The sequence below is a fragment of the Centropristis striata genome, chromosome 2 (assembly GCF_030273125.1).
Source record: "Centropristis striata isolate RG_2023a ecotype Rhode Island chromosome 2, C.striata_1.0, whole genome shotgun sequence".
Classification (NCBI taxonomy): Eukaryota; Metazoa; Chordata; class Actinopteri; order Perciformes; family Serranidae; genus Centropristis; species Centropristis striata.
Window position 1 is genome coordinate 27,107,747 of NC_081518.1, and position 237,060 is coordinate 27,344,806.

At 37.9% G+C, this 237,060-nt stretch overlaps 5 protein-coding genes across 6 annotated transcripts in view; 1 reads left to right on the top strand and 4 right to left on the bottom strand.

Annotated features, from left to right (window-relative positions):
• The window catches only part of bbs4 (Bardet-Biedl syndrome 4), a 17,813-nt gene extending 3,548 nt beyond the window's left edge, over positions 1–14,265 (bottom strand). Inside the window, exons 1-15 of the mRNA XM_059350271.1 lie at positions 14,160–14,265; positions 11,907–11,949; positions 8,534–8,613; positions 6,460–6,523; positions 6,155–6,266; positions 5,838–5,910; positions 5,364–5,417; positions 5,149–5,276; positions 3,043–3,097; positions 2,826–2,894; positions 2,471–2,623; positions 941–1,112; positions 713–782; positions 460–604; positions 165–369 (exon numbers count right to left, since the gene is read on the bottom strand). Coding sequence (XP_059206254.1) covers positions 165–369; positions 460–604; positions 713–782; positions 941–1,112; positions 2,471–2,623; positions 2,826–2,894; positions 3,043–3,097; positions 5,149–5,276; positions 5,364–5,417; positions 5,838–5,910; positions 6,155–6,266; positions 6,460–6,523; positions 8,534–8,613; positions 11,907–11,949; positions 14,160–14,219 — 1,483 coding nt within the window. The 5' untranslated portion in view covers positions 14,220–14,265. The remainder of the gene's footprint in view (positions 1–164; positions 370–459; positions 605–712; positions 783–940; positions 1,113–2,470; positions 2,624–2,825; positions 2,895–3,042; positions 3,098–5,148; positions 5,277–5,363; positions 5,418–5,837; positions 5,911–6,154; positions 6,267–6,459; positions 6,524–8,533; positions 8,614–11,906; positions 11,950–14,159) is intronic.
• A 3,420-nt stretch (positions 14,266–17,685) lies between these two features.
• On the bottom strand, positions 17,686–27,530 carry scamp2l (secretory carrier membrane protein 2, like). The gene is made up of 9 exons (XM_059350274.1): positions 27,384–27,530; positions 25,846–25,923; positions 25,647–25,733; positions 24,714–24,843; positions 24,472–24,600; positions 22,277–22,436; positions 21,280–21,381; positions 20,669–20,786; positions 17,686–19,266 (listed from the first exon to the last, which is right to left on the bottom strand). Exons 1-9 carry the CDS (start codon positions 27,438–27,440, stop codon positions 19,120–19,122), a joined length of 1,008 nt encoding a protein of 335 aa, XP_059206257.1. The 5' UTR covers positions 27,441–27,530; the 3' UTR covers positions 17,686–19,119.
• Positions 27,531–30,390: 2,860 nt separating this feature from the next.
• Positions 30,391–182,250, bottom strand: myo9aa (myosin IXAa). The gene is made up of 46 exons (XM_059347879.1): positions 181,942–182,250; positions 143,605–144,576; positions 104,668–104,762; positions 104,509–104,571; positions 102,143–102,242; positions 99,743–99,796; positions 96,190–96,287; positions 94,613–94,739; positions 93,499–93,588; positions 89,416–89,532; positions 87,801–87,935; positions 78,983–79,104; positions 76,726–76,867; positions 75,347–75,542; positions 73,391–73,510; positions 72,588–72,635; positions 70,254–70,329; positions 63,594–63,734; positions 62,325–62,364; positions 62,109–62,231; positions 59,835–59,915; positions 59,504–59,614; positions 55,314–55,436; positions 53,106–53,255; positions 50,318–50,628; positions 48,162–49,880; positions 46,576–46,675; positions 46,120–46,335; positions 44,323–44,420; positions 43,265–43,392; positions 41,696–41,916; positions 41,262–41,378; positions 40,950–41,138; positions 39,633–39,683; positions 39,286–39,397; positions 37,626–37,687; positions 37,289–37,481; positions 36,656–36,784; positions 36,409–36,514; positions 36,176–36,307; positions 34,496–34,619; positions 34,289–34,336; positions 33,297–33,317; positions 32,876–33,084; positions 32,537–32,679; positions 30,391–32,015 (listed from the first exon to the last, which is right to left on the bottom strand). Exons 2-46 carry the CDS (start codon positions 144,487–144,489, stop codon positions 31,480–31,482), a joined length of 8,202 nt encoding a protein of 2,733 aa, XP_059203862.1. The 5' UTR covers positions 144,490–144,576; positions 181,942–182,250; the 3' UTR covers positions 30,391–31,479.
• A 1,628-nt stretch (positions 182,251–183,878) lies between these two features.
• Positions 183,879–187,568, top strand: senp8 (SUMO peptidase family member, NEDD8 specific). The gene is made up of 2 exons (XM_059352811.1): positions 183,879–184,145; positions 186,231–187,568. The coding sequence occupies exon 2, from the start codon at positions 186,250–186,252 to the stop codon at positions 186,913–186,915; it is 666 nt and encodes a 221-aa protein (XP_059208794.1). The 5' UTR covers positions 183,879–184,145; positions 186,231–186,249; the 3' UTR covers positions 186,916–187,568.
• Positions 187,569–199,083: 11,515 nt separating this feature from the next.
• Positions 199,084–234,130, bottom strand: gramd2aa (GRAM domain containing 2Aa). Of its 2 annotated transcripts, XM_059357622.1 has the most exons (12): positions 230,071–230,495; positions 224,642–224,746; positions 215,111–215,168; positions 213,309–213,381; positions 211,057–211,160; positions 210,369–210,467; positions 207,151–207,222; positions 207,000–207,056; positions 205,867–206,044; positions 203,283–203,376; positions 201,501–201,605; positions 199,084–200,164 (listed from the first exon to the last, which is right to left on the bottom strand). In XM_059357622.1, the coding sequence occupies exons 2-12, from the start codon at positions 224,734–224,736 to the stop codon at positions 200,161–200,163; spliced, it is 939 nt and encodes a 312-aa protein (XP_059213605.1). In that variant the 5' UTR covers positions 224,737–224,746; positions 230,071–230,495; the 3' UTR covers positions 199,084–200,160. The 2 variants fall into 2 exon arrangements, with proteins under 2 accessions (XP_059213605.1, XP_059213614.1); XM_059357631.1 differs by lacking the exons at positions 199,084–200,164; positions 230,071–230,495 and adding an exon at positions 233,881–234,130 and having other exon boundaries at positions 201,497–201,605.
• Positions 234,131–237,060: the final 2,930 nt, after the last annotated feature.

Below are 237,060 nucleotides of genomic sequence, written 5' to 3' on the forward strand. Positions count from 1 at the left end.
AATTTCAAAAGACATTCTGAGCAGCTTTTAAAAAGTGAGGCATAAGGGTTAAGAGAGACATGGAACTGAGCTGGATCTCATTCCAAGCTTCACCTCGACAGATACTCAACAGAGTGGCTCTGTCACATATCCAAACATCAAACCAGAAGCTACACTGCGGTTACCTGTTTGTAGCTGGAGGTTCTTGTTGTAGCTGGCTGCAGAAGACATGGCTTGGCCCAGAGCTTGGTTTGTACCAAGAGGAGCACCGGGGGTTTTGGTGGCTGCTGCAGAGTTTGGTTTAGATTTGGAGTCCTTGCCTGGTTTAGTCCACACCACACTGTCTGTCACCTGCAGGGCAGCTCCCATCTTCTGAGCCATATCCATCAGCTGTTAGTGACAAGGAGGCAAAGACTTAAAAAATAATGTAAGTAATGGCTTCAATGGCTGAATTTTAGACATTAGCACGATCTCAAGTACCTCAGGATCAAATTCAAAGTTGCTATTGCTGTCTCGTAGTAGGTTAACTTTCCTCTCCATCTCCTGATACTGATCCAGAGTTGCCTTCTTATCGCCATGATTATAGAGGAAGATGGCAAAGTTCAGGTTGACCAGAGGGTTGGAGCTGTATATAATTCATCACCAAAGAGGAAAAAAATATTAAATGATTAAACCACAGACTCAAACTCAGACACACAGTACATTTAAGGTAGAGAGTATGAGATGGACTCACTCGTCAATCGCCGCAGCTTGTTCGTACGCTCTTGTGGCATTCTCTACATCTTCCAAGTTGGTCAGAGCCACTGTAAAGAATGAGTATGAGACAGCTTTAAACTGAAATACTAGTCAAATAAAGGAGTATATAAGTGTTCAGCAAAGCACATTCAGCATCTTCAGTTTGTTTTACTCTTTAAAGACAGGATCCAATCTTGAATTATTTCTCTCCGACTCTGCACAGTACCTGCCAGCAGCATGTAGAGTTCCCCCATACGTGGGTTCAGGTTGATGGCTGCGCTGAGGAAGTGGAAGGCAGACGCATACTGCTGCATGGTCAGGTGTACCAGACCCAGGTTGTACAACACCTTCCAGTCAAAAGGAGACATGTAGTGGGCCCGCTTCAGGCAGCTTATGGCCTGTGGGACAAATGAAGTTGAGAGGAAGGAGTCAAACAGCTGACTAAATGATAAATGATCTCAAGAAGAACAAAAAGAAGAAACAGAAGTTCCAGTACAATGGTGGAATACTTCAAAAACATATGGACCAAATTAAGTAGCAATGTGTAGATTTATTAACATGATCTCATCTTTCTGGCTCTAATATTGAGTCCCTTAGTGAATGTGAGCAATCAAATTGAAGGCAAACATGGTTTCCAGCACAGCAGATATAGATTTTAGCATATTACCGTAAGTATATAAAAAAGCCTATTTACAATGATGCAGTGTAAAATGCCTCAGCTGTGTATGTTACTTTCACAAAAGGATGAATTGCCCAGTCTGCAGTGTTGTCAGATGATATAGATCAGTGAGATGTGGGTGTTTTATTTTGGCAGATTGAAGAGAGATTTTCTGTCGGTTGTCTTTGGACTTTGTGGTAGAAGAAGAACTGATTACTGGCACAGCAGTGTAAAAACACTTAATCACAAATCAAAGTTTTGCCTTCAAAATCCCACGGAAAGGTTTCCTGTGGAGTATTTGACTATTTATGATATGGAGCAATGTTTTCATGTGTGGGTTGCTGTTTTGTGTACACTCGCACAAGGATGCACATGAACGTGGGCGGTGTGATATACAGTCCAGCCAATGGTTTCCCATGTTTCCACTGATTAAAGGGTGGACGTAATGCGGTAATCCCAGGTACACACTAATGCGGCAACAAAGCCAGGGAAGAATTCAAGCTAGTAAACATGAATGCTGCTTTTTGTGGAAGGAAATGCATTCAGCATGTTTACTAGACCTCAAGGATACACAAAAATGCTTAACACTGACTGACATTATATGTAATGTCCCGTGGAGTTTGTTTACTGCAAAACTCCACCGGGCATCTTTAAGTAAAAGTACTTGTTAAAATATAGAGTTAAAATGTCCCCTGTGACTGACATTTAAGAGACGTATGCAGATTGGTGATATATGGTCAACAATGCGTTGTATTTTATGAGCTGATTATATGTTTTTAATGTAAATCATAATCTGAAAAGCTACTGCAGCTGTCAAATAAATGTTGAAAAAAAAGTACAATATTTCCCTCTGAAATGTCGTGCAATAGAAGTATAAAGTAGCTTCAACTACTCAAGTAAAGTACTTCAAAACTGTCACACTAAATGTGCTAAATTACTTCCATTACTACTGGTATTTACTTCCAAAATGTGAGATTTATGGGGAATATCCTATATACACAAAATAATAACTAATAACTGCTTCTTTTGTTTGAAGAACTACCTTCATTGAGTCCTTCACTGACAAAGACCAGTGAACCAATAACAAGTACTACTCACGGCTACATATTTCTTTTTTCCAAAGAAGCACATGCCGATGTTGTTCCAGAGAGGCGGGCTCTCAGGCACAGCACATGCTGCCACTCGGTACTTGTTCATGGCCACATCAAAGTCACCATGGGTCTGCATCATGCTGCCTGCAGCCAGGATGGCCTGGGAATAAAAACAATGATTAGAGAGATATTAGAGGAAGATGTACCCTTTGAAAGTGCACGATGAAAGACCGACTGCACCACCTGACAGGAAATGACCTTTTATTTTAACTGAACTGCTTTAGAAGAACTCTAATGCACTGTCCTCAGGTACCTTTGTAGGTTTATGCTGAGGCATAATGTGCGTTCAAATAGCCACGTACCTTATAATTGTTGGGGTCAAAAGTGAGGGCATTTCCAAGGTGCTCAAATGCTTTTTGATATTTCCCAAGCTGGAAAAAACATGAACACAGAAAATTATACATCTGCTCCCTTTTAGGTGTTGCTTACACCTACAGTAAATGTCACTCTTTTACCTTATAGTGCTCATCACTCAGTACACATAATTTCACTGAAAAGGTTATTAAGAAATCCGCATACCTGTAAATATAGCAGGCCAAGAGTGGTCAGGAGATCAGTATTCTCTGAAGAGAATCTGAGGAGGAGGAGACAAGTAAAATGAAAAATGTCACTTCATCTATGCCTGTAATTACACTTAATGCCTGCACTTATTCTTAAGCAAACATAGTTGATATTCAGGGAATCTGCTGATTCAATCAGGGTTTGATTCAGCATAATTGTGGAGTATTAATTATGACCTGTGGGGGGATGATGTCTCTCTAGAAAAATGGAAAAGAAAAGGCAGATCTGCATTAAAAGAAGATTCACAGTGGTATGTCTCATTAAAAGCAACACTATTATTGAGGCACTTGATTTATTCATTTAACCCCAACAGGAGGTAGCCATAATGAGCTCTATTATAGACACTGATGTCATTTCCTTATTTACGCCTCGGCCTGATGTTAAAATATTCAACATGTGAATAGAAGTGGAAATTAAAATAATTTATACTGAACTGAAATGTGGCAAAACTGGAGCTTTGTGTGAGATTGAAATAGGATCATTATTGCAATGAGCTCCAAAGGCAGAAAATCATCAGATAAATCAAGAGGGAACCCCTTGGAAGTAACAAACCTCATTTGAAACAGCTTGTTTTATGGCTCGTATCTCTTTTAGTGTCTTGAGACAATGTTATCATGAAGAAAGCTGTCATGCTATGGCTGTGTTTGTATTAACTGCTGTTAAGAAAACTTTCTCTTTATTTGGGTTTTGATGAAATTTTTTTACTAGGTAAACAATCCCTGAACTCGAAATGAAACACTTACAACTGGTTGGATTGTTGTATACACATGTTTGGAACATTTAAAGCTATATACACAATCATAGTGGCAGTCCCTAATATGGTATACCTAGAATTATTACTTATTTAAAATATTAATTTTGTATACAAACACAGTAAGTAATATGCCACTAGAGGTCTCTCATTCAAAACAATAACAAAAGTTAGACTTTGATGACATCACAAAGTACTGTGGGATCATGGGAGTTGTTGTCCTGATTGTAAAACAACCACCATTGCAGATGGAAAATCTATCTGACAGGACTCAGGCAGAAATTACGTTCATAAACGAGTTAATATATAAACCCAATTCCATAAAAAAGTTAGGACACTAAATTGTGAATAAAACAGAATGCATTAAATTCAAAATTCATAGTCTATATTAACTAACAAAAATTGATCAGTTTTAACATCTTCTACAATATTCAATTAAATATGTCACAAAAGAGGAGCAAATTATTGCACAGTTTTTTTAGTTACGTTTTAGACAATGTCCCAACTTTTCTCGAATCAAGGTTGTATTAAAGGTTTTTTTAAGGTATGTTTGTTTACGTTATGTTATTTAATTCTTATGAAACAACCATCAACATTATCTAGTGTAAAGTTTACTGACTAACTCAATATTGGCAGAGTGGACTACCTATAGTATACAGCTACTGTAGCTAATGATATGTGGCAAATTCAATGGTGGAATAGCCCAGCGCTGTTTACCATGGTCAAACTAATCATACCAAAAATAACTAAAAATTGTACCATACGCATAGGCTTGTTGGCTGGCATGAGCCACAGGATGATACTAAATTATCATAATATAAATCCATTTCGTCTGCTGACAAACAATTTATGCTTTGTGGCAGAAACAGAGTACTGTTACAGAGTACAGTTCTGTGAAATTCTATGATTTATAATGACTCTCTGATGTATCATCTTTTTTACTGGAATTTACAGCAACTAGAGAGATTAAAGGTTATATGATGCCATTAACAGGTAATTTACTCACTGGGAAATTTACTGGGTTTGAAAATTGTTAAAAACATTTGGGGTAAAGTAAGTAAACAACAAAATAGTTAAATTAGTTATTTTGTGGTTGAAGAATCATCTATTGAAGCAGTGATGGGTAGCATCAGCATGAAACCACTTAAATTAAACCCTCATAGAAATTTCTTTGTTACAAATGCAGAAACACAAAGGAAAGGAGTGAATCTCCCGTATCAATATCATCGACTTTGATTTGTTGACTTGGCAGCGCACCAGCTGAATGTCTTCATTTAACATTTTAACATTGTCTATATTTGAACTGTACTTACTCCACCGCTTTCTTATACACTTCGATGGCCTTGTCAGTTTCTCCAGCCAGCAAATGAACCTTCCCAAGCATCATGAATGTCTTGTCATGTTTATTTATCTGGAGAGCTATGTTTAGATGCTCTTCAGCCTGACGGAGACAGAAGATTGAAATGAGAAAATCATCTTAGAATGAATACAATTAATCCTGCTGTGTTGGTAAAATCACTATACTCACATTTTTGAAGTCTTTGATGAAGAAATAGCACAATCCCAGATTATGACTGATCTCCTGTGGTGAGAAAACGTCAAATTATACATGTGGCGTTGGCGTATGCTTAATTGAACAGGACTGGATAAAGTGCTGAGCTAAATTCAATTTCAAAGTACAAAAGTTATTTAAGAAAACAGCTCTGTGGAATACAAATTCTACTGTTTTTCTTAAAGTTGTATTAGAGGAGACAGCTTCCAGAACATACAAGTGTGAGTGATTAATGGTCCTGCCTTGCCAGTTTAATACAATTTTTATAGGCTTCATAGTAAAAGAGCCCTGGATCAGTTTGGAAGTGCACCACTTTCTTCCAGTCTACTAAATGTGAAAGAGAATTTGTTGAGACAACTTCATCCTGTGTATTGAGAGTGAAAGATGCCAGGCCCATTAAACTCACATAAACTTTAAGACAAAGCAGAAACCCAGTGTCTTTTAGTTTACCCAGTCTTTCTCGTTGAGTCTTGCAGCTTCATGATAGAATTCAATCGCTGCTTTGTGCTTTCCCAGGAGAAATCTACAAAAAGAATAAACAACAATAATCCATATGAGAAATTAATCAACCTTAATCACTGCATGCTGAATAGTTATTCCTATAACAGTGAAAAATAGTCACAAGGGGTGGATTAGCTTTTCCCTTCTGTATTGGAAGAAGTTCTAGCCCTAACTGGCTCACAGTTGTGCTGTTATCTCTCTTATGTGTCGTGTTCGTTAATGGATCAGGGTTGATGCCCCCCCATGCTCGAGGGCAGCATACTCACAGTGATCGGGCCACTTGCTTCAGATTGTCAGCGCTGCTGGGATTAAGTATGGCACAGCTCTGAAACAGCTCCAGGGACGGTTGGATCTTGCCCTCAAGACGCATGATTAGTGCTGTGGCAAGAAATTAAAACATTAAAAATCAAAGGCGCAGCATGGGGTCCAGAGACCAAATCCTTGGGAGCTAAATGATGTTTTGGGGAGTTTGACAAGCACAGAGCCTTCATTTGATGTAGCTCTTAATTAACAGCATACATACATAACACATGTGTGAGAGCGAAGAGTTACTATAAGAACTGCAGCTCACCTTGAACATATATGGCATATTCACACATTCCATTAGTCTCCTGCAGCTGTTCTTTGATGATCGCCTACATGGAGACAGAACAGAGATAATTTCTAACACCAGGGTGCAAAATTAACTTTTATGTCCACTCTCCAAAAAGCTTATGAATGTTAAAAGTCATTCAATATATTACTTTTGTATGCTTGGCTGGTGAGTGAAGCAATTCTACCAGTCGCTTGCATATTTTACAAGCATTTTGCTAGTGGTGTTAATTTTGTATCCTGTCTACAGCTGAGGTGGATGTTATTGTGTGAACAGGAGTACTGCTAACATAATGGTTGCTTTGCTTACAAAACAAACATTTCAAACTGTTTCTAATACTAATTGCAGTGTTATTCCATATATAAATTCCAGTCCTAACCAAGACTAATAATAAACAAGAGTATCATACTGTTCTTTGCATCTGAACTGTGACAGACTGAAGCCCTATTTTCACTCAGACAGTGTTTTCCTGACCTTGACACCTGCTTTCCCCAGCTGTGTGGTATTTTGGTGCCCAGCACAGAGCGCACAGTGCACAAGTGGGAAGAGAGTTGCAAACAGGTGGGAGGTTCATTTAAATGAGGCAGGGCAGAGTAAGTTGTTGGTATTTTGGTGGTAAATGACCTAGACGTCTCAGAACAACATCTGTTTCTGGTCAATCCGGCGCCAATCTGATGATTTTGTCAACAAAAGCAAACTGAAATATAAAATACTTGGAGCAAAATGCACATAAATTAATAGAACAATGTTTAACATGTACATAATATATTTAATATATTAGACATTCTCAAGCCAGTAGATGCTTTTTAATTGGCATTGATCTGGTGGGAACAGGAACACCACTAAATCAGTCTGTCTCCTGTGTGAGTGCCATTACACACGGCCTTCCACATGTGTTAACCGTCATTAAAAATATGCAAATGACACCACGCTGCTGCAAAGTAACATACACTTCCACACACATCAGTGTCAGTTCTCTTAACTTTCTTCCTATTTTCTGTTAATGCAAATATGTAAATACTAAATAAATTCACGTGTTTTGATTGTGATAGTAATATCTGAGGGGGAGGGGGGTGTTTAATAAGTTTGCACTTCTTCCCACTTCTTTTCAGACTTGTAAACTGATTTACGCAGTGTTTTATTATTTCTTTCGTAATAAGCTTTTAATTCTTTAAAGCTTTTCCTTTTCCTTTCTTTTCTTTTTTCTCTCCTTGTTTGTATGATTATATTTTGTTTTTAAATGTTCAAAATAAAATTAAAAATATCAAATAACTGAATATTCTGCCATGGGATTACAGATGATATAACAATTTCAAACTAAATACAGTTTAAACACAGTATAAATAATGTAAAATTATTGCAATCATGTAAACTGCTTCGTGTCTACATCCCACCTCCCTCAGCTGCTGCACAACAGCACAAAAACCACAATGAAATAATTTAAACACTATACTTTAGTCTATAGAAATCTTCACGGATTGACTCCCTCTTACCTACCTGACCTTTTAAATCTGTATATTTGCATGAGATGAGTCTTTTTTTTACAACTTGATCTCTGCCTGGATATACACAAGTCATCTTCTTTGTTGACCTGTTTTATGCTGCCCTTGTTTGTAAAGCACTTTGGTCAACTTGACTTGAATTGACTCAAGTAATAGCAGGGGTGCTTAGGTACGACCAAACAAGTCTGTGTTCCTAACACCTACAACTTACAGCTTATTGCTGCGCTGGGGCAATTAAAATAGCGCCCTGAGAGTGAGCCGTGTATCTGTCACTGAGAGAAAGTGAGAGAGAGGTTTCCAGTAATACATCTTACAAGTACAGGCATCTCTTTAGAGACTTTGCTAAGTACCTACCATTTTCATGAGGGAATACTCAGGTCAATTCAGTGATCAGCCCACAATAAAGTACAGTGTTAGACAGTACCCTGTATATGCCAGACATTCATTATCTTCATTATTTTTTAAAAGGTCAATCAGACCAACTCTGAGCACAGACACGGGTCAATAACAGACTAAACCGTAGGGAGAATGGAGGAATGGAAGTACTTTACCTTACAGGTATCATAGTCTTTACGGATATAGTGCTGGTGGATTAGCCAGTTTCTCCTCTCCACAATGGGAAGCTCCGGAGCTGGAAGGAAGAATACAATAATGACTATTATGTTAAAAAAAAAGCTGGGAAACTTTTAAGCTCATTACCCTTTTCTGTTAACATAACGTCTTATTTAGTTGATAGCTGAAAGATTAATCCTGAAAGCTCCCTCCTTCTGCAGTCATTAGTGAGTCTCTGATCTGACAGTTAACACAGATGTAACACTTTAACCTAAATCCACAGGCTAAATTTCAGTCAATTCACCAGGCACATTGTACATTTTTAGCTTGTTAGCACATTTTTATTCACAAACACATGGCTCAGACGATCGGGAGTTATGTCTGTTTGCACTATTTTTAATTTATACGCTCTTTTTTTAATTTGGCAGTTGAACAAATAATCAGGAAAGCAGTGTCTCTCTGCAGTGACTCTCAAGTCTTTGATCTGACAGTAACATAGATGTTAACACTTCAACCAAAAACCCCAGGCTAAACTATAATCAATTCACCAACCACGCTGTAAATGTCACCTTGTAAGCAAGTTTTTCGTTACAAACACTGCTTTTTTCTCTCTTTTAGTGTCTCGGCAGGTTGAGATATTCTCCCCGTTGCCAGGGCAACAATGTATCTTGCATGCCAGGTGCTTGTGACAGAACAGAGAGGGTATAGAGACAGACTGAAAGAGGGAGGCTGGAGGAATGAGCAGCACAATACAAAGCCAGCTTTAGAAAGGGTTAGGTAACCTCAAGAACCCGACCACAATGCTCCAAGTCTTCTTCCCAGTGGAGTACAACATTTCATTTCACAAGGAGGCAAACGTAATTCCAATTCGAGTGAGTTTGATTCTGGTAATCCTGTTATCTTACACCTACTACCTTCCTCTGAGGCTAAAAATAGGATTCAAGGCAATGTGGAATAAAGTGCTCGGGCTTTGAGTCTGCCACTGACATCGGGGGATATCATTAATGAACTGCCTGTGTGAAAATACAGTGTGAATTACACTAAAGCTCCCTTCTGTTTTTATCTGTCAGTGCTTCAAGCAGAGCTCTGTTGATTTGCCGCTAGAACTAGAGCCTCTTCCAACAACTTCAGAGAAATCCTCTCCATCGCTGAGTGTGAAACTGCATGGGTTTCACACATTTGCCCCGTCAAGATTCGGAATGGCCCTATTTGGAGCACCCTAATCCGCTTTCTTCCTGCTGAGACAGCAATAATATTCTTGTCTCTGGGTTTCAGATGGGGCCCTGTGGCGCTCCACTGTCCACATACACAAAGCATGGCGTATTTGGCGTAGGAAATATGGCATACATGTGTGACATGTATTCCTGTAACTACTGTATGAAAGAAGGGTAGAAAGGAGCTAAGAAGAAGAGCGCAGCAGGAGGTCTCCTAAATATAGTCCTGCGAAAAACTTCATCCCAAACGTGGAGGCAATTTCTCATTGTTATATTTGATCTGGCTAATGCTAAGACAGATTTGGCTTCCATGTGCTTCAACCATCTGTAAAAAGGGGATAAGAGCAGAGGAGAGGCATGCTGAGATCAAAAGACACATGGGGAGAATGTAATGAAAAATATGATGATTTTTTTGGGGGGAAGTTTCACCACAAAAACTTCAAAAAACCTCGGTCTTGTCAAGTAATTTAGTCTCATATTCATCTGCCAACACTTATTCATCTCAGGAATTTCATAGAAATCAGTATCATACCTTTGAAAAAGAACAAAATGGGACAGATTGTTGCTGATATTTTATCTTATAATCTTGAAACATGCTATACTCTAAAAAGGTGAAATGACCTAATAGCTTGAGTTTATAAGAAACTGATTTTACGTCTTTCTCGTAGGCATGCTCATATTCTTGCAACACCTTCTGGGTGTTACTCACTATGAATAAAGTAACTGCACTGCACAAAATGTAATTAAAGGGCATTACGTACCTGCTGTGCATAACATAATTTTGTGTGTGCATTATATAACCCTCATTACATTTCATGATGCAATTACAGAATGAGCATACAATCAGTAGCTTCTGGAGTCAGTTAAACTTTGGGTTTATCGCTTTTTATTTGATTGTTATCAAGTTTAGACTTTTGAGTAACAAGATGGTTCACTCTTTTCTCATATTCAGGTAACCTTGCTTTGTTATCATCCAATCATAGTTTGAATTCTAAATGCAATACAAGTGACTGTGAAACTGTGAAAACTAAATTATACCACACTTCAACGCGCTTTATACTTGTACTTGTAATATCATTAATTAGTACCGTATGTGTAAGTGACAATTCCCTGCAGGAGTTCAAAAGTTCATGCAACTGATTGTTATTCTATTTTTAACTCAGCAGGTTCTCTAAAAACGTGGCGTTAACACATGAAAAGTTATCGCATGCTCCAGTTGTCATCTTTGAAGTCTATGCCGATGTTTCAAGTCAAGTTTTACAGCTCAATGTCACAAATCAGGAATTTGCCTCTGCTTTACAATCTGTATACGCCAGCCTCTGTCCTTAACTATGTTTGTATCTGGCACATGTTTTTACAGCTATATACCTCATTTTTATACTTATAGTGAATGGTTACTTCAAATATTGTATTCCTATTGGCTGTTTTCTTTTCAAATATCTGCATATTGGACACATAACCACATTTCAAATGCTACTGTTTTTGACCTAGTTATGAAGCATGTACTTCTTCTCTCAAACAGTACTGTACACTTCCATTACATTAACTACTTAAAATCCAATCTTCTACATATTGCTTTTATGACTTCATTACTCAGTCGCCTTACATTATATCAATGTACTTATGGGTTTTCATTTGATTTGTCTCCTCAAATCATACTAAGCACATCACAGTAAGGGCTTGCAAGCCGTTTGAAAGATAACTGAATGTGAATACAGTCCCATACAATATGATACCTTAACATGTACTTAATTGCATCTCATAGGACTTGAATTCTCAGCAGTGCTGATGATAATTAGAAAACAGTGTAAAACAAAACAAAAACAAAAAAGCTTAATCATGCACAACAGCATAACTGGTTAATGGGACATTAAAATGTAATTATGATGACAAAATGCTCCGATATAATAAATGATCAACAAACATTTACCACATAGAGAAATTATTGAAATATTGCTCATCAGCATACTGTACAAACAGCTTCTTCTTTTCAGGGAGGGTAGATGGAAGGGTGAGAGTGACCTCTGCAGGACGACTACAAACTCACTCTATAAGTATCCTTTACCAGTTACAGGCTTAGTGTCAGAAATAAAAAAAATGGGTGTCATGTGAGGAATTGTGTTGCTTGAAAATCTTTTGGTAAGATGACTTGCTATACCTTTAGGTGCCCGACGTTTCTTGGCTTCAGTGGGAACTGGAAGCTGAAATACATGAAATACAATACAAACAAACAAATAAATAAATAAGTAACAGCAAAAAAAAATGTAGATAATGTAGCAAAATACACTTGACACCATCTATCAGTGTTTCCCATGATCAGTATGTAAGGTTGCATTGTTTCAGACTGAAATGTCACCCGAAAAGGTGTATTTATATACAATTACTAATTAATAAAAAAAAATTCTAATTCTAATTCTAATTAGGCGTTACAAGCCTGTTAATGTACTGTTGTTGTATGTTGTGCCGAATGTCCTGCTAGGAGCTGAATATGCTAAAAGTTTAGTGCTAACTGCGAGGCCAGTGGTGTTAATTGTGTAGGGTTGTGAACAGTTAACTAAAATGCACTGACTTACTGTACATGCTGGAGCTTCCAACAGGCACAAGATCCACTTCCAACCCACCACCATACAGCACAAATGCTGTGGGAACACTAATTTATGTATATGTTATAGTTTTAAATTTGAATAGTTCTAGCAAAATTACACTTCCCACTCTCTACAGGTGTAGGTGTGGAATTTTAATTAGAGTGGTGTACTGTACAAAATGACTTTTGCTAACTGGATAAAGGCTTTTTGGAGGTGTTGGAGCTGATCCTGAATTTATAATGAAAAGAAACCAATCCACACACTCAATATTTATTTAGTGAGGGAGGTTTTTGTTCAAGGACCAAGTATCTCTGACCAAAAGTTCTGTTTTTATTATTCATTACATGGAAGATCATTTTTATGCTGTAGTTTACCAATGTGGAGCCAGGTTAAGAAACTGAATATTATTGGGTAGATAGTATTGGTAGATATGTAGCACCGGTAGCAATGCTAAATATAGTATAAGCATATCATGTGTTTTTTATGAAAAAAAAGTGAAAAGTTACTATTAATGTAAAAAAAAAAAAAAAAGTAAAGTTAGTGGAGTAAATGGTAAAATATTCCATCTGAAGTAGAGTACAAGTATAAAGCATACAATTGGAATACTCAAGTGAAGTAGAGTACAAGCATGTCAAAAAAAAAGTACAAAAAAAAGTACTTAATTACATTTCACCACAAGTGTCTACCCATGTTGTGCATTGTATTCTACAGGAATATTGTGTGCATTTTTTAAATGTAAAATATCAAGTGTCAAATAAAATATATTAATTTATATTTCCCTATCAAACATAATACAAAATTGTATTTAAGTGCAGGACTTAAGCTTTGTATCATATCAATAATAACGCAAAAGAGCAAATTTATCCTGTAGTTTACCAATGTGAAAGCAGATTTTGATACATTTGAATACTAATGGGAAGATAGTATTGGGAGGTATGTAGTAGTATAGTAGGCTACTGAATCATATCATATAAGCGAATGATGGGTGTTCTTTGTCTAAAAAGTAACAAGTGGCTTTTATTGTCAAACAAATGTAATATTTGTTAGTTTGAAGTAAAATATTTCCCTCTGAAGTGGAGTAGAAGTATACAGCATAAAAAGGAAATACTCACACATGTAGTAAATTTACTTAGTTACATTCCAACACTGGTGACTAGCTATGTTTGTTTTGTTTTTTAAAACATTTATTAGAGAAATCTTTGACATGAGCTAATTCACAGCAGTTCAGTAAACTGTGATGCAGCTTCCTTGTGGGCAGCTGTTAGATCAGTGTTAGATGCACGCATGCTCAATCCCAATGTTTTGCTTCACACCATTTTTCCATATTTGACTCACTTGTGGATTGCCTCGTCTCTGTGTTTATCTAAATGGCACCACATCCCAAATTCAACGTTATAGTTAGCTCTAACGCAACTAGTATTTCTATTAAAACCAGCATCAGAGCCGCAGACGACAGGTAATAACGTTATCTAGCCGAACTTATAGAATAAAGCGTTGGCTAACGATGGTCAACACTGTAACATTACCTACGCATTTGTGTTGTTGTCACCATAAAGCAGCTCTAGCTGTTAGCTGTCAGGTTTTATCTGCCCCGGGATGAGAAAGATTAAACACAGGTACCATTAGCTGCACGTTAATCAACTTAGCTCCGACTTAGACTCCGTTAGCCGGGCGGCTAACATGCAAACAACCAGCGTTATTACGATGCCTTCATTAAAAAGACATAACGCTACATGTACTTAGGGAGCGTCACACTATCACCTCACCCGGCGGCATGTTTGTGTGTACTCGGGAGAAACTGAAACTAGCTTAGGTGTCGCACTCACCGCTGAGGCTTTCTCCTCGTCCGCCATCTTGGGATGATCAACAGTAGAAGCTGTTGCCATGGAGACGTCAGAGGAACGCGGTGGAGTAGCTGGTTGGATTTATGAATGTCTGAGTTTACTCTGTTAGAAATGCTAGTTCTACAACAAATATAGCATTAACACCAGTAGAATGTAACTTAGTACATTTACTCAAGCACTACTGAAATACAGTTTTGAGTTCAGTGTAATTTACTTGAGTATTTCCTTTTATGCAACTTTATACTTCTACTCCACTCCATTTCGTCACCCTGTTAAAATAATCGCCTAACTCATTTTTTCAAGTTTTGCAGGAAACATAAAAAACTTCAATAAAAGTGTAACACATGACATTTATTGACCATTTCACTCAAAAAGCATGTAACAAAGGATGGCTATTGGCATAGTAATAACACTGTGTGTAAATGATGTAACTTAAGAGAAATAAATGACTTGGGCAATTTTTTGAACATGCCTTTGTGACTTAAGCAAGATATGGTAGCACTTTATTTTGAAGGTGTCTACATAAGAGTCACACAAGCCTGTCAGAAACATGACATGACAAGTATCATGAAAATGAATGTTACTTCAAAGTGTCATTAATGTTCATGACACATCCCATGTCATGTTTGACACGCTCATGTAACTCTTACGGTGCGTTCAGACCGGACGCGTAGCGAATATTTCGCGCGACAAGATTACATACAAAGTCAATGCAAACACGCGAATAGACGCGAATTTTTGCCGGCGGCGCGAATCGCGGGTTTCGCGCGACACGAATGCCGCGATTGACGCGAATTTCGCGGCGCGAATGAAACAACGCGAATTCGCGTGAGTTCAATAAATTCAACTTTGGCGAAATATTCGCGTGACGCTGTGTCGGGACAGCCTATCAGCGTTGAGATTCTGGACGACAGTGTCCGAGATACATACATGAGAGAGAGGAGAAAAGAGGCAGGAAGGAGGAGTGGGTCGGCAGGAGGGAAAAAGGTGGAAGTACTCTGCGGTCCTCTCTCCGTGCTGAGTGCGCCTCCGGATGATGTCACTCACCCAGACACGACGGCAGAGCAGGTACAGGGACGCTATGCTTGTAATGTCAGCCATGGTTGATGACAGAATGAAATGGAGGCAATTATTTGGCGCTAAATAGTCTCTTGGGCGAAAATTCGCGTCGCGTTACTCGCGCGAGTGACGCGAATTAAATTAAATTCTCCCGCGTATCAATTCGCGCGAGTAACGCGACGCGAATATTCGCTACGCGTCCGGTCTGAACACACTGTTATGTAGACACTTTCAAAATAAAGGGGTAAAATCACATGATCTGATCAACTGAGGATGTAGGCGATTTTATCATAGGTGGCTGGCGTCATGAGGAGATGATTTAGGCAAAAAAAAAACAATTTTGACAAAAAATTACGTAGGCGATTATTTTAACAGTGTGACGAATTTGAGCTAAATATTGTACTTTTTACTCCACTACATTTAGCTGACAGCTTTAGTTACTTTTCAGGGCGAGATTTAACATAAAAAATGACAAATTTAAAGTGATTAGACTTTAAAAAAGAAAAAAAATTAAACAGCCTATTAAGTAGTTAAAATTACCCAAACCAAACGTTCTGTTTTTATTATTCATTACATGGAAGATCCTTTTTATTATGTAGTTTACCAATGTAGAGCCAGATTAAGATACTTCAAATAATATTTGGTGGATAGTATTGATATGCAAGTAGTAGAATAGTACTGCCAAATATAGTATAAGCATATCATGTGTGTTTTATGCAAACACAAGTGATTATTAATGTAACAAATGTAAACTTAGTGTAAAAATAAGATAAATAAAATATTTCCCTCTGAAGGTGAGTAATCAAGTAAAGTACACGTACCTCAAAACTGTACTTAAGGCTTGAGTACATTTACTTAGTTACATTCCACCACTGGTGTTAATGTTATAACTGTTTTGTATAACTAAAACTAAACTAAAACACCGAGAGTAAAAACAGTATATTGAGTAGTTAAAATTAGCCCTATATTTACATAAATGCATCAATAATCTAAAAATATATTTAGAATATATAAAACAATCTGAGTGGTGCCATTTTGCATAACGAGTGCTTTACTTTTGATCTTTTAAGTACATTGTGATGCTGATACTTTTACTTGAGTAAGTTTTGCATTTAAAACTTTATGCTTCCATTTTTATAACATATGGTAGATGACCAGTGTGGGGTGTTCCTTTGCATGTGATTTCATGCTGATTATGGAGTCAACTGTTTTGTATCTCTGCACAGTGAAAAGATTAGTCCTCATTAGGAGTATGACTGAGAAACTTTCCTTCTAACGGGGAGAGCAAGTGTTTAATTGACTCAAAGAGAACATGAACTTGATATCTGGCTAAACATTGACACAGGTACATCATGTACAGTATGAATACATCTTCTCTTAACAGAGTGTCTTAAACATGAGCCGGATTTTCAAAAAGAGGAAAGAAAATGACTTTATTTATATTAAAACTGAGAACCAATTCCCAGCAAACACCCCCCCCCCCCTCCACAGTAAATATATTTTAAATAAGTCACCAATATGTACAGCCCACCTTAATCTTAATACACATTCTGATCATCAAAGGGAAGATTTCTCTATTAAGACAAACAAAATCAGACAAAATACAAACGACCAACAGCCTTGTGCTTAAATCCCCACACATAAACTGGCGGGTTTCATCTGCTGAAAGGCACTGAGGTTACACCTAAACAAAGTGATTCGGTGTTGCAGTAACAGAGGATCAGAGTCAGACAGCATATGAAATGCTAATGCATAACAACAGGTAGGTAGGAAGCAGCTAGAAAATACAAACTATCTGTGACTACTCAGTAACATGTGACTTTAGTCTGCAGTATAATTACTATGGACACAAAGTTAAATAAAATAACATAATCAACAGATAAATATTGTGTTCTTTCTGCTCATTAAAACACTTCTTTTAGTAGATACATCTAAATTCTATATCAGTAGCTTTACATTAATGAACCTGCACCCAGTATTTCATTTTAATTACAACATACTAAGACAGAAAAAATAATGATATTGACAAATTCCGATTTTGATGCTTCCATGATATGTTTTCTTTAAGACTCATGGAAAAAAACATCCAAAATACACATTAAGGTGTTTATTTTTCCACTTTGTCTACAACCCCGATTCCCAAAATTGCTGTGACGCATGCAAGCCCTTACTGTGGTGTGCTTAGTATGGATGCTGTGAAAATCGTAATATAAACAGAATGCAATGATTTGCAACTTCTTTGTGACCTACATTCAATTGAATACAGTACAAACATATCTAACGTTACAAGATATCTAATCATAAAACTATGAAACGTTAGTTTGTCATAAATATATACATTTAAGATTTGATGCATTCTCGTTTTAGTTGTTTCACACAGCGTCCTTACTTTTGTGGAATCAGGGTTGCATTTGTCTCTGTAGATTTTTGCTAAATTCACCAAAAAATAGCATAAGATAATGCCTCATTTACATATTTAAACATTTAAGAAAACTTTTAATGCAAAAGAATAATCGTTAATTTAAGAAATCACCTTGGAAAGTTTCATGGTGATTTCTGATAGTTTAAAATGTTAACCTCATTGACCTGTCTTACAAAATGTATATAATTTTACAAAACATTATGCTTAAAAAGGGCTTTGTTCATGTATGATTTATAGCCTGATTTATTTGTTTTTATGCCTGTTGTATTGTAGTGATAAAAGGAAATATGTAAAATCCCTAGGTTCTGCAAACAGCACATATTTAATAAGATAATGCCTAATTTGCATCTTTAAACATACAATTTCATAAAACTTGTCATACAAAAAAAATTACTGCCTTAATGTAAGTAATAAACCAGGGAAAGTTTCATAGCGATATCTATAAGTTAAAATTCGTACCCTGTTCACCCTAAAACACGTCTTCATTTGTCCTAAGAAGAGGTTTTTGTCTCAATCTAAATCTAAATCTGTAAATTAAATAAAACAAAAAACCTTCATCCCGTCACCTTCATTAATCCTCATCCTATACAGTATTATACACATTAAAAACATAGAATTTAGAGCAAAATTCAAGCAGCAACTGTGTTCATCAGTAGTGTTAAGACAGTAACATGATGAATTTACAGCGCGTTCATTATTACAAAGTGTACTGTATGTATTTTTAATTATTTATAAGGCAGAATAGTAGACTGGTGACCTTGTAACAATCTACATGCTGCTGTTAAGACAAAAATATGTATACATACATTACGTGGATCCATCAGTCAATGATGGTGAAACATTCTCATGTCAAGTAAGCTTTTTATATAATCCAAACTTTTCGCAGTGTTTATCTTTGAGGCCCCCGTATGTTATTCCTACATGAACTGTGAGATAGAATAATCCTAATACTCTCCGCCCACGTATTTAAAACTGACAGGATTTAAATAAATGTACTTTATCACTAAACTCCAGCCCCCTTTACATTTCTTGTATTCCAGTTAGTTACACTGCGATGAGGTGTTGCCAATTCGTTTTTCATTGTCGTACCCACTCTGCCTCCTTCTTTGACTTGTTTCATTCAACTTCGGCTTTCTAATTCCTTCCTACATTTCCCAGAATAACTTTTGATTATACTTCATACTGATGAGGGTGGTACAGAGTTCAATAACAGCCGAGATATGTGCAAGTCATTACATGGTTGTATAAGAACTTCTTCAGTGTTAAAAGTGGAGAATGGAGACACTTCATGAGGCTGAGAAGACTTTCCCTCATCATAAGTTACTTGTTTTTGGCCCTTTATATTAAATAATAATAAAAAAAAAAAAACATATCGCCTAAACCCATTGAAGTATGTTGGGACATGGCTTTGTTGGTCAGAGGAGAGACTAGCCTGAGGCAGGAGGGATGTGGGGAAGCAGTCTAATTCCCCTGGTTTGAGCCAAAGACAGCAGAAGAGGCAGCGCTGGCTGCAGCAGTCTGGACCGTTCGGTTGGTCATGACTCCGGTGGAGAACTCCTGCTGGGCCTTGGTGAAGCTGGCACCTGTATTTCTGTATTTAGAGTGGACCTGAAAAAAAGGGGCACAAATTAGGGCAGGTTAGCAGGTTTATAAGGAACAAGGAGCTCATGTTTACAGTCCTGTTTGTCTGTTTGACCCCATTTGGCATTAAAATGTGGCTCATATTGAGACTGTATCTCATATGACATGATTACATTTACACCTGGTATTGATATGCATCTCCAGGGTCCACATTGAGATCAGATCATTCTTTCCAGCTCAAACAACCAAATGATGCTTTCTTTTGAACCAAGAGAAGAGACAGCCACCTGGTTGGTTGCTGCTCCTGGTGCAGCTGCACGCCAGCCACAGCGCACTGCAGGTCTGACAGATATGTTGCCAAGGTCCACTGTTTGAAATGCAGTTTCTGGACATCCTGGAGGTGCACAGCCCACCAGAACTGCCCTTCACTGTGATTGTTTTTTATTAATATTTTTAATTTCTCTAAGAGAACTTTTCTCTTGTTGCTGCATGGAGATGTTCTTCCCCACTTCCTGGCGTCCGAACCTCTAGTTGCATTCCTAGTGGTGAAACCACTAGCCCTTTTTATACTGTGTTTCTCCAAAAGTGCCGTAACAAGCAGTGCGTAATGAAGTGGGAAGAGACTGTAGTGCTGTGTAACAGAGCAGCGGCCGCAGTGGCGAAACAATAATGGCGGAATAACTGCAGGTCATTCTGTTTCTCAAAATCAAATCAAAATTACTTTATTTATCCCAGAGGGGAAATTCAGTTAGTCTGGTAGCTCTTCTGTAGATTATTGAAGAATAAGACAGCCTGATGGCTGTAGGAGCGAAGGATGTTTTGAATCTCTCCGTCCTGCAACGGAGAGAGAGGAGCCGTCCACTGCTGTCTTTTTGGTCCATAAAGGTGTTGTGTAGCGGATGATCCGGGTCTTTCAAGAAACCCCCATTAAATTCATTCAATCTAGAGATTCTATGTAGTCAAGCAAAGTTGTTCTGCTTTTTGCTGTACATACAGCATGTACTTTCCATCTTCGCAGCTCCTCCAGTTCACATTGATCCCATCTCGAACAGTCTCGCCAATTTAACGATTCTGTTACTACCTCCGAGGGCGGTACAGAGCCGGGATCACTTGACCCCCCCCCCGTCAAGAAGAAGGTGAAATGTCACAGAAGCGTAAGAGCTTGAAACAGTGGGAATCCCCATTTGTACGTACATGTGTATGCCGTACTATGTTCTTATTTTGGACAAGTCTAATTGATTATAAGGCACTGCCATGTTCAATGTTCATGTTTTACTACAAGTATACAGTATGTGTAGACTGTAATATCTGTGCAGACTGTAAATATATAAACATCTTGGTTAATATTCAAATCACATGTCAAAGTACAGACTTTAACATGGCTTAATATTCCCTTTTTCTGAAGAGAAGTTGTAATATTTGACATTACCATTTTCAGGAGGATGACGGCCAGGACAGCGTTTACAGTGAAAAATCCGGCCACCACCATCATGACCACAGCAACAGCCAAGTTTTTTCCGATCATGCTGATGGATGAGATCCATCCGCTGTTAACAACAGAGACAACAAAACATCATGTGTCACTTCACATTTTCTCTACAATGATCGTGTACAACTGCATTTTCTGGCATTAAAAAAAGTATAAAAATGACGAGAAATTAGCCAACATCCTACGGTAACCCAGTGACCGGTGTTAAAGCATGAAGTCTGAAAAAGTGAATAATGGAAAACTGAAATATATTACATGATATAGAAAAGAAACCCAAAGAGAATAGTACCACACACTTACAAAGCAGCAACCCAGACAAGTTATGGCAGCAGGAATCTGTCAAAGAGATGCAAGAGAGGAGATCCAGGGAAAGAATACACACACAAACTCAGACGTGAATGAAGAAACACATGCACATTTACTACGACTCCACCCAAAGCACACACTCGTTCTTACTCATGAAAATAGAAACCTGTTGAAACCATTAATACCACACCTCCACTTTCACCAGCATGCAGATGATTATTCAGTTAAATAACATTCCCACTGACCTGTTTCCCCACTTGGGGATCCCCACAGTCTGGATGATGTACACCGCCACTTGGAAGAAAAAGACAAAAAAGAAGAAAAAGAAGCTGAAGGAGCTGTCGGACCTAGAGAGGGAAAATACAAAAGAAAACATGTTATTAATGATATTTAGTATTTAAGAGGTTCGTTCGCTGTCACATTATTAGATGTAGATGTTACATTAAGACAAAAATTATAATCCTGATTATGTTGGCCAATATTAAGATCATGATTATTTACCACAATTACTTGTCTTTGGCTTCTTTTTTTACTTTAAAAATAAGGTATTTCTAACAGTGGTTTTCTTGAATTTTAAACAAACATCTTTTTTTTTTTTTTTTTACCTTCCTTTAAAAAAAAAATCAAAATAAATCCAAAAATCAAAATATATATTGATTTAAATAAATAATAAATAAGATAAATAAGATAAGATATGTTGTAACATTGGTATACTTCCACAACCTACTACCAACTACTAAACATGTATAAATATCTAAAAACAAATAAATATAAATTATACCAAAATAAATCTTATTTATTGTGAAATAGCCTGATACATCCTCAAATTAAAGACTCGTGTTTCAATATACAGTACATACAGTACTCTATGAAACCTTAAGATAAACTTTATCTTGCAAATATAATTATATGCTCTTCTATTTTATACTTTTATGCTTACCTCCTGCCGAAAAATATTATTAAAGCACTGAGCTGTAAGCAAGAAAAACCTGATATGAGCATTTTCTAATATTGTTAATTGTGTACAGATTGGCTCCCATATACTTCATCTAAACCCTTTGGCTGAGTTAGAGGATTAAGGTGTTCACTTAGTTTGCTAAAGTTCAGAAAAAGAAAAAAACAACAGGTTCATCTGCATGTGTCCCAATTGCTTTTGTTTGTATAACAAAACAGTTACAACCTGTAAGTCATGCACAGCAAAGAATACTTAATTGTCACCCCAGGGTGAGTGAAACAGTTTACCTGAAGGCCTTGTAGACGGGCCTGTACCAGCAGATGAACGACACAGGGGTGAAGAGGATGAACCAGAGGATGGAGAGGCCGAAGTCGACGCCGTACTGAGAGTCTGCGGTGAAGTAAGCCAGGCAGGCGAGCACGTTGAGGAAGAGAGTGGCACTGTGGACTGAGGAGACACACAGGAACCAATGAGCTGGACTGGAACCATCATCATGAGGACAAGCACTCCACTCTGCTTTTTTTTAATGTACACTCACCAGCCAATTTATTAGGTACACCTGTGTAACTGCTTCTTGACGCAAATATCTAATCAGCTGATCACATGGCAGCAACTCAATGCATTTAGTTATTGGACATGGTGAAGATGAGTTGCTGAAGTTCAAACTGAGCATCAGAATGAGGAAGAAGGGTGGTTTAAGTGGCTTTGAATGTGGCAAGGTTGTTGGTGCCAGACGGGTTGGTCTGAGTATTTCAAAAATTGCTAATCTAAGAACCATTTCTAGGGTTTAAAAACAAAGGTCAGAAAAAGAGAAAATATCCAGTGAGTGGCAGCTCTGTTGATGCCAGAGGTCAGAGGGGAATGGCTGACTGGTTCGAGGTGATAGAAAGGCAACAGTAACACAAATAACCACTCGTTACAACCAAGGTGTGCAAACGACCAGCTCTGAACGCACAACACGTCCAACCTTGAGGAAGAAGGTTGCACCAGCCACTTTATTAGGTACATCTGATAGCTAATAAAGTGGCCGGTGAGTGTATTTTTCTAGTGAACAAGCTTTGGTGTCCTTTAAATTAATTAATAGTGTGCAGACTAAATGAGCATCCATAACATTTAAGCCTTTGCAACGTGAGTACATACAATGCTAATTATCGCCAGCAGGGAAAGCTCTCTATAAATTGTAGTGAACCGGAGCTGTGACAACTTTCTCTGATGCAGCTTACTGCTTTTGGACAGTTTAGTATTTGTAGAAACAGTGAAGTGTCTGTCTAAAAGACGCTTGTGTGGGATTATTTGCATGGCAGGACTTGAAGAGATTGCTCCTTGGGGCGTGGAGACGCAGTGAGTTCCCCTGCAGGCGTATGTCATAAACACATCTGCAGTGTTTGTGTAATTATTCACTGGGGGAGACAAAAGTTCTGCACTGCAGGTTTAGTGAAGGACATGTAATGGCTGAAAGGGTTTAACACTGGCGCTGCAGTCTGACTGCGAGTGCAACTAACATGAATCAAAGAATATTCCACTGCATATTCTGAGAACCCCAATCCTAAAATCTTAAATATGTCAAGAAAAAAGTCACTTAAATAGCCATTATAATGCCCTTATAAAATAATAATACTTGCAACATAATGATAAACTTTAGCAAAATAACTTACGTATTCTGAAATAATGACTTAGCATCTCAAAATAATAAGTTCATATCTACTAAATCTCCCAATATTTTAAGAAACCAAGTCGTTATTTTAAGATACCAAGTCAATGCCAAGCCAAGAAGATTTCTCATTATTTTAGGAAACCAAATTTTGAGAAGAATTCTCATCATTTTTAAAAAAACTAATAAATTGTTTTAAGATAGAAAGTCATTGTTTTCAGAATATTTCTTATTATGTTGCAAAAGTCACTATTTTGAGGATGTTTCTCATTACAAGACATTATTTGAAGATACTAAGTCATTGTTTTGAGAATATTTCCCATTATTTTAAGAAATCAAATCATTATTCAAAGACACCAAGTCAATATTTAAAAGAAAACCAAGTCATTATTTTAAGACAGAAATTATTTTCATAAAATTTCTCATAATGATGCAATATTAAGTGATTATTTTGAGGATGTTTCTCATTATAATGATATACAGGATATTTTTTTTTCATGTTCATATGTTTTCATCATATTTTTTCTCTTACTGGCAGAAACAAGCTTCCATGGTTGTCAGATGGTCTATTAATTAATCAATACTGTATAGAAAAGCAGTAATTATATGTTGAAAATCATGACATGAAGATGCCAACATTAACCAGCCCTACACTCTACAGGTATAATGCACTGTGCTGTATATTTGGGTTACTCAGTTGAAAAAAGAAGAGAGAAATTGTTTGATATGTTAACAACAACAACAACAACAACAACACTGTTATACATCAATGACTCTTTCATATTCGAAAACAGAAGGTGTGAAACAAACACTGCATGCAGCGGTACGTACACATCCAGAGGTAGTACATCCTCTTGCAGATCCTGCGGTATTCATCAGGGATTTCCTCGTCAAAGTCCTGATAAAAGCAGGGCTTCACGGGGAAGATCTTGGGAAGAGGTGGCCAGTTGTTCTCTTTATCTGATGGACAAAAGAAAGCACAGCAGGATTAACATTCTGAGCAGTGTGTTGATTGTTATCATTCGTATGTTCAACATGAGTTTATGTGCAACTTTAACAACAAAACAACTGACTGCCAGTATTGAGCGCTCTGCCGGGGCTCCTGTTCTGCAGCTCCTTCTCCTTCCGATCCAGCTCAGCTGCCTTCTTCTCCAGCTCCTCCTGCTGTTTGATCAGGTTTGCCTGGCCAGTAGCTGCACTTGCCTGGTGGATGATGGAAGAGCTGCACTCTTAACACTGTGTGCAATATTGTCACTGCATCACTACAACTCCCTGATACATTTTTCCACCTAGCAGCTCTGTGATGCGAAATTCATGAGCTACACTGCAGGCAACAGTACACCCACTTCACATCTACTTCAGCTGTGTAAAGACACCAGCTGCTGGGACCGAAGATTTTTGGATCTTAACTACTCACTCACTAAGTCAGGTGGCAAATATGGTGGCTGATTAGTGACAAGACAGTGCAATAAAGAGCACTGGCAAGTTGTTTTAACTGTAAAATGTATAAAATGAACATACATCGGTCACTAATTTGTGTCCTAAGCAGAATTTTATGTATACAGTGGTGAAATCAAGTGGAAACCTCTTCACCTGAGCAGTAAAGTCAATGCGGAAGTGCCTCTAGTTGCTGGTTACACAATTAATTTCTTAACTAGAAAGAAATTAACTAAAAATCAGATAGAGATCTCCCTTTTTAGTTTTGTTGACCTGTCTGCACTTGTGTTTTTATTGCTGCATTTTCAAATATGTATCATGTTCCCTTTTTTAATGAAAAGTGCTCTATAAATACATTTTACTAATTTACTTAATTAACTAAAAGCATGAGTCTATTATTATTATTATGGTCCTCATCTTTTGTTTTAAAAATTCAAAGCCAACATAAACTCCTAAAGACAGATACATTCTGTTATTACATCTCAGCTGACGTATAAAATGGCTGTAAATGTGATTTCACACTAGCTTATTTAATTTTCTTTATCTGTAAAAGAGTGTGTGAGACTCACTTGTGCGCTCTGCTCCACAGAGGTCGGCAGGATGGCGGGTTGAGAGGAGGCAGCAGAGATGGGGATGGTTGTTTCAGAGTAGGTTCCCTGTGAAACGAATGAATCAATACCTTTAAAAAAACTAAATCCCCTCTGAAAGGTGGAAAAGAAATATCTATACATGACATCTTTAGTTATATGACAAAACAGAGGAACGAACCATTTCGGTTGCAGAGAACGGGTTGTAATCCTCAACGTTTTTGGAGGCTCCGCTTGTGGCCTGTGTGATCGAAGCATCCTGAAAAAAAAGGGCACAACATCATGTTATGATGCAAGGCTGGTCAACAATTTAATATGATCATTTATTGTGTTTTAATGGATTGATATCATGATTAAATAATATCGTCATACACTAGTTTGTATCTAAACTAATAATAACAAGCACACACTAACTCAAATTTCTCAGAAAATCTGATATGAAATCTTTTGAGGGAATATCAATTGAAGTGAAGTTGCAATTTATTTTTTTATATCTTTATCTTATATATTATTTTATACATTATCGCTCAGGTCAAAGTGATTAACAACTCCAACTTTAAACTCAATTACCCAGAATACGGCATACAGCTAAAGCTTCTCTCTTCATAATAATGGGGCAGTATAATGTGCAAAGGTCCACTTGGAACTAGGGGTGTAAGGATACATTGATTCTGGCTCGAATATCGATTCAATGATCAACGATGCAATATAATCGATGCGTTGAAGTGAAAATATCATTGCATATCATCATCTTTAAGAAACGCCTTTATTTTGAAATTCCCACTTTATATTCATTCTCTTTTTACTATACAGAATATATTGTTTTTCATTTAAATGCCTGGGAGAGATCAGAGATGAAATTGTCAAAACATATTTAGTTGCTTTTTTAAAAGTTGACTTACAACCCAGATTCCCAAAAAATAAAAATATAAAAAATATATGGCATTATCTAGGTTTGAAATTACCTAAAATGGGGGAGAACTTTTTAGCAATATGGCCCTGCCCTATTATGATGCATTTGAGAAGTCTTGGGTTTATATTTGTCACTGTGTGTGGACTAAGCAGTGACCCACAGAGTCACAACCAGGCCAGGAAGACACTAAACTGTCTCACACCACATTAACTATTAAAAGACTGTTGGCTCTGAACCACATTTGTCTCAGTTAAAGCACAATTTCTTGGGTTTGTTTGAACAAGCAAAAAAGGTGTGTTTTTCTCTAAAGTAAATATGCCACAAAGACATATGTTCACCTAAAAACATTATGTCTACAGCTGTAACACCTGTAAACACTGGGATTTAATAGTTATTGTAAAAACACAACAACCTATACAGATCATATAAGACTACCAAGTGCGCCATTAAATCCCACATTTTCCCTTAAGGCTCTGGTTTACAAAATCTCCCATTAATGGCGTGTTGAAGAGGAGTCACAGTTGATGTCAGCAGGCACCTGTTCGTGTGCCTGCTTACCTGCGCAGGTGAGCCCACATTCAGCGTAAATACACAGTTTTACACATACTATTCTACAAATAGACTATAAATAAACTACAACGTGTCACATTTTATCATAGTGACGATTCTTAGTCAGGAAATGCAGAGGCCAAACCCAGCAACCAACCAAACAGGTTTTTGTAGCAGCATATCTCTTTCAGTGTCCACTTTACACCAAAACTGCTTCTTTAAAACTTCGCACACAGAAAATAAAATGAAACGCTCACCTGGAAAGGATTTATGTCCACTGGGTCCACGAAGGGGTTGCTGTCCAATCCCGACATTTTAGAGAAAAGTTATATTTTGTGTGGAATAAACAACACGACAGCTCCCGTGTCTCCCGGGTGCTCCTCTGATGGTGCTGCTGTGACACTGGGCCTCTGCGCATGCGTCGGTCGATAGGTGACCCGCGTCACCAGGAGGCTGTCCCCGAGCAACTTCTGATCACCTTTATTCTTAGGAATTATCGCAATTGGTTTAAATTGTGCGGTTCTTGTGACAGTCTGACTTCATCCACTTAAATTAATCTTGTTATTAGATCAACTTTGTGATAGTAAACGTTCGAGACAATGTTTACACTTTTAAACTATTTTTTAAGGCGTTTTAGTTGCATCTAGGTGCTGTGGAACTCATGGATAAACGACTATAAAAACCTGGGTAGGAGGAAAACTGGACATTTAATATGATTGACATTGTTTTTTTATATTTAAAATTGTATTTATCTTATTGTTAATTTGTGTTATTATAATTCATTTTTTTTATTTTATCTTACTTTGTATATATATATACATTTTATTAAATATTTTTAAATTATTGTCATTATATATTTGATCCCTTTTATCAATTATATCAGTTTCTGGTTTTTCAGACTTTTTAGTTGCCTTTTAGGTGCTGTGGGAATTCTAGGTGAACGACTAAACAAACCTGGGTAAGAGAAAAAATAGAATTTTACATAATAGGCATGTCTTATCGTAGTCTTTTTTCCTTAAAATTATCTTACTTATTTTATAATATCTTATATTGTTTGCTAAGTATTATATTCCCTTATTGTACTGCATTAATGTTACATTTTATTAAATTTTTATTGTACTTTCATATTTTCCCCCCTTGATTGTATTTGTTTTATCCGTTTATTTTTTTTAAAAATCTATTCAGTTTATTTAATTTTTATAGCTTATTTATTAGCACATTTATTGTATTTTACTATCAACATTTTTGTTCTTTTTATCCAATTATTTAATTTAGGTTTTATTGGTCTCGGTTTTATGATTATTAAATATATGTTATTCAAAATATATACTTTCTCTGTCTTGTCAACCATCTGTGAAGCACTTTGAACTGCACTCACCTGTATGAAAGGTGCTCGTCTGCTCTCTTTTAGCTGCTAATAACATAAACTGAGTTTCAATAGCTGCATCTCAGGAGCACAACAGTAGGTTTATAACTGAAAAGCTAATTTCTGTTTATTCAACCCTTAAATGAATTCAGAGGACAAAAGCTGCACCTGAAAGACAAAAAAAAGGGGGAAAAAGGCCAGCAAAACAAAATAGGGCATACTGTACTGTACCTGTTCTCCCAAGAGGAAGAAGCCTGAGCTAAGGTCTATTATTTAATCTTCTTATGCAATAACTGATCCTACAGCAAAGATACGGCAGTAACAATAGCAGGAAACCCATGGTCAGCAAAGATTAAGATAAATGGTCAATGAAATGGTAATATTTGCAGCAATATAGCCAATCTGTAATCTCAGTGCAAATGTTCCTAAAAAGGAGGAGTTCTCTTTTGGTTGCACACCAAAAACAGTGCAATGAAACTAAAATACAGCAAATTATATGTATATTTGAGTTCAAATTTAATAAGACACTTTAGCCTCTTCCTCAAAGTGAGCCTATATAACTATTACTGAACAGTGGCCGATGTGGTTACAATTTCATGCTGTAGTATAGACTCGGGTCACAAATCAGCAAATTAAAGATGCACTACTGTAGACGTCTGTTCTGTGCTTCCAATAACAAAATACAGCGTCTCATACTCAGTCCTGGCTCTGCAAATGGGAAACAATGTGGCTTGGGCCGAGCCTTACATTATTCTGTTCAGTGGGGAAACACTGGTATAAAGGCAGGAGCACTGACAAAAGGTGGTGTATTTGTTTGGGTGTTGAGATCTACTATCAGCAATTGCAGAATCACAGACTCCACCTTTAAGTACACAACAATATCTAAGCCACTGGCCAGGAAAAACCACTGTGCATGATTGAGAAAAGGTGTTTTATATTCCTTTCGATGCAACCTTTCAATCTGTGAAAGAAATATGTTATTTAAAAAAAAAATCTCACTTTAATCACGTTTCACTTTGTCCTCACACCTACACCCTGTTTTGTACTGGTATGTCAAGTGTTATTTTAATATGTTATATTGGTTTTAGATTGATCATCATTAATCATTGCTGATGGATCATTGTAACTAACCAATGTAAAACATTTTTCCCTTGGATCAGATAATACTTTATTAGCTAGAGCAGACACAATTTGAAAAACTTGGCTCCTTGGATGGTCCACTTCCCACAGTTGGGAAAACATGGACACTCACAGAAGATGTGTTGTATTTTGTAGCCCAGAATGTTTAAACTACACTTTATAGATGTGTCGAGTATTTGTATGGCAACGAAGAGCAAAATAACTGGATCAGGTGGGCGGATGTGGCTCGGTTGGTAGAGCGGTCACTCACTGATTGGTAGGCCGGTGGTTCGATCCCTGACCATGGCAGCCTACACGTTGAAGTATCTTTGGGCAAGATACTGAACCCCAAATAGCTCCCGATGCTGCATTCATCAGTGTGTGAATGTCTGAATGATCAGTGGCGAATGAATTCCCAGTGGTGGCAGGTGGCATCGTATAGGGTAGCCTCTGCCACCAGTATGAATGTGTGTGTGAATGGGTGAATGAGCGCAGTCTGTAGTGCACAATCATTCTGTAGTCCTACAAGTATTCTGATACCACATGAATGCAGCACAAATGCCTCACAATGCTAACGGAAGTAGGATATCGTTCCACGTCCGCCCTGTGCCTCGGAGCCGCTCCAAAATCTAGTGAGTTCATCCTTGATCCATGCTACACCCCTCCACCAAGTTTAATGAAAATAAAGCCTGTAGTGTTTCCATCATCCTGCTGACAAACATACAAACAGAAGCAAAAACCTCCTTGGCGAGGGCAATAATAAAAGACAAAAGACAAACTGTTTTTATGTTCTTTCTTGGTTGCTATTGAGCAAACACTTTAGAGACAGGAGGTGGGGATGGGAGTGGGAGTGGGGATGAGGGTAACAATAGGTTTCAAGAATAGAATGGCATTTGTCCACTATACTGTACATATGAACTGTACTGTACATTACAATTGTTGTATGGCTGTTAAGCAGTGAATGCAGGGATTTTATACATGTCCGACATTCTTTACAGAGCTGGGATCCCCTTTGGCTGGAATACACACCAGCTGACTTGGTCCCTTTGATGGCGGTATTTCCCTTGTGAGGGGGAAAAAAAGCAGCACAAACTTAAAACACATGAAGTGGTTTGTCTCTTTCTCACACACACATACAGTCACGCATGAGCGCCGGGCACACATACACATAAATCATCCACTGCCCAAATCCGTACATCTCTGTCCAAAGATACTCAAAAAAAAAAAGATAAATATTTGACTTCAACTACCCAGCAGAGGCTGGTGTTCCGGCTTTGTACAGTATTTATACCTGTATATTATACGCTATAAAGAATTTCTGTGACATTAAAATTTATTAAATAAGGGAAAAATAAATTTGTAGTAACAGAGCAACCACTGCTTACACTGATTGTTATGATCTGTAAACTCATAAAGCAGCTAATAATTGTGAGCTTTAAGTTCACTGTAACATCGGTGGCGCCTGATGTTGCCTCATTTACTGTAGTACACTGCTTCAGCTTTCCAGCTCCGTAACATTCCCTGATGCTGAGTGGTCTTCCGAATATTCCAACATTCCCTTTTCCCCGTTCTCCTGCTCAGTGCGTCTCCTCTTGGCGCAGAGTAAAGAGCTGCCGAGGCACTGTGAGAGCATGGGTGGCAGTTTAGTCCACAGAAGAAGAGCCTTTCCACTGATACTTGTCCTGCTGCCAAACATTTCCTCCCGTCGGGAGCTGAAAACACTGTACACGGCACTTGGGGACACTTCTTTGCGGACTTCAACAAAGAAAGGCGAAGCAAGAGTGCTTTGAGGAGTGGAGTTCTCTCATTGAGAAAGTACACGCTTGCCAGGGAGTTTAATAGGGAGTGCTTTGGTGTCCCAGTGTCCTTCATACCATGAATTCATTACTGCCGTACAATACCAGCTGCTGCGGTATGTCTGGAGGGTCCCTGCCGTGGCCACTGCCATCTCTGGAGTGCCTCAGGGTTGATCGCTTGGCCCCTTTGAGTTTCTGTTTGCCCTTCTCTGCATTGAAGGTACCTCGGCTGGTAAACTGAGGCCTTTCATCATATGCACCTTCCTGATCTCCTGTAGGGCTACCGTCTATGCTGTCATAGCGGGAGGTTTGTGACGCATTCAGAGCCTGTGTCGTGGCCGGGCCAGGGGCCTGGGCCTGAGCCTGAGCCTGAGCTTGAGCCTGACCTGAGGCCGCGGTGGGAGACTTGGAGTGGAAACGAAAGCGACGGGTGGTGGTAGAGGAGGAAGCTGATAATGGGTGGAAGTGTGATGAGGAGGAGTAGGAGGAAATGCTGGAGCTGGAGTCCACAGAGTCCAGGGAGTCAGGCTGGCGGCGGAGAGCGCGGCGTCTGGGGCTCGTCATGTCCGCTCTCCGAGGCCATGGGGAAGTCAACACAGGACCTCTCTCTGAAAGGAACAAGGACAGCTTTATTCATTTTTCTCTCTGATTATCATGACAAATTGTCACAAATTCCTAACTGGATGCAATGCGAACGATTGAATACCAAATTGTTTCAGTTTTTCCCAAATAAGATGTCCTAATCTGCTCTGTATCCAGCTGCGCCTTTGTCTACTCTCTGAAAGAAATCAGCTGATGTGTCTGTATATAGAGTTATTGAACATGTGTTTTAAATTGGTCTGACAAAGATCCATCACGGGTCGAAAGACAGCCTTATGTTTAAATAAGTGAAAAGGGTGAAAAAAAAAAAACACTGCCCCTGCAAAAAAAGAAGTGAGCCAAGTTTCAGAGGAATGTGAAAGGCAATGTTAACAGGTTTTCTCATTGTAGTTGCCTGAAAAAGGGCAGTGGTCACTAATATATCATAACAATAAAAAAAAATGCTATTCCACTGCCAAAGCTCATTCGCTTGCTGTTTTTTAGGTAGAGGTGTGAAAGATGGGTTTTTATTTCCTGCATGGTGGCATACCAGAGAAGTCAGAAATGGTTCCCTCGGAATCCACGTTGAGGTTTTCAGAGCTGTCAGCTGTACCGATAGAAGCCTCCGACTCCAAGGTCTCATCATCTGATGCTCGGGGCTCAAGAGTCAGCATCTCGAAAGTCAGCTCCTCTCTGCAGAGGTAAACATTATCCTGATTAACAAATGACCTGAGCACACATGATGGAACACAGCTAATACTGTAGTTACGTATATTGGAAACGTTATTTTTGTAAATTCAGTTCAAGTAAATGCTTCCTAAGGACAGCCACCCCCCTGAAGTTTCTTCCATTTTTTCCCCCGTTAAAGGTTCACTTTGACAGTGCTTACTTCTCTTTCTGCAGGCTTTCAATTTGCTCTGTCAGCACTCTCTCCTCCTGCTGCATGGCTGCCTGCTGATGCTCGGAGATTTCGGAAAACGATTCCTCTCCCTCTTCGCCGTCACTCTCTTCTATCACAGGGTCAGCGACAGAGGGCAGCCGCGGACTGACTGGCGGCGAGGGCGTGTGGTAGCTTAGTCGCTGCACATGGCCTTTTCCCTGAGAAACAAATCAGGGGCAGATGTTGTCTTCTTCGCACTAATGTGAATATTACATTTGTGTTACAAAAAAAGCACCTGACTGATCAGCACTAAATCAAAAGGTTATGCTTTCACATACACTACAGTTCACTGACCAGTCACGTTTAAAAACAGCACAGCAGAATGAACAAACAGAAAGGTAGAAAAAGCACAAAGATACACAATCTTTACCTTTTTAGCTGCATTTGTCTGCTTAGAGCAAAATTGAGAAGCAAAAGGAGGAGGAGTTAGTAATGCCAGGGTTATTAAGGTCAGTTTTAATGTCCATTATCAAAGTCTGTCAATAGGCAGATCCAGTAAAGCTAATAGCAAAAATATCACAATGTGATATTGATATGAAATTAGTTTGGGAAATTAGATTTGTCCAGTGTTTAAAGGGATAATTCAGATTTGTTTAACTGGGGTTTTATGCAGTTCTTTTCATTAGTCAGTGTATTACAGTAGATGATGGTCAGTACATCCTCAATTTGCAGGAGTAGGCAAGAGTACCCGCACGAAAACTAAGCAATGTTATGGTTAGTGTAAACTATATTTGGAATATTTTCCCCACTTTACCTTGCTTTTAGACAGCCCTCTTCAACTTTTGCTGCTGCCCTGGTCCACAGCAGTACATTAAATAGCTTTTACGCTGTTACTCCTGCCTGCATCTCTAAAGTGGAGGCGTGCCGACCACCATCTACCGTAGTAATACAATGACTATGGATAAGTACCTCATACAACCCCACTTAACTATTACTTTAACTTAATTCTGCCCCCAATGTCTTAAGAGAGAGTAAAAACAAAAATAAAATCACACTTTCCAATTTCTTATATAATATTTTCTCATGAGTGAGACACTGATGTGCAGTCTTTCGTCAGTCTTTGCAAAAAAAAATACAATTTAAGTTGCAGAATCTGCTCTGTTCCACACTTCACATAGCATAATGTAAATATAATTAGAAGCCACTGTATGATTGCATTATCTCCTGCCTTTGATCCACAAGAGACAGTCAGAGAATACAGAAGCAGAGACACAGCGGAGGGATGAGTCATGCTTTAGGGATGAAAACAGCCGTTAATATTTGATGGGATGACACTATGTATGCAGTGATTGGTACCACAACAACATCACCACTGGATGACAATTTGGGGATGTAATCCATGGCGTGTGTGTGTATACATACCATAGTGCGCGCTATGCTCATAAATCTAACGGCTATTAGTACGGGTTTCTGGGTAAAGGAGAGGACAGGTTAGGGAAAAACAGCTTACAAAGGAGGAAATCAGGGAAAAGACAGCACTGAAGGAGTTTTTAAGATGGCTCAGTTATAAACATGTGATTTATCTGATAACAAAGAGGTTTAGTCATGTCTCGTATTATCTGATCTTACCATCGAGCGTCGAATGAGGGTCAGCCTGCACTTGGCCTTGTTCTCAGCAAACTCCAGGCTGCTGATGTCCTTTAGCCGAACTTTGTACTTATTCATCTGTTCACAAATGATAAGTTCTACACACCTGGGGAGGGAAACAAAAGCACTTCAGAAGGACAAAAGATATAAATAATGTCACAGCAAATAAATATCATTCTGCCCCCTTTTATTGACAGCTGGGGGTTGTGTGCAGTGGGTATTTAGAGGGAGATAGCAGGTCAACAATAAATGTCATATAAAAGTGGTGTAGATAATCTGAAAGCTGGAGATCTGATCAAAAATCTCTAATAAACCTATTAAGGCAATAGTTCACACATTAATGTTTGGCTTTCTGAAGCCCATTTTCAGCTCAACTGTGTCCCATAAGTTGTTGCAATTTTTGCGTTGATACAATTTGTAACACACATTTGTTGCTGAATCAGGCTATTTTTTTTATTTAAATGGATGAAAATGCCCAAAACCCCTGCAGAATAATGCACCAATACACCAAGACCTTTGGAACAACATAGAAAAATCCATGCTGTGATTTGTGGTTTTTCTGTAGCCCGCTAAAGCCTCTGAAAGAAAAACAAAGCGGCTAAAAAAATCTGATGTCCCACACGCCGTCTTATTTACACAGTAGAATATGAGCCTCATCTGTTCCCTTAGGCTGGAGGGTCTCAAGTTTTTGGAAACAGAAAGCAAATCCCATAACTTTTCTCAACCGGTATTGAGAAAATCTGCAGCAAAGCGAGCCAAATTAACCATAATTATATTAAAATCATACTGTCAAGTTATGGGCCCAATAACTGATACATTATAGTTTTGTCAGGAGTTGGTCAGCTATATATATTATGAAGAAGAAGAAATAGAAGTTGTGAAACTGGAAACACAACAAATCACCATGTACATGAGGAATTAATTGAGAGTGAGGACGATTTTCGTTAAATTAAAAGTTTTTTTCAGGATGTCAGCTAGCTTTGGTCATGTTTTATGTTGTCTAAAGACAAAGACAAATTATTATAATATCCAGTAAGATGCTGAAAACATCTTATCAGTCATGTGAGTTAAATGTTCTCCAGGTCAGGATATATTGAGCAAAGGCTTTTCCATAATCTATTTAGCGAATCAACTCTATTTTAAAACAAAAACGATGTCATTGTATCATTCTGAAAACTTTATTGTGCAATTGAGTAAGTTTGATCCAATTTTGCCATTTGCATTCAGCTTTTCTAATGTGATCCTTCAAAATATGCATGCAAATAAGTGAATGGAAACAGCAGCCATTGTTGATAACAACTGTACAGTTGTTGTGTTTTATTTGTGCTTATTATTTTATAAATATAACATTTTCTGTATTAAATGCTGTTTTTTAGACATGAACTACACAAAGCTGCTCTGCTACAAGGACAGCAAACCTGACAATAACTTCAGCTGACTTTGGTTTGCTTGTCCAGCTTCATCTTCTTTACATGTATATTTCTTCTCTGTCCTAATTTGACTGTTGCTGTCTGAACACACCTTCATAAACTGGATCTTGAAGAGTTTTATTAATTGCTTCCACATGAAAAAAATTCATTTACAATCCACTCCTGTGCCCAAAACTTTGTGAACCACTGTCTTCAACAAAGGCAGATCATTTATTAGATAGTTTATTCTTACGCTGTGGTCTTGCCGATGTCCTGGACGCTCTGCAGCGGGTCGATGGTGTCTGGACAGCGCAGGATACAGGGAGCAAAAACTATAGCTAGGGCGTTCGCTGACATACGGTTTGTTTCCTCTTGCAAGGCGATCCTGAAAAGCATGAATTCAGTATTAGGAAGTCTCTCAGGAAGCATATAAAGCAGTTTCATTTATTCACTCCACTCCAAGATGACTATAAAACATATTTTTACCTGACAAGATGAAAAATGAGGCGCTCCAGGGTGTTTAGGTGAGTTCTGCTTAGCTGGTCAATAACTGAATACACTCCTCTGATCGTTTCCTTTTTATCCTGCAAACCTGAGGAGACATTTACCACAAGACAAATCACCATTTACTCTTACAGCAAACAAATATATCTTCTGCTGTTCACAGTAATAAAGTGTTATTTTAGACAGAATCTAACACAGCGGAGTCGGATTCCTAAAGTTGATGACTTACACATGCCACGTATAAACTCCTCATACAGCTCAAATGTCATCAGAGGATTTGGCAGGTCCCTCAGCCACTGCTTGAAAACACTTGCGATAACGTGGATGTTGTAGTCGTCCAGATTCATGCTGTCAGCATCTGAGAGTGCAGACAAACCAAACCAATGTTTAGTAATCACATTTAATCCTGTCTCACCACAGACTGTATAAAAGAAGTGATTGTAGCTTCAGGGTCTGAAGCACTCAGTTGTACTCAAAACTGTACTTTTAATTTTTTTTCAGTAAGTGCATCTTGTTTTAAGCTTGTTTTTATATTATTTATATATATAACAGTGAAGAAAGAAGAACAAATGAAGAAGAGCATAATAAGTCCCCTTTAATTTAAATTACAGGTGAATTTTGCGAACTAGTCGTAGATGGTTCTTGGTTAGATCCACCCCACGCTCCTCCCCAGCTCAACCCTCTCATCCAAAAATGGTCACTTGTGGCTCCAGAAAAATCAAGATGGTGACTCTAGGGTTCAAAACGGTAGTCCAAAAACAAATGAATGACGTCACAGTGGCTGCATCCACTTCTTTTACACAGTCTCTGTATCCAACAATCTACATTTCTCAGCTTTAAAAAGCCAGCAGTCTTCACTCACCTGTGTCGAGTCCCTGCTTCAGCTCCTTAATTTTGTTGGTGGATCCAGATTTTCTGTATATTCCTTCTGTGTAGAGGCCGTGCATCTCAATGTAGTTGATCAGCTTCTCCACCACCAGGGGCACCGTCCTCTCGTCGTTAGTCAGACGAGAAACTTCCACTCCGAACTGTCTGGAGGAAAGCTCCGGATCAAACTGTTCACACACAAACACAAATTACTTGGTTTAACTGCCACTGTCGGTGTGTTAGGAGGCAGAAATAACAGCAACTACTGTACATAAAGCCACAGTGAAACAATTAGTGTCATGGGACATTGTTGGACAATATGGCCGACTCACCTTCTTGCTGCATTTGGTGGTCATCTTCTGGCAGCATTTTCTGTGGCAGGCGTACCGGCACACTGGATGAACACAACCAGAGAAATCAAACAGGTCATTTCCACCGTCCACAGAGAGACAGTGCCTCCTCATTATTCAGCAGAAGTTGTGACAAAAGGAAAAAAAAAAATTGTTTTATCGATTGAGAGACCAAAGCAGCGTTGGCTGGCGTGAGGAAAACATCCTGTGGGGAATAAAGGACAAACTGTGTGGGGAAATCTGTGGAGAGACGGAGTCGCAGACCCCATGAGTCCAGTTGAAAACAATCTGATTATGGCTGAGGAGGGAGAGAGGGTGGGGCTCAGACTGAGCACAGCTCGGCCGCAGACATGGTGTGTGTGTGTGTGTGTGTGTGTGTGTTTGGCAGGGTTCCAGCACTCACTGACATCCATTTTGAGGACATTTCAATTATTTGGACTCGCAACCAACAAGATCTTGTTTGGTGAATTACAAAGACTAAAACACTTCTCCATTCAAAGACATTTTCACTTTAGAGTTGCAGCAGTGTGCCATGGTGTAAGAATTGATGGTTATCACACCATGTTAATTAGCTTACTTACTGTAGTGAAAATAAATAGAAACCTGCATGTCCTTTACTCCTCAACTGTCTGTCAGACTTGTCAACTTGTGCCACACACACACAAACATGTGAAGTTATTTATTTATTTCAAAAGAAAGATTTAAAAAAAATAATCCTGGTCCTTTTTTGCGACTAATTTCTTTCGTACAAAGCATTTGTTCGACCAACCTCTTCTGGTTTTATTCATTTTAGGGACATTGTAACTGATTAAAAAAATAATGATAATAAATAAATAAATAAATTAATTAAGTAATAAAAAAATTAAAAATAAAATAAATAATTGTAATAATAAAAACTGTTACTTAATAAATAATGATTAATAAATATTATTATTATTATTATTATTATTATTGTGTAATACAAAACTATGATATTTTCTGTGAAAATCTCATACTGATGTATCCCTCTTTAGGAGTAAATTTGTTTTTGACTCATGTTCCGACAAGTAGGGCAATTGTTGTGTATTTAAAACTAATGTGTCAATCAAAAATATTACAGGGTTCTGCCTCCACATGTGAGATGTTGATTCACGTGCAAACACATGAAATAATATTGCAATTGCAATAAACCCAAATTTTAAGACTTCAACTTACAATTAATTATTCTGTCAATAAACTGTCTATAAAAAAGCTATTGTGAATCTCCAGAGCCCAAGGTAACATTAACAACTAACTATATCAAATTTAAATAAATTCATTAAATTCATTTTAAATTAAATGTATTATATTTATTTAAATATATTCACATTTCGGAACCAGCAAATAATGGGAACTTCTCCTTGGTAAATGACTTAAACACTTAAAAATGTAAAAATATTTAAGAATATTAAAATTGTTTATGATAAATTCAATTATTTCAGCACTGTATATCTAAATAAGAAAATACCTCTTCCAAGCATCTATGACCTTCAAAAATATTGTATTTAATAAAAAGCTTTATAACCTTTTTAAAGACACATTTTTCTCAGATCTGCTGTTTGAAATTCAGGGTTTCTCAAGGTGCCCTGAATCCCTGCTGTGACATTTTGTTATGCACACTCACATTTGCACACACAGGCGCGGTCCATCATCCAGATGAGAGAGGAACAGTATTCACAGTAGGTGGGGATGCTGTACTGGGTGGACTTGAAGATGTGTCCATTATGTTCCTCCACCTGCAGAGAGCAGCAGAGCACAGGTTCATCCCGAGTTCACCTGCATATTTCCCTTCACAGTTATAAGTGCAGTTTCATAGCATTTTCTATTCTGGTCGCTGGTGTATTTATATCTTGTTATTCCAAAGAGCAAATGGGGATACAAAGAACTGGCTGTTAGAGCAAAGTGTTCTCTTTCTATCGGTTAGGAACAGGATTATGCACTCAGTGGTGATGAGAATGATGAGGGACTTACAATGTCGGTGTCCTTTTTCCTCCGTTTTTTGCGTTCAGGTTTTGGTACCTGCTGTAGAAAAAAAGGACAAATAAAACAATAGATTTTAGTTCTGAAGCTGTACTGTATGTCACTGTATATGTAAGCATAATTAATAAAAAGATGTCTAAATTCTAGGAAACCAATAATCCAGAAGACTTTTATACACCATGGTCCATGACATTTAAAGTGACACATTATGGCTGAAAATATCAAAAGCACAAATATTTTTAAGGTCACAATTATTTACCTTGATTACTTACTGACTTCAGAAACATTATGCATTCAATAAATGTAAAAGGAATTGATTTTCTTGAACTTTAACTATAGCTGAACTAAAAATCTAACAAAATTGAGACAAATAAATACAATCAATACATAATAGATACACACATTTATATAAATTATGTAATAATAAAATATAAAAATTAAGATAAGATAAATTCTGCTGTTACTGAAAACTACTAAACATAAATATTCAATATATCATTAATAAATACAAATTCGACGAAATACACCACAACATTTTGGTTAACTACATTCCACTTATTTCAGTCAGTGACTCTAAAATAGGCAAAAGTGCACCGAAAAAGGGTTCGCTTGATTTATATCCCAAGATAAAACCCCAGCATCATTGCTTTATCTTGATTAACTTGTTTTCATAATTTTTGGAAGCCAAAATCAGAAATGAAAAATAGATTTCTTAAACATTAATTAATTAATTAAATGTTGTTACTGAAAACTACTAAACATAAATATTCAATATATCATTAATAAATATAAATTTGACCAAATACACCACAAAAAGTTAGATCAAATATGTCGTACTGCACTACTGAAACCCCCTGAAACCTTCTTAATACATACACAATATTTTAGTAAACTATAGTTAACATATTCCAGTCAGTGACTCTTATAACACAAGACAGAACCAGAGCATCATTGTTTTATCTTGATTACCTTGTTTTTATAATTATTGGAAGCCAAAATCAGAAATTAAAGTTATACTGATACGCTTTCTTAAACGTATCCCCAAAAAATAATAGCAGAAATGTATATAATATATATATAATGTGTATAGAATGTATGCATTTGTCTTATTTTTTATATTCTTATTCTGTCTTCTATATCTATGTGTCTGTATCTTGAGCTGCTGTGACAACTAAATTTCCCAACTGCGGGATAAATAAAGTCATATCTTATCTTAACAGAATACATTATAAGGAGCATAAAATGTTTTAGATATTATCCAAAATCCATCACTGTGTCTATTTTCCTGAGGCTGCTGTGTGTCTTTACCTTGCTGAGGGTGCTGTCCATGGGTTTGTACTCAGTCATGAACTCATCAAGGAAAACTTTGAAGGTGTTGACCCACACTGTGACTGGAGACTCCCTCCAGTCCCTCTGCTCCTGCCGCATCGTCTTCTCCAGGATGTGCTCAAACAGAGCGTACAGGTCTTTGTAGCGGATGCTTTTACCATCGTCCATCTGGGGAGCAAGACGACAGGAGTTCACAGAAAGACAGTGTTACAGTGGAAAAATACAGTCCTTATCTGATATCATGCAAAAAAGTACTATTTTGTCAGAATTTTACACTTGAACAACACTTACTGCAAGCGCTGTGGAGTAAGAGTTAAAGATGTTCAGACGGAATTCCTTCAAAGCCTTTTTAAAGACGACGTCCACCATGGTGTCCTTCTTACTGTCCTCTGTGTCCAAGTCGTTGATCTATAACAGGACATCGCAATCACTTTAGCATGAATATGGACTCCCTGTAGCTCTACAAAGACGAATACTTGACAATTTTACTTGATAATGATTTTGGTTATTATCCAGAAAACCATGTAAAATGGCTAGATATTAGCTCTTAAATTAAACTCTTATGATGTATCTTTGTTGTTATCATTATATTTGTACAAACAAATGTACCTTTAATTGTACTAGGCATTAAAATGAATAAGAAATTTAAGAAAACATGGGTCTAATATTTTTTTCCATGACTGTAACTAATGAAAACTGGATTCATAAGGAGAGTTTCTCTGTACCTTCTTCATGAGGAAGTCGTTCATGCTCCTGTAGTCGTTGGTGCAGGTGAGAATCTGCAGCGCGTCGTTCTGCCACTGAGCGGGCTCCAAAGCCACGCTGCTGATCTTCACGCTGCGCCGTCGCTTTACCTTAGGAGACGGCTCCTTGTTCTCCTTCAAGTCTCTGAACCCTTGGTCCAGCGTCAGGTCGGGACTGCAGGGCGGCGACATGTTCTCCTGACCTGCTGAGTGGAAGAGGATCCCAGTCAGTGACGCTTCAGCTTAAAACAAAAGATTTGTGTCATGAGTGTGGTGTATATACAGGTGCATCTCAATAAATTAGAATATGATGGAAAAGTCCATTTCCAGTAGTTCAAGTCAAACAGCCCCAACCAAGTATATCAGAGTCATATAGATGGACATACTTTTCAGAGGGCAACATTTCTATATTAAACATACTTTTTTAAATTGGTCTCTTGTAACATTAAAATGTTTAAAGGAGACGCTGAATTTAAGGTCTTCTTTAAATGTAAGCCATAATCATTATAATTAGAAGAAATTAAATAAATTAAGACATGAAATGTTTCACTCTGTGTGTAATGGATCTATATAATGTGTTATTTCCACTTTTTGAATTGAAATACTGACATTAATAAACTTTTCTATGATATTCTAATTTATTAAGATGCACCTGTATATGTGGCTGACTTTGTGTACTGTTCCTCCATGTGCTGTGACTGGCTATGTACTCTGGGTGCTTTTTCATTCTGATTAGCATGATTGTCATGTGTGTGCTTCTGTTTGTTTGTTTTCTCGTTGTTTCTTTGTTTTATTTTAATGATTGTTAGTTTGTTATTTATACAACCTAATGTGCAAATATATTGAAGTGTTTCTTTTCTTTTGCTTAGTTGTGATGAATATTTTCTTAATCCACTGCGATACTGAGGTTGTCTAGTTGTATGTTGTTGCTGTGTTCATGTTTGTGTGTGTCAAATGGTTGTTGAAAACAATTATTCATAAAAAAGAAAGGATTAATGCAATCAAGGCATTCAAAGTTAAAAAAAATACATTATTTACATTATTTTTGGTTTAAAATCCACACAGAATTAGTGACTGAATTTGGATCGACAGTTACTTTTAAGTGACCTGATCTCTTTTTTGGACTACTTCATTAAACATCCATAAATATGTGAACAAAATATCTATTTGGCATACTCAGTGTTGCTGCCAGAAAGGCCATTAAAGGAAATTACTTAAGCCAGACCTCCATCTATCGGAAAATGCTACGATATCATTTTGTTTGGGTTAGGGTTAGGGTTAGGAATCACTTTCTCCCTGAAGCTTCAATAAAATAAACTTGAGTTAATATGGCAAAAATAGAAAGTGTATATTTCCCCAAAACACCCTTCTTATGCAAGTCTACTGCCTATTATTGTTATTTTTTATAATTTTTTCTTCCTTAAAAATAAAACACCCCAGGTCCATATAATGTAAAAAGCCGTATAGAAATAAATAATTTTTAAAAAAGACAATATTTTAGCACCAAACATGAAAGAACTTGAAACATTTGTATGTTTTTGGATAACGTACCGTCTCCCAGTAGCGGCCCGGTGTCTCCATAGTCTCCATCCAGGGAATCAGACCCACAGATCAGCTTTTCTCTGGACGTCTTCTTATCTCCATACTTTGTCTTGCCCCAGAAACGCATCTTACGAACCCTGTTCAAAATGAAAACAAAATTGATAAACATTCTTTTATTACTGATGGAAAACTGAGTTCAAACTGTATAAAGATTAAGTTATAGGTGGCAAATCCATCCTCAAATGGATTGTTTTTTCATGTTAACCCTCTGAACCAGGATTAAAACATGTTTTTTTTTTAAAGACTGCCAAAAATACACAGTTTATCATGAAAAGAAACTGTGAAAACGGGGATTATTGTTGAAATTTTAACTATCCGACAGCCCTTGAACAGATTATAGTTTATGAAAGTTTCCATTAGAAAAAGTAATCAAAACAAAGCTTAAACTTGTAATATTCCTGTCAAAATAACTTAATTTTACATTCAAATCGCCAAAAATAAAGCATTAGGAATAACTAGACCCTGTTAAAAACATTAAATTCTGTCCTCAGCGACACTGTGAAGCAATGATTGATTCTGCTGAGACGAACGGTCACTTGACAAATATTCACTGAAAATCAGACAGAACTGCAGGCTGTTTACACAGAGCTGAGAGGAGAGGACAGGAGAGGTTGGCAATATGTATAGCAGGTCTTCTCATATTCAAGACACTTGATAAAGTGTTATATATATAAATTCAATTTTATTCCAATTTTAAAAAAATATTTATCAGAGAAATTCAACATGCTTTTATTTCTTTCTTTTTTTTATGATTTATGTTATATAACTGTGTTAATGTGCACAAAATCATTTTTGAGTTGCTTCCACTTCTAGCCATGACTGTGCTGATTCCATAGAGCTGCAGGACTTATATATTGCAGGGAAATACAAGACCACAATGAGGAAAAAGGACAATAGCAAGACACATCCTGAAATGGCCTGGGGTTCAGAGAGTTAAAACCAGGACATGAAGAGCAAATGTTGAGGTAAAACTCTGGATGCTGGCTATGCTAAATCGAGGAACAAACCTTCCATCTTGTGAGTTCTTGCGCATCGAGTCCACTTTGACCAAATCTCCTGAGGACATGGCTTTGTGCATCTTCTTTTGCTCTTCAGAGGCTGCAGGCTGGGACAACATCAGGTTGGATAACAAGTTAAAAGCATGCCAAAACCCAAGAAAGGTCTTTTTTATTTATTTATATGTTGCTCATAAGTATATTATGATCTGAGGACAAGTTCAAGCCAGTAGATGGCAGCATTACATCACTGGTGCAGCTTTTACCAGAGCTCTCACTTCTTCTAAATGCTGTAGACAGTAATCGTAATATAACAAAGCAATAATGCAACAAATAATACATTTGATATTTGATATATGACACAAAAAACAAATCAATTTTCCCAAGAAAGGAACCGGTTAAAAGACGGGAAAGAGGAATTTGTTAATTGATGATCAAGGATTCCCAAGGACTGACTCGTGTCCAGTGCTACGTGCTAAGAGAGGAAAAATAACCAAGTGACATGCAAACACTGTTATTAATCAGGAAGAATAAACCACAGAAAGAAGTCAGTGTTACAGCTGTGAGAGACAGAGAAGCCAAACCATGTTAGAAAAACCACTATGTTAAAGGTTTAGTGTTAAAAGGGAAAACACATTTCAAAAATTGTCATACTATCTGTCGTTATACGTTAAAGGGATAGTTCGGATTTTTCAAAACTGGGATTAAATGAGGTATTTATCCATAGTCAGTGTATAGATGGTGGTTAGTACGCCCCCAGTTTGGAGAAGCAGGAGCATTGACATGGAAGCAAAGCAGTGTACTGCTGTTAACGGGGCAGCAGCTAAATGTATTTTAGTTAACTTACAAAAAAATCAGTTTTAATGTACACTATATTTAGAATATTTTCACTACTTTACCATACCATCAGACAGCCCTGTTTAAGTTTACACAGGGTCAACTGAAACCATTATTTCATTAGCGGTGTCCTCATATCCACCTTGACAAAAACAGTAATTTTACCTCACAGAGCACTGGCGATGCTGCTTCTACACTGCTGCACTTAGTTCAGTTATTTGTATCATTGTGTGACTTTAGTGTTTTAAAAGGTCAGTTCTGATTCACCAAAATCACCAAAATGACACAGACTAATTAAATGACTGAGGCAGCAGTAGACCTGTAGACTCCTGGGTTATGTGATGTTAAATTAGTGTTTCTGTCAAAGGATTCTGGTGGCTTTGAAGAGAGCATAGTTAAAGCAGTAAAATATTCTAAATATAGCTTAAAGCTAAACCAGTATTGATTTTTTTAGGTGGCTGCAATACATTTTGCTGATGCCCCCATATTTACTGGTACATTGCTTAGCTTTATTGCTGGTACTTCTGCCTGCTTCTCCAAACGTGTGGACGCCATCTATTGTAGGTAATAAACTATGGATAACTACCTTATAAAACCTCACTTTAAAAGTTCCGACTAAATCATATTAACTTTCACCTTTGAGAATGTTTTCTAGAGGAGTTGTCAAAATAATAAAGTATTAGATTTATGGTTGTTTGACTCCATTGAATTTCTTTAAAAGTTACAAATATTTGTATTATGCATAAAACCAGAGAGTTAGTTCTTCTATTGGAAGGATGATGTTTAAACTATATTATGCAGGTACTTCATTCTGAAACAGCTGCCTTGAAATACATTTGAAATGTCTTCCACTATTGTGAAAAGTTAGTATATAGTTCTAGAAAGTTTCCTAAAGTTCAGTTTGAGGGGTTAGAAACGTCAAAGAGAAGCCACGCTGCTTTAAGAACGTGTGGCTTGGATGGCGCCTGTTACCATGTCTGAGTCACTGAAACAGGACTCTCTTAAGCCCGCCTCCGTGGAGCTCTGTTTGGCGAGGGGCAGAGTGTAACTGCGGGGGCTGACGGGGCTGTCGCCGTCGTACTCATCCTCCTCTGAATCGCCCCCAACTGAGAGGATGGGGGCGCGGGTGAGGAAGTCGGAGCGGGTCCGTGCCATTCTGGCTTTCTTTTTTTGGCCCGCTCTGCCGACCTGGAGTTTTATCAGAAGTGATAACAGCAACAGTTTAAAAGGAGCTTTTAATAACCTGCAGAAGAGCTTCAGTGCATGTTCTTCTTCATGTAGGTCAGCTGTGTCGTTTTTAGTGTCAGACTGGGAGCTGCCAAGATTCATTAATTCACTCACACAAAAACACAAAAAGACACTCCTGCAAACTGGCAAACACATGCTTTACGTCTATTTTCTAAAAATGAAAAAGGACAGGTGGCTTACATCGCGTGTTTTTGCTCCTTTAGAGGGTTTAGTGATGGGTGATGCTACATCTCTGGGAACAGCTGCAGGTGTCTCTTTAGTGATGGCATCCTTGTCAAACCTGGTGGGCAAAAAGAGGAAACTTAAATACAAAATGTTTTGAATGGAAAGAAATTAATCCAAATAAAAAGGTCCCCAAGACAGTCATAAAAATGTACTTAACCCTTCTGTTTTGTTCGTTTTTTCAGGAACAGCAATAACCTGAGGCATTTTAATTACCTAATGGTCCAGAAACTAAAAAAATCCCAATAAACATAGTTTATATTTCATTAATAACTCCATTACTAACCATTTCAATCAATATTTAGTGCAATGGTGTTCATTACCTCTCAAAGATCATGGTTCAATGAGGATAATTCTCATTTTTCATTAAAAAAAATGCATGTTAAAACTTTTTAATGTACATTGGAAGCACCTACATATAAAATACAAATGACATTGATTTTTGTATTTTTTTTTTAATTTTTAATTATTTGTTTTATTTTTAACTATTTTTTTTTAGAATTACAAACTTTGAAATGGGTCAATTTGATCCGCAACATAACAGGAGGGTTAAATAAACACTTAAATCTGCTATGTGAAGAATACTTATGTGGTTATAGCATCTATAAAACAAGTCTGATGGTATAATTTCTTTTTGTCCAAGAAAAATGAGCCGATCTCAGTGGAAATTGGTGCAGCGTCTCTACTTTTTAGAGGATAAATCATTCCAACAAAAACATCTTTCTCTGTGTATGTGTGAGAGTATGTGTGTGAGAGAGTTAGAGAGGTGATAAATAGTCTTTGTCTACCGCAGCAGAGACAATTTTTTTTAGAACAGAAATTATTTTGGCTACCCTTTGTCAACTATTGATTTGTTGTCTCATCTTAGAAAGGTGGCCTGGATAATTTATGTTACAAATATTGACTCCTAAAGTAAGGATAACTCTTGTCAAGACAACATTTCAACTTTACTGCCTCACAAGACTTTGAAAGAAGCCACTTCAATACAACATATGATGCTAAAATAATCATTTTGATATTTTTGACATTTTCATTTAGTGGAAATCTAATGTTTTTAAATGATTCTTTCCCCCCCGGTGAACCTGGTTTTCAGATTATAACATGTTATGCTGTCCAAGTCAAAAAAAGATGTATTTAACTTATTTTTTATAAGTTGTATTGTACATATTTATGTTGTTTTCTGCAGTACTTGTTATATATTTTTTTCTCTTCATTTTTATGAAGCAAAAAGCAAACTCCTAAATTGTAAATACCTCCTTATAATAAATATACCTTTGTTAGCAGTTATTATTACACTACTCAGATAGCTTTTATATAATCTTGATCTCTTTATGTTTTTCATTTTTCATTCAAACTACTACTTATTTTTCCTCTGTGATTTATATTCACACCTTTTGCTTCTGTTTTTCTGCTGTGACAAGTGAATTTTCCCGTTGTAGGATCAATAAAGTATAATCAAATCTAAACTTATGATAATAACAACAAACACCAACATTTTACATAGTGTATAGCATAAAACATGAATGTAAGACTTCAGGACTCACTTTGTAAATGTCACTTTGTCCTTTGGAGAGAAGAAGATGTTTGGTTTGTCCGTCATACTAATGGCGGTGCCTTGAGTGCTCTGTGGCTTCTTGGCGGCTGTTCTCGCTCTGATTGCTCCTCCGTCTTTAGACTCCAGAGTGAGTTTGGGTGCCCAGCCCTCAGGAGCAGGCCTGCTCTCCTTGCGTCTCTCTCTGGGAGCAGAGGCAGGTGGAGGAGGCAGCTGAGGCTGAGGGGCACCTGGATGAGAGTGCTCTGATGGGGCAGAGGACTCTGACTGTGTCCTGGCGTGAGGAACTATCCCGGCTGTCCTCTCGATCAGCAGGGAGCTGGGTCTGACTGGCTTGACGGAGGTTGCGGCTCCTCCAGCGTCCTGTCCGGCCTGTCTGCTCTGCTGTATCCGGTGCAGAGCTTCTCCTCTCTGCTTCTCAAACATGTCTCTCTCGTACTGAGCGAAGAAAAGCCGCTGCCGCTCCAGCGCTTCTTTCTGCTGTCTGATCTGCTCCATCATCTCCTTCTCGTTCTGCTGCTGCTGGTTACGCTGCCTCACCTCTTTCTCCTCGTTCAGTCGCACCAGCTTCTCTATGACGGCCTGGTCAGCCTGAGGGACAGAGGTAGAAACGGGGACGGGAGCTGGGTCTGGTTTCTCCCCCGTTTGGGCCGCAGAGTCTCGAACCTCTACAGGGGGACGGACGATATCGCTCAGCTCTTGACTTATCGGCGTTTCTTTCTGCATGCTGATGACCACCACTACTGGTCGTCGTGCTGACTCGCGTCGTTCTTTGAGAGGCTTGGTGATGGTGGTCGTGGTGGTTGTAGAGACGGATGCCTCTGTGGTTTGTTTGAGCTCTTCAGCGGGACGATGGGAGACGACTGTGCTGCCCTCAGCTGGGACGTAAAATGTAGGGAGGTAGTTCTCAATTTTGGGCGGATGTGTTGGGGCAGAGGGGGCTGCTGGATCCACTGTGATCTTATCCTGGCTGCATGGCTGGGCAGCAGCATCAGGAACGGCTGTCCAGTGTGGTTCAACTGGCATCGGGCTGGTTGACACAACCTCCACATCAGGCTCTGTATCGACTGGAGGAACAGGGGAGAGGAGGTCCTCGCTGTCCGTCACCTCCTCTGTGGCCTTGGGTGGCTCGTCGTCCATGCTGAGAAGCTCAAAGCTGCCTTTGGAGCTCTGGCTGTCGGGCGTGCCCTGGGGCGAGCGAAGAGGCGGTGTTGCAGGGGGCACCAGCTCCAAGGACCAGCGCCGCTCCTCGGTTGGCGACGAGGATCCTCCGCTGGTCGCCCGGACCTTGAGGAGCTCCAGGCTGAACTTGGCCTGCTCCAACTCTCTCATCCGCCGGCTCTCCCTCTTGGCCCGGGTGGTTTTCTGGCTGGGCTCGTCCACAGTCCTGGACCTCTCACGCACCACCACAGTGGAGGTCAAATCTGGTGCTTCAGTTTTCACTTTCGAAGGACTCTCCTTTGTTGGAGCCAGTTCTCTTCCATCTCCCTCCTCTTTCACTGCGCCCTCCTGGCTGCTGAGGCCTTGCAGGCTCCTTTCTCGCTGCTCATAGGATCGATCCTCCCACGTACTGAGGTCCAACCCCATGATCCTCTCAGGCGACTCCTCCTCTTCCTCTGGTGAGAGACTCACCTGGCCATTCTGCAGCTGAAGCAGCTTCTCCTGCTGCTCCTTCTTCTCCCTCAGTCTCTGCTCTCTTAGTTTTCTGAAGCTGTAAATCAAGATGACATGGTTACAACTTCAGCTTCTTCTTTTACCTTTTCTCAAGATACATTTTAACTGGTTATTCTGAACAAAACTGCCTTCAAGTATTCACCAAAGTTAAAAAGTCTTGCTCTTAGCAGCTCAGCTGATTGCAGAGCTGCTTTGCTTGTGTAATGGCATGCTCTTACCAAGCTGGACTATAATCACACTGAACAATGACCAAATACTGACCAGCACGAGCTGTGTGCAAAGACTAATCAGGTTTTTCAGCAGCTTGAGAAAAAAAATCAAGCAGTCATACCCTTAGAAGCTATTTTTAGAGGACTGTACCTCTCTAAAAAGACTAAAATGTTTGCTTTTGTCTCACTAAACTGGTCCACTCCCAAGTTTTCTAGCAATGGAAGAAACAACTGGTGCTCAGAAGGTGTTTTCGGAGTCCTTTACCTCTGCCTGGCGAGGAAGCCTCTGCTAACGGCCTGTAGTTGCTCCACAGTGGCATACAGATGCAAGTAGGCTTCTCTGGCTCGATGACAGCGCCAGGCCGTCTGGATAACCAGAGCTGCCGTGCAGCGCCGGTGGAGCCACAACCTCCAGGCCCTCTGCAGCACCACAGCAGCCTCCTTCCACAGCCTAAACCTGTGGCGCTCCCTGTAGCCTCGCCAGTGTGTCTGCAGACACAGAGCTGCCCCCTCCTGGACGCTGGGGTCATAATCCTCCTCTGCCTCTTCTATGGACCGGTACAAACGCCACCATTTCTGTGAAGAGATGATGATAATAATGTTTTATTTTCATGATAATATGATCTTTTCCTTTTAGTCAAAACTCATTTACCTCTTCTTCTTCCTCCACCATGGAGGCTTGTCAGAAAAACATTTTTCTTCAAGCATTTACGGCCTAATATGACTAATTAACATAACAGTGGTCATTATAAGGGTGTGGTATTCTTTTAGGATAAAATGAAACATCCTTGATATCAACCGACATCTTTCGTACATAGTTTCTTTCATTTCATTTTTCACTTCAAGCTGGCAGTGCTTCAGTTATCTTTCTAATATTATTTTGTATCACAATAAAGTGTATAACCTTTTTGCACCTTAACATACACACTGTTTTTTTCTTATGCTTATGCTGTGTGTTATATATATACACTACCGGTCAAAAGTTTTAGAACAAACCAATTTTTCCAGTTTTTTATTGAAATTCAAGCAGTTCAAGTCCAATGAACAGCTTAAAAGGGTACAAGATTTAGAGGTGAACTGCCAGAGGTAAATAAAAAAAAGTTAAGGTTAACCAAAACTGAAAAATAATGTACTTTTCAGAATTATACAAAAAGGCCCTTTTCAGGGAACAAGAAATGGGTTAACAACTTAAAGCAATTCAGCAGCAATGGAGGTTGATCAAGCCTTGAAAGTTGGTGCTACCAATTCCAACTTTTCTTGATCACTTACAACCCCCTGTGTCTGCATAAAAGTAGTGTTGGAACACACTGTGGTACCATACGGTTGTGGGCACTGTTTGAACAGTAGTGTACTACAGAAAGTAGTGTGTTACTATAAAAATGGCGAAGAAAAGGCAATTAATGATAGAAGAGAGATAGACCACCATAACACTTAAAAATGTAGGTCTTTCCTACAGAGAAATTGCCAAGAAGGTCAAGGTGTCAGTGAGTACAGTTTCCTTTACCATCAAAAGGCACGCAGACACTGACAGGCAGAGGTCTGGCAGAGCCAAAGCCATAACAGCATCAGACAAGACAAGTTTCTGAGAGTCAACAGGCAGTTTACAGGACAACAGCTTCAAGCACAGCTTAATAGTGGTCGCAGTAAGCAAGTCTCAGTTTCAACTGTGAAGAGAAGACTTCAAGTTGCAGGTTTGATGGGTCGAGTTGACGCAAGAAAGCCATTGCTGAGACTTCAGAATAAGAAAAAGAGGCTTGCCTCGGCCATGAAACGCCGCCAGTGGACTACTGAGACTGGAAGAAGGTGTTATGGACTCATGAATCAAAATTTTAAATCTTCGGTTCATCACGCGGGATTTTTGTACGCCGTCGAGTATGCGAAAGGATGCTTCCTCAGTGTGTGACGTCAACTGTCAAACATGGAGGAGGAAGTGTGATGGTCTGGGGCTGTTTTACTGGATCTAGGGTCGGTGACTTGGACAGAGTCAAAGGCACCCTGAACCAAAACGGCTACCACAGCATTCTGCAGCGCCATGCAGTACCCTCGGGGATGCGCCTAGTTGGTCAGGGGTTCATCCTACAGCAAGATAATGACCCAAAACATAAGTCCAAGCTATGCCAGAACCTTAAGAAAAAAGAACAAGATGGTAAGCTTGAAAACATGGAGTGGCCAGCACAGTCTCCAGACTTAAACCCCATGGAGCTGGTTTGGGATGAGCTGGACAAAAGAGTGAAAGCAAAGCAACATACAAGTGCTACACATATATGGGAACTTTGGGGGGAGTTGGGAAGAACTTTCTGAAGAATGTTTGATTTCCATTGTAGAAAGTAACGAGTGTGTTCAGCTGTTATATCTACCAAAGGTGGCTACTTTGATTAGTCAAAAGTTTAGAATATATTTTTGTTTCTAGATTGATTCTATGATTTCTTTTTTAACTTCAATTGTTTATTTGTTCTATGCATTAATTTCAGAGTACACTGAGACATTCAACTGCACATTATATATAGGTGCAAAAAGGTTATAGGCTATATTGTGATACAAAATAATATTAGAAAGATAACAGAAAGATACACAAAAAAAAAGTTTTGAAGCTCACAGCAGCTTTTTTCAGGCAAGAACATAGCCATTTAGACTCCTGATTTGTGATAAGTTAATATAAATAACACCTCTTTGGTAATGCACGCTGACATTTCTGGAGCAGTGAGGAGCTGCTGGCTGTGTGAGACCAGCTTTTTTACATACAAACGCACATGTTGACTGTTTTTGTAATTACTCTCAGTGCAAGAAAGAGGCTAAAAGGTCTAAACCTGAAAACAGGAAGAACCAGTGCCAATGTGTTGGAACGGGAAGAGAAGAATGTGTGAGGCATGATGTGATCATATCATTAACTCTAAAATTGATAAGCAAAAATACTGAATTAACACTCAAACAAAAAACAACTTTCATGAGTATATTTCCAAACAAAAACAATAAATAGTAATTAAAATCAAACAGAAGAAAAAGATAGAAATGAGGCTGATGGAGAGGAGAGCAGTGATAATAATGAACTATACCTGGATGCAGATCACTGCTTCTCTCATCCTGACAAACTGTTTCCTCTCCAGCCGTGCTCTGAACCTCCGCTGCAGCGTGACGATGCGTCTGAGGACTTCAGCGTGGAGTACGGCCTGCAGCCGCTGACGCTCGGCCTCGCGCAGAAACACCTGAGGGGAGGGACCATGAAGGAGTCAGCACAGGGTATAAAACACACTTAGTAAGGAGCGGGGTTGTCTGGCTGTGCATGGAGAAACACACACACTCTTTAAAAAAGCTCCACTGACACACAAACTGAGATCCCTGACTGGATTCATGGTCCCAAGAATGTCAGGTATGATCTTTAATTATATAGACAGCATCCCGAAGGCATGGACCCCTCCATCATGACTCATTCATACCAACACCAAATATGGTGTCTTTATTACTTCCTTTTTCTCCAGAGGGAGGATGCTTTCAGGTAATATGAGGTTATCCTCGCCACGACCCTTTCCCTTTATCTACGATTCTATTTATAGTTTCTGTAATTCAACAGTCTAATAAACCAAGTTTGAGTCATTTTAAAACCCCACATCACTTTGAGTGTTTTTGGTTCCTGGACTGCCAGTTTCCACATTCCTTACTGCCTCAACATGCAGCAATAGATAGTTTAACATTAAACACATAATAACAAGCAGCATGATGAGCCTAAACATTTGTGTTTCACCAATATCACCAAACAACCGATCAAGCCACTAAAACACTGTTCGCTCTACATTTTCATTTTACATCTGGATTAAACATTGTGACTTTAACTTATTGAACCCTGATATTTCTCTTTAATTGCTGTTGAATTAAAAGTAGTAAAAACCTTTTTTCCATACCATATTTGCAATAAGCTGAAACTTAGAACATGTGATACATTTAAAACCAGACACTAGTTTTTGGCTACACCGCTAAATTACATATAAACAGAAACAGTCATGGAAAAATTATTAGACCGAAATTATTAGGTAATTAGCTGATATCTAGCCATTGTCCATGGTTTTCTTGATAATAACCAAAATCATTTTCAAGAAAACCATGGAAAATGTCTAGATATCAGATCTTATATTAAACTCTTATGAGCTATTTTTGTTGTTATCATTACATTTCTCCAAAGAAATGTACCTTTAGTTGTACCAGGCATTAAAAAGAACAATAAACTGAATAAAACAAGGGTGGTGTAATAATTTTTGCCATGACTGTATTATATCAGTTTTTCAGTTTTTATATCAGCTTTTGCTGTCCTTTTACATTATTTTGGTAATGAATGAAACTTTGGGACCATCAGAAAAGGTCTGAATATAACTTATGAGAGCTGAACAAAGACTGTGTGAAAGAAGTGGACGAAGAAGCTGTATTATCACTCATAGGTCTGTTTACTACTGTGTTGAAGTCTTGAGTTTGCCATTTTGGCCATTGTCACTTTGTTTTTTCTGTTCAGAAATGACCATATTTGGACAAGAGGGTGGATCTGACTGTCTATTTTACTTTATATGGGACCACAATTTATAAAATTAACATCATGCTGTATTGAAGACTAGCAATCAAGACTAAAGCTGCAAAGATTAGTTGACTAACCAATTAGGAAAATTATCCAACAATAAACCAACTTTTTTGATAATCTATTATAGTAAATAGTATAGTAAAACATGCAAAATAGCAGAAATTGCTGTTTTGAGCCTTTCAAATAAGGAGAGTTCCTGTTTTCCTCATTTTTTTCAGGTTTTGACTGGCAAACAAGACACTTGGATTCTGAAGAAACAATTTTTTACTACTTTTGACATTATATAAACCAAACAATTAATTTAACAAACAAGTAAATGACCTGCAGATTATGCAAAAAGAATCAATAGTTGCAGCCCTCATTGAGACCATAAATTAAATATTAAATCATGTAAGACATAGGGTCAAATTGTTATTGGCCTTTAGACAGACTTCTATTTGCAGCCGGTGAATTTGCCCCCTGCTGGCCAATAGAAAGAATGCAGGTTTAAGGCATTTCTCCACGATGAAAAAAGCTCAGCTGTGTAACATTCATTTGCAATGACAAACACATTTCTCACATGTGTTTTTGGACAGTAAAGGAGAATTATTCTGACAGGTATAATGTGCAGTATCAAAAACAGATGTCACACTATGTTTTTTACTGTAATTGTTTGCCATATAATTTAAAAAATGCACAGAGGAAAGGAGAGGGTAAATACCATTGTCTTTCCCACTTGGTACCCATCTGGCTCAAGGCCTAGCTGGTCCAGACTCTGCTGGATGCTCTCCCTGGTGGCACTGGTGCCCTCCTGGAGCAGCACTGAGAAGTGATGGACAAAATCCTATAAAGAGAACAAAGAAAGGTGTTAAAGACAAATATGTGCACACGATTTCCGTCCAGTAATGCGTCTAACAGAAGGTTTAGATTCTGATATAGCCATCAGTTTCTCTGACACTGATTCCAGTAGAGGATTCATTAGTTTGGGATGTAAAACACTGAAGCCTCGACTGTGACATATAAATCTTAACCAGCAGCAGAGAGTGAAGCCTGCTGCAGCATCTCTTGAGCAGAAACAAAAGCCGCCAAGGCACATGTGGTTTCAGGTAAAAGTCCATGCTGTCCATATTTGCAGGGGTTCAAACATCATGGCATAAATATGTTCAACTCCCACTCCTCAAACTGAGGCCCATTGTCTGAATTCAATACACTCTGTGCTGCAGGGGGTGGATCGGGAAACAGATGCTGTGTTTATACAATTACAAGCATGGGGAGTGTTTCAGAGAGCCGCGGACAATGGAGAGGCTCTGTTCTGAAGGGTCTGGAAACAGCACAGTCCTCCGAAGTGATGCCATGCCCAAGATATTTCTCATTAGTGCTGACCGCAGCACTAAATATGTTTGGGGGGGAATTTTTTATGATGAACGAAGATGTCTGGTGCTAAAATCATCTGAGTGAGGTCATCAAAATAGTTACAGTTTTATGAGTTTTGCACTCAGTTGTGTAGATTTAAAGTTCAGTCCACACAAATAACTAAATACAAAGTGACAGTTTTAAATTAGTTTTCCAATATTGGTAAGGACTATTTTCCATGGTGGAAGAAATAATGATAATCCAATTTTAGGGCTGATCTCAATTGTTTTCTCTCCAGAAGTGCACATCTATCCCATGTTCTAAATATGACTCTAATGGCTTATGTACCTTCTGTTTAGAGTGCATGGAGTGATTAAATCTCACCTGGAAGAAAACACAAATGATTTAAGTGGTATTTAGAACATGAGGTAGTGGTGCACTTCAGTCTCTTGTGGCCAAAATGAGCATTACAACAATAAAGGAAAAAATGGGGAAAAAAATCACCTGGAACTTTTATTCCACCGGTTTCACATATGAAAAAAAGGAAAAATGATACGGGCAAAGCCATTTTTCATAGACATGTCTAAAATATGGGAAAAAAGTAATCTAAATCATCAAACCAAAATCTCTTTTTTTCTCACTTTACTATAACTACCAACACAACACTGTAAAAATCCTACATTCAAAATCCTGCTTAGTATTATAAAGTAAAAATACCTCTGATTTATGATATATTACGTATGTTATATTATATTGTTAATGCTGCTAATAATGCCACTTTTTTCTTAACCACTAGCTACCATGCGCACATGCAACAAACAAACATTCACGCTTATCAATACACTGACGGTGCAGCATCGGGAGCAGTTTGGGGTGCGTTTGTCAAAGTCATGTAGACTGGATCAAAGGAACGACATTTTAATCAGTGGACGCTTTAATCTTAAAAGTTACAAGTGATTAAAGCTGATATTATGAATGTAGTGGAGACAAAAGTTCAGTGTTTTGAAGCATAAATTCAGAATTGAAGCATAAAAAAAGGCATAAATGCAATAAATATCTGAAAACTGGACATACACGCAAGACTTTAGTAAGTGTACTTAGTTATTTTCCACCACTATAAGTACGTAACTGGTGAAGTTTCTGGAGAGAGTCAACCCTGTTAAAATGACTCACGTTCAATGATTCGAGTGCCATAAATGGAACTCCATGACCTGTGATTGTATCTGAGAAGCAGCAGAAGTTTTAGCAGCAAAGCTCTCAGAGTCACAGCAAATAAAACCTGCTACAGAAGATACCACTGTGGTTTCATGGGAAAATAATCTGTGATTAAATCTTTGCCTGAAACCTCGACGTGACAAGACTGGCACAGATGAACACTGGAGACCACAAAATGGAAAATAACGCAAGAGGAACGCTGGAGTGGGAGTGAGCCACTCCCAAACATTTTCTGTCCAGAGACTCACTTCCAATCAGCATTAAAACATGATCCGTTTATTAGTCACTCAGATTTTCTCACATCGCTGACATCATTCTCACGAGAGCCAGTGTGATTGAGATGGCTGCCACCTCACGTCCCCCATAATTCCCTCTTGACACAATGTATCGTGGCTCAAACAGCATCAGCGACCTGCAGATGAATTCATCGCTGGCACAGGAACTCGTGGAAACCTGAGTGTCGTTCTAAGTTCTGGGACAGTGACACTGATAGTGCATCAGTGTTCTGGCCTGCACACAGGAACATGTTAATGCAATCTGCCGATGAACTCTTTTGACCATTTCCACTGTTTGCTTCATGATGAACATGATACTTGGAGTTTCTAGACAAAGAATAGAGGACGAAGTGGGTCTGTTATAGCTCTCAGCATACTAACATCATTTAAAGGGGAACTACATCAATTCTACACATAAAGGTCACTTCACTAATCATATTTAGTGCTCAGACTGTAAAAACTATTGTATGATGTCGTCTGTGGCTCTGGAGGAGCTCTGTCATGCCTGATAAAATCATTCCCCAGGCTGGGCTCGGAGACAGAAATCTGGGTTGAAAAACTGGAGCTGTGGAGTGTAAAATCTGGGCATTTACAGTGCAGGGCGTGGAGGGCGTAATGAGAAAATGTTATTAGTTTTATTACAGGAGAATCAAGTATTTTTGGAGCATGACCCAGATTAAAGACAGGAAGCAAAGATATCTTTGCATCTACTGCTGTGAGTTTGCACCATTCTTTTCATTATTTTACACAATTCACTCATTGTCACTCATGTCATACATATCTTAAAATTATGTACCAATAAAACAAGTACTCAAATAAATAATTTAAGGTATGCTATGCAGGATTTTCATGAAAGAATATGTATGAACCCACACAGAAACAGTGGTGGAAGAAGTATTCAGATCTCTTATTCACAAGTAAAAGTACTGCATTCAAAACTTACTGAAGTAAAAGTACAAAAGTATCAGCATCAAAATGTACTTAAAAGTAAAAGTGCTCGTTTTGCAGAATGGACCGACTCAGATTGTTTTGAATATTCTAAAAATGTTATTGGATTATTATTATTGATGCATTTATGTAAGCAGCATTTACATTTTCTCAAGGAAGGGCTAATTTAAATTACTTAATATACTGTTGTAAGAAAAAAAAAAGTTTTCATGTTAAATCTCGACCTGAAAAGTAATTAAAGCTGTCAGCTAAATGTAGTGGAGTAAAAAGTACAATATTTGCCCTTAAAATGTAGTGGAGTAGAAGTATAAAGTTACATAAAGTGAAAATACTCAAGTAAAGTACAAGTACCTTAAAATTGTACTTAAGTACAGTACTTGGGTAAATGTACTTAGTTACTTTTCAGCACTGCACAGAAATCATCCCTCTCATCATCACTTCTGACCCAACTATCAGTGTGTCTGAATCTGCAGAGACTTGGGCATCGATCTTTGGACATGAAGCTCCGAAAATATATATTAAATTAATATAGCGAGGTGAAACACCAAGTGGACAAAGCTTGTTCCAAAATGAGAAAGAGTCTGGATGCTTTGGTTGAGCCGGGGCCGAGTTTTAATGTTGTGTTTACAGACAGTAATCGACAATTCCTACATAGTATGTCTTTAAGTACCAATACTGCAATTTAAAAGTACACTGCAATAATCTACTGCAATCAGAATGTTACTGAAGTAAAAAGTATGAAAGTATTATCAGTCCACAACAGACTTCTTACTTAATGGCGAGCAAAATACTGCAATATATTTATGAAATTTTTAGCCTCATTTTTCAACATGCACTTGCATTTGTCTTAGTTTCAGATTTTGCTGGTTTTCTTCTTATAGTTATTTAATGAGAATTGTACGAGGCAGAAACTGCTTCTGTAATGGTTGTGCACAAGAAAAGAATAAAGAACTTGAACACACCCGAATCCTTATGAAATAAGCTTCTCATGCACTGTTTTATTATAAGTGTTTGTTTCTTTCTCTTTAAATGACTGGAGTAAACATAACAATATGTGACAGGGCTTGAATCCATGCCAGTTTTAGTCTGATGAGTGAATGTGTGTTGTTTTTTTTTTTACCTTGAAGCTGAACTTGATGTTGTAGCCCGACTGTCGGATGCGCACAGTCTCCAGCATGCCCGTGTAACGCAGCTGCCTCAGCACAAGGTTATCGTTAAACCTTAAGGGCAGCTGAGGAAGAGAGAAAAAAAATCGAGAAGAGAGGAGAAGAGGGAAAGATGACAGAAAAGGGGAAAGCGACAGGCAGCAGAGGTTACAGAGGAGAAGAGAAGAGGGGGGGAAATGATAAACAGCTTTAGGAAAGTTCAAACTTCAAAAGGAAATGAAAAATGCTTTGAAAACTGAACCCAAACAGTGAAAGAGGCCTCAATCTGGAGTGAGCACACTGTACCTTCTCAGCATTGGAACGGATGCACTTGACAAAATAAGGCTCAGACTGACCCAGAGTCTCCATTAGCTTATTGAGGGAGGCCTGCAGAAAGAGACACAGACAGATTCAACACAAGGCACAGAATATAAAGGTGCACACAGAGCAAACGCTGCTTGTTTGACAGGCAGAAGTGAGAGTCAGGTGGCTCTATCAGCCCTGGTAAGAAAAACTCTCTGTTGCAAGATTAAAGCCGCTGCCTGGGATCATAAATACAAGCAACATGTCCACATACACATGTGGTGCTGCAGGGGGAAAAAAAGGAAACCATGTGTGTATTTCCATGTGCAGTTATTGTGTGTGTGTGTGTGTGTGTGTGTGTGTGTGTGTGTAAACAAATGCACATGTGTGTCAGCATATGTGTGTTATAATTCAGTGGCAGGGGGAATTCAGTCTCCTCCTCCTCCTCCTCCATGGGAGATTAAAGCAATCAGCGCAGCACAGGATGTGGGAAGTGAAGTCATCCACACACTGGGGCCAGGGCTGCCTGCCAGAGGGGCCTCGCCACTCATCTGTACCTCCAACAGCCAGAGCGCAGAGTTCACGTTCAAAGAAATGAAACGGGATGAAAATAAAACGCTTTTTTTAGGTTGTTGGAGGTTTTTCAGAGCTGGTTCGTGTTACCGAGAGACATTTTCTGACCTAAAGATAACCAAATTATTCTGGATGTTAATGTCAGTTGTCAGTAGTGGTGGAATAAGTATTCAGATCCTTTACATCACTTGAAGTACTAAAACTACACAGGGAAAGTAGTCCACTACAAGTAAATGTCAAGTTTGGATAGATTTTATGAGGTTTTTTTGGATAAAAATATTCCAGTTGCATTAATGTGTATATTGCATTTTAAGGTTGTGCTCATTTTAACTTTTTTTAGATGCAGCGATGTATCATATTTTATAAGATCTTCATGTTTGTAGTCCTGTGAGACTTCACTAGTTGCAAAAATAAGTGACTGTATAGAAGTCTATGAGAAAACGACCCTTTTTCTCACTTGATTTATTACCATAGTAAACATTCTCATAATGAGTTTATGGTCTCAATTCTACGTTTCAAGTCTTCTTCAACACAGCATGATGATCATTCAGTAAATTATGACCCCTCTGAGAGTAAAATAGACAGGTTATGATTTAACCACACAGATTGCACTGTGTGTTTTTGTCTTAGTTCAGTGGTGTTAAAAGAAACTCTGAGGAGTCAGCTTTTATTTTAATAATGAGTGCCCCATGCTAATCTGTCATATAGCATCCTTTTGATTCATTTTACACACACACTGGTTGCAAAAAAACAAGATAGCTACAGCCAAAATGCCAACTCAGGACGTTTTATACAGTCCGTGGTGACAATGGTGCATTTTCCAGCTGATCCCAGAAAATTTTCTTTTAAATTTTAGTTTATTTAGAAGAATTTTGTTAACACATAACAAAACGTTTTAAAAATCTGTAATAAAATGTCAGCGAGGGTCTGCTCTTGTTCTATTTTATAGTTTTATAGTTTAAAGTAGACAGTTGCACTGCACTTTAGGAGTGTCCTTTGTAAAAATGTACAATGTACTGTCGTATTGTTGTGCTGTATGTCTTCAACAAGTCTCTCCTGAGATTGAGACGCTGTTTCTCAATGAGATAACCTGTATAAATAAAGGTTAAATAAATAAAAATAAACATTAAAAATCTTAATGTTCATGAGCTCATTTATCTCACGTTTGGGGCCTTTTAAAAGAAAATAATTTGCAGTAAAATGCTAAAACAAGGAGCAAAGCTCAACTTAAACAGTTTTCCCTTTTGTTTTCAGCTGTTAAATGGCAATGAGCTTTAGTGAGGAATCTCAAAATAGTGTTTCATAAAACTTTCTTACCAAATCAAAAGTACTTTTTTTTTAATGAGACATTTATTACGCTTTTTTTTTTTCTTAGATTCCCAGACATGATGTCAGGCATTTAAGACCTTTGGGTGGGTGTGTGAACTATGTAATAGACATCACACACACATTTCTGGACAAATACAGGGATAAGACAGTGGACAGCGAAGGCCGTGGGCAGGCTGATAAATAGAGTTTTCCACCCACAGCCAGTTGGAAAAGGACACACCTTGTTTTTATCATATTCACAGCTGGAGGGAGATTCCTCGGTGCAGCTCAGGCTAATCGTGTTATTTTATGGTGAGAGCAGTGAATGGCAAATTATTGGCGCTCTGCAGTGTGCTACTGGGTGTGTGTGTGTGTGTGTGTGTGTGTGTGGCTGACCTGGAACTGTGCGCTGATACTGGGTGGTTTCTTCTTCTTGTGGAGGTGAAGCAGCGACTTGGTGATGCGGTCGTGAAGCGTCAGGTTGCTCAGGTACTTCAGGGACTTGACGTTCAGTAAATGCTGCAGATGGTCAGTTGACAGTGTTAATAATGTAACACTTTATTACAATCTTTACCTTCTATTATGATAAATTAAACATAAACTGGACTGTACCTTTGGGAGAGCTGGCTTAGATTTGTAGTTTTTGTTCCTCCTGTTTTTAATAAAACAAAAAGAGAGAAGTTAGTCAAACACAATCCCTCTTTTTGCTCTTTAACTCGACAGGTGAAAAGGGAGCTAAATGGCCACAGAGCATTGAATTAATTCCTGAAATTCTTCCCAAGAGGCTCATTTTCCTGTCAGTGAAAGCAGAACTTTATTCATCCCTGTGGGGAAATTCTCTGTTCACTTGCTCCCCTCCAGAGGGAGGTCAGAGGTCAGGGTCGGCTACAGAACAGCACCGTTGGAGCTGGTAGGAATGTAGTGATCACTGAAGGACACTTCAGCAGACAGATGTGTGCTGACACTGAGTTTGAACTTAGTTTAAAGGATGTCTCGAGGCCATGAAGGCCATGCTGCTGACCAAAATAACAACTTGCAGTGGAATTAACAGTTTTTTTTTATGTGAAATTAAGAAAGAAAGCTCAAAGAAAACCATTAATCATCTGAACACCACCATAGGTATTATTTACGTATGTTTTCAAGTTATCACCAAAAATACAGAGTTCATCGTAGAAATAAACTGGCAAAATAACAGGCATTATCGTCAAAATTTGAACTTTTCGGCAGTCCTTGAATGGGTCACAAAAGTCTCCATTAGAAAAAGTAACCAAAACAAAGCTTACAAGCATGATGTTTCGGTCAAAATCACTTTATTCTACATGCCTCATTTAAAATGCCAAAAATAAACCATTCGTATTAACTAGATTCTGTTAAAAACATTAAATGCTGAAGCCATGACTGATTCTGCTGAGACGAACGGTCACATGACAAATATTCACTGAAAATCTGTTTACACAGAGCTGAGAGGAGATGGAGAGAGATGAGAGATTGCAAAAATGTAAGTAGTTCAATATGTATAGCATGCGGGGACATATTTTTCCAAATATAACTGACATGTGAGCACTTCAAAAAGTGTTGCTTTCTTATCTAAGATTTGTCATTATAACTGTGTTTAATATACACAAAAGATATTTTTGAGTTGTTTCCACTTCTAGTCATGATTGTGCTGATTCCACAGAGCTACAGACTTATGTATTGCTGTGAAATACAAGGCCACAGTGAGAAAAATGTAAAAGAGCAAAAAACGCTCTGAAATGGCTTGTTGGGGTTCAGAGGGTTAAATAGTGTCTCATGAAGGAACACACTCCAGCTGAGGGGAGTGCAGGACTGTATGATCAGTGTTAAAGGACAAAGTTTAAAGCCTTCTGGCTTGTTACTGACATGAGGATGTCGTGGGCTCTCTCGAGGAGTTTGCTGCTGGCAGAGTTGACGAAGATGCCGTCTTCTTCTGTGGTGGAGCTGCTGGATGACAAGCGGCTCAGTCGACCCACACGCCCGTTCCAGCCGAGGCCCGGAGAACTCCTTCACACAGAACACACACACGATTAACTCATAAAAATCCAAATGATCTCCGTCAAGTGATATTAAAACTTTTGAAAAGCAAAGTGAACTTTGTATCATAAATAAAATAATAAATTTAAATATTATTAAGATATAGTCTGGCAGACATTTAGTTATGAAGAGCATTAAAAATATTTTTGAAAAGACCTTCTTCTGAATATATTAGTTAGGACAATAAGTCCTTTATTTGTAAATCCGACATAGAATATCGTGCATAATACAAGAAAGAAATGTATTAAATACAAGGAGTTTTGTATTTGTATACTCATTAACCCTGCCATCAGAGCATTGATTACAACAGAGAAAAAAGAACAAAAAACAATCAAAAAACACATACAAAAGAAAGTATGAAGCCACTTCCCCTCCAATCTCATAGAAGATACATTTACATTATAAGATGTATTAGATAACAAACATTAGCACATCTTTAACACATTTATTAGCGATTCTTTCAGCTCTCAGGGCGATCTGTAACCAGTTTTACTATTTTTTGGTCAAGCTTTGAGCTGTGATGACGGATGATGATAAATAAATACAACAAATCGAGTGAAATACAAGCTGTGGATGATGACTCAAGAATTATAACGAATCTCTAATACTGCATCTAGAGTTTAGTATTTTTTAAATAAGATCAAATTTGTCTGCCTGGTCTTTCAATTCTAAAAATGATCTGTTCAGCCAGAAATGTGAGGTATTGTTAATGTCTGAGAGCCACATCGTAATGTACAGTATCTCTTTTTAACTTAATTATTAACAGACATTTTGAAGCAGAAAAAAGGCAATAATTTAAAAAATGTTCGGGAAGTTTCTGGACTTATTCAGATAGATTAAAAATAACTGGTTTTATCCATGTGTTCCGGGTCACAATGTAACTTTAAAAAAAAACAGCACCTTGTATTTTGTATTTATAGAGGGGATATTATTTCCAGGATGAATGACCAGCAGGGGCAGTAAGTTTCCATGTTTTTCTGAAGAAAGTGGAATTCACCTCACACATGATTGGACACAGTTTACTGAAGCCTCAGAGGGTTTAAACCTCAGGCCTCAAGGTGAAACCTCACCACCTGCCCAGAAGACAAACATAAACATGAGCGGTCAGGTCACGGTTAAAACCATTAACCCATCTCGACTATTCCAGCCTCAGAGGAGAGGACGAGACTGACAGCTACTGAGGCAGAGCTGCACGATACGAGGGAAACATGCAATATGCAATAACGATGCAATAACAACTTGAAATAAATAAATATTAAAGTGTACTAAGTGCTGCAGCTTTCAGTATACTGCTAAAATACAACAAACTGCTTTTTAGTTAAAAACAAATAAAAGTAAATTATTTACAATAGCATTTAATGAAAAAACTGACAAACTGAACACAAAAGGCACCAATAAAATAAAATAAAAAATATTTACATTTTATAGAGCAGTTTTCTCCAAATAGTCTCTTCAACATTTACTCAAGTTCTATACTTAAGTACAATTTTGAGGTACTTGAGTATTTGCATTTTATTTAACTTTATACTTCTACTTCACTACATTTTAGAGGTAAAATTAACTTTTTACTCCACTACATTTAGCTGCCAGCTTTAGTTACTTTTCAAGTCGAGATTGAACATGAAAAACATGATAAATTTTAAATTATTATGCATTTTTATAAATTGTCATAACAGAATATTTAGTAGTTAAAATGAGCTCTACCTTGAGAAAATTAAAAAGCTGCTTATATAAATGCATCAATAATAATAATAATAATAATAATAATAATAATAATAATAATGTTTTGGGAATTATATAAAACAATCAAGTGGATCCACTCTGCATAACAAGTACTTTTACTTCTGATCATTTAAGTACATATTGCTGCCAATAGTCTTGAACTTTTACTTCAGTAAGTTTTGAATGCAGGATTTTTACTTAGCACAGTGTGGTTTTAGTACTTTTACTTAAGTAAGAGACCTGAATACTTCTTCTACCACTGTTAATGTGTTTAACATGTTGACATTGCAATGACAAAAAATAAAATAACATACTAAGACACTAATAAAGACCAACATTGTTGTTCAGAATCAGAGTACCGCTGTGGCAGCAGCTATCTATCATTATTTCAGCTCTTCAGATCCACTGGCGCACTTTATTTAGTTTCCAGTGTCATTATTTTTAGGTTTACAAGACTCTCTCCTGGTGAGTTACAAGCCGCTCACTGTGACACACGGACTACAGTAGCGAGACGCATTTGGTGACTCACACTGTGTTATTATCAGGGGGTTGAATCATTCCTAGAGAGAAAACAAAGGACACAAGCAAGTTTTTTTAAATGGCTAATAAAAAAAATGAAAGTCACCACAAATACAGAGCAGCGGATGAGAAGCCTGAGCAGCTGTTTGGGTTGAAAGAGATTTTCCACTGATGAAATACATAAAAAAGTAGCTTATGCCGGTTCCACTTCAGTGTTGGCATTAACATTAAACCGCAGCTCTCTCTGTGCTCCTTGTGTTCAGCTCCTTCTGTGCAGTATGAGCAACATGTTTTCCCACATTTTACACATTCAACATTCAAAGGAGTACATTTTGCTCCTGGAACTGTTGTAACTGTGTAGCTCCAAACTGGAATATCTCAACAACGACTGGGTGGATTGACAGTTAATTTTGTGCAGATATTCATGGTCCAAAGAGGATGAAATCTACTGACTTTGTTGATTCCTCTGACTTTTCATCTAGCTCAGGGGTCAGCAACCTTCACTAACAAAAGAGCCATTGTTGGCCAAAAAAAGAGAAAAAATGTCGGAATGGAGCCGCAAACCTTATTTTGAGCCTTGCAATGCAGATAAAACAACCTACTCGTCTAAATTATTCTAACAACATTACGAATAGACCAAAATGAGCATTTATAAATATGACTTTGTAAGAAATATCTCAGGAGATTTGGAATCGTAAGCTCGCCTAGCTAGAAAAACTCAAAACTAGACAAGAAGTTGACAAAATTTAGAGGTTAAGGCACCAGCCGTAGACTTTCGTAACTTTCCAAAGCTCTGATGCACATTTTAGTTGACTTTTTAATGCCATATATTAGCTGCACATTCTTACAATTGAATACAAATTCCAATGGGCTGACACCAATGATGAATAAAAATATAAAGAGAACAGTAATTAATTTCATATCATTTCTTTGTCACAGCCACAGGGAGCCACTGCAGACGGCCTGAAGAGCCTCAGGTTCTAGATGATTAATGCATCAAATGTTTTGGATTATGGAAAAAATACCTGCAAAAAAAAATGACATTCTCATCAGACTCATCTATACTTTTACACTAATTGGTAAATGCTGGCATGCTATAGAAGGTCCACATCGACATATCAACAGTGTCACTGTGAGCACTGGAAACCCATGCACTTGGAATTCCTTGTATGCCTGAAACATGCCTGCTGATTTAAAAAGTGAAAATAACACATGCATCCAGCCCGTCATTTTAGATCCACTCAGAAATTAAAAAGGTTTCTTCCTTAGCCAACCCTACACTGCTCCACCAAGTTTCATGAAAATCGACCAGACAGTTCTTCCATAATCCCAACCGAGTTGAAAACATGATCTCCTTAGCAGGGTAAGAATTAAGATCTGGTTCTCAAAGTCTTCTGCTTTTTCCCCCCCTATTCAAATGATTCAATAGCAGTTGACTCACAAGCATTTTTCCTTAATCCTGCTGAAGAACAAACAAACAAACCTCCTTTGCGGTAGTAATTAAAAGACTTAAACATTTGGTTAAATCTCGTCAGAATTTTCTTTTTTGGTGAATCCTCGAAATACTGTGGTGTTTTTGAAACACATGTACACTATAGGCCAGGAGTCGGCAACCTTCACTAACAAAAGAGCCGTTGTTGGCCAAAGTCTTGGAATAAGGCCGTTTTTTAAATTTTTTATAATGAAGATAAAACAGCCTTAATTGAAGTCTAAATTAGCCTACCATAGACCATAGACTGTCATAAGCTATGATGCGGATTTTAGTTGACAAAAATGTAAAAACTGCTGTTTATAAACCACACATTTTTACAACTTAAGAATACAAAATCAACTTTATTTAGCCATGAAATGGGCTGCAATTTTAATCGTTGAGGGGGAGATTGTGTCAATGTTATGTCGATTGAAAGTGCTTTTTTGCCACTGACAGGCTCAGATTGTATAAGAGATCAGATAAGTGTCTAATGATATTATGGAAATATTTGTCTGTACGTTTTGCTTGATAGGGTCAATTTTTTAAATTATGTCTAACCAAGTCTCGCTCGAGGAGAAGAAACATTCAGAAATCTCGTTTGGCCGCTTCTACATTGTCGAAATCAGCTAAATATTCAGCCATGACATATTCAGCCATATTTTAAATGACACCAAGCTTCACTTTCTGTACAACTTCTCTCATCCATCCCACGTTTCCACTGTTTTTTTTATAGCAACAAGTCTTCTTGCCAGATTTCAGAATGGGCCTACACCAATGATAAATTTAAATCAAAATGTAAAGAAATAACTGTTATTATTTCATATAATTTTTTGGTCACAGTCACAGGGAGCCGCTGTCCATGGCCTGAAAAGCCACATGTGGCTCCGGAGCAGCAGGTTGCCTACCCCTGCTATAGACCCAAGCTGCAAACACAAACCAGGTATAAAAATACACAGCTTAGGTGTGACTGTATTTTTCATCAGTGTTTCTCTCTGTGGAGGCGACAGCAGAGACCCAGAGGATGTTTCTCTGACGGCCAGTGTTGCTCCTCTGTCCTCATCACAGCCAGAGGAGTCGTACACATGCATATGATTTGTTCTATGAGCAAGCATTACTTTATAATATTATAAACTACAGCAGAAAGTCCACAAAGCAGATTTATATGCATTTCTAGGTTTATACTTTATCCTCATATGATCTCAGAAGCGGCGTTTATTTTGCAGAGGATAAAGTTTACGCCACAGTGTGTTCTAACGAATACACACACATCTTCATATTGCATCTGGCCGACTGTATAAAGAAGATGAGAGTGAATTTCTCCCCAGTTGATCATCGATCTCAGTAAATGGTGATGGTACAATATGCTCCTTGTAGCGGCTGTTTATCTCCACGGTCTCTCTGAGAGTCTAATAAAGCACCTAACTGTCCGCTGCTGTGTCCAGCCGACAAGCACCCTGCAGGGACTTGATATTTATCACTCTCCGGGCACTCCTCTCCGATGCATAGCTCTGACTTTACATCACGGAGGAAGCAGCTGCGCGGGGTTTAGTGCTCTCCTAGTTATGCAGAGGATGAGTGTGCATGAATGTGTGAGTGCGAGAAAGAGACAGAGAGGGAGGGCAGAGGTTGCAAATCACATTAATGGGGGGATTTTAACAGCCCCAGACTGAGCTCCTGTGTAACAAAAGCAGTGTTGTACGAGTCGCTCTGTGCCACCAGTCGCTGCTAATCTCACGGTCCACAGCTAATTAGAGGAGGTGGTGGAGCGGGGTCTCAGCGGGCCGGTATGAGGGTCATGGCACAGTCATCACTCTGTTTTTTCAAAGGCATTCCACATCTGTTTTAATGCCCCGAGCTGAATATCTGTGCATGATAATTAAAAATATACATTATTTAAAGTGTGACAGAGCATCTGGAGGAAAGCTATTAAAGAGTTTGTTAACAATAACTAGTTCCAGAGCTCTTTATACTCTCTGTGTAAGACTAAATGATTAGTTTACAAGACATCCTGGAAGCCAAAGAGACGAGGATTCCTCAATAAGAACTATAACGTCACCGGTTTGAGTCCAACCAGGAACCAAGTTGCAGGTTGTTCCCATGTTTCTCTGCCCTCATTTCCTCTATTTACTGTCGACTAATAAAGGCATAAAAACAAACAAACAAAAGTTCACAAGGAGTTAATTCTACATAGTGTTGCTCAACTGAACGTGGATGAAAAATATTTATAAAAATAAAGAAAATTAGTAAATAAATAAGACAGAGAAGCAAAAGGAAAAATAAATTTAAACAGATACAATGGAGATAATAATATAAGCAGTCAATAATCGATTATGAATATGAACATTTTTTCTAATTTAGCTTGGCTATGAAACCCCATTTTGAAGAGTAGAAGTGGTAGATAAAGTTTCCTTTACTGTGACACAACATAAATATATATAAAGTGGATAAATTGAATAATATAAGCAACTAATGCATTTAAGCTCACCATTTTGTGCAGAGAGCTATACTGACTTAACTATATGAGAACTTTTGAGCCTGTAGTCGGCAGTAGTAAACTGCATTATAAGTTCTGACACGTGTGCATATCTGTAGTATTTTATGAGTTCATTCATGAGTCATAAGGAGGACCTGGCTTTGCATTGTGAGTTTATGTCCACATATAAGTAATGATATAGTAGTTATTTCTTTCTTCAGATGTTTCCTTAAAACTTTCTCGACGTGACCTGACAAGAGCATGAAAGTCACAGTTATAAATTATCTTAAAAACAGACTCTCACCGTGGCGACTTCTCATTGAAGGTGTTGCTCCCCTGCAGGTCAGACAGTGGCGTACGAGGACTCTTTCTGGTCACACCTGATCACGGACAAACAGGTTGGCATCGTGTGAAAGAACACAAAATCTCTCTCTCTCTCTCTCTCTCACAGACACATATACAGGTGCATCTCAATAAATTAGAATATCATAGAAAAGTTTATTAATGTCAGTAATTCAATTCAGTGGAAAGTGGAAACAACACATTATATAGATCCATTACACACAGAGTGAAACATTCCATGTCTTAATTTATTTAATTTCTTCTAATTATAATTATTATGGCTTACATTTAATGAAGACCTAAAATTCAGTGTCTGAAAATTATTTGAATATTACAAAAGACCAATTTTAAAAAGTATGTTTAATATTGAAATGTTGGCCCCTGAAAAGTATGTCCATCTATATGACTCAATGGGCTATTTGACTTCAGGAAATGGACTTTTCTATGATATTGTAATTTATTGAGATGCACCTGTATAACACGCATACACAGACACAGACACAGACACACACACAGACACACACACACACAGACACACACACAGACACACACACACACACACACACACACACACACACACACACGGACAAACACTCAAATCCTTCAAACCCGTCCCCATCACCTTGTGACACTCCAGTGTTATTGCAGTGAGTGTTATGTGCCTTTTTATTGGAAATATAATCTACAGCAGATGATTTAATATTGAAACAAAGATGTGTGAGGTTAATAGTGAGTTAGTGTCGAATTATGGAAGATGATACTGAAGAGTAGTTTAGTTTAGTTTGAACTGTAGGTTTGCTTAAAAACTTTATTAGCTATTTAAAATAATATACATTATTTAAAGGGAAACTTTGGTTTGTTTAAACCTGGACCCTATTTAGCCATGTCCTCTTATCGAAGTGATTAATGGGGACGATGATTCTTGCAAATGATCCAGCATTGAGTAAGAGTTCGGCAGCTAGCAGCCACGAAACGGTCTGCAGTTTAATAGTTTAGGGCGATTGTGTCAATGTTACGTCCACTGTAAATGCTTTATTTACCACTGACAGGCTCAGATTGTTATTATAAGTGCCTGATGATATAATGGATTTTTTTTCTTTACGTTAAGCTTGATTTTTCATTGTTTTTATTGTGTCTAATCAAGTCTCATTCAAGGAGGCCTCTTCCACATTGTCGAAATCAGCCATGACATTGAAGATCTTTTAAATGACACAAAGCTACATTTTCTGTACTCCAACACAACAAACTTTTTACCAGCACTTCTCTCATCTAACCCACATTTCCACTGTTGTTTTACAGCAAGAAGTCTTCTTGCCAGATTTCAGAACGAGACAAAGCAATCTGAACCTCAGTGTCAGTGGCAAAACAAGCACTTTTAGTGGACGTACATTCATGATGCACAACTGCAGCAAAGGATTACACTGAAGCCTGTTGCAGAGTTCTCACTCAGTACTCAACCAGTTTTTTTTTTTTTTTTAAAACTGTTGTCCCCATTAGTCAGTGGGAAAAATACAAAAGAGGATTGGGGCCAGGTAGCAGAAAAAAAAATTATGAGAGGAGGAAAAAAAATTAATTATGCACTGAGAGATAGGTCGAAATGACAAGAATAAAGTCAACTTTTTGAGTTCGGTAAAGTCGACTGCAAGCTACAAGTTGATTTTCCTAAATATGTCTTAAAAATTCACAAATTGCATAAAAGCTGACTTTCTCAAAACAATAGTTGTGATAGCTACCACCAAGAACAGCTCATCTATGTGTTGGGCGATATTAGCTCTACTGCACCCTTAAATATTAATGCTCATTTTATGACACTGGTGAAAATCAGGTTGTAGCTTGCAGTCGACCTAACTGTTCCAATAGAAAACAATGTTCCTCTGATGACTTATTGACACAAATCTGTGAATATCTTTCCAGCTCTACCTAACTCAAAATGTTGACTTTATTAACATTTCAACTATTTTCTTGTCATTTCGACTTTTTTCTTGAAGTCCATAATTCATTTTTTTCCCTTATTCTCATTATTTTTTTCTCTTACCTGGTCCCAATCCTCTTTGGTAGAGAAAAACATGGGAAAATAGGGTTGAAAAAGACTTAAATTTCCCCCCTTAAAAAAGTAAAACTGTGAGCAGAATGGATTTAATTAAAGCTGCTTTGTTACATTACTACAGTGTGAAGGCAGTGACAATAACACAAGCATTCCCTCTGAAACAATCATAGTGACCTACAGTGTGTGTTAGCCTACTTTGAATAAATAAATGTGGGAGAGCATTTTTATCAGGTGACTTTAACAGTATACCGTTTTCAGTTTCATCACTTTGTACAACACTTTCACTCTCATCAGGAGCTGCAGGACGGCACAGAACAAAAACACACAAACACGTCTGAGTGTGCTGAAATGGCTGTCGAGGAAAAGTGAGTGTGTGAGGTCTACTATGTGAAACCCTGCACCACGTGTGAAAGCTACACCTGTGAGCCAGTTAGTGATGTCTTACACCCCCTCAGTCTTTCTATCACCATCACCAGCCTGTGTGCCATTAGTGACAGGTGAATTTGTGCTGTGGTGGACAAGCAACTACACCCACTGCCCCCCAACAGACAGGACTGGACATGAAAGTGCAGCCGTGTGACAAAACAGAGAGTGATGGACGTCTAGAGGTGTGAGGGTGCTGTTTCCCCAGGACCAAACTGAGCGGATAAAGCAATACAAGCATGCATTTCTCTGCTAGGCTTTCACTAGCACAGTGTAAGAAACAGAATGGCTGAAGCATGCTAGACAAGAACAACATGCAAGACAAGACTAAGAACAAAATGCATGCAGGTGCATAAGAAAGGGAGAAGAGGGAGACAGAGGGAGCGGAGACCAACAAGCATCTAGTCTAATGATAGAAAATAAGAGCTGTAAATCAAATCACGGAGCAGAAAATAAACTTTTTCTCTTTCAGTTTGGATATTCTTATGATTTTGATCTCTTTCGGCTTGACTTTTGCTGCAGTACAGTGCAGTAAAGGATGATGATGTTGGTCCGCCTCGTCCCTACAGTGTCCCCAAGTGTGACATGAAGGTAAGGTTATGGAGTTATTGTTGTATTGGCAGCCTTACTGTACTTCTCCTCTTTGCATCTCTGCAGGATCTCTAAGCTTCTCTGATGCACAGGGTGCTGCAGAAAGCTAAAACTATCCACTTTTTTCAAAACTGCACAGGGAGCAGCGTCATCATGCCCTTGGAGAAGCAAAACAAAAGAAAAACAAGAGAGAAAAAAATACACAAGGAAAAAGAGAAGAAGGGGGGAAGAGAGAGAGAGAGAAATGACAGATTAGACAGCGAAGAAGAAGAGATCAAGAGATGCAGTCGTCTACTGGAGAGATACCTGTGCAAGACTGGTGGAGAGAAGATGATTGACATTCAAAACTGCAGTTGGTGGCAGCAGTAAGATGTTTGTCATTGTAATTCTGTGAGTAGGTTTTTGTCCCCCAAAGGCTCTTCAGCACAATGTCTTCTGGAAGTTTTTCTGCGACCTGATTCTACGTTTTTCTTTTTCTTTTTTCGTAGTTAAACTCACAACTCAGTTCTTAATTATGGAAGCCCTAGAGGCAAGTGAGTATTCGTGAAAAATAGGGATTTTCTTTTCAGGCTCCCTTTTCTATGCTTCTTGTTTTCTTATACGAAAAACTGTGTGAAACTATTTTCTCTACTTCATTTAGTATTTTTTTTCATCTGGGAAAATAAAGGTTTTTATTTTTTTTCAGGCTACTTTTCTATCTTTTTCTGTGCAATTTATTTATCACTTATTTTTTCTATTTTTTTCTTCAAAAAAAAAAGAATTCAAATCTTTTAAAAATATATTTAATTATTATTATTATTATTATTATTATTATTATTATTATTATTATAATAATATTTTTTTTTTACCAGTTTCTTTCGTAAGTTTGTTTTATCTGTACTGTGAAAAACAGGTGAAAAAAATGATAATCCCTTTTATTTATTTATTTATTCTGAAAATCAGGTGATTTTCTATATAGGACTGGAAGTATCCATGTCTTCCAAATAATCTATAAAAAAGAAACATGGCAGAGACCTTGCATGTTCAAAACTTTACGTTAAGTCAAGAACAGAACTGTAATTTTGCAGAAATGTTCAAGAAGACATGTAGCAGGTTCCCTTGGGTGACTGATATTTAGAGAGTTCAGTTGGAAGGATTTCTAAAAGATTTCTAAGGATAAGCAAAAGATACAAGACATCTATTTTCACATAACAACATCTACATGTAAAACTCAATGTGCAGGGAGGACCAAGAGGGTGCAGAGCGCAAGTCTGATTCATACGACGGCAGTGATGGTAAAATCTACTGCAGCTCAGCTCTATCTGAGGGAAGAGAAGGCATTCGGAGAAAGCCAAAGCTGAGAGACGAAAAGCAGGAGCTACTGTAAATACATGGCAGCACTATGCACACAAACTACACAAAAGTGACTACTGGAACACAAAATATAAAGAGATAAAGCAAACTGTAATGAACGTAACTGCATGACATGTGAGCATAGTGTGCAGTTTGTGATTTCTGCATCTCATTTGGTTTATCATTCATGCTAAGGAGAAAACTTCCCCTGAGCTGCTTCAGATGCCTCCTGACAGTTTAAAAAAAAGTGAGGTGAAAAACCCAGCAAGAGTAAACGAATCATCAAGTTCCCATTATTCCCTTCTCTAGATTTAATATTATTAAAATAGCAAAGTACCTTTGATGCTCACATGCCATTCAGCAAAGTCCTTTCACGCTTTGTCGATTCTTTGGTGCTGTTCAGACACAGCCAGCACAGATTTTCATCATTTTTAATATTTAATCTAATATAATCTATCACTGAAAAACCGTGCAGCTGTAAAATGTTGTAAGTTAATAACAAAGGAACAAATTAAATATCAGTTGATGCCTTAGTAGAACAAAAAAACTCAGATTAGATGCACTGCAGGACTAAGCTTTCTTTGACTTTCTAAATTCGGATAAGCTTTTCTGCCTCTCTGCTTGTTTGTCCCAGTGGAGTTTCCGTCAGTGTGAGCGCTCACCAGTCTTCTTCTGCGTGTGTCTCTTGCCGGCCTCTCTGAAAGCCACCAGGGCCCTGAAGTAGGCTCGGAGTACCGCCCAGCGGAAAGTGGCCGCCGGGTCGATGCCCATCAGGCCGCAGATGAAGCCGCTCTTGCTGCTCTTTAGTAACGCCACGATGTCCGGGCGCATGTGGTCCGTGTTCTTCTCCCTAAAGTCCTGTGAGTGGGACAGAGATAAAAAAAACAAAACAAAAAAACAATGGTAGTCAATGGTATTATTTTTTTTATTGTTTTTATTATGTTTTTTATTTATTTATTTAATTTATGAATATTATTTATATTTTACTGAGCTTCTGCCATAGCATTCTGCCCCTGCTAAACTATCAGCAGTCCACATATTAAAAGATCCAAAAGTCCAAATAAAACATCTATCATTAAAGAAAATATTCAAAAAGCAGCGGATCTTAAAACATAGTCAACATCAGATAGATATGTAATCTGGTTTTGACCTTCCCATCCCCACAACTTCTCAGTGGGTTTTAAAGTCATATTTTCTTGAAAAAAGAGAGAAAAAAAGCCAAAATTACACCATTAGTCACAGCCAGAAACTGTAAAAACTAAAATTGTCAGTTTATCAAATGTACAGCAGTCCTAAAATGCATAATTTGTAACTTTAGGCTTTTGAATAATAACAATCATAATAGTGCCATTTCATCAAAATCACTTTATTCTACATTTCTCATTTAAAGTTTACGTTGTTTTAAAAAAAACAAAAAACAATTTACACTTACCACATCCTGTAAAAAACATTACATTTTATGCTCCTCAATGCAACTGAGAAGCCATGAAAGACTACACTGAAATAAATAATCATGTGACAAAAATTCTATGAAATTAGGCTGCAGACTGTTTACACAGAGCAAAAAGGAGAGGACAAGAGTGGCTGGGAGTACAGGGTTGTAAAAATGAAAATCATTATAATACAGGATACACTTGGAAAAATGTTTTGTGGATCGACTTGCGTTTTTTTTCTTATGTTGTGATTTATGTCACTATAACTGTGTTATACTGCATGAAATACATTTTTGAGCCATCTCTACTTCTAGACATGACTGTGTTGTCCCACAGAGGTGCAAGACTTAAAAAAAAAAACAAAAAAAAAAAAACAAGGCCACAGTGAGAAAAACACCACAAAGAAACTGCTTGGAATTCAGAGGAGTATTAACAATACTAATGTATAAAAAGAATCAAGATATTATTACACTTTCGCCTTCGCTTTTAAAAGGCTGTGATAAAACACACACTTCCCCTTTCACAACCAAAGCTAAAAAACCCTACAAAAATAAAGCAGCACTTTCTGTCTAATCAGTGACTGGTGTGGAAGCGATGATTACACTGACCTTGACCCCGTACTTGACCTTGCCGGCGTAGTGTCGGATAATGAAGGCGGGCTCCATGACAGCGGGGAACTCGATGTAGCTGTTCCCTTCATGCTGCCGCTTGAACTTATCCAGCAGAGTCTGGTTGGTGGCCTGAGGGAAACTGAAATAAAAAGGACAGAGGAGTTTGATTTGAAGAACAATTGTTTCTTTTGCATTTGTTTTTAATCAAGAAAGCATGGTGCACTTGTATAAAGCTCTCATGAACGCTGCAGTATAAATCACACAGAAAGTGTTGGACAGATTCCTCATGTAATCATCCACAAAGATCATAATGAAGTAAAGACTTTTCTCCACCATCACAACAACAGTTACTGCAGCAGTGGAAACGTGGCCATGTGATCCCTAACCAGTTCTGACATTTCATCCTCTGACGCCACAGGTTCAGGATTATCACTTTAAGCTGATCTCGGCTCAGATTTCCCTCTATTCCTTTAATATCGAGAGCCAGAAACTCTGCAGAAAATCAACAGCTTACAGGAAGAGGAGAGAGGAAGAACGAGACACCAGGGGTTTTCGGACCGGGGGTGAAACCTGAGCTCTGAAAATAACACAGCCAAAGACTCGGAGCCTTTCAGCTTTTCCAAGTGGGAGGAATTTGATTCAGTGTCCAAATGGAGAAGAAGAAGAAGTAGGGGGAAATAAAGGAGGAAATACTGTTAGTAAAAATAGTCACATTACAGTCATGAACCTGAAGGATTAAATTTACTCTGATTTGATTATATCCGCAGGAATACATGGACACTCAATATGATTCAAATGTAGTTTCTGTTGTAAATGTCACAGCGTTTCCATTATGTGCAGAATTTTTATTCTACACACTTACGGGCAAAACCCCCAAAGAATAGATTGAATGCACCATGAAAACACTATCTGCCTTATCTAAGAGTTTGATTAACAAAAGATGTTGTGATAATGATATCAAAGTGCAAACTAAAAAATTTGGAGCTGAGTGCAATGTGCACTTTTCAGTGTTTGATTGTAATTATCTACGTGACAAAGTATAAATGTTTGCATCTGCACCAAGACCTCAGTAGGCAGAACAACAGCAGAGAGAAAAGGGGGGCGTTCCGTAAAAGTACAGGCAAAGAATTAACATGCGACAGAGAGAAACCATATAAATGCTTCAGTCTGAAGATGCTAATAATTTCACTGCAACAATGTGTCTATTAGTGTTGATATCTGTGAATTGGAAGGATTTTACAATGAGGTTCATTTTCATAGATTTTGAGACAAATAAATGCATATAACGTCATTTAAATATGTGCAAATAGCTCCAGAGTGGTGGAATGCTGTTTGCATGTCAGATAATTTCACCCTTTGAGTTACGTTTTCTTTTATTTGTGCAGGTTTATCGTTACAACAACTGCACTGTCCTTTGGTGAATTTGGATCAAGCATCCTGAGGGAAAAAATTGATAGCTACAGCAGCTTTATTACGGTCAATGTTTGTTGCAAAACCAAAAGAACGGTTGTGATGATAAACAAGGTTTTAACTACAGCTAACGTAAAGCTTCTACAAGTTTATCAAGATGAATTTAAAGCTCTGCATTTGCCCTTTGCCCCAACACCTAAGTAGCATGTGTTTATCACTCCATATACATTAAGTTTCAATAAATACTAAATTGTGTTTGGTTAAAGTTATATTGAAGACAGTAATAGCTGATTTCACTAGGAGGCATTAAAACTTCAAAACAAAGCGGATAATCGTCACAGAAAAAGTGTCAGTTTATATATCCAGCAGAAAACAAGCATTTGAGGTGGTGTTTCTGGCCACAAAATGAATAAAAGTCTGATATGCATTCTGCCTTTGTGTCAGCCAAACTTAGCCAAAACAAGGTACTGAAAGAGGCCAAAAAGCATCTGTAGGGCAGAAGGAAGTTGGGTGAAAACACAGTGGGTTCGCCTCCAGAATCAACTTCTTTTGCATTATGCATGGTTATTTTTTTCAGTTTTAGGATAAAAAGTATATGCATCTGCAGCTCTATTCTGTTTGGCTCATTGATGCCAACTTGAAGTGTCCTGTTTGCAATTTTTGCAGCTTTCTAACAGCTGACAGTATGAAGACAGACAGGAGAGAGATGGAATCTAACCATTCAACATCAGTCCGCCTGCCAATTTTACTCAAACCTGCTGGGAGCTCATGCTGCTTTACCTCACAGTCTCAACAAAAAAACAAACTGGTCAAACAGGAAGACAGGCCGGCTCAGGGCACTCACTTGCACTCTTCGTCCAGGAGGTGGAACATGGCTGTGGGCTTCTTGCTGATCAGGTTGATGCAGCCTGTGTTGTCGATGTAGTCGATGTTGTGCCAGCTAATGCCCTCTACCCGGTACTCCTCCTGCAGGGACGCACAGAGAGCTCAGCGTCAGAGATAGATTTTACGAATATGACTAGGAACTGCAGACTGCAAAAACTGCAGACTGCAAAAACAGCAGCACCTGCTAAATAAAAACATCATAAAGTGCCTTATTTCATTATATTTATATATGTAACATTGAAAAAAGATATTAGTATTGGACCTTTATGTCTTGAAGCTGTTAGAAAACAAATATTAGGTCCAATCAAACTCAGTTTTATGCCAGAAGGCATTCAGAATACGTGGCAACAAAGACTCTAGCCAAACATAACAATATTAATAATCAACGTGCCATCAAAACCAGACAGCTGGTCTGATGCGGGCCGGGCTGTTTTAAATTTTTCAATCAAAGCAACAATGTTGTTTGTACGCCTGCTTTCATGTCATCTCCCCGTGCCATAAAACACTCTTCAGATCTTCCGCGGCCTCACTGTGGTTTAATAATGAGAGAAGCATTCGGGGCATTTGTCATTTATTCTTCCCCATACATGTTATTATTCTCCTGTGTTCATGGGAAACAATAAAGACTTTAATCCAGAGGGGGTTTAATAAAAATCACAATAATCTCCTTTCCTCTTGTTTCTCCTCTTGTTACCCTAAAGTCAGAGAAAAATAAAGTTAATTACGGTTGCTTACTTCGCTACAGCATCTCTGCCAAGGACAAAAGTTTTGCATTTTGCTCTAAAATGGAACAAAATGTCCATATCTTTTCTGCTGCAGGACATTCTTGTAGAAAATGTTTGACATTAAGATTACAACAGTGTAAGTAAGAGAGTCATTCTGCAACACTTTCTTTATCTTCTGCAGTGATTTGTAGCTCTCTGAACACAAACAGTCCAAATGATTCCATTCGACTCTTATCAACAAAAGATTTATTTAACTGTTTCTAACCAAATATATCCTTCAACACCGGCGGTTACTCCCAAACTGAAAAGTGCAGCTGGTTCATCTTTTTGGACATTTTACAAAAAAAGAAGAAGGGCCGTTTGAATTTTGAGACACAAGAGCGCAACAGTGTTTATTCTGTGGAATAATGACCATTTGTCCCGATCTTACAGCCATTTATGGGGTGATTGTGAATGTAGTGCATATAATAACGCCATAAAGATAACTAACTGCCAATAAGATGGTAATAAATATCTCAAGTTTGCCTTCATGCTCCACCATAAGCTACAGTCACAGCAACAAAGTGTTTCATTGCCGATAACCTCAGATCTATATTTTTCTGAAAACAAACTGTATTATCTCTTCTTTTAAAAGCTGCAGTCAAAGAAAGACAATGAACTTAAATTAAAACAAAATAAAGCAGTGATGGAATGTAACTATTGTAAGTACGATGGGCAGAAATCTCCACAATGTGATATTCTTACGATACTTAAGTATCTAGGACTAAAAACTTTCCTTTTTAGAAAAACTTTTGGTTCTTCCCCTCTGTATGGTTTCTAGATATATCTTTTCTTTCTGTTTTTAGCAGTTTTTATATCCTTTTTATCCTTTATAAAATAACTTTTTTATAATTAGATTGTTATGCTTTAAACCTGAAGTACTTTGAGATTTGATTTAGATTATTATTATTATTATTATTATTATGTAATGAGACAAAATTGCAATTTTAAACATTTGGTGACATCCAATAACATACAGTACTGTGCAAAAGTCTTAGGCAGATGTGAAGAAATGCTGTAAAATAAGAATGCTTTCAAAAATAAAAATGTAATATTTTATTTTTATCAATTAACAAAATGAGTGAACAGAAGAAAAATCTAAATCAAATCTTTATTTGTTGTGACCACCCTTTGCCTTAAAACCAGCATCAATTTTTCCTGGCATTTTTTCAAACCTGTCTAAGACTTTTGCACTGTACTGTAAATTGCAATATATTGCTAATAGTTATATATTTTTCAACTGCATATTATGTCCCCAAATGAAAAATTTGTAAACATTTGTTTTATCTGTTCATATTTCAGTCTGTTCATCTCACTTCAGTCATTTTTACTGCAGACAAATTGTGGGTTTATTAAGCAGTCGGACTGAACAACAATCGTAAAAACTTGTCACACACTTTGCACGCACCTGACAAAAAATAAACTGTTTGTATAAGAGTCGATATCGTCCAATTTAACTGAAAGCAACATGTGTGAACTTCTGTGCAGGTATTTTAAAATATGCAACTTGCACAAAGAAGTTATGCCGACCCTTTAACAACTCACAATATTAAAGTAAATTTCTGCTAAATTGAAATAAAATAAAACATCTTGTAAAAGCTATTTAATTTTATTATTATAATACCAAAAAAAAGTTTTAAAAAGTTTCATTTGTATTTGCAATATTAAAAATGTATATTATAAATAATTTGCATATCAATCCGATAATGCCACCAAAAATAATAAATCAATAAAGTACATTTACTCTTGTCAGTATTTATGGAGGGGCTACACGGTGGTGTGGTGGGTAGCACCGTCTCCTCACAGCAAGAATAATAGGTTGGAGAAAATAAAAAGGTTTAAACAAGTTATACATCATGTTACATCATACAACATGTTATTTCCTGACAATAAAGTGATATTGCTCTATGATGTGGAATCTGTATGCTCCAGTTTTGATTTGGCTGCAAACCAACTTTCCTGTGGGACAAAAATAACAAAGTTCAAGCAGTAGAACAGGTCCGTCTCTTTCATCCTCTCTCGATATCGACGTCTCAGTTGTTTTTCACTGAGTAACTCACTAATAACAGGTTTTACTCATGCTGGAAACTATAAAAGTAACACCTGTGAAATAAAGTTGGATACAGCAGCTCTGGAATAAACGTTGTGACATTCAGTTTGGGTGCTGACTCAAACCTCTGGTAATCACTGAGCTGTGGTTTGTGGGGGTGTCGTATTGAATTGCATTAAACCGCTCAGGATCCTGAATCCGCCCCCTCCACATGCCTTAAAATCATCTTTCAACAACGGCTGTGATTCACTCTTTATTCTGACTCAACCAGCAACAACGAGCCTCTGAGATGTGCCGAATCAGCTTCTGCAGGAGTTCTCTACATTTAAATGCTGTTTACAGTTTGTGCTGATAGTATTTTAGTAATTCATGTCCCAATAATTTATGCTGCTTAATGTGACTCTGTCTGTCATCACTAGCACCACCTGATGCTTTTTAAATGTTTGTGGTGTGAATGACAGTTGGTAGCAGCACAACAAGATGAAACATGACTTTTTGTCAGATTTGGAACATGTAAAATTGCTGACTTGTAATGATGTCCCAATCATGTTTTTTCAGCCCCAGCCCAACTCATTTAATATTCAGTATCTGCTAATACTGAGCCCTGATCTGATACGTCTATTTTTCTAGATAATAAAGCTGCACACTTAAAGTACATTAAAGTTATTAAAATCAATACGATGTACAGTATATGCTTGACAATTGAAAAGATCTGTATTGCTTTAAGAACATTAAACGTCTGTGTGTGTGTGTGTGTGTGTGTGTGTGTGTGTGCGTGTGTGTGTGTGTGACACAATTGTGGGACAATTTCTAAAAGAACCATTTTCTGCTGCATCACAGATGGATTTTAAACATATTTTTCCTTTGAAGCCTTAAATAATATAATGTTTTATTTTATTTGTGCATAAGAGATGAAGACTGAGGTCATTAGTTGTAGAAGAAGTTCTCAGTTCCAGCAATACATAGAACAGAATAAAAATAAATCAAGTTTAGACTTCTGGGCTTTTTAGTCAACTTCAGAAAACCAGTCTATAACATTGTGTCTCCTCTTGTGTCAATCAAAAAAGAGAGATTTTTTTATTATTTTATTTCATAGTTTAAGAAAAAGAGCTACTTTTTTGTCTTGTCTTTTTTGTCAATAAAACAATTTCTGAAAGTTCATTTTCTGCTTTTTTAAAGCTTGTTTTTCCTTTAAAGACTAAATAAATATGTCTTAATTTTTCTTGATGAATATGATGAGATGAAGATTGAGATCATAAATTGTATAAGAAGTTCTCAGTTTTAGCAATGTACAGCACAGTGTGAAAATACAAGTTTTATTAGTAAAAATCTGTCATATTTAGTCAAGTTTAAACTTCTGTCTGGGCTTTTTAGTCAACTTCAGAAAAACTGCTATAAAGCAAACAAACAATATACTATTCTGTTTCCTCTTCATGTCAATTAAAACAGAGATATTTTTATTATTTTACAAAACTTTTTTTTTTTAAAAGAGCTACATTTTTTGTCAACAATATTCCATTTTAATATAGTCACAGTACGTTTTACAGTAATGACATTAGTGCTGTCTGGTCATTGTCTCATCATGGACAAAAAGACCATTTACCATTTAGTCGTGTTTCTGTTGATGAAATTAACACTGATATAATATCACTTGATAATAATTATGAGTGTTGCTGCTAGTAAAGGTGAAGCTAATTTGAGCTTCTTTATATACTGACAGGTAGTTTAATCTGTAATAAATCTATAAATGCATATCCAAATTTTACATGATTTTACATTATAATATATTTAAAGTTGGATAATATCTGCTGGCTGTTGAGATCAATAACTTTCTTGTAACTTCAGTTAAAATTAGTGAGCTTGCTGACTTAGATAACTCATAATTAAGCTTATAGTACAAATATTATACCAATATTCTCTTCTTCCATTTCATGTCTTTCAACAGCGTGATTACTGGCAGTGAGTCTGTTTGGAAAGGTCGGAAAATAGAGAGAAGAAATAGAAGAAAATAAGTACCTATTCCCTCTTAAAATGACCATCGATGTGCCCTGGAGCAAACCGTTTAGCCCCTGCCTGCTCCCAGCAGGGTGACTCACCGGTCCACAGAAGAATGGAAATATACTGTATGTAACCGTAGACGAGGGTGTGAAGCTGGCTTCAGCAGAAATGTGATGCATGCCAACTCTTGGTCAACTTATCCTGGTTGAATCATTTTCAGAGGCTTTCAGGCTGCACATCGATTTTTCCACACACGGCTAATGCTTTAATACTGAACCCACTGTACGCCATTAGGAAATCATAAGCTCTCCGCTCCCCTTTGATCAAGCCTATAGTGCAGCTGTTATAACATCAAAACTTTAAACATTTTAATTTTGTTTACAGATTACACAGATTTTTTACTAACAAAACGTGGGTTTTATTCTATCGCTGGCCTGATAAAATCCATGTCTGGTAGAAACCGTGACTTTAGTGGCAGTTTGATGGATGGAAAACATTAGAAATCAATAGAACACATTTACTGTTCACATGTGAGTAACTGGGTGCTGTGGGGGTCAATATATCGTAAATCAGGAAGCCGGCCTACATATTTGTGTCTACACATGTGTAGAAACCTGTGTTCTCAGGACTTCATACAGACGCAGGTCCCAAGAGTCAGAACTGAACCGAGCAAAAAGGCTTTTAAATGTTCTGCTCCGTCTCCCTGGAACGATGTGCAGAAGGACTTGAAATTGACACATCTTGTAACTCTGGGGGAATTCAAGTCAATCTTAAAAGACAGAGAAATTGGCTCAATTGGATCTTGTGAAGCACTGTGTAATCATGTAATCCAACTCTTGTTTTTCTTGTAGTGTGTGACTGTATATTATTTGTGTCTTGTGTGTTTGGCGTAACGATTTTGCTTTTGTGCTGCTGTCTTGGCCAGGTCACTCTTGGAAAAGAGGTTTTAAATCTCAATGAGGTTTTTTTACCTGCTCAAATAAAGGATACTGATTGATTGGGTAGATGGCAAATTTGTCATTATCTGATCGAAAGGTTGTTTACTGCAGAATTCAGCCTTCTGACAAAAACTCTCATTGCGCAATCACTACATGAGAGCCTGAGATTTACAAGATGTACAATAACTAAAAACAGTACATATTTACAGTTGCACCTTATATTTAGAACCTATTATTTATTGTAGTTATCAACTGCACTCTACCAAAACATCTGCAATATGTGCACTAATTACTGTGCAATAACTAACTTTTATTGAATTGTCTATATTGTATCATAGGTCAACACTTTTAGCTACATTACATATTTATTTATTGTTAGTGACAATTTAGGTTATGTTTATATTGGTTTATCAATAATATGCCTGTGTGTGATTGCACCATCAGGACTGCTTTGAATTTCCCTGTATTCTGTTTAAAGGATTCTGTGCAGACTTTGTTCATTTTCCAGGTGAAAGAGGTAAACAAAACCTCTGCAGAGAATAACCCTGACTGTGACCACTTTGTCACATTATCAACTGTTTCTTGTCCCACTCTGTAGTGTTATTTTCTAAAAAACATAAAAAACAGTAATTCTGCCCTCAAGAGTCCCAAAGAGTGGAAGTCTATGTTCTCTGTGAGACCATGCTCCCAAACTGGCCACGTGTTCGAGCCAAATAGGGCGTAAAGTTGCTCTTTAATAAATGGAAGTTACAGGGAAAATCCAGAAGACCAAGGACAATGGTAATGCATCAGAAGAAAAAACACATTTTGAGTAAACAACATTAACATGATAAGAAGATGCAACACAGAGAGAAATAGAACCCATTTAAATCACACGACACTGTGGCTGACTGTTTGCCTCGAGGCTGAATCTATTACAGGAATAACTGTCAGACTCAACAAATAGTCTAGTTTCAGTCAGTGAACACAAGTGAGATACAAGAGCGAGACTGTAAACATACATTACTTTTAACACCTGAATGCAATAACCAATTTTGTCGAGTGTAATGGAGAAGAATTAGTGTAAAAAATTGTTGCTGACAGAAAAAACATGTGTAAGGTTATATTATTACCTATGTGTAATGTGTTATAAATATTAAATATGTTTTTTTTTTAGTAACCAGCTTATAAGATACTGAAGCTGAAAGTTTCTTTTAAAGGCCTTTACTGCCATCATGATATTCAGTCTGACCTCAAACATATTTTACAAGCAAGAATCATCTACAACAAAGGGTGGAAGAAAGATTTTGCAAGAATAAAAAGACTGTTTGCTAGTTAAAAGAAGCACTGACTGACTGACTGGGTGCTTCAACTTCTGCACCCTGCACATATATGGATTTCTTTTAAAGCTATATAAACAGCATATGTTGATAAAGTGTTCATAAATGTCATGTTCATGTTTGTTCCCTGCAGAAACATGCATGCTTGACCTAACTTATAAAGCTTTATGAAGCTTTAAATCTTTAATTCTTTGGGCCATTACTTGCAAAAAACCATCAGATCAGATGAAGCACAAACCATCTTAACTCTGCAAATCTGACAAGTCCTTAATGTACAGCGCAATAACTCTGCTTTTCACTTAACTTAACCGCCAAAAACAAAGAAGTGTTTGAAGCGTCTTGTCACGACATACATCTACAGTAAGAGTCTTGACATATTTATGACACGAGGGTGAAACCGGGTTTGGGAACAACTGCCTTTTGCACAAGAACCGGAAAGACTGAGGATTCTTGAGAAAACGTGGAGGCCTTCAGACATGTCAGAGCAGGTCCACTGATTCAGTCAATCTCTAGGTAAACACAATCTTTAACTTACAGGGAAATCTCACAGATCATGACTCTAAAAGGCCCTTTGAAGTTAATCAGCTCACTTAAGGGAACATACATCCTCAGTCAGGGTGGTCACAGGGCGGCGAGGTGAGTCATACGGCTGTCAGCCGCCCTGTTGCATAATGTGATGAAGAATTCCTCCATTGTTTCAGTGTCATTGTAGTGGACGTGCATTGCTCGCTGTGATAAGCGTAAGGGGTTTCCTTGGAAATTGTCGCAGGCAAAGTAAGAAGTTAAGCGGGATAATCGACAATATGTTAAAATAACAGCTGCAGAAATACAGAAGCTCATGAGTTCAGCTCCCAGTGAGAGCTTCAGGGGAAATAATATGCTAATTTTTTAGGTTCACACTTGTTTTTATACTTGCTTACACACTTATGTCATAATAAAAAACATTATTTTCCCATACTGTCTTTGTGAATATACCTGTATTCAGACTCTCTGATTGGTCAGTGTTTGTGTCTTCTGTTGTGACATCACAACCTGACAGAATTCCCAATGGCTCATTTAACCCTTCTGTTATGTTCCTTTCTAAGGAACAGCATAATGTTTAATGATCCAAAAGTGTCAGAAACCAAAGCATTCAAATACACATTGTTTATATTTCATGAATAACTCCATTACTAACCATCTCAATATTTAGTGCAGTGGTGTTCTTTCCCTCTCACAGATCATGGTTCAATGAGGATAATTCACTCGTTTTTCATTTAAAAAATGCATGTTAAAACTTTTCTTTATGTGCATTGGAAAGCTATACAATACAATAGTTTGAAATCACATTGAGTTTTTGAAAATTTTATTTCACATTTTTATATTTTTCTTTATGGAGTGATGTTGATAAATTAGACGAGTCACCCCAGTGTCTATGTAATATAAACATGAAAATATATGAAATGAACCATTTTCATTTTATATGTTGATTACACTTATTAAGCAGAAGAACTTACATTACTATTTATTTTTATATTTTTATATTTTAAATGGGTCGATTTGACGTGCAACATAACAGGAAGGTTCAAGGCAAATTTTCTAAATACAGGTATAGTTTTTAAATAGCTCCTAGATCTGCTTTATAATCAATAACTTAACCTCATCTCAGGAAGCCAGCGTCTAAGAATCATGGATCTTGTGAAAGAAGATTATGAAACAGATATCTTACTTGTTCGAGCTTGAAGATGTGCTGGTTGAAGTAGTGCTGCAGACGTTCGTTTGCAAAGTTGATGCAGAACTGTTCGAAGCTGTTGTTCTCGTAATCCTCAAACCCAAAGATGTCGAGCACTCCAATGGACAAGATCTAAGGAAGACAAACAAAGACACCATGAAAAAAATCAACCTAAAATGTTGCTTATGAACCATAAAAAAGTCTTGTTCACTTTGAGACATCTTAAAGTTGTCAGTAAAGATCTTACATTTTCAAAGCAGTTGTTTTTGGAAAAAAGTGGTAGTTTTCAAATGTTGTCTCTGTGCATGGGGGTCACTATCTGATTGACTAGGTCACTATCTATGCATGGGTAATTCACTAACTTTCTGTGTCCTATTTAGAGTAAGATATATAGTCACAAAAATATATAACACTAAACAGAATTTAATTTACAATACTAAAATTATTTCAAGTGACATTTATTTCTTAAGTTATCATTTTAATCTCTTGATCTTGAATCTTATTTCAGTTTTTTAACTCTTTTTTTAAAAACTTTGTCTCCTAAAAAAGATGTTAGAGGGAACCGTATTTCCTCTTAATTTCCACATTACAGTTGCAGTTTCAAATATGTGGTTAAAGTGAAGTTAAGTAAAACTACTTGATCAGGTTTAATAAAAGGATCATGGTTTGGGTTAAAATTAGCATATTTGTTACATAAATAACAACAATTGTTGGTCAACATTGGTTACACGCTGTGTGATTATCCTGTACCAATCGCTTCCATGCTCAAACATCCTCTGACTTCATTAGAAATGTTTTTGTGATATGTCAGGAACAAATGTGCTCCAGGAGAAAAAATACATTTTCCTTGAAACATAAAGTACTGTGCAAAAGTCTTAGGCAGGTGTGTAAGGTGTGTAAGAATACATTAGATAATAATAGATATTTTTATCAATTAACAAAATGTAAAGTGAGTGAAAAAAACAAATCAATATTTGGTATTATTTGGTAATAAATATCAAGTTTGCCTTCATGTGCCACCATAAGCTAAAGTTACAGCAAGAAAGTGTTTAATCGCTGATAACCTCAGATCTATATTTTTTATGAAAACAAACTGTATTATCTCTCTTGTTGCACAGTCAAAGAAAGAAAATGACACAGAAAATGAACTTAAACTCAAAAAAAAAAAAGCAGTGACAACTGCTGTAACTATTGTTAGTACGAGGGGCAGAAATCACCACAAAGTGATATTCTTACGATACATAAGTAAGGAGATATTGAAATATTGCAATTTTAAACATTTTGGTGATATCCAAAAGTCTTAGGCAGGTGTGAAAAAATGCTGTTAAATAAGAATATTTTCAAAAATAGAAATGTTAATAGTTTATTTTTTATCAATTAACAAAATGCAAAGTGAGTGAACAGAAGAAAAATCTAGAACAAAGTAATATTTGATTTGACCACCCATTGCATTTAAACCAGCATCAATTCTTCTAGGCATTGTTTCACACCTGTCTTTTGCACAGTACTGTAGTTTGTAATGCCACTTTGTTGCATGGGACAGACTTTTTTGGGAGACAAAATTGATCTTTTACTCATGATTGACAAGGTTACTGTGTTTGTGTTGTCCCACCTTGGTGGTCTCCTCCAGGTCCTTGATGTTGAGCAGAGCGTGGTTGATCCTGAAGACGATCCAGTCAAACAGAGCGCTGTACAGGGACTTCGCCATGGAGTCTCGCACCGTACCCGCCTGCAGGGAACCAAACATACAGAGATCTCATTAATGTGACTCCCACTGGAAATATTTCAGTTTAAAACTTTTAATTTATAAATGATAACTTTACTTTTAATAATAACTTTTTATACATAGCACCTTTTAGAAACAGCAGCTTACAAAGTGCTTTGACAAAGACCAGTTAATTACACAGAGAATGATGTCATGAGACTAAAAATAATTCTTATGTTAAAAGAAAAACAAGAGACAGAGGAGGAAAAATCACAAGACATTCTCAGATACACAGAAATTAAAAGGTAAAAGGAGTAAAAAAAGTAAAAAGTGAAGAAGTAAAAAGGAGTGGTAAGATAGAAAGCATTACATAAAAGCAAGTCTATAAAAGTGGGTTTTAAAAAGTACTGACTCTGCGCGCCTTATCTTGTTCACTTTATACTGTAAATTCTGTCTATACTATGCTACACCATTAATCTGTTCATACGGTCATATTAATACTATTTATACTATTAAATCTTCCAGATTTGCCACTGTCTTTTCATCAATGTCTTCTTGCTTGTATATAAGTTCTTACATTTATATTTTATATCTTTTACTTATATTCTATATTACATGTTCATTGCTGTTTGCACCGGGGATAAGAGGGAAACACAATTTCAATTCTCTGTATGTCCTGTACATATGGCAGCATTGATAAATAAAGTTGACTTGACTTGATTTCCTTGGAAGATTAAATTGTTTACAGGAGAAAGACTTATTTGTGATATGACATGCATTTACTGTTTATGTTGTTTTTTATTTTTGTACACTGTTTTATCAGTTGTGTGTTCCATGTTTGTATCTCTTTTTCTTGTTTTTATCCTGATTTTGTACACTATTTTTACCTTGTTCTGGAAATAACTTTGCAACTAAGCTGTACAAGTAAAGTTCATTATTTTTGATTCCACAAATGTCCAAAAATTCCTTCATGTTTGTGACATTTGCTTGTGCAGTGCCAAAGGGTTTGGAGAGACGTTCATAATAATCCAACTCCAGACATCACTCCTGACTGCTCACATCTGTATTCTACATTAGAGCTTGGCCTTGTTACACTGCACCTCTGTACAGGTCCAGCACAAAGAGAAAACACAGTGAATGGAGGCATTTAAAGATAGAGAATAAAATGGATTTATATGAAGGTCAACATTTGAATTCTCAGACAACTGGCTCAGTTTGGAAAAAGGTTATTTAAAAAGCAGTCAAGATGTGCAGACAGTTGTATTTCTCCTTTATGACCAAACATTTATGTTCAGTTTGAGTGCAGACACAGCCTCTCCATCCTGTCTGCAAAATATTTAACGGAAAATGTATCATGGGTCCTAAAAGGTAAAAAAAATCAGGAGAAACTCTTCCACCCAAACACATCTCCTGCATTCATATTCTCTCCGGAAACTTTGGCACAGACATGCTGGCAGACTGCGCCGTGTCACAGCAGGACGTCCTTGAGCCGTTATTAATGTCATTACAACATCATGTTAAATCATGAAATCTGCCAAACCGATCATAAGTGTGGCACAGACAGCAGGATGTGCCCGACCCTAATGGACGAGGCTGCATAATGTTAAAATTTCTGCCATGGTCTAATGGAAATATTAGCTTTAATCGGCTAAACATAGACTGTATATAGTGAATGCTCTGCTGCTGGGAAAAACAACATGATATTCAGATGACAAATATTTGGAATATATATAAAAGAAAATATAGAAAGAATAGATTCATGTTGTATGTTCCTTTTATAAGCAGGGAGATTATTTCCTTGTCAAATTATCGAGAAAAACTTTCTAATTCCCGCATCCGCTGGAAAGATTTGACCCTGCTGCAGAAAAGGTGAGCCATGGCCTTCAGAAACAAAACAAACCATGAAGTGGCCACTCAGAGTTAAAATTCCTTTGTTTCTAAATAATTAACAAGGATATTTTTAGCACCGACAGACCAAATATGCCTTCCACGAGTCAGGATAGATATTATTGTGAACCCCGTACATACTGCGGTCTAATGACACATAAGCTTTTCATTATTTAGAGGAAGTCGGACTTAAAACATTCAGAGTGAGACGGCCTCATAACTCTAAACTGAACGGGGAAAACTCATTACAGAAATGCTCAGATTTCTTTGAGGTTTTTTAAGTGTATGATTTCAGTTAACAGGCAATGAGATTGTTGTGACTGCAATATTTACAAAGAGACCACCCAGAGAGCTCCCAAAACAATCACTGTTTGTTCATACGAAATGGCTCCTAAATATCCAGCAGGCCATTATGAGGTTGTATGTGTAACACAGCACCGTATTTTGGGAGAGACTGTGGTGAAACACTGCTGCGAAAGATTCCCCGGGCGTATGTTGTGAGCAATTTGTACTGTAAAATAAGAAGATCATTTAACCCAAGTTGTATTTAACATTTGACATCACTGGAATGTAAAATATTTCGCATCACGAGGAGTTTAAAGGTTAACAAAATCTGCAAGTGTAGAAACGACTTCATCTGAACTGTATCCGTGTTGTTCCCACTCCTCTCTCAGATGGCTCTCATCTGCAGACCGTGACGTCTGTTTGTTTTCAATGAAAACTGTAGAGGGACTTGAAATGCCTTCCTGTCTCTCTAAACACACTGAAGGACTCTGTGCATGTGTGTTTGGGAGTGTACATGTGTGTGTTCATGTGTGGCCGCAGACTGAAGGAAAGGAGCTGCAGAAAGAGAGAGAGAGCAGGAGGAGATCCGGTGCTGGTGCACGCTGTCCTGTGAACACGGCCGGGTCGGACTGAAGAGACGAGGCTGCAGCGAGGTTATTGAGTTGGCAAGGTGCCTTCAGAGTGTCTTTATACTTTACTTAAACTTACAAAACTCAGAAGAAACTCATGCATCTTTACGTCTGACTCTAATTTTCTATTCCGCATGTGCAACATAAAAATCTTTATAGTTTACTGGGGTTTTTTTAAGACATTATGTAAGAAATTAACATGTTTAGCTGTTTGGTACAGACAGGAAGTGATATGATATTTACATAATTGGATGTCAAGACTGTAATTTGCAAATGCGTTAATCAAGTAGTTTGTTCATTGGTTTTATGTCATCTTGATTACTATTCAGTTGTATGGTCTGCTGCATCCAAAAGTCTTTTAAACAAACTACAAGTGGCTCTGGTTCTTGGTTGTTCTCCAAGAACTATTGTGGTAGAAATGCATGAACGTCTCACCTGGTTAAGAGTCGAGGATAGAGAATCTGCTAATATACTAATATATTTGCATAGAATAATTAATACACAGACCCCTAAACATTTTTATAACAATATAATTTACTGCTCAAATACTCGTTCTTATAACACTCGAGGGGTGAATAGTGGACTGATTTCTCTACCACTACCTGAGACTGTCTCTTTGAAGTTGTCAGTATTTTATAGGTCAATGCGTTTTTGGAACAGTCTTCCAGGTGAGGTTCATGGCTGGTTTTAAAAGAAGATTAAGAATGTATTTGTATCAACACCTTAATTATATCATCATTTTATTTGAGTGTGGTTGGGCTATGTGATACATGACTGTACAATGCTTTCTTTTTCTTTTCTTTTTTTCTTTCATTTTATATATTTTTATATTGACTTGAGATTGTAATCTGTTGTGCTCTATCAAATATTATTATCTGGACCCCAGGAAAACTAGCTGTCGTCTTGGCATCAGCTAATGGGGATCCTTTTAAATAAACAAAAAATAAACAAAATGCAGCTGAAAATCTAACTTCACAGAGAGCAAAATGTCTTTCCAAAAGTGTGTTGTTATTTTATTATTGGAGCGGTTATACGATTAGTTTATTAAGTGTTGTTCTCCTTCATTTCCTCTGTGCAGTGCATTGTGGGACAACAGTGGATATTGCAGGAATCACTTAGAAAAACTGTCTTAGTTTGGCACACTAGATATTAAATGATGGCACAACTACTATAAGGAGAAATGTCTCACCTCGGAAAGTTTGTAAGGAACGATCAGCTTCTCTCCGACAGTTACTGTCTTCCGTGTTGTCAGAGCTTCAAACAGCATCTCTTCTTTGACCTGATGATCATGACAGAGAGAGGGAAAGTAGTTTAATCTCCTTGAAAAGATGATAAACCAAAAATTCCAAACATCTTTTAAAAAAAATAGCAGCAGTGTGTGCTACGACCACAGAATCCTGAATCATAATAAAGCTTTGATTTGTTTTAAGACATCCGACACTTTCCATCCAAGTTGCTTTTCATCTTTGACAGTGTTGTAGCACAAAACTGTCCTCATAAGTCCACACAAGTTAAGAGGGGAGACGTGACAGTTCTGATCAAGCTTGTAATAAAAAAGGTGAAAACTATGAGAGTCTAGTCAGTGAATTGCGATACTTAAACCACATTACTGTGATAATGCCAAACTGTCACATTAGGGCCCCAGACATATTTATTACTATAACTACTTCAAAGCAAATTTTACTAGCTGGAGAATATTAAACAAAGTATGTCTTTAAAACACATTATAAACACTGCCGCTATGAAACAACCGTCTTGCGTGTGTAACTGTCACAGACGTAGCCTGTTGAAGAAAATATTAAAATAACTGACTTGGAAACAAACCGATGAATAACCAGTTTACAAATAAACAAGCAGAAAAGTCTTGTTGCACTCTATGTAAATGGTAAATGGGGTGCACTTATATAGTGCTTTTATCCAAAGCGCTTCACACGACAGACTGCGCTCATTCACCCATTCACACACACATTCATACTGCTGGCCGAGGCTACCAGGGCACACTGGTGCCACCTGCCACCATTGGGAATTAATTCACACATCGACATCGATTCGCAGCATCGGGAGCAATTTGGGGTTCAGTATCTTACTCAAGGATTCTTCGACATGTAGGCTGCCATGGTAGGGGATCGAACCACCAACTTACTGGACGAACGCTCTACCAACTGAGCCACAGCCGCCCGGGAACTTAATTATTCAACATTTCAATAGAAATGCATCTTTGTGTGCATGACATCATTTATAGTGGATAACTAAAAACCTAAAGAGAGCAAAAGCATTATAGCAGCGTTATTCAGCATCATTACCTCCAGCAGCTCTGAGACAACGGGCAGCACCTCGGGGTTACAGATGTCGATGGAGTCGTCTCTGTAGGTTTTCCTCTTGTAGCGGATGTTGCCCAGGTGAAGGATGGCCGACAGCAGGCTAAAGATCCTAAACAACAGTTCAGGAAATGTTAAAGAGATGCTGCACTGGAAAAACATCGTCTTTATCCGGAGTCCTTTGAGTTTATTAGACCAGATTTGATTTAAATAATGATGGAATTGAAATCCACATAATGGCAATGATGATGATGATGATGATGATGATGATGATGATGATGATAAATGTGGTGGACAACGAGGCTGATGTGTTCTTACTGGACGTTCTTCTCTGCAGAACAAATCTGTCACTGGGGACTACTGCAGTAAAGTTAATCTTATCATGCACATATTCCCTACACACAATACTGTGGACTTTGGCACATTCTTTGGACAATATTCTGCACATTCCTGCACAAAACTTTAATTTTTTTCATATTGTTATTGTCAGTTATCGGGCGTATGTTGTGAGCAATTTGTACTGAAAAAATAAGAAGATAATTTAACCCAAGTTGTATTTAACATTTGACATCACTGGAATGTAAAATATTTCGCATCACAAGGAGTTTAAAGGTTAACAAAATCTGCAAGTGTAGAAACGACTTTATCTGAACTGTATCAGTCAGTTTTATTTGATTTCATTCATGCTTCTTGATTGCTAACAGTGTTTACTTTTATCTCTTAGTTTCTCGACCAAATTTATTGTTATGCAACAAAGGCCAAGGCGAACTCCTTGCATGTGAAAACCTTCTTGACGATAAACCTGTTTCTGATTTTCTTAAAGTTTGCAAATTTATCTGTCTATTTTCAACACAGAGTTTCACAATGTAAAGGTAATTTGTATCCCCATTTATATATAAATGTACACTTATTTCTTTGGATGGAGAGGCACCTAATTATACTGTTGGTCCTTATTAAATACATTTGTTTTTGTCTTTTCCATTTGATCCAGTTAAATTTGGACATATTGTCCAAGTTTTTCCTGTCACAAAATATAGCCCTTCTCTGAGAGCAGGCCATTTTTTTCCCAGCTGATAAGGTTAAAGCATGGATAACCCCTCCCTATTAATATGTACAGTAACTATACTTATATACATACAGTCACGGAAAAAATTATTAGACCAGCTTTGTTTTCTTCATTTTCATGTTAATTTAAATGCCTGGTACATTTAATAATAACCAAAACCATTATCAAGAAAACCATGGAAAATGTCTCGATATCAGCTCTTAAATTAAACTCTTATAAGCTATTTTTGTTATCATTATATTTGTCCAAACAAATGTACCTTTAGTTCTACCAGGCATTAAAATGAACAAGAAATTGAAGAAAACAAGGGTGGTCTAATAATTTTTTCCATGACTGTATTTACCGAAAGAGACTTTAAAGTGAGGGTAGTGCAACAGGTAGCAATTTGTAATGTGCTTAACCAGCATAATGAGAAGATCCTTGTAATTTTTTTATGTTTGAGTGAGGAGGATGAGGTGGTTCACACACTTATTTCAGTCGTGTGTGTGTCACTCACTGTCTGCGTGTGGAAGGCAGGAAGCCCACCATCTCCATGGCCAGCTGAAGTCTCTCAAAGTCATGCTTCAGGTCTTCTCCTTCCACTGTGAAGCAGTCCTGCAAAAATAAAAAACAAGCAGCAACCGAGTGTCATCAGGGTTTTAGCAGCTATTACGACACAGCAGCCTGGAAGCCAAAAAGAGCTAATGACAAGTCACTGTGAAGGACTCTGTTGACATACAACGTGCCCAAATGTTTTTAATGTTTACAGAGTGTGCAACAAAGACGCTTAAAAATAACTTTTCAGTTTACTTTGCAGGCGAAACAAAAAAACAGCAGCGTGGCCTGAAGCAGACAGAATGAATGACTCATACTTAAATAAGCTATCATTAAGGAGCTCGGGGGTCAAACACTTCAGTCAGATGTGCAGTGAAAAGCAGCGTGTGCAGCTTCTGCTCATGTAGTGGAAAATCTGGCCTGGCTTCCCCCCTTTAAAAACCAATTCAACAGAAAACTGGCGAGCTGGTAAAAGAGCTGCAGTTTATGGGTTTTCCTGTGTTGGAGTGATGGACGTCACTAAACCAGCAGAGAGGAGGCACAGTTTGTTTTGATGCAGTAACAGAGACGTGTGCAGACTCTACACAGCACATGAAATACAGGTTATTTAGTGCACACGCGAAGGAGTAAAGCGGTGGATAAATCTGGACCTGGATTAGTTGTTTATGACAAGAGGAAGAGCTTTTCCCAGACCAGGACCACATGCTTTGATGTAACTACATAACTACACAGTCTCTCCCTACATATACACCCACCGTAATGTGAGCTCTGCTCTCTGCTTTATGGGCCCATTCCACTATGGCTGCCATAATTATCACATACCGAGGCCTCAGAAACACAAACACTCCAAACATGAGACTCACACTTACACCAACGTGCCTCCTTCTTCTCTGCTCCCTCACTCTCATGGCAGAAACTCACACTGGCCCACAATTGACTCTGGAGTTACATTTATACAGCAGCAAAATCTGCATTTATTCTAAAAAGCTGCTCAAATTTGGACATAAAGTTAATAATTTTTATTTGTGGATGAAAAGTTAAATTGATAAGAATATAGCAAAGGCATATATATAAAAATGTAGTCATTTAATCACTACTTTCATTACTTTATGCTATCTAGAATGTTTATATGTATTGTATACTAGACTGTACATTGCTGTTTTTAATAATTGTATTGTGCATGATGAAAAAAACTGTCAATGTAGTAAAAATGTGTTAAAAGATTTCATATGTTGAAAATAATAATAAAAAAGGAAAACAAATTCAATTATCAATTTAATACAGACATTTAGATTCATATATCCTTTAACAACATGTAATAACAGTTATTTTTCTTGCTGTGTTGAAATTTTAAAAATGTCCAAATATAGCCCGTTGCTGCAGAGGCTTATCACTGCATATTTTTAGTATTTTCTATTCAGTAATGGCGGGGCTTACAAAAACAACATTATGCACTATTCTCAGTTTGCACATTGCAGCTAGCTTACTGAGACAGAAAATGAGGGGGGGAATTAATTAGTCAAATGTAGCTCAAGAACCAAAGTGCACAGTTACATACATGTGTTAATCAACAGAATCCAATTAATGCACACCACCAACCAAAAAAACCCAAACTCAACACAAAAGACTCTTTTGATCATTGACATCATTCGATCAACGTGTTTCTACTTCAGAGTGTGATTTGATTCAGATCCAGTTTTTGAAAGGTGAGGGCGTGTCAGTGAGCAAATAACATGTGCTAACTCAGAGGTATGAGTGTAAATATATACTGCAGCTCAGCTTTTAACCAGCTACTGAACAATGAGGCACGTCTGTGACTGAAACTGCCCATTGATCAAACACTTAGACATGTCCTGCTGCTGCAATATAGCATGTTCTAATAGAGATACTGTACTTTTTTGGACCAAGGTCAAGTCGAGTTTCAAGTCTTTAGAGGGCATATCTGAGTGAGTACATAGTCTCCATGAAGTCAGGTTTATGGAGAGGTAAGATCAAGTTCAATGTGTCCAAAAAATCCACAAAAATGGGCTAAGACTTGGAGCAGGGAAGAACTGAATGAAGCCTGGTTGCTGAAACACACCACCTGTCACACTACCTGCCTGCCACTTAAAGTGACAATGTACCTAATTATGCCTAATGTTAAGCCTTGATATAATTTAAACAGGGGAGTTATATAAAATGTGACCCCTGTACTGTTGACATGAACCTGGAAATAAGCTATAGAAAACAAACTATTTTATGTACAAGGCTTTAAAACATGTTTATGTCTGCTGTAAAGTTTGACATTTTAACATGGAGGCCTACGGGAATTGATAAATCATTTTTGGACACAGCCTCAAGTGACAACATGAGGAACTGCAGTTTCTGGCCTCTTTTTTTTTCAGCTCATGAGGTTTCCACCTGGTCTAGTCTCAAATCTTTAGAAAGCAAGTCGAGGGGCTTTTTCACACTCTACTGTTAGTTTGTGATCTGAATCAGTTAATGAGTTTCTAAACTTGGACCGTTTTTCCCAAGCAAGAAGCAAAAGCATCACTAGAAACCCAGTGAGAACATTCACTCTGTTTACTGGTCAGATGTTTCTGGGACAGGATCAAGAAAATAAATACAGGAAGAAGGTCCTGTGGTCTAGACTTGTGCATATTTCTGTGCTAATTAAACAAGAAAGCGCAGCAGAGTAAGCAATCGCTTATAACCGTGATAATTATCTGGGCATTATGCCAGGCAAAACCATACCAGCAGAATGAAGAATGCACTTCAAGGAAATGTCTTGAAAATACCTTGGTGCATAGCTGCTACGACTATGCAAGCTGCTACAGTTTGGCATGCGCTGCTGCATCACAGATTTCAAGGCAAGGCCAAAACCAAGTCCTCTCAAGGGTCTCGGTGCAATTATTTTGGTCTGCATCCGAGTGCGAAATAGACAAAATGCATGAACCAGGCAAATGCACCAGGTTGTGAAAGCACCGGAAGTCTTTAGAGAGTCAGGACTTGTAAAACAGATATTTTTTGCCACCAAGTACATTATTAATTTGATTTTTGTAGTGATAAATGTCAAAGACTTGATGCTCGAAATATGATTAATTCAATATAATCCAATTTCTTATGTGACTTAATGAGGACCTTATCTACAGCATGGACAATTTCACTATCAGTCCTAGAAAAATCTCACTTGCACTGTCAATGATCAAAAAAGTCGCACATGTTACAGTAGCACAGGCGGCTACAGTAGCCAGGATATGACTAGACATACCAACATAACTCAGAGAAGCACCACAACCAGGGAAGAGCGAAAATAAACAAAGCTGGAATAAACACTACCCACACCACACCAGCAAAATATCCAAAAAGCAACAACATGAGCCGGAGAGGGAGGGAGGGAGGGAGGGAGGGAGGGAGGGGAGGGTGCAGCTGTGTAGGGAGAGTGAGGCTGGAGCTGCAAAGTGCTCAGGTGACCGAAAAAGTCTACATGTTGAGGTTTCTCCAACACCTACAGACACAAACACACAGATACTGACCGGTTCACTGTCACAGTAACTGTCCCAGTGCAGTTGGTGGGTTGACTTTGTCATCTGGAAATGTTAAGGCAGAGTTCACAGGAGGGCGAGGTTACAGCATTCAAATGAAGACACAAACTTTAACAGATTTATGTGCAGCTAACAGCAATGGACGGACGGGCTGTTAAGACACAAGCGACTGTTCATTACAAAAAGACAGACGAGTCTTACAGTCAGACATTCACAAGCAAACAGACACTGATGAGAGACATGTACGCACACAAACATTTACACGAGTCATGATTGAATAGATAAAGTTATTACAGCGGGATGAGAATAAGGAAAAAACGCTGCAGATTTGAAACAAACAAGAACATTAAGGTTTCAGAATAAATTAACAGCTTTACTTCACATTACAGCTGGCCATTTTTAAAGCCTGCCATACGTTTTTATGATTGTTTTCCTACTTTTAAGGATAAACTTTGATGTTAATTTTGCTTGAGATATGAAATCCACCACAGCATACAACCGCATACATTTTGGTATCTGGAATACCTAACAACCCACAAACTAAAATAAGTATAAATAAGTATTTTCTTGTGGGCTGCATAGATCAGAAAACGTATAATTTAACAAGCTTTTTAGATATGGATCCCCTTTCTCTCACATGGTTATTTAGAATATACTTTAATTGCAAGCCAATCAGTGATACAGACACCTAGACAGAGCATTTCAGACAATAATTAGTTTTTTAGTCATTGAAGCATGTAAACATGTTATAGTAGAAACCCAAAATTGGGTGTGAATCTGAAAAAGAGCATTATAAATCCCCCTTAAAGTAAATTTTGATGAATACCAGAAACTACTTAAAATTTCTCTTCAGGTCTGTTTAAAAAGTAAGCAGAGATTTCAGAATTTGCTGTTGAAAAACAATAAATTAACAGTTTCACATATTCCTTCATACATTATCATTCCTCTCAGCTCGTCTTCTCCTTGCTGGATTTTTTTCCACATCATGTCTTGTCAATGCAGAGCATTTTAGCAGCTGTAACACTCAGTCTGGTGTCCTTAAATGCTTTGTTTCTTTGGAAACTGAAATGCATTTTTTTTTGCTGTAATTGATTTATTTCACATTCAAGCATCTAAAGACAGTTTTAAGTCCCTGCAAAATCATTTCATCCACTCCTTCAATCTACTGTAGATACAAAGGATGCTAAAAAACAAGGAAATTAACCTAAAAACGTACAGCTTTCTTTGGACATTGGCCAGTTAAATCTACATTAGTGGTTAACGTGCTGATTAATAGATGCAAAACCACAGGTCTAACACTCAAAGCAAAATTCAGAATGAGTTATAGTTAGGAAACAAAGTGTGAAAAATGAAAATAGGAAAAGAAAACAGTTAAAACTGCAACATGTTTACGTAGCTCGTAAACACGTCGTCTTAAATGTGTGGTTATGAAATCCATGCAAGAGCTCTAGCTGCTGCAAAAGTGTGGTTTTCTACATGTAAACTCCAGGGAACACACAGAGTGGGAGCAAAGAAGAGAGATACAAGGGGAGGGCAGGGTAAGAGAAGAGTGCGAGAATGTGTGCATGTATTTATGTATGCATGTGTGTTCGTGTGTTTGCATGTGCGCGTCAGTGGCCGGGAGGAATGGAAGGAATTCCCTGCGCTCTTCTGCGTAGGCGTGAAGGATTTAGGAGGAGGGGAGCAGGTCCCTGGATGTCATGGCGTGACTGTCAAAGCTCGGAGAAAAGAGACGCGACAAGTTTTACACAACATCCAAATTCCATACATACGTAATGTGTGTGTATGTGTTTATTGTGGCTTTGTTTTATGGTTATGTGAAACCTGTTTCTGTTGTGGGCAAGTCAAGCAACAGAGACAAGGGACAGACACTATTTTTGACTTGCGTTTGTGTACGGATGAGGATGTGTGAGTCAGTGTCAAAGGTGAATGAGGCCCAAAGTGTGCAAAAATCCCACACACATGCAAAAAAACACAAATTAATGCACAATGAAATGAACAAAAACACACACAGATCTTTAAAGTAAAACATATCTCTGTAACAAGTAAAAGGTTAGATAGTGACAGGTTTTGTTTGCATGTGTGTGTGACAGAGAGAGAGAGGGACTATACAGTAGGTGTTGAAAGCGACCAAATGAGGAATGTGTTTCCTTTGTGCCCTGATTTCTCTCTTTCCTGTTAGCAGAAACACAGAGCAAACTGTTCCTGCTTTGCTCAGGTCTAACAACTGGTAGAAGACACCAAAACACACAACTGTACAAATATATTAACAAAAAGCAAACACATAACATAATGCAAACTCGTAAAGACATGAAAATACAAACAGAAATTGACAACAACAAGGCAAGATTATTTCTTGAATTTGTAAATAAACAGTTATTGGTGTCCCACCTGACTGAGGTAATGGTATTCTTCAGGCTTCTTGAGGTGAAAGGCTTTCCTCTCGTCTTCACTCGCTCCTGCCAGCAGGTAGTAAAACACATGGTAGTTTCTATAATAGAAAACAAAAAATAATACATCAACACAAATTTCCACTTATGGTTTATTACACTTAAATAATAACAAATAAAAGCTTAATGATTAGTGTTTTTGTGTGAGAACATTTAAAAAATATTTGCTTTAATTAGTTCATGGTTATATAAGCAGGAAGAAATTGGCATTATAAGTAGAAAATATATACATAACACAAAACAAAGCTTTAAATATAAAAACAATGTTGCGGCTCTAAGGTTCTTATTACACCTGACTAATAACAATGTTGTTACCTAAAGCTAAATAAAATCTGTTTATCTTGTGAATGGTCACATTAGCACGCCTTCAGTTAGCATGTTGGCTTACTAATGATGTGAACAAGCTCACAGTTAGCAAACATGCTACAACAGTTATAGTAGTAAAGTTAGCCACCAAGCTACCAAAATGTTAGTTAGCAACAGCAAGAAGTTAGTATGTGTAAGCAGCTTGGTACATTGCTAATGTTTAGCACGTAATGTTAAGGAAGTTATCACACAGTTAACTTTGTAGTCTTTACATCTAGCACTAGTAGTTAACGTTAACTTAGCAGCTTGGTACCATGCTAACATTTAGCATGCATCACTGGAGATATTATGACATAGCATATAATCTATCTATCTATCTATCCATCTATCCATCTATCCATCTATCCATCCATCCATCCATCCATCCAGTAATAAAATTTTAGTTAGCAACATCAGGATGTTAATATGTATTAACAGCTTGGTACCATGCTAAACATTACCATGTAAAGGTAAGGATGTTGTCAAACATTCAGCACAGCTAACAAGCTAATGTCTCCCCCAGATGTGTCCCCTCACTGTGTAAGAAATTTTGACCTGTTGGTGGCACTAAATGAAATGTTGTGTGTTGGACTGACGGACTGGTACTGAATTCCCAACAGCCACAAAGCTAATGTGGCTAAAACAAACCCTAGAAAAAGAAATCATGACAGCACCAGTATCGCACTTTGTTTGTGTACGAGTGTGCACTTTTTCCTCTGACAGCATCTAGCTGCAGCGTGAAGGTTAAAGGTCAAACATGTGGAGCAGTTGTGTGACCAGACCCTACACACACACAAACGCACACGCACACACACGCTTTTATGGTCCTGGAGTCAGCAATCCATCTCAATAAGAGGCAGCTAACGCAGGGGGCCCACTGTGAGCCCCCCATGGTGAGGTTAACCCTCGCCACACCGTCAGCCAGACCAACACATTAGTGTCAGCTCCACTTAGAGATCAATTCACTTCATGAATCACACTTTGGCACACTCAAACAACAGGCTTTCTGAGTTAAATTCACCCTTTTTTGTTGCCAAAATTCAAACTCCATTTATATCAGACTTGCTGTATGATTGTTCTTTTTTTAGTTTGAAACAAAAACTGCAGTTCAAATGTCACGTAATTGCTTCAACATACTTGGAAAAGTTTGACACAAACTAGATTGTTGACAAATTGCCATTATTGTTTGGGACCTTAAACATGTTAAAAGTTCATTTAGCAGATGCTTTGATCCAAAGCGACGTGCATCCAAGACAAACAACGTCCATGTTGTCATATAAAACAGTGTTGGAATGTAACCAAGTACATTAACTCAAGTAATGTACATACAGACGATCTATGTGTACTTGGACTTTACTTGAGTATTTTCATATTACTGTACTTTAGTTATAAGATACCTTGTATTTTCAGAAAAAAAATAAAATAAAAATTGTGAACTTGCCAATAAGTTACGGAGAAGTACATGAAGTATTGAGAATTAGCTCCACTTTTACCAGCTGTAATATATTGACACAGTCATACATCAATTATAATAATCAAGATATTAGTAAATATTATTTTAAAATGGGCCATTCTCCATAACGACTACTTTTTTCTTTGTTACTTCAAGTAAATTTTGGTGCTCATACTTGTGTACTTGTACTTTTCACTTAGGAACAATTTTGAGAATTTTTGTTTGTATTTTTAAAGAAAATGTATTTCACAGAGGCAGCACTTAGAATATGTTTGATTAATAAAGAAGTTGTGAAGTTTTTGAGGGAGTTGTACATCAGAAATCTTGAGTTCAACATTTGTTTGTAATTAATCCACCTCTATATATTTGTTTTAAAATGTACTTCCCAAAAGTACTTTTATAATTTTATTGTTCAGAGGTGAAGTGGTCTCTAAGTGTCACTTCCCGCTTATTTTAGTTCTGCATTTCAAAGGTTATGATTACAATCTGCTTTTCTGAGAAATGCTCACCGCTCATTGTGCTCCTGATAGACCAGCCTCGACTTCTCCAGCAGGTACTTCTCCACATAAGCTCTGGAGAAAAAAAGAAGATAATAAAATACAATTGCTAAATTTTAAAACATTATTTTATTTTAGGAAAATGAAAAACATTGGTCTCTGGTTCCTCACCCTCTCACAGTGCCGCTCTCCTGGTAGTTCACCTGAATGAACTTGCCAAAGCGACTGGAGTTGTTATTGTGGGCAGTCTTCGCGTTCCCAAATGCCTGAAGAGGAAAGAGGAGAAGTTGTTGTAAGATGAAAACAAAAAAATATGGGAAGAGGCTTACACACAGGATAGAGACAGACCTTTGAGGTCAAGATCTGAGCAGACTTTCAGTGTGGATAATTTGTTTGTGGGTCAAGAACACGGAATTTGGCCTCGTGCCAAACATTGTCTTGAAACAGTGTAAGCCTGGACAGCGTGGAGCGAGCTTTTCCTCTGACATAGTTTCTAACAGCGTCAGTCCGAGACAGATTAATAACATGGTTTTAGGATCTATTCAAGTCAGAGTCAGACAAATTGCCAGAGTGGGGATGAAGGAGCTGAGGCCAGCAGGCCTGATGGAAAAGAAAAAAAAAGCTCTTCAGTGAGTAATGGGATCCATGTGGCCGTGTGGAACATGTGTAGTGGTTGTGCTTTAATAAGACGCTCCAGTATTTCCCCTCGCAGCTCTGTTTATGTTGTATAGCTGCCTGGAGGGGAAGTCGTTTTTCGCCCTATATAAACCCTGCAGTTATTTGTAGCTACGCCACAAGTAAACAAATTCCTCAGTGAATCACTTAGAGCTGCCCGAGCCCTGCGTCTGCGGAATGGGAAAACACCCCTCTCTGACCCCACCCTTCACCAACCAACATACAGACATGCCAAGAGATGCTAATGCCAAGCTAATAGGCTACGTTGTAGGCTTCCAGGCTAATCCTAATGCACATATTAGAGACTGCAAGGTTTTAACTAATCGCTGAATTTGCCTCAAATTTCAAAAACATAACTTTGTTTCAGGGTGGCCCATAATTGGCTAGTAGTGTTGCTGCAATGCAACAGAGAAGAAACTAGAATGACAATCCAACAATGTAGACCCTGCCAAGGTCAATGCTGCATTCACATGATCCTTTGATAGTGCCCTGGATATTTCCCTCACTTGGGAAGCTTTAAGTCGTAATATGGAAACAACTTGGATGCTACAAAGAAGATGTGTTTGGCTTTTTGAAACAACAAGTTGTTTGCTGTTTCACCGTATTTTCATGACAACAAAACGCAAAGGAAACAGAGCAGGTTTGCCATGAAATTTTCAAGAGAACTTTCAACTTTACGGGGTGTTGTTACCATTTTAGGTGACGTTCATATGAATTTTCTTCGTCGGAATACCATATTTTATGATTATTCCAATATTACATGAATGGAGCACAAATGCCTTATCTTGCATCACAACTGGAAAAAATATTTGGTTATCAGACTTCTTTGGCCCATGCTACACCATTCCTTCCAAAATGTTTCATAAAATATTGGGCCAGTATTTTTATTCATAATCCAGCAAACGAACAAACTGAGCCAAAAACATGACCTGCTTGGCAGAGGTTCTCTTCTTCAGAAACACCAAGCTAAAGCTTCACAAGTTAGATCCTGCAGGTTAAAGTGGCAAACAAGAATCGGCTTTGACAGCAACTAGAACCGCACCATATGGTAACATACAACTGTAATGTACAAGGCATGTCGGGTCAGCCTTTGCACAAGCTGCAGCCATATTGGGAAATAACTCAGAGCGACCATTCACTAGAAAGAAAGTCCGAGTAAAAGTTCCCAGAAGCATCTTAAGGTTTAGATGATCTCAGTCCCATTGTAAGTTTATGGGCAAAGATCATTATATCATCAAGATGCTTTTGGGAATCAGGACACTTTGGCTCCTTCATAATGGCAGAGCCGGGCTCAATGAACTGGACCACAGCAATGAACTCGCCCTTCATTTATGACTCACCGGGTTGAACAAATCATTAAAATGGGCAGACGCTGTGGAAAAAACACATTCACCTCTGCTTTTTGGACAAAGAAAGAGCCAACAAGGTCAAACTGAGGAACGGTGACGAGTTCAATTCCCATCCAGAAATGTCAGTTTTAAAATGTGATGCCTGGTGCATTCGATATTCCCAGAGGAGCTGGTATTCTGTTCACCACTCCATCTGTCTATGAACTGGATAACCTGTCTGGTTCAGGAACTGCAGGTCAGACGAGGACAGACTTCCATCAGTCAACGTCCCTGAGAACTTCCTGAATGGACAGCCAATGGAAAGCCAGCACTCGTAACAACAACCTGCTCGCAGACGTGTCGAGGAACTCGGGTCAGACGAGTCAGATATTGGACCTTTTCAGTGTTTGCTTGACATTCAACATGTTGTGTCGGGCCAGCAGGAAGCAGGATGTGGAAAAACTAAAATACTGGGAGCAGATTTATGCTCAAGCACCGCTCATTCGTCCACCTGGTCTGTGTAAAAATGATGCATAGTTAAAGAAGACATTTTTACAGCCGATAGTTTGTATTCTTTCTAAACTTGGCTCGCTCCATATCAACGGCAATAAAGCACAACAGAGGGGGTGATATGTCTTAACTGACCTCTGGAGGGGATGGAGCTTCAAATCACTAGAGAGAGCCTGCTGTCATTAGGTCACTGAAACAGTTTGTCACTGTCAAGATGAATAAGATAATTCCATCATTTTGAGTTTTTAAGAGTAAGATATTAGTGGTTACATCTGACACACTGTCCTCACAAAATCAGACACTCCCTTACTGCAGAGCAACACACAAAACATCAAACAATCAGAAACAGATCTGTAAGAGAAGGTGACATCTTTCCCCCTAAAGTAACCGCAAATAGATCTGAATACAAAGCAGTTGTGCTTCCAGTAACAAAAACATGCTTTCCTGCACTCTCACTCTTTCCACCCACACAAACAACCCACAACAATGCAAATTCCCACCTTCTCCTGCAGGAGCTGTCAAAAGTTATTCTGGGAAATCTAAGTCACCAACTTGAGCTCAAGTAGACAGGGCAGGTTAAATAAAGTTGATTGCTAACAGTGGAAGAGTATCCAAGGGTGGATTTTTTCCCCCTCTCCTAATGATGACAAAGACTCAGAGGGACACCACAGCCAAAACTGTTTGTACAGACATGATTCGCACCACTTCAGTCCCTCCAGCAGGTCAACAACATTATTCTTGGCTCAAGACCACAGACCAAGCCAAAGGCAGACCAATGACAGACTTGAGATGGTGCCAGTGTGTTCTGGGTGTAATGTGTCTACGGGCCTCGGTCAAAGTCGTCCAGAGGAAGCTCAGACAGAGAGGAGGCCGCAAAGCTGATGTGATGTTTTTAAAGCAAAGCGCTCTGTTGATCCTCATGTTAACCACTCTTACAGTTCTGTTAAATGCTGTGGTCACTGTGAGAAAACCATCTAAATAAGGAGTCTTTCAAAATCAATCAACTTGCATTTTGTGGTAAAAAATTATTTTGTCTTCAAATACCCTGACTGAGGGCATCGATTGGTCATTGTTTTGAGCTTTTTTCATGCTGACTGACTTATTTCCAAGAAACTTATTAGCATACCAATTTGAAGGGGTGTTTTTGCAAGATTCATTGTGAAGAATATTATCTGATACTGATTTTGATGTTGTTGCAGCTGGGTTCAAAGAACAATGCCACAGTTGCTAAATTATTCCAACCTTTATCCAGAATTTAAAGAGTTGATTTCAAATGTAGATTGTGTTTCTTTCTACCACTGATAGTGGTGCAAGTAACGGAGCTTTGAGATCAGTGATTGGATGTTTCTTGCTTCTCCCCCAAAGTTATTATGAACACAGGCTGGTATCTTTGAATTTTTTACATAAACACAAATACAATGATAATTCTGATAGATAAGATACTGGTTATTCAATTTAAAGTGTTGGTTTTCCCCCGAATGCAAACATATATACAGTACATATATTTTCAGTCATTGAAATACTGCAGAATTTGTCAAATGATTGTTGAAGAAAACTTTTCTATAAATATATTATATTATATATATATATATATATATAAAATATATATAAATATTATATATTATTATTATAACATGTCTTCTTAAATCCATCTCTCAGTATATCTAATGTGTGATGTACATGATGTTGTAAGATCTCTTACAAGAAAATTATAACATAAAACAGAAGATACTTTTCTCGGAAGTCAATAAGACTTCCTAAAGCGCCGTCTCGCACAATCCGTTCAGATTCTATTAATGTTTCTGTCTTTAGTGAGGTAATTATCTCTTTATCTGCCTTTGTACGCTGTGACTCATGCAGTGTGGAGCAGAGACACATGGCATCTAATCATATGAGAATGACTTCATTAGCAGCGTCTTGAGAGGAAGAGAGGAAAACAGGAAATCAGACTGTTGTCCCGGGTCCAGTGTTTCAGGGTCACGCTAGGAGCTCGGAGAGAGAGAGAGAGCGCAGACAAAAAGCTGCTTGATTTAACACACAAAGAGATTATCTTTCAGTAAGTCATCAATTGCTTGGGGGGTTACAAATGAATTTCCATGCTTGGGTGTGTTTAGAGGTCATGTGACAGCTTGGTCTCAAACCACACAGAGAAATGCTTTGTCTGAAGTTCAAAGTAAGTGAAATGAGCCGTGAGATAAAAACAGCATTCTTCTGACTGCAAATTGATTTAGGAAATTGTAACCAAATTTTTAGCATTCCTTCCCTTGACAGTAGCTACGGAGCATCTGTGTGATTCAACGGTTACTCAGGGACTTCTCACTCGACCTCTGTAGAGTCATATCCTTCTGCGAGCCGTTACAAGAGCGACTCAGGGACCACAGAATGCCAACAGGATATCAACAATAGAGTGAAAGGGCGAGTGACTCGGCCCGGCGTGCATCATGGTTATTATGTCACGCCGTGTGTGGGCAGATAACGTTCACCAGAGGCCAATGCGTGACTGTGCCCCTCGTAATCTCACACCTGAGGTCACACTGACCAGAGTGGGCTGTGGTCACTGTGGAAGTTTAATCACAGTCATGGTTCCCAGCGGAGGCAAAGCACAGTGGGTTGTGGGTACTGGCAGCAGCTGTTTCTGTCAAAACAGTGTTTGAGGTAGGACGTGTGCAGGTTTAACTGCCAGAGTAAAACTTTTATACGTATTTCTCTCCTCCATTCAAAAGGAGCAATGAACATATGGGAGCTTGTTTTTGTGATTCTTGTAGTTCAGCCACTGTAACCTCTTAAAACCAAACATCCCACCGGCACCAGCTTCTTATTATTATTATAGTTTTACTGTATAGAGTTACAGAATACCTGTTTTATACACAGTCTATACTCTATAGTAGAGGTGGGGGGGGGGGGGGTATATACAGCATAGTATTGCAATATTTTATTACATCGATTCATGGCATCGATATTTAGCGTCGGCGGGCCGGTTGGTTTTTTTTCGGGTGCAGTGGGCTCACTTTTATGAACATACTGGAGAAACTGGTATCATATGCAACTAGAAGATCTAAGGAATCTCTAGCTACCATGTTATCAAAGTCAAGCTTTTTTTGTAGTTATTGTTGTTCTTTGCATTATTCTGTGATGTCATTTAATATGACGACTGATGATTGGGTGTTCCAACTGCCTTTTTGTAAAATCAGGTTAATTGTCCATTATAATAATATACTCAGTGTCCGGGGGAAGGGATTTGCATAGTTCTGGCATAAAGCCTGTCCTTGTTATTAAAATATGACTTATAGACGAGGTCCAAAAAAACCTTTTTGGGCAAATAAGCACATTGTTGAAACTAGAAGATGTTACCTTTCAAATGAAGCCTCATACATGCATTTTGGCCTCACAGTTTTTCTGTTATAAGCTTTTTCATTTGGGCAGGCCTACAGGTAAAATTAGAAAAGGGGTGGTTTTAAAGGGTTAAAAAGGTGCCACAGTTTGGTTGAAAGTTTGGTTTAAAAAATTAAGCTTGCAGTCGATTGGACCATCAGAGAGCCGTCTTTCTTAATTCTCAGTGAGTTCATCATCACTCTGCCTCTAACACCCCTGGGAGCAGATCTGATGGTCCAGTGAAATTAGTAATATAGACGTCAGACTCGTCAGGTTGTGCAACTCTGACATGAGACATCACACTCGAATGAGCGGCCATAAACCTCAGCGCTGGTTTGTTTGGAGGTTTTTGACAACCTTTGTGTCCAAGAGACTTTCAGTTGTAGTCACATCTGTTTATACTGCAGAACTCTGCGTGTGCACACTAATGTACGAACATGCAGTTTTTATCAAAGATGACATTTCTTAAACTGCAGCCAGAGAGAGAAAAAAATAAAGACGCTGAAACTTCTGCCCACATACAGCAACTCATGAAATAAAACTTAACCAAACCATGAAAACCAGCCATTTCTCTGACTACAACACTGCATTGGTCGGGTCTTTTTCTCATTTTTAATGATATGGAATTCTCTTTTCCTAATTATCAAGAACAGTTATTATCTTTATTAAGGCTGTCCGTCAGTAGACAGACAACAAGAATTGCACCTTTTCTCAGCAAATAGACACTTCTACTGGGACGTAAGTGATGATTGAGAGGGATTATTTTGTCTAAGTCCATACACTATTTGATAGGAAATCCTGCATAGTGTATCTTTAACTGAGAGATATGAAAGAGGTTTCAATCTGTTCGTCCAACTCTCCACTGAAAAGCAAATCTTTAAAAAAGGTTTGTGAATCACTGCACTACAGCTGACCGGCCTGTTCAAGGAAGTGAACATTAGTCACAGGGATGGAGATGAAAGCCAGGCGTAATAGAAAAATAATCACAGATCTCCAGGATTCTGCAGCTATCACAGAAATCTCTCATATAACATAAACCTCTGTGAGTCAGAGAAGATGAGTGGGGGGAAAAAAGCAGCATTCCTCTCAGTTACAAAGGCCTCTCAGACAGAAGCAAATTTTTACAAAAACCTTGAAATTAGTGAACTCATTTCCCATGCTATTGCAGACCTGTGCATGAATCTTATCCTCGGGCTGTGTGAGAACTTTCCATCGTTGTAAAGTGAGATGATATAAGCGATAAATGATAAATTAGCGACAACATATATAACAGAATGAAGTAATTTCCCCTGATTACTGATAATGATCTTAAAGGTACAGACGGATAAACCTAGAATATCTCCTCCTAAGTAAGCTTTTAGAGAAGATGTTAACTTTTGCAGTAATTAGCGTGATTTTGAGAACCAGAGAAAATACTGTGTATCTCAAAAGTCAGGAACATACAAAGCACTTTCCAGGAACACAAACACATGTCTTATTTGTTGTTTGTGTTAAGTGATGGATTTTGCAAAGAATGTACGAGCCCAGGGGGAGGAAACTCTTCTCAACCCGCATTGAAACACTCTCAAACACTAACTGGAAGCATACAAGACCATTAAAATGCAATGAAACAATAAAATACTCAGAAATTAGAGGGCTGTTGCTTCATCGCACTGTGTTGTGTTTGTTATTCACACGGACTGAAGATCTGATTCATTCTGGGTGAAATCTCAACAAAGTCCTGCTGATTTGGTCTGAAAGGACTCCCTGCACTGTTTGTGGGCGGCAGCATGTTTACTTGTTTTCTTCAGTAGTGAGTCAGCGAAATGAGCTGCCCAGTCATTATCTATCTGCAGTATAGATGTGTGTGTGTGTGTGTGTGTGCGTGTGTGTTCAACTTCCTCTGACTACCTCCCTCTTGCATCTTATCTCTGTTTTATTTATGTTTCTTCTAAATTCACTCTTACTTTCTCTCACACATCACTCACGTACACCAGCAGAAAAACAAACAAACAAACAGCAGCACATAGATTATTACTGGAGCTGGACCTTAAAACCTAACATCTTATATTAGTAACTTATTGTAACGGAGGTCAGAGGGTGAAATAACACAAAACACACATGAGATTACAGTATCTGGATGCAGTGATGGAGAACAGAACAAAAACATAATGAAAAGTTCCTCTGAAACAAAACTAAACAGGAAGAGATTAAGACAGAGAGGAGACGAGCGCCTCAGAGAACAACTGATTAAAAACAATAACAGCTTCATTCACTTTTTTCCATTTTAAAGACTAACTAGTAACTATGCAAATTAATTTTAGCCATCTGCTTCAATCCATTTATAGTGCTCTGGTTTTAGCAAACATTAAATGAATAACACATTTGAAACTCACACTACTCAAAAATTAATTATGCATTTAAATCAATGTTGTTGTCAATTATTGATGTATCCAAGGGTCTAACAATCCCCCCCCAAAAAATTCCAGTTTACACTATATGGAAAACATTTCATAATTTGTGTTTTTATCATTTAAAATATGTGGGTTAACATTCCTAGAGATAAAGGGTTAAATTATTTAAGAAATATATGTAATTGTTATAGTTATGATCAGGTCTGAACATTGGTTGGTCAAAATATTTAATATGTGTGAAAAAAATATTCATATATAATATTTTCATAACACTTTTTAAGGAGTGAACATTTTTTTCACCAAGGGTAATACATTAACATTTTCTGAAGGGGTGCACAAGGGTTAAATCACACTAATCATACCTTATTAAAACTAAACTTCAAACAAAACAAGGTTAATAAATCGACAGTATATAGCAAAATCAAAATTAAATATGCAAGAAAACTTTAATCACAGCTAGTTATGGTGAGTTTTGAACATGTGTTGTGCAGTGGGCTGCCAAAACCCAAAAGGTACTCATAAAAGTCTAATTAATATTTTATACATTGACATATACATTGTTTACATTGTATATGTCATACATATACATACATTGACATTTTTTTATACTTGCTTATCGCGAGTGACAAGTTGTTATAATATTGAGACAGCATTTTAACAGTAAAATAAAGAAAAAGTCCTGTGAGAAACTAGTCTTGCTGTTTTTTTGCTGCTGGCATGTATGCACATTTCAATGTTTGTTTACAAATAATTGCTCTATTAACACTTCAGAAAGCTGCAGGAAACAATATGGTTTTAAGAATAAAGGGTATTTGTTTACATTTGTGTGGTTTTACTCATTAATAAACAGTTCTGGCTATTCCTCATTGAACTGAACTATGGTTTCCAATAATTTAATTGGAAAAGAAAGATTATAATTGTACTTAAATCTAATTTTCTTGTTTGAATAATAAAACAGGATTGAAAGTTTTAACCCAGAGTTTCTCGGCTGTTGGTGCTGATGCAGGTAAATGTTTTATCCCTTTCTGTTTCAGTTTGATCTTCCTGCAAACTGTCAGTCTTGCAAAGTGTTTTGGGCAGCAAGGTATGAGCGATGATACTGATCTATTTAAGAGACATTCACACATTCAGCTCTCTTATTGCTCCTTCTGAGTCTAACTCAGTGTGGATTATTAGTATGCAGGTGCAGCAGGGAGATGAGACTCTGAAGCTAAATTGAAGGTTAGTCCTCTTTGTTTTTAAGTTCCCATCGGCATTGAAATCCCCCATGACAGCAGCCACAGACACACACACACACACACACACACACACAGACACAGACACAGACACAGACACAGACACACACACACACACACACACACACACACACACACACACACACACACACACACACACACACACACACACACACACACACACACACACACACACACACACACACACACACACACACACACACACACCACACACACACCTCCTCCTGCAGATACTGACAGAATGAAGTGTCACGTGTGTGCGTGCTGTAAAACAGCTAAAATTAGAGATGTTGATGACTGGGCTCAGCTGTACGTGTGGCCACAAGCAGCGAGGTGACATTTCAAAACAACTGGAAGCTGAAATGGGAAATTAAGACATGCACTGGGCCTTTCCCAGTCCCAGGAGCTCAGGATCCAAGGTAACTAAACTCAGGGAGTAAAAGTCAATCCATGCATGATTCATGTTTGTGTGATGGAGGTGAGAAAATTAGACAGATAACAGATTAAAAAGCAACTGCTCCATCTGTGAGGTATTAAGGAATGAAATCTTCTTATATATATTTTATATTCAAAAATGCACTATATATTCACTTATTTTGACCTCTTGCTGGTTGTCATAGGTGTCTATGACAATAAATTCAGTAACATAAAACAAAAAAACATAAAATTGGTCAAACAATTTATAGAGAAAATAGTCAACCAATTGATCAATGAGGGAGGCTTACAACTCGAACGATTCTAAAGAAGTTTAGACGCTGTGTAAAACATAAATAAAAACAGAATGTATCAAATTCAGAATTCAGAGATTATATTTACAATCACAAAAGTTTGTCAGATTTAACATTAACCTCTTAAAACCCACCTGCCAAGACAGGTTTAAGGTTGGGGGAAAGGTTAGGAGTAGAGCTTTAAAGCTTATAACAGAAGAACTATAAGGCCGAACTACACGTATGAGGCTTTATTTATTATTAAGGATAACATCATGTAGTTTATGAATTGTGCTTGTTTAGCATGTGGCTAAAGCACAGCTGAAACTACATCAGTTTTTCTTAGTTAGACATACTAAATTTGAAAAATAGTTTTTTGCTACAAATTTTTAAATGTTTAATGTTCACAAGATTGTGTTTGGCATTATCCTTCATCAGGAGAGAGGGGTCTTTACAAGAGGGGAATGAAAATGCGGATGGTAGGGAAAAATGAACTCATCTGAATTTTGGGTTTAATTGTGAATTATTTTTTGTCCTGTACACATGGAAAACATATGTGTGAGATGTTAAATGCTAAAGGGACAATTCTGAATGGGATCAATAAAAAGTTAATTAAAAAACAGAAACTACATCAGTTCAAAAAACCAAAATGTTTTGTCTAACCCCACCCCTACCTTTGTGCAGTCTTTAATTTAATAGTTTTGTTTTTTTACAGTTTTTAATTGAACATAACAAGGGATTAGCAAAATACGGCACTCTGTTTTATTTACCCTATATTTTAGCTTTTTGTTAATCAGGGTTGTAGACTGTAGAGATGCTAGTTACTGCACCTGCATCTGGGGGAAGACAAAATCAGCTATTTTTGGCCATTACACTGAAAAAAAACTAAATTCACCTCATTATGAAGGCCTGTTTGTGTTTCTACATTCTTTCAAATAGAAGCTAAACCACATTCTTGTTCAGTGTAACTGATGACTGAACTTACAGTCCTCTGCTGGGCCTATTTGTAGCCAAGGCCCCTTCCTTTTCTGTGCTGCACAGCTGCTTTACAGGATTTATTTCAAACATTGTCAAGATGCCTTTGACGCAATGTCATTTCTCACACTGGCACACAGACTCTGCTCTGTTCCTCAGTCATTCACCTCATTATTCCTGCTCTTTCTGCCATGTGACAATTTCAAAGAAACAAAACTTCTCCTCAGCTGAACTTCTGACCCGCTGTTACATAACAGTGTTTGGATCCTAAAAGAAGTTAATGTGGTCAAAAAAGACGTAACATCCACGAGTTTCTCAAAAGCTAAAGGGAGCACAAAGGGTGTCAGAACAAACAGGACCTGGGAGCTTCTCGTTTCAGCATCAAGTTTACGGGACAAAACAATAGTGCAGTGTTTCCTCGTGGTAATGGGATGAGGTAAACGAGAGGCACACAGAGGGATGAAAAAATGAGGGAGGGAGGGGGGAGACAGAGAGAGAAAGAAAAATAGAGAGAGATGTAAAGAAAGTAGATCAGAAGGCATTTTTCAGGTCACTTGTGTGAGTAGTTCACTGCAGAGAATCAAAATATATCGAATTACTTTATCCTCAAGACGTTAAGAAGCAAAGTGCCACTCTGAATTTATGCCACGTGCTTTGTTGCATAAATCAGAGCTGTAAAGCCTCGATTCACTGTCGGCTACTCCAATTATTGTTAACATCTTTTATCTGTTCCCCGTTCCTATTTTAAATGTTCTAAAATGTTTTTGGGGCCTTCTCCCTTCCATCAGATCTCCTGAATCTGTGGATTGTTTCAAGCAGCTGCAGAAAACTGATTTTCTATAGTTCAGGCTTCTTTTAGCCTTCAGTTTTGTTTATTTTAGTCGTATGCTTTGTTTCTTAGATACTGTATGTACATACCTCTATTTGTATGTGAAAATCTTGTATCTTAAAATGGTAAAAGTGAGAGAAAGGCTTTATACTGTGCATTTGTGTGTCACTTGTAGATGTATAATACTTTTATCTGTACCGCCTGTGAAAGGTCTGATAATTTAACTCTGCAGCGGACAGTGTCTGTACCTGAGCTTCACATTTAATCTCTGGGATTCATAGAAAAAAGGAGATGAGACGTTTAATAAGGTAAAGTGAGAAAATGTATTAAAGCGTAAATGTTTAATGTGCGCACAAATATAGCCTTTAACTGGCATGAATACCACAAAAAAGGATCTTCCTTCTTCTTCTGTGTAATAACTTATTTTCAAAATTCACAGCATTTTAGTTAAGTGTGAACAAAAAGTATGTCGTGTCATAGTCCTCTCCACTTACAGTAGGAATTTTATGACGATATGACCTGATGATTGTCTTTGCACAGAAAAGTCGTCATAAAATTCCTCCTGCAAGTGGCGTCTGCTATGCACCTGTTGAACTACATGTGTGCACAAGTTCTTCTCTTCGATGTGTTTAAGTTTATAATTTGTTACTTTCAATAAAAAGTGAATACTGCCTAAAGTAAACCAATATAAATTACCTAAACACAAGCAATGGGAACTAAGAACCTGCACCAAATTGTCCGTTCCAATTAAATAATTTCCTGCAAGCTTATCAATTCCTTTTTCAATGAAGCCGGCATGTTTTTCCTACACTTTTGAGGAAGAAGTGTAACTTCCTTGGAAGACTGTTGATCTACTCTGAGTGAAACATGCGAGTTGGGGCGGTGCTTGGTCTGTTTTCAAGCAACCAGGTTACAAACTTTCTCAAATTACAACAGTCACTAAAATATGTGTCTGAAACCGCAGTAACATAAACCTGATTCATATTTGATAAGCGCTGCCTAGTTTGAGTTTGTTGGGTTCAACAAATGTCAGTCATCCTACATTTGACCAGATTAGTCTGGTCTGGTTTCTGGTTTTAATACACACAGAAAATTGATCACGACAAGCAACATCAATAGTTTCATGACTATCAAAAACATTTAATCATTTCCATCCCTAAAAAACACACAAAACTCATCTCCCACTATTAGTTTATATATAAACGTATTCACTCCTTTCGTCATATCAACCTGAAGACTGATGGTTCAAAATGTCCCCATCAGTCAGGCTGTTGGCCGTTTTTTGGGTTTGACTGAGACAGTAGGAGGAGTTGATGTTTGACGGTCATAAAATGTCATTCCTTCCACTCGGCCCACAGGCTCCACTCAGTGACTCACTCCACCAACATATAGAAACACAAGACCTGATTGTTGGGACTGACCGCTGCTCCCACAACAATAACCAGCCACATGAAGAATCACGGGGGAGACCAGATACACATTTGGAACAGAAACCACAACTAAAGCTCATTTAAGGAATTTCTTTCAGCAGAAATTCTCCAAGTTTACAGAGTTTACAGCTTCATTAACGTGAATTTCTGTGGGTTTCTTTTGTCTTTTACAACCTTAAACTAGATATCTTTCGGTTTGAAACTGTCAGTCAGACAAAACAAGACCCTGAAGGCAACAACTCGGATGTTTGGACATTATGTTTCCTCATCATTTTCATACTTTTCCCTCATTTTTAAGTTAAATTACCAAAAATCAGCTGCTTCCAGGTTCTACAATCTGATTAAATAATAGCTTTCTTTGTCATACTTGTAAATAAACTAAATGGAGTCAGACGGTCAGAGAAAATTAGACATTTGACATCATGGATGTTAGGAAACTCGCCACATCCTTTTCTGGTACAGAAATTATTGTTTTCTGTCATCATTTTTAGGTAAAAATGCGCAACATTTGTTGGCTCCAGGTTATAAAAATCTAAATACTCAATCCTTTCTTTGTCGTACTTGATCATAAACTGAATATATTTAAGTTTTGGACTACTGGTCGGACAAAAAACAAGACATAACAAGATGTCACTTTGGACTGTAGGAAGTCATAATGCTCATTTCATACAATTTATGTACATTTATTATACGATTTCCGGCATTTAGAGACGACAAAATAAATAGATTACTCTAGAAAGTAATCATCAGGGTCATATATAATGAAAATACTTGCAGCACATCTTGTTTATGTCTTTTAAAATATACAACAATAATCACTACATCCATTCCCTTAAAACAGTGATGCACAATTAGTTTCAGTATAACTGCAGTATAAGTATAAGTGCAGTGCTTGTCTCGTAAGTTTGAGTTAAATAGTTCTTGTAATGTTTTATTTCTATTCTATTTCTATTCTTATGTCTTTTTGTTCTGCAGAAAAACACCTGAATTTCCCTTCTGTGGATCAATAAAGACTGATTGTGTGTTAATATGATGAGACATGAATCACAACACACCCACAACTGAACCGGATCCAAATATATTTATAAAAAGAAAACAATTTCTCTGACAAATGTGCTCAGTGTGTTGACCATCTGCACCCGTCAGCTGTGAGTCGGTTTCTGCATCAACACAACAAACACAAACACAAACCAGAACCTGAGTGCAGCAGGGCAGACTGGGCCACCAGGCCAGCATCACTTGTATTGATCCACACAGTTACACACACAGTTACACACACAGTCACACACACACACACACACACACACACACACACACACACACACACACAGTTACACACACACACACAGTTACACACAGTTACACACAGTTACACACAGTTACACACACACACACACACACACACACACACACACACACACACACACACCCCCACACACACACACAGTCGGAGCCCTCGGCTTGAATCTCTGCCAGCTCAATGCAGCACTACAGACACGGGTGTGTCCCCAGCAGAAGGCCTTTTCATCAATATCTCCAAATGTGATGCAGAAGATTTAATACATGGTCACTACAATGCAAAATCAGGACAAAATGAACATATTTTGTCATATTATCTGCTTCATCCCTATGAATAAGCACAATTATTTGCATTTTTTGCTTAAAAAATAACAAAAAAAGCTTCATTTTCATGTTAAATATGATGTTTTCGTTGACATTTCACATTACAAAGAGTAAAAAAAACAAGGGAGGTGAGGTTTTTCTTGTCAGTTATGAACAACATGGTATTAAAGGAGATTTTATTAGTCAGCACCAACATTTACAAGCCTCCATGCTCGCATGATGTAATAGCTTCCACAGTGAAATCCCGTTACATGCCACTCTCTCACATCTGTGCCCTGCTTCACTCAAAATGTTTGTTTTAATGGCTGGGTGGGGATCACGGCGGGTTCAACTGCGGCTGCGGACTTCAGAACGAGGGATAAATGACATCAGAGGGAGTCAGCCAAGCACTCGTGCTTTTCACTGGGCACCATGTTTGATTTCTAGATTAAATATAAAACCTGTGAAATAGGATTTTCATCCTAATGTTCACATGTGGAATCAGAGGTGTTTTTCAGCCTCTCATGGCTGAGCTTGGAGCAGGAGCTTCATCTCCAGCGTAAACCACTTGGCTTTGAGTTTCCAGTTACTTGCATTAAAGCACTCAACTATAATGTAACACTTACAGTGCTACTAATAACAGCTTTCAAAGGCACAGTGGTAAATCAATAAGCCTTGAAAATATCGTCTATGTGCAACAGTCATCATCATTTACCTAATTTATCAAGCAAAGTGTTGATTGTTTTGCAGGTTTCAGCCACTTTAATGTGAGTATTTGCTGATTTTCTTTGTTTTGTATCATGATAAACTGAATATATATGGATATTAGACCCAAATTTGGTAAAAAAATAAATAAAAAAAAGGAGGGGGGGCTTTGACAGGTTTTTTTTCACCATTTTCTGACATTTTACAGACTCAGCAATCAATGAATTATTCTAACAGATGAGTATTTAGAAATAATCAATAATTTCAGCCCTTATACAAAGACATGAAGGAACATACGCGTGTATATCAGTGATGGGACTAGTCCAGATCTTAAGTAAAAGAGGAAATAACAATTAAATATAGCCTGCACTTAAAAACTTAAAAGGAACACTCCACCGTTTTTTCATATTAAAACATGTTATTCGGTCAAGTAAGACGAGTTGATACAGACCTCTTGCGTCTCAATGCGTGCACTCAATCGCCCTGGCGCGCGGCGCCACTTGGCTAGCACTTAGCTTAGCCCAGTTCATTCATTAGGATCCAAACAGATGGACAGATAGAAGCGACCAAACTCCTCCACGTTTTCCCTATTTAAATACAGCTACACGAGTAGTTAAACGACCAAGTATGGCGACACAAAATAAAACGTGGCGCTTTTCGAAGTGGATAAAAAGGATAACTATAATGTATGGCGGAATAGCACTTGGGAGCACTTCGACTCGGCGCAGTAATATCATCACTCCTGAGGGGAGAAGATTTTTCAGGAGTGATGATATTACTGCGCCGAGTCGAAGTGCTCCCAAGTGCTATTCCGCCATACATTATAGTTAACCTTTTTATCCGCTTCGAAAAGCGCCACGTTTTATTTTGTGTCGCCATACTTGGTCGTTTAACTACTCGTGTAGCTGTATTTAAATAGGGAAAACGTGGAGGAGTTTGGTCGCTTCTAACTGTCCATCTGTTTGGATCCTAATGAATGAACTGGGCTAAGCTAAGTGCTAGCCAAGTGGCGCCGCGCGCCAGGGCGATTGAGTGCACGCATTGAGACGCAAGAGGTCTGTATCAACTCGTCTTACTTGACCGAATAACATGTTTTAATATGAAAAAACGGTGGAGTGTTCCTTTAAAGCAGTACAAACAATAAAATGCAATTAAATATCAAATATCAAAGTAGAAGTGATCTTTCTTTTTCTTATCTGTTTTTATAGATGACTCATTGCTTTTTACTTCCAGATGAGTCATTCAGTATCAAATCAGACGGATGTTCTCCTGTCTTGTTCAATTAAACATGAACAACATGGAAACATTCCTCAATCTCCCTCAGGATAAATCAAGTATCTATCCATATATCTGGAAATGACTTGTAACTTTACACACAACATGTCCACATAGACTGTAGATCCCTTTTCAGACATTTTCAAGATCATGTGAGTCCACATCACCATTTTGGCTTCTTAAAAAAGGGCAAGAAATTTGAATGTTCAGCTTGTTATACTTGCCATGTATCTGATTCTGTTGGAGCCCTTAACATTAAATAGAACATCAATAAGTCTGTATTCTTAGCATGAAATATTAAAACATTAGCAACATTGCAAAATAGAACATCTGTTAATGTTTTTCAGTCTTTTTGATCTGATCTACACAATTTTATCTGTGACATTACAACATTTAATCTCAGTAGGAGTCATTTATCTGTAGATATAGAACCCTAACAATGGTTTCCCGTCTAAGATAATTTTTCATGGGGCGAAAATGACAACATTCCCAGCAGCAAAATTCAGCAAAAATATAAAACAGAACTCGTTTTTTTTTTTGTCTCAAATGGCATACACATATGAACTGAACAGAATCTAAAATGTAATCAAAAACTTCTATCTGATTTGACACAAAAAGACCCAGCTAGTTCGAATTAGAACACTGAATTTGAATTCTGTGAGATTATTACTGTTGGTAACTCAGTTGTTGGGTAAACTGTGGATAATTTATCTCTGAGATGAAGTTAAATTCACATGTTAAGTATCACAAAAAGAAATGCTGAAAAGCTAATGCTTCAAAGTTGCTGAATCACACGTAACTAAACATTTGTTGTGAAAAATAAAGGCGTCAGTGTCGCAGCAGATTCATTCCAGCATTCCAGTCGGCACTGTGCTTTGATGGTGACTGAGTGACCCGAGTCAATTTGCCGTCCTGCATAGGATGTGTTTGACAAGCGCTAAGTAAATGTGCTCAGCCATTAGGAAAACAGGCCTATCTTTAAGAGCAAACACTAATCCCACTCACTCCAGGAGCCTGAGTCAATACGCCATTTCTCAGTGGCAGCGAGCCACTGTGATAACCTGCTGCAGCCTCACAAGCCTCACATCTCTCTCCTCTTTCATACCAGGGCTGGAAGAAATACTCGGACCCTTACTTAAATAAAATGGGTCATACAACAATGAAAAATACTCTATTACAAGTTAGTGTTCTTCATTCAAAAACCTACTGAAGTAAAAGTATCATCAGCTAAATAAGCAAAAGTAAAAGTCCTTATAATGCTGTCAAAAATGAAATATTGGTATATACATTTTTTATATTGCTGTTATTACCAAATTTCCCTTCAGGAATGAATAAAGTAATCTATCTATCTATTTCTGATGCATCAATCCGTGAATGAATTTACTCATTGTGGGACTAATACGTGAATCCTAACCCTAATGTATCTTCAGTATTTTACTGTTGTAGCTGCTTGAAGTGGAGCGAGTTTTCACTTCTTATTACTATCATATACAGTAACATATTTGAGTAAAGTGGTTTCCAACCTTGGGGTTGGGTGCCTTTAAAAGGGTCAGGAGATAAATCTAAGTGGTCTTAAGGTGATAAATGGAAGAGAAAAGAATAAACATAATTCTGCTTTGTGTATTTGAATAAATTTCTGAACTTTTCTCTAATTGGGTCTTTGTTGAAATATTAGATCACTTAAACTTAAATGTGACTATCTGAGAAGTTTAAAGGTCAAATGACACTTTGGTGGAACTGCTAACAACTCATAGAAGTCTCAAACTTAACAGCTATGCACTGATTTTTTTATATGAGGTTAAAAAACAAAAAGGTTGGGGAGTGCTGGTTTAACCTCTAAAATTACCTATATTTTTTTAGCTACTTATATATTTGTACCTTATCTATACGAGAGAAAAAAAATAGAGCTAGAACAGTGACAGGAGGTTTTGCATCAAAAATAATTGGGCATTCAAAAAGGAAACATTGGCACTGAAAAATAAAACACAGGCAGTAAAAATGATTATCATTATTATTTTCATCCTGTGTATTGCAGTCACAATTATTCTTTCTCAAAAAATGTTTTTAATTTTTTTTTCTTTTCATTTTGTTCTCCAATATTTTCATTACCACACCGCCATCATATGCTTCCTGGCATTGTTTTTTAATCCACTGAAGATAATAAAGTTTTCATGAAAGTTCATATATGAGAAAAAAGGTCCAAACGTCCTTTAATGTCCTTTAACTGTGTTTCTTTCTTCTTTATACGGTCAGAAGTACATTTTGTGCATTAATACATTGCTCATCAGGATGTAAAAAATATCGGAATAAAAGAAAATTAATGGCCGTGTTTTACTTTTTAGAGGAACTATCCATGTCTCCTTTTCCAATGCCAACTTTTATTTTAACGCCAAAACTAACTGACACTCTGGCTCCATATAACTACAGCGGTCAAATAAATGTAGTAGAGAAAAACATACACTCTATGATGTAATGGAGAAATGCAGCGTGAAACAGCCAAATAAAGTAGAGTAGAAGTGCTCCAGAACTGTGTGCAAGTACAGTAAAATAAATGTACTTAGTTACTTTCCATCTCTGAATACTGAAAAGAAAGATGGTTTGTTAATATTGGAACATGTAATTTGTTTTGTTTTTAATGAGAAACAGTCTCTGATATATTATTCCACTTGTAAACCAAAACATAAATGAAGATTGTTATTATGTTTCCAAAACAGGAAAGGTGAAATGCACAAATAAAAGCATGAAGTGACTGCAGGAGAGGTTGAACAAGATAACTGAGGACAATTGTAGGTTATAAAGAAAAGACATCCCCATATAAAACCTCCTACGCCGAGTGCCACACACACACACACACACACACACACACACACACACATATCTGTGTGTTCTGTGAATGTGGAGGTGTGCCACCAGGGATCACAGGGTGGATTTATGGAGCGGTGACAGATTTCTGGGCTGGAGAAAGAAACCTTTATCCAGCTCTTTGCATTCAGACTGAGTGCGTGTGAATGAAGGAACATTGACATTTAAAGCAGAGAGTCACACACAGAAAACCCTCAGAAAATGGTGAAATATATATATTTAAGCTGTAATATTGTACAGCTAAAGAGAAAAAGTTCCTCTCAACATTCCTGGAAAAAAAAACTGCTCACTGTAAAGCGAGAGGAGCAGAAACAGTCCAGACGTCAGCAGAACGAGAGGAAATGCAGGAGGCGCAGAGAGAAGCTCCCTGAATCTGGCCACCATACAGTGAAGAGGAATGCAATAGTGAGGGGGAGTGAGGAGTGGAAACATGGAGTCACGTCCCGATTCACTGTGTTCAGACTAAAGGACGGTCCGGGAAAGAAACACGAAGCAGAAAAGTGTCGTGACAAACTGTAGCTGAAATATCTGCAGGGTCGTCTCAAAGTCTCACACATACAATTAGAGTCTTTCAGAGTTTTTCTCTGAGAGTGAAAGAACCTGATGTAGAGATTAGTCAATCGACAGAAAAGTGTCCACAGATCAATCGCCATTGTTCCCTCCTTCCTGTTTCTCACTTGTAACTACTTGGTGTTTTTCTTTGTCTACTTGTACTGTCACATTATATTTCCAGTTTCCAACAATTGATCCATCCAACCGCTTATCCAAACTCCAGTCACAGGGGGCTGGAGCCGATCCCAGCTGGCATTGAGGAGAGCTGGGGTACACCCTGGACAGGTCTCCACAATATCACAGGGCTAACAAATAGAGACCGACAACCATTCATTATCTCATTCACTACTACGGACAGTTCTAGAGTCACTAAGCTGCATGTTTTTGGACTGTAGGAGGAAGCCGGCGACCCTCTTGGTTCGACTACACCCCCAACAATGAGTCAATTATCAAACCAGAGTAACTGAATATTTTTTTGTGACATGAGCAATTGAAATGGAAAAATGCAAATACAGTCATGAAAAAAAATATTAGACCATTGTTTTCTTCAATTTCTTGTTCATGTTAATGCCTGGTACAACTAAAGGTACATTTGTTTGGACAAATATAATGATAACAACAAAAATTGTTCATAAGAGTTTAATTTAAGAGCTGACATCTAGACATTTTCCATGGTTTTCTTGGTAATGATTTTGGTTATCAAAAGATTGATTAATAAAGTTTTGAAAAGATATACACTTTATCTGTTAAGAATAAATTAAAAAAATAATATTTTATTCTAACTTTATAGGCGACCATGTATTTTAAATATTGATCTGAAATATAGGCCACGGGGAGTAAAATGTAAAAAGAGGAGAGGAAAAAAACACCCTGAAACAGCTTGTTGGGGTTCAGTCTTATATTTTAAAGGTATTTGTGTGTTGGTTGAAGAAAAGTAAGTGATTCATGACATCACCTTATCCTTAGTGATAAACAGTTCATTGTGTCCGCAGTTTGTAACATTTTATGGACTAAATGATTCATGAATGCATAAAGATAAAAATAACACCTCACCCCACTGCATATGCATCAGGAATGAGCTGACTTTAGTTCTTGAAAATGGGCCATAAAATGGTGAGTACACAGACTTGTTTTCCTTTCTCAGCCTGCAGTTACAGCCTGTTTCATGACCCTCATGTCCTTTGTGATGAAACTCAACACTGAACGCTGGAAACTCAACAAAATGCAGAAAGTCACACGGTAAGAGCCGATGCTTCAACGGCTGCAGGCGTTATTACACAGCAGGACAGAGAGGATTACTCCGAGACAGAAATATAAACCTTGCGCTCTTCAACTATTTATAATCTCAACAGTGTCCTCACACTAACAGTGCAAAGCTGTTGCTAATTGTTATTACAGATCAGTCACTGCTGGGCCTCAACTTTCCCACTTACTCAAGTTATCGCAGCAAGCCGAGCGCTCACAGCACCAGCGACACACGAGGAGGATCCATTACATGTTGGGATAGAAGAACTGGTTCTGAAGACGATTTTGTGGGAAAATTAGAAACAAAAGTGATACTTAAACAGGTTTGTGATGCTCAAATGCACTTTTACGATCCTGTTGTTCATGTCAAAAGTATGTAAAGTGGATTTCACACAGCGGAAAGGTTACAGCAGGTTATCAAGGTAGAAATCGTGGGCAGACTTGATGAAAGAATCCGGCCCTGTTGCATTCCTAAATCTGTTATCTCACATAAGATCTTACTGCATATTAAATTGTATTCACGCTCGCTGTAAATTAATTTCTCTCTCTTAAACCTGTCGAGATAAGTGTGTAAATATTTGCCTGGACTTCGAGGGCTCGGCCCGATGTCCGGACGCACTACATCGAGGAATTTTGTGTGAATAAATCGGAGCTGTGTACCCGATACTGTCAGCACTGTTTGAGTTTGAGCTGCCTCCGTGGTGAACATCATTTTATTTATCTGTTCATCAAGGAATGGCAGAGAGCAACAGCTGTGAGGCTGGAGGAGGAGACGGACCCTAGAAGAGAACTATCATTCGTTGATTACAGCTGCTTTTTTTCCTCACTGGGGTTGAGAGCAACTGCTTTGTTGCATTGTTATTTGATAGATTAAGATAGTGAAAATATTAATCAGACCCACTTTAAGAAAAACAGCCTCATTTGAAGCTTCATGACAATGTAATTTTGAGATAATGGAAGCATTTTATTGGCCTTTTTTCTGTATTTAATCTTCAGTTTGTCAGTTATTTTAAACAAATTTGGAAGTACATATTTCATCAACAGTGATGGTTTGTCCGTTTTGCTGTACGAGACATGAGCTTTAATACTGCAGCCTGCCTGACCCATATAGTATTTTCGAGGAGAAAAAAATAATGGATGAACAAATATGGAGGCCAATATCCTAAATGTTTTAGCTGGATTTGAAATAATCCTTTTTTATGTGAATTGTGCGTTGATTTTGCACAGATATGACGATAAAAAGGTCCTCAGAAGGCTGCTTTTCAACAATTACCTGTATTCAAAAATATTAAGCATTATTATATATATACATATATAGTTATACACACAATGTATTAGACTGTTAACCAATTCTGGGAAAAAAACAAATTAAATAAGTAGCTTAATTAAAGTACCTTATGTTCAGTATCAGTTAATAAATAAAAAATAAAAAAATAGCTAACAGCCTTTCTAAATCTCCCCAAGCAGTGTTCTGTGTATTATATATTGTATATAAAAAATTATATTTGTATTTGTATTGTATTATAAAAATTATATATCAGTGCATATCGGACAACATATACACTGATATCGATAAATACAGATGTGCCTTAAATAAGTCAATATCGGCCAATAATATCAGTCCATCTGTCGGGCAATAATATGTATTATAAAATATTTTATACAAGAATATTTAACACTTTCCATAATTCAGTAGAAGAGGAAATTTTAAATTTATATTTAGAGTATGATGTAACATGCAGTACACTGAAAACTGTCGATGCACCCAGTGAGGTCATAAGCTCCAGTTAACCTCAAACTTCAGCTGAAAGATGAACCTGTGTGTGTGTGTGTGTGTGTGTGTGTGTGTGTGTGTGTGTGTGTGTGTGTGTGTGTGTGTGTGTGTGTGCTGTGACCTCTCTGTCATTAGCCAACACTCAGGTCATGTGAGCAAAGCTTCATCCAAACTCCATATTGGAGTAAAGTCTGATCAGCAACACGCCCATATGTCGGCCACGGCGAGCAGCGAGCTAACAGGACAACTCCGCCAGGTGAGGGGAGTGACTTAGCACAATCAATACACTAAAGCTACACCACGTGGTCCGGCCAGAAAGGAGGTCAATCCAATTAGTTAGATCTGAGGCACACAAACAGCAGGACGCCGTCCAATCCCGTGCCAGTCCCAGAATATCCATCTTCCCTGGGGTCCTCTGTCGCACATTAAGGACAGATGTGTTAAACTGGCTGAGCCGCACACATAAATGCACCATTATCACCTTTAAAGAGTCAGAAAACCTGCCATGTTTACACTGTGTTGGATTGAGTGGTTAAGTATTTAATCCAAGAAGCAGTGCTGCCACATTCTTTGACCTCAGCTCACTTCACTTCGCTGCAGAGTAAGCTACAGGCTGATGACCTCACTGCACTCATCACAGAGCCGGACTCTGAAGGGACCCCGTGGTGTTTTCTTGTAAACAAACACAGTCATGTTGTTTACCTTCAGTGTGTGTGTATGTGTGTGTCCTCGAGGTTTAACAAACACGTTGAATTCATTTCCTTCCTAATAAAACAGTTGCAAAGTACATTTTTGGAATATTCTGAAACCTGTCTTGTTTATATCAGCTGACAGTATATCAGTCAGTAGAACAATAAAAAACTGAAGTTGTGTGCGTGTATGTTCCTACCGCAACATATATATTTGGAATAGCGTCTGTATCATTGCATTTATTGTTGTGTGATAAAGGAACAAGAGATGGAAACAAAATAAGGACCCACACGTCGAAACATGGATAAAAAGTCCACACTCCACAGTGTCCCTTTAAGATATGCATTTGTCCATTTCCTGATCTCTGTTCCTGACTGTGGATGCAACTTACAATGACAATGATGTAAATGTCTTATTTTGTCCAGCCTGTTCTCCCGTCAAAAACGTCAATATAGGTTGCATGTGCAGGCAGTGAAAAACGAGCTATGTCTCCGTATTTACCGTCTGCTCTAATGCGCCTGCCACCATCTTGCTGAGGTAGTCGTGATTGACAGCCAAGGGAAGTTTAAAAGGCCGGATTTCCGCATTCAGTTGGCGTTTAGAGGATGGGGTTGTGAATGGGTCGAACAAGTGCCGGACTTTCACCCAGGAGGGCTGGGTTCGCATCCAGTGTGAAAACAAAAGTAAACCTTTTTAACTTAACTTACGTTGTTTATGTAACTTGCAACAGTCACGAGACCCTTACTACCCTCTTACTACTTCATTTACAGCATTTACGTACATTTATTTACTGTGTTTTATAATATCTTAACAGAAGTTTTTGCCCTAAACCTAGGTCAGTGGTTTTACAACATAAATCCACAGAAACTGTGGACCGTAAGTGTGTGCTATTTTTGGAACGCACCGTTGTACAGAGCGCCATCTACATATGTGCCGTGAAACGCAAGCCGCAATACGTGCCTATGTGCCGTAATTTGGGGTACAGACACACAACCTCTTCTGCCGTTTATATTGGAGAACTTGTTTTGTCAGTCGAAATCTTAAATAATCTCAGTTCATATGATATAAAACAGAGAAAAGCCAGAAATCTATATCTGAAACCATTTTCTGCTATTTTGTTTTATGATTACTAGATTATTGAAATAGTTGAGGTTTTCTTCTCTGTTGAATTGACTCGTGGACTAATTGTTGACAGATTGCAACAAGAAGAAAATGTCAAATAATTTATTCATTCATGGCTTCTAAAAGTCATTCCTTGACCGTGAGCCACCTGTGTGTGTATGCAATGCTCCCATTCATTCGTTTCTGTGTGTGTGTTCACTCTCGTCCAGTCACACAAAGCGTAAAGTCATGGCCATAAAGTTTGCATAGAAAAGGAAAGTTAATTAAGAGAACAGACAATTCAAAGAGAAATAGAGAGAGAAATATCCTGCAGCTGTTTAACCAGCGAACACTTAAATTAGTTCCTTTTTTTTGCACCTTTATGGAGAAAACTAATGGACTTTATGTCAGTGTGTTGAACCAGACTGAATGTGGCTTTCATTAGGAAGTATTTCTGCCTTGTACCCTGATCCGTGTCAAAACTTTCTCATCATTCATTCCTCCATGTTCTTATTCATTTTCTTCTCTTTTTTTTTAAACTATAAACTCTACTGCCCATCTGTGAGGGATCAATCCATTGTTGCTTTAAAGGTGCTTCCATTTTCACCCTCTAAAGTTTTTTTTAAATACAAATATTATATTGTTTTTATATTAAATGGCCCTTATATTATAAAAGCCATTTTTTGGACATTTTTCCTCATCAGAATCACAGCTCTAAGAACAGAGAGTGTTGTACAGATTGTAAAGGCACGTCAGACAAGTGCAAAACTTTAAGGAAAAGGTTTATGAAACTTCATCTTAATTCCCCCAAAGAGCCTGAGATAGTCAGACATTATTTGCGTTAAAACTTTTAAGCATACCATAAAAGAGAAACGCTGCTGCACGTAGAACATAATCCTGTGATTGTTTCTGAGGAGAATCGATGATGTCTGCTGCTAAAAGCTTCACGATAAAAGGAAATTATATCTCCAGTCAACGCGTACTGAAACGAACCTCAACGCCTCTTCAAAGCCATTGTTCCCGACAGTTAATAAGTTATTAAGACTATAACAGGCAACTTTTCTAAAACACAAAGATTTATTCTTAGCGGTGACACGTATCTTCTTACTGGGACAGATCGGAGAAGATATACACACTGCTGATTGTAGTTATGGGCCCACAGAGGAAGAAAGCAATAGAGGGAGAGAGAGGAGGAAGATGATAACTGCACTATATAATTGCTTTTCATTTCCTGCAGTGATAACGTATCAGGGGCACAAAAGTCAAGTCTTATCTATTGCTAAAACGTCCATGTCCAGAAGAGATGACAACCTGCTATTCTGATATAATCTAAACTTTCTGCAACTTCAGAAAACGGCCGGCTGGGATCATCTTTCCGTGAGCGACTTGTTGCTCCGGGGGCGACATCCCTCATGTTTTCTGCTGCTCCCTTCCAGATGTGCGCTCTCTTCACACTCTGTTTTATTGCGGCAACATCTGGACATATGGGAAGCAGGAGATGACCACAAACCACACGCCACATGAAGCAGAGAGAGAGAAAGAGAGAGAGACAGAGAGAGAGAGAGAGAGGGAGAGGGAGGTCACCTGTGAGGATTTTATGTAACTGGAGTGAGGAGTGGAGGGCGTGCTGCTGTCAGCATTTATGTAACGGACTTTATTGATACTTAAAATCATGAGGATGGAAAAAAATCTGCAGGGGGGAAAGACTGTGAGGAGGGCGAGAGGTGGTTTCAAAGTTTATTCTTAAGGATTTTATAATTGCCTTTCTGGTTTTAGGAGAAATAGATTATGTAAGTAATTGAAAACATTCAAAACAGGGTCTGTAAAGTTTCCGTAAAACAGCATTAAAAGAAGACTTTGGGAGAGATTTTTCTTGTTCTGTTGCTGCCACTCCTTCAGGAGGAGAGCAGAGAGGAGCCTGTACATCCGCTCCTTCGCAGAATCAGAGGAGAGTTTCTGAGGGAGGACAGGGGGGAGGAAAACATCTGGCCAGCTGCAGATGAGCAAAGTCACGGCAGCAGAAGGGAGGACAGAGAGTGTGTGTTTGTCATCTGAGAGAAGCAGAACAGAGATTTTAATACAGATTTGTTTTAGCTACTTCAAGGAATTTCTTTCCTGAAATAAAATGGCTGTCGGGGCTGCAACCAACAACTATTTTCATTATCAATTGTTCTGCTAGTCCAAAACACCCAAACACCTTCAGCTCACTGTCACAGATGGCAAAGAAGACCTGAAGATACTTGACAATAAAGAAGCTGGGACCTGTGTAGTTTGGCAGAAAATTTAACAAAACAATGAAATGATTATTAAAATATATGCTGATTAGTTTTCTGTCAATAAGCTTTACCCGAATTAATATAAACTAGTGAGACTTTTCATTTGAAAACTAAATCTGGACAGGCAAAGTTAAAGGTAGAGCTGGGTGATATGTTGCTGTACAAACAATACCATCATCCATCATATATATTTTTCTGCATTGTTTTTATTGTGATTTTGAAAAATAAGTGGCAGAATAGAGTTACGATAATAATCACATCATTTGTACGGGCTATATGTTTTGATTTTTTAGACATGGGCAAGCCACAGAGGTGCTGTTTTGCTGTATATTAAGTATACAACAATAGGCTTTAACACATAAACCACAAAAGTATACAGTAAGAGTTTTTGAGTGTCTAGAAAAGCGCTACACAAATTGAATGTATTATTATTAAATCATTACCAAGACATGAAATGACCGATATTGAATTAAAAGATGTTGGTCACAGCCCTAATTAAAGACACTGACAACACAGATGTGCTGCAGAGTAATTTAGTTTAAAGGCTACAAAGAAGACAGCAGCTCCTCTGTGACTGCATCTCTCAGCATAAAGACTTTTCTGTCCGTCTCACTTCTGTGTGACACGCTGCTGCAGGTGTAGTCAGGGCAGTAGGGCAGCTGGTCCAGTCTGACAGCACGTGCTGCCTGTGTGTGTGTGTGTGTGTGTGTGTGTGTGTGTGTGTGTGTGTGAGATGCTGACGATGCACCTGCAAACCGTGGCGTACCCCGGCATAAATAAAGGGCCTGTGAGGGGACACAAACAGGCACATTGTCGAGCTGGCAGCTGTTGCTCGTTGGCTCGAAAACTGTAAAGAGGAACGCAGCAGACAAGCCAACACACACAATGTGAAAGAAATGTTACTTTATTGACCATAAACATCTGCAGATAAAACATCTACACTGATGTAGAGCTGCAATTAACAATTATTTCAATAAGAGATTTATCTGCAGATTATTTTTAAATCATTGGATTAATCGTTTATTGTCCTATATCAGAGCCAAAGGCGACATGTGTTTTCTGCGATCAAATGTCCAAAATTCAAAAGATATTTTATTTACAATAATAAATGATTAATAAAAACAGTAAATCCTCTCACATGAGAAGCTGGAACGTTGATTGACAAATGACTTAAAAAATATTTTTAATTTACTGTAAAATATCGGTAGCTGTGGTTGCCAGAACTTCACTGTAAAAAAATACAGTGACTGGGTTTTCTACTGTAAATTTAAAAGTAAATATTAGCAAAAACTAATATGTAGGAACTGTAGGAAACACAGTTTTGGTGTAAAAATATAACATTTTCATGTAAAATTAGTGGAGAAATACCATGATGTCACAATGACACAATTACCCTAAAAATGAATGTGAATATTCAGTCTAAATTACAGTTTTTGCTGATATTTACATTTAAATCTACAGTACAAACGCCACTCATATTTTTTGCAGTGAAGTTCTGGCAACCACAGCTGCCGGTATTTTACTGTAAATTAAACTGTTGTTCTTTTTACAGTGTAGATAATCGTAATTGAATTGCATCATGAGCCCAGTGAAGATGCAAAGCCCTACTCTTTAGTGGAGGAAATAATAAATCAATCAATCAATCATTTTAGCTCTGTATGGATGAACTGTAACCATGTGACCATAAATTTAATATGCAAGTTAAAGTAACTTCTGTCACTTCACCTGCAGAGTACAAAAGACCCAACTGGAAGAACAAAGGAAAGTTTAATTAAAGTTTGTTTTGACCCGCTACACAACACAAACTTCACAAACTTCACTAAGAGGTCAAACAAATCGCTCTGACCCCTTTGAAACTGAAGCGGCTCCTCCAAATCTCTGTGTGACCTCCGACCTCGAGCTGCTACAGTCGGAGAGAGAAGCTGTATCAACACTGCCCTCTGCTCGATAGTCGACAAAGCAGGAACAGAATGTACTTGTGTCTCAGCCAGTGGTACCAGCCTTCATGTATATACGGTTTCAGATGAAAATAAGAGCTTGGCACCGGGTCGGGGAGATAAACAAACAGTGAAAAGTAACAGCTGGAGCGGCCGACCGGCATTCTTTATCTTTCAGATGAGCAGAATGCCATCGGTTGTTACACTGATGTTACAGAGTCTGCAGTTGTTGCTTTTGGACTCTCATTCCTTAAATTCAGCCAGATGTAACTCGCTGAAAGAAGGTTTTATTAACATGAACTGAAAAAGTAACACCGGCTTTAGAGAATACAAGTCACTGCTTTAATTTGACTGATTCTGAACTAAATTTATCAGGTTTTGTCAACATTTCAGCATCATTAAATCTTATTTTTCACTGCAATGTCTAATATGGCCAAAGGTTTAACTTTTCTTATGTATACATTAATTAATTAATTAGAAAACTGTTTGACCCCTAATTGAATTGTTTATTCATTTGTTTTAAAAGCAAAAAATGCAAAATATTTGATGCTTCCATGTCGTCATATGTGAGAATTTGCTGGTTTTTGTGGTTTTACATTAAATTAAATTGAAAAGACATAATGTTACATAACCTCAGGCTGTAAGACATTGTAATATGCATTTGTCACAGTTATCTGATGTTTTATTGACCCGCCAATGAAAGACAAAAAAATCCAGAGAATAACACTGGAAACCTTCGCATCTGATTTGCTGCTGCACTGTCCTCCACTGGCTCCATTACAGAAGATAAATATTTCCCATGCTTTTGCCCACAGCTTTTTGAAAAACCTAACCTTAGAAGTAGTTTGTAGCCTAAACCAAAAGAAACTTTGTCCTTTTTTGGTGCCAAAATTGAACGTGAACAGAAAGTGAAATGTATCGAAACAGCAAGGGACCATTGAATGAGCTGATAAAAACCTATTGGACCTACTAGAAAGTAGAGTAAGCCTCTTCTTGCCCATACTTATGGAGCCCATTCAGTAGAGTGATAACACATTTAAATTAAGATCTCTCTGAACTTCCACTAGTGTCCGTGACAGATCCACGTTCCCTCGATCATCTGGGACAACTCTGAGTAAACAGCTCTAAACATATGGCTCTATGTTACGTAATCCTCATACCAGGGCGAGGACGGAAGTTGCTCAAAAACTAATGCAACTTTATCCTTTTACAACGCTGCTAACCTCAAGTTGCTCCATGAACAAGGCTGTTGTGAACCTATTGTGTAATTTGCTTATTTTTACACGCCAGACTTGCACCTTGCGTGTTACTGAGAATGCAGCCTATAGGCCGAGCCCTCTGTGTAAGCATGCACACCATCCAGTATTTCACTCTTTACCCTGGTTTCTCCTCGATAAAACACACAGCTCTGTAACTTTACTCTGCACATGAACGCCGCTCGATCATTCCCCGTCTCTCCCTCTCTCTCATCTCATCTTTTTTCTCTCCACCCCGGTCTGAGGAAAACAACACTTTCAGGGCACAGTAAATCTCACTCGACCCCGCCCAGTTGGGGCAGATCCCAGTAATACACACTAATCCTACTCAGTGTTAGAGGGGGCTCCGGGGAGATTGTATTAAATGTGCAAATGTGTGTGTGCATTTCTGTGTCGGAGTGTACTGAGGTAGCAGTGAAGGCGATGCAGAGAGGTGAAACTGCTGACCCGCGCTGACTCACACTGGGAGTGTTTCTGTTGGCTGGGCCTGATGGAGGAGCACAACAGGAGCTCCTGATCCCACCAGGGGCGAATGAGGCCTGCAGGTCTTTCACATGCACAAAGTATGAATACATGGAGGTAAAACCACAACAACTAGCACGTGAGATTAAGTAGATACACTGCACATTAAAAACTACAAAAGTTTCTTTACTAAAGGCTTCTGATGCCCGACATGTTGTCTGCCTGTCAACAGTGGTGGAAGCATTCAAATCCTTTATTTAAGTAAAACTACTAAAAATCACACTGCTGAATTACTCCAATACAAGAAACAGCCTTACATTCAAAACCTTACTAGTAAAAGTGCAAAATGTACTTAAAGTATCAAAAATACTCAATATGCAGAATGAATCCACTCCGATATATTCCAGATATATCATTGCATAATTATTATTGATGCATTTATGTAAGCATCATTTTTCCAGTTAAGAGGAAGGGTTAATTTAAACTACTTAATAAACTGTTGTTGTTGTATGTATGTTTTTTTTATGTTAAATCTTGACCTGAAAAGTAACTAAAGCTGGCAGCTAAATATAGTGGAGTAAAATATGTAGCAAAATAGAAGTATAAAGTCACATGAATGGAAATACTTGAATAAAGTTCAAGTCGGGCAAAACTTTACTTCAGTACAGTACTTGAATAAATGTACTTAGTTACATTCCACCACTGCATGTCACGGTAGACACATTTTGTTGGACGACACATTATCCCAGGAAAAATTATAATGAACAATGTTATTATCTTGTTGAGACTATTTAATGTCACTAATTTAATGATCATATAATAGAATAATATTGCAAGCACACCCTCTTTTAGTTTTGTGCATGTGGGAATCTGCCTAAGCCCCGTCCGCTGTGAATCTCAGACACAGAGAGCAGAGGAGCGGATAGAAACTGCACAAATTGAAACGTTTTTCTTCTTCATTGTTATTATTGTAGGGAAAACCCTGCTGATTATTGAAGCATGATGTTGGCTAAAATGTTGGTGATCCTCTTTGTCCAAACAAATGTACCTTTAGTTGTGTCAGGCATTAAATGAACAAGAAAGCAAGGAGAAAACAGGGGTGGTCTAATAATTTTTTCCATAACTGTATATACAGGACCTCGATAACTTCTGCAGAGCTTGATAAGTCGATATTTTAATTGTTGTGACAGGTCTAGCCACTGTCATAAAGCTGCATCCAAAATAAAAAAAGAACAGATTTTTGATTGATTTTTGGCCATCACAGAGTAGGGTATAGAGATCTTAACTGTAATAAAAAGCTGCAGTTTGCTGCACGTTCTGTAAAGTGGGAAATAAAACAAATGCATAAAGATCTGCTTCTTAGACTGTCTTAAATCGGGGTAAATCCTGACAACTTTGGTAAACAGTTTTCATAAGGGAACATTTCAGCTGGTTTCCTCTTCCCAGCCCAAGTGTTTGGCACATCTGGTCGATGCCGTCAAATGTGTGTGTGCACATGAAAGTGTGTGTTTGGATATCCTTTGATGGCAGCAGCAATGGGAGCATTGAAGAGCTCCTGAAACACCCCTTCAACTCACACATGCACACGATTAGCTGTGCTGCTGCACTAATGCCCTGTGACACCCTCTCCACGTACCTGGAAAGCAGATCCTGATGATGCACCGTCAGAGTGAGCGGCGTGAGGTAACCCCACACTCCCCCTCCTGACCCGGGGGAGAACAGAAGACAGCTGAGCTCATATGAAGCCGTCACTCTGCTCACATGTAAAAACAAATGACTGCACTTCCTGCGAACAGTCTTTGTTTTCAGCTGTGTCAACAACAACAACTTGGAGCCAGTCCCTTCTTTAAACAGTGAAGCATTATATTGGCCTTTTGTTGGGACCATAAAACGATGCAAATCCAAATCTTAATGTTTTATAACAAACAGGAACGCTTCCAAGCGTTAAAAGTGGATTACAATGAGAAATGAAGCAATAAAAGCCTTTATTCTAGTGGCAAAATAATTTTTGAAAAGCTTTAATAAAAGAGCCAACATGTTTCAACCACCGTAGATCTTCATCAGGGTGTCAAAAAACACAAACCAGTACAGCAACAACAGCCAGTAGGAGGCAACCACGTGACCAAGATATACAATCTACAAGACAGACGCTGACGCAGACGCTTTTATCCAAAGAGACACACAAGAAACACGGAAGAGAGTAAGGTGAAGTGTCTGTAAATTTCCTTTTTTTCTGGCAATTTTTTAAGGAAAGTTAAGATTTGGGAATATGGGGAATTTCCACAATTTTAATTAAAAATGTTTACCTTTTATAGTTTATGTACTTAATTAAGTAAGTAATTTAATGGAGTTGTGCATTCAGCAGTGCATTCTTCCATCACATGCTGGCATACTAATAAATAAGAATTCAGGTCACAGTGAAGGTTTTTTAGGTTGCTGTTCAAAGAAAGTTCGCCCAAACTGTTGTTTTTCTCATTTTTGTTAAAAGAGATTACAATGATGTCTGCTTATGATATGTTAAAATGTTTCCTTCTATATGCCTGTGGGCGAGTAAATACTGACCAGTATTTCCTTTTTAACCCATATTTAACCTCTAAATTCCCATATATTTCCATAAATTCCAGTCAATTTCCTTGGAAAGTTTCCACCTCGCTTATTCCCAGAATCTGTGAGGAGTATGGTGCTGGGATTGTGTTAACCATTAACCAGGACACCCTACCCTGTATCCTTTTAAGCACATCTTGCATTATCATACCTACTTGGGACATTCATCTCCTGACTGTGGTTTAAATCATTCCTAAGTGTCGGGTAGACACCTGAAAACCTGAAGACTTGACAGGCTGACATCTGGATCCAACGCCTGGGTGGTAGTTAAACACCAGAAAATGACTAGCTAGTACAAGAAAACTACAAATAAATTAGTAAATTACACCAATAATCCATCTCTAAACCATCCAGGATACATTTTTAATCTATGAATCTCAAATCTAACAGCTGTTTGGCTTTGTTAGAAATGTTATAAAGAGCCAAATAAAGAAAAAAGGTAAAGTATTATGTGGCAGTTAAAAGACATCTGCACTAACCTATCATTACTGATGAGCACTGTGGAACATATGGAGATCAAGCAGATAAACAAACAGCAAATGGGCTTTAATAATAAGACTGCTTGGCTTCATAGCTGTCCGTCATCCATTACTTTACATCGTATCTTGTTTTTTCTCACTAGTATGCACATTTATGCAGCAGGTTGCCTAAAGACATATTCACAGGAAGCTTTAAAATTTCTGTTATATTCTGTTTCTTCACTTTGTTACAACGTTACGTATCATGTTAATGTTGGCATGAAGACAAAAGAAAATAAAGACTACCCACACAATGTCAACCTGTAAAATCCAGCAAGTAAGTATGTAGTCACAGGAATTTATGACTTAATGTCAGTTCCTGTCCTTTCTGGTGCAAGAAGGTAAACAACGTGAGGAATGACAAGCAGCAGATAAGAGCTGAACAAACACCAGGTGAAGTATTTGTCACATATCACGTATGTGGTTTTGATTCTGCGGGTCAATTGAAGTCCAAAGGTGTTGAAGGTACGATCAGTAAAATATGTTTTTTCTCCTTCGAACTCGAACCCACAACTGAAGCCTGTCACATCTCTAATTGCCTTAATTTAAAATAATAACTGTGTTCAACCTAAACACCGTAGCTGGCTGTGTTTATCTAACCAGCATGACACGGTTTATGTTTTCATCTCCTCCACGCTGAGTTTTATTAATTGAAGCACTTGAGCGACAGGGCTTGTCAGGAACATGTAAACTGCAGCTGTTGGCTGGTTTCCAAAAAGACCAGAACCTCTTGTAAGTGATATCCTCTATCAGGGGTTTAAAAAAAACCTCTCTCTCTCTCTCTATAGGCTGCAGGCCTCGGGGTGAGTTTGCCCTCCGACTGACAGTCAGCAGGAAGCGTCTGTCTGCTTTGCTTTGCTATAGGATTGTTGACTGGAGGGTGAGGGCTCGACACAGTCCAGGTCTTAGATATCATCCCTTCTGATTGCTGAACTGGTCCAGCAACTAATAACTGGACCTGGGAAGAAAATGAATATGTTGTACCTGTCCTAATGTAATTAAACTACAAGTTAGAGACACTAAACCTATTTTTACACTGTGGTGTTTGCAATCTTTGAAGAAAATGTACTTTTTAAGTCCCAACTCCCACGGCTGATGAGTGAAACCAATGCAGAAGTGTCTTAAACCTGTAGTCTTTCTGATGGCCAGCAGTTGGCGACACCAATGGTTGCAGAAAGAAGTCTTTGTATTCACGTCGATTGAAAAATTAACCTACTTATCACTTTATTGGCTCAGTCGCTACTTTAAAGTCTTCCTCAGTACAGCATGATGCTCATTTTTTAAAATTATGTTCCCATTTAGAGAGAAATAGACAATATAGGGCGGTGTTACTGTATGATTGACAGGTTGCTGCTACAGTGCACTGTGTATTTTCGTCTTTGACCCTCTCAAGTGTGTTTTCACTTCAAAGTTAATTGGAACATTTTGGTCGCTTAAAAATGTCTCGTTCAGTGTTCGGTTGGACTAATTGACATTATAAGGAGTCTGCTGCTCATTTTGAATAATGATTTCCCTCGCTAATCAAGCTAGCGTTAGCTGATGTAACATCACTCCAACTCTGCATCTGTTCTGCACATGTGTCAGTTGCAAAAAACTAATATGTTGACAGTCAAAAACCAATAGGGCGACAGCAAAAATGCCAAACTTGAAATTTCAAAGGAGCAGTGCATAAATCAGTGGATGACATCACAGTTACTCGTCATCTATTATTACATGGTCAATGGTTTTATATAATATTTTGAAAATTATCTAGCAGAGTAAGTCAAGTATGTCCTCAAGTGGCATTGCTTGAGGACATTTATGTGACTTTGTGCAGTTCCTGGAGCTAAAATGGCTTTTAAAACTTTTTTTAAACATATACAGTCACATTCCCCAGACTTTCATGTGAAAAAACGGTGGAGTTTTCCTTTAATCAAACAGAGGCACAGCTCTTGAAACCAGTGGTGCATGTGAGAGGTTAAATTCAAAGCTCTTTACATTAAGATGAGAGAACATTAACTCGAGTAGAGGTCAGAACTTTTTACTGTATTCTTGTCAACCAGAAAATCCTGTGACACATAAAGGACATGGAGAAACATTAAAAAAAAATATATATATTAAATATATTAAAAGCAGCATATATGATTCTCTCTTGTGCTGCTCATCTACTCTCCTGAATGAGGAGCTAAACAGAAATGAAGATGAAGTATCCTATGAGGTAATGTTGGCTGCTCTCTCTCTCTCTCTCCCTCTCCTTGCAGTAGCACTGGCGCTCCAGTCTTGGCATCACTCACCAGCGCGGCTGATATGCAATCTTACTGTGCAAACAATTAAAGGCTGCTCCTCTGCACTCAGAACTACTCACTCGTGTTGCTGCGTTGAGGATTAACTCAATATGCTTACACATTAACCCCAGAGACACACCACTGAATGGCATTCCTGAGAACTGTGTTTGCTAACCTGAAGGCAATAAAACGCCTCGCAGAGCTACTTGTTGCAAAGATTGTTGTTGTGCCGGTTACCTTTTGAACTTGGCTTACAAGCTACCAGTTTGAACTTGACATTAATGATGGTACAACTGGCAGAAACTTTTTTTTTAATATGGGGAGGAACTGGAATTAAAGAATAGCTTTTGGACTGAGATAAACTATTTAAAACTGACATCACGTCTGGTAGAGTGGCCATAAAGTTGAGATTAAATAAATGATTTGTCTGGCAGATAATGAACACATTTGTACAGTAATAGCTGACTAAACCAATGAAGAAATACCAGAAGACATGTATGCATTTCTGCGAGCACTGCCCAGTTCTTTGTACTTGAATTAAGTGCAAACAGCAGGAGGTCAGGCGACGTGACAGTGAGTGATACAACCCCCTTATAAAATACAACATCGCTCTCGACAATGAGCAACCAGTATTTGCTGTCCTCACTGGTAGCGTTGTGCGTACATTAAAAGGCTGTTATGCAACCGTCAGGAATTCAGTTGATGCTGAAGACAAATGAGAAAACAACGTGCGGCTGTGAACTTGTCAAAGACTCTTGACTGGCATGCATTAAAGCGACAGGTCCCTGAAGAAGAAAAAGACTATGAGTGGAATGTCTTGACTGATATGAAAACAACCAGTTTCCTTTACAACCTTTGGCTGGGCCTCTACAGGGTCTACCTTGAGACAATCTTTCCACTGTGCAGAGAAAAAAAGTCTGTAATCATCACAAAAAACAAAAAATATCTACAACTGTAAGCACTGATAGGCCACTGGGTACACACAGATAGAGAGATCCTCTGTGTGTGTGCAGCATAATCCCCACACAGCTGGACTGAAAGTGCAATAAACCTCTGTATGAAGGCAGACACAACTCTGGGCCAAACACAGAGACAGTTGTGGCTAAGTAGAGTTGTGTAACTGATGCACAGAAACTCACATTCACAGCAAGTCATGTTGAGTATGGTGGCAGGAATCAATGCAATTACACAAACAAACGTCAGCCCACACATGTTGGTATTGCCTGAATGTGCACAGATGTTATCGCTCTGCTCTTATGTTGAATACAAGTGTTAAAGAATGTGAACCAGCCGTTATTAGCAAGAGGTGTCTTATGGGTCTGAAGTAATTTCAGACAAGTTCAATTCAGGAATCTCTGTATATCAGCCAACTCAAAGCTGTGAGCTTCAACAGACATCTGAGACAGGCTCTGGAGTGATGAGGACAGTTTTGTAAACTTACAGCCTTTAGAGCTCCTGAGAACCCGTTCCAAATCTAGCGATCCATCAGAATAGTAAAGCCTCGAGCTTATCAACATCTTTTATCAATGCTGACAGGTTTTTCTGACAGGTGCAAAACAATGACGTCAAACTCTCATCAAACTGCAGGGAACTTGCAACAAGAAGCAGTCACGGTGGAGAAAAACACATGAAGAAAAATGACAACAATGCTGCATATAATGTCCGTAAAATGATAATTTCTTAAGTAATGATGGAAACATTTTGCTAAGCCACATGAGCCTAAAACCCAGGAATGTCATGTGTTTGACACTCGAGTGCCACTGCTTCTAAACAGGTCACAACTAATGCTGTACAAATATCCTCTCATCCTTTCTTTGACAAGGAAAATTTATCAGGAATCAGTGAGGGAATCATTAAATTATCAAACTGATTAGCAGAACTATAAATACCATTGGTATCAATAGAAACTTGTCACTTCCTATGTGTAGCAGCATTTACTGTTCGATATAAAGCTTTTCTTCTAAATAAATCCATTATAACCTTGTGCTCCTGATGCATCACTCCGGAAAAAGTCCCAAGTCACTTTTATTCATCCCAATATAACAAATTTGCCTCTAGAAGTTTTACAATCTGTACACCATACAACACCCTTTGTCTTTAGACCCACGATTCAGATAGACATGAAAGAGACCAGAAGAAGAGCTAGAGAGGAGGGATCACTCTTCCAGGATAGAAACGTGCAAATGACGTCAATCAGGATGACAAAATTATAGATATATTGTCCGAAGAATGTATCTGACTTATTTTTCTTTTCTTTTTCTTTTTTTGTTCTGTAATTTCACAAAATCAGAACTTGAGATGAACGTTTTTGCTTTGAAGCCACGTCTCGTCTTTTGGGAGTCAAGTGAAGTCTCACAGCAGTCAAGTCTCAAGTCGTCATTTTTGTAACTTAGAGACCAGTCTTGTAACTCGAGACCAAGTCTCCCGTCTCAAATGCATAGCTTTGTTATCAGCAAAACATTTACAAACAATAAATACATTTTATCAAATTCTAGAACATTTGTGCTTACCTCCAGTACTGGCCCCGCCCCCAAGATGATCTGCTCCACTCCGCTGGCGAAACCCTTCTGGCTGAGAGCGGTCAGATGGTGAATGAGAAAGTTTGTGCTTTGCGTCTTCCCGGAGCCACTCTCCCCGGATATGACAATGCACTGATTCCTCTCTCTCTGCAGCATGGCGTGGTACGCCACATCCGCCACGGCGTAAATATGTGGCTCCAGATTTCCCAGTGTATGATTATCATACATCTTCACATACTTGGGGTTGTAGATGGGCAGGAACTTGAAGGGGTTAATGACGATGAGGATGCTTCCGACATACGTGTAGATCTTTTCCTGGCGGAAGCGCGAGCGCAGGTTGTCCAGCAGCGAGCGCTCGTTGAGCTCCGGCAGGCGGCACAGATCTGCGTGGTCGCCCTGAGATTCAGGCTGTGGCAGCAGTCCACGTTCCACCATTCGCCGGCGCTCCTCCGTGACCTGCAGCCACATCTGGAGGCTGCCGCCATAGTGGATCGAGCCGTCCAGGTTCTTCTGCCTGAGGAGGAAGCGGTAATCCTCGCCGCCAGACAGCGGGCGGTGCTCTAGCGCCACGCGGGGCCAGAGCATCATCCTCTGCACGGGACAGTCACAGGGGTTCAGAATCCATTCCTCCCCGCCGAACTCCTTCACCTCGGCCAGAACATAACACCTGGTGCGGTCCAGCTGGAGGCGTTCAATGACGCGTTCGATGGCCTCAGCGGCAGTGGTGGTCTTGCGGGCGCTGATCGGGCAGTAGATGGTGCCCTCGGCCAGGGCACCCGGGTAGATTCGAACGGTGAACTCAGAGTTCTCGAAGCGCTGCCGCCGGCCAAGGGTGCCCATGCCACCGACGCCACCAACGCCATCACGAGCACTCATGGCGCAGCTGGAGTTCCCATTAGCAGCAGCCCGGCACTGGCACGTCCTTCACTGGGCTGGAGACGCCACCGATTCAAGACATTACCTCTGTAGAGAAGAAGACACAGAGACTCATCAATACCTCGAACATTTACAATCAGTCTTAAATGAAAGATATCACACACAAAACAAAAACAAACAGAAAAGCACGAACAGGAATGATACTGCATATGTATGATCTGACTCTGGAATAAAAGCCGTCGACTCCCAACTGTTGAATTAATCTGAAACCAGACCGCAGCCCTCCGCAGTCAGCCAGATTACGAAATTTGTCAGATTATGACACAAAGACTTCATGAGCTGTTATGCAATCTACTAAAGGGCCAAATTATTTTGCAGGAGCCCCGACATGCATACTCATAAAGGATGAAGGATAAGTCATCGGGATCTGCAGGATTACCATTAACACACATACACACTCCGCAGCACACACACACATAAGCTCTCGCCAACGCTGAGACCAGCAGCTGCCATCCTCTTTAGTGAAGACACAATCACGCCATTCACAAGTTCCCTCTTTAATACACAGCAGAGGGACATCATGGGGTGAAGAGAAGAGGCCAGAGAGAGAAAGAGACGACTGACTGAGCGGCTGACAAAGACTCTCTGATCTCTGATTTCTACTCTTTCATCAAGAGTTAGATGGTTCTGTAGCACCAATAAAAAACTAAAACTACAACTGAATGAATCAACTGAAGTTACCATTCAATTTTCATACAATACATGCAAGCATACGGCAAGCAAATTGTTACTACTGGCCATCATCACCTCTTAAAACATTGATAATTAACAGCTCCATTAAGCTTCATCTGCAGAACTGCTAATTAAAAAAACCTTAAAACTAGAGCGAGACAGATATATCGGTTGATCTTTTTTATACAATTATAATGCAGAACTCACTGCTTCAGTTTCCTAAAAATTGATTTTTCCAGCTCTAAAGAAGCATTAGATCACAGATTCTGAGGTCATCTGATAACTGAAGATATCCTGCAATCAATTTTAAGGCTGCAGCTCACGATTATTGAATCAATCTGACAGTTATTTTCTTGATTAATAACTTTGTCTATGAAATATTTCCCCACAGTCTGAGGTAGTGTCGACTGTACTGTCTGACCAACATTCAAAAAACACAAAGATATTTATTTTTTTTATCATGTATGACAAAGAGAAGAATCAAAAACCCATATTGGAGAAGCTGAAACAAGGAAATGTTGCACATTAATGGTCTGCAGCTCTAATCAATATCTATATCAATATCTGGTGACTGTTCCTGAAATGTGAACATCTGGCAGGGTATGAATAGGAACAAGGACATAACAAACATAGAGATCCAAATCCAAAGTACTTGAGTCACACAACTGGAGGTTTTAACTAATCAGCATCCTGCAAGAAGCTACAGGCAGCTACGAGTTTGTGACCAGCCAGAGAGGGGAATGTGGCGGTTAGCGTAGATGCTGCAACAGCATCAGTTATATCAGAATAAGAGCCCGACCAATATGGGATTTTTGAGACCGATGCCGATACTGATTTTAGAGCGGAAAATTCAGATATGTTGGCCGATATAGTATTTTTTTGAGCTGGAATGAAGATAGAGCTTTTTTATGATGATTGTGCACTGGTTTTACACCACTCTGCAAATGAAAGAGCTACTTTATAAAACATAAATAAATTATGTTGTCAATTCTATAAATGATAATGGAGCAAATAAAGAATAAAGAATAAATAGATAAGATAAGATATTCCTTTATTGACATTTATTATATCGGAACAAAAATAAATAGCTAAATAAAAATCATTACTGTTCCATGTTAGTAAATGGCTGAAAATTTAAGAATAAAATAGCTTTTCTAAATCACACCAAGCAACATTTTCTGCATTATATATTGCGTTAAAAAAGTTTTTGGTTATTATCAAGAAAACGGGAAAATGGCTAGATATCATCTCTTGAATTAAACTCTTATGAGCCATTTTTGTTGTTATTATATTTGTCAAAACTAATGTACCTTTAGTTGTACCAGACATTAAAATTAACAAGAAATTGAAGAAAACAATGGTCCAATAATTTTTTCCATGACTGTACATCAATATAAATCACAGCTGGAGTCGAGGAAGAACACAAAATGAAAGCAGTCCAACCTAATAATCCATAATTTATTTGCAAATAATTGTGCATCATATGCTAAAGGTGTACTGCAACTTGTACATTTATGCATTTTTATAAATATGCACCATCATACTTTTCATAGCCGTAGCAACCTTTTGTCTCTCCAGGCGCCAATATAATTTGTTCTTATCTTCGATATCAGAATGCATGAACAATAAAAAGGGATTGTACTCCTCTCCTCACTCACACTGCCTGAGCAGCACGACAGCAGCAGAAAGAAAGAGTGAAAACAGGAAATGGACCAGGGACACGTATAGTTGGTGAACAGAGTGGAGTACTCTGGCTCCCCTGGTCATTTCCTGTCGCCTCATATCCAACCTCTCATGCCATGTGTCGCCTCAGCAACTTCGATATGACCGTGAGGCACACAAACACACCTCTCCTGTTTCCACACACACACCCATATGAGACAAACACATGCTTTTTAACCTCAAACTGAGCATTAAATCTAACTGAATAGGCTGAATCCACACACACACACACACAGCTAGTGACAGGTATTAACTGACTGAGTGTGTGTTTATGTGTGTGTGTGAGTGTGTGTTTTGAGCGCTGAGTTAGGGCCGGGCGCCTGGAACAGATGGTCAGCTCGCTGCTTAAAGGATAGGGAGGGGGGATTTAGGGTTGTGGCCATGCTGGACAGCACAGGGCCACGCAGGCTACTTCTCTGTTTACCACGAGGACGAGCAGCTAACGGATGGCTCGGCAACACTTCGATCACACAATATCTACCAATAACAATCTCCACCCGTCTTATAGATTTACAGAAAAGTGCAATAACCAGAATGGATCCAGGTGACATGAGGGGAATCTTGCTCAGACTGGGGGAGGGGTGATGAGATGGAAAGGTAGAAGGAGGAACAAGGGGTGTAAATTTAAAGCCATTTACTTTATTGATTGAAACTCAAGACATAAATGGAAACAAAACCTCTCCATATTTTCAATTTTGCGGTCCAACTTTCTACAAATACTTTTTCTGGGAAAAAAACAACTAATTATATTGATTTTTTTAAAATTAATTTTATTTTTGTTTTAATTGTTAAAACATTTTCATATTTCTACTTGTTTATATTGTAAATTGTTAATACTTCATTATAATTTTCACTTGTTTATTTGCTAATACATCTCTTATATTTGTAGTTTATACTGCTAATTACTACTTATTGTTTTTTTTGCTATCCACTTTGCTGCTGTAACTCATGAAATCTCCCTGCTATGGGGCTAATAAAGGAAATCTTAATCTTAATCTTTGAAGAACAAAAACTAAAATTAAAAAAAAACTGATTGACATTATTGATTTATTGGTTTTTATTTATTTATTTTTATTTAAATTTTTGTATGGTGAATTTAACTTTTAAGCATTACACAGACCTCCATTGCATTCATGATCAGAATGAATTAATAATTTAAAAAAATCTTATTAAATACTAAAACTGCTCCTGCTCAACTGGCCTATTATCATTCAGCAATTCTCCATACAAAAATTAAAAGAGTAAACATAACACTGATGCTGTACTTTAAGGCTTCTTTTGAATATCATAAATAAGATTAAACCGAGCATTCAAGGCACTTAAAGCAGGAACAACTGCTGGAACCTACAAACACAGATTATCTGGTAGAAAAAGAATATACAGTAGGTCTGTTCTGCAGTGAAGTTCACTCTTATGTCTCAGCTTCACCTCAGTTAAGACTGCATCTTGATTCAGACCTGTAAGTTATTGTTTTTTTTACATACCTAATTAAATAATTAAAATTAAAACAAGCTCACAACAGTTCATAACGAGTCTTTTCACATCACTCAACTTACAACAGACAAGCAGACTGGTCTTACTGGTTTTTATTTAATCCTTGTTGATAAATATTTGGCACATCCGTGTTGAAAGGCATCATATTACAAGAAAGGATTGTTTACAAAGAAATGGCAACAATGAGCTGGTTAGAGAACAGCTGTTTACTTCATTTTAAATCACAGTTAAGTTTATTGTATTTTGATGAATTTTAAGAAGACTGTGGGGACTTTTGGAGACCACGCTGGAGGGAGCAGCAGTTGAAATTACATTGCTTTCATATAACTTAAACCCTCTGGACCTTATTTTCAATTATTATGAATGTGCACATTACAAGCAGAGCTTCTTATTGCTCTGAACTGGGATACAATAATAAACTGAATATTGATGTCAGGGTACAAATTATGTTACATTCTATGAAATTGGAAAAAATACAATTTACAGGGAAGCTCATGAACCAGGGAGGTGGAGCCTGACGCCATTATAATAATTACCTCATCATTTCATTACGGTTAGACCTACAACATGTCATTAAGGTGAGCAAACCCCTTCATCATGTTGTTCCTGTTGGATGTAAAACCCATCACAGGCCCATTGAGGGGTCTGAACCATACAGTGATCCCAACTGTCACTGAAACCACACCCACAAGTTCAGTTGTTGTCCAATGGAACGCACAAAAATGTCTTTATGAATGCTACTCGTGTGTCCAAAAATAAAATATATTTTTAGATATAAAATATAACACATTCTTCAGGTCTACAGGGGGGGAAAATGCCTTCGAAAGGACAAATGTGATACAAAAATACTGAAAAAAATGGACATAATCACAATTGTTGCACTTTTTAAACAAAGTATTCTGTTCCCTCACACTCTCACACACGCATACACACACACAGTACAGATGCACATACACACCCTGCATTGAGAGCATTACTCACATTGTGCGGTGACAAACTATTTAAAGTAGCAAACATACAGCCACAAAGCAACAGGCTGAGCGAAGAAGAAGAAGAAGAAGAGGAGGAGGAGAAAATGTTTGAGGCATGATGTCATTTCACCTGAGCTCTGTGTGTGTGTGTGTGTGTGTGTGTGTGTGTGTGTGTGTGTGTGTGTGTGTGTGTGTGTACAGCAACTTTAAAAGGCTTGATGTAGATAAGATGGACGTTTGTGCCCCGGAGGAAGGAGGAACAGCTGGAGGAAACCTGCAGTGGCCTCTTCTTCATCTCCTCAAACAACTGAACTAGAAACAGATCTGGTTACATCACCTGAACACTCAGAGATTAGGAGTCAAGTAATCTGACCTGGAGTCTGTTTGAGGGGACTTTTTTCCAAAGACACACAGAAGGATCAGGGCAGGACTCAAGCTCAGCTGAGATTCGGACAAACATTGAAGCAAATTCTCAATTTGTGAAACAAACAACACATGCTTTGAGTCAAACTTCGGTCAGACGTTATCCGAGTTCACTTACGTTAAGAGTAATACTGGAACTTATCTGTTCCTGGATCAGTTAGTTAAAACAATCAAGCGAAACATGGAAACAATGAAGTGTTGTGTTCAGGAATATAAAAAGAGTGTCCTCCTAACTTTACAAAGCCTTATCAAACTATTGAAAGGCCGTTTATAAGCACTAATCATCCCATGAGTACGGACAAGTAGAGGCCTACTCTGCCTTCTAGCAGGTTGTTATCAGTCCATTCACTTGCTGTTTTATTAAATTTAACTTTCACTTTTGTTCGGTTTAGGCACTGAAAAAAGCAGCCGTTTAATTGCTCGATAACACTTTTTCAGGTTTGATACCTATACAAATGCCAACATCAAGTATCTGTCGAAGATATAATCTTTTTCCTTTAAACTCTTCTCAACCACTTTGCTAAACATGTTTATCAAAAAACATCATGCTCAAACCACAACAATACCTCATACGGTTTGGAAGTCTGAGTCTTTTGCACAAACTAATAATTTGTGCTTCCTGTCCTGACTGAGCTGATGCAGCTGCCATGTAACGAGGGAACGTACTGCATGAAAATGAGCTAATCACTCACTGAGACTACTCATTACCCCCACAGTCATATAAAAGATTAGTTCAAAGCGAATGAAATGTTCACGAACGGCACACCTCTAATACCTCAATATAACACTAACTGGTCACCTCTCCCTTTGCTTTCACACTCCGTAACTTCATTTCCACCTTTGGGTTGCTCATAATTACTACAGTCACCGCCCAAAACTCACATTTATATAGCATTACATCAATTGAGCTGATAACAACCTGCTGTACCTACTAGAAGGTAGAGTAGGCCGCTACTCGCCCATACTTATTCCATAGTATGACAACAATCAAATCGGCACCAAATGCAGTGGAGTTAAAAAAGCAAAATGCATTCATAACAGGTTGACAGATTTTCAAACTGTTTATATATAAACATCTGGGTGGAGTTCTGTTTCCTAAACCAACAACTGCACATTTATCGTTTGGTAGGTCTGAAAAGGTCATTAATGGGAGATTTTTGTACCCAACATGCTCATAAATGCACATATTCTATTTATAGACAATAGTATGTGAAATATCTGAAGAGGTTCACAGTCTTTGCATTCTTTTTTCTGGAGGTTCCCTCTGACAGGAAACCGAGGAAGGGTTCAGCCATGTGAGTCACTCTTCAATGGCTGCCATTGTTGCAGGAGTGAAGGATCAAGTTTGGTCAGCTTTCTATCATGTGAAGTCATCTTTGTGTGTGTGTGTGTGTGTGTGTGTGTGTGTATGTGTGTGTGTGTGTGTGTGTGTGACTGTCATCAGTGCTCAGCTAGTGTGTTCAGGGCTCATTATGTTGTGGTGGCTCTTTGTTGTACCTTCAGCCACTGGGAGTTTGTACGTGTTACACTGACGCATGTGAGGTGTCACTGGACTGTGAGCTTTCACGTCTCGTCTACACGTTTTTTATGGGTTCATTTGTGAATCTGACGGCTCTGCCATGCCAAATTTAACTGCTGTATTTATTAGTTACATGTCACAAGACCACAAAGACTTTTTTACAGTTTCTGTCAGTTATAGAAATGAGTCTGCAGTTTAGTGTCTCTGACCTTATTGGGACCAAGATTAAGGCTGAAAATAATGACTCTGAGCATGGCATTCCCTTTTAGAGGACTATTTAAATCCTATCCCATCCTACTTCCACCAAAAACTTCCAAAGAAGAATGACTCCTGTCCTTTCTGTGTTCCTGTGCTCAATGTTTCACTAAAGGGCACAAAAACATTGAGCAGTGGTCACTATTGGTCTTATAATGAGGACCAGCTTCTAGATCTCTGTCTCTAACACTTGGAGGGGTCGATTCTATATTTCTTTATATTTAAAAATCTACCTATTGTTATTATTACACTCATCCTGCCTTCCCCTGTTGACTTTTTTGCTGCCCATCCCGTGAAACATAGTAAGATGAAATCCGATAACACAGGAACCACCAAAAAACTCTCAGCCTCTTTTTGACCTCCTTTTACTAACCATTATCTCATGTCTGCACACACCTTAACATTCATGTAAAAGTGAGTTGCCAAACATTTCCTGTAAAGTCGGCTAATTAACACAAAGTCCATGCAAACAAGAAAATTGCAACAAAACTGCCCCGTAAAAGCAAATACTGACAATAACTGTGTATGCTGATGTTGTAAGGGATGTTATTTCCATTCTCATTACTAAACCTTAAATTTAAAAGGAAAAAAACAATATATTCTTCTTCTGACAGTCAGTAAAGCTGCAGGCCACTAGATGTTTCACTGGGTGTGATCATAGTTGGAATAATAACAGGCGTGTCACCTTTTCTTTACTAGTCTTATTACCATTTTAAGACATGTTTGGGCATATTAATTGCATACGTTTCTAATTATAATTTATTTGTCCATCAGCACGACAGCTCACAAACTGGAAAAAAATCTATAAAAATCTTTTTCCAGACAGTTTGAGCTTGTACCAAATAATAATGTGTTAGACTTTGTTGATAATGTGTTTTAAACAGAGCCCCGGATCATGAATCAAAGGGGACAGTTTATAAATCTGTGGCTGTTTTGTTTTTGTTTTTTTCAATTCTTTGCTCCTTCTTTAACCCTACTTGCCACCATTAGACAACAGTGAAATAATACCATCAGCATGATTGAAAACCCTTCTGGGAGGTTTGCAGTCATGACATTTCTGGATGCAACAGGTTTGAAGTTTGCAGCTGTTTTTATTGCGGACTGACTCAGTTGTTCCCTTGAATACCTTTTTTTACTTGGAAAGTTCTTTGTGATACTCTAACAAAAGGGTGTGTTTACAAGAGCTGCTGTAAGTTTATTAGTGTCTACCTGTATCGCATGTGTGAGAGAAGGTGCTAATTATGGCAGTGCATTACAGATAAGACGCAGATAAGGCACAGGGAGGGAGACTCGTACATACCACACAGAAACTAATTTCCCTGCTTTTAATAGGCCTTCGCTGCCTTCAAAAACAGGCCCAGCCCCCCTCACTGTTACAGGCAGAGGAAATTGCACTTCAGACATAAAACACATACAGTACAAGTGGTCGTAAAACCAACTGTAAAGAAAAAAGGGATGGGCCCGTGCTGCTGAAAAAGAGAATGTGCTTTGAATGTCATATGGGAGATATACGGAAAGTGTTAAAGAAGTAAAATAAAACAACGCCTGCAGCATTTCCTGTGAAATAAGTTTCACATGCTGAAATTAAGTGTTGTGTACAGAGCCTAAGAAAGAGATATTGAGAGCAAGAAGACGTGAGTCAGACTTTTGCCCTAAATTGGATTCCCCTGACTGAATTTCTGCGTTAATCGTTTGTTGTTGGACGTGTATTTTGACGAGGGATGCCTGATTGTTTACCTGAATAATCAATAATCTGTCTCGAAAACGACTAGTTGGATTTATGGCAGAAATTTGTGGTGGGTTGTCTGCAGTCTGAGCAGTTCAGCGGTCTGATTTCCTCCTGAATGCTATGAAAAGATTTGTTTCAAACTGTTGTGAGCTTGTTATAATATTACTGAAGTGTTTTACATGTTCTGAATCAAACTGTAATGAACTAGAGAAATAAACCTAAAGTTTACTAGAAAACAGAGCTATTTTGTCTGCATCTGTGTCTCCATATTCTTATTCTTTTGCATTTATTTTCCGTTCATAGTTGAAATGCACAGAATAACGCTACCTCTCTTTTAAGGACGTGGTCATATTTGTCTGAATAAACTTTATTGGAATTGTCAGAGTTGAGATGATGCTTGATGCCATTTTCACAGACCACTGAGCCCAACATTGTGATTTAAAAGCCCCCGACAGAGTAGCTGGTGGGTTAAAGCTTCTGTGCAGATTTACAGAAGCACTAACAGCATTCATTGCATGTACAGATTTATTTTGCAAGTGCAACTAATACTCTTGCTGTCACTTTTTCCCAAAATCAAGTTGGAACACAACCACAGTGAAAGAGAGACATTGTTCAAACCAGAACCCTTTATCATAACCCCCATACTATACAGGCTGATACAGACATGCATCGAGAGTGCACAGGAAGCAAGATGCATGAAAATGAATTTATTAATAAGACTTTTGAACCTACAATGACTCAGTGGACTAAAAAGAATTTTCCACTGCTCATTAGATGTTGCCTGAAACACACAATTTCCTGTTTTCCAAATGAACAAGGAAGAAGCCATTTTTTTCCTCATTATTTTGGCATTTCAGTTCAAAAACTTCAGACTTGTTGTTTCTACATGTTAACTGCATTTGTCAGACTCAGAGTGGACAACACTGCAGAAGAAGAAGAAGCAGCTCCAGCTGCAGTATGAAAGGAACAGAGAGGTCAGCTGATTGATGAGTGGCAGTGGACGTACCATACGAGCACCAACCCGTCCAACAAACACACACACAACTACAGGTCACCATTCCCTGCACCTAAATGTATCAAAGTGTAAGACAACTCTGTCTCTGCAGTGTCCTGCAGAAATAGTTCACCTTCAGCCTAGAGGCAACGCTGTAGCTCACAGAGTGGCCTTGACCTTGTCAAGAGTGACAATTCTCCGACTTGTTTGGACTCTGTGTGGAGAAAGACGACGATAGCAGAGAAACAGAAAGCTGCAGTCAACTAGTTAGCTTCATTTGTTCTAATGAATCAGCAAGAATTTTGATAGTTTAAGTCAAATGTGAAGAAAAAAGACACAGTTTTGCAGCAGGAGGTTTAAATTTAGCATGCAGGTCATGTGTGTAGATGCACAAAATTTGAAATGAATCAAGCATTTTTTGCATTTCAACTTGTTGTGGGGCCTTTGAGGAACTGTGATTGTCTGACACTTAATAGGCTAAAATTAAGTAAGGAAAAAATAATCATCACATTTGAATCACAATTAATTAACTGTTAGTTGCAGCCTCAGAGTTAAAATAACCTGAAAATATCAGAAAGATAAAGCTTTGGGATGGTTGTGAAATTCTTTTTTAGTGGCTCTGACTATAGCTGTATACTTATATTTTATCTAACAATTTGCTGTTTTCACACCATTTCCTTTGCACAAATCATCATTGGACCATTCCAATAAGGCTGCTCTACAGTGAATGGTTGACAGAGGTTACGTTTTTCTTCTGGGCTGTGTGGTAAATTGACTGTAACATGAGGATATGGTGCAGCAGCCAGCTGAAGCTCCTCTCTGTATTTAACTCACTGCTGAATGACCATGTTTGACGCTAATTTGGGTCAGTGGAAAACGAGGCGCGCTGGATGCCAACGCTGGAGTCAGCGTCTTTAACATTTCGGTTTTGGGGTTTTGTTAAAATTGCAGTTAATACATGCAAATGCTTCCTCGAAGCCTGAATGTGTAGACTGGGCTCACTGCTCCAGAACCTGGACCTCGGAAATACTTTCTCAGAGCAGCTTATTTTCTGCTTACAGTGTCTGAAAGCAGCTCTACTTCTCCTGATGATTTTTTAAGTGATGATGACAATTAACCGGTTACTTCTTCTGTGGACTGACACAGAAAACATGTCATTCTTTTGAAATTATTTTGAACAAAACCTGATATTTAACAACAAAACTAGAGATGTCTCGACCCAATACTAAGTATGAGTATCAAGGAAAATCTGGGTACATTTCATTTAATTAGTATCAGCCTAAATAAACCAGATCTCATCCACTTGGGATTCACTAATATGTATTCATGCATATTTATTACACAATTAAACACAAAGTAAAAATAAAAACTGTATAGAAATAAAAGTATCTCAGTATCAGCAGATACTAAACACTGAAGGATTCTGGGGCGTTCCCGGTGGCACACCTGGTAGAGGGCATACCACAGAGGCCCAGTCCTCGTAAGGCCCGGGTTCGATTCTGGCTCGGAGCCCTTTCCCGCATGTCTTCCCCTCTGTCTTCCCCTTTCACTCACAATATCTCTCCTGTCAATAAAAAAGCTACAAAATGAGAACACTGAAGAATTCGGGTCAGGAATAGGTGTGTCACGGTAACTATTTTTATTAGACGATATATTGTCCCAGGAACTATTGAGATAAACGATATTATTGTAACTTTAAGAGAAAATTATGACACTGACATAATCATAATATAGTAGTATTATAATGCAAGTACACCCTTTCAAAGAGCAATGAATTTCTAAATCTTAATATTCACACATAAGTGCGAAAAAGTATTCAAATATCCTCAATTAAAAAAAACACCAGAGCAGAAATGATATTTAAGAGTGTCTTAGTATTTGTATTGTTTCTGTTCATTCTGCTTATATAATACATGGTCGCCCATAAAGTTGGAATAATGTTGTTTTCATACAGAATCCTCTGTTAATTATGGTTTCATTTTCACTGTTGTATGTTTGGAAGAGATTATTTCAGTTGATTTATCTGTCAAGAATAAATCACATCGTCACAATAATATCATGGAAAGAGGTAAAAAAATATTTTATTCCAAGTTTATGAACGACCGTGTATTTATAATAATAGTCTGTAAAACCTGCTGTTTTTCAAACATCGTGTTGGCGAAAGTGTTGCTGATATAATTAACCCTTGTGTCTTCTTAGGGGTCAAAAATGACCCGCCACTATGTTTAAGAGCAGAAGAAAAACCCCTTAATGATCTTTCTTCAACTTGAAATTCGATGACTTTTCCTAGAATGACCCCAACATGAGAAAAAAGTAAAACATTTGTCTATATTTCCATGAAAGCTGTACACCAACAGGGTACAAATCTTGTGCTGGGGGTAATTTTTAAATCAGCAACTATAAAATCATTTTCATACCACAAAAAACATAAAAACCATGCATACATGTGGGCATGTATACACGCATGCTTGCTAAAAAATAATGTAATCCTATAATAACAGGTGTGCCGTAATAAAAACGAGTGGATTCCACAGATTAAATCCCATTTTTCAGCACTGTAAAGAGGGAAACCCTAGATTTTCACAAGGTTTGTGATGAGGGACAGGTTGTTTCTTTATGCAAAATAGATTTTGATTTCATAATTCAATCAAGCTGCTTTATTTAAGGGGTTAAGTGAAGGTGGGTCATTTTTTACCCTTAGGACAAGTGGTGCATACAGAAAGTTAAGACAATACAAGGGGTTAAGTAAACAAACCTGCATGTAAACACAATAGGTGATGTCGAGGTCGGACAGAATTATCATATGAAGAGTAATATAAAACTTACTTGGGCGCTCTCGAAACACAACTGAAATACAGTGAAGTGGCTCCAAACCAGCAGTTAAGGACACAAGATAAATGTGAAGGTAGTTTTACTTCTTAAAGTCTTTAAAAATGCTTAAAAATTTTAAAAAAATCTGATGCCAGAAGCATGTGGATGTTTCATATCGAGGCACCTGGGAGAAATAAAGACATTAAAACAACTTGTTAAGACAAGTCTAAAACAATTACGGCAGTTATTACCTGAAAATAAATGCATGAATAAAGCTTTAATATCTAGTTCGGCGAGATTGACCACTCTGATGAAACATTAGAGAGGAATGAGTGTGTGTGAACTGAAGGGAGTGGATCCAGACTGAGCTCACTTAAAACCCAGGTCAATTAAAACCCAGAATGTTTGTTGCTTCTCTCTCATGCTCTGACAGTAACATAGACACACAGACTCACAGGCTTTACATACGTCTGTGTTGTGAACTCACACGGCTCTCAAGTCTCCCTGTAACTACTAATGAGTAGGAAGTGGTGGCCGGGTGTGGAACATGAGCTCTGACCGAAATATTCAGAGAGACAGTGAAGAGTGAGAAAAGAGACAGAGACTCAAAGTCTGCAGGAGACACAAACAGACAGAGAGAGAGAGAGACAGAGAGACAGAGAGACAGAGAGAGAGAGAGACAGAGAGACAGAGAGACAGAGAGACAGAGAGACAGAGAGACAGAGAGACAGAGAGACAGAGAGACAGAGAGACAGAGAGACAGAGAGAGGATGTTGGCTTCCTGAAATCTGATCTGTGGGAAAGTGAGAGTGAGAACTAAGAGCCGACCTGGCTTCAGCAGGATGAGACATCCCTATATATTATTGATACAGTTCAACCATTTGTCTGATAGATGGTTTATTCCACCATCTCAGCAACAATTTGTGCCCTCAGAGATGAGAGTTTATTAGCAGTAAAGTCCAGTACGGTTGGCTGATGTCTGCAGAATTGATGCATGAGGATCTCATCTGTACGAATCATTCAAACTGATTAATGATCAACTGTTCATATGGGCACAAAACCTGCTGCAGTATCTACCATTAAGAATAAAAGGATGTCTGTCACCTTATGAATCTTGACGTTCTTTCACAAGGAATTAGTCCGTTTTTAAAAAAGTGTGTTCGTAAAGTTCGATTAGATGTGTGATTACATATTATTTTAAACTTTGGATATGTTCAGACCGTCAGTGTCACTCACATAATCAAGCTGTGCACTGTTAAATAAATCGGAATTTATACTTTTTAACTCTCAGGAATCGTCAATCATGTTGGCGTGATCAATTCACATGACTTCTTCATGACATCACAACATAAAGAAGCAGCATTGAGCCCTGCTGTCAGATTCCCTCTAAAGTACTGGCTTTAAAACTCCATGCCAGTTTTTGTTTGATGATGATCGGCCAAGTAAAACTGGAGATAAGGTCACATATATTTAGTATAAAAACATAGAACAAGATGTTGTTCTCATTTTACTGCTTATGTGTTATATTTGCAACCTGTATTCACATTTTGCAACATTTAAAATTCTTCACTGAGCATGATTGTGCCTTGGAAGTAAAGAAAAACAAAAAACATAATATTCAACATCCAATAATGTGCTTTTTTGTGTTTTTTGGTCTTTAAGGGGTGGATCCAGTAAGTCAAAGTGAAAAAAATAATTATCAGGTCATATAGGTGAGGTCGTGCTGATACCAACATGGCATGGTTAACATTTTCTAAGTGTTATATACTGGCAGAATGAAAAGGAGTAAAAAACGATCAAAATAGCCCAAAACTATAAATAAAAATATTTACCTTTAAGGAGCTGGAATCAGATAATTTTAACTTTTTTTTCCTTTAAAAAAAAAATGCTGAAAAACGATAAATCGAGCATCAAAATAGTGATAGAGCTGTAAAGATTAATTGATAAACTGTCTCCTAAGTCATAAATACAACGAAATAATAATGTGAAAAAGCTTCACAGCTCATTAAGTAAACTACGACTCAGCAGAATGAAGCAGGAAATCATGAATTTGACTCAGTTTGAAAATCAATGATTAAACTAAAGCATGCTCGCCTTTTACTCTGCTGGTATTTTAGGTTACAGGAAGTGTGTTGCTGAGACACCTGAGTCAGTCGGTGAGGCCGGAGCCGAGCTGGAACAAGTCCACGCTGGAATCACCATAATTAAAAATGACTGAAGGATTTTTCGACCTGCCTGAGCTCACGCAGCGCAGGATAACTGCTGCTGGTCAGATGCTCACTCCCTCCACATTCCTTCAGCCGAACACCAACAGGTGACACGAAAATATGTCACTGGAGGTGCAGTGTGTGTGTGTGTGTGTGTGTGTGTGTGTGTGTGTGTGTGTGTGTGTGTGTGTGTGTGTGTGTGTGTGTGCGCGCGCGCTGAATTAAATGGCTAACTGTGCTGTGCAGGACCTATTATTGTTGTTGTTGCCTGAGGTGGACTGGAGAGAGAGTGGAGGGAGAAAGCAGAGGAAGGAAATTAATACAGAGCACAGCAGCAGCTCCAAGGACAACACTGTAAAAAAATAAAAAAATAAAAAAGCATTGCATGCTACTGTGTGCTCTGATATCTACGGTCTCTACAGCTTCTGTATCTGGAACTTGTCCTCCTTATTTTTGCTATTTTCACTGACTCAGTATTTAAACATTACAAGCTTTCACAGACAAAAAATAATGTAGCATATGTTGTTAATTCAACCAGTTTCAGTCAAAGGTCTGAAGTTGGAGTAGGGCTGTAAATCACTATTGGACAACTATACAATAATAGCCAATATCACAAAGTCTGCCGTAAGTACGACTTCGATCAGGTTAGAAAATTACTGATTTCCTTTATACCACAGCAATAACATACATATTTTCATGAAATGATTGTGACAATGTGATTTATTTTTGGCAGATAAAGTGTATATGTTCTCAAAACTTCATTATCAATCTCTTCCAAACATATCACAATGAAAATGAAACCACAACTAATAAAATTATTCGAAATTTATGGGCGATCGTGTAGACTATATTGTAATTTTGTATATTTTACCAGCTGTTCATATGAACTTTGATTGTATGTTTTGATTGTGATTATTTAATGCTCACCAATTTCCATACTACAGGATCATATTGTTAACATGTCTGCATAAAACAGCGAGTAGAGCAACATCTGTGTCAGTTCAAACAACCAAAAAGGATCAAATGAACAAAATTATCTGATTGTGACGGAAAAAGATTTACTTTAGGAAAGTTTAATTCTAATGAAAGTTCTTTAACTTCCTTATTTATTGTTCGGATCATGATAATTTAATGCAAGTGTCCATTTAATCCAGCTCCAGTCTGCTGTATCTAGTGGGTGCAGGAGACAACAAACAGATATGTCGAGAGGATTTCATATCAAATATGAAAAGATTTTCGGTTTACATGAGTGATTGTGCAGGTAAAAACCCAGGTCATGTTTAAATTAAACAACATTTAAAACTAACAAACACTTAGACTCTTCGGGACCCGAATTGGGCCTTCCCAGTATGTGTCAAGTGTCATAAAAATGTGATATATATATATATATATATATATATATATATATATATTATATATTTATTTTATTTTTATTTTTTTTTGCACTACACCGCATCAAACCTTTTTAGCAGCTTCTGACCTAACCATAGATAGTTTTTATGCCCTTTTTGTCATAAGAACCCCTGATTTTTCAAGGGCAAAAACACAAAATATGCAATGCAATTTCCAAGAATAGCTGCAAAGTGGAATATTTAGGGTTTAGAGGTCATTACAGCCTTGACTAGGTCAATAATTGATAACACTAAAGAAGTTTAGGGTTTTTAGGGTTGATAAATATTAAGAAGTTTCGGGTTAGGGTTGATAAATATTAAGAAGTTTAGGGTTAGGGTTGATAAATATTAAGAAGTTTCGGGTTAGGGTTGATAAATATTAAGAAGTTTAGGGTTAGGGTTGATAAATATTAAGAAGTAGATTTGAATTCAAGCATGTTTGAACAGATAACGGTTCAAATCAAACATCAAGCAAAAAAGGTTCAACACTTTGTACGAGCTCCGTATGAAAACGAGAAACACAATCTGTGGGAGTAAACAGCACCACTCCTCTGTTGTCGCCGTGCAGAATTCCACTTCCTGTGTCCACTCCCAGGACAATGACAGCAGCTCTGGGTGAGACAGGAAGTGGAGCTCAGGGGGTTTCAACACAACAACACCATCACAGCACCATCATGGCGTCATTTCAGCTTCTGGAGAGATGCTTCTAATGTCAAACAGTCTCTTTTTAATCCGTTTTCTTGATGTCGCATGATTTATAATCTCTCATCAGTCAGACAGACACACAAACCATAAAATAAAAGTTTTGGAGAAAAAGTATTCAAGAAAAATTTTCTCCAAAATACCTTTTGGATAAAAGGTATTCAAGACAAACAAAGACTGAAGCCACAATTGAAACACAGCTGGGTTCGGCGCCACATAACAAATGTGTGTGTCTTCCTTTGCAACACACACACTTCTCAACGTAAACATTAAGCAACCAAAACCCAAATAACAAAAACAATGTGGGCTGTGGTGACAAAGCCACTTTTACACCATGTCGAGCAGGAAAAAATGTGTTAAAGGAGAAGGTTTTCAGCAATGCAACACAACCAGACATGTGACATTTTACACAATCACAGACGGTCACACAGCGGAGACAGTGAGACGAGGCTGCAGACTGATCCACAGGTTGCTTTTACAACTTGTGTTCTTTGTTAGAAAGCATCTATAGCTGCCCTAAACACCAACATCTAATAGAGTTATTTGGATGTAATTTGTTCTACGTGTTCTGGGCAACCTTTCTGGACAGCAGTTTTTCCAGTTTCTATCGTCCAGACGCAGCAGATGAGATGGATCCTGAAACACCTGCTCCTAAACCTGTCGCCTGCCTCCAACTCAGATGGTTTCTTTCCAACTCTTCTGTCTCTGGTAACTCTGCAGTTTCCCCTCAAATCAGCCAAGTTACCAGAGACAGAAGTGTTGAATTGAAATCAGCAAATAATCTGGATCATGTGATGCAAACTAACTTCTCTCTGGCAGCTAAAACTCTTAGAGATCAGAGTAGGGATGGGCCTTTGGAAGAAACCTGCCAACTCGATTATCTATAACATTAACGATCAATTAATCGATTATTTGCTTTACATACATGGGTAAAATAAAAGATATTAGATAGTACTGTGCAAAAGCCTGTTTTGATAACTGACACTTTTATTTTAAAAAGGACAAAAAGAGACTTGATCTTTAAAAAAAATTTGAAATTTAAAAATACATAGATCAATACATTCCATGTGATCAACCAAATTCTTAACAACCATTAATAATTGATTAATGATTCCCATTCCTGTAAGAGTTTGACTGATTTTAAACTGGTTACTATGATTTCTTTATCTGTCTCTCTGTGCTGTACTGTTTTTGTCCGTGTTTCTTTTATTTGTGAACTTGAACTACCTGCACTTTTGCTCAACATGAGTGGTTTTTAAATGTACTGTAGAAATAAGTTTTACTTGACTTGAAATGTCAAATCTTGACTATACAAGCTAATTCAAACATTCAAAAATCTTGGAGACAGGAAGGAGCGTAGGAGGAAATGTTCAGATGCAAAGGGAGAGAAGTTTATTACTTGCAAGAAAATTAATTGTGATTGACATTTTGGTCCTTAGACCATTATCAGGTAGGAAAAAAAGAAAATATGAAGATATAAGGTCTGAAAATGTGAAAAAGGTGATGTCTTTATATGCCTTGTTTCTTCAATCCAAAACCGAAAGATTTTCATCAAAGCCAATTCAAAACCCAACTATTTAAATGTGCATTTACTCCGTTTTCTGCTTTCACTGTTCTTAAGAGTTTGTAGCTTTAATATAAACATTGTTATTGATTCTGTATACTGTCCTTAGTTGTTGTTGAGCTGTTTTAATACAGATATTGTTTACACTGTATTATACCATTAATATTACTCAGCTAATACAGTAAAGTACTTAAAACAGAGAAAAGTTGGAAATTTCCATGTCTGAGAGTCTAAAAAAAACAAAAAATGTCATTTCTGCATTAAAAAACTACTTTCACGATGAATAGATCATCAAAATAGTTGGGGTTTTTTTTGTGTCGATCAACTAATCGATTAGTCGACTAACCGTTGCAGCTCTGTAACCAAACGTGAGTTTTCTTGTGTCTGAACAAGGGAAAATGTCTACATCCAGACATTGCAGTGATGGAGAACCACAGAGTTTGTCAGTGTGAGTCAAAGCCATAAAACTTAAGTGAGCTAATGCTTTAATAGCCAACTGTTATCAGAAGCTGTTGGTGTGGAGCGTTCTTCAAGGAAACAGCTTGTGATTGTAATTAAAGGCTTAAAACTACCACATGATTACATGTAATAATTAAAGAGATCAAAGGGTTTTCCAATTAGTCGCCTTACGCTCTCAGAGTTCCCTTCTTTTTTTTTTTTGTTTGCAGTTTTCTCAACACGCCTGTTTCTGTTTCACTGAGGACTTTCCAGTGTTCTCCTTTACTCAATAATCTATAAATGCCAAATTATGATCTAATTAAGCTGCTACAGGTGAAGAAACATGCTGAACACTGGTGTAAACTGTTGAGTCTGAAACAAGGCCCTTTGCTCTTGGACTGACCTCACATTAACATTTTATTGTTTTAGAGAGTGGAAAAAAAACGTGTTTTTCCTTTCAGACTCTGGAAATATCAATATGACGCTGCACAGTCCACATTTGGCCGGTGGAATAGGAAAAGTACACCACCCCGCAGTGAGAAGGGCCAGCGAGTGGAAGGAGGCACGTCGTCAACAGCTGCTGCTTTTAAAGGCATTAAGTGTTTTAATAGTTCTCTCTGGGAAATAATTTCCAGAAATGTAGATCGTGAATCCAGTTTTCTTGAAATGTAACAAAAAGAAGTTTATTAAAATCGATATGGGTGGCTTTTACAGCATGTTCTGAGGGGTAGAAGTAGAAATATTTAAACAGCAGAGAGGCCAAGTGAAGGTGGACTGTGGGAGAGATTTCAAATGTAAAAAGCAGAGCTGCATGTACAGACTCTCATATGAATATGAAAGGAAAGATTCAGAACTGGCAATCTTCAAAAGTAAAAGGAACTATTAAGTAGGGATGCACGATATTGGATTTTTTGCCGATATCCGCTATACTGATTTTTTACAACTCATTTAGCCGATTACCGATACCGATAATTTTTTCCTGCACAACTAATACCCACAATCAGGGCAAATTTGGCCAATTTCCCAATTGACATAATAAGTAAACATAACCTGTGTTCACTGGGAACATGTGAAAAATGCAACTGTACAGCAATTAAACCCAAATTGAATAAAACTACATGTGGGTGGTTGACGTGAAAAGTGAAAAACAGAATAATTCAAAAAATATATGTCAAATGACATACAATTATATTCCCTTATATGTGAATAATTCAAAACTGAATGTGTCCATTTCTAATTCTTCATATATTTGGCATATTATTAACTTTTTGGTGTGGTAGTCCTAAAATGTGTCCACCGGTGCAACAAAATAAAGAATGTCATTATTTAATTCAGAGAATGTTGGACAGATAAGATAGATAAGCCCAAGGCATATTAGTTATGAATATTTTTTATCAATTTACATTATTTTCAATGATCAATCAATGTAAATTGATAAAAAATATTCAGATCAATACTTAAACTGCGTTGTACCAAAGGACTACCTTAAGACGACCAGTTCCAACACTGCACGGAAATATTAATATTATGAAAATATTTGAGACAGAACTGATCTTGTGTGCAGTCCACCTGCTCCAGAGATGTCTTCTGTCCTTCCTGATTCTGGAAGGACCCCTCTCAGTAATGGGGTGGTCACATTAATGCCTGTTTTATATCTACATCATGGCGTTGCTCCAGGAGGACACCAGTTTTGCGGACAAAATGTAATGTGTCATAATAACTCTACATAGGGACCTTAACACTTATATCCTCTAGATTCATTAAGTAAACACTCGTATGACATGCATTCAAGTATTTTAATGTATTTAGATTAATTTTTCATTAAATTACAGTTGTTTTAAGATAAGTAATCCTACCTAGGACAGTTGCACCAGTGGACAAATGTCATGTTCAAAACAGAATATTTGCATAGTTGAAGAACGATACTCATTGTTTGCAGATGGATTAGATGTAGAAGAATGAACTGCATATTAAAACATTTATTTTAATGAAATATTATCAAATTTTAGTAATATTTGTCACTGGGAACACAAAAATTGAGCGTCACGTCAACCACCCATGTACCTTACAGACTGCTGCTTAAATTCAAATTGAACTTAAAACAGGAGCCCAATATGTGACAACTTAATCTGCACTGTGCAAACAAAATCACAAAAAGTACAAAAAATATAAGCAGCTTCAGGCCCTAATCAGAACATAAATAAATAGGTGGGCTCAGACTACACTGCACAATTCTATGAGCTACAAACAAGGTGCAACAGAGAGCACCCCATTATTTAATCAGTTTATTATTTCTTCTTCTTATTATTATTATTATGTCCGATAGTTCATTTTCAAGCCAATATCATCCGATACCGATAAAGTGCCGATAATATTGTGCATCCCTTCTATTAAGCCCTAATAAAAACTAATAGTAGGGGTGTAAATCATAAGTTGTATATGGATACTATATCACATCTATTCTTTGGGGAAACAATGATATTTGCTCACAGGGTTAGGGTTAGGGTTAGCCTAATATCAAAAGGAACTGTATAATATATAAGAACCTGTATATCAAAAAGGAACTAAAATAGGATTATACACTGTTATTACTGAGCTCTACCAGATGTTTAAATGAAAAAGATCTTGTTTTTAAATTCAATAATTAAAAGAATAAATATAAAGTGTGAATTTTAAAATAAATACGTATCATAAAGAGTATACGTGTCTATATTGTCACTTTGCATCATGATATTGGATCATGGATCACTGAATCTATATTTTAATTCAGATTGATGTATTGTTACACCTCTAATCAGCGGATATTAGCTCATTGCAGATATCAGTATCTGTGTATATGCCAGCTATTAAATAAAATAAAACATCAAAATAAAAAGATAAAAAATAAGGATATAAAAATTATAAATAAATATAGTAAAATAATATCAAATAAAAGTTTAATTAAAAAGTAAGTAGTAAAAAGTAGCAAAAATATAAAATAAAAATGTAATTTAAAAAAATTAAAGTTAAATAAAATAATAATAAATAAAGTAAAAATAAATGTAAAAATATCCCATCAGTCTCCCCCTTTCTTTCTGTCACTATCTAATGAAGCAGAAAAATGACAAAAAAGAATTTAAAAAAATAAATAAAATTAAATAAAAATAAATATAGTAAAATAAAAATAAAATTAAATTAAAATAAATATAGTAAAATAAAAATAAAATAACAAAATGCTAGAAAAAATAAAATATAAATAACAAATAATACATTTAGTAAAATAAAATTATTGATATATATTGTTAAATAAAAATAAGATAAATAATAAAGTTAAATAAAAATCCCGCTTATCTGCACTCGGGTCGCGGGGGCTGGAGCCGATCCCAGCTGACATTGGATGAGAGGAGGGGTACACCCTGGACAGGTCGCCAGACTATCGCAGGGCTTAAATAAATAGTGTTAAATAAAAATAAAACAATAATAAAGTAAGATAAAAAATAAAAGTAAAATTAATAATAAATATAGCAAAAGAATGTGCTTTTCTACAGTCTGTCCACCCATGTAATCGGTCCTGCCTGATACATTTCAATTTTAAGGATTTTTCACAATCAAACTTCCTGTAAACAAAAACATTAAGTAACAATTGACAAAACTGGTTGTCAACAGTTGTCGATGTGTTAGCAGAAGCAGAAGCGGCAGAGAGAGAGAGAGAGGGGAGATGAAAGAAAAGGAAGGAGGGAAAAGAAGAGGAAGACGGCGAGGGGACGAGGAGGTATCATTGACCCAGATTATGCACACTCCATTTCCCCCTCAGAAAGGGAGTCTGTTGGGCCAAACGGACCCATTCAGGCGCCCCTGGCCTGAGGAAAGACAGCGCTGAGGATCAGCCAGGACTCCGGCGTGTTTCCTCTAGAAACAAGACGAACTGTAAACGACACTGAGATCTAAACACAAATGTATATGAAGTCATGTAGATGCAGACAACGGGATGGGTAACAAGGAGTTTTCTCCAAACACAAACAGACTTAGAGAGGTAGTAAGTGCCAAAAGGACTCATCTCGTCTTTCATAGCTGAATGGAGACGAGCAGTAATGACTGTAGCTGCTCTCACTGCTCGGTGCCAAGAAGCCTCCAGCCTCACAGCGATGAGCGAGAGATCAACACTGTTTCTTATTTAGAATACCTGTGACCAGGTCAAGCATACACGCAGACAAAAGACATTAAGACATAAAAAGAGTTCCCTTTCAACCTCGGGGCTCGTTCGCGGACTCGTCATCTTCACGGTCAATTAGCTGCAGTGAATTTGATCAAATTAGCTGCCAAAGGTTTCTTTTGTGAAGCGTTGCATAACGATACAGAAGGAAGATTTCTTCTTTAAGGCCATTCGACACCTACATCCAGAGCTATTTCAAAGGCATCACTGTGAATCATGAATACATGAGTGGGCACCAGTGATCAAAGAGAACCATATAATGTAATATATTAGATTTTTGGCAATGCAAAAGTACACTCAAGGACAAGTGTGCAAGTCAGTGTGTGTTATACTGTGTCAGCTCACAGCAAGTTAAAGCAAACATACAGAGTCTGACATGATGCAGTGCAGTCAGCTGCATAATCCTGTTGGCTTCATTTAAAACAGCTCATCAAACACCTTTTTTTAAATATAAATTATGATAAACCCAATTTTAAATGCACTAGTCTTCCCAATTTATATGTCCTTACGTTGTCAAAGATATGCATGTTTGGACACAAGTTTTAAATGATAGGTTAAATATACTGTACCAAATACTGTACCAAAGCTATGAAAAAAAGATCTACAATCAGATCTTCAACCAAAGGCAGCACAGATTAAATAATACAAGGAAATTAACCAGACTGGAGGCACAAACATGCAACCAGAAAGATTAAAAGAAACATGTTGTGGCATCAACAGAGGTATAAAGTATTGTTATTTTATACCAATATTGTATCCAAATGTAAAGTCCCTCTCCAGACTTGTGTCAAACTATGCAAAAAAAAAACTCTGAGAAGACGCTCGAAGCACATCTACTCTTCCTCCCTCACAGAGAAACTCTAGACTTGGGCTTCTCCAACGCTGCTTGCATGTTAGGTTGACCACTGACAGAGCAGTGTCTGCAGACTGCAGGGACACTGTCAGCGTCTGGTCTTTTTTCTCTGTTACAGGAAACATCGGTGAGCCTCTGTTGTGCAACAAATTCTGGGACTAGCGAATGTATCCGAATGGTAAGTGTAGTTGGCATTTTTTAGCTTGTTATCTTTATACTGGTAGGGGATTGGTAGCGTTTGTGGTCAGCCTGTTCTCCCGTCAAAAATGTCAATAAAGGTTGTGTGAACAGACAGCACAAAATGAGCTCCGTATTTCACCGTCCGCTGTAATGCGTCCGCCTCGAAGTTCAAAACGGCAGATTCCCAAATTTGGTGGGAGTCTGGGGTGGTGGATGGGTTGAATAAGTGACAGACTTTCACCCAAGAGAGAGGGGTTCGCGTCCCGTGTGAAAAACAAAACAAAACCATTTTTGATGTGAATCCATTGATGTGTAACTACTTCACTACCGGCATTTACGTATATTTATTTACTGTAACTGTCTTTTATAACACCTTACCAGGACGTTTTTTGCCATAAACCTAGATCAGTTGTTTTAAAACATAAATCCACAGAAACTGCAGCCTTTTATACAACCGCAGATCGTGCGTGTGCTATTTTTAGAACGTGCCGTTGTACCGCAAGCCGTGATCATACTGATCACTGCCGTGATCTGCTGTTTATGTTGGAGAACTTGTTGTGTTTGTGGGACATACAATAATATCTGCTACGGTGTTACAGTGTGTTTTCACTTTCTGGAAAGTTAAGTCTGCGCTGCGCTGGAGGTTTCAGGTTTCTTTTAGGGCTTTCAATCGGCTTTCCAAAGTAGTAATTTACCTAAGCGAACTTGCTCGACGTACGCTTAAATCTCATATTTTAACCCAGTGTGCAGCCATCTCTCCCTTCATTAGACGCATGCAGAAACACCTCTAAATACAAACTTTGCACGGTTATAAGTCAGTGAAGTTAAGGTCAGACATTTTACAGGACATACATGTTAAAAAAAACAACACATTTGTGAGTTCAAGGTGACTTTAAAACAGGTATTGTGACAACCTGAAAGTGAACAATTCTGTGTGCACTTCTGTTTGTAGATCAGTTGTTTTCTTGCAATGATACTTGAAATGTAAAAAAAAAAAAAAATCACTTTTATAAGTCATTTTATTCAAAAATATATTTTCATAACTTCCTTTTTTGTGCAACTTAAGTTTAATTTCTTTGTGACTCAATCTTTCCATTAAATTTACGTTATAATTTATTCCAGAGAGAATAAAGTAACACAGAGAGACTCTAAAATCATTTAGGTAACAGAAGCAGCGTGCGCCTCCACCGGCTGATAGTAATGACATGTCATCATGTCTAACTCGGGGTCTGAATGTTAAGCATCATTTTAAGCACATCTGTTTAGCGTATTAGGAAAAAAACATGACCTGTAATTACAGGGCAGCCTTACAGTGGCTCTCGCTGAGGATGGGGGACGACTGCTGTCTCTGCCTGCAGCACACCACAGGCTGTTTGAAACCTGATCCTGCTGCTGCAGTCCACAGACAGACAGACAGACAGAGCTGCAGGCAGCGGGGTGATAACGCAACTTTGGCTTTCAGGCTTCGAGGAGACGACAGAAGATGTTGGCGAGAATCTGTGGAGAGGCTTGGTATACGTTATGACCTCACGTTTACTGCACACCCAAAGCTTGTGGAGAGATGATGTGCAGCTGCTTTTAGTAAACTGTGGTCAGAAAAGAAATAAACTTTCCTAGTAATAGGAAACTTCCATCCTCAGATACCATTTCACTTTGTGATCATGACTTTAAACCTCATTCACTTATTCCTCTCTTCAGTCTGAGACTTCCTTTGTGTCCCAGAGTGCAATATGACAACCAGACAACATGCATGGTCTTGTTTTTTATAGTTTGTTTGTACACAAAAGCTTTGCAAAACAGGGGCCAAGAGTTTGTGGATAAGTGAGCCATTAACGGAGCCATTAGTTCAAAATTTAAGCTGCATGATTGTCAACTAATCAATTAGTTGATTGACAGGAAAAATAACTACGAAGATTTTTTTGATTATCAAAATAGTTGGCAATTTCCCATACAAAAATGGCTGTAGGTTTCCTGCTTTTCTGGACTTTGGAGGGCTGGATATTTTTCTATTTTCTGACATTTTATAGACCAAAAGATTAATCAATTAATCAAGAAACTAATCATTAGTTCCATATTCTAATATGGATTTCTTCCTTTGTGATCATATTAATATAGTGCTGTAACATATGAGAAAAATATGCAATATGCAATTCTGTTGACTGTCGCAATATGGACATTACTCGCCAGAAATAAACTGATATTTGCAGTGTACTCAGACTTGCGCTGACCTTGTGCCACATAGTCTTGTTTGAAGGCACCACTTCCTCTCTGGCATTCGTACTTTTGTCACACTTTCCTCCAAAAATAAAGAGTAAAACAGATCTAATAATAAACCTCAATCACGAGTGTGCAGAGTTTGACCAACTGGACGATGCTGCATGGCACATATCAGACAAAATAACACCTCCAGACATAATATAAGTACAAGTATAAGTAATATAATATGTCGTTACTATTATAAAAGTGCACTATTCCAGCCTTTCAAGATGTGTTTATGTTGTAAGTTTACACTGTGATCAAAACAATACACAGTGCTGCCTGAACAGTATCTGATTATGTTAATTTGTTTCAACACACATCCATGTTTAAAATAGACTTATTTCACCAAAAGAGAGCATGTTTCCACAGAGAGTTAGCATCAAGAACAAATCTTTCTAATCCCACTCTCTGAGAACAATACTTCATTCTCCCGGTTGAGAAGGTCAGAGCGGTCCAGTGCTCCATCTGAAGCCTCATTAAGCTCACACTGGCTCCTAAAAAATTACTTCTTGAGAAAAAACTCATTACAGTTGGCCTTTGAGTCTCCTCACAGAGCTCACCTGCTCCGTGCTGCAGCTCAGCCGGTGTGACGTGTAGAGCAGAAATATTTGCTAAGCTGAGACGGCTTCACTGTTAAGTGGGCTCTTTGCAGGCCGGGTGGAGGACTCGGACTCTGTGGAGACAATGGAGACCCTCTAATCGTCTCCAGGGTGTCTGACCATAATCGTTCAACCAGACTACTAAGTCACGGCGATGAATGGGCGCTCTGAAACGCACCAGTGGATGATCAGGGTGGAGGCAGGTGGGTGACAGAGTTAAAGGACACGGACGTTAAAGTCAACATGGAGAAACAACAAGAGTTGGAGGGTCTATTTATCATTCTGTCATAATAAATCTTATGACCTGATGTTTTAACGATCAAAAAATGATTCCTTTAAAACAATATGAGACTACTCAGTAGTAGAGTATTTCTATCATCAACAGAGTAATACTTTAATCATCACAGCCTGTTTTATCCTTGTTGATGTTTGCTGGATGGTTAAATTGCACCCAAAACATACAAGACAAAACACATTATTATTCCTTCTAATGGACTATGTATCAATTGTAAACTGTTTTTTCCTATTACAACCCTGATTTCAAAAAAGTTGGGACGTTGTAAAAAATTTAAGTAAAACAGAATCTAATAATTTGTTATTTATTACGTAAATTCAGTTGGAAACTGCACAAAAACATATTTAGTATTCAAAGAAACTTTTGTTTTTGTAAATATACACAAAGCAATCTGTTTATACCTACAATTTTCCACAGTGTCCCAACTTTTTCAACTTTTTGGAGTCAGTTGGAGAAAAATAAAACACTTAGAGAGTGCATACCTCCACCAATCATCTTATTAGTTATTTGAACACACAACATATTCAAAAAGTCTGTGATGAGGTGCATAAGTTAAAAAGGTTTTGTAAATGTGCAGAAGTTCATGAGAAAGTTTTAATTCTTTTTTAAATGTCTCAATGTTATGAAATTCTTTACAAATGTCAAAAAATTGGAGTTGGATCCTGATCATCATAAACATAACTCGTTCTTTGGCCCAGCCATTAACTTTCTGCCAAATTCAAACAAAAACTGGTTACGAAAATGTATAGATATCCCAGCAACTTAAACACACAAAAAGTGTAACTAAAAACCTCACCAGCAGCAGAATCTGATACAGAAGAAATTCCACAGCATGAAAACTGAGATTTAAACTAATTATTATCGAGTACTGATACTAAATTTTTGGGGACATTCAGGGCGCTTACCCTGAAAAGGTTGTACCCATCCCTTAGATTTATTTAAAACAGATATAAAAATCATCCATCAACGAGCTAGAGAACGGCTGCAACTTCATGCATCTTCCATCATTTACTTCAATGAAACTAAAATATTTCATCCCACCCACTTCTGCAGTTAATGATTAGATTTAAGAATAATCTTGTAGTAGCCTGTATCATCTGCTTGTTTACTGCTCTGATAGCTGCGGTATAGATTAGACAGCAGGAGCATTCCAACTCTCAGTGAGCATGTCTCGATCCATCTTATCGCAGCCTGTTTGTTGTCAGTTAGCCACAACTATCTGCGCTCTTCCTCCCCTGCTGCCTCGTTCTGACAGAGCACAGACTACTGTAAACTCACAGAATTCCTCACAGATAAGAGCCGCGGCGGTACTGTAGAGGGTCCACGCTCCTTCCTCCTGAATAGAGGAGAATATCTGCTCTGTTGTGTACATTTTACACGACACAGGCAGTGTTGTCTCTATCGAGAACTTCAGTTCAAAATGTAATTTTAACTGTGATTAAATACATTTTGAAAGCAGTTCAAACTGCAGTCTATATGTTGCTGAGGCATCTTTCTGCAGACATCCTTTCCTTTAGCTCCACGCCTCCTCTCTCTTTTTATCTTTACTGTAATGAAGGCAAAATGCTGAATTCATACAAGTTATTTTAGGCATTTTCACATCAGATTTATTACCTGGCCTTACTAGTAAAGCAAAAATATTGTCTTGAAATGCATAAAATCAACTATTAAAAAGTTATGTACAAACTTGATTCGACCACCTGTTCTTCCAAAAGTGAAGGATTTTAATCTAATCACTTCTATTCAGCCAACACTCTCCATATTAATTTAAATTGTGATAATTATTGCTGATTTTAGAAATGAAAAAGCGCTAAATGTAGTTTGGGATGATTTACAGGATTGTAAGAAACTTAAATATTTAGTTTAGAAAACTTTTTAATGTGCTGATGTCAGTTTTGGCTGTGAACTCCATGATAAATGAGCCAAATCTTTGATTATTAAAGGTTTTTTCATTCATAAAACAAGATTATTTACGGCAACTACAATTTCAGCATCTCCCAACGAGACTTAACTTTACGGAAATGAAAAATGCAAATACATTCAGGGTGTTTCACACCTACAGTTTGTTCTCTCTGGTCCGAATCAGTTCATGAGTTTGTGTTTCCCCTCTGTTTGGTTTCTTTACTGTTATTGAATACTTCAATATCCCCTAATCTTACATACACTATAAGGCCAGTGCTGCCATATGAAGACTTCACCAAGATCTTCACACTTTTCCCTGATAGTTGAAGTGATTTTGAGTGCAGCTCTGCCCTGCAGATGGACATTATCATTGTGTATCGTTACACAACAGCACATGCCTGAGGATTAACATTAGGCCCTGTCCTGTCTGTACCGTAAGGCTGCAGGGGGCCAGGAGCTATTGTCACAGCTGTGTCACAACACACACACACAAAAATTCTGCAAATCACAACTTTAGTTTCCAGTCGCTGCTCCGCTGCCAAAAACCCTGCAGTAATGTGGTAATTTAGCCTGATAATACCTCTGGACCTCAGGACTATTACGAGTTTGTGTACTCCATGTATAACTACAGAAAAAAATACTCCCTCCTCCACTAAATCAGTAATTAATGAAGTCATTTTCAATCACATAATAACTTTCAACCTATAGGTCTTAAAGCTTAGCAAACTGTATTCTTTGCATGACATCCAACTTTTCTGTGATTTTCTACGCTTTAACTAAATTACCACAGGGGGTTTCTCACAACAAAAAAAAGACTTTGAATGCTTTCTCTTTGTCCAAAACAAAACCCTGGAGGATGGAATTTAATTTAAGGGAACACAAACTGAGCTTCCAAACAGATCACTATTGTTTGTTGACTCTAGTTCCCATTTTAAGGGATTAATTAAAAAAAAGAACGAGTTAAGCTCATTGCACATAAACTAAATTGCAAAGAACAACACAATGCACTTTCTTCTCTCCATCTCACTCCAGCTACTGTTAGCAGCAGTGAGTTAATGAGGGGAAATGCAAAACGCGGGGAAGCTGAGCCTTTGAGGCCAAAGCCTCGCTCATATAATGGCCTACTAAAGAAAGGGGAGCTTTGTTCGGTGCAACACAAGTAGGTTCCTCTTTAATGACTTCATGTGCATGCCAATCACTTACGCCACACAATCCCATCATGCGGCTACAACAACACATTTCAGGACATCCCAATCATGTGAGGCTGCAGCACCTGACTCCTGTTCTTCCCCCAAAAAACACAAGCTGCGAGTCGGTTCAGCAGGTAACACCCCGGAGGCTGAGGATGGCGGTCAGTCCTATTTTAAGATCATGTTAGAGACTCACGGGAGCTGCACACAGAGGGCTGTTACCCCAATGACAGAGAGAGCAAAGCAGCATGTTGGAAGAACCGCTTCACTTTACAAACACAGGGTTACAGAAATTAATTTGGAGATATATGCTCTGGGTAACAGATGCAGCCTTCTTCAACTGCGTCCATTAAACAGTGGTAATATGCTGAGGTGTGAATCACCAGAGGCCCCACGATACGATTTTATCCAGATACTTGAATCACGATAAGATATTATTGCGATTTTAAGCATTTTGCAATATGGTATATATTGTAATATATTGCGATTTAACTGTTTAACTGCATTTTGTGTCTACAAAATTAAATTAAATAAATAATTGTTTTGTCAAATAAGAAAAATTCTCAGTCTATTCATCTCACTTCAGCCTTTTTATTTCTCCTCAAACCCACAGACTGACCAACAAAGTATTCAGTCAAACTGAACTGAAATCAAACATGTATGGATGACAATAACTGCAGCATTTTATCAAACTTCCCTTAACTTTAAGCTTCGCTGCTCTGAATTTTTTTAAAATTAAACATTAAAAAAAGCCTATATTTGCAGCATTATTTCGACAACTTCCCGACACGATATCATGGTGCCTACAGATTTGTTAGATCTTCTAGTATCTCCAGTATATATATATATATATATATATATATATATATATATATCCTAAAATTGAGCCCACTACATCCTCCGGAAAAAAACAAAAACGGCGAAAATAGTGACGGCCACCGGAACACAAAATATTGATACTTGGCGGCCATGAATCGATATAATATTGCGATACTATGCTGTATCGGTTTTTTACCCCACCTCTAGTAATATGTTGTATGTAGTCCTATTTAAAAGGGATAATTATTAAAGTGGTGTGGTATGAGGAATTTGTTCACAGCCAGTGTAATGGATTGTGGTCGGCAAACCCCCAGTTTAGTTTCTGTAATTGTGTGACTTTGGGTTTTTTGTGTTATTTTTCTGCTGGCGAGTCCTTTCAATCAAAACAATGGTGCAATGACGTCACTGAAGTCAGTTCCTCCTGGTTACTATTCCTTCATCATTCAAGAGGTTTTTACCTGGAGCCGGATTATACACTGAGGTCTCTACTCTCCAAAACAAACTGACCACATGATAAAAAAAACAGTTAAAACATAGAATAAAGCAGTTTGATGTTAAAAATCTGTGTTTCTCTGATGCTGTTTGGCACATTGGCAGAGGGGCTGTTATCAGCGGCAACGTTTTCTCAGCTCGTTTCTTTGATAACTTAAGATCGAGACGTTCAGGTGGTTTTCACCAGGAGCCTAATTATCCACTGAGGTCTCCTACTCTCCAAAGCAAACTTACTAGGTGATTTAAACCGCAAAAAAATACGGAATAAAGCGGTTTCACCTTAAAAATATTTTTCTCAGATGCTGTGTGGCTGAGGAAGGGCTGGAGCCGAGCTGTCGTCAACGTCTGCTCAGCGTGTTTTTCTCTGATTACTTGGTATCAAGATGTCCAATAATTAAAATCCTTCATCCAGTTAAAATGTATAGTTTAAAACAACCAGGACGCAAAAACTGCATTGTAAAAACTGTGGCTTAAAACAAGATCATTTATTACAACTTCTGGGAGACAACCACACCCCTGACACTTGCATGTGATAACGTAAGTACAAAACTCAACAAAATACATGCAAAGGTCTAGTCAATTTTTGACATATTAATGCGGAAATGTCTATGGGTTAGCTTTGATTCCTCAGTCACACATAACATAAACAAACTGACTGAGGCAGCGGTAGTCCTGCAACTTCTGTGTCATGTGAGGTAAAATTACTGTTTTTGTCAATGGAGTCAGTTGGCTTTCAAGGGAGCATCAAACTGCTTCGGTTCCCCCCACGTAAACTTCAACAGGACTGTCTGAAAGCAGAATAAAGCATTGAAAATATTCTAAATATAGCGTGCACTAATACTGATATTGATTATTTGCTGGTGCCCTGTCCACAGCAGTATGTGGACTAGCTTCTGTGTCAGAGCTCTGGCCTGCCTCTACTGAACCCCATCTACTGTAGGTAATACACCGACTATGGTATCTCATACATCAGATCTCAAGTATCTTATACATACAGTCACATGGTTTCAGGGTCACAGTGCGGTGAACTATGAGGCAAAATAAATACTTTCCTCCTGTTCAGTTTGAAATGTATCATAAAGTAATACAGTTTCTTTGGAGTAAGCAACAGAAATCCCACAGTAATGATACCCACCCCCCACCCCCACCCCCACCCCCACAAAAAGTGAAATATAAGTGAAATCTAGTGTTCTGGTTATTTAGAATACCGTAAACGCTCTTTACCTCAGTCCAATTCTGATAGCTGCTGTACGATGAGCTGCAGCATTTTCTACAACCACAGACATATTTCACTGTCAGAAGAATGAGGCTTCTATATAAAGACAGAGCTATTTTACTGCTGATAAATATCTCATGACAGGAGGGCTTAAAACTGCAGAGTGGTGGTTTGCTCTTTCTGCCATCATGATGCCTCAGCTGCTCTGCATCTGAAATGTGCAGCAGTATATTAATGACTCAAACTCAGAGGACCTTTGGAGGGTCCTTCTTTTTGTGCATAAAACAATTCATGGAGAGGAAGGTCATAAAGCATTAAGGCTGTTGATGTTCAGCTGATGGCCACAGTTTTAATGTGACAGAATCTGTGTGAACTGGAGCTGAAGGCAGACAACAGTGAGGACACACCCCGACAGGACAGGACAGGACGTACAAGGTGACAAAACCTGAAGTCATTAATTAAACACTGACTGGATCCCACATTATGGAGTAAAGTTGTTTCAAAACCAGCAGTGCTGTACTGTGGCGGTCGTTGATGAGGTTCTGTAGGCAGATTAGTATGTTATCAAGGAAGAAATAGATTTATTCTACTATATCTGCCAATGGCTTTTAGCAGATAGACTAATATTGCAAAGGGCCCAAAACACACACACACTGAACATTTGTATTCGGGAAGGTGGAGGTTTCAACAACATATAAATATTAGACATTTATCATAAACTTAATCCTGGTCGGTGGCACACAGCAATAGAGGTGGGAATCACCAGAGGCCCCACAATGTGATTTTATGCCGATACTCGAGTCACGATATGATATTATTGCGATTTTAAGAATTTTCCGAAATGGTGAGTATTGCGATACAGTATATTGCGATTTAACTGTTTAACTGCATTTTAGAGAAAATCCTCAGTTCTGATTGGGAGGCAGCCATGTATGTAAAGAGGAGACTTGTGGGAACCCAGAGAGCCTATTTTCATTGAGATAGCATGACGTCAGAGGTCACATGACCACTTTTGGTAGGCATGGTGCCTATAGATTCCTTAGATTCTCTAGTTACATATGGTACCAGTACAGGTGCATTTCAATAAATTAGAATATCATAGAAAAGTTTATTTATGTCAGTAATTCATTTCAAAAAGTGGAAATAACACATTATAACACATTATATACATCCAATACACACATAATGAAGCATTTCATCTCTTCATTTATTTAATTTCTTGTAATTATAATGATTATGGCTTACATTTTATGAAGACCTAAAATTGAGTGTCTCAAAAAATTGGAATATTACAAAAGACCAATTTTAAAAAGTATGTTTAATATGGAAATGTTGACCTCTCAAAAGTATATCCATCTATATGACTCAATACTTGGTTGGAGCTATTTGACTTGAACTACTGGAAATGGACTTTTCTATTATATTATAATGTATTGAGATGCATCTGTATATTCCTAAAAGTTGGAACACTAAATATCGATACTTGGCGGCCATGAATCGATATATTGCCACGCAAAATATCGCAACACTATGCTGTATCGATTTTTCCCCCCTTACCTAGTAATCTAGCAATTAGCCGATAGCAACATTAGCCGTCTGTTAAGTTATCATTAAGCTTAATAATTGAACCACTAAAGTTAAAATGGGCGCAAGGGTTAGGGTTAGGGTTAAATGTTTTTTCTTTACATGAGTAATAGTGTAGATGAAGCACCACATTATGTTGAAAATCAAGCATTTTTCAAGGACTGTATTGAAATTCAAGCATGTTTATCTACCAACAAAGATGAGGAAGGCGCAAGATTGCTCAAATGTCATGTCAATGACTGTAGTTGTACAGCATTCTCTGTATGTGATGGTTCCTGTTTAACAAAGGCTTTAGCCTGAGTCATCCAGGCCATATAACAATAACAGCAATCATATCGCATCCATGTAGGGTTTGCAGTCAAAAGCTGTTAAAAATATGACAATTTACATTCATAAGACATCTGTTTGCTCGTTTTTTTTCTTTAACACATTGATATGAGATCAGTATTCTGTATCAGGTGATATGCAAGTTCAGGTATCAGTATCAGGAGGGAAAATATGGTATGAGAACATCTCTTTTATGCAGCTTTTAAAATTAAACTTTGCATTAAGTGATGGATTTTCAAAGTAAAGGTATGTATACCTTTATCAAACTAGTCTTAGAAGGTTATGCACGTTCTTCCAAGTGTTTTAAAGTAGAATTAAAAGGGCAGATGGTCTTATTCCAATGCTGCAAAATGTTCATGTAACCCTTCAGATTAGCTCCTGCAAAGCCTCAAAACTGATCCTCCACCCTCTCAGACTGCAGCCCGGGCCTCTCAGGTGGTGTCGGTGATATCGCCCAGTGCAGACTCGGCCCGGTGTGATACAAACTGAGGCCAGTCTTTTAGAAATAGCAGACAGAGGGGGGCCTGCGGGGTGTCAGATGTCGACAGGGACCAGTTGCTGGAGTCTCAGCCTCTCATGCTCACAGCAGCTGTGTCTTCTCAGACCTCACATTCCTGCAGGACAGACCCACTTTACTCTCATCACCTGTGCTGATCTGAGGCAGTACGAGCTCTCAGGGGAACCGCACCGCTACTCGGATTAAAGTCGTTTTCTTTAGCTTCTCACAGATATGAAAGGACACAGGAAGAGAGCTATGAAGGTGACACTTATAAATGACCGTACTAAACTGATCTTACAGGCTTTATCCTGTTTCTGTTTCAGATGTGTGCTGGAGCTGCACAATTAATCGAATCACAATCACATTATGGACTACTGCAATATCCAAATCGCATGAATGTGCAATATTTGTTAAGGGCAAAGTAAGTGAGTCAAAAATACCTTCATGTCTTTCTTAAGAATATTCACACATGAATGTTAAAAAATAGCCTTAATAACAGCAGAGATTATGGTAAAACCTGTGTCTCAGGAGTTTTTATTTCTTTTCATTTTCTGTTCAGTTTGTTGGGCATCATGTTGTCTTGAATGTTGGTGACATTATGAAGTAAACAAACCTGCATGTAAACTGCCAAAAGTGATTGCAGTAATGTCCAAATATCAAACAATAAGCTATGAAAATTAGAAAAATTTGAATTCCTTCTGATTTCATGAATCATATCGTGATAAAAACAATTGCAATTATGGACTTTCCCCGAATCATGCCGCTTTAATTTGTGCACATATGATTACCTTGTGTTTTTTCACTGCCATTTATTGTAGTTTTCAGTTGTTGTTTTTTTTACTCACTATTGTTGTGCCATTTACTTAAAACACCACATTATATTTAGCCTCAACAATCACAAAAATCCTGTCCATAATCTTCTAATAGAATTATAATTATTATATAACTCTCTCACAGACACGGTGATGGAGATGATCAGTGGCACCCCAGTGCTGTTAAATGAATTGCAACATCCCCAGTTTGAGTCCATCTGGGGACCTATTGTTGCATGTTCCTCCCTTCATTTCCCTGCCATCCCTCTACTGACAGCTCTGCAACAAAACACCATAAAACGAGTACAGAACAAGGTGCTGAAGCTCTCAGCAAAGACACAATGCAGCCCAAAGCCTTCAAAAGTGATACAGCAGAGAACATCTTCCAGGCTACACTGAGGGGAGCCCTACACAGATTGATATCTGGTGTTGTGCAGCAGGAGTCTGAAGTCGACTCTCGGTCCACTGCACAGACGGAGACGTGCAGCCATGATTCAGCAGCTTCTTTACCCCATCAGACCTCCCTGTACAATTACAGCTGCTTTGCAGTCTTTATTGCATCCGCTGCATTATAAGCTGCACCGTCTGACCTCCACTAAATAAAACATGTAAACATTTACCCCACCCACCCTGCTGCAGACACACACTGAAACATAGCACACTAAATCATCCTCTACAACCAGGTTAATGTGATTGTTAAACCGCTATATAGGTTATATGTGAATGTGTCTGTTCTATATTCTATTTTTTGCTGCATCATCCTACTTTGCATTCATTTTTGGCTGCTTTTCGAAAGCCTTTAATAACCTGCACATGGACTATATAGATAAAAATGTGCCCTTTTGGCCAAATCTGACATTTATGTCATAATAAAGCAAACTGATGTGTTATATTTATAAATAAATGTAATACAAAATTAACCAGGATTACTAATTTTGACACATTTTCTTGGTGGCTTTCAGGCACTTTGTAGATGACATAACCACTGAGCTGCAACTCAAACTTTTCACAAGCTTTCATACCACACACACACATTGCTACACACACCTCTGTTTGTAACTATCCATTCAACAAAAGCGCCGACTAAGCCCATACACACCTTAAACAGCATGAACAACCATGTTGCAAATGGCTGGAGGTTTAAAAAGAAAAACAGTTTCTTGATTCATTTGGTTGCTCGCAGCCCCCAGAGCCCCTCGTCCCACCGCGGGGCAGCCCACAAAACACACACACCAAACACACACAGCATAGGGTCTAAGAAGAACTAAACATCAGTCTTACCTCCAGACGTGAACGCTGAAGTCAGTAGTAAAGTGGGACCCAAGTTTTCCGTCTGCTCTCCTGATGGGCTGCAGAGCCGCACACACTTGTAGCCACACAGAAACCTAAGTCTCTATTTAATTCCCTGCATTACCCTTGAATTAATTTGTTTCCTTCTCTCTCCGGTGAGCTCGCCTTCCGAAACTACTCCTCGACATTCACCTCCGCGTTGGATACCTGCGCTTTTCTTTCTTTTATCCGTGTGTGTTCGCAGTTTGTTGTGTTTGTAATTAAAAAGCAGTCCTTCGCAGCTCGCTGACGGTCGCTGAAAACTCCACTTTGCCTTGCTAATCAGTGCGGCCGCTGCGGGGACGCGCGGCAGTGCGCGGTCACGCTGCTCCTGGGCGGGGAGACAGCAGAGAGGGAGGGACGGAGCCAAACCTCCCGGTACACCGGAGAGCCGCCGGGGCTCACAGGAGCGCTTTTAATGTAGTGGCCGCACCGGGTACTGCAACTTCTGCCTTCATCATAACGACCCAAGAAAAAAAAAAACGTTTTTTAACTTCATAGTCATTAGAAAAGGAGCAAAATATCTCTATTTGAGGTCACTGAAGCGTAAAAAAACTCAGGAATACTTAAAATTAAACTACATAATGGCAAAACACGGGATAACATATTAAAAAAATATATAAACAGATTGTGATGGGATTCAGTATATTTGCATTTATGAATGTAAAATATATTTTTTAAAAAAACGATAGTGAGTTCCAATGCAATATACATTTTTTTGTATGTTTAACCTTTAACTGAAAAACACAATTTCCAGTAAAAATGTTTTTTTAAAAGCCTATAAATACTGCAATATAATAATATTACAGTATTTAATATATATATATATATATTTAATAATATATAAAATATATACTGTACTGTACTGACTATGGCATAACAAGGAATAAAGATGTTTCTTCTTTTTCACTCAAAAAAGCCTATAAATAAAATAAATATAATTTATGCTTTGAAAAACATTTTGATGGGGTTTGGCCTTAGTAAATTTGCATCTATGAATGTAAAAAAAGTTGCAAAAACTAGAGTGATATTCATTACAATATACATTTTTGTATATTGTGTTCAACCTTAAACTAAAAAAAACACAATATTGAATAAAAGTTCATTAATAAAATTACAGATAATATAATCCAAGACAAATACCCGAAATGGGAAAGTGTGGGGAAGCTTCTTCTTATTTTTTAGTAAATAACTTTTATTGAAAAGCATTTTTTGAGCGAAGCACTTTGTAATCCTAACATCAGAACATCAGAGAATGTAGTACAAAGAATGAGAAATTAAATTAAAAAGCAATGGCTATTTTGATCCATAAAAGAAAATATGCATATAGAGAGAAACAAAAGACAAAAATAGCATAGCGTATATGAACAATAGACTGTATACAAAGATATACACAAGATATATATAAAAATATTAATACAATTAGCCAATTAATGATTTTGTGAATTGCTGGAGAAATTGGAATTAGTGGACATTCATAATTTTGAGGCTGCTTTTTTTTTTACCCATTAATGAAATTCCATGGATATTTAATTAGAACTATTATTTATTTCATTGTTTATTTAAGTTCAATAATACACCCATGAGTATTTCTAGTCCTAGAATGAATGGGCCACCATCTTTCAACGCGTTTTCTCTTGTTGAAGGCATGACCCGCCCTACTCTGCCTCTGATTGGCTTACCTAGATATTGTTCCTGAACATTAACCAATCCAACTCCTCATACCAACGAAGGCAACGCGTACTAGCCAATCAGAGGCAGAGATGGGCGGTACAAAACATTTGGCAGACGGAGTGAAACAACAGGAAGTAGGCACAAAATAACACGATAACGATGCACAATGAGCACACCACATGACATTAGATGATAGTAAAAACATATATAAACGTGTATTTTTGAGATTATTTAAGATTTTTATGACTAGAGATATTTTAACTTCTACACACGTGGCTTTATCTCTGATGTTTTCATTTTAAAATGTAAGCACATATAACTTTTTAGTCCCTGCATGTAACAACACAGACTGGTCGCTTTCAGTAAATGTACCCTGTCGCAGAACGTTTAACGTCTTCCTGCATCGGTTTACGTTAGTCACTGCAATGAGGGACAAGTCTGCAGTTTTCGTGGTACTTTTTATCTGAGTGTGTCTTTTACAGGTATGGACATTGAATCAAGTGCATGTGTTTTAAGTTTGACAATACATTGTTTGTATTCTAGATGCTAAAATTACTGTTTGGCTGAGTTGTTTCGCTTCGTGCGGTGGTGAAAGTGACGGTTAGCTAACGGCTAGCTTTCATCAGCCTGCTGGTAAAACGATGAACTAAACGCATTGCAGTGATGTGAAACTCCGCAGTGGAAACACCGGACACCGGCAGCCTGTAACGTTAGACTGTCAGTTATATGGCCGATCAAACGCCATTGTTAATATTTGTGAATAACATTTGCTTATTGCGATAATTCAGTTACAAGTAACGTGCGGCAGCGAGTAACGAGCCAAGATGGGACCAGAAGTGATTCTGTGTTTAACTTCAGCAACGTTTCTGTCATTTTAACGTTAATCTTACAAATCGTCACCCTGTTAAAATAACGCCTAACTATTTTTTTCAAGTTTTGCAGGAGACAAACATATGGCATTTATTGATCATTAGTAATAACACTGTGTCTAAATTATGTAACTTAAGAGAAATAAATGACTTAGGCAATTTTTTGAACAAGCCTTTGTGAAGGTGTCTACGTAAGAGTCACACAAGCCTGTCAGAAACATGACATGACAAGTATCATGAGCATTAATGTTACTTCAAAGTGTCATTAATGTTCATGACACATCCTATGTCATGTTTATGACACGCTCATGTAACTCTTATGTAGACACCTTAGAGTAAAGTGTCAACAATAAAACACTGATAAACTAAACTGATAACTAAACAATCTCCCTCTAGCTCTTCTTTGCTGGGTTCTTATCTGATGCCTGTGAATGTGGCAAATTGTCAAAGAAGTGATGATCTTAAAGGGGTAAAATCACATGATCTGATCAACTGAGGATGTAGGCGATTTTACCATAGGTGGTCGGCGTGATGAGATGATTTAGGCAAAAAAAACAATTTTGACAAAAAATGACATGGGCGATTATTTTAACAGTATGACAAAATACAACTTTAACACAGCTTCATCTCTGTGCAGTAGTATAAACTTGTCTGTCCAGTGAATATATAACAACTGGGTTTGCATCATCGTGTTCAGGATGAGCTTTGTGACACATCACAAAGTGTCATTTTGAACCAGTTAATCTCTTAAAAACAGACTTAGACAAGTGCTAAATATTCCACTGCTGCAGATGACAGTTATCTTCCCAAATGACTAATCAGAGGATTATTGTTCCAGCTAATCTTTTGCAATAAACTGACATTGTTTCGTTTTTTCAAAACGCCCACTCCATTTTCCTAGAACCCAAAATGACACCTTCAAACTGTTTGTTTAGTCTGACCGACAATCCAGTTTGATGATCTAATGCCAACTACTCATTTACAGCACTTCAATAGAGCTATTAACTAATATGTTATTTATTGATTCATGAGTACTTTCTCAATTGAATTTTAGATTTTTTAACCCAAAGAGATATAGTTTACAATCACACAAGACAAAGGAATGCAGACAGTTCTCACAATTAAGAAGAAAAGTGTTTGGTTAAAAATAAACAATTATTAAGAATTCACAATGATTTCGTCACATAGTCTGTATCAGACAATAAAGACCTTGAAATGAAATATCGGCTGATAAGATGATGCTGATGCACATGTGACACAAACTGTTGACAGTACAAGTCCAAAGATTATGTCCACAGTGTGAACGTTTTTTAAAGTGTCAGAAACAGAGTTGCTTTTTGCAATAATTGCTCAGCTTTCGGTCATGTTTTACATGTAACCTAAGTTGTAGCGGTTTTATTGTTTTGGCCAGGGAATGTGTACATTATGCTTTAAAAGCTTTGTTTTTAAAGTCAGAATCTTCCACTACCCCATCTCGTTAACAGCAGAAATATTAATGTGTTTATTCCATTGTAGGAAAGATGTAGTCCACAATTAGGTGGATAAAAAATATTTTGGCAATTGGCTTAAATAAGTTCGGAATGTTGGATATTGGTGAAAATCCAATATCGTGCATCCCTAAAATTTTCCTAAATAAAAGTTGATGAGTGAAGAATGAATGAGCTAAATATTCAGCACTAAAACATTTTGTATTTTCAGACTGACACTCTGTTGGAGGATGGACCCTGTAGTGCTGAGCTACCAGGACAGCCTGCTGCGGCGCTCTGATGTGTCCTTACTGGAAGGGCCTTACTGGCTCAATGACCAGGTCATTGGTTTTGCCTTTGAGTACTTTGCTGCTGAGCGCTTCAGAGTCCTGGGGGAGACCATCACCTTCATCAGCCCGGAGGTCACCCAGTTCATCAAGTGTGCTTCCTGCCCTGATGAGTTAGCCTTGTTCCTGGAGCCGCTGGACCTCGCCTCTCGCCACTGGGTCTTCCTCGCTGTCAACGACAACTCCAACCAGAGCGCCGGCGGATCCCACTGGAGCCTTTTGGTCTACCATCACAACTCCAACCACTTTGCACACTATGACTCTCAAAACGGCAGCAATTCCCTGCACGCGCGACGTATCGCCAGCAAGCTGGAGCCTTTCCTTGGCGCGGGGAGGAAAGCGATGTTTGTGGAGGAGCCCTGTCCGTCACAGCAGAACAGCTATGACTGTGGCATGTATGTTATCTGCATCGCGGAGGCCTTGTGCGAGAAGGCCAGGGTGGAGGGCTCGCCACGCCTCCCCGTGCAGATCATCACCCCAGCCTACATCACTCAGAAGAGGGCTGAGTGGTGCAGACTGATCCAGAGTCTAGCTCAGAACGACCTCTGCTGCGCTCTGTCCTTCCCTTAGCACGTCGATCGACCCTCACTATATGCAGAACAGCTGTCGGCCTCGACATATCTACTGCTGGAGCCTCTGAATGCACTCCTTCAATACAGTATATAACTACATATATTTCTATTACAGTCTCTGTCATACTCCATAAAAGAAAAATCTCTAACGATTTATTGGTGTCATGTTTACGCCTTGTATATGCACAGCAACATACAAAATGTAAACCTGAACACCGGCATGCCTATAAAGGAATTTACTCCCATGTACATATTTACAGAGGATGGAGAATGTCATGTCAAAGACGAGGCACAGACTTTTCTTTTTCTCCATTGTGTTGGTTTGGGGCGAATGTAGAAATGTTTACACAGATTATTGCTCAGGGTCATTTTAAATGAACTAGAATTGACGATAAGAATGTGAACCTTAACTTTGGCTCCTACTTTACGTCGCATATTCATTTTGTCTCTGTTTGAACGGGCAAACAAACTTTTTAGTTTTAAAGAAAATTGCTGTACGAGGGTGAATCGTGCTGTGACTGTTTGAGACAAAGGGCAATGTTGAGTGGTGGAATGTACGATATGTTCTCACAAAAAACAAGTATCAAACCTACTGTCTGTTGATCTAATAAAATTTTATTGTTGTCACATTTTTGTTGACAAAATGGTAAATTTGCTTTGGATTTTTTTATTAAGGCTCCTTTTCATTAAGTTATAATCCTATTCATGTAAATATGTTAACCAAATGACATGGGATTTTTGAGAGTGATAATTTTGGAGGGAAAAGTTCACAGATTACTGATATGGTGGCAGATACAGTCATGGAAAAAATATTAGACCCTTGTTTTCTTTCATTTTAATGTCTTGTACAACTAAAGGTACATTTGTCTGGACAAATATATTTTCATAAAAATATGAACAAGAAATTGAAGAAAACAAGAATGGTCTATTTTTTTTTATGACTGTATAGTGAATTTCTGAGCTGGAAGGGAAAAGCCCTTTTCTATGTGGATTATGCACCAGTATTAATCTGCAAAGGTGCTCAAAAATAAATTTTAAATGTTATTTAACAATATTACACTTGATACATAAAACGTAGTTTGTTGTAAACCAATTTTAGAAAAATATATTTTTAAAATAATCATTATAGTCAAGAGGAGGCAGATACAGCCATGGAAAAAATATTAGACCACCCTTTTTCTTCAATTTCTTGATAATGATTTTGGTTATTATCAAGAAAACCATGGAAAATGTCTAGATGTCAGCTCTTAAACTCTTACGAGCTATTTTTTATATATTTGTCCATACAATGTACCTGTTGTTGTACCAGGCATTAAAATGAACAAGAAATTAAAGAAGACAAGGGTGGTCCCTGACTGTATGTCTGCAACTCACATCAGAACAATACACCACTCACTACAGGTAAGAGAACAAATGTGTTTTTTTATTTGGGGTTGAACTATCCCTTTAAAAAAATCTGATAACATAAAGTTAATTGAGAACATGCAGTACAATCAGGAATGCTCATTAGTAATTACAGGAAACAAAAGGCTTCAACCTGCTGATCTGGCTGCCTGCTCTGCTTTTAACTTCACACAGCTCTCGCACTGTTTCCACCCTCTGCTCTGCGTCCTCTGGCATCTCATGGCACATCTACATCACTCAGGCGCATTTCACCCGGAGGAACCAGTCAGACGAGCCATCAGGGTTTACTATTGTCCTACTAAAATGCCACAAAGCCGGGGCATTCACCACCCTGACAGTACACTGCATTAGTAAGACAAAGAGCTGAGGGAAAGGCACATTCATTTAGACAGATTTGCTTCTAAATGGCCAGTTTAACAAGTCCACTCCACGAGTGCGGACAAGGAAAACAAACCTGACTCTCTGTCTTTTATCATGTCAGGTCTTGGTACTCTAAATGTACAGTCGTGCATGAGATTTGGTGTTATAATTTGAAGGAATATTACAAAGGTGGACCTTGTTGTGTGCTTGACGACCTCAACTGAGATGGATAAACTCAAATCCTACACAATCCTGAACCCTGTGCTCTTTGCTCTTTTGGCAAATGAGACACAGCTTTCTGAGGCAGAAAACAAAGCTTCTTATTACTGGAAGTGTAAATCAACAGTAGGATTACTGATAATCACTGTCGTAATTACAAAAGGAGGTCATGCTTCTCCTCCAGGGCTCAGGTTTGAGTCTCACTCTATTTAATACGATTCAGTATGTCTGAATACACAGTATGTAAAGAATCAGTGGTGGAATGTAACTAAGTACATTAACTTAAGTACTGTACTTCAGTACAATTTTGAGGTTCTTGAACAATTGCAAATGTACAATTTTGAGGTTCTTGTCCTTTACTTAAGTATTTCCATTTTATGAAACTTCATACTTCTACTACATTTAGCTGACAGCTTCAGTTACTTTTCAGGTCGAGATTTAACATAAAAACATGATCAATTTAAAATATTTATGCATTTTTAACCTTGACCTTGAGTAAACAGTAAAATGCATCTTACATTAATGCATCAATAATAATAATAATAATAATAATTAAATAATATATTTTGAACAGTATGGTAATAGTACTTTTACACAAGTAAGGGTCTGAATATTTTTTCCACAACTGCCAAAAATACCAGGATGTCCTATTACATCTGTTGCATTTTGCAGGACGCAATCCAGCATTATTTCTAGCTATTCTTACTGAGTCTCTGAGAGACCACAGACAGAAAACACCCCAGGCTTTCCTTATTTTTCTGTTCTCCATCTTATTAAAGGATCTCTCAATTCCTAAAATGTTTAAGGAGTGAGGAGACTTGTCGGAGGAGCTATGAGCGAAGATACACAGTTGTATCCTTCGCAGAAGTCTCTTTGGCATCTGTGACATATAAAAGAGGCGTGACACAAGGCTGTCACAGGATGCCACGTTGTGAAACTAATCAAAAGTAGAAATCTCCACAGTCACGTCATTCCAGTACGGAGGTATTCATTCTTTATCTTCACCAAAGTTGTTCCTGCGACCTTCCAGTACCTGATCACTAATGCTGGCTGTGTACGGGGAGCTTATTTCTTTTTAATCTTCTTTTGTAAAAATCTAAGTTTTCATGAGCACTGTTAGGCTGGAGAAATACTTGCTTTTTAACCATAAATTCATGTAGACAAATGGCTGCATTAGAAACAAAATTATTCACATCTTCTCAGTCATCTTTGCAGCAAGGACTCAGACTACACAAACATATTTTATACTGTAAAATTAATTTTACTCACAGGCTAGTTACTGTCCCATTGACAAAATCCAATGCAAAGATTTAAACATCCTATTAAAAAAACTGCACAGTTAAGTTTTGCTTTCCATGATGGAACTAGCCCTACATCAATATGAAGGTAGTTATAAAGTGTTTGCAGAGGCATTATGAATTTGCCCTACATCAGCATTCAAGGTCAAAGGTCAAATTTTGTGACATTGAAATATCACTGCTAGATAGATTGTTGTCTAAGCATTACAATGATATATGAGGTCATGATATTGTTCAAGAAATGTAATGATGTGGAGATGAAAAAAGATTGATAGCATTTAAAAAGCAACCACTGCTGCAGTGCTGTCATGCATTTTTCAACACTAGAGACATACGTTTAACAAACTAGTGCTAGTGAACACAGCTTTGTAAGTAAACCGTTTAAATGCTGTAACACTTCAGATGCTCCTAGAGACTTAAAGCATGTTTGCTACTACAGTTTTAAGCTCAACTTGCATTAGAAATAAACACATATAGCTGAAACTATTCAAATATGTATGTGTTTTTGATGTATGATGTACACACAGTCATGGAAAAAATTATAAGACCACCCTTGTTTTCTTCAATTTCTTGTTGATTTTAATGCCTGGTACAACTAAAGGTACATCATGATTTTGCTTATTATCAAGAAAACCATGGAAAATGTCTAGATATCAGCTCTTAAATTAAACCCTTATCAGCTATTTTTGTTGTTATCATGATATTTGTCCAAACAAATGTACCTTTTGTTCTACCAGGCATTAAAATCAACAAGAAATTGAAGAAAACAAGGGCGGTCTAATCATTTTTTCCATGACTGTATAACTTAATTTACAGATACAAACTGAGAGCTCCATTAGTGAACTCACTCACCGCTGGTCTTCATCAGTGTTGTGTGTAATTGATTTCAGGAGCAGCAGCCAAGGTTTCCCCTGCAGGATCTCCAGGTGCTTCACATTTACTCCTCAGCTTGGAGCAGGTACATACACATACATACACAAATGCATACACATACTAACACACACTGAGCTCAGAACTGTCTCTGACCTCTGACATAAATAAGAAAATGTGTTTTGGGATTGCTGCTGCTACATTACATCATGTCCTGTCACAACACATCTGCAGCCAACTACAGCTTGGAGCCATTTGAGCTTCGTCTTCAGCAGCGTGCGTGAGAATCAGTTTGATTAAAACAAGCGAGAGGCCCAATCGGACGCAGTTACATCCTGGACAGCACTGTTTCCAGGTGTGCAGCTGCATGGTAACACGTCTCGTTCAGGGGGTTAATGTAGGTCACGTTCAGTATCACAACATCACATCAGGAATGAAAAGAGAAGGCTGGAATCAGATGCTCCACTGACTGTGCAGCATGATCCCCCTGAGATAAAGCTTCACTATTGTGCTCAGTGTTCACAAACTGTACCGGTGAAATGCAGAAGTGCCAGCCAGGCTTGTCCATATCCACGGATCAGGTGTTGTTATGTAGGTCAGTCATTGTATGAGCGCTCTCTCTAACACTTTGGGAAATCACAAAACTATAATCCAACAAAGACACAGCAGAGAGGAAGAAACTGCTTCAAATTATGAAAGGCTTCAAATTATGTAAAATATGTTTTTTTTTTCTTACTTACTTATCCTAAAAACTGGTGAGAAACAGCAGAACAAGACTATTAAAAACGCATTCAGGGAAATCTGTGAGCAGTTAATAAGGTATAAGTAATGCTTGACTTTTATCTACCTCTAGTGGCAGCAAGGGAATTGGAGCAATATCTCTTCTTAAGTGCTGTGTAAATTGGCTTATAACTAACATATATAGTCCCATAAATCCCATTTCGACATTAGCGTTAGGAAAAGAAACACCAATGAATATTAAACCCATTAAACCCTGACAGAGGGGAAGTTTACTTTCATTCAGGGCATGTCAATGAATATTTATTTGGAGTTCTGATATCTGCTTGTAAAAAGAAAAAGCATCATCAGGCTCTGACTGCTTTTGAAATGCACCACACCAGAGATAATGTTAGTGTAAACAATTACCTCTCTGCCTTGTCTAAAACAAACAGATTCATGGTTTCTGATGTACAACAGTCACGGTCACAACAAAGTAAAAGATCCTTTGTTGGTTTGTTTGTTTTTAAATAATCTGGCATTCAGATTACTTCCTTCTATCTGCAAATAATTTGTAAAAAACTATAATTTGAAATCCTAATCAAGAAACAATAATGTGCTTTACTATTTTGAAAGTTTTTTTTGTAAAACAGTAAATTTGAAAATGCACGGACAATAATATAATTATATTTCAACATTAAAAATATAATTTGGGTTAAAGAGCTTCCACATACTGGTGAATTAACCATTACAGAAACATAAAAATGATGTTGGTAATTATTAATGCTGTTAATTTATGACAGTGTCATAAACCAGTGGTTTAATACATTTGTTAAGCACTGTAGGTTAATATGTTAATGTTATTTATGTTAAAATGTATGTCTTTACTAAATAAATAGTCTATTTGAAAAAAAAACACATGCTAAAGCCTATTTTTGTATATTCAAAAAACAAAACAAAAGGATGCTTCTATGGTTTGGTCCTACAGCATGGATCAGTAGATAAAACATCATCCAAATTACATAAAACATTTCCGTAATGCAAGTGGGTCGCTGGTTTTTCAACATTGTGATAGAAATGATGTAGAAAAATATATACAACACACAATTTTATTCATTCTGATGGTAAATATTGACACTTTACCCAGTTACTTTTATTATCAATTTCAACAACATAATTGTGTCTCAAGACCTCTCGATATATTATTTCGTCACATTATGAGTCCATTGAAAGATGATAAATGATCATATAGAATTATTCCCCAGCCCTACTGCACAACCCTCTTTTCAGGATGTATATAGTTATTATTAGACATTTTATAAGATTCTTATTGTGTGACCTCTAACAACCTTTGAATTTTCACACAACATTTTTTGGTACGGATTACACAAACCAGATATAATGTGCTAATCTGTGAGTTTTTGAGCTGCTGGTAGTCTTTTTTGTGACCCAATTTACCCTTAAATATAATAAATATAAAGCTAGGATAAAGCTAGGCTAGCTGTTTCCCCTTGTTCCTAGTACCTGTGCTAAGCTGAGCCAACTGGTTGCTGGCTGCAGCCTTACATTGTGTCAATCTTGTAATTCAATTCTCAGCAACAAAGCATACAAGCCCACATTATATCTACAAATTACAAATAAGTACTTTAACTATCTAACACACATTAAAACAAATAGTCAGTCTGTCTTCAATGGCTTAAACTAAAACGTATAAATATGAAAACTAATTTTTCTTAAGTTTCACCACACGTGTGTCTTCTTAAAACATACTGTGTCACTGGGAGGACACTTGTAACCAAAGACACAGACTCTGTGGAAAGTGAACAAACAGAGTTATGATGACGGACCACAGAGCTTTCAGCGATGGACTTGCTGGGTTGAATTAGTTATTGCTGGAAGGAACAGCAAAGAAAACCAGAGAGCTGATGAAGTGCAGATGCAAACAGAGAGAAAAAGAGACAGAGGAAAAGATGGGAGTGAAGAGGAAAATAAAAAAATGAAAATTTAATTCCATGGTACATTTAATTCAAATGTGGATCCTTCAGGCCTTCACTGATGTTGAAGTTCAACCTCTGAAACAATGAAATGTATCATGAAATGTGTAAATAAAGTAGACTTTAACTAAACTTCACAAATTTTTTGTCCGGTAAAGAATAGTCATTAAGAATAAATCCTGCCTTATACACTCTCTACTGTCTTTGCTATATATTTGATGTTTCCCAGGATTTTTTCTGTGTTGAAATGTTGTAATAGATTGACGCTGACTTCCAACAGCTCTCCAGAGAATGGGTGTGAACTGGATGCTCTCAGTCAATGGCGGGTACATGTGGATGCATAAATAGAGTGACTATCTGACTTGTTTGTGAACACTGGGGCGTGTCTGTGGTCACGGCCAACCTCCGATAATCAAAACACAGTTCAACTTGCGGCTACAGTGCATTCTGATCCTTTGAGGTCTGCTGGCAGGAGATAAATGGAACGCTCTGAAACTTTGTATAAAAATATCGTCAGCTACCTCAAACTCAATTGTAGCCGCCTAGAATGAAGTCATGCAATGTTGTTGGCTGGCTTTCTATGGAAGGAAGAAAAATACACCATATTAACTGTTTTTCAGAGAGTTACCATGGATTTTTGATCTCATACAGAACTGTAGATACACCTGGACTAACTAATACACACATACTTAAAGGTCCCATATTGCAAAAAGAGAGATTTCTATATTTTTATGCTGCATTTGCTGCAACGTTTAGCAGCAGCACCATATCATGATCTATAGTATTAGACTATTTTTGTAGGCTGACCAGGAGTTAGCTTCACCATTGGGTCAATCAAGAATTTGCATAGGATTTTGGATCATTGCAGAAAATAAGCTCTGTGGCAAACACTCGTTTTGTTCAGCAGGATAATCTTCACAAATGAACACCGCGTTTATAATGTTTGAAGGGTTAATGCAGCAAGCATTAACGTTATTACAGCTAACGTTATGCTCTAGCAAACTAAATCACTGTCACTACCATGAGCTTCAGACACTCTGACTCGTGAAACTGTCATTTAACTTAATCAACAGTATACAAGCGTTCACAAGAGCACCGAGGCAGATTAGTGAGAGAGTTCCTGTCCATATCTGACCTTTTGACGTTTAATGTCCCCGACAGCTACTGTACTCTCATTTAGCCACTTGTTAGCAACCACTTTTTTAAGGACACATAAAAAGTTCTCAAAAAACATCTCTTCAGCTTGTATTAACCACAGACCTTATTTCAGACATCTAACCACCAACACATTCAAAATCCTCATTGAGTTTGAGAGGTTAGACCCAGGGCGCTAAAATGCTAACTTACTTTCTTGTTTAAGAACTGATTCCTGTGGCGCCCTTCGTTATATCAATGCAAGAACTGCCCAGATGTGGAAATACTGACCAATCAGAGCAGACTGGGCTTTGTCAGGAGGGAGGCTTAAAGAGAGCGTTACAGAGAGTGAATACAGGTATATTCAGACAAATATTATAAGAAAATAAATGTTTTTTTTGTAACATTAAAAACTTTATTTTTGGTTTCTACGAGAACATGTTTTCATACATGTTCTAGTAAAAACAAAAATACAAGTCTGAACCTCAAAATTAGCATAATATGTCCCCTTGAATTATAGTCCTGTAGTAATAAATAAAAATTGTTCTCAAATACCTTTTCCGTAGTGAAAGTATACTATAAATGCATGGAAATCCATCGTATCATCATCCATCAATTCATATTTTTTCATATTATTACATAAACATGCACTTTCTTAAAAAGAAGAAAGTAAAAAGAAATTCTATGATTTCATTACTTCAGTGGTGGAATATTTCCACAAGATGTATGGCATTTGTAATTGTATTCTCTCTAGATATTTTGTTCTAAAACCCCTCTTGGATAGGCAGAAATATTTGCAGTGTACTGCAGTGAAACACGGCACCTCATACTTCATAAATTGATTAACTGTAATGCACTGTGCTGTGCTCCGAGCAGACGCGGACACATTTAATGCACCGCTGAGGTAATGTGTTCCTGGAAAACCTCCAGTAATGCAGCCTGTGTGTGTGTGTGTGTGTGTGTGTGTATGTGTGTGTGTGATTATTGTACTGTGTGTGATGTAGAACATTACCGTGAAGTTACAGTCAGCATTCTGCTTCACACCAGAGAGGTCAAAGGTCACCTGCAGAGCATTCCAGGACAGACAATATGGCTCCCTGGAGGTATGGATGAGGCTGCAGCTTGTCTGGCCATCTGCTTCAACCTGCCCCCATTACTTTGCAGCTACAACTGACTCACACACACACACACACACACACACACACACACACACACACACACACACACTCAGAGTTACAGTAGTTGGCCCCTGGCCTTTCTGCTCCTGGAGGTTCAGAAAGTTTTATGTTCAACTGAGACAGATAAACTAGCTGCTGCATGAGCTAATAATCATAATTAACTTGTTAGTGTTGCGCTTTTACTACATGCTAAGTTACAAAGAGATACATGGTTAAAAGAAATTGGCATTCATCAGTGGTATGAAGTATTCAGATACTTCACTCAATTTAAAGTAACAATAGCACCACAAATACTCTGTTACAAGTCCTGCCCTGAGAACTAAATTTGAAAAAAACAAAAAAAAACAAACAAAAAAAACAAAACAGACTTTGACTCAAGTTAAGTCATATAAAACCAGTGGTGAAAGAAGTTTTAGGTCATTGTGAAGTTACTAAACTACAAGAAAAAGTCTTGCATACAAAACGTAAGTAAAAGTACAAAAGTATAAAAAAGTAAAAAGTAAAAGTACTCGTTATTGAGACTGGACCCGCTCATATTGTTTTATATATTCAAAATATATTATTGGATTATTATTATTGATGCATTTATGTAAGCAGCATTTTACTGTATTCAAGGTAGGGTTAATTTTAATAATACAATACACTTTTACATACAGATAAGAGCTAACAGCTCTGATGTATCAACAGTCACAGATTCAAACAATCCTTTCTTCTCTAAATGGGTTTTAAAGTTTTTCTCATAACAGAGCTGAAGTCTGGTTCTTCCTCCACAGATAAAATCTCCATTAGACTTCAGTACCAGAAACATGCTGCACTGATGGGTACATGTTTAAATGTAGTTTCTTTGGTGTTAAAGTGAGCAAATAATGACAATTTTCATCACGGTCAAGGGTGGAGGTTTTGGATGAGAATACTGGATGTAATGAACCAAATCCTGCAGTGTTTGTATTACACTTCATCCCACTTTTCATTCCTTAAGTTTAGTTAATACTTCTTTCCATTTTGATCTTGTATAGTTCTGCATGACTACTCCCAAGTTCTGTATGTTTTGCCAGTCAAAAAGAAATAAATACAAAGCTAGTTATGGCTGCAGCTTCTCTTTCAAGTATGGCTCTTCAAACAGGGTCAAACAGAGGATTGATTCATGTTTTTTTTTTACAAAAGGCTGTGCACACATAAATTCTCTCTTGCAGCCTTTGTAACTTATCTAACTAACTAGAAACTAAGTATGTATTAACAATAGAAACATTATTTTTTTTTAGATGACATTAAAGATCGATGCTAGATTTATAAATAATCATCTTCCAGAAACTAAATCACATGTTCTGTAAATAAACTGCAGGTTACCCACTTAAAGTTATTTAAACACGTAAAACAGAGAAAGATTTAATTTCGGGTCAAATATTAACATCAAGTCTTCAGGACTTCAGGAATCAGATCCTTTTTGTCAGCAGGTTTGTTGAGGATCAGTCGTGCTGGATTCCTGGCATATTCCTCAGACAGTGACCCCCTGAACCAGGTGTCCTCCTCTCTGGCCCGCCCCCTTCCCACCACGGGAACTATGCCACCTGTCAATCATTCAGGTTGTCATGGTATCCAGGTGGTCCAGGCTTTGAAGTTGCACTTTTTTTTTCTTCCAATAGAGCAAGAGGATGAATACTAATATTGAAATGCAGCATATAACAATATGAAAAGAAAATGACCTACTACTTACACAGGACTGTGCATCACAACATTATTTTCTTTTAACCACAAAGTGAAGAGAGAAATCGCAAAGTTTTTTTTTTTTTTTTAAATGTATTTTTTTGGGCTTTTTCATGTCTTTAATGGACAGGATAGCTGAAGAGAGACAGGAGGCAGAGAGAGGGGAATGACATGCAATAAAGGGCCGTCCGATGCGGGACTCGAACCGGGGCCAACTGCAGCGAGAACTGTAGCCTCTACACACGGGGCGCCTGCGTAACCCACTACGCTACCGACCACCCCAGGGAAATCTCAAAGTTAAATAGAAAACATTAGAGTCTTGGGTTTGGATATTTAGTGTAAATATCATATAACTTCAATAAAGAGGAGATCCAGAGTAAGTTTACTGTCAGTGTGGAGCAAGGTAATTCTTTTTTAAGGAGAAAATGGTATGTCAAGGAGTTAAGAATTGTTCACAGCTCTTCTGATAGTTAAAGTAACTCAACTTAAACTAGTTTGTCCAGTATTAACCAAAAGCACTACAGCCTGCAGCCATGCAAAGAGTTGCAAAGTTGTCCTTTAGTGCAACTGTAATGGTCAAAGTGCATCCACTATTTACTTATTTATTTACACTTATTTAAAATTCTATTGAAATCATAAAATAGACTAGTGAAATATTTAAATCTTAGGAGGTCAAATATGTGGTAAAATATCTTATGAATTAAGCATTGTGGTGCTGCAGAGATGTCTCGACCTACAAATCCTATTTTACAGACTTAGACAGGGAAAAAATGTTTTTGTTTGGTACAGATCCCTCTCCACAAAATCCAGCCATGATGATTTCAATATATTTTCAATGACAATAAGAATAATGACACATAAATGAGAATTCCCTCCAATATAATGAATCATATGATTCAGAAAGCTTGTTCTGAAAAAATTACTTGTTGCCAGAAGACGATGGAAACATGAGTGAGGTTACATTTGTAAGGCTTACATTACATTTAATTATCTGTGGGTTTATAAAACTCTGAAGCCTTTTCAAACCTCATCAGTCACATAATGTCAAACATTCCTCTGTATTTAGGTTTTTCATGACTGAAAGTTGGTTTCTGTAGCTTCTGAACAGCTGACATTTGAGAAAATCCACATATTTAACCCATGAAAACAGTGTTTAAAGTGATAAAATTTAAACAGAAACATCTGGAAGAGAACTAATGCCATTGGTGTACAGCCAACGCTCGTGTGATGTGATGTATTAAGTGCTTCTGCCAACATTATGTTCCAGCTTTATAATTTAGGTTGAGTTGCAGAGGTTACTAAAATGTGCTGCGCTGTCAGAGTCGAGGATTTTCATGGTGGCCCAGTGTGTCGTGCCAATATGACAGGATGGAAGGTTTGGCACACAAAATGACAAAAAATAAATTAAAAGCCGCAAACAGTTTTTGTTTATCTTCATTTTGTTGCCAATTTAATTCATAAGGATTTCACAAATTAGTCTAAGACTACATTCAACCCATGTCTCCAAAATCATTAAATATCTTCAGACAAAGATATAATTGAATACATCTCAATCATTTTTAAGTCTTTGGTGACTTCACTTGAAATTTACAAAAGAAACAAAACTCCTTTCACACAGCAGATTAGTACAACTAAAAACAAAAATTATGCATGTCAGCTAACCATTCACATTAAAGTTAACACTCACATGTGGTGTTATCGCTCCAGTATATTACAGTTAAATGACAGGTAACTTCATTCAGTCAAGTGTCTGGGGTCATAACACGACTTCCTTCCATAAATACTCTCAAAAATGACATCTGAGTACCTATTTTCAAGCAAAAATAGATCTAAACTCTTAAAATAGTTGCATACATTTGAAATAATGTGGACATATCTTTAAAAAGTGCATCGTCGTAGCTTGTCAGCTATATGTTAATATGCTAATATGTTGCATTTTTAACACCAGAATCAACCTGAAATATCGTTACTTTTTCAAGTAATTAATGTGTTGAATTATCTCTTACATCCTCCAACACCAACCTCACCTCTCGTCTCCATTACCACTCCTATACTTGATCAGTGTGACAAACATTAATCTGCTCCCGGTTTTGGTGTGTAGAGAATCATGTAGTTCAAGGTAAAATGACAATCATAAGCTACAGTAAACCTACTTTAGATTCAGAAATAAATAGGCAGTCTGTTTGCATAGTCTGGAAGTGATCTCTAAATAGGAAGTCATTCTGCATTCTGAGGAGGAGGGGGCGGGGTCTGTGAAATGCCTGGACTCGCAGGTCCTAGATCTGTGCAGGAGGGCATCGTCGTCTCAAAGCATGGGAAGAGAAAACAGCCGACCAATCTGACGGGTCACAGAGGAGAGCAGTGGTTACCTGGACGGGGAGAGAGCAACCAGGTGAGTGGACTCTATAGATTTAATGGACAGTTAAACAACAACTTAACCTCTTTAAACCCGAATGCCCATAAGTGGGTAGGGATGTTGTTTTTTTTAGGAATGCTAAAAAACATACAACTGCAGAAATTAGAAGATGCAACCTTTCAAATGAAGCCTCATACATACATTTTCGCCTCACACTTCTTCTGTTATAAGCATTGGCTTCACTTTTTTGTTGGTCTAATCCTAACACTTCGCATTCCACTTAACCTACCTGGGCAGGTGGGTTTTAAGAGGTTAAAATCTTAATGTTGTTATTTTTGCAGCCATACACCAACACTGTATATGAGCGAACCTACACATTATATAATAACCTGAACCTCTTTTGTTTTACTATAATTTCTCTTAACCCTAACCACGGACAAAAGCTACAGATTATCTTCAGCCAGCACATAAACTTTTTTAATATTCTCCACCTTGTTTATTTTATATATTCATTTATATTTATGCTATTTATACTATCCACGGGCTGTTGCAACAGTGCAATTTCCCCAAGGTGGGACTATAAAGGTTTATCTTATCTTATCTTACTTGTAACACCTGTTCTAAGGACGGGTGATGTGTTCCTGCAGTTAATACTAATCCTTCAGATATTTTGCCCCATTTTTCTGCAATCATTTACAGAGTGGACTGAAACTAGACACACCAACATCGATAGGGCAATTCGAACATTTGCAAAAAGTTTCTATTGATTTAAGATTGACTGTGTTACTGAATATGCTCCAGTTTTATTCCTTCTTACATGCCAAGAATATTTTTAGAAAGTATTAAGTTATAGTTTGTTATGCTTCTGTCTGTGTGTTTGTATATTTATGTGTTTGCTACTTTACTATTCAATTTGTCTGTAATTAGTATTATTTCTTCCTCATTTGTAAATGAGATCTCCATGTTAATGTGATTTACTGATAAAATAATACATTTATCTAAAAAGCAACATCTGATATATATATATATATATATATATATATATATATATATATATATATATATATATATATATTTTTTTTTTTTTAATTTTTTTTTTGATGTAATAGTATTTACCAGTATTGTTATTGTTAATAACCATATCATAAAACACAATATAATAAACATTACAGATGTGCAATTAAACTATGATAATTATCTCCCACTTTGGTATATTTTTTTAATTTCAAACTTTCTTTATTTAATGTCCTTAATATTTAATATGTATGAATGTATTTTGTCATTCAATTAAAAAAAATCCAGCTGTTTCACATATTATAAAGTACCAGTGATGAGCAGTGCAGTGTTACCTCTCTCTCAGAGGCAGATTTGGGTTACTGAGGAAGGACAGCTGCTGCTCCAGACTGCACACACGAAAGGCTAGGTAGCAGGACGACAGGATGAGGAGAATGATTCTGCCGGAAGAGGACGAGACCCACTGATTAGTTAAATCATGAATTATTAGGTTTAGGATGGCTCTGGCATTAGACATGGTGTTGATTTAGAGCAGGCATGTCCAAACTATTCCACAAAGGGCCGTGTGGCTGCAGGTTTTTGTTTTAACCAAGCAAAAGCACACAGTTTGACCAATCAACTGTCTGAAGACTGAGATTAGTTGATTGACTGAGTCAAGTCTGGTGTGCTGCTGCTTGGTTGGAATGAAAACCTGCAGCCACACGGCCCTTTGTGGAATAGTTTGGACATGCCTGATTTAGAGGAAGAGAAGTGTAATGTCCTCTGATGAACACAAGGAGGCGACATTTGATTTTTTTTGTCCACATGTCACAGCACTGCACTGACCTTGAACACAGTTCCATGTTGTCCTAAAGCACAAACTCAGTGTTTTACATGGTTCACCATTTATGTTGCACTTTATATTAATGCTGAAAAATTTCCAAGTAATTTGAAGTTCTACTGTCTACTTTCCAAGCAGCCACTGGTCATTTCCGTAGACTCACTTCAGCTTGTTTTTTACTTTACAGCGTAGAGTAAAAAACAAGCTGAAGTGTGAAAATCAAGCCTCATCACCACACAACAACTTCAGGTGAGAGATTTGTATCTTTTACATCACTCAGGAGTTACCAAATAGGCAGGTGTGGCTTTATTACATGCATTAGGTATTCTATTTAAGCACAAATGTTTATGGAGTAAGTGGGGAATATTTCTTATTTATTTGGATTATAATCTGTGATATGTGATTCCAGATTTTATGTGTCCTGTCTTTATTGGATATGATGTTTTTTTAAATCAGTGAACCCTTAAGGAGTTTTTGCACATGCAAAACAATGACAAATTTCTGACTTCAGCTTCAGCTATATTGGGAATTTTTCTTTGGTATAAAAAGTTCTCAAAGGTACTTAAATAGAAAAAAGACAAACAGAATAAACTCAGCAAAACTTAGAGAGAAAGTGCACAAATAAACAATAAAGAAAAATGTTCATGTCAGGCAATCTCCTACGGTCTATGGTTCATGTACACAAATAGTGGATTATTGGCACGGTGTATTTATGGTGAGCAAACTTTTGGATCACTGTTTATCAGGGTAACAGCCTGGGGGGAAAATGGTCCCTGTGACTGTTAGTTTTGGTGTTCAGTGATCGGGGCGCACAAAACACACAAAACAGTAGACAATACCATTTATAAATGTATCTCAACTAGGGGGTCAGCGGTCACCATCAGCAATGTGATAAACCTTCAGGAGCAGATAGAAATTAATTGCTCTCTCAAGGACACATAAGCAGAGGTTTCACAGGTTTCATGCCCTCTGGGTGAAGGACGGTCCCCTGTGTCATCCTGCTACAATCGAGGGCAGGTGGAGAAAGGAGAGCATGATACTCACTAAGACTTATTATTTGATGCGTAGCAATGGATCTTTATAATTAGGTCTCAGAGGAGGACAGTTCTCTGTGAAAAAATACTGTGTTAGTAAGTGTTTTAACAGCTCTGATCCTGTGTGTTCAGTGTGACTGAGAGAATCGCCCACTATTTATATCTCCATGTTAATGCTCACAGTGTGTGTGGAGCTGTGAGTCAGCTGTTGGAGGAGGTGAAGGTGGTGTTGTTGGTGTCTGTGTGTCCCTCTGTATACTCACAGCAGGGTGAAGAACTTGAGCAGCTGGTACTCCATCTGGCCCAGCTCTGCCAGTGGCTCTGATAAAAGACCTCTGTCTGTTTGCAGAGCTCGCTCTGTAACACACACACACACTGACATAAAACCAACAGTACTTGGCTCGACTGTACAACATGTTTTACTTTTTATAGTGATGGCTCACCTGTTAGTGTAATTGTTTGACAATATGCACTTTGGAGATTGAAAATGAATCACAATGTGGACTCAACCTTTTTTTTGTTCAATTGGTTAATGTAATGTCAATTAAATTATATAAAGTTAACAGTGTGGGCTGCTGAGGGAGGGGTAGCGCCCTGGAGACGGTTCTGGACTTACATTAAAATAGAAGATAGATCTAAATACAGATAAGTCTCCTTTGCGACTATGTGATCCTGTAGTAGGACTTAAGATATAAGTAGGGTCTGTTGTTGTCTTTCTTTTTGCTTGTTTTTTCCTTCTGGATTTATTAATTTGTTTGTTAATACTTTCTTGATTAATGTACTGGAGTCTGCTTCCATAAAATAAAAACAGTCGGCTTTGCTATGTCACAAAGCCTTTCACAAATGAATAATAAAACAAACATTTTGGCCTGTCTCTCTAATATTAAAACCTTGCTCTTGGCAGAAGGCAGAATTTAACCATAGTCAAGAGTTTGAAGAATGTTTAACAGCGCATCGACTCAATGAATTTTGGCATGTAGAAATGGTGAAGAAAAGTGATTTAAGGGACTTTGAACGCGGCATGGTTGTTGGTTTTTGGCTGGTCCGAGTATTTCACAAACTGCTGATCTAACAACCATCTCTAGGGTTTACAGAGAATGATCCTGAAAAGAGAAAATATCCAGTGAGTGGCAGTTCTGTTGATGCCAGAGGTCAGAGGGGAATGGCCAGACTGGTTCGAGATGATAGAAAGGCAACAGCAACTCAAAAAACTACTCGTTACAACAAACCGCCACTTTATTGAGACTTGGTTTGTTTGTTCGTTTGTCAGCAGGATCATGGAAAAACCACAGGCCTGATTTTCATTAAACTTAAACCAAGGAAACACGGGCAGATCAAATTATTATACATTTATTATTTTCAAGATTGCAATATAGAGCATTCGTGCTGCACTCAGGTGATGTCGGAATAATCAGAAAAATATGTTCCAGAATGGGAAAATCGCGAGATAGGGCTTGTCTTGGCATTGCTTCTTTTCCATGACGTAAAGCGGCTATAATACAGGTGTTATGCTATCTAGTAGGCATATGTCTTTTATTTACATTATTTCCAAGCTTTCTACTCCACATGTGAGCTGTAATGATAATGTACACAAAAGCTCACGCTGATCAAATTTCATATAATAGAGAACAACATTAATATAGGTTAGTAGAAATGTTGTTAGCATACAGCTGTTAAACTGTCCTCAGACAACTCTGACAGCAGACATTGTTTGTGATAATCTCTAGTTGATCTGCACCCGCCCAAAGCTTTTTAATACAAACCCCCACATGATTTAATCTCCATTTGGAGCTTAATGTGGCGTTGCATAAGAGAGATGTTGCCATCCAAAAGCAATTACTCTCTTTCTTCCGATCTCTCGCACACAGACAGAATAAAAACTTAAAAACACACAAACATCTGCATGCAGACTGAACAACTTAACTCGACATCCATTTCTCACAGTATTAATATACCTTGACTCAAACAAACATCCACACTGTTCTATTCTTTAATGGACGTGACATTTTGAAAGTGTGACACCTATTTTATTCTCTGTTAATTGACTTTCTTCTTACAAACTGTGACTTATAAACTGTAAAACATTTCATAAATTCACACATCATTACTTGGAAGGACACCTTAATCCCCCATGCACACTCTCATTATTCTTCAGATTATTACTATACTATTGCTGGCAAAGCACTTTACTATTATGTTCCACGGATGTGGAAAAATAATATTGAGATAATCTAATTATTTATGTCTAAGGTTGAACTGTATAATTTCTATCTTGTTATGGATTTGTTCCCTTTTTTCAGTCATTACTGTAAATAAGAAATAGAAATGTATGTCTATAACATTGTCATTATCTTTGGTAGTAGTCTTCTTTCTTCTTTTTCAAAGTGTATTGAGACAGTGGGTGATTTTACTCTCAAAATAAACATTTCATTTTGGTGGATGGTGGAACAACTAAAATACCCACAGACAGCCTGATTTTTCTTCAAATTGGCTATTAATTAAAGCCCTGCAGGGCGTTAATATCCAAACTGAAAGTTTCAACAACTGATTTCACTCACAGTGAGGATTTCTTATCACACAATGTTAGATTTCTGTCATGACATCTGCAGTTGTACTGTCACAATGCCACAAATTTCACAACAGTGTTAACCACGAGCAAAAAGCAGATTCAGAACTCCTCTTGAATTTGAAGCACTTTTGAGGTGCAGATTGATTTATTCCACTGTCCAAAGAGGGAAGTAACCAGTGATGTAGATATTTCTCATAATAGACACTCATAAGCCGTGCCAACGACTTTCAGCAACTATAATGACATAATAATGACACCGCAATGGATAATTTTATCACCTTCCAGCGGCTGTTCAGATTTGAAGGGCGTGTCTGCGGCGCTCAGGCTGCCAGTGGAGTTCCCCAGGAGGTCAGGGAGGGAGGACGACACAGACACCACAGACGGTTTCCTTCTCCACTTTAACACTGATGGGAACTCGTCAACCACTGGGAACTCGTCTGGAACCGGGAACTCGTCCTGTGGCACAGGGAAAAAAAGTGAATGTATTGTCAAAAACACTGCAACAGAGAATGACCTCAACTAAAGGAGTCCGAACATCTCAGCTACAGCACACAACTAAACCTGAGAGGGAAAACAAATCATCTACGCTAACAAGGCAACTATCAAAGCTGATCCATGAATAAATGTGGTTATAAAAGTTATTAAGTTGTTAATAAATACATTTTGGGCTGACTATGTGGTCAACTTTCTTTGCCTTTTCTAGAAAACCAGCTTTAATAACCATTTTAAAACTTTGAAGATCTATCAAACCAGCTAGATGAACACATATGATTCATCTTGCTATCATTTTCTTGATAGTTAGTTAGATAGTATTATTTATGCATCTATGATTTAATATGATTACAAACTGTGAATATAAATCAGGTGTCTTAACATTTTCTGTGTTTGAGAGTAGCAAAGCTCTGCAGAACCTTTAATAAAATATTCTGGCAACAGAAACAAACACTCTTTTTTCTCTGGATACTTTCAGTCTAGACTAGAGCATGATCAAGGACGAGCATGTTAACATAACTTAATTATTCCTTAATACAAAAGCTGTTCTGTCACACAGTGGCCTGAAAGTGCACACGCACACACATACACACACACACACACACACACACACACACACACACACACACACAAGGTGACTTCACAGTGTGCTTTGATAGCATCTTTGCCCACTCGGGGGATAATTCACTGCAAGACTGCAGCTGCTACAGAATGATCTATTGATAGTGTCTGTGAGGTAACCTGAGGTAAGGTAAGTCAGCCTTCAGGTCAGGGGTAGGTTGTAAAGGAAAGTTATCAGAAGCTTTTAGACCAACATGAAACATCACTATTCAAGCCATCTTAATATCTCTGGATTACCAGATGTTGAAGTTAACCACTTTAATATTTGCAATTTTATGAAAGAGATGTTGTCACTGACCAGCGATAAGGTCGGCTCCTCCATGAACTGCTTCAAGCTCAGACTCTTCCCATTGACCTGGAGAGAGAAAAGGAAAGTGAAGCAATCACCACACAAGACTCAATGAAAATGAAGTGTGTGTGTTTGTGTGTGTGTGTGTGTGTCTCCTGACCTGTAGGTGTGTGCAGATCCTGCGGAGGACGTCATATACACTGTCTCTTGATAGAAGAGATACAAATACATACTGAGGAAATAAAAATGAGAGGCAGTGATGTAAAATCCTGCTGATATTCTGTTGAAAAATAAAAAAAGTCCCTTGAAACTATTCTGAATTTATACATACACATAAACATGTTTATAGTTTAAAAGTTGAGCTCATTTACACAGTTTAATTCTCTCAAATGCATACTCATACAGCTGGGTTTTATTGGATGAGCTACTATATATACTCATCTTTTCATTTATCACCAAAATTAGGTTAGATGAGAGATGATATTAAAGTTTGACGAGCCCTGTGGGGGAAACTGAATAAAGAAATAGATGGAGACGATTTTCTATTTCATGTCTCAGCCTGCCTTTGCAAATATCATAGACGTGTACAACTGAACACTGGATACTATATTTGAAATATAAGCTGCAAAGTATCAAACTTTCATTATTATTACTGTCTGCTAATGTTAGTACATGCGTTCAGACATGTAGAGAGGTGTGATTATTTGTATTTGCAGACATAAAAAGCATGTCATTAAGCATTAACATTACTGGGAAAAAGTAATCATCTCCTGAAAATAACACTTCAGGATTCATAATCTGGGACACAAAGGGAATATTTTTCTAATCACATTTGTGTTCCGGTTTATTCTTTAATGGAAAAAAATGAATGACAGGTCAGTGATAGCTTACCCAAATATTCCTCTGACCTGGATAAATGTTACTGCTATCTAAAAAGTACATTTTGAATTTATTCCTGAAGATTTTAAACACTGTGTTATTGTGTTCGCACTTTGTCAGTAGTTTCTGTCCTGTTGTATCTCTCCTGTCATGTTAGTGATTGAGCTGAAACATTACTAATAAGCCTGAATTTGTTGTTACAGACACCAGCGGTGAACTTTTTACCTCATAAACACAGGAACCAAACTCAGTCCTCTTTAGCGGTACAGTCGTCCTGTACAGAGCCATGAATGTATGCATGGTTATGTAAGTCATATTACACAATCATGCAGACATATGTGGTAAAGCATATTTGCCCTTGTATAGTATGACACATACCATCCATGCAATATATACTCTTTGAGAAAGGTTGTTGCTTTAATCTGAACTGCTGTTACTGAATGGCCAGGCACCGTGCTATCTCTCAGACGTGCTCTTTGGATAAATACCAAGCAGGTCTCTAAGATCCTCTGCAGCTGACCTCCTAGTCATCCCAAGGATTTCAGGAAAAACACACTGGGAGTTAGCATTTAGCCACTGTGGCCCTACTCTCTGAAAAAGTCTGCTTGAGGAGTAGAGGGACTCCACCTCTTTCCACATTTTAAAAAGAAACCTTTAGGTATATCTTTTAGACATATCATTTTCTTGTTTTGTTTTGTGTTCTTTTCATTTGTTGCCTTAGTTTTCAAGTGTTAATCATTGGTTTTCATATTTGTTTTTCTACCTTTTGTTCATTTATTCTGACCTTTAATTGTTTTAAACATTTTATTGTTTATTTTTGTTACTTTAATTCTTGCAAAACTGTATTTATTGTATATTTTTTACTTTGCTGTTTTCATCGTAGGCTGAATTATGAGGAAAGTGCTATTTGAAGTCAAGTGAGAGTTCAGTTCAGCTGTGTTTGCCAGCTAATCAGACTCCCAGCAGTTTTGGTTGGAATGTATTAATATAGTTTTATTTCTGAGGGCATCTAGTTGATCATTATCAGCCACACACTGACCGATTGTTTTGAACAAATGGAAATATATATATTTTTTTCCACACTGCTGGGTTGTGCTTTGACTGGCTGTGTTTACATGTGACTTTAAATAGAGGGGAGCATTCTGGCCATTTGAAGGTGAAGACAGGCCCCATATGGAGAAAGCCAAAATGACTTGACAAACTTTCCTGACTAGCATAGAAATTGTGAGTATCATACAGAGTTTGCAGTCATACATGTGAGTATGGCTGCAAACTCTGTTTGATAAATCACATACATAAATACTTATTTGTGAACTCATTGTGTCTTCAAATTATCAATCTTGCATTATGATTTAATGTTCTTTGTCTTTACTCTCCTGTGGAGGGTGCATTGCAACATAATTGCAAAATAACCTACTGAGCTAACATTATAACAGCATATTGTTGCCACGTGAAAAAAAAGAAAAATGGACATCACATTAAAACTTAAGGTTTTGTTGTTATAACAAAATGTTTTTCACATTATAACAAGATATTTTCATGTACGTACAACATATAAACTTTTGGTATAATATGAAACTTTTCAAGTTTTAACAATTTATCTTGTAAGAATGTGTAACAATTCACATTAAAAAGTAATTATGTATTGTTATAACTTACATTTAATATTATAACATGATAAACTATATTCTTTCAACACAATAAATTTTAATATTGAGATAAGTTTGCCTGAGGCGGAGATGGGATTACTATTTGTTCTCCACACACCGCTAACTCATAAAAACATGAGATTTATGTTTTAACAATATAGTTATACTTAGTTATCACATTATAACATGAAAGATTGCACATTTAAACAGTATAAGTACGGTAATCATGTAATGACATGAAAGGTTTTATGTTACAGCAAGATAAACAGTATATTATTATAATAAGAAAAGTTTTGTGCTGTAATGTGATAAGTTTTTGATATTTTTCTATAACATAAAACTATCTATTTATAATCATAAGAAACATCTTGTATTAACAATGAACTGTTCATGTTATAACAACATAGGGATCAGTCTTTTCTTTTTCTGGAATGGCAGCAGTACCCCACACCAACTCCATAGAGTTGCATGCATTTGCAGGGATTTTACAATACTGACAGCTACTTAAAGGCACAAACCTAGTCACCATGTGCTAAAGTTAGCTGCACAGGCTATCATTATTCATGGTCTGTTGGGGCCTGAACAGAAGCTGAAAAGTACATTATGTCTTTGAAAACACCACTTGATGACAGGCTGATGTGACAGAAAGTTAAAAAGCCCTTCTGAACATTTCTGTAACGGTGGGGAAAAAAACCTTCAATCTCTGGCGCTACCAGGCAGGGACTACACTCTGCTTCTATCTATAGCATGGTGTTGTTTTTTCCATCACACCTCTCCTGGAAAAACCAGCCATGCTGCGCTAATCAGCGTAAGTATTTTAATTCACAGCGACTGTGACGGAAGTGTTCACCTTCTGGCCGGTGTCTGTGGTGATAGCCAAGCCATTTGGCACAAGGCCTGCTGTTTTGTGCTTCTTCACCAGCCTCACAGAGACGACAGGGATAGCCACCTTCACAAGATGGAAAATAAAGATTATAAGGAGTGACTCAGATTTGAGCAGTCAAACTTAAAAGCAAGATGATGAGAAAATTATAGGTAATACACAAACACACCAGTGTGATTTCAGCAAATGGTAGCAAGGAAGGCAGACAGTGAAATACACTCAGGGAAAGGCCCCTGGAAAAAATCCCAAGTGGACATGAAACGTGTCTTATTTCAGTCAGAATGTAAGGAATGCAGTCTGAATAAGTAGCTTATTGTCACTCAGATGTCAGGAGAGGTTTGGTTTCAAGGAAATGAAGGAAAAGGAACAATGCACAACATCAAAGAGAAAATCACATAACGGGTTTAGGTTAAAGGTTCAGTAGTCTACCTGCTCTTGGTACATAATTTCACAGCACGGACAAAAAGAGAGAGACATTTTCCATGTGCGAGAATTAAGACTCTGACAGTGAAAGTCAGCCCGTAATCCTGAATGACTTTCAGTCAAATCATTTGTCAGCTTGTCCAATCAGCTTGTCAGATTGTGACAGGGAGACACTGGGTTCATGTTTGTCAGTCAGTTTGAGTTTATTAAGCTGTCTGTCAGTCTTTCGTACCTTAATGTCCTTGCCGAAGAGGTTGGCATAGAAACACAGCCAGTTTCTGGAAATGTAGAGCCGGCCTTGTAGAAGGATGTCTCTGAGAAGAGCACATGAGTACACTGAGAACAGAAGAGACAGAAACAGGTTTTTATTTGGAAACCCTCCTGCTATGTCAGTGGCATTTTGATAATCATCAATCTCTTCAAGTTTCATATCATTAGTTTTGTTTTGTTTCCAGGTTGTACTTTGCAAAGTGTTCGTATACTGTTCACTGGTTAATGTGTTTCTGATATTGACCAGAAGGCATAGCTGAAGCCAGACAGAGTGCCAAGACAGCTTCGGGTGGGTAATAAATTAAAAGCAAAAACCAACATAAATTGTGTCAATAAGGCTACCATGTGTCACCAAAACAGCTTTAATACACCTTGGCACTGATTATCCAAATCTCTGGAACTTTACTAGAGGGATAACCATCAGTTTACCAAATTTTACAGTGATGGTGGCAGCAGAGCTATACACTTGAGTTAGACGACACAAATGTGATGGCTAAACATTTACCTTGACAAAATCAAAAAAGACTTGCAGCTCGACTCTTGATCAAGTTGCAAAAGAAAACGTCCTTTTTTGTTGTTGTTGTTGTTGTTGTTGTTAGATTGGGGGGCTTTGTTATGTCTCTATACTGTTGGTATAATATGTTTATATTTGTACACATTACATGTTGAAAAAATATTTCAAAAAAAAAAAAAAGTTGCAAAAGAAACCCATGAAGAACTAATGTGAGTACTAGTTGGAAAAAATGATACCAAAGATAATTTTGTTTACAGACAAAACTACGTAATGGTCTTAGCATGAAAAAAGCATTCATGATTTCAGTAAATGTATTATATTTAGGGCTGTCAAACTTAAATCGATAATAGCGTGTTAACGCAAATTCTTTTAAACCCTGTTCTATGTATGACCCTAAATATTTTAATCGATTGACAGCCCTAATTATATTATCATCCTGTTGTTGAAAGGGCATTACCTTTGTTGAAGAGCACATTATGAATTGTTTAGGACTTGAAATTCATATTTTATGACTTTCTTTAGGAGTGTCTGCATCTTTATGCTTTTCCATACATTAATTTATTTTTATTTTTGATTTAACTTGTCACCTATCTGTGAAATAATAATGACTATACAGTGCAATTTTTACTTTTGTTATACAGGCTTTTGGTATGTAAACACATATGTTTTTGTTGAAAATACAGAACCAGCACATTCAAGCTGCTGATATCTTCTTGTATTTTGTACAGATGCTGAAAATTAGACATTTTCATGCACAACCTTGTATGTTTTCATTGATTCCACCATTATATTACTTTAGAGAGAACAAGCACTGTGTGGTATGTTAGAGACAGAGACAGGTCAGTAAGGTTTTGTGGTATATTCGTTCGTGTCTGAGTAGGTGTCATGCCGTAAGGGCAAATTGTAGATATTGTGTTAGCAAGGAAGTGATGACGCGCTTGCCAGTCATCGATTGGCTTACACGCTTGAGTAACGTGAAGGGGCGGGTTTTTCTGCCGGCTCTTAAAAAGAGAACAAACACCTTCGCTCGCGCAACCTAAAAGCACTTGCGTCCTAATGGACTCAAACTTGACCCACGGCACTTACTCTTGCTATGTTTCTTGACTTCATCCTTGCTTGTGTTGTATTAACTCTCTTTTGTAAGTCGATTTGGATAAAAGCATCTGCTAAAGGACACTGTAGAATTGTAGAATTTAGTCTGGGTGTATGATAAAACAGAACAGTTTGGACCGTTTGGACAGTTTGTATTTTCATTGGTATATCATAGCCTATTTTTCATACTTCTATAGTCTGAGTTATGTTAAAGTACAACACAAGACAAATGTATTAGAAATATATTAGACATATTCTGATTGCAGCATTTAAATTAGAATTTGTTTGATTAGAATGTGATCGATGTACTATTTTAGATGAAAAAAATGAAAATGGTAAACATAAACTATTCTTTTGTAATAGTCTAGTCTTTTGTAAAATAAATTAATGAATCGATAAATAAATAAATAAATAAGGATTTTATATTATAATCATTCAAATTAATACCTAAAAAACCTTTTCACAGACAAGTAAATATGCATAATATGCAACTGGTAGAGAAGCTGAAGCATGACATGTCTGAGAATGTTAACAAGTTGATTCATCAAAACAATGTTGCAGTACAAAACACAGCCTTAAAGTTTTCCTGACAGTAAAAAGGACAGTACCTTTCATGAGGATCTCATCCTTGGGCACACACTGGAACAGTTTGTGGTACTGCGAGTTGTACTTGCTGACAGTCTGTGCAGAGGGACAGGGCAGAGTCATGAGCATCTCCTTGGCGGACCGGCCTGCCTGCACAGCACCACCGCCACCGGCCACTGCACCACCACCGGCCACTCCGGCTCCGCTCGTAGCAGACACCACCCTCTCCCTCAAAGGACGCGAGCTCTGCACCAGGCTCAGCACGTTGGCACCGTACACACACACACACTCGCGCACATCCAAGGCCTGGAGCAAGCTGCTGCAAGACACACACTGTTTCCCTGTCGCCGGTCAGTACGGGGCTGAGATGGAAGACTGTCTACCTCTGGTCTACATGCACCTACAAACACACACCAGGCTCTAATGTGTACACCTACACACACACACACATACACTACTACAGAGTTACAGCAGCAACGCCTCAGTTTACAGCTACTGAGCTCTCTCTCAGAAACTACAAGGCTCCCTTTCTCTGTCTCAAATAAACCTCCTGTGACTCTACACTTTGCAGCACCCAGCTGACACCCTCCCTCTCGCTCTGCCTCCTTCACACACATACACACACTCTGCCCTTCATCATTCTGAGCTGAAAAAAAAAACAACACACACTTTCGCACACAGGTACTCCTCACTACTCTCACTTGAAGGCTGCCCTTTTTTCCTTGCCTTTGCCTTTCCTTTCCTATGCCTGTAGTGTCAGTCTGTGACACCTAAAAGTCCTCACTTTTCAGAGAAAATCATACATTTTCCTCCCATCTGAACACACAAGAGGTCTCATTCATTCCTCCCTCACAGCTCAAACTCCCTCACAGCTCAAACTCACCTCCAGCTCTAAATATCTGTGCCACCAGACTATCTTTTCCCTATTTTTTGTCCTGTCCAGTATCTCGTCTATCTTTCCTTCAACTGCTGCTGCTCCTGTTTTTGTCTTTCTATTAATAGCACATGCTAGAGCAGCACCTGTCTTCAGAAATATGGCGCGTACAGTATGTTAGAGTAATGCAGGGCTCAATCAACACTGGGGAACTGAAAACAATTAACACTGGGCCACTGTAAACCGTTACTGTATAATCATTTGCTGACTAAATTCATGGGTGAAATGTTATTAGATGGTTAGTTTGTGGGGTGGTTGTATTTTTTCCACTCATTGATGATGCTGTTACTGTATGGGACTCATATCAAGGCTGAAATTGAGAAATGTCTGGAAGACACTGACCAGGATTGTAGCAAGTCTACGGGATCGTATTGAAGGATTATGGCACTGCTAAGCTTGTCAATAAACACATGATCATCATCTTTTAATAATAACTGAGCATGAGAAAAACGTATATTAATGGGGGGGATGCAGGAACATTTTGGTCATTTCTCACAAATTTATGATTGCAGCACGTTTATTTTTCTATCTTGCTAGTTTGTTGTCATAATTCTAGCACATTACATGCACTTCCAAGGTACTCAAACCAATAATAACCAGACTTTCTAAGCATTTATCATCATATCTAAATTGTTATTATAAAAGTAATTGAGAAAAAAGTTTTAAGAAAAATGCATTACATTGCAAATAGCTTTTGTCATATTGGTGGAAGCCTTTTGTCAGCTTTTATAACCATTTGCATGACACAGATCTGACAAATATATTTCAACACTGCATTATAGAAGTGAGAGAAATGCCTTTGAGTCAAGGAATCACAAAGTAAACAAGGTCCTCAATGGGAAACAGGGGAAGCCGCTTTTACTATAGCTTTATATCAAAAGAGAGACTCACCGAGCCGCGGTAACATTTCTTCACATCCTCATAGGACAAGTCTTCAATCAGCTGAAACCTGTGATGGAAGGAAAAATACACTTAGAATTTATATAGAAAACATGTTAACCTCTCTATCATGATAACTCAACTGTACACAAAATATATATGCATTTACAAGTCTTGTCAAGTACTTCAATGTAAAAAATATAACAGATGTAAAGCACATTTGAAGGCAGATTAATGGCTTCATGTGACCTGAAGACAGCATGACAAATGGTTGCTTGTGTGCGTGTCTACAGTGTATATATCTGTGTATGTGTACATTGCATGAAAATCCCAGCTGGGTCAAAGCTTCCACATGTCAAGTTAATCATCCGTGCGTGCATAACTGCAGGGAGACAAAGGCTGTCACAAAACAACATAATCAAAGATAAATACTGAGTTGTTTGAACACAAATAGTGACCATGCCAAGAGATTATCCATGTTGTTCTCTTTACAGTCAGAATACATGAGCGCACACAAACACACACATACAAACACACCAGACACACATAGTAACTGGCATTAAGCTCGCCTCAGGAGGAGTAGTCAGAGCAGTGCAGCAGATGTCACAGCATGATACGCATATCTATCGTTAATACTGACAGAGCCACCCAGCAGATAAAATACAGTATAATCAGTCCTTTAAGGAAAATGTCATTGAAATGTACTGCTGTCCCAGTTAAGATGCTTTAAAGAAGAAGACATGTATGCAACAATAAATTCTGAAAGGCCAGATGTTTTTGAGGGATTATTCTCTGACAGACTTCCCTTTTCTTCTTCTGTATCTTTCTGTGAGTGTGAGGTGATTGACAGCGAGCAGAGCACGACGTTAACTCAGTGCTGATATGAAAACACTCCTGCTTAAAGGAGATACTGATAAAACAGAGGCTCTGGCAAAACCAAACTGCAGCTTCTTGTTTGCTGTGATGGATTATCTCACTCTGTGGAAGCCATTTATTTTCACAAAGAAAGGCATCAAATGCAGGGAGGAAAGTGAGCCTTGATGCCTTCAACCCTCCAGAGTCAAACGAGAATAATGTGAAGGACACAGGAAGACTGTTACACTGACCAAATATATTAGTCAGTCCTCATACCCAAATCTCTTTGAAAATACAAACAAGTTTGTAAGTAGCCTGGATTACTATACTAGAAAGAAATAATGGTCAGATACATCTGTCCTTATCATACTTATAATAAATGGTGCACTGTAATTAAGTCCATTGCACTTAAGCACAATTTTGGGGTAGGCCTACTGAACTTTTTACTTATAGCTATTTGTTACGTTTGAGATGAATGTTTTATAAATATATTACTCAACAGTATACAGTTATACAAATTAGATCTACCCTGACATTGAAATCCTGCTGACATTCGCATCAGTGGATCAGAGGAACAGAAAAGTGACATTTTGCAAAAAGAATACTTTACTTCCATTACATTTAGTTGGAATTGGCTATGTATTTTAATCAAAGTAAGATTTTTATTGCAAGATAAGTATAAGTAAGTATACTTCTTAATTGTTGTAAAAAAAAAAAATGTAAAAACTTAAAATGTATACTACTCTGCAGCACAACTATGCTATTTCTTCATTTACATGTCTTTTACATCAACTGATGCTATTTTTTGCCTGGAAATTGCAGCTTTAGCCCATAGCCCCAGTCTGTCAGCAAGAATATGAATAAGAATATGAATAAAAAATAAATTTGCTACAAATACTTTTATATCAGCAGGTGACAGCGCTTTCAGCTAACTCATAACGCGTAACGTTACATTAGCTTAATTAGCCAGCATTAGCCAAAATTAGCATAATTAGCTAATGTTAGATATCTACAGCAGACAAAAAAAAAACAACTACAGTTATCATTTCAACCTTCAAACTCAAAAGTCGCCAGCTAATAAGAAGGCTTCTTTTGTTTAACTTTGTCTGAAACCAAAAACCCATTGTTTGCAACAGTACTGCCACTTTCAACATTGTAAGGAGCATAGTGCTGCCCTTTTCGAGAACGGAGAGCTTGACACAGGATTGCCTTTATTTTCTTTGTTTAAATTTTGTATTTGATATTTTGATAAATATTTTTTTGTTTGAATTTGAAAAAGTGTTGTTTGAACATTTTGGCACAAATCTAACTCCATACAGGTGGCGACGGTAACTAAGGGGGGCGGGGCTTAGCTAATGGTTAACTGGCTAACCTTTTCCAATACTACCTGTTACTAGCTATTAGCACACAGTAATAGAGTTAGTTTACTCTATAAACTGCACGAAAAGGTCAAAGAAAAATTACACGTTTATCATAAAAAACAGGTATTATTGTCGACTTCAAAATGAAGCTTAAATTGTGATATTTCTGTCCTCACTTGTTCCTCAAGAATAACGTTTCACTCGAACTGTCTCTGAACATGGCTGCCCTATGATTCAGCAGGGACTTTATTATAGCATCATACCAACAAAGAAGCACATTTGTATTCTCCTTGAACAGTGTCCTTCGCTTTATACAGCAAGGTGCCATTATGTTAAAATACCCTCACTGTTGCCTTAATAGCAGCAGGACTGTCCATGTCCCTGCTCTGATGAGTGACTCTCCTCTGGGTAAGGAGATAGCGTGACCTCTGTCCCCAAACAACCCTCACTGACTCTGCTGCCTCTTTCCATGTCACTGTTGCTTTCATGGTGGAGCAAAGTGGAGATGAGAGAGGTAAACTCTGCACCACCGAGGTGTCTGTCACGATGACACCAAGATAAGTGGATCAGGGAAATGCCGGTTTCTATGTCTGAGTGTACAGGAAAATGACCAATGTAGCCTATGTATGCAATCATAAAATCAATATATATTGAGAACAATAATAAGACATGAGACATTTCTTCATGTATTATCATTATATACAGAAAGCCTGAGAAAAAAACAATATGACAATTATATTAAATATCAATATTAAGTAATATCAGAATAAGGAACAAAAGTTTCTCACATTGTACTGTATCTAAAAATTACTTTTATCCTTTCTCCGATTTCTTTTAGGTTTAATTTTGTTAACCCCATGGCGATCTTTTCTTTTTTTTTGCAGTTCTTTTTTCTTACCGAGGCTGTAGTGGGCTCAATTTTAAGGCTATAGTGAAGACACTGGTATCATATGAAATTGGGAGTAAGTACTGCAATTGTCAGGAAAGGAAGCTTTCCGAGGTAATTTCTGAGCAGTTTAGAGAACAGAAGTGCTCGTCATCCAGTAGTTGAAAATACAGAAATCTCGAAAAATTGATTTTTCTATGTTGTTCCTCTTGGTGTATTGATGTAATATTCTGAAGGGGTTTTGGCCAATTTCATCCATTCATGAATTTAAAAAAAGCCTAATTCAGTGCCAAATGTGTGTATTAAATGGTATCAACTCATGGGACATAGTTGAGTATGGAAATGGACTTCGGAAAGCCAAACATTAATGTTCTGAACCCTTATACACAGGTTTAAAAACTTAACAACAGTAAAATTTGCATCTCAAATTAACCTCCAGGTCCCCAGCTTTCAGATTATGTACTCCTTCTATGTGGCATTTATTGTTGAATTGCTATCTCCCCCTAAAAATCCACTGAACACAACCCCCAATTTTCAATTAAAGGGGGCAGAATGATAAGGGGTTTTAATGACATTTCAAATAAACAGGGTCAACCAAACTTTGCATAATGAAAACTATTGAAAGACGACCTGCAATCATAACAAATAACAGTCTTATGTACAAATGTGTCGTATTAAAGAGGATGAACTTTCTAACTTAAGGGACTGAGACTTTAAGCTAGATTTACCGGCTCGCCAACCAGCCAAATTGCAGTCTACATCTACGTTTGTCCCGTTCCTGAGATATCGTCTTCACAAGAATGGGATGGATGTGAGGTCACAGTGACCTTAACTTTTGACCACCAAAATCTAATCAGGTCATCCATGAGGCCAAGTGGACATTTGTGACACATTTTAAGAAATTCCTGCAACATGTTCCTTGTTCCCACACACACACATCATAAGGCATAATACTACAACCTGCAAACATTAGATTACAAGATATGTATGCAAGGGTTTGACTAAATGATCTCCACCTACAGTAGTAGCTTGTAGCCCTTTGGAGTTTTGGGCCATTTTGTCCGTTTTTGAATCCTTTTCATTCTGCCAGTATATACCATTTAATTAAGTGTTTACCATGCTATTTTTTTTCACCACAGCCTCACCTATATGACCTAATAATTATTTTTTCCACTTTGACTTACTGGATCAACATTTTGAACCCAAAAGAAGCACAAAAAAAACCCAACAACATAAAATCAGATTTTCAAAAATCATGTTTAGTGAAGAATTTTAAATGTTGCAAATGTGAACAAAGTTAGCAAATAACATACATAGAGAGGTAAAAGACGTAAACTGAGAATAACATCTTGTTCTACATTTTTATAGTAAATATATTTGACCTTATCTCCAGTTTTACTTGGTCTGTCATCATTAAACAAAACTGGCATGACGTTTTAAAGCCAGTACCTAAGAGGGAAGCTGACGGCAGGGCTCCACACTGCTTCATTTTTATGTTGTGATGTCATGAAGAAGTCATGTCCAGTACAGTTAACAGCATAACATGATTTAATTTGCTCAGTATTCATGGTGATGAATCTGTTGTTGTGCAAGCTCAGTTGCTCTGTAATTTAATACATATAACATTAAGGTCTTCCTGTGTGTTTTCACCAAAGGTTTAAGGACAATAAATTATTTTGATGACAACTACTACTAAGCTCACATGATAACAAATCCAGCAAATGGGAATGTAACAAGACGACAGTTCGGTCTCTTATCAGGCAAATCCACTGAGAGATATGGTTGAAAGCTCCTGAAAAAGCTAGCATGTGGACATTTAATTGTTATTATGCTCTACATACAGCTGGTTTACATAACAGTGACGATTATAAGCCTCACAAAAGATGTTTGTGTATAGGACTGTAATACATTGTCCAGCTGTTTCTGTGTCCATCCACTGTGTGTGCACAGTGCTGCAGTATAATGGTGGTTTCACTGTGCCTGAGTGTAACATGACTCTATAACTCTTTAAGCATTAGCTCATTCCTTTTGTGTCTCTATTGTTGCTCTACTATCATCTCCTCGTTCATTCAGAGAATCAGAGAGTGAATGAGAGCCACAAGGCAGGCCGCAAAAAGACCCAAGCAGGGTTAAAGTGTCAGAGAGCAGAGGAGGTTGACAGATGCTAAAGCTGCCTGCTGCGTGTGTGTGTGCGTGTGTGCTTGTGTAAGAGACTGTTGTTTACAGCAGAGCAGTACAGCTGTGGCAGTACTGCCTGCTCTCTGGTTGTATCTACTGGACACAATCAGTCACTTTACATCACATACTATCTTCAAAACAGCAGTAAGAAAATCCACCATGCACCCATCGTAAAGCTACAAAATGACAAAAAAGTCTCTTTGGTTTTGAATATGATGTTCTATTTTTTCCACTAGAACATCATATTGTGAAATATCTACTACACCAACTAGTGTATAAAATCAGCGGTGGAAAATAGATAAGTACATGTACTGAAGTGCAAATTTGAGATACTTGTACTTTGATTGAGTATTTCTATTTTCTTATACTTTGAACTTCTTCACTACATCTCAGAGGTAATTATTGTACATTTTACTCCGTTACAATTATCTGACAGCTTTAGTTACTTTGTAGGTTCAGGCAAACAACACAAAATAACCAATACATAATTATATTATGTCAATAAGTATTTTTTTTAGTCCAAGGGGGAAATTCACAATCACATAAAATACACAAATACATTTAAATATTTTCACCACCTTTTCCAGCTGCAACATTAACGCAATAAATCACATTAATGCATCAATAAATATAATTTCATATATAATGAAATGGGCCGTTTTGCATAATGAGTACTTTTGGAAGCTGATAATTTAGTATATTTATTTAAGTTACATTTACATTGCAGATTATCTCTACAGTGTAGTATTACTACTTCTACTAAAGTAAAAGATCAGAGTACTTCTTCCATCACTGTCTAAAATATATATAGGATGCATACCTATAAATGTCAGAATTCCTTAATAATTTTAATGCAGTTAACATGATTAAAAAAACATGATATCTTATATTAATCCACAACCAACTAAATAGCGGCAGGTGATTAGATGTGTCAAAAGCTACCCTCAACCTTTCCCAGGTTACATTTTTTCATGTGGCCTGTCCGAGATGTGCTGATTCATCGTTTCCCTCATTAAAAATCCTCCTCCAAGAAGAGACATCCCATTACCTTGTGACCATGTTATGAACAATAGTGCATGTGTGCTACTGCTCTTTCTGCCTGCTGGTTGCCGCCTATAAATAGGCTCCACAGTGGCTCTGCTCTCCCAGGTGGAGAGAAGAGAGTGATTATTAAAAACACAGGCAGCTCTGTGGGGACCAACCAGCTCTCCAGTCCTCGCTCTGGCTCTCCATCTGTCTCTAGCTTCTACACAAGATCCAGGTCTTAATCAATACTGCCGGTACATCTAGACACTAGGCGAGTGTAAGAAGAAAACCGCCAAAAGCAATTCCCATCACAGCGCTATGTAGGAGAGCTGTGTCGAGGTAAAGCTTTTTTTTTTCCCTCTTACAAAGGGTATAAACAAGGTCACGCTGGGATGACATGTGGGAAAATGACAGACTGTTGTCAGAGATACAAGCCTCAACAAAATGTTACTTAAGGTATATTTTGGACTTTATTCACAGGGTTTGAAATAACTTCGCAGGCCCAGGAGGAACCATCGCATCTTCCAGCTAAAGTAAAAATGTAAAAATCACTAAAGAAGGATCGTGTGATGTTTTCACACAGCAGCATCGGCAGCAAAATAAGTTTCCCAGGTGCCAGGAGGCTCAGTGAAGGTGGATCATATTGTGTACCTGTACATGAGCTGTGATATAAATTGATCTCAACCATCATTTCAGAGGCTGTAGTTTGAAAACGAAACTAAACCTGTGTATCCGCTTATACCCCTGTGAGCAGAGCAAAAATGTTGCTTTGTTGTGTGTGTGCAAGTGTGTGTGTGTACACGCATGCGCCTTTGTCAGCGTTATCTCAGTGCCCTTGGCTGCGAGGCTGAATAGTGAAACTAATTACAAGCTCAAAGAATCCTAAATTGAATCCTAAATTAGAAAGCGAACACCTCCCATCGGTGGCCAGTGTAGGAGTGGACTCCCAGTCAATAATTTAACTGGAGGAGAAGAAATTGGGACTGAGAGAAGTGACTCATTGTGAGACTACAAAAGTATCCTCGAGAAAAGGAGATAAGTAGAGGAACTTTCAGTCTCCTGAGTTTAAAATCAAAGTATCAGATTTGTAGATCAGAGTTATTGCATGAAAGAAGACTTTTAGAGTTCATATAGATGTGAAAATTAACTCATACTTTTATCATCTCTTTGTCAGCTGATACAACACACACCTAAATAACAGTTGTATAAGTTGTTTGCATGTGAAAGCAACTTATTATGATCCATATTAATGTTTATTGTGGTGACCTCTAGTGGACGTAGCAATTATGACAAGAGTGAAGGAGAAAGTGAGGCATCATTGTGTAAAGAGTAACAAAGTCCACATAGAAGGAAGGATGGGAATGTATGGACGGGTCACGGACTTTCACCCAGGAGATCGTTTGTTTGTGTCTCGTGTGAAACCAAAAGTCAACGTTAATGTTACGTAATGTAATTAAATTACTAACCAAATCTTTTCCTAAACCTAACCAAGTAGTTCAGTTTCAAATTGTTAACCACATAATTAAAATGTTTTAATAGAGCATGCATATATGCAGTGGTGGAAGAGCTACTAGGGCGGCTGTGGCTCAGTTGGTACAGTGGGTTACCGAAGGGTTGGTGGTTCGATCCCTGACCGTCGCAGCCTACATGTCGAAGTATCCTTGAGCAAGATACTGAACCCCAAATTGCTCCCAATGCTGCGTTCATGCGTTCATTGGTGTGTGAATGAATTCCCAATGGTGGCAGGTGGCACTATTTAGGGTAGCCTCTGCCACCAGTATGAATGTGTGTGTGAATCGGTGAATGAGCACAGTCTGAGTGTCTGAGCGGTCGCAAAGCGACTAGAAAAGCGCTATATAAGTGCAGGTGCAAGTCCATTACCATTTACCTTCAGACCATAAAAGTACTTATACCACACTGTATAAATAAACTGTAACAAGTAAAAGTCCTGCATTTCAAACGATAAAAATACAAAAAAAAAAAAAAAAAAATACAAAAGTGTTGGCATCAAAATATACTTAAAGTAACAAAAGTTAAAGTAGCCATTATTTGGAATGGCCTTTTCAGAATTACATATGTTTTTAATATTGAAGCATACAGTCATGGAAAAAAATATTAGACCACCCTTGTTTTCTTCAATTTATTGTTCATTTTAATGCCTGATAATGACAATGATCTTGACAATGATTTTGGTTATTATCAAGAAAACCATGTAAAATGGCTAAATATCAGCTCTAAAATTAATAGAATTTAACTCTTATGAGCTATTTTTGTTGTTAGCATTATATTTGTCCAAACAAATGTAACTTTAGTTGTTCCAGGCATTAGAATGAACAAGAAATTGAAGAAAAAGGGTGGGCTAATATTGTTTTCCATGACTGTATCTATTAATGTGCGTCAATTGTGGAGCATCAGACACTTAAAGAGCCAGATGCTGAATGTAAGTTGGTGGGGACCAAAACAGAGCTAAAAGTAGATTGAATATTAGATAATGGTAATGTTCTTTTCTGTGTGTATATTATGTTTTTTGTGCTCAAACGTCAGCTAAACAACTTTATAAGCCAGTGATGAGGTAGTTGTGTGCTGTACGTGTCAGCTTGTTATGATGAATGAATGCTGCTTTGAATATTTATATAAACAAATATTTGCCACTTGAACTATTTCATGCAGCAACAGAGTGTTGATGTGAGTTAGGCGCTGGGAGGGGATAAAACCTGCACACACTGCTTACTGAGTATTGCAAGTTCAAGACTGACAAGTGTATAAAGTTCCTCCATTCACTGAGTCTTCTAACACACACCATCCTTCAGTGCTAAATCCCATCCCGGAACAGATTCCCCAGGATTACACTGCTCCTGCCTCGAATCCTTCTTATATAACACACACACATTCTGTCTGCAGACATACACAGACATTGTGCATATGAATACTTGCACAAAGAATATTTAACCACAGCTTATTACATTTTCTAAACACACAATTTTTTTTCCTGCAGGTTCTTTTGGGGAGGGGGGGAAGAAAAAACATCCTTTGTAAATCTCTGTTTGTGGTCTCTTTGTGTGCATTAAACCATTGTTTGACATCAAATACAGCTGAAATAAAAGCACAAAATAAGTGCTGTGAAAGTAAATCTCCTGTGGCTGCAACCCATGACCATGCACAGGATACAGATGGCGTGTGGGGGAAAAAAGACAGCAAGTGCTGCACAGTGTGTGTTTGTGTGTGTGGGAGATTTGCCTGAAGTGTCCGTGCGTGTCGTCGTCCTTGGAGTGGTCCAGGTCCTGTGTAGGGAGCAGGCCTGTTTCTTCGTTCTGCTCCTGCTGCTCGGTCATGCTCCTGGCCCTGAACACACAAACACACAGCTCTATGTTAACAGCAGGCACCTCTCTGCTGGACCGTCATGTACACTTGCAAAAATGATGTTTGTTTTTGTCTCCGGAGTTTGGCTTCAAAGAGAGCTCTTACCCCCCAAAAAAAGTTAATGGGGCAAAACAAGTGGACTTTAAAATCAACACAGCTGTGATGCAACATTCAAAGTCTGATTCTGCTGGTTTACACTACATTAATAATCTCTACTCAGCAAAATAAGGCTGTTCCTGTGCTTGTGTAAATGGGGTCAGCGACTGCTCTCATCCAGATGCCTACAAAGAAACAGAACTCCTCAGAGGTTGTGCAGATGGCTGACCTGATGTGCTGCTGCGAGCTGACTCAAACATTTTATAAAAATACGCTTCACACAAAAGAAATTAACTATTACGGATACATAAAAGGAGCGTTATTACCATACATTTTCGTAAGGTGAGGTGTTTTCAAAACAAAGACTTACATTCCTTCCCTGTGGTGTTACAAAGCTTGATACACACTCTTAACAAACACTAATGAACAATTCAACCTAAACTCTGAGGGAACAAAATCACAGCTCATGTTTACAGAGACAGACTATGTGGCTCAGGTCATTGTAAGGGCTTGTTTATGTTGTTTTGCATACTTCAAAATAGATGACAGCGAAAGGTGTGACTTAAAACAAGCCTCGCAGCCTCCATCTATAATGAAACCACAAATGCAAATCTGGAAATCCAAAACATTTGACTAAACTTAATCTTAACCTCAACAACACCCAACACACATCATGTGTCAAGTATAATTATGATTTTTAATGTTTTGATTATTTTCATTTTTCTCAGGCAGGTGATGAATATCACCACATACATGCACAAACAAGAATAGCATGTTTGTATGCTATTAAAGTGATCCTATTAAAGATGTAGGCCTAGCTAGAGGAACAGCACAAGCACTGGAAACCTTTAAACAATCCGTTGTGTTTTTCCCTCTCCTCTGCACATCATCCCCCACCTGCCCCGTGCTGTATTTTCCTCTGGGAGAGGGGAAGTCGTTACCGCCTGCCCTGATATAATTACAGGTGCTGATGGAAATGGGCTCCTGCATGCAGTTTCCAGTGTATTATCACTAATTGGCCAGAAGCTTCACATCAGCCACTGACCTGTTCAAACAACGAGGACTTCCTGGTCCTTTAGAGGTTTTATATCTGACTGGTCATCTGTGATCACAGAGGGTTGACTGGGAGGTGAAGGGCCTGTTGTTAGAGATAAGGAAAGGGTCTGTGGGGTCTTTACACCTTAAGCCTGAGGTTAAGGGATTCAGGAGGAGAATCTGATCCCAGATGTGGGCCTGAAGGCAAATGGAGCAGTTTCAGAAACAATGTTCAAAGGGGCTGCTTTTAGTGGTGCTCAGCTATTCTTCGCAAGGCACTGATTGGAGTATTTTTACCCATTCTCTGCATCAGCTATGGGCATAAAAATATATATTTAAGGAAAGACTTTTCTAAGAAAAAACACAATATCATTGAGATACATTCTTACACATTATGACTTAAGAATTCCCTAAAATTATAAGTCGGTTGGATAAATTATATTTCTTGTTTATATAGGAATATTATTATATTTCCGTGTTTTGTGTAACTTTACTGTGTTCTGCCTTGTTACACATGGGAAGTGACCATTTTAATTGACCCTACCATTAGCACTGCACGTTTTAGAACACATATAGGCCTACTTTTTTTTTATGGATTTTTTTTTATTTCCAGCCTTCAAGACAGCTCTTTGTTTATTTTCACATTAAAACCAGTGTGCAGATATGTTACTTAAACAGTTAATAACCTTTTTTTTTTGTTTAGATAAAGAAGACCTTATGACTTTATGACCCTTCACCAGACAGCTGGGCATTTTTTGACACCAGACCGCATCCACTGTGTCTGACGGAACATGAAACAGGCTTCCCAAAATGTTTGCTTGCAGTCTAAAAAATCTTGAAATGAAATTATATGCAGACAGGCTCTGGCCACAGAGTTATTGACACAAACAGCCCCAGAATAAACATCTAGTGTGAGAGGAAAACATTTTTTTTTTTTAGTCATGAAGAGGTTTTCGTCTTTCGTCTTATTTAGTCTGTGTAGATTGGGAAGTAGAAAAAACAAATGATTAAAATTAAATGTTGTCTCAGCTACACCACACTGTGTGATATCATCTCAGTCAGTGGATTATTGTCTGCAAATGTCATTCAGGTTTCATTGTTTATGTTGTAAGAAGAGCGATAGAGGCAGGATACACCAAACTGACCGGTTTCTAATGTGAGTAACTAGTGAATTGCTTTTGCCTGCCATCAAGAAGCAGCCTGATGATCTTCCTCACAGCATTAATGGACACACAGCCTCATTTTCAGGTTGATCCTATCTGCTACAGAATCATTCACTTAGCAAATTGTTTAGAACAAAACACTGCTTGCTGGTTGGTAATTTGAGCTGAAAGTTACAAATGTAACACAAGTTCACTGTGTGTAGTGAACAGATTCAAGCCGGATGCAGAGAGAACATCACTATTAAAATCTCGCTTTATATATTATCTAACCTACAGGTTCAAAATACAAAAGGACTGTGCAAGTGGCTGAACAGATAGCCTTAATAAAATAGTAGAAATGGAAAGTTAGCTACATATAATTGAAGCCATCATTTAGAAAAATGAGCTGTATCATAAGATTTACATTAGATGACAATACATTGTTTGGCAGACAGGAAAGCAATGTTTTTTGTTGTTGATGTCTTTCATTTGATTTAGGAAAATAAGACATGGGGTTTTCTAAGTAAATTATTTTATTATTATTGATTTATTAAAAAAATTCCATGGTGTAATCTGATAAAGAAGAGGTAAAGGTTCCTTGTGTGGACAATAATAACCTCCAATTCCTGGTCTAGATCTTAGCCCTTGCAAACACTCTTGGGGGACTCAAGGTAAATGGCTAACCTTAATAATCAAAAGGTAAATTCCCAACCTTAACAATTCAAGATCAATGCCTAACCTTAACCATTCGAGATCAATGTCTTTACCATCTTGTGAGAGTTTCACAAATCTTGCCTTATCTACTAGACATGACCTAAATCCCTCAGTATCTGTTCACCATGTACCTTGTTCCTGGAAAGTATGGCGACAAGTTACCTGCGAGGTAATTTCAGGCATCAGGAATTTGGATATTCAAATCAAATTTTGACAATGGGCTCCTCTTAAAGACAGGGTCTAAACATTAGATAATTAAGGACCCACCTTATTGTCTCAGCTGGTATTGTGCTTAAGTGGTAAATATTGTTATATTCCAAAACACAATATCAATTAATCAAATGACCCTAAACAAATTGCCACATAATGCAACTGGTGTTTTTGAGGGCCCTGGGCCAGTTAAGTGTTTTGCCTGTTGGTAAATCAGTCAATGGGTATGCTGTTGTGTAGAGTTTAAGGTATAAAGGAGCATTTTCCTTCTCCACCCTGTAGTCTAACACCACAGAGCTGCAGGGAGCAACTGTGAAAGAAATGTAGCAAATTGGAAAAATGTAGAGCCTTACTCTGTCTAAATAAACATAAATGTTTCTCAGCTGTTTTTCCATCACCAGCCCCAGTTTATCCCAACAGCTGCAGACACAATTTTTATATATTAACCTTCGAAAAACTGTATTAAACTACCAATAAACTGCTTTCCGAGCCCTTTAGACCTGCTTCATGGTCTTTCGGCTGGATCTTTTTAGCATGAAAGTTAATTGAAAGGCCTTCACCTTGCCGCCTCTCCTTCTCCATGTCCTTTTCTTGTCTTGGGAGACAAACATTTTGTGCTGTCACAAGACATTCTCCAATCCAATAAACTATAATCTTGTTAAGGTTGCTTGTCACTGGGAGCGTTGCACTCTCGCTGCCTCCGCTGGCTCATATCCCTGGAGCTCTGTGCCACTAAGTTGTCAGCCAATGGCTTTACCAAGATTTGACCAAAAATAAACAAGTTGAAAGAAAGACTATTTAATATAGAACTTCCATCCACAGGATTGTCAAATCTATGAGACTCCTCAGTAGGACAGCAGGCACACACTTCTGTAAGCAATGTGGTCTGCCTTGTTTACAGTGGGTGTGTAAACAGTTTAATAGCATGGAAACCTGAGGATGAGTTTGTCTTATTATTAGAAGAGATTAAAGTTGTCTTAGAAGCAGAGAAGTCTCGTTTGTGGGTTAAACTTAGACAAACTAGAGTGTACATCCCTGGATATTGTTCCTTATTGTTGTACATTAGCTTAATTTATTCGTCTGGTATTTAGCAGACATAAACAAGTGTATGAAACTGCAACAGAAGCACAGCCTTTGGACTCTGAACCCTGCACTGCTTGAGACCTCCTGAAATAACCTCCCCATTGTGCAAGCACCTCAAAACAGCCTTTGATGACATGTGTGTTTTGAAGACGGCACAAGGTTTCAAATGGTCTTCTTATTGAAGACTATATGGAGCACAATAATTACTGTTTAGTGTGAAATCCAAAAGGGATTTAATCGAGTAATAGTTTTGTAAAAAGCCAACTTCTTGTCAAGTGTTTGTATTGTCTCATTAAGAGACTAAACATAATGTCATTTTTCTATTTTAAAAAAAAAACTATTGGGAAGTAGCATTCATTTATTTATTTATTTTTACTGTAAAATTAATGTAAGAATCATTTCAGACTGATATAAGCTAAGGAAAAGTACTGTATTATGATTGATAAAACTTGAAAAAAATCATCAGACACATTTCTACTTCAAATATAACTACATAGGTCTTCATATTTTATTCCTGACATGTATATATATATATATGCATCTATAGCACTTCTTACCCTTTTTATCATCAAAATCAAGCTTGTCAAACAAGCAAGGTTAGAATGAGGAACTAAATGAAACATTTCAAAATAAAAGCAAAAAATGACTAACTTTTGAAATACATATGTAGTTTACGGAAATAAATATGTAGTTTACGTTTAAAGGGCAACGCGCGATGATTATGGTAGAATCATAATTATCACATATTATAATGAAATGGAAGAAATTGAACATTTCTGATTAGGTAAACTTATTTCACTGACACCTTTTTGCAGCACGCTGTGTTTGTGTGACTTTAAGAACCCAAATCATGCTCACACGTGGTTTGAATAAATTACAAGACATCACTAGTGACCAATTAGTTAAATTTAACACACATTAACATCAATCTTAAGCCCATTACTGACTAGCGTTGGTTTTTTGTTTTGAAATCTCTACCGGAAGCGCCACTCTTCCGCCTGCTAACTTAACTTTAACGGCTCCTACCTGTAGCTTCACAACCCACTGGGACTTATTCCGCCGTGTTGTCGCCTCGTAGCTCCACCAAACTCCTCCGGTTTGTGCTCCATGTCTTTGTCAAATCATTTTATGTTCTTCAGCCACGGAAAACAGACGCAAAAAACAATTTTGGTGTGCGAAGACTCATGAAAGCTAAGGAGAAAGCGGTGTCGACGGAGCTGTGACCTCCTGAGGAGTGAGTCCTGTCTGTGTGAGGGGGTTGAGCTTACCTACAGCCCGGTGTGGGCTGTTTACACTGCCAGGGGATTACACGGCGGCTATTTTATTCCCACACACTCCCAGAATACTTTAACGACTGCTCACGGTGGAAAACCTACTCAGATGTGTTCATTAAGTAAAACTAAAAACAGCATAGCCAAACAAAGGAAAAATCTCAATTACAGTTACAAGACAAATTCATGAATAAAAAAAAAAAAAAGTGAACAGTGACAAATAAGGATGTCAAATGGTGTAACCACAAAATAATTTTTAAACATTTAAAAAAAAATTAAACTTTTTCCACCTACAGTGTATTTAAGTGGACTTATACATATAATTACTTCATTAAAAAAACAACACATTTCTGAATAGTTCTACATTTACACATTTCGTCAATATTGAGCAGAACATATTCTTAAAACAACCATTTTTTTCTAAAGTTTTGACAAATTATGTAAAATTTGTTATATACCATAATGTCGCAATGTAAACGTGGACTGTATTTTTTTCTCATTTTAGTTCACTTTTGTTTTCCTGTAAATAGATATCAGATTTTTATGCAAAAAAAAAAAATACTGGTTACACCAACTGACAATGGATTAGATCACGTCCGTGAACCAAATACAGTTGTATTATTCACAAAAATAAACGTCAAAGTAGTTATTAGATTATTATAATGCTCTGTCTTTTCCACTTAATGAATACATTTAAAGGTATTTTAATATTGTTTGTCTATGAGTAGTCAAATTTAGCTACTTTGTCTGCATCATATCATATGCATATGTATTTTTTATGTAAAAAGTCGAAATTCTACTTGAAAGATTTATTATGTAACAATTGTTAAATAATTTGTCTCATTGTTGTTGTTTGTAAACACACAGCCTTCCAAGATGGCCTCGCCTCCCAGCTCAGCTAGCCAGACAGCAGTGGTGGTCCAGTGAGCTAGACAGTAAGTGAAGAGAGGGAGCAGCCCTCCAATTTGTTCATTAAGTAAAATTAAAAAGCCTAACAAAAATGCTCTATTACAGTTACAAGTGCAGAAGTACTATCAACAAAATTAGAAGTGTCAAAAGTAGTCTATGAGGAGTCAAGTTTAGATACTTTGTGTATCTTATCATATGCACATAGGCTATAGAGTTGTTTTTTTACGCAAAAAATCTAAATTGTACTAATGTGTACTATGTAGCAATTGTCACATTATTGGTGTTTGTAAACTCCTGGCTCAACTAACCAGAGAGCAGAGGTGGTCGAGTGAGCTAGACACGTCTCTTTCCACGGATGTCCAGAATACTTTGACGACTGTTCATGGTAGAAAATGTACTTAGATCGCATAGATAGCATAGCCAAACAAAATGCACCATTACAGTTACAAGTACAATTTACACATTCAAAATGTTACTTAATTTAAAGTATTATCACCAAAATATACTTGAAGTGTCAAAAGTAAAAGTAGTTTCAAAGTGATATATTATTATAGAATATTATATTGTTCTATTGTTTTCACTAATGAATACATTTAAAAGCATTTTAATGAATTTTGGTAATGGTTGCGAAGTTCAGCTCCTGTGTATGTATCATATAATATACACATTGCATGTTTGTTTAGTGTAAAAAAGTCAAAATTCTTCTTAAAGATATACCTCGTAAGATTTATATAAATGTCATTTTCTTGGTGTTTGCAATCTATCTGTAACTGCATTTTCTCTGTGTTTTCATTGTAAAGTGTCTTTGAGTACCATGTAAAGCGCTCTAAAAATAAAATGTTTTATTAATATTATTATCATTACTATTATTATTATTATTATTATTTGTAAACACACAGCCATCACAGCTGCCCCCTCCTCCTGGCTCAACTAGCCAGAGCGAAATAGAGGCATTTAAATTTTTTTGTAAATGCACGTGTGTCGGTTGAACAGACACATCGACAGCATGCAGTAGCAAGAGAGAGATGAAGAGCAGGAGAACACTGAAACACATTCAAACACACAGTGATGTAACAACCCATTATCATCCCAGGCCGTCAGAAACTACCGATTTGTATGATACAGACAGTAAAAGGTCCCCTGTGTGTTGGTATCAGATGCCGATGGGTGTGACAGAGCAGCGGTAAAAGACAGAGGCACTTTTCAAGGAGGCTTTCAGAATGACTTTGAGTATGAACATGTTGCAGGCAAAGTATTACATCTGTCAACTATGAATCAAAAACTTCTGTTATTTATATCTGGACATGTAGTCAAAGACAGCGTTGTTGTTGTTGTTGTTGTTGTTGTTGTTGTTTTTAGGCTGTATGTCTATTTCTGTGTCGTTTGAGAGCAACAAAAAGCTTAAATATACTTTCTTGTATGTGGACACATACTTGGCCAATAAATCTGATTGGGATTCTTTGTGATTTTTCAGTGGGTGAATCCCGTTTCCAAATTGAAGGTGTAAGAAACTACAAATATATTTATGATGTGTGAAAAGGAATACGTCTGGGAAATCATGATAAAATATCCTGAACTGCTGACAAAGAAGATATGACTCCCACATATTCAGCTGGCTGGCATGTTTGTCCAAAACCTTTGTAACGATTGAATCACAAAGTTGTATACTCAAGCGGGGCATCCTAACTGCTAAGATAGATAGATAGATAGATAGATAGATAGATAGATAGATAGATAGATAGATAGATAGATAGATAGATAGATAGATAGATAGATAGATAGATAGATAGATAGATAGATAGATAGATAGATAGATAGATAGATAGATAGATAGATAGATAGATAGATAGATAGATAGATAGATAGATAGATCGATTCGAACTTCAGATATGACTTCAGACTAACATTACATTTATTTAGATAACGTCAGACTGAAATATTTTATTTAAGTCCTGTATTTAATATTTTAATTTAATTGTTTATCTTTTTTTTTTAGTATTTTCCCTTCATATATACACTCAATGTAAAAAAGAAATCAGTAGATATAGCGGTGGAGTAACATCACGGTCATTTAGATAACTTCAGACTTGAACTTGAACGTGAACTTTCTTATTTATACACCTTATTTTATATTATAATGTAATTGTTTTGCACTTTATTTTCATATATACGCTAGATGTACAAAAAACCCCAGTAGATATAGCTTTGGAGTAGCACCACAGGCATGAAGATACATTTGAGTGAAAAATCTTATTAATATCCTATTTTTAAAATTCATTATTTTACCATTTTAAGATGTATACACTGAAAGTATAAACCATCAGTAGATATGACTTAAGAGTAGCATTGTATTACATTTGTTTATATGGCTTAAAGTAAAATATCTTATTTTTTAATATTAAGACACTGAATGTATTTCATTTTTAAATCAAGAGGCCCATCTTCCTCATGTTAAAGTTACGTTTCCGTTCACATCCCATTTGGCCCAGTTCAATCATCCCTCTCCTCCTGCACAGCTCCTCCTCTGTGATTGGCTGAGCTGGACTAAGGACCATTAACTGAGCATCAGCTGCTTTCACCTGGCTTCACCGCATCAGTGCAGCTCATGACGAGCATGCCAAACACTCAGAGTACTTCCTGTGTGGTGCTGACTGACCTGGCTCTGCTGGCTGCTATCCTCTGACTGCAGTTACCATGAGGGTGGCGGTAGTGGGGGAGCTGGTAGTATCTGTCCTGTCCTGGGGCCTCGTCGGCGGGCAGGGCCTTAGGGCTGGCTGCGTAGATAGTGCATCCCATGAACACCTCCTGGAAGTCACCCTCAGCGTCCTACGGCGTGCAGAGAGGAGCCGTCCTCAAGGTATCCGTCCTCTGAGCGGCCTGTCCTGTCTTGATGCCAGCCAGCTGCTCTGTGCAAAAGCCATTGGCTCAGCACATTGCTATCTTAACCCCTCCTTCCCTCTGAATCTCTCCTACAGCCAACCTCGCTCTCCCTCTCTCTCTCTCTCTCTCTCTCTCTCTCTCTCTTTCCGGCCCTCCTCCCTCCTCTGCCGAGCTGAGAGCATCGAGGATAATCAGATTTCACATTTACACTCAACAAAATCATCCCCAGCGTAATCGCTCCCTGTCACTGATGTGGCATTATGCTAATGCACAGAGCGCACTCTCCGTTCAGGAGCATTAAGGGCAGTTAAAAATATCCTGACTGACTGATGGGAGTGAATGCCACAGCAGACGCAGATAAAGTGTACCTTAAAGTGATGCAGTGAAGAGAGCGGATTGTTCTGACAGCTGGTCTGACACACAGCCAGGGTTAAAACCATCATCATTTTAGTTTTGTATCCATTATGATAAATGTTCAGTCTATAAATTGTCATAAATTAGGGAAAAATGCTCTTCAGAGCTCAAAGAAGCTGTGTTTAGGATTTAGTGACCTCTAGTGGTGAGGCTGGAGATTACAACCAACTGAATACACTTCTACTCATCCCTCACTTTCCAAGCATGCAGGAGAACTTATGTAACATAAAGGTCCTCTCTTCAGTCTTGAACTTGAATTCCACTCCTTTTTATGGCAACACCCAACCTGCAGAGCAGCCTGATGGTTGAGGTTAGGCATTGACCTTGTGTGGTCAGGATTTGTCAGGGGATAGGACCTGAACAAATCAGGTACTGACACCTCATGTGGGCCCTGAAGCCCAGCTAATCCTGGTGCTGGACTACTGTAGAAACATGACAGTGCATCACAATGGACTCAGGTAAAGACGACCCGTTCGCTCTGTAGATATGAAGGGCTGATTTTAACGAAAACACATTCTCATTTTTGGGTGATCATACAGTGCATAATTACCTGAAGGGTTGACTTGTTCTCGCCCATGGTCTCTATTTTTGTTCTGCAGTTTTTGTTCTTTTCTTTTTCTCTTTTCTGTATGCTTTTTGGTTTTGCAAAGTCTGTTTTGTTGCATTCTGCACACCCATTGTGCCCCCCATCCAGCGAACGATGGCGTAACACTTTGAACTATCATTAGCAGCATCAAAAGAGGAAAAAACATAGCATAAGGGTAGTATTTTTTTCTTATTCATTAATGAAGAAGTGGTCCAAGTCGTCTAATGCATCAGGAAGAAGGAAGCTGAAGAGAACAGAGCAAAATACAGAGGTATGTATAGACGCGTTTCCATTAGGTACTTTTCCCTCTAGTGAGCCGCTATGGGTGTGACTTGGGGGAGAGGATCCACCTAGTACCTGCCTGGACAACTGGACGCTGAGGGGTTAACAGCTCCGGCTCTGCTGACTGCAGCTGGGAGAGACTGCTGCGGGCGGACTGGGCCGCTTGTGAGTGCTTAGGGACGACACCTGCTACTCGTTTAGAAGAGTAGGAACGAGTCTCCAATAACACCAGAAAGTCGCTAGATTTGTCACTAGTCGCTTTTTTGTAAAAGAGTTGCTAGAGGGGTCTGAATAGGCGCTAAATATATCGACAAAGCCGCTAAGTTGGCAACACTGCTTGCCGCGTTGGTCTGTTGTCACATTCGGACTCCGTTGGTTAGCCGCTACAAAAGTACCTGTATGGAAACAGAGGCTGAGGGGAACTAACTAGTGGGCGTAGCCAAAACACTTCCAAAAAGTACTCAGTCGAAACATGCCTTATGATGGCTAATTTACTGATCCAGCAAAGCTAATGTTAGCTAATCCGGCTTGGCTAGCAGCTAGCTTTCTGTATTCCTGGACATTTAGTATGGCAGAGTGTCGGAACTGAAAGACACTCAGGTTTGTTTCTGGGATTGCGTTTGACCAGGGAGTGAATTAAATTAAATGCAGAGTGTTTTTTTCTCCCCCAAATCTAATGAATGCAGTGCAGTGCATTAATTGATGCTCATCTTGGTTAACATTTATTACATGATTTTCTAGATACGTTTTTTCTAGATGCCTTTTGGACACACAGCACTGCATTTTGCCCAGGGCTCCACAGAAGCTTGGACTGACCCTGCTCCTTCTTCTCTTAAATGAACGACAACTGGCACCAAGTCCTGCTGGTACGCACATGTTCAACTCTGATCTACAGCTTGTGGAGTGTTTGACCTCTCATAGTGCTATGGTATACTATTCCACTAATCCATGGGTGGCAGTAACACACCCAAGATATATACTGCACTGCACCAGCAAGGTGGGAAAGAAGACTGTAAGGTAGTCCATAAACATGGATTTAAAATATTTTTAAAAAGACAGCTTTGCAAATGTTGTATGAGGCATTAAGTACAATCCACATATTTGTTAAATCTTAAGCATGAACAGTGTTTTCATGAGAAACACTGAATGTAAACAACTTGTTTGTTTACAGAAACGTTCCTTTAGAGCACCTTTAAGGTGAGCACAGAGAAACGTTCCTCCTGTAGCAGATGGATGTGAAAACAGGCTGCACAAACATCACTCTGCACAAGTTAACAGTAAGAAAAACTTATTTTTTTCTTTTTAGAAAAGGGAGAGGTTGTTGTCAATTCTCTTTTGTTTTGTTTTAAGAAACTGAATCCTTTCAAAACTTCACAAATACGAAGAGCAACAACGGAAGATATATTGAATTAAATAGCATGTATATTTTGTTAAACCAAACCTGCTCACATACAGGAAGTCAGTCAGCAGGAAAAACTCCCAAAAAAGCTAAAAATCTGACATTTGATCCAGCTGAGACGGACCAGGGCGTCTTCAGAGACACTGCTGTAGTTTCCATATTTAATGTGGATTTATAGCATCATCATAAATATCTTCTACACGAAATAATTAGTAATTAAAAAACAATGTCAATGTCAATGTCAATGGGCACTTATTTAGTGCATTCTTTGAAGC

Excerpts from the sequence above, each read along its gene's own strand:
- myo9aa (XM_059347879.1), bottom strand. The coding sequence starts at position 144,489 with ATGAGTGCTCGTGATGGCGTTGGTGGCGTCGGTGGCATGGGCACCCTT. Across the intron at positions 93,589-94,612 it reads TTGTCTCAGAGCTGCTGGAG|GTCAAAGAAGAGATGCTGTT; the intron begins GTAATGATGCTG and ends CATGATCATCAG. Across the intron at positions 41,379-41,695 it reads ACGACTTCCTCATGAAGAAG|ATCAACGACTTGGACACAGA; the intron begins GTACAGAGAAAC and ends GTCCTGTTATAG.
- senp8 (XM_059352811.1), top strand. The coding sequence starts at position 186,250 with ATGGACCCTGTAGTGCTGAGCTACCAGGACAGCCTGCTGCGGCGCTCT.
- gramd2aa (XM_059357631.1), bottom strand. The coding sequence starts at position 234,020 with ATGGGATGCACTATCTACGCAGCCAGCCCTAAGGCCCTGCCCGCCGAC. Across the intron at positions 224,747-233,880 it reads ATAGCAGCCAGCAGAGCCAG|GGCCAGGAGCATGACCGAGC; the intron begins GTCAGTCAGCAC and ends TTGTGTGTTCAG. Across the intron at positions 203,377-205,866 it reads ATCTGAACAGCCGCTGGAAG|AGCGAGCTCTGCAAACAGAC; the intron begins GTGATAAAATTA and ends TGTGTGTTACAG.
- scamp2l (XM_059350274.1), bottom strand. The coding sequence starts at position 27,440 with ATGTCGGGATTGGACAGCAACCCCTTCGTGGACCCAGTGGACATAAAT. Across the intron at positions 25,734-25,845 it reads CGTTCTCTGCAACCGAAATG|GGAACCTACTCTGAAACAAC; the intron begins GTTCGTTCCTCT and ends TTCGTTTCACAG. Across the intron at positions 19,267-20,668 it reads CCGTCATCCTCCTGAAAATG|GTCCACTCTAAATACAGAAA; the intron begins GTAATGTCAAAT and ends CCTTTTTTTCAG.